A 288,358-nucleotide genomic window follows, 5' to 3' on the forward strand; every position below is an offset into this window, starting at 1 on the left:
TAAGCGTTTTTCGAAGCTACTTTTTGGCTAACTTCTTATAGGAAGGTCTAAGAGCTCTGAAAATGAACGTGCGCGTCTTTCACTCTTCCCGAGGGACTTAGAAGAATTTTGTGATATTTTTTATTAAAATGGTGTATAAGGGTATATATATAAATATATTATATAAATATATTTTATGCACTGTATATGAGCTGGCGATTTCTAAGTCTGTGGTTCCGAGAGGGGGTAACCAGGCTCACTAATAAAGGTCAAGCCACTTGGCTGCCAGAATGCCCTGCTTCAGCACAGACCAGAAAGGCATTGTGATAAGCGTATCCCCGGTATAGTCAGGGATTAATGGGAGTCGTCCCCGTCCCCCCAGTATACGCCCAGAACCATCGATCCGGTACTTGTGGTTCGGACTGTCTCCAACCAGCCATAATGTTGTGAGAGTGAAATTATGTCTAAGTCCAGCTTTGGTACATTAGAAGCAACTCTGAAACTTAACCTAAGCGTTTTTCGAAGCTACTTTTTGGCTAACTTCTTATAGGAAGGTCTAGCAGCTCTGAAAATGAACGTGCGCGTCTTTCAGTCTTCCCGAGGGACTTAGAAGAATTTTGTGATATTTTTTATTAAAATGGTGTATAAGGGTATATATATAAATATATTTTATGCACTGTATATGAGCTGGCGATTTCTAAGTCTGTGGTTCCGAGAGGGGGTAACCAGGCGCACTAATAAAGGTCAAGCCACTTGGCTGCCAGAATGCCCTGCTTCAGCACAGACCAGAAAGGCATTGTGATAAGCGTATCCCCGGTATAGTCAGGGGTTAATGGGAGTCGTCCCCGTCCCCCCAGTATACGCCCAGAACCATGGACCCGGTACTTGTGGTTCGGACTGTCTCCAACCAGCCATAATGTTGTGAGAGTGAAATTATGTCTAAGTCCAGCTTTGGTACATTAGAAGCAACTCTGAAACTTAACCTAAGCGTTTTTCGAAGCTTCTTTTTGGCTAACTTCTTATAGGAAGGTCTAGGAGCTCTGAAAATGAACGTGCGCGTCTTTCACTCTTCCCGAGGGACTTAGAAGAATTTTGTGATATTTTTTATTAAAATGGTGTATAAGGGTATATATATAAATATATTATATAAATATATTTTATGCACTGTATATGAGCTGGCGATTTCTAAGTCTGTGGTTCCGAGAGGGGGTAACCAGGCTCACTAATAAAGGTCAAGCCACTTGGCTGCCAGAATGCCCTGCTTCAGCACAGACCAGAAAGGCATTGTGATAAGCGTATCCCCGGTATAGTCAGGGGTTAATGGGAGTCGTCCCCGTCCCCCCAGTATACGCCCAGAACCATGGACCCGGTACTTGTGGTTCGGACTGTCTCCAACCAGCCATAATGTTGTGAGAGTGAAATTATGTCTAAGTCCAGTTTTGGTACATTAGAAGCAACTCTGAAACTTAACCTAAGCGTTTTTCGAAGCTTCTTTTTGGCTAACTTCTTATAGGAAGGTCTAGGAGCTCTGAAAATGAACGTGCGCGTCTTTCACTCTTCCCGAGGGACTTAGAAGAATTTTGTGATATTTTTTATTAAAATGGTGTATAAGGGTATATATATAAATATATTTTATGCACTGTATATGAGCTGGCGATTTCTAAGTCTGTGGTTCCGAGAGGGGGTAACCAGGCTCACTAATAAAGGTCAAGCCACTTGGCTGCCAGAATGCCCTGCTTCAGCACAGACCAGAAAGGCATTGTGATAAGCGTATCCCCGGTATAGTCAGGGGTTAATGGGAGTCGTCCCCGTCCCCCCCGTATACGCCCAGAACCATGGACCCGGTACTTGTGGTTCGGATTGTCTCCAACCAGCCATAATGTTGTGAGAGTGAAATTATGTCTAAGTCCAGCTTTGGTACATTAGAAGCAACTCTGAAACTTAACCTAAGCGTTTTTCGAAGCTATATTTTGGCTAACTTCTTATAGGAAGGTCTAGGAGCTCTGAAAATGAACGTGCGCGTCTTTCACTCTTTCCGAGGGACTTAGAAGAATTTTGTGATATTTTTTATTAAAATGGTGTATAAGGGTATATATATAAATATATTTTATGCACTGTATATGAGCTGGCGATTTCTAAGTCTGTGGTTCCGAGAGGGGGTAACCAGGCTCACTAATAACGGTCAAGCCACTTGGCTGCCAGAATGCCCTGCTTCAGCACAGACCAGAAAGGCATTGTGATAAGCGTATCCCCAGTATAGTCAGGGGTTAATGGGAGTCGTCCCCGTCCCCCCAGTATACGCCCAGAACCATCGACCCGGTACTTGTGGTTCGGACTGTCTCCAACCAGCCATAATGTTGTGAGAGTGAAATTATGTCTAAGTCCAGCTTTGGTACATTAGAAGCAACTCTGAAACTTAACCTAAGCGTTTTTCGAAGCTACTTTTTGGCTAACTTCTTATAGGAAGGTCTAGGAGTTCTGAAAATGAACGTGCGCGTCTTTCACTCTTCCCGAGGGACTTAGAAGAATTTTGTGATATTTTTTATTAAAATGGTGTATAAGGGTATATATATAAATATATTATATAAATATATTTTATGCACTGTATATGAGCTGGCGATTTCTAAGTCTGTGGTTCCGAGAGGGGGTAACCAGGCTCACTAATAAAGGTCAAGCCACTTGGCTGCCAGAATGCCCTGCTTCAGCACAGACCAGAAAGGCATTGTGATAAGCGTATCCCCGGTATAGTCAGGGGTTAATGGGAGTCGTCCCCGTCCCCCCCAGTATACGCCCAGAACCATGGACCCGGTACTTGTGGTTCGGACTGTCTCCAACCAGCCATAATGTTGTGAGAGTGAAATTATGTCTAAGTCCAGCTTTGGTACATTAGAAGCAACTCTGAAACTTAACCTAAGCGTTTTTCGAAGCTACTTTTTGGCTAACTTCTTATAGGAAGGTCTAGGAGTTCTGAAAATGAACGTGCGCGTCTTTCACTCTTCCCTAGGGAATTAGAAGAATTTTGTGATATTTTTTATTAAAATGGTGTATAAGGGTATATATATAAATATATTATATAAATATATTTTATGCACTGTATATGAGCTGGCGATTTCTAAGTCTGTGGTTCCGAGAGGGGGTAACCAGGCTCACTAATAAAGGTCAAGCCACTTGGCTGCCAGAATGCCCTGCTTCAGCACAGACCAGAAAGGCATTGTGATAAGCGTATCCCCGGTATAGTCAGGGGTTAATGGGAGTCGTCCCCGTCCCCCCCAGTATACGCCCAGAACCATGGACCCGGTACTTGTGGTTCGGACTGTCTCCAACCAGCCATAATGTTGTGAGAGTGAAATTATGTCTAAGTCCAGCTTTGGTACATTAGAAGCAACTCTGAAACTTAACCTAAGCGTTTTTCGAAGCTACTTTTTGGCTAACTTCTTATAGGAAGGTCTAGGAACGCTGAAAATGAACGTGCGCATCTTTCACTCTTCCCGAGGGACTTAGAATAATTTTGTGATATTTTTTATTAAAATGGTGTATAAGGGTATATATATAAATATATTATATAAATATATTTTATGCACTGTATATGAGCTGGCGATTTCTAAGTCTGTGGTTCCGAGAAGGGGTAACCAGGCTCACTAATAAAGGTCAAGCCACTTGGCTGCCAGAATGCCCTGCTTCAGCACAGACCAGAAAGGCATTGTGATAAGCGTATCCCCGGTATAGTCAGGGGTTAATGGGAGTAATCCCCGTCCCCCCAGTATACGCCCAGAACCATGGACCCGGTACTTGTGGTTCGGACTGTCTCCAACCAGCCATAATGTTGTGAGAGTGAAATTATGTCTAAGTCCAGCTTTGGTACATTAGAAGCAACTCTGAAACTTAACCTAAGCGTTTTTCGAAGCTACTTTTTGGCTAACTTCTTATAGGAAGGTCAAGGAGCTCTGAAAATGAACGTGCGCGTCTTTCACTCTTCCCGAGGGACTTAGAAGAATTTTGTGATATTTTTTATTAAAATGGTGTATAAGGGTATATATATAAATATATTTTATGCACTGTATATGAGCTGGCGATTTCTAAGTCTGTGGTTCCGAGAGGGGGTTTCCAGGCTCACTAATAAAGGTCAAGCCACTTGGTTTCCAGAATGCCCTGCTTCAGCACAGACCAGAAAGGCATTGTGATAAGCGTATCCCCGGTATAGTCAGGGGTTAATGGAAGTCGTCCCCGTCCCCCCAGTATACGGCCAGAACCATGGACCCGGTACTTGTGGTTCGGACTGTCTCCAACCAGCCATAATGTTGTGAGAGTGAAATTATGTCTAAGTCCAGCTTTGGTACATTAGAAGCAACTCTGAAACTTAACCTAAGCGTTTTTCGAAGCTACTTTTTGGCTAACTTCTTATAGGAAGGTCTAGGAACGCTGAAAATGAACGTGCGCATCTTTCACTCTTCCCGAGGGACTTAGAAGAATTTTGTGATATTTTTTATTAAAATGGTGTATAAGGGTATATATATAAATATATTTTATGCACTGTATATGAGCTGGCGATTTCTAAGTCTGTGGTTCCGAGAGGGGGTTTCCAGGCTCACTAATAAAGGTCAAGCCACTTGGTTTCCAGAATGCCCTGCTTCAGCACAGACCAGAAAGGCATTGTGATAAGCGTATCCCCGGTATAGTCAGGGGTTAATGGAAGTCGTCCCCGTCCCCCCAGTATACGGCCAGAACCATGGACCCGGTACTTGTGGTTCGGACTGTCTCCAACCAGCCATAATGTTGTGAGAGTGAAATTATGTCTAAGTCCAGCTTTGGTACATTAGAAGCAACTCTGAAACTTAACCTAAGCGTTTTTCGAAGCTACTTTTTGGCTAACTTCTTATAGGAAGGTCTAGGAGCTCTCAAAATGAACGTGCGCGTCTTTCACTCTTCCCGAGGGACTTAGAAGAATTTTGTGATATTTTTTATTAAAATGGTGTATAAGGGTATATATATAAATATATTATATAAATATATTTTATGCACTGTATATGAGCTGGCGATTTCTAAGTCTGTGGTTCCGAGAGGGGGTAACCAGGCTCACTAATAAAGGTCAAGCCACTTGGCTGGCAGAATGCCCTGCTTCAGCACAGACCAGAAAGGCATTGTGATAAGCGTATCCCCGGTATAGTCAGGGGTTAATGGGAGTAATCCCCGTCCCCCCAGTATACGCCCAGAACCATGGACCCGGTACTTGTGGTTCGGACTGTCTCCAACCAGCCATAATGTTGTGAGAGTGAAATTATGTCTAAGTCCAGCTTTGGTACATTAGAAGCAACTCTGAAACTTAACCTAAGCGTTTTTCGAAGCTACTTTTTGGCTAACTTCTTATAGGAAGGTCAAGGAGCTCTGAAAATGAACGTGCGCGTCTTTCACTCTTCCCGAGGGACTTAGAAGAATTTTGTGATATTTTTTATTAAAATGGTGTATAAGGGTATATATATAAATATATTTTATGCACTGTATATGAGCTGGCGATTTCTAAGTCTGTGGTTCCGAGAGGGGGTAACCAGGCTCACTAATAAAGGTCAAGCCACTTGGCTGCCAGAATGCCCTGCTTCAGCACAGACCAGAAAGGCATTGTGATAAGCGTATCCCCGGTAAAGTCAGGGGTTAATGGGAGTAATCCCCGTCCCCCCAGTATACGCCCAGAACCATGGACCCGGTACTTGTGGTTCGGACTGTCTCCAACCAGCCATAATGTTGTGAGAGTGAAATTATGTCTAAGTCCAGCTTTGGTACATTAGAAGCAACTCTGAAACTTAACCTAAGCGTTTTTCGAAGCTACTTTTTGGCTAACTTCTTATAGGAAGGTCAAGAAGCTCTGAAAATGAACGTGCGCGTCTTTCACTCTTCCCGAGGGACTTAGAAGAATTTTGTGATATTTTTTATTAAAATGGTGTATAAGGGTATATATATAAATATATTTTATGCACTGTATATGAGCTGGCGATTTCTAAGTCTGTGGTTCCGAGAGGGGGTAACCAGGCTCACTAATAAAGGTCAAGCCACTTGGCTGCCAGAATGCCCTGCTTCAGCACAGACCAGAAATGCATTGTGATAAGCGTATCCCCGGTATAGTCAGGGGTTAATGGGAGTCGTCCCCTTCCCCCAGTATACGCCCAGAACCATGGACCCGGTACTTGTGGTTCGGACTGTCTCCAACCAGCCATAATGTTGTGAGAGTGAAATTATGTCTAAGTCCAGCTTTGGTACATTAGAAGCAACTCTGAAACTTTACCTAAGCGTTTTTCGAAGCTACTTATTGGCTAACTTCTTATAGGAAGGTCAAGGAGCTCTGAAAATGAACGTGCGCGTCTTTCACTCTTCCCGAGGGACTTAGAAGAATTTTGTGATATTTTTTATTAAAATGGTGTATAAGGGTATATATATAAATATATTATATAAATATATTTTATGCACTGTATATGAGCTTGCGATTTCTAAGTCTGTGGTTCCGAGAGGGGGTAACCAGGCTCACTAATATAGGTCAAGCCACTTGGTTGCCAGAATGCCCTGCTTCAGCACAGACCAGAAAGGCATTGTGATAAGCGTATCCCCGGTATAGTCAGGGGTTAATGGGAGTCGTCCCCGTCCCCCCAATATACGGCCAGAACCATGGACCCGGTACTTGTGGTTCGGACTGTCTCCAACCAGCCATAATGTTGTGAGAGTGAAATTATGTCTAAGTCCAGCTTTGGTACATTAGAAGCAACTCTGAAACTTAACCTAAGCGTTTTTCGAAGCTACTTTTTGGCTAACTTCTTATAGGAAGGTCTAGGAGCTCTGAAAATGAACGTGCGCGTCTTTCACTCTTCCCGAGGGACTTAGAAGAATTTTGTGATATTTTTTATTAAAATGGTGTATAAGGGTATATATATAAATATATTATATAAATATATTTTATGCACTGTATATGAGCTGGCGATTTCTAAGTCTGTGGTTCCGAGAGGGGGTAACCAGGCTCACTAATATAGGTCAAGCCACTTGGTTGCCAGAATGCCCTGCTTCAGCACAGACCAGAAAGGCATTGTGATAAGCGTATCCCCGGTATAGTCAGGGGTTAATGGGAGTCGTCCCCTTCCCCCAGTATACGCCCAGAACCATGGACCAGGTACTTGTGGTTCGGACTGTCTCCAACCAGCCATAATGTTGTGAGAGTGAAATTATGTCTAAGTCCAGCTTTGGTACATTAGAAGCAACTCTGAAACTTAACCTAAGCGTTTTTCGAATCTACTTTTTGGCTAACTTCTTATAGGAAGGTCTAGGAGCTCTGAAAATGAACGTGCGCGTCTTTCACTCTTCCCGAGGGACTTAGAAGAATTTTGTGATATTTTTTTATTAAAATGGTGTAAAAGGGTATATATATAAATATATTATATAAATATATTTTATGCACTGTATATGAGCTGGCGATTTCTAAGTCTGTGGTTCCGAGAGGGGGTAACCAGGCTCACTAATAAAGGTCAAGCCACTTGGCTGCCAGAATGCCCTGCTTCAGCACAGACCAGAAAGGCATTGTGATAAGCGTATCCCCGGTATAGTCAGGGGTTAATGGGAGTAATCCCCGTCCCCCCAGTATACGCCCAGAACCATGGACCCGGTACTTGTGGTTCGGACTGTTTCCAACCAGCCATAATGTTGTGAGAGTGAAATTATGTCTAAGTCCAGCTTTGGTACATTAGAAGCAACTCTGAAACTTAACCTAAGCGTTTTTCGAAGCTACTTTTTGGCTAACTTCTTATAGGAAGGTCTAGGAGCTCTGAAAATGAACGTGCGCGTCTTTCACTCTTCCCGAGGGACTTAGAAGAATTTTGTGATATTTTTTTATTAAAATGGTGTATAAGGGTATATATATAAATATATTATATAAATATATTTTATGCACTGTATATGAGCTGGCGATTTCTAAGTCTGTGGTTCCGAGAGGGGGTAACCAGGCTCACTAATAAAGGTCAAGCCACTTGGCTGGCAGAATGCCCTGCTTCAGCACAGACCAGAAAGGCATTGTGATAAGCGTATCCCCGGTATAGTCAGGGGTTAATGGGAGTCGTCCCCGTCCCCCCAGTATACGGCCAGAACCATCGATCCGGTACTTGTGGTTCGGACTGTCTCCAACCAGCCATAATGTTGTGAGAGTGAAATTATGTCTAAGTCCAGCTTTGGTACATTAGAAGCAACTCTGAAACTTAACCTAAGCGTTTTTCGAAGCTACTTTTTGGCTAACTTCTTATAGGAAGGTCAAGGAGCTCTGAAAATGAACGTGCGCGTCTTTCACTCTTCCCGAGGGACTTAGAAGAATTTTGTGATATTTTTTATTAAAATGGTGTATAAGGGTATATATATAAATATATTTTATGCACTGTATATGAGCTGGCGATTTCTAAGTCTGTGGTTCCGAGAGGGGGTAACCAGGCTCACTAATAAAGGTCAAGCCACTTGGCTGCCAGAATGCCCTGCTTCAGCACAGACCAGAAATGCATTGTGATAAGCGTATCCCCGGTATAGTCAGGGGTTAATGGGAGTAATCCCCGTCCCCCCAGTATACGCCCAGAACCATGGACCCGGTACTTGTGGTTCGGACTGTCTCCAACCAGCCATAATGTTGTGAGAGTGAAATTATGTCTAAGTCCAGCTTTGGTACATTAGAACCAACTCTGAAACTTTACCTAAGCGTTTTTCGAAGCTACTTATTGGCTAACTTCTTATAGGAAGGTCAAGGAGCTCTGAAAATGAACGTGCGCGTCTTTCACTCTTCCCGAGGGACTTAGAAGAATTTTGTGATATTTTCTATTAAAATGGTGTATAAGGGTATATATATAAATATATTATATAAATATATTTTATGCACTGTATATGAGCTGGCGATTTCTATGTCTGTGGTTCCGAGAGGGGGTAACCAGGCTCACTAATATAGGTCAAGCCACTTGGTTGCCAGAATGCCCTGCTTCAGCACAGACCAGAAAGGCATTGTGATAAGCGTATCCCCGGTATAGTCAGGGGTTAATGGGAGTCGTCCCCGTCCCCCCAATATACGGCCAGAACCATGGACCCGGTACTTGTGGTTCGGACTGTCTCCAACCAGCCATGTTGTTGTGAGAGTGAAATTATGTTTAAGTCCAGCTTTGGTACATTAGAAGCAACTCTGAAACTTAACCTAAGCGTTTTTCGAAGCTACTTTTTGGCTAACTTCTTATAGGAAGGTCTAGGAGCTCTGAAAATGAACGTGCGCGTCTTTCACTCTTCCCGAGGGACTTAGAAGAATTTTGTGATATTTTTTATTAAAATGGTGTATAAGGGTATATATATAAATATATTATATAAATATATTTTATGCACTGTATATGAGCTGGCGATTTCTAAGTCTGTGGTTCCGAGAGGGGGTAACCAGGCTCACTAATAAAGGTCAAGCCACTTGGCTGCCAGAATGCCCTGCATCAGCACCGACCAGAAATGCATTGTGATAAGCGTATCCCCGGTATAGTCAGGGGTTAATGGGAGTCGTCCCCTTCCCCCAGTATACGTCCAGAACCATGGACCCGGTACTTGTGGTTCGGACTGTCTCCAACCAGCCATAATGTTGTGAGAGTGAAATTATGTCTAAGTCCAGCTTTGGTACATTAGAAGCAACTCTGAAACTTAACCTAAGCGTTTTTCGAATCTACTTTTTGGCTAACTTCTTATAGGAAGGTCTAGGAGCTCTGAAAATGAACGTGCGCGTCTTTCACTCTTCCCGAGGGACTTAGAAGAATTTTGTGATATTTTTTTATTAAAATGGTGTATAAGGGTATATATATAAATATATTATATAAATATATTTTATGCACTGTATATGAGCTGGCGATTTCTAAGTCTGTGGTTCCGAGAGGGGGTAACCAGGCTCACTAATAAAGGTCAAGCCACTTGGCTGGCAGAATGCCCTGCTTCAGCACAGACCAGAAAGGCATTGTGATAAGCGTATCCCCGGTATAGTCAGGGGTTAATGGGAGTCCCCCCCGTCCCCCCAGTATACGCCCAGAACCATCGATCTTGTACTTGTGGTTCGGACTGTCTCCAACCAGCCATAATGTTGTGAGAGTGAAATTATGTCTAAGTCCAGCTTTGGTACATTAGAAGCAACTCTGAAACTTAACCTAAGCGTTTTTCGAAGCTACTTTTTGGCTAACTTCTTATAGGAAGGTCTAGGAGCGCTGAAAATGAACGTGCGCGTCTTTTACTCTTCCCGAGGGACTTAGAAGAATTTTGTGATATTTTGTATTAAAATGGTGTATAAGGGTATATATATAAATATATTATATAAATATATTTTATGCACTGTATATGAGCTGGCGATTTCTAAGTCTGTGGTTCCGAGAGGGGGTAACCAGGCTCACTAATAAAGGTCAAGCCACTTGGCTGCCAGAATGCCCTGCTTCAGCACAGACCAGAAAGGCATTGTGATAAGCGTATCCCCGGTATAGTCAGGGGTTAATGGGAGTAATCCCCGTCCCCCCAGTATACGCCCAGAACCATGGACCCGGTACTTGTGGTTCGGACTGTCTCCAACCAGCCATAATGTTGTGAGAGTGAAATTATGTCTAAGTCCAGCTTTGGTACATTAGAAGCAACTCTGAAACTTAACCTAAGCGTTTTTCGAAGCTACTTTTTGGCTAACTTCTTATAGGAAGGTCAAGGAGCTCTGAAAATGAACGTGCGCGTCTTTCACTCTTCCCGAGGGACTTAGAAGAATTTTGTGATATTTTTTATTAAAATGGTGTATAAGGGTATATATATAAATATATTTTATGCACTGTATATGAGCTGGCGATTTCTAAGTCTGTGGTTCCGAGAGGGGGTAACCAGGCTCACTAATAAAGGTCAAGCCACTTGGCTGCCAGAATGCCCTGCTTCAGCACAGACCAGAAATGCATTGTGATAAGCGTATCCCCGGTATAGTCAGGGGTTAATGGGAGTCGTCCCCTTCCCCCAGTATACGCCCAGAACCATGGACCCGGTACTTGTGGTTCGGACTGTCTCCAACCAGCCATAATGTTGTGAGAGTGAAATTATGTCTAAGTCCAGCTTTGGTACATTAGAAGCAACTCTGAAACTTTACCTAAGCGTTTTTCGAAGCTACTTATTGGCTAACTTCTTATAGGAAGGTCAAGGAGCTCTGAAAATGAACGTGCGCGTCTTTCACTCTTCCCGAGGGACTTAGAAGAATTTTGTGATATTTTTTTATTAAAATGGTGTATAAGGGTATATATATAAATATATTATATAAATATATTTTATGCACTGTATATGAGCTGGCGATTTCTAAGTCTGTGGTTCCGAGAGGGGGTAACCAGGCTCACTAATAAAGGTCAAGCCACTTGGCTGGCAGAATGCCCTGCTTCAGCACAGACCAGAAAGGCATTGTGATAAGCGTATCCCCGGTATAGTCAGGGGTTAATGGGAGTCCCCCCCGTCCCCCCAGTATACGCCCAGAACCATCGATCTTGTACTTGTGGTTCGGACTGTCTCCAACCAGCCATAATGTTGTGAGAGTGAAATTATGTCTAAGTCCAGCTTTGGTACATTAGAAGCAACTCTGAAACTTAACCTAAGCGTTTTTCGAAGCTACTTTTTGGCTAACTTCTTATAGGAAGGTCTAGGAGCGCTGAAAATGAACGTGCGCGTCTTTTACTCTTCCCGAGGGACTTAGAAGAATTTTGTGATATTTTGTATTAAAATGGTGTATAAGGGTATATATATAAATATATTATATAAATATATTTTATGCACTGTATATGAGCTGGCGATTTCTAAGTCTGTGGTTCCGAGAGGGGGTAACCAGGCTCACTAATAAAGGTCAAGCCACTTGGCTGCCAGAATGCCCTGCTTCAGCACAGACCAGAAAGGCATTGTGATAAGCGTATCCCCGGTATAGTCAGGGGTTAATGGGAGTAATCCCCGTCCCCCCAGTATACGCCCAGAACCATGGACCCGGTACTTGTGGTTCGGACTGTCTCCAACCAGCCATAATGTTGTGAGAGTGAAATTATGTCTAAGTCCAGCTTTGGTACATTAGAAGCAACTCTGAAACTTAACCTAAGCGTTTTTCGAAGCTACTTTTTGGCTAACTTCTTATAGGAAGGTCAAGGAGCTCTGAAAATGAACGTGCGCGTCTTTCACTCTTCCCGAGGGACTTAGAAGAATTTTGTGATATTTTTTATTAAAATGGTGTATAAGGGTATATATATAAATATATTTTATGCACTGTATATGAGCTGGCGATTTCTAAGTCTGTGGTTCCGAGAGGGGGTAACCAGGCTCACTAATAAAGGTCAAGCCACTTGGCTGCCAGAATGCCCTGCTTCAGCACAGACCAGAAATGCATTGTGATAAGCGTATCCCCGGTATAGTCAGGGGTTAATGGGAGTCGTCCCCTTCCCCCAGTATACGCCCAGAACCATGGACCCGGTACTTGTGGTTCGGACTGTCTCCAACCAGCCATAATGTTGTGAGAGTGAAATTATGTCTAAGTCCAGCTTTGGTACATTAGAAGCAACTCTGAAACTTTACCTAAGCGTTTTTCGAAGCTACTTATTGGCTAACTTCTTATAGGAAGGTCAAGGAGCTCTGAAAATGAACGTGCGCGTCTTTCACTCTTCCCGAGGGACTTAGAAGAATTTTGTGATATTTTTTATTAAAATGGTGTATAAGGGTATATATATAAATATATTATATAAATATATTTTATGCACTGTATATGAGCTGGCGATTTCTAAGTCTGTGGTTCCGAGAGGGGGTAACCAGGCTCACTAATATAGGTCAAGCCACTTGGTTGCCAGAATGCCCTGCTTCAGCACAGACCAGAAAGGCATTGTGATAAGCGTATCCCCGGTATAGTCAGGGGTTAATGGGAGTCGTCCCCTTCCCCCAGTATACGCCCAGAACCATGGACCAGGTACTTGTGGTTCGGACTGTCTCCAACCAGCCATAATGTTGTGAGAGTGAAATTATGTCTAAGTCCAGCTTTGGTACATTAGAAGCAACTCTGAAACTTAACCTAAGCGTTTTTCGAATCTACTTTTTGGCTAACTTCTTATAGGAAGGTCTAGGAGCTCTGAAAATGAACGTGCGCGTCTTTCACTCTTCCCGAGGGACTTAGAAGAATTTTGTGATATTTTTTTATTAAAATGGTGTATAAGGGTATATATATAAATATATTATATAAATATATTTTATGCACTGTATATGAGCTGGCGATTTCTAAGTCTGTGGTTCCGAGAGGGGGTAACCAGGCTCACTAATAAAGGTCAAGCCACTTGGCTGCCAGAATGCCCTGCTTCAGCACAGACCAGAAAGGCATTGTGATAAGCGTATCCCCGGTATAGTCAGGGGTTAATGGGAGTAATCCCCGTCCCCCCAGTATACGCCCAGAACCATGGACCCGGTACTTGTGGTTCGGACTGTCTCCAACCAGCCATAATGTTGTGAGAGTGAAATTATGTCTAAGTCCAGCTTTGGTACATTAGAAGCAACTCTGAAACTTAACCTAAGCGTTTTTCGAAGCTACTTTTTGGCTAACTTCTTATAGGAAGGTCTAGGAGCTCTGAAAATGAACGTGCGCGTCTTTCACTCTTCCCGAGGGACTTAGAAGAATTTTGTGATATTTTTTATTAAAATGGTGTATAAGGGTATATATATAAATATATTATATAAATATATTTTATGCACTGTATATGAGCTGGCGATTTCTAAGTCTGTGGTTCCGAGAGGGGGTAACCAGGCTCACTAATAAAGGTCAAGCCACTTGGCTGCCAGAATGCCCTGCTTCAGCACAGACCAGAAATGCATTGTGATAAGCGTATCCCCGGTATAGTCAGGGGTTAATGGGAGTCGTCCCCTTCCCCCAGTATACGCCCAGAACCATGGACCAGGTACTTGTGGTTCGGACTGTCTCCAACCAGCCATAATGTTGTGAGAGTGAAATTATGTCTAAGTCCAGCTTTGGTACATTAGAAGCAACTCTGAAACTTTACCTAAGCGTTTTTCGAAGCTACTTATTGGCTAACTTCTTATAGGAAGGTCAAGGAGCTCTGAAAATGAACGTGCGCGTCTTTCACTCTTCCCGAGGGACTTAGAAGAATTTTGTGATATTTTTTATTAAAATGGTGTATAAGGGTATATATATAAATATATTATATAAATATATTTTATGCACTGTATATGAGCTGGCGATTTCTAAGTCTGTGGTTCCGAGAGGGGGTAACCAGGCTCACTAATATAGGTCAAGCCACTTGGTTGCCAGAATGCCCTGCTTCAGCACAGACCAGAAAGGCATTGTGATAAGCGTATCCCCGGTATAGTCAGGGGTTAATGGGAGTCGTCCCCGTCCCCCCAATATACGGCCAGAACCATGGACCCGGTACTTGTGGTTCGGACTGTCTCCAACCAGCCATAATGTTGTGAGAGTGAAATTATGTCTAAGTCCAGCTTTGGTACATTAGAAGCAACTCTGAAACTTAACCTAAGCGTTTTTCGAAGCTACTTTTTGGCTAACTTCTTATAGGAAGGTCAAGGAGCTCTGAAAATGAACGTGCGCGTCTTTCACTCTTCCCGAGGGACTTAGAAGAATTTTGTGATATTTTTTATTAAAATGGTGTATAAGGGTATATATATAAATATATTTTATGCACTGTATATGAGCTGGCGATTTCTAAGTCTGTGGTTCCGAGAGGGGGTAACCAGGCTCACTAATAAAGGTCAAGCCACTTGGCTGCCAGAATGCCCTGCTTCAGCACAGACCAGAAATGCATTGTGATAAGCGTATCCCCGGTATAGTCAGGGGTTAATGGGAGTCGTCCCCTTCCCCCAGTATACGCCCAGAACCATGGACCCGGTACTTGTGGTTCGGACTGTCTCCAACCAGCCATAATGTTGTGAGAGTGAAATTATGTCTAAGTCCAGCTTTGGTACATTAGAAGCAACTCTGAAACTTTACCTAAGCGTTTTTCGAAGCTACTTATTGGCTAACTTCTTATAGGAAGGTCAAGGAGCTCTGAAAATGAACGTGCGCGTCTTTCACTCTTCCCGAGGGACTTAGAAGAATTTTGTGATATTTTTTATTAAAATGGTGTATAAGGGTATATATATAAATATATTATATAAATATATTTTATGCACTGTATATGAGCTGGCGATTTCTAAGTCTGTGGTTCCGAGAGGGGGTAACCAGGCTCACTAATATAGGTCAAGCCACTTGGTTGCCAGAATGCCCTGCTTCAGCACAGACCAGAAAGGCATTGTGATAAGCGTATCCCCGGTATAGTCAGGGGTTAATGGGAGTCGTCCCCGTCCCCCCAATATACGGCCAGAACCATGGACCCGGTACTTGTGGTTCGGACTGTCTCCAACCAGCCATAATGTTGTGAGAGTGAAATTATGTCTAAGTCCAGCTTTGGTACATTAGAAGCAACTCTGAAACTTAACCTAAGCGTTTTTCGAAGCTACTTTTTGGCTAACTTCTTATAGGAAGGTCTAGGAGCTCTGAAAATGAACGTGCGCGTCTTTCACTCTTCCCGAGGGACTTAGAAGAATTTTGTGATATTTTTTATTAAAATGGTGTATAAGGGTATATATATAAATATATTATATAAATATATTTTATGCACTGTATATGAGCTGGCGATTTCTAAGTCTGTGGTTCCGAGAGGGGGTAACCAGGCTCACTAATAAAGGTCAAGCCACTTGGCTGCCAGAATGCCCTGCTTCAGCACAGACCAGAAATGCATTGTGATAAGCGTATCCCCGGTATAGTCAGGGGTTAATGGGAGTCGTCCCCTTCCCCCAGTATACGCCCAGAACCATGGACCAGGTACTTGTGGTTCGGACTGTCTCCAACCAGCCATAATGTTGTGAGAGTGAAATTATGTCTAAGTCCAGCTTTGGTACATTAGAAGCAACTCTGAAACTTAACCTAAGCGTTTTTCGAATCTACTTTTTGGCTAACTTCTTATAGGAAGGTCTAGGAGCTCTGAAAATGAACGTGCGCGTCTTTCACTCTTCCCGAGGGACTTAGAAGAATTTTGTGATATTTTTTTATTAAAATGGTGTATAAGGGTATATATATAAATATATTATATAAATATATTTTATGCACTGTATATGAGCTGGCGATTTCTAAGTCTGTGGTTCCGAGAGGGGGTAACCAGGCTCACTAATAAAGGTCAAGCCACTTGGCTGCCAGAATGACCTGCTTCAGCACAGACCAGAAAGGCATTGTGATAAGCGTATCCCCGGTATAGTCAGGGGTTAATGGGAGTAATCCCCGTCCCCCCAGTATACGCCCAGAACCATGGACCCGGTACTTGTGGTTCGGACTGTCTCCAACCAGCCATAATGTTGTGAGAGTGAAATTATGTCTAAGTCCAGCTTTGGTACATTAGAAGCAACTCTGAAACTTTACCTAAGCGTTTTTCGAAGCTACTTATTGGCTAACTTCTTATAGGAAGGTCAAGGAGCTCTGAAAATGAACGTGCGCGTCTTTCACTCTTCCCGAGGGACTTAGAAGAATTTTGTGATATTTTTTATTAAAATGGTGTATAAGGGTATATATATAAATATATTATATAAATATATTTTATGCACTGTATATGAGCTGGCGATTTCTAAGTCTGTGGTTCCGAGAGGGGGTAACCAGGCTCACTAATATAGGTCAAGCCACTTGGTTGCCAGAATGCCCTGCTTCAGCACAGACCAGAAAGGCATTGTGATAAGCGTATCCCCGGTATAGTCAGGGGTTAATGGGAGTCGTCCCCGTCCCCCCAATATACGGCCAGAACCATGGACCCGGTACTTGTGGTTCGGACTGTCTCCAACCAGCCATAATGTTGTGAGAGTGAAATTATGTCTAAGTCCAGCTTTGGTACATTAGAAGCAACTCTGAAACTTAACCTAAGCGTTTTTCGAAGCTACTTTTTGGCTAACTTCTTATAGGAAGGTCTAGGAGCTCTGAAAATGAACGTGCGCGTCTTTCACTCTTCCCGAGGGACTTAGAAGAATTTTGTGATATTTTTTATTAAAATGGTGTATAAGGGTATATATATAAATATATTATATAAATATATTTTATGCACTGTATATGAGCTGGCGATTTCTAAGTCTGTGGTTCCGAGAGGGGGTAACCAGGCTCACTAATAAAGGTCAAGCCACTTGGCTGCCAGAATGCCCTGCTTCAGCACAGACCAGAAATGCATTGTGATAAGCGTATCCCCGGTATAGTCAGGGGTTAATGGGAGTCGTCCCCTTCCCCCAGTATACGCCCAGAACCATGGACCAGGTACTTGTGGTTCGGACTGTCTCCAACCAGCCATAATGTTGTGAGAGTGAAATTATGTCTAAGTCCAGCTTTGGTACATTAGAAGCAACTCTGAAACTTAACCTAAGCGTTTTTCGAATCTACTTTTTGGCTAACTTCTTATAGGAAGGTCTAGGAGCTCTGAAAATGAACGTGCGCGTCTTTCACTCTTCCCGAGGGACTTAGAAGAATTTTGTGATATTTTTTTATTAAAATGGTGTATAAGGGTATATATATAAATATATTATATAAATATATTTTATGCACTGTATATGAGCTGGCGATTTCTAAGTCTGTGGTTCCGAGAGGGGGTAACCAGGCTCACTAATAAAGGTCAAGCCACTTGGCTGCCAGAATGACCTGCTTCAGCACAGACCAGAAAGGCATTGTGATAAGCGTATCCCCGGTATAGTCAGGGGTTAATGGGAGTAATCCCCGTCCCCCCAGTATACGCCCAGAACCATGGACCCGGTACTTGTGGTTCGGACTGTCTCCAACCAGCCATAATGTTGTGAGAGTGAAATTATGTCTAAGTCCAGCTTTGGTACATTAGAAGCAACTCTGAAACTTTACCTAAGCGTTTTTCGAAGCTACTTATTGGCTAACTTCTTATAGGAAGGTCAAGGAGCTCTGAAAATGAACGTGCGCGTCTTTCACTCTTCCCGAGGGACTTAGAAGAATTTTGTGATATTTTTTATTAAAATGGTGTATAAGGGTATATATATAAATATATTATATAAATATATTTTATGCACTGTATATGAGCTGCCGATTTCTAAGTCTGTGGTTCCGAGAGGGGGTAACCAGGCTCACTAATATAGGTCAAGCCACTTGGTTGCCAGAATGCCCTGCTTCAGCACAGACCAGAAAGGCATTGTGATAAGCGTATCCCCGGTATAGTCAGGGGTTAATGGGAGTCGTCCCCGTCCCCCCAATATACGGCCAGAACCATGGACCCGGTACTTGTGGTTCGGACTGTCTCCAACCAGCCATAATGTTGTGAGAGTGAAATTATGTCTAAGTCCAGCTTTGGTACATTAGAAGCAACTCTGAAACTTAACCTAAGCGTTTTTCGAAGCTACTTTTTGGCTAACTTCTTATAGGAAGGTCAAGGAGCTCTGAAAATGAACGTGCGCGTCTTTCACTCTTCCCGAGGGACTTAGAAGAATTTTGTGATATTTTTTATTAAAATGGTGTATAAGGGTATATATATAAATATATTTTATGCACTGTATATGAGCTGGCGATTTCTAAGTCTGTGGTTCCGAGAGGGGGTAACCAGGCTCACTAATAAAGGTCAAGCCACTTGGCTGCCAGAATGCCCTGCTTCAGCACAGACCAGAAAGGCATTGTGATAAGCGTATCCCCGGTAAAGTCAGGGGTTAATGGGAGTAATCCCCGTCCCCCCAGTATACGCCCAGAACCATGGACCCGGTACTTGTGGTTCGGACTGTCTCCAACCAGCCATAATGTTGTGAGAGTGAAATTATGTCTAAGTCCAGCTTTGGTACATTAGAAGCAACTCTGAAACTTAACCTAAGCGTTTTTCGAAGCTACTTTTTGGCTAACTTCTTATAGGAAGGTCAAGGAGCTCTGAAAATGAACGTGCGCGTCTTTCACTCTTCCCGAGGGACTTAGAAGAATTTTGTGATATTTTTTATTAAAATGGTGTATAAGGGTATATATATAAATATATTATATAAATATATTTTATGCACTGTATATGAGCTGGCGATTTCTAAGTCTGTGGTTCCGAGAGGGGGTAACCAGGCTCACTAATATAGGTCAAGCCACTTGGTTGCCAGAATGCCCTGCTTCAGCACAGACCAGAAAGGCATTGTGATAAGCGTATCCCCGGTATAGTCAGGGGTTAATGGGAGTCGTCCCCGTCCCCCCAATATACGGCCAGAACCATGGACCCGGTACTTGTGGTTCGGACTGTCTCCAACCAGCCATAATGTTGTGAGAGTAAAATTATGTCTAAGTCCAGCTTTGGTACATTAGAAGCAACTCTGAAACTTAACCTAAGCGTTTTTCGAAGCTACTTTTTGGCTAACTTCTTATAGGAAGGTCTAGGAGCTCTGAAAATGAACGTGCGCGTCTTTCACTCTTCCCGAGGGACTTAGAAGAATTTTGTGATATTTTTTATTAAAATGGTGTATAAGGGTATATATATAAATATATTATATAAATATATTTTATGCACTGTATATGAGCTGGCGATTTCTAAGTCTGTGGTTCCGAGAGGGGGTAACCAGGCTCACTAATAAAGGTCAAGCCACTTGGCTGCCAGAATGCCCTGCTTCAGCACAGACCAGAAATGCATTGTGATAAGCGTATCCCCGGTATAGTCAGGGGTTAATGGGAGTCGTCCCCTTCCCCCAGTATACGCCCAGAACCATGGACCAGGTACTTGTGGTTCGGACTGTCTCCAACCAGCCATAATGTTGTGAGAGTGAAATTATGTCTAAGTCCAGCTTTGGTACATTAGAAGCAACTCTGAAACTTAACCTAAGCGTTTTTCGAATCTACTTTTTGGCTAACTTCTTATAGGAAGGTCTAGGAGCTCTGAAAATGAACGTGCGCGTCTTTCACTCTTCCCGAGGGACTTAGAAGAATTTTGTGATATTTTTTTATTAAAATGGTGTATAAGGGTATATATATAAATATATTATATAAATATATTTTATGCACTGTATATGAGCTGGCGATTTCTAAGTCTGTGGTTCCGAGAGGGGGTAACCAGGCTCACTAATAAAGGTCAAGCCACTTGGTTGCCAGAATGCCCTGCTTCAGCACAGACCAGAAAGGCATTGTGATAAGCGTATCCCCGGTATAGTTAGGGGTTAATGGGAGTCGTCCCCGTCCCCCCAGTATACGGCCAGAACCATGGACCCGGTACTTGTGGTTCGGACTGTCTCCAACCAGCCATAATGTTGTGAGAGTGAAATTATGTCTAAGTCCAGCTTTGGTACAGTACATTAGAAGCAACTCTGAAACTTAACCTAAGCGTTTTTCGAAGCTACTTTTTGGCTAACTTCTTATAGGAAGGTCTAGGAGCTCTGAAAATGAACGTGCGCGTCTTTCACTCTTCCCGAGGGACTTAGAAGAATTTTGTGATATTTTTTATTAAAATGGTGTATAAGGGTATAAATATAAATATATTATATACAGTAAATATATTTTATGCACTGTATATGAGCTGGCGATTTCTAAGTCTGTGGTTCCGAGAGGGGGTAACCAGGCTCACTAATAAAGGTCAAGCCACTTGGCTGGCAGAATGCCCTGCTTCAGCACAGACCAGAAAGGCATTGTGATAAGCGTATCCCCGGTATAGTCAGGGGTTAATGGGAGTCCCCCCCGTCCCCCCAGTATACGCCCAGAACCATCGATCCGGTACTTGTGGTTCGGACTGTCTCCAACCAGCCATAATGTTGTGAAAGTGAAATTATGTCTAAGTCCAGCTTTGGTACATTAGAAGCAACTCTGAAACTTAACCTAAGCGTTTTTCGAAGCTACTTTTTGGCTAACTTCTTATAGGAAGGTCTAGGAGCGCTGAAAATAAACGTGCGCGTCTTTCACTCTTCCCGAGGGACTTAGAAGAATTTTGTGATATTTTTTATTAAAATGGTGTATAAGGGTATATATATAAATATATTTTATGCACTGTATATGAGCTGGCGATTTCTAAGTCTGTGGTTCCGAGAGGGGGTAACCAGGCTCACTAATAAAGGTCAAGCCACTTGGCTACCAGAATGCCCTGCTTCAGCACAGACCAGAAATGCATTGTGATAAGCGTATCCCCGGTATAGTCAGGGGTTAATGGGAGTCGTCCCCTTCCCACAGTATACGCCCAGAACCATGGACCCGGTACTTGTGGTTCGGACTGTCTCCAACCAGCCATAATGTTGTGAGAGTGAAATTATGTCTAAGTCCAGCTTTGGTACATTAGAAGCAACTCTGAAACTTAACCTAAGCGTTTTTCGAAGCTACTTTTTGGCTAACTTCTTATAGGAAGGTCTAGGAGCTCTGAAAATGAACGTGCGCGTCTTTCGTTCTTCCCGAGGGACTTAGAAGAATTTTGTGATATTTTTTATTAAAATGGTGTATAAGGGTATATATATAAATATATTAAATAAATATATTTTATGCACTGTATATGAGCTGGCGATTTCTAAGTCTGTGGTTCCGAGAGGGGGTAACCAGGCTCACTTATAAAGGTCAAGCCACTTGGCTGGCAGAATGCCCTGCTTCAGCACAGACCAGAAAGGCATTGTGATAAGCGTATCCCCGGTATAGTCAGGGGTTAATGGGAGTCCCCCCCGTCCCCCCAGTATACGCCCAGAACCATCGATCCGGTACTTGTGGTTCGGACTGTCTCCAACCAGCCATAATGTTGTGAAAGTGAAATTATGTCTAAGTCCAGCTTTGGTACATTAGAAGCAACTCTGAAACTTAACCTAAGCGTTTTTCGAAGCTACTTTTTGGCTAACTTCTTATAGGAAGGTCTAGGAGCGCTGAAAATAAACGTGCGCGTCTTTCACTCTTCCCGAGGGACTTAGAAGAATTTTGTGATATTTTTTATTAAAATGGTGTATAAGGGTATATATATAAATATATTTTATGCACTGTATATGAGCTGGCGATTTCTAAGTCTGTGGTTCCGAGAGGGGGTAACCAGGCTCACTAATAAAGGTCAAGCCACTTGGCTACCAGAATGCCCTGCTTCAGCACAGACCAGAAATGCATTGTGATAAGCGTATCCCCGGTATAGTCAGGGGTTAATGGGAGTCGTCCCCTTCCCACAGTATACGCCCAGAACCATGGACCCGGTACTTGTGGTTCGGACTGTCTCCAACCAGCCATAATGTTGTGAGAGTGAAATTATGTCTAAGTCCAGCTTTGGTACATTAGAAGCAACTCTGAAACTTAACCTAAGCGTTTTTCGAAGCTACTTTTTGGCTAACTTCTTATAGGAAGGTCTAGGAGCTCTGAAAATGAACGTGCGCGTCTTTCGTTCTTCCCGAGGGACTTAGAAGAATTTTGTGATATTTTTTATTAAAATGGTGTATAAGGGTATATATATAAATATATTAAATAAATATATTTTATGCACTGTATATGAGCTGGCGATTTCTAAGTCTGTGGTTCCGAGAGGGGGTAACCAGGCTCACTAATAAAGGTCAAGCCACTTGGCTGCCAGAATGCCCTGCTTCAGCACAGACCAGAAATGCATTGTGATAAGCGTATCCCCGGTATAGTTAGGGGTTAATGGGAGTCGTCCCCGTCCCCCCAGTATACGGCCAGAACCATGGACCCGGTACTTGTGGTTCGGACTGTCTCCAACCAGCCATAATGTTGTGAGAGTGAAATTATGTCTAAGTCCAGCTTTGGTACAGTACATTAGAAGCAACTCTGAAACTTAACCTAAGCGTTTTTCGAAGCTACTTTTTGGCTAACTTCTTATAGGAAGGTCTAGGAGCTCTGAAAATGAACGTGCGCGTCTTTCACTCTTCCCGAGGGACTTAGAAGAATTTTGTGATATTTTTTATTAAAATGGTGTATAAGGGTATATATATAAATATATTATATACAGTAAATATATTTTATGCACTGTATATGAGCTGGCGATTTCTAAGTCTGTGGTTCCGAGAGGGGGTAACCAGGCTCACTAATAAAGGTCAAGCCACTTGGCTGGCAGAATGCCCTGCTTCAGCACAGACCAGAAAGGCATTGTGATAAGCGTATCCCCGGTATAGTCAGGGGTTAATGGGAGTCCCCCCCGTCCCCCCAGTATACGCCCAGAACCATCGATCCGGTACTTGTGGTTCGGACTGTCTCCAACCAGCCATAATGTTGTGAAAGTGAAATTATGTCTAAGTCCAGCTTTGGTACATTAGAAGCAACTCTGAAACTTAACCTAAGCGTTTTTCGAAGCTACTTTTTGGCTAACTTCTTATAGGAAGGTCTAGGAGCGCTGAAAATAAACGTGCGCGTCTTTCACTCTTCCCGAGGGACTTAGAAGAATTTTGTGATATTTTTTATTAAAATGGTGTATAAGGGTATATATATAAATATATTTTATGCACTGTATATGAGCTGGCGATTTCTAAGTCTGTGGTTCCGAGAGGGGGTAACCAGGCTCACTAATAAAGGTCAAGCCACTTGGCTACCAGAATGCCCTGCTTCAGCACAGACCAGAAATGCATTGTGATAAGCGTATCCCCGGTATAGTCAGGGGTTAATGGGAGTCGTCCCCTTCCCACAGTATACGCCCAGAACCATGGACCCGGTACTTGTGGTTCGGACTGTCTCCAACCAGCCATAATGTTGTGAGAGTGAAATTATGTCTAAGTCCAGCTTTGGTACATTAGAAGCAACTCTGAAACTTAACCTAAGCGTTTTTCGAAGCTACTTTTTGGCTAACTTCTTATAGGAAGGTCTAGGAGCTCTGAAAATGAACGTGCGCGTCTTTCGTTCTTTCCGAGGGACTTAGAAGAATTTTGTGATATTTTTTATTAAAATGGTGTATAAGGGTATATATATAAATATATTAAATAAATATATTTTATGCACTGTATATGAGCTGGCGATTTCTAAGTCTGTGGTTCCGAGAGGGGGTAACCAGGCTCACTAATAAAGGTCAAGCCACTTGGCTGCCAGAATGCCCTGCTTCAGCACAGACCAGAAATGCATTGTGATAAGCGTATCCCCGGTATAGTCAGGGGTTAATGGGAGTCGTCCCCTTCCCCCAGTATACGCCCAGAACCATGGACCCGGTACTTGTGGTTCGGACTGTCTCCAACCAGCCATAATGTTGTGAGAGTGAAATTATGTCTAAGTCCAGCTTTGGTACATTAGAAGCAACTCTGAAACTTAACCTAAGCGTTTTTCGAAGCTACTTTTTGGCTAACTTCTTATACTGTAGGAAGGTCTAGGAGCTCTGAAAATGAACGTGCGCGTCTTTCACTCTTCCCGAGGGACTTAGAAGAATTTTGTGATATTTTTTTATTAAAATGGTGTATAAGGGTATATATATAAATATATTATATAAATATATTTTATGCACTGTATATGAGCTGGCGATTTCTAAGTCTGTGGTTCCGAGAGGGGGTAACCAGGCTCACTAATAAAGGTCAAGCCACTTGGTTGCCAGAATGCCCTGCTTCAGCACAGACCAGAAAGGCATTGTGATAAGCGTATCCCCGGTATAGTTAGGGGTTAATGGGAGTCGTCCCTGTCCCCCCAGTATACGGCCAGAACCATGGACCCGGTACTTGTGGTTCGGACTGTCTCCAACCAGCCATAATGTTGTGAGATTGAAATTATGTCTAAGTCCAGCTTTGGTACATTAGAAGCAACTCTGAAACTTAACCTAAGCGTTTTTCGAAGCTACTTTTTGGCTAACTTCTTATAGGAAGGTCTAGGAGCTCTGAAAATGAACGTGCGCGTCTTTCACTCTTCCCGAGGGACTTAGAAGAATTTTGTGATATTTTTTATTAAAATGGTGTATAAGGGTATATATATAAATATATTATATACAGTAAATATATTTTATGCACTGTATATGAGCTGGCGATTTCTAAGTCTGTGGTTCCGAGAGGGGGTAACCAGGCTCACTAATAAAGGTCAAGCCACTTGGCTGGCAGAATGCCCTGCTTCAGCACAGACCAGAAAGGCATTGTGATAAGCGTATCCCCGGTATAGTCAGGGGTTAATGGGAGTCCCCCCTTCCCCCCAGTATACGCCCAGAACCATCGATCCGGTACTTGTGGTTCGGACTGTCTCCAACCAGCCATAATGTTGTGAGAGTGAAATTATGTCTAAGTCCAGCTTTGGTACATTAGAAGCAACTCTGAAACTTAACCTAAGCGTTTTTCGAAGCTACTTTTTGGCTAACTTCTTATAGGAAGGTCTAGGAGCGCTGAAAATGAACGTGCGCGTCTTTCACTCTTCCCGAGGGACTTAGAAGAATTTTGTGATATTTTGTATTAAAATGGTGTATAAGGGTATATATATATAAATATATTATATAAATATATTTTATGCACTGTATATGAGCTGGCGATTTCTAAGTCTGTGGTTCCGAGAGGGGGTAACCAGGCTCACTAATAAAGGTCAAGCCACTTGGCTGCCAGAATGCCCTGCTTCAGCACAGACCAGAAAGGCATTGTGATAAGCGTATCCCCGGTATAGTCAGGGGTTAATGGGAGTAATCCCCGTCCCCCCAGTATACGCCCAGAACCATGGACCCGGTACTTGTGGTTCGGACTGTCTCCAACCAGCCATAATGTTGTGAGAGTGAAATTATGTCTAAGTCCAGCTTTGGTACATTAGAAGCAACTCTGAAACTTAACCTAAGCGTTTTTCGAAGCTACTTTTTGGCTAACTTCTTATAGGAAGGTCAAGGAGCTCTGAAAATGAACGTGCGCGTCTTTCACTCTTCCCGAGGGACTTAGAAGAATTTTGTGATATTTTTTATTAAAATGGTGTATAAGGGTATATATATAAATATATTATATAAATATATTTTATGCACTGTATATGAGCTGGCGATTTCTAAGTCTGTGGTTCCGAGAGGGGGTAACCAGGCTCACTAATATAGGTCAAGCCACTTGGTTGCCAGAATGCCCTGCTTCAGCACAGACCAGAAAGGCATTGTGATAAGCGTATCCCCGGTATAGTCAGGGGTTAATGGGAGTCGTCCCCGTCCCCCCAATATACGGCCAGAACCATGGACCCGGTACTTGTGGTTCGGACTGTCTCCAACCAGCCATAATGTTGTGAGAGTGAAATTATGTCTAAGTCCAGCTTTGGTACATTAGAAGCAACTCTGAAACTTAACCTAAGCGTTTTTCGAAGCTACTTTTTGGCTAACTTCTTATAGGAAGGTCTAGGAGCTCTGAAAATGAACGTGCGCGTCTTTCACTCTTCCCGAGGGACTTAGAAGAATTTTGTGATATTTTTTATTAAAATGGTGTATAAGGGTATATATATAAATATATTATATACAGTAAATATATTTTATGCACTGTATATGAGCTGGCGATTTCTAAGTCTGTGGTTCCGAGAGGGGGTAACCAGGCTCACTAATAAAGGTCAAGCCACTTGGCTGGCAGAATGCCCTGCTTCAGCACAGACCAGAAAGGCATTGTGATAAGCGTATCCCCGGTATAGTCAGGGGTTAATGGGAGTCCCCCCCGTCCCCCCAGTATACGCCCAGAACCATCGATCCGGTACTTGTGGTTCGGACTGTCTCCAACCAGCCATAATGTTGTGAGAGTGAAATTATGTCTAAGTCCAGCTTTGGTACATTAGAAGCAACTCTGAAACTTAACCTAAGCGTTTTTCGAAGCTACTTTTTGGCTAACTTCTTATAGGAAGGTCTAGGAGCGCTGAAAATGAACGTGCGCGTCTTTCACTCTTCCCGAGGGACTTAGAAGAATTTTGTGATATTTTTTATTAAAATGGTGTATAAGGGTATATATATAAATATATTATATACAGTAAATATATTTTATGCACTGTATATGAGCTGGCGATTTCTAAGTCTGTGGTTCCGAGAGGGGGTAACCAGGCTCACTAATAAAGGTCAAGCCACTTGGCTGCCAGAATGCCCTGCTTCAGCACAGACCAGAAAGGCATTGTGATAAGCGTATCCCCGGTATAGTCAGGGGTTAATGGGAGTAATCCCCGTCCCCCCAGTATACGCCCAGAACCATGGACCCGGTACTTGTGGTTCGGACTGTCTCCAACCAGCCATAATGTTGTGAGAGTGAAATTATGTCTAAGTCCAGCTTTGGTACATTAGAAGCAACTCTGAAACTTAACCTAAGCGTTTTTCGAAGCTACTTTTTGGCTAACTTCTTATAGGAAGGTCAAGGAGCTCTGAAAATGAACGTGCGCGTCTTTCACTCTTCCCGAGGGACTTAGAAGAATTTTGTGATATTTTTTATTAAAATGGTGTATAAGGGTATATATATAAATATATTATATAAATATATTTTATGCACTGTATATGAGCTGGCGATTTCTAAGTCTGTGGTTCCGAGAGGGGGTAACCAGGCTCACTAATATAGGTCAAGCCACTTGGTTGCCAGAATGCCCTGCTTCAGCACAGACCAGAAAGGCATTGTGATAAGCGTATCCCCGGTATAGTCAGGGGTTAATGGGAGTCGTCCCCGTCCCCCCAATATACGGCCAGAACCATGGACCCGGTACTTGTGGTTCGGACTGTCTCCAACCAGCCATAATGTTGTGAGAGTGAAATTATGTCTAAGTCCAGCTTTGGTACATTAGAAGCAACTCTGAAACTTAACCTAAGCGTTTTTCGAAGCTACTTTTTGGCTAACTTCTTATAGGAAGGTCTAGGAGCTCTGAAAATGAACGTGCGCGTCTTTCACTCTTCCCGAGGGACTTAGAAGAATTTTGTGATATTTTTTATTAAAATGGTGTATAAGGGTATATATATAAATATATTATATACAGTAAATATATTTTATGCACTGTATATGAGCTGGCGATTTCTAAGTCTGTGGTTCCGAGAGGGGGTAACCAGGCTCACTAATAAAGGTCAAGCCACTTGGCTGGCAGAATGCCCTGCTTCAGCACAGACCAGAAAGGCATTGTGATAAGCGTATCCCCGGTATAGTCAGGGGTTAATGGGAGTCCCCCCCGTCCCCCCAGTATACGCCCAGAACCATCGATCCGGTACTTGTGGTTCGGACTGTCTCCAACCAGCCATAATGTTGTGAGAGTGAAATTATGTCTAAGTCCAGCTTTGGTACATTAGAAGCAACTCTGAAACTTAACCTAAGCGTTTTTCGAAGCTACTTTTTGGCTAACTTCTTATAGGAAGGTCTAGGAACGCTGAAAATGAACGTGCGCATCTTTCACTCTTCCCGAGGGACTTAGAAGAATTTTGTGATATTTTTTATTAAAATGGTGTATAAGGGTATATATATAAATATATTAAATAAATATATTTTATGCACTGTATATGAGCTGGCGATTTCTAAGTCTGTGGTTCCGAGAGGGGGTAACCAGGCTCACTAATAAAGGTCAAGCCACTTGGCTGCCAGAATGCCCTGCTTCAGCACAGACCAGAAATGCATTGTGATAAGCGTATCCCCGGTATAGTCAGGGGTTAATGGGAGTCGTCCCCTTCCCCCAGTATACGCCCAGAACCATGGACCCGGTACTTGTGGTTCGGACTGTCTCCAACCAGCCATAATGTTGTGAGAGTGAAATTATGTCTAAGTCCAGCTTTGGTACATTAGAAGCAACTCTGAAACTTAACCTAAGCGTTTTTCGAAGCTACTTTTTGGCTAACTTCTTATAGGAAGGTCTAGGAGCTCTGAAAATGAACGTGCGCGTCTTTCACTCTTCCCGAGGGACTTAGAAGAATTTTGTGATATTTTTTTATTAAAATGGTGTATAAGGGTATATATATAAATATATTATATAAATATATTTTATGCACTGTATATGAGCTGGCGATTTCTAAGTCTGTGGTTCCGAGAGGGGGTAACCAGGCTCACTAATAAAGGTCAAGCCACTTGGTTGCCAGAATGCCCTGCTTCAGCACAGACCAGAAAGGCATTGTGATAAGCGTATCCCCGGTATAGTCAGGGGTTAATGGGAGTCCCCCCTTCCCCCCAGTATACGCCCAGAACCATCGATCCGGTACTTGTGGTTCGGACTGTCTCCAACCAGCCATAATGTTGTGAGAGTGAAATTATGTCTAAGTCCAGCTTTGGTACATTAGAAGCAACTCTGAAACTTAACCTAAGCGTTTTTCGAAGCTACTTTTTGGCTAACTTCTTATAGGAAGGTCTAGGAGCGCTGAAAATGAACGTGCGCGTCTTTCACTCTTCCCGAGGGACTTAGAAGAATTTTGTGATATTTTGTATTAAAATGGTGTATAAGGGTATATATATATAAATATATTATATAAATATATTTTATGCACTGTATATGAGCTGGCGATTTCTAAGTCTGTGGTTCCGAGAGGGGGTAACCAGGCTCACTAATAAAGGTCAAGCCACTTGGCTGCCAGAATGCCCTGCTTCAGCACAGACCAGAAAGGCATTGTGATAAGCGTATCCCCGGTATAGTCAGGGGTTAATGGGAGTAATCCCCGTCCCCCCAGTATACGCCCAGAACCATGGACCCGGTACTTGTGGTTCGGACTGTCTCCAACCAGCCATAATGTTGTGAGAGTGAAATTATGTCTAAGTCCAGCTTTGGTACATTAGAAGCAACTCTGAAACTTAACCTAAGCGTTTTTCGAAGCTACTTTTTGGCTAACTTCTTATAGGAAGGTCAAGGAGCTCTGAAAATGAACGTGCGCGTCTTTCACTCTTCCCGAGGGACTTAGAAGAATTTTGTGATATTTTTTTTTAAAATGGTGTATAAGGGTATATATATAAATATATTATATAAATATATTTTATGCACTGTATATGAGCTGGCGATTTCTAAGTCTGTGGTTCCGAGAGGGGGTAACCAGGCTCACTAATATAGGTCAAGCCACTTGGTTGCCAGAATGCCCTGCTTCAGCACAGACCAGAAAGGCATTGTGATAAGCGTATCCCCGGTATAGTCAGGGGTTAATGGGAGTCGTCCCCGTCCCCCCAATATACGGCCAGAACCATGGACCCGGTACTTGTGGTTCGGACTGTCTCCAACCAGCCATAATGTTGTGAGAGTGAAATTATGTCTAAGTCCAGCTTTGGTACATTAGAAGCAACTCTGAAACTTAACCTAAGCGTTTTTCGAAGCTACTTTTTGGCTAACTTCTTATAGGAAGGTCTAGGAGCTCTGAAAATGAACGTGCGCGTCTTTCACTCTTCCCGAGGGACTTAGAAGAATTTTGTGATATTTTTTATTAAAATGGTGTATAAGGGTATATATATAAATATATTATATACAGTAAATATATTTTATGCACTGTATATGAGCTGGCGATTTCTAAGTCTGTGGTTCCGAGAGGGGGTAACCAGGCTCACTAATAAAGGTCAAGCCACTTGGCTGGCAGAATGCCCTGCTTCAGCACAGACCAGAAAGGCATTGTGATAAGCGTATCCCCGGTATAGTCAGGGGTTAATGGGAGTCCCCCCCGTCCCCCCAGTATACGCCCAGAACCATCGATCCGGTACTTGTGGTTCGGACTGTCTCCAACCAGCCATAATGTTGTGAGAGTGAAATTATGTCTAAGTCCAGCTTTGGTACATTAGAAGCAACTCTGAAACTTAACCTAAGCGTTTTTCGAAGCTACTTTTTGGCTAACTTCTTATAGGAAGGTCTAGGAGCGCTGAAAATGAACGTGCGCGTCTTTCACTCTTCCCGAGGGACTTAGAAGAATTTTGTGATATTTTTTATTAAAATGGTGTATAAGGGTATATATATAAATATATTATATACAGTAAATATATTTTATGCACTGTATATGAGCTGGCGATTTCTAAGTCTGTGGTTCCGAGAGGGGGTAACCAGGCTCACTAATAAAGGTCAAGCCACTTGGCTGCCAGAATGCCCTGCTTCAGCACAGACCAGAAAGGCATTGTGATAAGCGTATCCCCGGTATAGTCAGGGGTTAATGGGAGTAATCCCCGTCCCCCCAGTATACGCCCAGAACCATGGACCCGGTACTTGTGGTTCGGACTGTCTCCAACCAGCCATAATGTTGTGAGAGTGAAATTATGTCTAAGTCCAGCTTTGGTACATTAGAAGCAACTCTGAAACTTAACCTAAGCGTTTTTCGAAGCTACTTTTTGGCTAACTTCTTATAGGAAGGTCAAGGAGCTCTGAAAATGAACGTGCGCGTCTTTCACTCTTCCCGAGGGACTTAGAAGAATTTTGTGATATTTTTTATTAAAATGGTGTATAAGGGTATATATATAAATATATTATATAAATATATTTTATGCACTGTATATGAGCTGGCGATTTCTAAGTCTGTGGTTCCGAGAGGGGGTAACCAGGCTCACTAATATAGGTCAAGCCACTTGGTTGCCAGAATGCCCTGCTTCAGCACAGACCAGAAAGGCATTGTGATAAGCGTATCCCCGGTATAGTCAGGGGTTAATGGGAGTCGTCCCCGTCCCCCCAATATACGGCCAGAACCATGGACCCGGTACTTGTGGTTCGGACTGTCTCCAACCAGCCATAATGTTGTGAGAGTGAAATTATGTCTAAGTCCAGCTTTGGTACATTAGAAGCAACTCTGAAACTTAACCTAAGCGTTTTTCGAAGCTACTTTTTGGCTAACTTCTTATAGGAAGGTCTAGGAGCTCTGAAAATGAACGTGCGCGTCTTTCACTCTTCCCGAGGGACTTAGAAGAATTTTGTGATATTTTTTATTAAAATGGTGTATAAGGGTATATATATAAATATATTATATACAGTAAATATATTTTATGCACTGTATATGAGCTGGCGATTTCTAAGTCTGTGGTTCCGAGAGGGGGTAACCAGGCTCACTAATAAAGGTCAAGCCACTTGGCTGGCAGAATGCCCTGCTTCAGCACAGACCAGAAAGGCATTGTGATAAGCGTATCCCCGGTATAGTCAGGGGTTAATGGGAGTCCCCCCCGTCCCCCCAGTATACGCCCAGAACCATCGATCCGGTACTTGTGGTTCAGACTGTCTCCAACCAGCCATAATGTTGTGAGAGTGAAATTATGTCTAAGTCCAGCTTTGGTACATTAGAAGCAACTCTGAAACTTAACCTAAGCGTTTTTCGAAGCTACTTTTTGGCTAACTTCTTATAGGAAGGTCTAGGAGCGCTGAAAATGAACGTGCGCGTCTTTCACTCTTCCCGAGGGACTTAGAAGAATTTTGTGATATTTTGTATTAAAATGGTGTATAAGGGTATATATATATAAATATATTATATAAATATATTTTATGCACTGTATATGAGCTGGCGATTTCTAAGTCTGTGGTTCCGAGAGGGGGTAACCAGGCTCACTAATATAGGTCAAGCCACTTGGTTGCCAGAATGCCCTGCTTCAGCACAGACCAGAAAGGCATTGTGATAAGCGTATCCCCGGTATAGTCAGGGGTTAATGGGAGTCGTCCCCGTCCCCCCAATATACGGCCAGAACCATGGACCCGGTACTTGTGGTTCGGACTGTCTCCAACCAGCCATAATGTTGTGAGAGTGAAATTATGTCTAAGTCCAGCTTTGGTACATTAGAAGCAACTCTGAAACTTAACCTAAGCGTTTTTCGAAGCTACTTTTTGGCTAACTTCTTATAGGAAGGTCTAGGAGCTCTGAAAATGAACGTGCGCGTCTTTCACTCTTCCCGAGGGACTTAGAAGAATTTTGTGTTATTTTTTTATTAAAATGGTGTATAAGGGTATATATATAAATATATTATATAAATATATTTTATGCACTGTATATGAGCTGGCGATTTCTAAGTCTGTGGTTCCGAGAGGGGGTAACCAGGCTCACTAATAAAGGTCAAGCCACTTGGTTGCCAGAATGCCCTGCTTCAGCACAGACCAGAAAGGCATTGTGATAAGCGTATCCCCGGTATAGTTAGGGGTTAATGGGAGTCGTCCCCGTCCCCCCAGTATACGGCCAGAACCATGGACCCGGTACTTGTGGTTCGGACTGTCTCCAACCAGCCATAATGTTGTGAGAGTGAAATTATGTCTAAGTCCAGCTTTGGTACATTAGAAGCAACTCTGAAACTTAACCTAAGCGTTTTTCGAAGCTACTTTTTGGCTAACTTCTTATAGGAAGGTCTAGGAGCTCTGAAAATGAACGTGCGCGTCTTTCACTCTTCCCGAGGGACTTAGAAGAATTTTGTGATATTTTTTATTAAAATGGTGTAAAAGGGTATATATATAAATATATTTTATGCACTGTATATGAGCTGGCGATTTCTAAGTCTGTGGTTCCGAGAGGGGGTAACCAGGCTCACTAATAAAGGTCAAGCCACTTGGCTGCCAGAATGCCCTGCTTCAGCACAGACCAGAAATGCATTGTGATAAGCGTATCCCCGGTATAGTCAGGGGTTAATGGGAGTCGTCCCCTTCCCACAGTATACGCCCAGAACCATGGACCCGGTACTTGTGGTTCGGACTGTCTCCAACCAGCCATAATGTTGTGAGAGTGAAATTATGTCTAAGTCCAGCTTTGGTACATTAGAAGCAACTCTGAAACTTAACCTAAGCGTTTTTCGAAGCTACTTTTTGGCTAACTTCTTATAGGAAGGTCTAGGAGCTCTGAAAATGAACGTGCGCGTCTTTCATTCTTCCCGAGGGACTTAGAAGAATTTTGTGATATTTTTTATTAAAATGGTGTATAAGGGTATATATATAAATATATTAAATAAATATATTTTATGCACTGTATATGAGCTGGCGATTTCTAAGTCTGTGGTTCCGAGAGGGGGTAACCAGGCTCACTAATAAAGGTCAAGCCACTTGGCTGCCAGAATGCCCTGCTTCAGCACAGACCAGAAAGGCATTGTGATAAGCGTATCCCCGGTATAGTCAGGGGTTAATGGGAGTCGTCCCCGTCCCCCCAGTATACGCCCAGAACCATCGATCCGGTACTTGTGGTTCGGACTGTCTCCAACCAGCCATAATGTTGTGATAGTGATATTATGTCTAAGTCCAGCTTTGGTACATTAGAAACAACTCTGAAACTTAACCTAAGCGTTTTTCGAAGCTACTTTTTGGCTAACTACTTATAGGAAGGTATAGGAGCGCTGAAAATGAACGTGCGCGTCTTTCACTCTTCCCGAGGGACTTAGAAGAATTTTGTGATATTTTTTATTAAAATGGTGTATAAGGGTATATATATAAATATATTATATAAATATATTTTATGCACTGTATATGAGCTGGCGATTTCTAAGTCTGTGGTTCCGAGAGGGGGTAACCAGGCTCACTAATAAAGGTCAAGCCACTTGGCTGCCAGAATGCCCTGCTTCAGCACAGAAAAGAAAGGCATTGTGATAAGCGTATCCCCGATATAGTCAGGGGTTAATGGGAGTCGTCCCCGTCCCCCCAGTATACGCCCAGAACCATGGACCCGGTACTTGTGGTTCGGACTGTCTCCAACCAGCCATAATGTTGTGAGAGTGAAATTATGTCTAAGTCCAGCTTTGGTACATTAGAAGCAACTCTGAAACTTAACCTAAGCGTTTTTCGAAGCTACTTTTTGGCTAACTTCTTATAGGAAGGTCTAGGAGCTCTCAAAATGAACGTGCGCGTCTTTCACTTTTCCGAGGGACTTAGAAGAATTTTGTGATATTTTTTATTAAAATGGTGTATAAGGGTATATATATAAATATATTTTATGCACTGTATATGAGCTGGCGATTTCTAAGTCTGTGGTTCCGAGAGGGGGTAACCAGGCTCACTAATAAAGGTCAAGCCACTTGGCTGCCAGAATGCCCTGCTTCAGCACAGACCAGAAAGGCATTGTGATAAGCGTATCCCCGGTATAGTCAGGGGTTAATGGGAGTCGTCCCCGTCCCCCCAGTATACGCCCAGAACCATGGACCCGGTACTTGTGGTTCGGACTGTCTCCAACCAGCCATAATGTTGTGAGAGTGAAATTTTGTCTAAGTCCAGCTTTGGTACATTAGAAGCAACTCTGAAACTTAACCTAAGCGTTTTTCGAAGCTACTTTTTGGCTAACTTCTTATAGGAAGGTCAAGGAGCTCTGAAAATGAACGTGCGCGTCTTTCACTTTTCCCGAGGGACTTAGATGAATTTTGTGATATTTTTTATTAAAATGGTGTATAAGGGTATATATATAAATATATTATATAAATATATTTTATGCACTGTATATGAGCTGGCGATTTCTAAGTCTGTGGTTCCGAGAGGGGGTAACCAGGCTCACTAATAAAGGTCAAGCCACTTGGCTGCCAGAATGCCCTGCTTCAGCACAGACCAGAAAGGCATTGTGATAAGCGTATCCCCGGTATAGTCAGGGGTTAATGGGAGTCGTCCCCGTCCCCCCAGTATACGCCCAGAACCATCGATCCGGTACTTGTGGTTCGGACTGTCTCCAACCAGCCATAATGTTGTGAGAGTGATATTATGTCTAAGTCCAGCTTTGGTACATTAGAAACAACTCTGAAACTTAACCTAAGCGTTTTTCGAAGCTACTTTTTGGCTAACTTCTTATAGGAAGGTATAGGAGCGCTGAAAATGAACGTGCGCGTCTTTCACTCTTCCCGAGGGACTTAGAAGAATTTTGTGATATTTTTTATTAAAATGGTGTATAAGGGTATATATATAAATATATTATATAAATATATTTTATGCACTGTATATGAGCTGGCGATTTCTAAGTCTGTGGTTACGAGAGGGGGTAACCAGGCTCACTAATAAAGGTCAAGCCACTTGGCTGCCAGAATGCCCTGCTTCAGCACAGACCAGAAAGGCATTGTGATAAGCGTATCCCCGGTATAGTCAGGGGTTAATGGGAGTCGTCCCCTTCCCCCAGTATACGCCCAGAACCATGGACCCGGTACTTGTGGTGCGGACTGTCTCCAACCAGCCATAATGTTGTGAGAGTGAAATTATGTCTAAGTCCAGCTTTGGTACATTAGAAGCAACTCTGAAACTTAACCTAAGCGTTTTTCGAAGCTACTTTTTGGCTAACTTCTTATAGGAAGGTCAAGGAGCTCTGAAAATGAACGTGCGCGTCTTTCACTTTTCCCGAGGGACTTAGAAGAATTTTGTGATATTTTTTATTAAAATGGTGTATAAGGGTATATATATAAATATATTATATAAATATATTTTATGCACTGTATATGAGCTGGCGATTTCTAAGTCTGTGGTTCCGAGAGGGGGTAACCAGGCTCACTAATTAAAGTCAAGCCACTTGGCTGCCAGAATGCCCTGCTTCAGCACAGACCAGAAAGGCATTGTGATAAGCGTATCCCCGGTATAGTCAGGGGTTAATGGGAGTCGTCCCCGTCCCCCCAGTATACGCCCAGAACCATCGATCCGGTACTTGTGGTTCGGACTGTCTCCAACCAGCCATAATGTTGTGAGAGTGATATTATGTCTAAGTCCAGCTTTGGTACATTAGAAACAACTCTGAAACTTAACCTAAGCGTTTTTCGAAGCTACTTTTTGGCTAACTTCTTATAGGAAGGTATAGGAGCGCTGAAAATGAACGTGCGCGTCTTTCACTCTTCCCGAGGGACTTAGAAGAATTTTGTGATATTTTTTATTAAAATGGTGTATAAGGGTATATATATAAATATATTATATAAATATATTTTATGCACTGTATATGAGCTGGCGATTTCTAAGTCTGTGGTTCCGAGAGGGGGTAACCAGGCTCACTAATAAAGGTCAAGCCACTTGGCTGCCAGAATGCCCTGCTTCAGCACAGACCAGAAAGGCATTGTGATAAGCGTATCCCCGGTATAGTCAGGGGTTAATGGGAGTCGTCCCCTTCCCCCAGTATACGCCCAGAACCATGGACCCGGTACTTGTGGTGCGGACTGTCTCCAACCAGCCATAATGTTGTGAGAGTGAAATTATGTCTAAGTCCAGCTTTGGTACATTAGAAGCAACTCTGAAACTTAACCTAAGCGTTTTTCGAAGCTACTTTTTGGCTAACTTCTTATAGGAAGGTCTAGGAGCTCTCAAAATGAACGTGCGCGTCTTTCACTCTTCCGAGGGACTTAGAAGAATTTTGTGATATTTTTTATTAAAATGGTGTATAAGGGTATATATATAAATATATTTTATGCACTGTATATGAGCTGGCGATTTCTAAGTCTGTGGTTCCGAGAGGGGGTAACCAGGCGCACTAATAAAGGTCAAGCCACTTGGCTGCCAGAATGCCCTGCTTCAGCACAGACCAGAAAGGCATTGTGATAAGCGTATCCCCGGTATAGTCAGGGGTTAATGGGAGTCGTCCCCGTCCCCCCAGTATACGCCCAGAACCATGGACCCGGTACTTGTGGTTCGGACTGTCTCCAACCAGCCATAATGTTGTGAGAGTGAAATTTTGTCTAAGTCCAGCTTTGGTACATTAGAAGCAACTCTGAAACTTAACCTAAGCGTTTTTCGAAGCTACTTTTTGGCTAACTTCTTATAGGAAGGTCAAGGAGCTCTGAAAATGAACGTGCGCGTCTTTCACTTTTCCCGAGGGACTTAGAAGAATTTTGTGATATTTTTTATTAAAATGGTGTATAAGGGTATATATATAAATATATTATATAAATATATTTTATGCACTGTATATGAGCTGGCGATTTCTAAGTCTGTGGTTCCGAGAGGGGGTAATCAGGCTCACTAATTAAAGTCAAGCCACTTGGCTGCCAGAATGCCCTGCTTCAGCACAGACCAGAAAGGCATTGTGATAAGCGTATCCCCGGTATAGTCAGGGGTTAATGGGAGTCGTCCCCGTCCCCCCAGTATACGCCCAGAACCATCGATCCGGTACTTGTGGTTCGGACTGTCTCCAACCAGCCATAATGTTGTGAGAGTGATATTATGTCTAAGTCCAGCTTTGGTACATTAGAAACAACTCTGAAACTTAACCTAAGCGTTTTTCGAAGCTACTTTTTGGCTAACTTCTTATAGGAAGGTATAGGAGCGCTGAAAATGAACGTGCGCGTCTTTCACTCTTCCCGAGGGACTTAGAAGAATTTTGTGATATTTTTTATTAAAATGGTGTATAAGGGTATATATATAAATATATTATATAAATATATTTTATGCACTGTATATGAGCTGGCGATTTCTAAGTCTGTGGTTCCGAGAGGGGGTAACCAGGCTCACTAATAAAGGTCAAGCCACTTGGCTGCCAGAATGCCCTGCTTCAGCACAGAAAAGAAAGGCATTGTGATAAGCGTATCCCCGATATAGTCAGGGGTTAATGGGAGTCGTCCCCGTCCCCCCAGTATACGCCCAGAACCATGGACCCGGTACTTGTGGTTCGGACTGTCTCCAACCAGCCATAATGTTGTGAGAGTGAAATTATGTCTAAGTCCAGCTTTGGTACATTAGAAGCAACTCTGAAACTTAACCTAAGCGTTTTTCGAAGCTACTTTTTGGCTAACTTCTTATAGGAAGGTATAGGAGCGCTGAAAATGAATGTGCGCGTCTTTCACTCTTCCCGAGGGACTTAGAAGAATTTTGTGATATTTTTTATTAAAATGGTGTATAAGGGTATATATATAAATATATTTTATGCACTGTATATGAGCTGGCGATTTCTAAGTCTGTGGTTCCGAGAGGGGGTAACCAGGCTCACTAATAAAGGTCAAGGCACTTGGCTGCCAGAATGCCCTGCTTCAGCACAGACCAGAAAGGCATTGTGATAAGCGTATCCCCGGTATAGTCAGGGGTTAATGGGAGTCGTCCCCTTCCCCCAGTATACGCCCAGAACCATGGACCCGGTACTTGTGGTGCGGACTGTCTCCAACCAGCCATAATGTTGTGAGAGTGAAATTATGTCTAAGTCCAGCTTTGGTACATTAGAAGCAACTCTGAAACTTAACCTAAGCGTTTTTCGAAGCTACTTTTTGGCTAACTTCTTATAGGAAGGTCTAGGAGCTCTCAAAATGAACGTGCGCGTCTTTCACTCTTCCGAGGGACTTAGAAGAATTTTGTGATATTTTTTATTAAAATGGTGTATAAGGGTATATATATAAATATATTTTATGCACTGTATATGAGCTGGCGATTTCTAAGTCTGTGGTTCCGAGAGGGGGTAACCAGGCGCACTAATAAAGGTCAAGCCACTTGGCTGCCAGAATGCCCTGCTTCAGCACAGACCAGAAAGGCATTGTGATAAGCGTATCCCCGGTATAGTCAGGGGTTAATGGGAGTCGTCCCCGTCCCCCCAGTATACGCCCAGAACCATGGACCCGGTACTTGTGGTTCGGACTGTCTCCAACCAGCCATAATGTTGTGAGAGTGAAATTTTGTCTAAGTCCAGCTTTGGTACATTAGAAGCAACTCTGAAACTTAACCTAAGCGTTTTTCGAAGCTACTTTTTGGCTAACTTCTTATAGGAAGGTCAAGGAGCTCTGAAAATGAACGTGCGCGTCTTTCACTTTTCCCGAGGGACTTAGATGAATTTTGTGATATTTTTTATTAAAATGGTGTATAAGGGTATATATATAAATATATTATATAAATATATTTTATGCACTGTATATGAGCTGGCGATTTCTAAGTCTGTGGTTCCGAGAGGGGGTAACCAGGCTCACTAATAAAGGTCAAGCCACTTGGCTGCCAGAATGCCCTGCTTCAGCACAGAAAAGAAAGGCATTGTGATAAGCGTATCCCCGATATAGTCAGGGGTTAATGGGAGTCGTCCCCGTCCCCCCAGTATACGCCCAGAACCATGGACCCGGTACTTGTGGTTCGGACTGTCTCCAACCAGCCATAATGTTGTGACAGTGAAATTATGTCTAAGTCCAGCTTTGGTACATTAGAAGCAACTCTGAAACTTAACCTAAGCGTTTTTCGAAGCTACTTTTTGGCTAACTTCTTATAGGAAGGTCTAGGAGCTCTCAAAATGAACGTGCGCGTCTTTCACTTTTCCGAGGGACTTAGAAGAATTTTGTGATATTTTTTATTAAAATGGTGTATAAGGGTATATATATAAATATATTTTATGCACTGTATATGAGCTGGCGATTTCTAAGTCTGTGGTTCCGAGAGGGGGTAACCAGGCTCACTAATAAAGGTCAAGCCACTTGGCTGCCAGAATGCCCTGCTTCAGCACAGACCAGAAAGGCATTGTGATAAGCGTATCCCCGGTATAGTCAGGGGTTAATGGGAGTCGTCCCCGTCCCCCCAGTATACGCCCAGAACCATGGACCCGGTACTTGTGGTTCGGACTGTCTCCAACCAGCCATAATGTTGTGAGAGTGAAATTTTGTCTAAGTCCAGCTTTGGTACATTAGAAGCAACTCTGAAACTTAACCTAAGCGTTTTTCGAAGCTACTTTTTGGCTAACTTCTTATAGGAAGGTCTAGGAGCTCTCAAAATGAACGTGCGCGTCTTTCACTCTTCCGAGGGACTTAGAAGAATTTTGTGATATTTTTTATTAAAATGGTGTATAAGGGTATATATATAAATATATTTTATGCACTGTATATGAGCTGGCGATTTCTAAGTCTGTGGTTCCGAGAGGGGGTAACCAGGCGCACTAATAAAGGTCAAGCCACTTGGCTGCCAGAATGCCCTGCTTCAGCACAGACCAGAAAGGCATTGTGATAAGCGTATCCCCGGTATAGTCAGGGGTTAATGGGAGTCGTCCCCGTCCCCCCAGTATACGCCCAGAACCATGGACCCGGTACTTGTGGTTCGGACTGTCTCCAACCAGCCATAATGTTGTGAGAGTGAAATTTTGTCTAAGTCCAGCTTTGGTACATTAGAAGCAACTCTGAAACTTAACCTAAGCGTTTTTCGAAGCTACTTTTTGGCTAACTTCTTATAGGAAGGTCAAGGAGCTCTGAAAATGAACGTGCGCGTCTTTCACTTTTCCCGAGGGACTTAGATGAATTTTGTGATATTTTTTATTAAAATGGTGTATAAGGGTATATATATAAATATATTATATAAATATATTTTATGCACTGTATATGAGCTGGCGATTTCTAAGTCTGTGGTTCCGAGAGGGGGTAACCAGGCTCACTAATAAAGGTCAAGCCACTTGGCTGCCAGAATGCCCTGCTTCAGCACAGAAAAGAAAGGCATTGTGATAAGCGTATCCCCGATATAGTCAGGGGTTAATGGGAGTCGTCCCCGTCCCCCCAGTATACGCCCAGAACCATGGACCCGGTACTTGTGGTTCGGACTGTCTCCAACCAGCCATAATGTTGTGAGAGTGAAATTATGTCTAAGTCCAGCTTTGGTACATTAGAAGCAACTCTGAAACTTAACCTAAGCGTTTTTCGAAGCTACTTTTTGGCTAACTTCTTATAGGAAGGTCTAGGAGCTCTCAAAATGAACGTGCGCGTCTTTCACTTTTCCGAGGGACTTAGAAGAATTTTGTGATATTTTTTATTAAAATGGTGTATAAGGGTATATATATAAATATATTTTATGCACTGTATATGAGCTGGCGATTTCTAAGTCTGTGGTTCCGAGAGGGGGTAACCAGGCTCACTAATAAAGGTCAAGCCACTTGGCTGCCAGAATGCCCTGCTTCAGCACAGACCAGAAAGGCATTGTGATAAGCGTATCCCCGGTATAGTCAGGGGTTAATGGGAGTCGTCCCCGTCCCCCCAGTATACGCCCAGAACCATGGACCCGGTACTTGTGGTTCGGACTGTCTCCAACCAGCCATAATGTTGTGAGAGTGAAATTTTGTCTAAGTCCAGCTTTGGTACATTAGAAGCAACTCTGAAACTTAACCTAAGCGTTTTTCGAAGCTACTTTTTGGCTAACTTCTTATAGGAAGGTCAAGGAGCTCTGAAAATGAACGTGCGCGTCTTTCACTTTTCCCGAGGGACTTAGATGAATTTTGTGATATTTTTTATTAAAATGGTGTATAAGGGTATATATATAAATATATTATATAAATATATTTTATGCACTGTATATGAGCTGGCGATTTCTAAGTCTGTGGTTCCGAGAGGGGGTAACCAGGCTCACTAATAAAGGTCAAGCCACTTGGCTGCCAGAATGCCCTGCTTCAGCACAGACCAGAAAGGCATTGTGATAAGCGTATCCCCGGTATAGTCAGGGGTTAATGGGAGTCGTCCCCGTCCCCCCAGTATACGCCCAGAACCATCGATCCGGTACTTGTGGTTCGGACTATCTCCAACCAGCCATAATGTTGTGAGAGTGATATTATGTCTAAGTCCAGCTTTGGTACATTAGAAACAACTCTGAAACTTAACCTAAGCGTTTTTCGAAGCTACTTTTTGGCTAACTTCTTATAGGAAGGTATAGGAGCGCTGAAAATGAATGTGCGCGTCTTTCACTCTTCCCGAGGGACTTAGAAGAATTTTGTGATATTTTTTATTAAAATGGTGTATAAGGGTATATATATAAATATATTTTATGCACTGTATATGAGCTGGCGATTTCTAAGTCTGTGGTTCCGAGAGGGGGTAACCAGGCTCACTAATAAAGGTCAAGCCACTTGGCTGCCAGAATGCCCTGCTTCAGCACAGACCAGAAAGGCATTGTGATAAGCGTATCCCCGGTATAGTCAGGGGTTAATGGGAGTCGTCCCCTTCCCCCAGTATACGCCCAGAACCATGGACCCGGTACTTGTGGTGCGGACTGTCTCCAACCAGCCATAATGTTGTGAGAGTGAAATTATGTCTAAGTCCAGCTTTGGTACATTAGAAGCAACTCTGAAACTTAACCTAAGCGTTTTTCGAAGCTACTTTTTGGCTAACTTCTTATAGGAAGGTCTAGGAGCTCTCAAAATGAACGTGCGCGTCTTTCACTCTTCCGAGGGACTTAGAAGAATTTTGTGATATTTTTTATTAAAATGGTGTATAAGGGTATATATATAAATATATTTTATGCACTGTATATGAGCTGGCGATTTCTAAGTCTGTGGTTCCGAGAGGGGGTAACCAGGCGCACTAATAAAGGTCAAGCCACTTGGCTGCCAGAATGCCCTGCTTCAGCACAGACCAGAAAGGCATTGTGATAAGCGTATCCCCGGTATAGTCAGGGGTTAATGGGAGTCGTCCCCGTCCCCCCAGTATACGCCCAGAACCATGGACCCGGTACTTGCGGTTCGGACTGTCTCCAACCAGCCATAATGTTGTGAGAGTGAAATTATGTCTAAGTCCAGCTTTGGTACATTAGAAACAACTCTGAAACTTAACCTAAGCGTTTTTCGAAGCTACTTTTTGGCTAACTTCTTATAGGAAGGTATAGGAGCGCTGAAAATGAATGTGCGCGTCTTTCACTCTTCCCGAGGGACTTAGAAGAATTTTGTGATATTTTTTATTAAAATGGTGTATAAGGGTATATATATAAATATATTTTATGCACTGTATATGAGCTGGCGATTTCTAAGTCTGTGGTTCCGAGAGGGGGTAACCAGGCTCACTAATAAAGGTCAAGCCACTTGGCTGCCAGAATGCCCTGCTTCAGCACAGACCAGAAAGGCATTGTGATAAGCGTATCCCCGGTATAGTCAGGGGTTAATGGGAGTCGTCCCCTTCCCCCAGTATACGCCCAGAACCATGGACCCGGTACTTGTGGTGCGGACTGTCTCCAACCAGCCATAATGTTGTGAGAGTGAAATTATGTCTAAGTCCAGCTTTGGTACATTAGAAGCAACTCTGAAACTTAACCTAAGCGTTTTTCGAAGCTACTTTTTGGCTAACTTCTTATAGGAAGGTCTAGGAGCTCTCAAAATGAACGTGCGCGTCTTTCACTCTTCCGAGGGACTTAGAAGAATTTTGTGATATTTTTTATTAAAATGGTGTATAAGGGTATATATATAAATATATTTTATGCACTGTATATGAGCTGGCGATTTCTAAGTCTGTGGTTCCGAGAGGGGGTAACCAGGCGCACTAATAAAGGTCAAGCCACTTGGCTGCCAGAATGCCCTGCTTCAGCACAGACCAGAAAGGCATTGTGATAAGCGTATCCCCGGTATAGTCAGGGGTTAATGGGAGTCGTCCCCGTCCCCCCAGTATACGCCCAGAACCATGGACCCGGTACTTGCGGTTCGGACTGTCTCCAACCAGCCATAATGTTGTGAGAGTGAAATTATGTCTAAGTCCAGCTTTGGTACATTAGAAACAACTCTGAAACTTAACCTAAGCGTTTTTCGAAGCTACTTTTTGGCTAACTTCTTATAGGAAGGTATAGGAGCGCTGAAAATGAATGTGCGCGTCTTTCACTCTTCCCGAGGGACTTAGAAGAATTTTGTGATATTTTTTATTAAAATGGTGTATAAGGGTATATATATAAATATATTTTATGCACTGTATATGAGCTGGCGATTTCTAAGTCTGTGGTTCCGAGAGGGGGTAACCAGGCTCACTAATAAAGGTCAAGCCACTTGGCTGCCAGAATGCCCTGCTTCAGCACAGACCAGAAAGGCATTGTGATAAGCGTATCCCCGGTATAGTCAGGGGTTAATGGGAGTCGTCCCCTTCCCCCAGTATACGCCCAGAACCATGGACCCGGTACTTGTGGTGCGGACTGTCTCCAACCAGCCATAATGTTGTGAGAGTGAAATTATGTCTAAGTCCAGCTTTGGTACATTAGAAGCAACTCTGAAACTTAACCTAAGCGTTTTTCGAAGCTACTTTTTGGCTAACTTCTTATAGGAAGGTCTAGGAGCTCTCAAAATGAACGTGCGCGTCTTTCACTCTTCCGAGGGACTTAGAAGAATTTTGTGATATTTTTTATTAAAATGGTGTATAAGGGTATATATATAAATATATTTTATGCACTGTATATGAGCTGGCGATTTCTAAGTCTGTGGTTCCGAGAGGGGGTAACCAGGCGCACTAATAAAGGTCAAGCCACTTGGCTGCCAGAATGCCCTGCTTCAGCACAGACCAGAAAGGCATTGTGATAAGCGTATCCCCGGTATAGTCAGGGGTTAATGGGAGTCGTCCCCGTCCCCCCAGTATACGCCCAGAACCATGGACCCGGTACTTGTGGTTCGGACTGTCTCCAACCAGCCATAATGTTGTGAGAGTGAAATTATGTCTAAGTCCAGCTTTGGTACATTAGAAGCAACTCTGAAACTTAACCTAAGCGTTTTTCGAAGCTACTTTTTGGCTAACTTCTTATAGGAAGGTCTAGGAGCTCTGAAAATTAACGTGCGCGTCTTTCACTCTTCCCGAGGGACATAGAAGAATTTTGTGATATTTTTTATTAAAATGGTGTATAAGGGTATATATATAAATATATTTTATGCACTGTATATGAGCTGGCGATTTCTAAGTCTGTGGTTCCGAGAGGGGGTAACCAGGCGCACTAATAAAGGTCAAGCCACTTGGCTGCCAGAATGCCCTGCTTCAGCACAGACCAGAAAGGCATTGTGATAAGCGTATCCCTGGTATAGTCAGGGGTTAATGGGAGTCGTCCCCGTCCCCCCAGTATACGCCCAGAACCATGGACCCGGTACTTGCGGTTCGGACTGTCTCCAACCAGCCATAATGTTGTGAGAGTGAAATTATGTCTAAGTCCAGCTTTGGTACATTAGAAGCAACTCTGAAACTTAACCTAAGCGTTTTTCGAAGCTACTTTTTGGCTAACTTCTTATAGGAAGGTCAAGGAGCTCTGAAAATGAACGTGCGCGTCTTTCACTCTTCCCGAGGGACTTAGAAGAATTTTGTGATATTTTTTATTAAAATGGTGTATAAGGGTATATATATAAATATATTATATAAATATATTTTATGCACTGTATATGAGCTGGCGATTTCTAAGTCTGTGGTTCCGAGAGGGGGTAACCAGGCTCACTAATAAAGGTCAAGCCACTTGGCTGCCAGAATGCCCTGCTTCAGCACAGACCAGAAAGGCATTGTGATAAGCGTATCCCCGGTATAGTCAGGGGTTAATGGGAGTCGTCCCCGTCCCCCCAGTATACGGCCAGAACCATGGACCCAGTACTTGTGGTTCGGACTGTCTCCAACCAGCCATAATGTTGTGAGAGTGAAATTATGTCTAAGTCCAGCTTTGGTACATTAGAAGCAACTCTGAAACTTAACCTAAGCGTTTTTCGAAGCTACTTTTTGGCTAACTTCTTATACCAGTAGGAAGGTCTAGGAGCTCTGAAAATGAACGTGCGCGTCTTTCACTCTTCCCGAGGGACTTAGAAGAATTTTGTGATATTTTTTATTAAAAAGGTGTATAAGGGTATATATATAAATATATTATATAAATATATTTTATGCACTGTATATGAGCTGGCGATTTCTAAGTCTGTGGTTCCGAGAGGGGGTAACCAGGCTCACTAATAAAGGTCAAGCCACTTGGCTGCCAGAATGCCCTGCTTCAGCACAGTCCAGAAAGGCATTGTGATAAGCGTATCCCCGGTATAGTCAGGGGTTAATGGGAGTCGTCCCCGTCCCCCCAGTATACGCCCAGAACCATCGATCCGGTACTTGTGGTTCGGACTGTCTCCAACCAGCCATAATGTTGTGAGAGTGAAATTATGTCTAAGTCCAGCTTTGGTACATTAGAAGCAACTCTGAAACTTAACCTAAGCGTTTTTCGAAGCTACTTTTTGGCTAACTTCTTATAGGAAGGTCTAGGAGCTCTGAAAATGAACGTGCGCGTCTTTCACTCTTCCCGAGGGACTTAGAAGAATTTTGTTATATTTTTTATTAAAATGGTGTATAAGGGTATATATATAAATATATTTTATGCACTGTATATGAGCTGGCGATTTCTAAGTCTGTGGTTCCGAGAGGGGGTAACCAGGCTCACTAATAAAGGTCAAGCCACTTGGCTGCCAGAATGCCCTGCTTCAGCACAGACCAGAAAGGCATTGTGATAAGCGTATCCCCGGTATAGTCAGGGGTTAATGGGAGTCGTCCCCTTCCCCCAGTATACGCCCAGAACCATGGACCCGGTACTTGTGGTGCGGACTGTCTCCAACCAGCCATAATGTTGTGAGAGTGAAATTATGTCTAAGTCCAGCTTTGGTACATTAGAAGCAACTCTGAAACTTAACCTAAGCGTTTTTCGAAGCTACTTTTTGGCTAACTTCTTATAGGAAGGTCTAGGAGCTCTGAAAATTAACGTGCGCGTCTTTCACTCTTCCCGAGGGACTTAGAAGAATTTTGTGATATTTTTTATTAAAATGGTGTATAAGGGTATATATATAAATATATTTTATGCACTGTATATGAGCTGGCGATTTCTAAGTCTGTGGTTCCGAGAGGGGGTAACCAGGCGCACTAATAAAGGTCAAGCCACTTGGCTGCCAGAATGCCCTGCTTCAGCACAGACCAGAAAGGCATTGTGATAAGCGTATCCCCGGTATAGTCAGGGGTTAATGGGAGTCGTCCCCGTCCCCCCAGTATACGCCCAGAACCATGGACCCGGTACTTGTGGTTCGGACTGTCTCCAACCAGCCATAATGTTGTGAGAGTGAAATTATGTCTAAGTCCAGCTTTGGTACATTAGAAGCAACTCTGAAACTTAACCTAAGCATTTTTCGAAGCTACTTTTTGGCTAACTTCTTATAGGAAGGTCAAGGAGCTCTGAGAATGAACGTGCGCGTCTTTCACTTTTCCCGAGGGACTTAGAAGAATTTTGTGATATTTTTTATTAAAATGGTGTATAAGGGTATATATATAAATATATTATATAAATATATTTTATGCACTGTATATGAGCTGGCGATTTCTAAGTCTGTGGTTCCGAGAGGGGGTAACCAGGCTCACTAATAAAGGTCAAGCCACTTGGCTGCCAGAATGCCCTGCTTCAGCACAGAAAAGAAAGGCATTGTGATAAGCGTATCCCCGATATAGTCAGGGGTTAATGGGAGTCGTCCCCGTCCCCCCAGTATACGCCCAGAACCATGGACCCGGTACTTGTGGTTCGGACTGTCTCCAACCAGCCATAATGTTGTGAGAGTGAAATTATGTCTAAGTCCAGCTTTGGTACATTAGAAGCAACTCTGAAACTTAACCTAAGCGTTTTTCGAAGCTACTTTTTGGCTAACTTCTTATAGGAAGGTCTAGGAGCTCTCAAAATGAACGTGCGCGTCTTTCACTTTTCCGAGGGACTTAGAAGAATTTTGTGATATTTTTTATTAAAATGGTGTATAAGGGTATATATATAAATATATTTTATGCACTGTATATGAGCTGGCGATTTCTAAGTCTGTGGTTCCGAGAGGGGGTAACCAGGCTCACTAATAAAGGTCAAGCCACTTGGCTGCCAGAATGCCCTGCTTCAGCACAGACCAGAAAGGCATTGTGATAAGCGTATCCCCGGTATAGTCAGGGGTTAATGGGAGTCGTCCCCGTCCCCCCAGTATACGCCCAGAACCATGGACCCGGTACTTGTGGTTCGGACTGTCTCCAACCAGCCATAATGTTGTGAGAGTGAAATTTTGTCTAAGTCCAGCTTTGGTACATTAGAAGCAACTCTGAAACTTAACCTAAGCGTTTTTCGAAGCTACTTTTTGGCTAACTTCTTATAGGAAGGTCAAGGAGCTCTGAAAATGAACGTGCGCGTCTTTCACTTTTCCCGAGGGACTTAGAAGAATTTTGTGATATTTTTTATTAAAATGGTGTATAAGGGTATATATATAAATATATTATATAAATATATTTTATGCACTGTATATGAGCTGGCGATTTCTAAGTCTGTGGTTCCGAGAGGGGGTAACCAGGCTCACTAATAAAGGTCAAGCCACTTGGCTGCCAGAATGCCCTGCTTCAGCACAGACCAGAAAGGCATTGTGATAAGCGTATCCCCGGTATAGTCAGGGGTTAATGGGAGTCGTCCCCGTCCCCCCAGTATACGCCCAGAACCATCGATCCGGTACTTGTGGTTCGGACTGTCTCCAACCAGCCATAATGTTGTGAGAGTGATATTATGTCTAAGTCCAGCTTTGGTACATTAGAAACAACTCTGAAACTTAACCTAAGCGTTTTTCGAAGCTACTTTTTGGCTAACTTCTTATAGGAAGGTATAGGAGCGCTGAAAATGAATGTGCGCGTCTTTTACTCTTCCCGAGGGACTTAGAAGAATTTTGTGATATTTTTTATTAAAATGGTGTATAAGGGTATATATATAAATATATTTTATGCACTGTATATGAGCTGGCGATTTCTAAGTCTGTGGTTCCGAGAGGGGGTAACCAGGCTCACTAATAAAGGTCAAGCCACTTGGCTGCCAGAATGCCCTGCTTCAGCACAGACCAGAAAGGCATTGTGATAAGCGTATCCCCGGTATAGTCAGGGGTTAATGGGAGTCGTCCCCTTCCCCCAGTATACGCCCAGAACCATGGACCCGGTACTTGTGGTGCGGACTGTCTCCAACCAGCCATAATGTTGTGAGAGTGAAATTATGTCTAAGTCCAGCTTTGGTACATTAGAAGCAACTCTGAAACTTAACCTAAGCGTTTTTCGAAGCTACTTTTTGGCTAACTTCTTATAGGAAGGTCTAGGAGCTCTCAAAATGAACGTGCGCGTCTTTCACTCTTCCGAGGGACTTAGAAGAATTTTGTGATATTTTTTATTAAAATGGTGTATAAGGGTATATATATAAATATATTTTATGCACTGTATATGAGCTGGCGATTTCTAAGTCTGTGGTTCCGAGAGGGGGTAACCAGGCGCACTAATAAAGGTCAAGCCACTTGGCTGCCAGAATGCCCTGCTTCAGCACAGACCAGAAAGGCATTGTGATAAGCGTATCCCCGGTATAGTCAGGGGTTAATGGGAGTCGTCCCCGTCCCCCCAGTATACGCCCAGAACCATGGACCCGGTACTTGCGGTTCGGACTGTCTCCAACCAGCCATAATGTTGTGAGAGTGAAATTATGTCTAAGTCCAGCTTTGGTACATTAGAAGCAACTCTGAAACTTAACCTAAGCGTTTTTCGAAGCTACTTTTTGGCTAACTTCTTATAGGAAGGTCTAGGAGCTCTGAAAATGAACGTGCGCGTCTTTCACTCTTCCCGAGGGACTTAGAAGAATTTTGTGATATTTTTTATTAAAATGGTGTATAAGGGTATATATATAAATATATTATATAAATATATTTTATGCACTGTATATGAGCTGGCGATTTCTAAGTCTGTGGTTCCGAGAGGGGGTAACCAGGCTCACTAATATAGGTCAAGCCACTTGGTTGCCAGAATGCCCTGCTTCAGCACAGACCAGAAAGGCATTGTGATAAGCGTATCCCCGGTATAGTCAGGGGTTAATGGGAGTCGTCCCCGTCCCCCCAATATACGGCCAGAACCATGGACCCGGTACTTGTGGTTCGGACTGTCTCCAACCAGCCATAATGTTGTGAGAGTGAAATTATGTCTAAGTCCAGCTTTGGTACATTAGAAGCAACTCTGAAACTTAACCTAAGCGTTTTTCGAAGCTACTTTTTGGCTAACTTCTTATAGGAAGGTCTAGGAGCTCTGAAAATGAAAGTGCGCGTCTTTCACTCTTCCCGAGGGACTTAGAAGAATTTTGTGATATTTTTTATTAAAATGGTGTATAAGGGTATATATATAAATATATTTTATGCACTGTATATGAGCTGGCGATTTCTAAGTCTGTGGTTCCGAGAGGGGGTAACCAGGCGCACTAATAAAGGTCAAGCCACTTGGCTGCCAGAATGCCCTGCTTCAGCACAGACCAGAAAGGCATTGTGATAAGCGTATCCCCGGTATAGTCAGGGGTTAATGGGAGTCGTCCCCGTCCCCCCAGTATACGCCCAGAACCATGGACCCGGTACTTGTGGTTCGGACTGTCTCTAACCAGCCATAATGTTCTGAGAGTGAAATTATGTCTAAGTCCAGCTTTGGTACATTAGAAGCAACTCTGAAACTTAACCTAAGCGTTTTTCGAAGCTACTTTTTGGCTAACTTCTTATAGGAAGGTCAAGGAGCTCTGAAAATGAACGTGCGCGTCTTTCACTCTTCCCGAGGGACTTAGAAGAATTTTGTGATATTTTTTATTAAAATGGTGTATAAGGGTATATATATAAATATATTATATAAATATATTTTATGCACTGTATATGAGCTGGCGATTTCTAAGTCTGTGGTTCCGAGAGGGGGTAACCAGGCTCACTAATAAAGGTCAAGCCACTTGGCTGCCAGAATGCCCTGCTTCAGCACAGACCAGAAAGGCATTGTGATAAGCGTATCCCCGGTATAGTCAGGGGTTAATGGGAGTCGTCCCCGTCCCCCCAGTATACGGCCAGAACCATGGACCCGGTACTTGTGGTTCGGACTGTCTCCAACCAGCCATAATGTTGTGAGAGTGAAATTATGTCTAAGTCCAGCTTTGGTACATTAGAAGCAACTCTGAAACTTAACCTAAGCGTTTTTCGAAGCTACTTTTTGGCTAACTTCTTATACCAGTAGGAAGGTCTAGGAGCTCTGAAAATGAACGTGCGCGTCTTTCACTCTTCCCGAGGGACTTAGAAGAATTTTGTGATATTTTTTATTAAAAAGGTGTATAAGGGTATATATATAAATATATTATATAAATATATTTTATGCACTGTATATGAGCTGGCGATTTCTAAGTCTGTGGTTCCGAGAGGGGGTAACCAGGCTCACTAATAAAGGTCAAGCCACTTGGCTGCCAGAATGCCCTGCTTCAGCACAGTCCAGAAAGGCATTGTGATAAGCGTATCCCCGGTATAGTCAGGGGTTAATGGGAGTCGTCCCCGTCCCCCCAGTATACGCCCAGAACCATCGATCCGGTACTTGTGGTTCGGACTGTCTCCAACCAGCCATAATGTTGTGAAAGTGAAATTATGTCTAAGTCCAGCTTTGGTACATTAGAAGCAACTCTGAAACTTAACCTAAGCGTTTTTCGATGCTACTTTTTGGCTAACTTCTTATAGAAAGGTCTAGGAGCTCTGAAAATGAACGTGCGCGTCTTTCACTCTTCCGGAGGGACTTAGAAGAATTTTGTTATATTTTTTATTAAAATGGTGTATAAGGGTATATATATAAATAAATTTTATGCACTGTATATGAGCTGGCGATTTCTAAGTCTGTGGTTCCGAGAGGGGGTAACCAGGCTCACTAATAAAGGTCAAGCCACTTGGCTGCCAGAATGCCCTGCTTCAGCACAGACCAGAAAGGCATTGTGATAAGCGTATCCCCGGTATAGTCAGGGGTTAATGGGAGTCGTCCCCTTCCCCCAGTATACGCCCAGAACCATGGACCCGGTACTTGTGGTGCGGACTGTCTCCAACCAGCCATAATGTTGTGAGAGTGAAATTATGTCTAAGTCCAGCTTTGGTACATTAGAAGCAACTCTGAAACTTAACCTAAGCGTTTTTCGAAGCCACTTTTTGGCTAACTTCTTATAGGAAGGTCTAGGAGCTCTCAAAATGAACGTGCGCGTCTTTCACTCTTCCGAGGGACTTAGAAGAATTTTGTGATATTTTTTATTAAAATGGTGTATAAGGGTATATATATAAATATATTTTATGCACTGTATATGAGCTGGCGATTTCTAAGTCTGTGGTTCCGAGAGGGGGTAACCAGGCGCACTAATAAAGGTCAAGCCACTTGGCTGCCAGAATGCCCTGCTTCAGCACAGACCAGAAAGGCATTGTGATAAGCGTATCCCCGGTATAGTCAGGGGTTAATGGGAGTCGTCCCCGTCCCCCCAGTATACGCCCAGAACCATGGACCCGGTACTTGTGGTTCGGACTGTCTCCAACCAGCCATAATGTTGTGAGAGTGAAATTATGTCTAAGTCCAGCTTTGGTACATTAGAAGCAACTCTGAAACTTAACCTAAGCGTTTTTCGAAGCTACTTTTTGGCTAACTTCTTATAGGAAGGTCTAGGAGCTCTGAAAATTAACGTGCGCGTCTTTCACTCTTCCGAGGGACTTAGAAGAATTTTGTGATATTTTTTATTAAAATGGTGTATAAGGGTATATATATAAATATATTTTATGCACTGTATATGAGCTGGCGATTTCTAAGTCTGTGGTTCCGAGAGGGGGTAACCAGGCGCACTAATAAAGGTCAAGCCACTTGGCTGCCAGAATGCCCTGCTTCAGCACAGACCAGAAAGGCATTGTGATAAGCGTATCCCCGGTATAGTCAGGGGTTAATGGGAGTCGTCCCCGTCCCCCCAGTATACGCCCAGAACCATGGACCCGGTACTTGTGGTTCGGACTGTCTCCAACCAGCCATAATGTTGTGAGAGTGAAATTATGTCTAAGTCCAGCTTTGGTACATTAGAAGCAACTCTGAAACTTAACCTAAGCGTTTTTCGAAGCTACTTTTTGGCTAACTTCTTATAGGAAGGTCTAGGAGCTCTGAAAATGAAAGTGCGCGTCTTTCACTCTTCCCGAGGGACTTAGAAGAATTTTGTGATATTTTTTATTAAAATGGTGTATAAGGGTATATATATAAATATATTTTATGCACTGTATATGAGCTGGCGATTTCTAAGTCTGTGGTTCCGAGAGGGGGTAACCAGGCGCACTAATAAAGGTCAAGCCATTTGGCTGCCAGAATGCCCTGCTTCAGCACAGACCAGAAATGCATTGTGATAAGCGTATCCCCGGTATAGTCAGGGGTTAATGGGAGTCGTCCCCGTCCCCCCAGTATACGGCCAGAACCATGGACCCGGTACTTGTGGTTCGGACTTTCTCCAACCAGCCATAATGTTGTGAGAGTGAAATTATGTCTAAGTCCAGCTTTGGTACATTAGAAGCAACTCTGAAACTTAACCTAAGCGTTTTTCGAAGCTACTTTTTGGCTAACTTCTTATAGGAAGGTCAAGGAGCTCTGAAAATGAACGTGCGCGTCTTTCACTCTTCCCGAGGGACTTAGAAGAATTTTGTGATATTTTTTATTAAAATGGTGTATAAGGGTATATATATAAATATATTATATAAATATATTTTATGCACTGTATATGAGCTGGCGATTTCTAAGTCTGTGGTTCCGAGAGGGGTTAACCAGGCTCACTAATAAAGGTCAAGCCACTTGGCTGCCAGAATGCCCTGCTTCAGCACAGACCAGAAAGGCATTGTGATAAGCGTATCCCCGGTATAGTCAGGGGTTAATGGGAGTCGTCCCCGTCCCCCCAGTATACGCCCAGAACCATGGACCCGGTACTTGCGGTTCGGACTGTCTCCAACCAGCCATAATGTTGTGAGAGTGAAATTATGTCTAAGTCCAGCTTTGGTACATTAGAAGCAACTCTGAAACTTAACCTAAGCGTTTTTCGAAGCTACTTTTTGGCTAACTTCTTATAGGAAGGTCTAGGAGCTCTGAAAATGAACGTGCGCGTCTTTCACTCTTCCCGAGGGACTTAGAAGAATTTTGTGATATTTTTTATTAAAATGGTGTATAAGGGTATATATATAAATATATTATATAAATATATTTTATGCACTGTATATGAGCTGGCGATTTCTAAGTCTGTGGTTCCGAGAGGGGGTAACCAGGCTCACTAATATAGGTCAAGCCACTTGGTTGCCAGAATGCCCTGCTTCAGCACAGACCAGAAAGGCATTGTGATAAGCGTATCCCCGGTATAGTCAGGGGTTAATGGGAGTCGTCCCCGTCCCCCCAATATACGGCCAGAACCATGGACCCGGTACTTGTGGTTCGGACTGTCTCCAACCAGCCATAATGTTGTGAGAGTGAAATTATGTCTAAGTCCAGCTTTGGTACATTAGAAGCAACTCTGAAACTTAACCTAAGCGTTTTTCGAAGCTACTTTTTGGCTAACTTCTTATAGGAAGGTCTAGGAGCTCTGAAAATGAAAGTGCGCGTCTTTCACTCTTCCCGAGGGACTTAGAAGAATTTTGTGATATTTTTTATTAAAATGGTGTATAAGGGTATATATATAAATATATTTTATGCACTGTATATGAGCTGGCGATTTCTAAGTCTGTGGTTCCGAGAGGGGGTAACCAGGCGCACTAATAAAGGTCAAGCCACTTGGCTGCCAGAATGCCCTGCTTCAGCACAGACCAGAAAGGCATTGTGATAAGCGTATCCCCGGTATAGTCAGGGGTTAATGGGAGTCGTCCCCGTCCCCCCAGTATACGCCCAGAACCATGGACCCGGTACTTGTGGTTCGGACTGTCTCTAACCAGCCATAATGTTCTGAGAGTGAAATTATGTCTAAGTCCAGCTTTGGTACATTAGAAGCAACTCTGAAACTTAACCTAAGCGTTTTTCGAAGCTACTTTTTGGCTAACTTCTTATAGGAAGGTCAAGGAGCTCTGAAAATGAACGTGCGCGTCTTTCACTCTTCCCGAGGGACTTAGAAGAATTTTGTGATATTTTTTATTAAAATGGTGTATAAGGGTATATATATAAATATATTATATAAATATATTTTATGCACTGTATATGAGCTGGCGATTTCTAAGTCTGTGGTTCCGAGAGGGGGTAACCAGGCTCACTAATAAAGGTCAAGCCACTTGGCTGCCAGAATGCCCTGCTTCAGCACAGACCAGAAAGGCATTGTGATAAGCGTATCCCCGGTATAGTCAGGGGTTAATGGGAGTCGTCCCCGTCCCCCCAGTATACGGCCAGAACCATGGACCCGGTACTTGTGGTTCGGACTGTCTCCAACCAGCCATAATGTTGTGAGAGTGAAATTATGTCTAAGTCCAGCTTTGGTACATTAGAAGCAACTCTGAAACTTAACCTAAGCGTTTTTCGAAGCTACTTTTTGGCTAACTTCTTATACCAGTAGGAAGGTCTAGGAGCTCTGAAAATGAACGTGCGCGTCTTTCACTCTTCCCGAGGGACTTAGAAGAATTTTGTGATATTTTTTATTAAAAAGGTGTATAAGGGTATATATATAAATATATTATATAAATATATTTTATGCACTGTATATGAGCTGGCGATTTCTAAGTCTGTGGTTCCGAGAGGGGGTAACCAGGCTCACTAATAAAGGTCAAGCCACTTGGCTGCCAGAATGCCCTGCTTCAGCACAGTCCAGAAAGGCATTGTGATAAGCGTATCCCCGGTATAGTCAGGGGTTAATGGGAGTCGTCCCCGTCCCCCCAGTATACGCCCAGAACCATCGATCCGGTACTTGTGGTTCGGACTGTCTCCAACCAGCCATAATGTTGTGAAAGTGAAATTATGTCTAAGTCCAGCTTTGGTACATTAGAAGCAACTCTGAAACTTAACCTAAGCGTTTTTCGATGCTACTTTTTGGCTAACTTCTTATAGAAAGGTCTAGGAGCTCTGAAAATGAACGTGCGCGTCTTTCACTCTTCCGGAGGGACTTAGAAGAATTTTGTTATATTTTTTATTAAAATGGTGTATAAGGGTATATATATAAATAAATTTTATGCACTGTATATGAGCTGGCGATTTCTAAGTCTGTGGTTCCGAGAGGGGGTAACCAGGCTCACTAATAAAGGTCAAGCCACTTGGCTGCCAGAATGCCCTGCTTCAGCACAGACCAGAAAGGCATTGTGATAAGCGTATCCCCGGTATAGTCAGGGGTTAATGGGAGTCGTCCCCTTCCCCCAGTATACGCCCAGAACCATGGACCCGGTACTTGTGGTGCGGACTGTCTCCAACCAGCCATAATGTTGTGAGAGTGAAATTATGTCTAAGTCCAGCTTTGGTACATTAGAAGCAACTCTGAAACTTAACCTAAGCGTTTTTCGAAGCCACTTTTTGGCTAACTTCTTATAGGAAGGTCTAGGAGCTCTCAAAATGAACGTGCGCGTCTTTCACTCTTCCGAGGGACTTAGAAGAATTTTGTGATATTTTTTATTAAAATGGTGTATAAGGGTATATATATAAATATATTTTATGCACTGTATATGAGCTGGCGATTTCTAAGTCTGTGGTTCCGAGAGGGGGTAACCAGGCGCACTAATAAAGGTCAAGCCACTTGGCTGCCAGAATGCCCTGCTTCAGCACAGACCAGAAAGGCATTGTGATAAGCGTATCCCCGGTATAGTCAGGGGTTAATGGGAGTCGTCCCCGTCCCCCCAGTATACGCCCAGAACCATGGACCCGGTACTTGTGGTTCGGACTGTCTCCAACCAGCCATAATGTTGTGAGAGTGAAATTATGTCTAAGTCCAGCTTTGGTACATTAGAAGCAACTCTGAAACTTAACCTAAGCGTTTTTCGAAGCTACTTTTTGGCTAACTTCTTATAGGAAGGTCTAGGAGCTCTGAAAATTAACGTGCGCGTCTTTCACTCTTCCGAGGGACTTAGAAGAATTTTGTGATATTTTTTATTAAAATGGTGTATAAGGGTATATATATAAATATATTTTATGCACTGTATATGAGCTGGCGATTTCTAAGTCTGTGGTTCCGAGAGGGGGTAACCAGGCGCACTAATAAAGGTCAAGCCACTTGGCTGCCAGAATGCCCTGCTTCAGCACAGACCAGAAAGGCATTGTGATAAGCGTATCCCCGGTATAGTCAGGGGTTAATGGGAGTCGTCCCCGTCCCCCCAGTATACGCCCAGAACCATGGACCCGGTACTTGTGGTTCGGACTGTCTCCAACCAGCCATAATGTTGTGAGAGTGAAATTATGTCTAAGTCCAGCTTTGGTACATTAGAAGCAACTCTGAAACTTAACCTAAGCGTTTTTCGAAGCTACTTTTTGGCTAACTTCTTATAGGAAGGTCTAGGAGCTCTGAAAATGAAAGTGCGCGTCTTTCACTCTTCCCGAGGGACTTAGAAGAATTTTGTGATATTTTTTATTAAAATGGTGTATAAGGGTATATATATAAATATATTTTATGCACTGTATATGAGCTGGCGATTTCTAAGTCTGTGGTTCCGAGAGGGGGTAACCAGGCGCACTAATAAAGGTCAAGCCATTTGGCTGCCAGAATGCCCTGCTTCAGCACAGACCAGAAATGCATTGTGATAAGCGTATCCCCGGTATAGTCAGGGGTTAATGGGAGTCGTCCCCGTCCCCCCAGTATACGGCCAGAACCATGGACCCGGTACTTGTGGTTCGGACTTTCTCCAACCAGCCATAATGTTGTGAGAGTGAAATTATGTCTAAGTCCAGCTTTGGTACATTAGAAGCAACTCTGAAACTTAACCTAAGCGTTTTTCGAAGCTACTTTTTGGCTAACTTCTTATAGGAAGGTCAAGGAGCTCTGAAAATGAACGTGCGCGTCTTTCACTCTTCCCGAGGGACTTAGAAGAATTTTGTGATATTTTTTATTAAAATGGTGTATAAGGGTATATATATAAATATATTATATAAATATATTTTATGCACTGTATATGAGCTGGCGATTTCTAAGTCTGTGGTTCCGAGAGGGGTTAACCAGGCTCACTAATAAAGGTCAAGCCACTTGGCTGCCAGAATGCCCTGCTTCAGCACAGACCAGAAATGCATTGTGATAAGCGTATCCCCGGTATAGTCAGGGGTTAATGGGAGTCGTCCCCGTCCCCCCAGTATACGGCCAGAACCATGGACCCGGTACTTGTGGTTCGGACTTTCTCCAACCAGCCATAATGTTGTGAGAGTGAAATTATGTCTAAGTCCAGCTTTGGTACATTAGAAGCAACTCTGAAACTTAACCTAAGCGTTTTTCGAAGCTACTTTTTGGCTAACTTCTTATACCAGTAGGAAGGTCTAGGAGCTCTGAAAATGAACGTGCGCGTCTTTCACTCTTCCCGAGGGACTTAGAAGAATTTTGTGATATTTTTTATTAAAAAGGTGTATAAGGGTATATATATAAATATATTATATAAATATATTTTATGCACTGTATATGAGCTTGCGATTTCTAAGTCTTTGGTTCCGAGAGGGGGTAACCAGGCTAACTAATAAAGGTCAAGCCACTTGGCTGCCAGAATGCCCTGCTTCAGCACAGTCCAGAAAGGCATTGTGATAAGCGTATCCCCGGTATAGTCAGGGGTTAATGGGAGTCGTCCCCGTCCCCCCAGTATACGCCCAGAACCATCGATCCGGTACTTGTGGTTCGGACTGTCTCCAACCAGCCATAATGTTGTGAGAGTTAAATTATGTCTAAGTCCAGCTTTGGTACATTAGAAGCAACTCTGAAACTTAACCTAAGCGTTTTTCGAAGCTACTTTTTGGCTAACTTCTTATAGGAAGGTCTAGGAGCTCTGAAAATGAACGTGCGCGTCTTTCACTCTTCCCGAGGGACTTAGAAGAATTTTGTTATATTTTTTATTAAAATGGTGTATAAGGGTATATATATAAATATATTTTATGCACTGTATATGAGCTGGCGATTTCTAAGTCTGTGGTTTCGAGAGGGGGTAACCAGGCGCACTAATAAAGGTCAAGCCACTTGGCTGCCAGAATGCCCTGCTTCAGCACAGACCAGAAAGGCATTGTGATAAGCGTATCCCCGGTATAGTCAGGGGTTAATGGGAGTCGTCCCCGTCCCCCCAGTATACGCCCAGAACCATGGACCCGGTACTTGTGGTTCGGACTGTCTCCAACCAGCCATAATGTTGTGAGAGTGAAATTATGTCTAAGTCCAGCTTTGGTACATTAGAAGCAACTCTGAAACTTAACCTAAGCGTTTTTCGAAGCTACTTTTTGGCTAACTTCTTATAGGAAGGTCTAGGAGCTCTGAAAATGAACGTGCGCGTCTTTCACTCTTCCCGAGGGACTTAGAAGAATTTTGTGATATTTTTTATTAAAATGGTGTATAAGGGTATATATATAAATATATTTTATGCACTGTATATGAGCTGGCGATTTCTAAGTCTGTGGTTCCGAGAGGGGGTAACCAGGCTCACTAATAAAGGTCAAGCCATTTGGCTGCCAGAATGCCCTGCTTCAGCACAGACCAGAAAAGCATTGTGATAAGCGTATCCCCAGTAAAGTCAGGGGTTAATGGGAGTCGTCCCCGTCCCCCCAGTATAAGCCCAGAACCATCGACCCGGTACTTGTGGTTCGGACTGTCTCCAACCAGCCATAATGTTGTGAGAGTGAACTTATGTCTAAGTCCAGCTTTGGTACATTAGAAGCAACTCTGAAACTTTACCTAAGCGTTTTTCGAAGCTACTTTTTGGCTAACTTCTTATAGGAAGGTCTAGGAGCTCTGAAAATGAACGTGCGCGTCTTTCACTCTTCCCGAGGGACTTAGAAGAATTTTGTGATATTTTTTATTAAAATGGTGTATAAGGGTATATATATATAAATATATTTTATGCACTGTATATGAGCTGGCGATTTCTAAGTCTGTGGTTCCGAGAGGGGGTAACCAGGCTCACTAATAAAGGTCATGCCACTTGGCTGCCAGAATGCCCTGCTTCAGCACAGACCAGAAAGGCATTGTGATAAGCGTATCCCCGGTATAGTCAGGGGTTAATGGGAGTCGTCCCCGTCCCCCCAGTATACGCCCAGAACCATGGACCCGGTACTTGTGGTTCGGACTGTCTCCAACCAGCCATAATGTTGTGAGAGTGAAATTATGTCTAAGTCCAGCTTTGGTACATTAGAAGCAACTCTGAACCTTTACCTAAGCGTTTTTCGAAGCTACTTTTTGGCTAACTTCTTATAGGAAGGTCTAGGAGCTCTGAAAATGAACGTGCGCGTCTTTCACTCTTCCCGAGGGACTTAGAAGAATTTTGTGATATTTTTTATTAAAATGGTGTATAAGGGTATATATATATAAATATATTTTATGCACTGTATATGAGCTGGCGATTTCTAAGTCTGTGGTTCCGAGAGGGGGTAACCAGGCTCACTAATAAAGGTCAAGCCACTTGGCTGCCAGAATGCCCTGCTTCAGCACAGACCAGAAAGGCATTGTGATAAGCGTATCCCCGGTATAGTCAGGGGTTAATGGGAGTCGTCCCCGTCCCCCCAGTATAAGCCCAGAACCATCGACCCGGTACTTGTGGTTCGGACTGTCTCCAACCAGCCATAATGTTGTGAGAGTGAACTTATGTCTAAGTCCAGCTTTGGTACATTAGAAGCAACTCTGAAACTTTACCTAAGCGTTTTTCGAAGCTACTTTTTGGCTAACTTCTTATAGGAAGGTCTAGGAGCTCTGAAAATGAACGTGCGCGTCTTTCACTCTTCCCGAGGGACTTAGAAGAATTTTGTGATATTTTTTATTAAAATGGTGTATAAGGGTATATATATATAAATATATTTTATGCACTGTATATGAGCTGGCGATTTCTAAGTCTGTGGTTCCGAGAGGGGGTAACCAGGCTCACTAATAAAGGTCAAGCCACTTGGCTGCCAGAATGCCCTGCTTCAGCACAGACCAGAAAGGCATTGTGATAAGCGTATCCCCGGTATAGTCAGGGGTTAATGGGAGTCGTCCCCGTCCCCCCAGTATACGCCCAGAACCATGGACCCGGTACTTGTGAATCGGACTGTCTCCAACCAGCCATAATGTTGTGAGAGTGAAATTATGTCTAAGTCCAGCTTTGGTACATTAGAAGCAACTCTGAAACTTAACCTAAGCGTTTTTCGAAGCTACTTTTTGGCTAACTTCTTATAGGAAGGTCTAGGAGCTCTGAAAATGAACGTGCGCGTCTTTCACTCTTCCCGAGGGACTTAGAAGAATTTTGTGATATGTTTTATTAAAATGGTGTATAAGGGTATATATATAAATATATTTTATGCACTGTATATGAGCTGGCGATTTCTAAGTCTGTGGTTCCGAGAGGGGGTAACCAGGCTCACTAATAAAGGTCAAGCCACTTGGCTGCCAGAATGCCCTGCTTCAGCACAGACCAGAAAGGCATTGTGATAAGCGTATCCCCAGTATAGTCAGGGGTTAATGGGAGTCGTCCCCGTCCCCCCAGTATACGCCCAGAACCATCGACCCGGTACTTGTGGTTCGGACTGTCTCCAACCAGCCATAATGTTGTGAGAGTGAAATTATGTCTAAGTCCAGCTTTGGTACATTAGAAGCAATTCTGAAACTTAACCTAAGCGTTTTTCGAAGCTACTTTTTGGCTAACTTCTTATAGGAAGGTCTAGGAGCTCTAAAAATGAACGTGCGCGTCTTTCACTCTTCCCGAGGGACTTAGAAGAATTTTGTGATATTTTTTATTAAAATGGTGTATAAGGGTATATATATATAAATATATTTTATGCACTGTATATGAGCTGGCGATTTCTAAGTCTGTGGTTCCGAGAGGGGGTAACCAGGCTCACTAATAAAGGTCAAGCCACTTGGCTGCCAGAATGCCCTGCTTCAGCACAGACCAGAAAGGCATTGTGATAAGCGTATCCCCGGTATAGTCAGGGGTTAATGGGAGTCGTCCCCGTCCCCCCAGTATACGCCCAGAACCATGGACCCGGTACTTGTGGTTCGGACTGTCTCCAACCAGCCATAATGTTGTGAGAGTGAAATTATGTCTAAGTCCAGCTTTGGTACATTAGAAGAAACTCTGAAACTTAACCTAAGCGTTTTTCGAAGCTACTTTTTGGCTAACTTCTTATAGGAAGGTCTAGGAGCTCTGAAAATGAACGTGCGCGTCTTTCACTCTTCCCGAGGGACTTAGAAGAATTTTGTGATATGTTTTATTAAAATGGTGTATAAGGGTATATATATAAATATATTTTATGCACTGTATATGAGCTGGCGATTTCTAAGTCTGTGGTTCCGAGAGGGGGTAACCAGGCTCACTAATAAAGGTCAAGCCACTTGGCTGCCAGAATGCCCTGCTTCAGCACAGACCAGAAAGGCATTGTGATAAGCGTATCCCCAGTATAGTCAGGGGTTAATGGGAGTCGTCCCCGTCCCCCCAGTATACGCCCAGAACCATCGACCCGGTACTTGTGGTTCGGACTGTCTCCAACCAGCCATAATGTTGTGAGAGTGAAATTATGTCTAAGTCCAGCTTTGGTACATTAGAAGAAACTCTGAAACTTAACCTAAGCGTTTTTCGAAGCTACTTTTTGGCTAACTTCTTATAGGAAGGTCTAGGAGCTCTAAAAATGAACGTGCGCGTCTTTCACTCTTCCCGAGGGACTTAGAAGAATTTTGTGATATTTTTTATTAAAATGGTGTATAAGGGTATATATATAAATATATTTTATGCACTGTATATGAGCTGGCGATTTCTAAGTCTGTGGTTCCGAGAGGGGGTAACCAGGCTCACTAATAAAGGTCAAGCCACTTGGCTGCCAGAATGCCCTGCTTCAGCACAGACCAGAAAGGCATTGTGATAAGCGTATCCCCAGTATAGTCAGGGGTTAATGGGAGTCGTCCCCGTCCCCCCAGTATACGCCCAGAACCATCGACCCGGTACTTGTGGTTCGGACTGTCTCCAACCAGCCATAATGTTGTGAGAGTGAAATTATGTCTAAGTCCAGCTTTGGTACATTAGAAGCAATTCTGAAACTTAACCTAAGCGTTTTTCGAAGCTACTTTTTGGCTAACTTCTTATAGGAAGGTCTAGGAGCTCTAAAAATGAACGTGCGCGTCTTTCACTCTTCCCGAGGGACTTAGAAGAATTTTGTGATATTTTTTATTAAAATGGTGTATAAGGGTATATATATATAAATATATTTTATGCACTGTATATGAGCTGGCGATTTCTAAGTCTGTGGTTCCGAGAGGGGGTAACCAGGCTCACTAATAAAGGTCAAGCCACTTGGCTGCCAGAATGCCCTGCTTCAGCACAGACCAGAAAGGCATTGTGATAAGCGTATCCCCGGTATAGTCAGGGGTTAATGGGAGTCGTCCCCGTCCCCCCAGTATACGCCCAGAACCATCGATCCGGTACTTGTGGTTCGGACTGTCTCCAACCAGCCATAATGTATTGAGAGTGAAATTATGTCTAAGTCCAGCTTTGGTACATTAGAAGCAACTCTGAAACTTAACCTAAGCGTTTTTCGAAGCTACTTTTTGGCTAACTTCTTATAGGAAGGTCTAGGAGCTCTAAAAATGAACGTGCGCGTCTTTCACTCTTCCCGAGGGACTTAGAAGAATTTTGTGATATTTTTTATTAAAATGGTGTATAAGGGTATATATATATAAATATATTTTATGCACTGTATATGAGCTGGCGATTTCTAAGTCTGTGGTTCCGAGAGGGGGTAACCAGGCTCACTAATAAAGGTCAAGCCACTTGGCTGCCAGAATGCCCTGCTTCAGCACAGACCAGAAAGGCATTGTGATAAGCGTATCCCCGGTATAGTCAGGGGTTAATGGGAGTCGTCCCCGTCCCCCCAGTATACGCCCAGAACCATCGATCCGGTACTTGTGGTTCGGACTGTCTCCAACCAGCCATAATGTTGTGAGAGTGAAATTATGTCTAAGTCCAGCTTTGGTACATTAGAAGCAACTCTGAAACTTAACCTAAGCGTTTTTCGAAGCTACTTTTTGGCTAACTTCTTATAGGAAGGTCTAGGAGCTCTGAAAATGAACGTGCGCGTCTATCACTCTTCCCGAGGGACTTAGAAGAATTTTGTGATATTTTTTATTAAAATGGTGTATAAGGGTATATATATAAATATATTTTATGCACTGTATATGAGCTGGCGATTTCTAAGTCTGTGGTTCCGAGAGGGGGTAACCAGGCTCACTAATAAAGGTCAAGCCACTTGGCTGCCAGAATGCCCTGCTTCAGCACAGACCAGAAAGGCATTGTGATAAGCGTATCCCCAGTATAGTCAGGGGTTAATGGGAGTCGTCCCCGTCCCCCCAGTATACTCCCAGAACCATCGACCCGGTACTTGTGGTTCGGACTGTCTCCAACCAGCCATAATGTTGTGAGAGTGAAATTATGTCTAAGTCCAGCTTTGGTACATTAGAAGCAATTCTGAAACTTAACCTAAGCGTTTTTCGAAGCTACTTTTTGGCTAACTTCTTATAGGAAGGTCTAGGAGCTCTAAAAATGAACGTGCGCGTCTTTCACTCTTCCCGAGGGACTTAGAAGAATTTTGTGATATTTTTTATTAAAATGGTGTATAAGGGTATATATATAAATATATTTTATGCACTGTATATGAGCTGGCGATTTCTAAGTCTGTGGTTCCGAGAGGGGGTAACCAGGCTCACTAATAAAGGTCAAGCCACTTGGCTGCCAGAATGCCCTGCTTCAGCACAGACCAGAAAGGCATTGTGATAAGCGTATCCCCGGTATAGTCAGGGGTTAATGGGAGTCGTCCCCGTCCCCCCAGTATACGCCCAGAACCATGGACCCGGTACTTGTGGTTCGGACTGTCTCCAACCAGCCATAATGTTGTGAGTGAAATTATGTCTAAGTCCAGCTTTGGTACATTAGAAGCAACTCTGAAACTTTACCTAAGCGTTTTTCGAAGCTACTTTTTGGCTAACTTCTTATAGGAAGGTCTAGGAGCTCTGAAAATGAACGTGCGCGTCTTTCTCTCTTCCCGAGGGACTTAGAAGAATTTTGTGATATTTTTTATTAAAATGGTGTATAAGGGTATATATATATAAATATATTTTATGCACTGTATATGAGCTGGCGATTTCTAAGTCTGTGGTTCCGAGAGGGGGTAACCAGGCTCACTAATAAAGGTCAAGCCACTTGGCTGCCAGAATGCCCTGCTTCAGCACAGACCAGAAAGGCATTGTGATAAGCGTATCCCCGGTATAGTCAGGGGTTAATGGGAGTCGTCCCCGTCCCCCCAGTATACGCCCAGAACCATCGATCCGGTACTTGTGGTTCGGACTGTCTCCAACCAGCCATAATGTATTGAGAGTGAAATTATGTCTAAGTCCAGCTTTGGTACATTAGAAGCAACTCTGAAACTTAACCTAAGCGTTTTTCGAAGCTACTTTTTGGCTAACTTCTTATAGGAAGGTCTAGGAGCTCTAAAAATGAACGTGCGCGTCTTTCACTCTTCCCGAGGGACTTAGAAGAATTTTGTGATATTTTTTATTAAAATGGTGTATAAGGGTATATATATATAAATATATTTTATGCACTGTATATGAGCTGGCGATTTCTAAGTCTGTGGTTCCGAGAGGGGGTAACCAGGCTCACTAATAAAGGTCAAGCCACTTGGCTGCCAGAATGCCCTGCTTCAGCACAGACCAGAAAGGCATTGTGATAAGCGTATCCCCGGTATAGTCAGGGGTTAATGGGAGTCGTCCCCGTCCCCCCAGTATACGCCCAGAACCATCGATCCGGTACTTGTGGTTCGGACTGTCTCCAACCAGCCATAATGTTGTGAGAGTGAAATTATGTCTAAGTCCAGCTTTGGTACATTAGAAGCAACTCTGAAACTTAACCTAAGCGTTTTTCGAAGCTACTTTTTGGCTAACTTCTTATAGGAAGGTCTAGGAGCTCTGAAAATGAACGTGCGCGTCTATCACTCTTCCCGAGGGACTTAGAAGAATTTTGTGATATTTTTTATTAAAATGGTGTATAAGGGTATATATATAAATATATTTTATGCACTGTATATGAGCTGGCGATTTCTAAGTCTGTGGTTCCGAGAGGGGGTAACCAGGCTCACTAATAAAGGTCAAGCCACTTGGCTGCCAGAATGCCCTGCTTCAGCACAGACCAGAAAGGCATTGTGATAAGCGTATCCCCAGTATAGTCAGGGGTTAATGGGAGTCGTCCCCGTCCCCCCAGTATACGCCCAGAACCATCGACCCGGTACTTGTGGTTCGGACTGTCTCCAACCAGCCATAATGTTGTGAGAGTGAAATTATGTCTAAGTCCAGCTTTGGTACATTAGAAGCAACTCTGAAACTTAACCTAAGCGTTTTTCGAAGCTACTTTTTGGCTAACTTCTTATAGGAAGGTCTAGGAGCTCTGAAAATGAACGTGCGCGTCTTTCACTTTTCCCGAGGGACTTAGAAGAATTTTGTGATATTTTTTATTAAAATGGTGTATAAGGGTATATATATATAAATATATTTTATGCACTGTATATGAGCTGGCGATTTCTAAGTCTGTGGTTCCGAGAGGGGGTAACCAGGCTCACTAATAAAGGTCAAGCCACTTGGCTGCCAGAATGCCCTGCTTCAGCACAGACCAGAAAGGCATTGTGATAAGCGTATCCCCGGTATAGTCAGGGGTTAATGGGAGTCGTCCCCGTCCCCCCAGTATACGCCCAGAACCATGGACCCGGTACTTGTTGTTCGGACTGTCTCCAACCAGCCATAATGTTGTGAGAGTGAAATTATGTCAAAGTCCAGCTTTGGTACATTAGAAGCAACTCTGAAACTTAACCTAAGCGTTTTTCGAAGCTACTTTTTGGCTAACTTCTTATAGGAAGGTCTAGGAGCTCTGAAAATGAACGTGCGCGTCTTTCACTCTTCCCTAGGGACTTAGAAGAATTTTGTGATATTTTTTATTAAAATGGTGTATAAGGGTACATATATAAATATATTATATAAATATATTTTATGCACTGTATATGAGCTGGCGATTTCTAAGTCTGTGGTTCCGAGAGGGGGTAACCAGGCTCACTAATAAAGGTCAAGCCACTTGGCTGCCAGAATGCCCTGCTTCAGCACAGACCAGAAAGGCATTGTGATAAGCGTATCCCCGGTATAGTCAGGGGTTAATGGGAGTCGTCCCCGTCCCCCCCAGTATACGCCCAGAACCATGGACCCGGTACTTGTGGTTCGGACTGTCTCCAACCAGCCATAATGTTGTGAGTGTGAAATTATGTCTAAGTCCAGCTTTGGTACATTAGAAGCAACTCTGAAACTTAACCTAAGCGTTTTTCGAAGCTACTTTTTGGCTAACTTCTTATAGGAAGGTCTAGGAGCTCTGAAAATGAACGTGCGCGTCTTTCACTCTTCCCGAGGGACTTAGAAGAATTTTGTGATATTTTTTATTAAAATGGTGTATAAGGGTATATATATAAATATATTTTATGCACTGTATATGAGCTGGCGATTTCTAAGTCTGTGGTTCCGAGAGTGGGTAACCAGGCTCACTAATAAAGGTCAAGCCACTTGGCTGCCAGAATGCCCTGCTTCAGCACAGACCAGAAAGGCATTGTGATAAGCGTATCCCCAGTATAGTCAGGGGTTAATGGGAGTCGTCCCCGTCCCCCCAGTATACGCCCAGAACCATGGACCCGGTACTTGTGGTTCGGACTGTCTCCAACCAGCCATAATGTTGTGAGAGTGAAATTATGTCAAAGTCCAGCTTTGGTACATTAGAAGCAACTCTGAAACTTAACCTAAGCGTTTTTCGAAGCTACTTTTTGGCTAACTTCTTATAGGAAGGTCTAGGAGCTCTGAAAATGAACGTGCGCGTCTTTCACTCTTCCCGAGGGACTTAGAAGAATTTTGTGATATTTTTTATTAAAATGGTGTATAAGGGTATATATATAAATATATTTTATGCACTGTATATGAGCTGGCGATTTCTAAGTCTGTGGTTCCGAGAGGGGGTAACCAGGCTCACTAATAAAGGCCAAGCCACTTGGCTGCCAGAATGCCCTGCTTCAGCACAGACCAGAAAGGCATTGTGATAAGCGTATCCCCGGTATAGTCAGGGGTTAATGGTAGTCGTCCCCGTCCCCCCAGTATACGCCCAGAACCATGGACCCGGTACTTGTGGTTCGGACTGTCTCCAACCAGCCATAATGTTGTGAGAGTGAAATTATGTCTAAGTCCAGCTTTGGTACATTAGAAGCAACTCTGAAACTTAACCTAAGCGTTTTTCGAAGCTACTTTTTGGCTAACTTCTTATAGGAAGGTCTAGGAGCTCTGAAAATGAACGTGCGCGTCTTTCACTCTTCCCGAGGGACTTAGAAGAATTTTGTGATATTTTTTATTAAAATGGTGTATAAGGGTACATATATAAATATATTATATAAATATATTTTATGCACTGTATATGAGCTGGCGATTTCTAAGTCTGTGGTTCCGAGAGGGGGTAACCAGGCTCACTAATAAAGGTCAAGCCACTTGGCTGCCAGAATGCCCTGCTTCAGCACAGACCAGAAAGGCATTGTGATAAGCGTATCCCCGGTATAGTCAGGGGTTAATGGGAGTCGTCCCCGTCCCCCCCAGTATACGCCCAGAACCATGGACCCGGTACTTGTGGTTCAGACTGTCTCCAACCAGCCATAATGTTGTGAGAGTGAAATTATGTCTAAGTCCAGCTTTGGTACATTAGAAGCAACTCTGAAACTTTACCTAAGCGTTTTTCGAAGCTACTTTTTGGCTAACTTCTTATAGGAAGGTCTAGGAGCTCTGAAAATGAACGTGCGCGTCTTTCACTCTTCCCGAGGGACTTAGAAGAATTTTGTGATATTTTTTATTAAAATGGTGTATAAGGGTATATATATATAAATATATTTTATGCACTGTATATGAGCTGGCGATTTCTAAGTCTGTGGTTCCGAGAGGGGGTAACCAGGCTCACTAATAAAGGTCAAGCCACTTGGCTGCCAGAATGCCCTGCTTCAGCACAGACCAGAAAGGCATTGTGATAAGCGTATCCCCAGTATAGTCAGGGGTTAATGGGAGTCGTCCCCGTCCCCCCAGTATACGCCCAGAACCATCGATCCGGTACTTGTGGTTCGGACTGTCTCCAACCAGCCATAATGTATTGAGAGTGAAATTATGTCTAAGTCCAGCTTTGGTACATTAGAAGCAACTCTGAAACTTAACCTAAGCGTTTTTCGAAGCTACTTTTTGTCTAACTTCTTATAGGAAGGTCTAGGAGCTCTGAAAATGAACGTGCGCGTCTTTCACTCTTCCCGAGGGACTTAGAAGAATTTTGTGATATTTTTTATTAAAATGGTGTATAAGTGTATATATATATAAATATATTTTATGCACTGTATATGAGCTGGCGATTTCTAAGTCTGTGGTTCCGAGAGTGGGTAACCAGGCTCACTAATAAAGGTCAAGCCACTTGGCTGCCAGAATGCCCTGCTTCAGCACAGACCAGAAAGGCATTGTGATAAGCGTATCCCCAGTATAGTCAGGGGTTAATGGGAGTCGTCCCCGTCCCCCCAGTATACGCCCAGAACCATCGACCCGGTACTTGTGGTTCGGACTGTCTCCAACCAGCCATAATGTTGTGAGAGTGAAATTATGTCTAAGTCCAGCTTTGGTACATTAGAAGCAACTCTGAAACTTAACCTAAGCGTTTTTCGAAGCTACTTTTTGGCTAACTTCTTATAGGAAGGTCTAGGAGCTCTGAAAATGAACGTGCGCGTCTTTCACTCTTCCCGAGGGACTTAGAAGAATTTTGTGATATTTTTTATTAAAATGGTGTATAAGGGTATATATATAAATATATTATATAAATATATTTTATGCACTGTATATGAGCTGGCGATTTCTAAGTCTGTGGTTCCGAGAGGGGGTAACCAGGCTCACTAATATAGGTCAAGCCACTTGGTTGCCAGAATGCCCTGCTTCAGCACAGACCAGAAAGGCATTGTGATAAGCGTATCCCCGGTATAGTCAGGGGTTAATGGGAGTCGTCCCCGTCCCCCCAATATACGGCCAGAACCATGGACCCGGTACTTGTGGTTCGGACTGTCTCCAACCAGCCATGTTGTTGTGAGAGTGAAATTATGTCTAAGTCCAGCTTTGGTACATTAGAAGCAACTCTGAAACTTAACCTAAGCGTTTTTCGAAGCTACTTTTTGGCTAACTTCTTATAGGAAGGTCTAGGAGCTCTGAAAATGAACGTGCGCGTCTTTTACTCTTCCCGAGGGACTTAGAAGAATTTTGTGATATTTTTTATTAAAATGGTGTATAAGGGTATATATCTAAATATATTATATAAATATATTTTATGCACTGTATATGAGCTGGCGATTTCTAAGTCTGTGGTTCCGAGAGGGGGTAACCAGGCTCACTAATAAAGGTCAAGCCACTTGGCTGCCAGAATGCCCTGCTTCAGCACCGACCAGAAATGCATTGTGATAAGCGTATCCCCGGTATAGTCAGGGGTTAATGGGAGTCGTCCCCTTCCCCCAGTATACGCCCAGAACCATGGACCCGGTACTTGTGGTTCGGACTGTCTCCAACCAGCCATAATGTTGTGAGAGTGAAATTATGTCTAAGTCCAGCTTTGGTACATTAGAAGCAACTCTGAAACTTAACCTAAGCGTTTTTCGAAGCTACTTTTTGGCTAACTTCTTATAGGAAGGTCTAGGAGCTCTGAAAATGAACGTGCGCGTCTTTCACTCTTCCCGAGGGACTTAGAAGAATTTTGTGATATTTTTTTATTAAAATGGTGTATAAGGGTATATATATAAATATATTATATAAATATATTTTATGCACTGTATATGAGCTGGCGATTTCTAAGTCTGTGGTTCCGAGAGGGGGTAACCAGGCTCACTAATAAAGGTCAAGCCACTTGGCTGGCAGAATGCCCTGCTTCAGCACAGACCAGAAAGGCATTGTGAAAAGCGTATCCCCGGTATAGTCAGGGGTTAATGGGAGTCCCCCCCGTCCCCCCAGTATACGCCCAGAACCATCGATCCGGTACTTGTGGTTCGGACTGTCTCCAACCAGCCATAATGTTGTGAGAGTGAAATTATGTCTAAGTCCAGCTTTGGTACATTAGAAGCAACTCTGAAACTTAACCTACGCGTTTTTCGAAGCTACTTTTTGGCTAACTTCTTATAGGAAGGTCAAGGAGCTCTGAAAATGAACGTGCGCGTCTTTCACTCTTCCCGAGGGACTTAGAAGAATTTTGTGATATTTTTTATTAAAATGGTGTATAAGGGTATATATATAAATATATTTTATGCACTGTATATGAGCTGGCGATTTCTAAGTCTGTGGTTCCGAGAGGGGGTAACCAGGCTCACTAATAAAGGTCAAGCCACTTGGCTGCCAGAATGCCCTGCTTCAGCACAGACCAGAAATGCATTGTGATAAGCGTATCCCCGGTATAGTCAGGGGTTAATGGGAGTCGTCCCCTTCCCCCAGTATACGCCCAGAACCATGGACCCGGTACTTGTGGTTCGGACTGTCTCCAACCAGCCATAATGTTGTGAGAGTGAAATTATGTCTAAGTCCAGCTTTGGTACATTAGAAGCAACTCTGAAACTTTACCTAAGCGTTTTTCGAAGCTACTTATTGGCTAACTTCTTATAGGAAGGTCAAGGAGCTCTGAAAATGAACGTGCGCGTCTTTCACTCTTCCCGAGGGACTTAGAAGAATTTTGTGATATTTTTTATTAAAATGGTGTATAAGGGTATATATATAAATATATTATATAAATATATTTTATGCACTGTATATGAGCTGGCGATTTCTAAGTCTGTGGTTCCGAGAGGGGGTAACCAGGCTCACTAATATAGGTCAAGCCACTTGGTTGCCAGAATGCCCTGCTTCAGCACAGACCAGAAAGGCATTGTGATAAGCGTATCCCCGGTATAGTCAGGGGTTAATGGGAGTCGTCCCCGTCCCCCCAATATACGGCCAGAACCATGGACCCGGTACTTGTGGTTCGGACTGTCTCCAACCAGCCATAATGTTGTGAGAGTGAAATTATGTCTAAGTCCAGCTTTGGTACATTAGAAGCAACTCTGAAACTTAACCTAAGCGTTTTTCGAAGCTACTTTTTGGCTAACTTCTTATAGGAAGGTCTAGGAGCTCTGAAAATGAACGTGCGCGTCTTTCACTCTTCCCGAGGGACTTAGAAGAATTTTGTGATATTTTTTATTAAAATGGTGTATAAGGGTATATATATAAATATATTATATAAATATATTTTATGCACTGTATATGAGCTGGCGATTTCTAAGTCTGTGGTTCCGAGAGGGGGTAACCAGGCTCACTAATAAAGGTCAAGCCACTTGGCTGCCAGAATGCCCTGCTTCAGCACAGACCAGAAATGCATTGTGATAAGCGTATCCCCGGTATAGTCAGGGGTTAATGGGAGTCGTCCCCTTCCCCCAGTATACGCCCAGAACCATGGACCAGGTACTTGTGGTTCGGACTGTCTCCAACCAGCCATAATGTTGTGAGAGTGAAATTATGTCTAAGTCCAGCTTTGGTACATTAGAAGCAACTCTGAAACTTAACCTAAGCGTTTTTCGAAGCTACTTTTTGGCTAACTTCTTATAGGAAGGTCAAGGAGCTCTGAAAATGAACGTGCGCGTCTTTCACTCTTCCCGAGGGACTTAGAAGAATTTTGTGATATTTTTTATTAAAATGGTGTATAAGGGTATATATATAAATATATTTTATGCACTGTATATGAGCTGGCGATTTCTAAGTCTGTGGTTCCGAGAGGGGGTAACCAGGCTCACTAATAAAGGTCAAGCCACTTGGCTGCCAGAATGCCCTGCTTCAGCACAGACCAGAAAGGCATTGTGATAAGCGTATCCCCGGTAAAGTCAGGGGTTAATGGGAGTAATCCCCGTCCCCCCAGTATACGCCCAGAACCATGGACCCGGTACTTGTGGTTCGGACTGTCTCCAACCAGCCATAATGTTGTGAGAGTGAAATTATGTCTAAGTCCAGCTTTGGTACATTAGAAGCAACTCTGAAACTTAACCTAAGCGTTTTTCGAAGCTACTTTTTGGCTAACTTCTTTTAGGAAGGTCAAGGAGCTCTGAAAATGAACGTGCGCGTCTTTCACTCTTCCCGAGGGACTTAGAAGAATTTTGTGATATTTTTTATTAAAATGGTGTATAAGGGTATATATATAAATATATTTTATGCACTGTATATGAGCTGGCGATTTCTAAGTCTGTGGTTCCGAGAGGGGGTAACCAGGCTCACTAATAAAGGTCAAGCCACTTGGCTGCCAGAATGCCCTGCTTCAGCACAGACCAGAAATGCATTGTGATAAGCGTATCCCCGGTATAGTCAGGGGTTAATGGGAGTCGTCCCCTTCCCCCAGTATACGCCCAGAACCATGGACCCGGTACTTGTGGTTCGGACTGTCTCCAACCAGCCATAATGTTGTGAGAGTGAAATTATGTCTAAGTCCAGCTTTGGTACATTAGAAGCAACTCTGAAACTTTACCTAAGCGTTTTTCGAAGCTACTTATTGGCTAACTTCTTATAGGAAGGTCAAGGAGCTCTGAAAATGAACGTGCGCGTCTTTCACTCTTCCCGAGGGACTTAGAAGAATTTTGTGATATTTTTTATTAAAATGGTGTATAAGGGTATATATATAAATATATTATATAAATATATTTTATGCACTGTATATGAGCTGGCGATTTCTAAGTCTGTGGTTCCGAGAGGGGGTAACCAGGCTCACTAATATAGGTCAAGCCACTTGGTTGCCAGAATGCCCTGCTTCAGCACAGACCAGAAAGGCATTGTGATAAGCGTATCCCCGGTATAGTCAGGGGTTAATGGGAGTCGTCCCCGTCCCCCCAATATACGGCCAGAACCATGGACCCGGTACTTGTGGTTCGGACTGTCTCCAACCAGCCATGTTGTTGTGAGAGTGAAATTATGTCTAAGTCCAGCTTTGGTACATTAGAAGCAACTCTGAAACTTAACCTAAGCGTTTTTCGAAGCTACTTTTTGGCTAACTTCTTATAGGAAGGTCTAGGAGCTCTGAAAATGAACGTGCGCGTCTTTCACTCTTCCCGAGGGACTTAGAAGAATTTTGTGATATTTTTTATTAAAATGGTGTATAAGGGTATATATATAAATATATTATATAAATATATTTTATGCACTGTATATGAGCTGGCGATTTCTAAGTCTGTGGTTCCGAGAGGGGGTAACCAGGCTCACTAATAAAGGTCAAGCCACTTGGCTGCCAGAATGCCCTGCTTCAGCACAGACCAGAAATGCATTGTGATAAGCGTATCCCCGGTATAGTCAGGGGTTAATGGGAGTCGTCCCCTTCCCCCAGTATACGCCCAGAACCATGGACCAGGTACTTGTGGTTCGGACTGTCTCCAACCAGCCATAATGTTGTGAGAGTGAAATTATGTCTAAGTCCAGCTTTGGTACATTAGAAGCAACTCTGAAACTTAACCTAAGCGTTTTTCGAATCTACTTTTTGGCTAACTTCTTATAGGAAGGTCTAGGAGCTCTGAAAATGAACGTGCGCGTCTTTCACTCTTCCCGAGGGACTTAGAAGAATTTTGTGATATTTTTTTATTAAAATGGTGTATAAGGGTATATATATAAATATATTATATAAATATATTTTATGCACTGTATATGGGCTGGCGATTTCTAAGTCTGTGGTTCCGAGAGGGGGTAACCAGGCTCACTAATAAAGGTCAAGCCACTTGGCTGCCAGAATGCCCTGCTTCAGCACAGACCAGAAAGGCATTGTGATAAGCGTATCCCCGGTATAGTCCTGGGTTAATGGGAGTAATCCCCGTCCCCCCAGTATACGCCCAGAACCATGGACCCGGTACTTGTGGTTCGGACTGTCTCCAACCAGCCATAATGTTGTGAGAGTGAAATTATGTCTAAGTCCAGCTTTGGTACATTAGAAGCAACTCTGAAACTTAACCTAAGCGTTTTTCGAAGCTACTTTTTGGCTAACTTCTTATAGGAAGGTCAAGGAGCTCTGAAAATGAACGTGCGCGTCTTTCACTCTTCCCGAGGGACTTAGAAGAATTTTGTGATATTTTTTATTAAAATGGTGTATAAGGGTATATATATAAATATATTTTATGCACTGTATATGAGCTGGCGATTTCTAAGTCTGTGGTTCCGAGAGGGGGTAACCAGGCTCACTAATAAAGGTCAAGCCACTTGGCTGCCAGAATGCCCTGCTTCAGCACAGACCAGAAAGGCATTGTGATAAGCGTATCCCCGGTAAAGTCAGGGGTTAATGGGAGTAATCCCCGTCCCCCCAGTATACGCCCAGAACCATGGACCCGGTACTTGTGGTTCGGACTGTCTCCAACCAGCCATAATGTTGTGAGAGTGAAATTATGTCTAAGTCCAGCTTTGGTACATTAGAAGCAACTCTGAAACTTAACCTAAGCGTTTTTCGAAGCTACTTTTTGGCTAACTTCTTATAGGAAGGTCAAGGAGCTCTGAAAATGAACGTGCGCGTCTTTCACTCTTCCCGAGGGACTTAGAAGAATTTTGTGATATTTTTTATTAAAATGGTGTATAAGGGTATATATATAAATATATTTTATGCACTGTATATGAGCTGGCGATTTCTAAGTCTGTGGTTCCGAGAGGGGGTAACCAGGCTCACTAATAAAGGTCAAGCCACTTGGCTGGCAGAATGCCCTGCTTCAGCACAGACCAGAAATGCATTGTGATAAGCGTATCCCCGGTATAGTCAGGGGTTAATGGGAGTCGTCCCCTTCCCCCAGTATACGCCCAGAACCATGGACCCGGTACTTGTGGTTCGGACTGTCTCCAACCAGCCATAATGTTGTGAGAGTGAAATTATGTCTAAGTCCAGCTTTGGTACATTAGAAGCAACTCTGAAACTTTACCTAAGCGTTTTTCGAAGCTACTTATTGGCTAACTTCTTATAGGAAGGTCAAGGAGCTCTGAAAATGAACGTGCGCGTCTTTCACTCTTCCCGAGGGACTTAGAAGAATTTTGTGATATTTTTTATTAAAATGGTGTATAAGGGTATATATATAAATATATTATATAAATATATTTTATGCACTGTATATGAGCTGGCGATTTCTAAGTCTGTGGTTCCGAGAGGGGGTAACCAGGCTCACTAATATAGGTCAAGCCACTTGGTTGCCAGAATGCCCTGCTTCAGCACAGACCAGAAAGGCATTGTGATAAGCGTATCCCCGGTATAGTCAGGGGTTAATGGGAGTCGTCCCCTTCCCCCAGTATACGCCCAGAACCATGGACCAGGTACTTGTGGTTCGGACTGTCTCCAACCAGCCATAATGTTGTGAGAGTGAAATTATGTCTAAGTCCAGCTTTGGTACAGTACATTAGAAGCAACTCTGAAACTTAACCTAAGCGTTTTTCGAAGCTACTTTTTGGCTAACTTCTTATAGGAAGGTCTAGGAGCTCTGAAAATGAACGTGCGCGTCTTTCACTCTTCCCGAGGGACTTAGAAGAATTTTGTGATATTTTTTATTAAAATGGTGTATAAGGGTATATATATAAATATATTTTATGCACTGTATATGAGCTGGCGATTTCTAAGTCTGTGGTTCCGAGAGGGGGTAACCAGGCTCACTAATAAAGGTCAAGCCACTTGGCTGCCAGAATGCCCTGCTTCAGCACAGACCAGAAAGGCATTGTGATAAGCGTATCCCCGGTAAAGTCAGGGGTTAATGGGAGTAATCCCCGTCCCCCCAGTATACGCCCAGAACCATGGACCCGGTACTTGTGGTTCGGACTGTCTCCAACCAGCCATAATGTTGTGAGAGTGAAATTATGTCTAAGTCCAGCTTTGGTACATTAGAAGCAACTCTGAAACTTAACCTAAGCGTTTTTCGAAGCTACTTTTTGGCTAACTTCTTATAGGAAGGTCAAGGAGCTCTGAAAATGAACGTGCGCGTCTTTCACTCTTCCCGAGGGACTTAGAAGAATTTTGTGATATTTTTTATTAAAATGGTGTATAAGGGTATATATATAAATATATTTTATGCACTGTATATGAGCTGGCGATTTCTAAGTCTGTGGTTCCGAGAGGGGGTAACCAGGCTCACTAATAAAGGTCAAGCCACTTGGCTGCCAGAATGCCCTGCTTCAGCACAGACCAGAAATGCATTGTGATAAGCGTATCCCCGGTATAGTCAGGGGTTAATGGGAGTCGTCCCCTTCCCCCAGTATACGCCCAGAACCATGGACCCGGTACTTGTGGTTCGGACTGTCTCCAACCAGCCATAATGTTGTGAGAGTGAAATTATGTCTAAGTCCAGCTTTGGTACATTAGAAGCAACTCTGAAACTTTACCTAAGCGTTTTTCGAAGCTACTTATTGGCTAACTTCTTATAGGAAGGTCAAGGAGCTCTGAAAATGAACGTGCGCGTCTTTCACTCTTCCCGAGGGACTTAGAAGAATTTTGTGATATTTTTTATTAAAATGGTGTATAAGGGTATATATATAAATATATTATATAAATATATTTTATGCACTGTATATGAGCTGGCGATTTCTAAGTCTGTGGTTCCGAGAGGGGGTAACCAGGCTCACTAATATAGGTCAAGCCACTTGGTTGCCAGAATGCCCTGCTTCAGCACAGACCAGAAAGGCATTGTGATAAGCGTATCCCCGGTATAGTCAGGGGTTAATGGGAGTCGTCCCCTTCCCCCAGTATACGCCCAGAACCATGGACCAGGTACTTGTGGTTCGGACTGTCTCCAACCAGCCATAATGTTGTGAGAGTGAAATTATGTCTAAGTCCAGCTTTGGTACAGTACATTAGAAGCAACTCTGAAACTTAACCTAAGCGTTTTTCGAAGCTACTTTTTGGCTAACTTCTTATAGGAAGGTCTAGGAGCTCTGAAAATGAACGTGCGCGTCTTTCACTCTTCCCGAGGGACTTAGAAGAATTTTGTGATATTTTTTATTAAAATGGTGTATAAGGGTATATATATAAATATATTATATACAGTAAATATATTTTATGCACTGTATATGAGCTGGCGATTTCTAAGTCTGTGGTTCCGAGAGGGGGTAACCAGGCTCACTAATAAAGGTCAAGCCACTTGGCTGGCAGAATGCCCTGCTTCAGCACAGACCAGAAAGGCATTGTGATAAGCGTATCCCCGGTATAGTCAGGGGTTAATGGGAGTCCCCCCCGTCCCCCCAGTATACGCCCAGAACCATCGATCCGGTACTTGTGGTTCGGACTGTCTCCAACCAGCCATAATGTTGTGAAAGTGAAATTATGTCTAAGTCCAGCTTTGGTACATTAGAAGCAACTCTGAAACTTAACCTAAGCGTTTTTCGAAGCTACTTTTTGGCTAACTTCTTATAGGAAGGTCTAGGAGCGCTGAAAATAAACGTGCGCGTCTTTCACTCTTTCCGAGGGACTTAGAAGAATTTTGTGATATTTTTTATTAAAATGGTGTATAAGGGTATATATATAAATATATTTTATGCACTGTATATGAGCTGGCGATTTCTAAGTCTGTGGTTCCGAGAGGGGGTAACCAGGCTCACTAATAAAGGTCAAGCCACTTGGCTGCCAGAATGCCCTGCTTCAGCACAGACCAGAAATGCATTGTGATAAGCGTATCCCCGGTATAGTCAGGGGTTAATGGGAGTCGTCCCCTTCCCCCAGTATACGCCCAGAACCATGGACCCGGTACTTGTGGTTCGGACTGTCTCCAACCAGCCATAATGTTGTGAGAGTGAAATTATGTCTAAGTCCAGCTTTGGTACATTAGAAGCAACTCTGAAACTTTACCTAAGCGTTTTTCGAAGCTACTTATTGGCTAACTTCTTATAGGAAGGTCAAGGAGCTCTGAAAATGAACGTGCGCGTCTTTCACTCTTCCCGAGGGACTTAGAAGAATTTTGTGATATTTTTTATTAAAATGGTGTATAAGGGTATATATATAAATATATTATATAAATATATTTTATGCACTGTATATGAGCTGGCGATTTCTAAGTCTGTGGTTCCGAGAGGGGGTAACCAGGCTCACTAATATAGGTCAAGCCACTTGGTTGCCAGAATGCCCTGCTTCAGCACAGACCAGAAAGGCATTGTGATAAGCGTATCCCCGGTATAGTCAGGGGTTAATGGGAGTCGTCCCCTTCCCCCAGTATACGCCCAGAACCATGGACCAGGTACTTGTGGTTCGGACTGTCTCCAACCAGCCATAATGTTGTGAGAGTGAAATTATGTCTAAGTCCAGCTTTGGTACAGTACATTAGAAGCAACTCTGAAACTTAACCTAAGCGTTTTTCGAAGCTACTTTTTGGCTAACTTCTTATAGGAAGGTCTAGGAGCTCTGAAAATGAACGTGCGCGTCTTTCACTCTTCCCGAGGGACTTAGAAGAATTTTGTGATATTTTTTATTAAAATGGTGTATAAGGGTATATATATAAATATATTATATACAGTAAATATATTTTATGCACTGTATATGAGCTGGCGATTTCTAAGTCTGTGGTTCCGAGAGGGGGTAACCAGGCTCACTAATAAAGGTCAAGCCACTTGGCTGGCAGAATGCCCTGCTTCAGCACAGACCAGAAAGGCATTGTGATAAGCGTATCCCCGGTATAGTCAGGGGTTAATGGGAGTCCCCCCCGTCCCCCCAGTATACGCCCAGAACCATCGATCCGGTACTTGTGGTTCGGACTGTCTCCAACCAGCCATAATGTTGTGAAAGTGAAATTATGTCTAAGTCCAGCTTTGGTACATTAGAAGCAACTCTGAAACTTAACCTAAGCGTTTTTCGAAGCTACTTTTTGGCTAACTTCTTATAGGAAGGTCTAGGAGCGCTGAAAATAAACGTGCGCGTCTTTCACTCTTCCCGAGGGACTTAGAAGAATTTTGTGATATTTTTTATTAAAATGGTGTATAAGGGTATATATATAAATATATTTTATGCACTGTATATGAGCTGGCGATTTCTAAGTCTGTGGTTCCGAGAGGGGGTAACCAGGCTCACTAATAAAGGTCAAGCCACTTGGCTACCAGAATGCCCTGCTTCAGCACAGACCAGAAATGCATTGTGATAAGCGTATCCCCGGTATAGTCAGGGGTTAATGGGAGTCGTCCCCTTCCCACAGTATACGCCCAGAACCATGGACCCGGTACTTGTGGTTCGGACTGTCTCCAACCAGCCATAATGTTGTGAGAGTGAAATTATGTCTAAGTCCAGCTTTGGTACATTAGAAGCAACTCTGAAACTTAACCTAAGCGTTTTTCGAAGCTACTTTTTGGCTAACTTCTTATAGGAAGGTCTAGGAGCTCTGAAAATGAACGTGCGCGTCTTTCGTTCTTCCCGAGGGACTTAGAAGAATTTTGTGATATTTTTTATTAAAATGGTGTATAAGGGTATATATATAAATATATTAAATAAATATATTTTATGCACTGTATATGAGCTGGCGATTTCTAAGTCTGTGGTTCCGAGAGGGGGTAACCAGGCTCACTAATAAAGGTCAAGCCACTTGGCTGCCAGAATGCCCTGCTTCAGCACAGACCAGAAATGCATTGTGATAAGCGTATCCCCGGTATAGTCAGGGGTTAATGGGAGTCGTCCCCTTCCCCCAGTATACGCCCAGAACCATGGACCCGGTACTTGTGGTTCGGACTGTCTCCAACCAGCCATAATGTTGTGAGAGTGAAATTATGTCTAAGTCCAGCTTTGGTACATTAGAAGCAACTCTGAAACTTAACCTAAGCGTTTTTCGAAGCTACTTTTTGGCTAACTTCTTATAGGAAGGTCTAGGAGCTCTGAAAATGAACGTGCGCGTCTTTCACTCTTCCCGAGGGACTTAGAAGAATTTTGTGATATTTTTTTATTAAAATGGTGTATAAGGGTATATATATAAATATATTATATAAATATATTTTATGCACTGTATATGAGCTGGCGATTTCTAAGTCTGTGGTTCCGAGAGGGGGTAACCAGGCTCACTAATAAAGGTCAAGCCACTTGGTTGCCAGAATGCCCTGCTTCAGCACAGACCAGAAAGGCATTGTGATAAGCGTATCCCCGGTATAGTTAGGGGTTAATGGGAGTCGTCCCTGTCCCCCCAGTATACGGCCAGAACCATGGACCCGGTACTTGTGGTTCGGACTGTCTCCAACCAGCCATAATGTTGTGAGAGTGAAATTATGTCTAAGTCCAGCTTTGGTACATTAGAAGCAACTCTGAAACTTAACCTAAGCGTTTTTCGAAGCTACTTTTTGGCTAACTTCTTATAGGAAGGTCTAGGAGCTCTGAAAATGAACGTGCGCGTCTTTCACTCTTCCCGAGGGACTTAGAAGAATTTTGTGATATTTTTTATTAAAATGGTGTATAAGGGTATATATATAAATATATTATATACAGTAAATATATTTTATGCACTGTATATGAGCTGGCGATTTCTAAGTCTGTGGTTCCGAGAGGGGGTAACCAGGCTCACTAATAAAGGTCAAGCCACTTGGCTGGCAGAATGCCCTGCTTCAGCACAGACCAGAAAGGCATTGTGATAAGCGTATCCCCGGTATAGTCAGGGGTTAATGGGAGTCCCCCCCGTCCCCCCAGTATACGCCCAGAACCATCGATCCGGTACTTGTGGTTCGGACTGTCTCCAACCAGCCATAATGTTGTGAGAGTGAAATTATGTCTAAGTCCAGCTTTGGTACATTAGAAGCAACTCTGAAACTTAACCTAAGCGTTTTTCGAAGCTACTTTTTGGCTAACTTCTTATAGGAAGGTCTAGGAGCGCTAAAAATGAACGTGCGCGTCTTTCACTCTTCCCGAGGGACTTAGAAGAATTTTGTGATATTTTGTATTAAAATGGTTTATAAGGGTATATATATATAAATATATTATATAAATATATTTTATGCACTGTATATGAGCTGGCGATTTCTAAGTCTGTGGTTCCGAGAGGGGGTAACCAGGCTCACTAATAAAGGTCAAGCCACTTGGCTGCCAGAATGCCCTGCTTCAGCACAGACCAGAAAGGCATTGTGATAAGCGTATCCCCGGTATAGTCAGGGGTTAATGAGAGTAATCCCCGTCCCCCCAGTATACGCCCAGAACCATGGACCCGGTACTTGTGGTTCGGACTGTCTCCAACCAGCCATAATGTTGTGAGAGTGAAATTATGTCTAAGTCCAGCTTTGGTACATTAGAAGCAACTCTGAAACTTAACCTAAGCGTTTTTCGAAGCTACTTTTTGGCTAACTTCTTATAGGAAGGTCAAGGAGCTCTGAAAATGAACGTGCGCGTCTTTCACTCTTCCCGAGGGACTTAGAAGAATTTTGTGATATTTTTTATTAAAATGGTGTATAAGGGTATATATATAAATATATTATATAAATATATTTTATGCACTGTATATGAGCTGGCGATTTCTAAGTCTGTGGTTCCGAGAGGGGGTAACCAGGCTCACTAATATAGGTCAAGCCACTTGGTTGCCAGAATGCCCTGCTTCAGCACAGACCAGAAAGGCATTGTGATAAGCGTATCCCCGGTATAGTCAGGGGTTAATGGGAGTCGTCCCCGTCCCCCCAATATACGGCCAGAACCATGGACCCGGTACTTGTGGTTCGGACTGTCTCCAACCAGCCATAATGTTGTGAGAGTGAAATTATGTCTAAGTCCAGCTTTGGTACATTAGAAGCAACTCTGAAACTTAACCTAAGCGTTTTTCGAAGCTACTTTTTGGCTAACTTCTTATACAGTAGGAAGGTCTAGGAGCTCTGAAAATGAACGTGCGCGTCTTTCACTCTTCCCGAGGGACTTAGAAGAATTTTGTGATATTTTTTATTAAAATGGTGTATAAGGGTATATATATAAATATATTATATAAATATATTTTATGCACTGTATATGAGCTGGCGATTTCTAAGTCTGTGGTTCCGAGAGGGGGTAACCAGGCTCACTAATGAAGGTCAAGCCACTTGGCTGCCAGAATGCCCTGCTTCAGCACAGACCAGAAATGCATTGTGATAAGCGTATCCCCGGTATAGTCAGGGGTTAATGGGAGTCGTCCCCTTCCCCCAGTATACGCCCAGAACCATGGACCCGGTACTTGTGGTTCGGACTGTCTCCAACCAGCCATAATGTTGTGAGAGTGAAATTATGTCTAAGTCCAGCTTTGGTACATTAGAAGCAACTCTGAAACTTAACCTAAGCGTTTTTCGAAGCTACTTTTTGGCTAACTTCTTATAGGAAGGTCTAGGAGCTCTGAAAATGAACGTGCGCGTCTTTCACTCTTCCCGAGGGACTTAGAAGAATTTTGTGTTATTTTTTTATTAAAATGGTGTATAAGGGTATAAATATAAATATATTATATAAATATATTTTATGCACTGTATATGAGCTGGCGATTTCTAAGTCTGTGGTTCCGAGAGGGGGTAACCAGGCTCACTAATAAAGGTCAAGCCACTTGGTTGCCAGAATGCCCTGCTTCAGCACAGACCAGAAAGGCATTGTGATAAGCGTATCCCCGGTATAGTTAGGGGTTAATGGGAGTCGTCCCCGTCCCCCCAGTATACGGCCAGAACCATGGACCCGGTACTTGTGGTTCGGACTGTCTCCAACCAGCCATAATGTTGTGAGAGTGAAATTATGTCTAAGTCCAGCTTTGGTACATTAGAAGCAACTCTGAAACTTAACCTAAGCGTTTTTCGAAGCTACTTTTTGGCTAACTTCTTATAGGAAGGTCTAGGAGCTCTGAAAATGAACGTGCGCGTCTTTCACTCTTCCCGAGGGACTTAGAAGAATTTTGTGATATTTTTTATTAAAATGGTGTATAAGGGTATATATATAAATATATTTTATGCACTGTATATGAGCTGGCGATTTCTAAGTCTGTGGTTCCGAGAGGGGGTAACCAGGCTCACTAATAAAGGTCAAGACACTTGGCTGCCAGAATGCCCTGCTTCAGCACAGACCAGAAATGCATTGTGATAAGCGTATCCCCGGTATAGTCAGGGGTTAATGGGAGTCGTCCCCTTCCCACAGTATACGCCCAGAACCATGGACCCGGTACTTGTGGTTCGGACTGTCTCCAACCAGCCATAATGTTGTGAGAGTGAAATTATGTCTAAGTCCAGCTTTGGTACATTAGAAGCAACTCTGAAACTTAACCTAAGCGTTTTTCGAAGCTACTTTTTGGCTAACTTCTTATAGGAAGGTCTAGGAGCTCTGAAAATGAACGTGCGCGTCTTTCATTCTTCCCGAGGGACTTAGAAGAATTTTGTGATATTTTTTATTAAAATGGTGTATAAGGGTATATATATAAATATATTAAATAAATATATTTTATGCACTGTATATGAGCAGGCGATTTCTAAGTCTGTGGTTCCGAGAGGGGGTAACCAGGCTCACTAATAAAGGTCAAGCCACTTGGCAGCCAGAATGCCCTGCTTCAGCACAGACCAGAAAGGCATTGTGATAAGCGTATCCCCGGTATAGTCAGGGGTTAATGAGAGTCGTCCCCTTCCCCCAGTATACGCCCAGAACCATGGACCCGGTACTTGTGGTTCGGACTGTCTCCAACCAGCCATAATGTTGTGAGAGTGAAATTATGTCTAAGTCCAGCTTTGGTACATTAGAAGCAACTCTGAAACTTAACCTAAGCGTTTTTCGAAGCTACTTTTTGGCTAACTTCTTATAGGAAGGTCTAGGAGCTCTCAAAATGAACGTGCGCGTCTTTCACTCTTCCGAGGGACTTAGAAGAATTTTGTGATATTTTTTATTAAAATGGTGTATAAGGGTATATATATAAATATATTTTATGCACTGTATATGAGCTGGCGATTTCTAAGTCTGTGGTTCCGAGAGGGGGTAACCAGGCTCACTAATAAAGGTCAAGCCACTTGGCTGCCAGAATGCCCTGCTTCAGCACAGACCAGAAAGGCATTGTGATAAGCGTATCCCCGGTATAGTCAGGGGTTAATGGGAGTCGTCCCCGTCCCCCCAGTATACGCCCAGAACCATGGACCCTGTACTTGTGGTTCGGACTGTCTCCAACCAGCCATAATGTTGTGAGAGTGAAATTTTGTCTAAGTCCAGCTTTGGTACATTAGAAGCAACTCTGAAACTTAACCTAAGCGTTTTTCGAAGCTACTTTTTGGCTAACTTCTTATAGGAAGGTCAAGGAGCTCTGAAAATGAACGTGCGCGTCTTTCACTTTTCCCGAGGGACTTAGAAGAATTTTGTGATATTTTTTATTAAAATGGTGTATAAGGGTATATATATAAATATATTATATAAATATATTTTATGCACTGTATATGAGCTGGCGATTTCTAAGTCTGTGGTTCCGAGAGGGGGTAACCAGGCTCACTAATAAAGGTCAAGCCACTTGGCTGCCAGAATGCCCTGCTTCAGCACAGACCAGAAAGGCATTGTGATAAGCGTATCCCCGGTATAGTCAGGGTTTAATGGGAGTCGTCCCCGTCCCCCCAGTATACGCCCAGAACCATCGATCCGGTACTTGTGGTTCGGACTGTCTCCAACCAGCCATAATGTTGTGAGAGTGATATTATGTCTAAGTCCAGCTTTGGTACATTAGAAACAACTCTGAAACTTAACCTAAGCGTTTTTCGAAGCTACTTTTTGGCTAACTACTTATAGGAAGGTACTGCACCGACACACTTTATTCGAGCAAATACCCGGTATGTACCTGGCAGATACCTGGAATGCACCACTCCTCACCTCTGACAAGCCCCGTTGCATTTGCTTTCCCAGCCTGGGTTCATGACTGGCTGATGGGCGGCTGATCTGTTAAATGATAATGATTAGGATTTAATAGGCTGCAATGCTTCGCGTGTCTACCAGATGGCATAAATTCATGAATTGTAATGCAGTATATATATATATACTGTGCATTATTGCAGCCAGCGGGAATAAAATGCTTCAATCCCTGCTTGGAAAATACCTCAATGCACTCGGGCAGAAAACAGTCACAAACCTCAATACACCCGGGTATACCCGAATTCGTGGGACTAGCCAAGCTCGAATAAAGTGTGTCGCCAGTGTATAGGAGCGCTGAAAATGAACGTGCGCGTCTTTCACTCTTCCCGAGGGACTTAGAAGAATTTTGTGATATTTTTTATTAAAATGGTGTATAAGGGTATATATATAAATATATTATATAAATATATTTTATGCACTGTATATGAGCTGGCGATTTCTAAGTCTGTGGTTCCGAGAGGGGGTAACCAGGCTCACTAATAAAGGTCAAGCCACTTGGCTGCCAGAATGCCCTGCTTCAGCACAGAAAAGAAAGGCATTGTGATAAGCGTATCCCCGATATAGTCAGGGGTTAATGGGAGTCGTCCCCGTCCCCCCAGTATACGCCCAGAACCATGGACCCGGTACTTGTGGTTCGGACTGTCTCCAACCAGCCATAATGTTGTGAGAGTGAAATTATGTCTAAGTCCAGCTTTGGTACATTAGAAGCAACTCTGAAACTTAACCTAAGCGTTTTTCGAAGCTACTTTTTGGCTAACTTCTTATAGGAAGGTCTAGGAGCTCTCAAAATGAACGTGCGCGTCTTTCACTTTTCCGAGGGACTTAGAAGAATTTTGTGATATTTTTTATTAAAATGGTGTATAAGGGTATATATATAAATATATTTTATGCACTGTATATGAGCTGGCGATTTCTAAGTCTGTGGTTCCGAGAGGGGGTAACCAGGCTCACTAATAAAGGTCAAGCCACTTGGCTGCCAGAATGCCCTGCTTCAGCACAGACCAGAAAGGCATTGTGATAAGCGTATCCCCGGTATAGTCAGGGGTTAATGGGAGTCGTCCCCGTCCCCCCAGTATACGCCCAGAACCATGGACCCGGTACTTGTGGTTCGGACTGTCTCCAACCAGCCATAATGTTGTGAGAGTGAAATTTTGTCTAAGTCCAGCTTTGGTACATTAGAAGCAACTCTGAAACTTAACCTAAGCGTTTTTCGAAGCTACTTTTTGGCTAACTTCTTATAGGAAGGTCAAGGAGCTCTGAAAATGAACGTGCGCGTCTTTCACTTTTCCCGAGGGACTTAGATGAATTTTGTGATATTTTTTATTAAAATGGTGTATAAGGGTATATATATAAATATATTATATAAATATATTTTATGCACTGTATATGAGCTGGCGATTTCTAAGTCTGTGGTTCCGAGAGGGGGTAACCAGGCTCACTAATAAAGGTCAAGCCACTTGGCTGCCAGAATGCCCTGCTTCAGCACAGACCAGAAAGGCATTGTGATAAGCGTATCCCCGGTATAGTCAGGGGTTAATGGGAGTCGTCCCCGTCCCCCCAGTATACGCCCAGAACCATCGATCCGGTACTTGTGGTTCGGACTGTCTCCAACCAGCCATAATGTTGTGAGAGTGATATTATGTCTAAGTCCAGCTTTGGTACATTAGAAACAACTCTGAAACTTAACCTAAGCGTTTTTCGAAGCTACTTTTTGGCTAACTTCTTATAGGAAGGTATAGGAGCGCTGAAAATGAACGTGCGCGTCTTTCACTCTTCCCGAGGGACTTAGAAGAATTTTGTGATATTTTTTATTAAAATGGTGTATAAGGGTATATATATAAATATATTTTATGCACTGTATATGAGCTGGCGATTTCTAAGTCTGTGGTTCCGAGAGGGGGTAACCAGGCTCACTAATAAAGGTCAAGCCACTTGGCTGCCAGAATGCCCTGCTTCAGCACAGACCAGAAAGGCATTGTGATAAGCGTATCCCCGGTATAGTCAGGGGTTAATGGGAGTCGTCCCCTTGCCCCAGTATACGCCCAGAACCATGGACCCGGTACTTGTGGTGCGGACTGTCTCCAACCAGCCATAATGTTGTGAGAGTGAAATTATGTCTAAGTCCAGCTTTGGTACATTAGAAGCAACTCTGAAACTTAACCTAAGCGTTTTTCGAAGCTACTTTTTGGCTAACTTCTTATAGGAAGGTCAAGGAGCTCTGAAAATGAACGTGCGCGTCTTTCACTTTTCCCGAGGGACTTAGAAGAATTTTGTGATATTTTTTATTAAAATGGTGTATAAGGGTATATATATAAATATATTATATAAATATATTTTATGCACTGTATATGAGCTGGCGATTTCTAAGTCTGTGGTTCCGAGAGTTGGTAACCAGGCTCACTAATAAAGGTCAAGCCACTTGGCTGCCAGAATGCCCTGCTTCAGCACAGACAAGAAAGGCATTGTGATAAGCGTATCCCCGGTATAGTCAGGGGTTAATGGGAGTCGTCCCCGTCCCCCCAGTATACGCCCAGAACCATCGATCCGGTACTTGTGGTTCGGACTGTCTCCAACCAGCCATAATGTTGTGAGAGTGATATTATGTCTAAGTCCAGCTTTGGTACATTAGAAACAACTCTGAAACTTAACCTAAGCGTTTTTCGAAGCTACTTTTTGGCTAACTTCTTATAGGAAGGTCAAGGAGCTCTGAAAATGAACGTGCGCGTCTTTCACTTTTCCCGAGGGACTTAGATGAATTTTGTGATATTTTTTATTAAAATGGTGTATAAGGGTATATATATAAATATATTATATAAATATATTTTATGCACTGTATATGAGCTGGCGATTTCTAAGTCTGTGGTTCCGAGAGGGGGTAACCAGGCTCACTAATAAAGGTCAAGCCACTTGGCTGCCAGAATGCCCTGCTTCAGCACAGACCAGAAAGGCATTGTGATAAGCGTATCCCCGGTATAGTCAGGGGTTAATGGGAGTCGTCCCCGTCCCCCCAGTATACGCCCAGAACCATCGATCCGGTACTTGTGGTTCGGACTGTCTCCAACCAGCCATAATGTTGTGAGAGTGATATTATGTCTAAGTCCAGCTTTGGTACATTAGAAACAACTCTGAAACTTAACCTAAGCGTTTTTCGAAGCTACTTTTTGGCTAACTTCTTATAGGAAGGTATAGGAGCGCTGAAAATGAACGTGCGCGTCTTTCACTCTTCCCGAGGGACTTAGAAGAATTTTGTGATATTTTTTATTAAAATGGTGTATAAGGGTATATATATAAATATATTTTATGCACTGTATATGAGCTGGCGATTTCTAAGTCTGTGGTTCCGAGAGGGGGTAACCAGGCTCACTAATAAAGGTCAAGCCACTTGGCTGCCAGAATGCCCTGCTTCAGCACAGACCAGAAAGGCATTGTGATAAGCGTATCCCCGGTATAGTCAGGGGTTAATGGGAGTCGTCCCCTTGCCCCAGTATACGCCCAGAACCATGGACCCGGTACTTGTGGTGCGGACTGTCTCCAACCAGCCATAATGTTGTGAGAGTGAAATTATGTCTAAGTCCAGCTTTGGTACATTAGAAGCAACTCTGAAACTTAACCTAAGCGTTTTTCGAAGCTACTTTTTGGCTAACTTCTTATAGGAAGGTCAAGGAGCTCTGAAAATGAACGTGCGCGTCTTTCACTTTTCCCGAGGGACTTAGAAGAATTTTGTGATATTTTTTATTAAAATGGTGTATAAGGGTATATATATAAATATATTATATAAATATATTTTATGCACTGTATATGAGCTGGCGATTTCTAAGTCTGTGGTTCCGAGAGTTGGTAACCAGGCTCACTAATAAAGGTCAAGCCACTTGGCTGCCAGAATGCCCTGCTTCAGCACAGACAAGAAAGGCATTGTGATAAGCGTATCCCCGGTATAGTCAGGGGTTAATGGGAGTCGTCCCCGTCCCCCCAGTATACGCCCAGAACCATCGATCCGGTACTTGTGGTTCGGACTGTCTCCAACCAGCCATAATGTTGTGAGAGTGATATTATGTCTAAGTCCAGCTTTGGTACATTAGAAACAACTCTGAAACTTAACCTAAGCGTTTTTCGAAGCTACTTTTTGGCTAACTTCTTATAGGAAGGTATAGGAGCGCTGAAAATGAACGTGCGCGTCTTTCACTCTTCCCGAGGGACTTAGAAGAATTTTGTGATATTTTTTATTAAAATGGTGTATAAGGGTATATATATAAATATATTATATAAATATATTTTATGCACTGTATATGAGCTGGCGATTTCTAAGTCTGTGGTTCCGAGAGGGGGTAACCAGGCTCACTAATAAAGGTCAAGCCACTTGGCTGCCAGAATGCCCTGCTTCAGCACAGAAAAGAAAGGCATTGTGATAAGCGTATCCCCGATATAGTCAGGGGTTAATGGGAGTCGTCCCCGTCCCCCCAGTATACGCCCAGAACCATGGACCCGGTACTTGTGGTTCGGACTGTCTCCAACCAGCCATAATGTTGTGAGAGTGAAATTATGTCTAAGTCCAGCTTTGGTACATTAGAAGCAACTCTGAAACTTAACCTAAGCGTTTTTCGAAGCTACTTTTTGGCTAACTTCTTATAGGAAGGTCTAGGAGCTCTCAAAATGAACGTGCGCGTCTTTCACTTTTCCGATGGACTTAGAAGAATTTTGTGATATTTTTTATTAAAATGGTGTATAAGGGTATATATATAAATATATTTTATGCACTGTATATGAGCTGGCGATTTCTAAGTCTGTGGTTCCGAGAGGGGGTAACCAGGCTCACTAATAAAGGTCAAGCCACTTGGCTGCCAGAATGCCCTGCTTCAGCACAGACCAGAAAGGCATTGTGATAAGCGTATCCCCGGTATAGTCAGGGGTTAATGGGAGTCGTCCCCGTCCCCCCAGTATACGCCCAGAACCATGGACCCGGTACTTGTGGTTCGGACTGTCTCCAACCAGCCATAATGTTGTGAGAGTGAAATTTTGTCTAAGTCCAGCTTTGGTACATTAGAAGCAACTCTGAAACTTAACCTAAGCGTTTTTCGAAGCTACTTTTTGGCTAACTTCTTATAGGAAGGTCAAGGAGCTCTGAAAATGAACGTGCGCGTCTTTCACTTTTCCCGAGGGACTTAGATGAATTTTGTGATATTTTTTATTAAAATGGTGTATAAGGGTATATATATAAATATATTATATAAATATATTTTATGCACTGTATATGAGCTGGCGATTTCTAAGTCTGTGGTTCCGAGAGGGGGTAACCAGGCTCACTAATAAAGGTCAAGCCACTTGGCTGCCAGAATGCCCTGCTTCAGCACAGACCAGAAAGGCATTGTGATAAGCGTATCCCCGGTATAGTCAGGGGTTAATGGGAGTCGTCCCCGTCCCCCCAGTATACGCCCAGAACCATCGATCCGGTACTTGTGGTTCGGACTGTCTCCAACCAGCCATAATGTTGTGAGAGTGATATTATGTCTAAGTCCAGCTTTGGTACATTAGAAACAACTCTGAAACTTAACCTAAGCGTTTTTCGAAGCTACTTTTTGGCTAACTTCTTATAGGAAGGTATAGGAGCGCTGAAAATGAATGTGCGCGTCTTTCACTCTTCCCGAGGGACTTAGAAGAATTTTGTGATATTTTTTATTAAAATGGTGTATAAGGGTATATATATAAATATATTTTATGCACTGTATATGAGCTGGCGATTTCTAAGTCTGTGGTTCCGAGAGGGGGTAACCAGGCTCACTAATAAAGGTCAAGCCACTTGGCTGCCAGAATGCCCTGCTTCAGCACAGACCAGAAAGGCATTGTGATAAGCGTATCCCCGGTATAGTCAGGGGTTAATGGGAGTCGTCCCCTTCCCCCAGTATACGCCCAGAACCATGGACCCGGTACTTGTGGTGCGGACTGTCTCCAACCAGCCATAATGTTGTGAGAGTGAAATTATGTCTAAGTCCAGCTTTGGTACATTAGAAGCAACTCTGAAACTTAACCTAAGCGTTTTTCGAAGCTACTTTTTGGCTAACTTCTTATAGGAAGGTCTAGGAGCTCTCAAAATGAACGTGCGCGTCTTTCACTCTTCCGAGGGACTTAGAAGAATTTTGTGATATTTTTTATTAAAATGGTGTATAAGGGTATATATATAAATATATTTTATGCACTGTATATGAGCTGGCGATTTCTAAGTCTGTGGTTCCGAGAGGGGGTAACCAGGCGCACTAATAAAGGTCAAGCCACTTGGCTGCCAGAATGCCCTGCTTCAGCACAGACCAGAAAGGCATTGTGATAAGCGTATCCCCGGTATAGTCAGGGGTTAATGGGAGTCGTCCCCGTCCCCCCAGTATACGCCCAGAACCATGGACCCGGTACTTGTGGTTCGGACTGTCTCCAACCAGCCATAATGTTGTGAGAGTGAAATTATGTCTAAGTCCAGCTTTGGTACATTAGAAGCAACTCTGAAACTTAACCTAAGCGTTTTTCGAAGCTACTTTTTGGCTAACTTCTTATAGGAAGGTCTAGGAGCTCTGAAAATTAACGTGCGCGTCTTTTACTCTTCCCGAGGGACATAGAAGAATTTTGTGATATTTTTTATTAAAATGGTGTATAAGGGTATATATATAAATATATTTTATGCACTGTATATGAGCTGGCGATTTCTAAGTCTGTGGTTCCGAGAGGGGGTAACCAGGCGCACTAATAAAGGTCAAGCCACTTGGCTGCCAGAATGCCCTGCTTCAGCACAGACCAGAAAGGCATTGTGATAAGCGTATCCCCGGTATAGTCAGGGGTTAATGGGAGTCGTCCCCGTCCCCCCAGTATACGCCCAGAACCATGGACCCGGCACTTGCGGTTCGGACTGTCTCCAACCAGCCATAATGTTGTGAGAGTGAAATTATGTCTAAGTCCAGCTTTGGTACATTAGAAGCAACTCTGAAACTTAACCTAAGCGTTTTTCGAAGCTACTTTTTGGCTAACTTCTTATAGGAAGGTCAAGGAGCTCTGAAAATAAACGTGCGCGTCTTTCACTCTTCCCGAGGGACTTAGAAGAATTTTGTGATATTTTTTATTAAAATGGTGTATAAGGGTATATATATAAATATATTATATAAATATATTTTATGCACTGTATACAGTATGAGCTGGCGATTTCTAAGTCTGTGGTTCCGAGAGGGGGTAACCAGGCTCACTAATAAAGGTCAAGCCACTTGGCTGCCAGAATGCCCTGCTTCAGCACAGACCAGAAAGGCATTGTGATAAGCGTATCCCCGGTATAGTCAGGGGTTAATGGGAGTCGTCCCCGTCCCCCCAGTATACGCCCAGAACCATCGATCCGGTACTTGTGGTTCGGACTGTCTCCAACCAGCCATAATGTTGTGAGAGTGATATTATGTCTATGTCCAGCTTTGGTACATTAGAAACAACTCTGAAACTTAACCTAAGCGTTTTTCGAAGCTACTTTTTGGCTAACTTCTTATAGGAAGGTATAGGAGCGCTGAAAATGAACGTGCGCGTCTTTCACTCTTCCCGAGGGACTTAGAAGAATTTTGTGATATTTTTTATTAAAATGGTGTATAAGGGTATATATATAAATATATTTTATGCACTGTATATGAGCTGGCGATTTCTAAGTCTGTGGTTCCGAGAGGGGGTAACCAGGCTCACTAATAAAGGTCAAGCCACTTGGCTGCCAGAATGCCCTGCTTCAGCACAGACCAGAAAGGCATTGTGATAAGCGTATCCCCGGTATAGTCAGGGGTTAATGGGAGTCGTCCCCTTCCCCCAGTATACGCCCAGAACCATGGACCCGGTACTTGTGGTGCGGACTGTCTCCAACCAGCCATAATGTTGTGAGAGTGAAATTATGTCTAAGTCCAGCTTTGGTACATTAGAAGCAACTCTGAAACTTAACCTAAGCGTTTTTCGAAGCTACTTTTTGGCTAACTTCTTATAGGAAGGTATAGGAGCGCTGAAAATGAACGTGCGCGTCTTTCACTCTTCCCGGGGGACTTAGAAGAATTTTGTGATATTTTTTATTAAAATGGTGTATAAGGGTATATATATAAATATATTTTATGCACTGTATATGAGCTGGCGATTTCTAAGTCTGTGGTTCCGAGAGGGGGTAACCAGGCTCACTAATAAAGGTCAAGCCACTTGGCTGCCAGAATGCCCTGCTTCAGCACAGACCAGAAAGGCATTGTGATAAGCGTATCCCCGGTATAGTCAGGGGTTAATGGGAGTCGTCCCCTTCCCCCAGTATACGCCCAGAACCATGGACCCGGTACTTGTGGTGCGGACTGTCTCCAACCAGCCATAATGTTGTGAGAGTGAAATTATGTCTAAGTCCAGCTTTGGTACATTAGAAGCAACTCTGAAACTTAACCTAAGCGTTTTTCGAAGCTACTTTTTGGCTAACTTCTTATAGGAAGGTCAAGGAGCTCTGAAAATGAACGTGCGCGTCTTTCACTTTTCCCGAGGGACTTAGAAGAATTTTGTGATATTTTTTATTAAAATGGTGTATAAGGGTATATATATAAATATATTATATAAATATATTTTATGCACTGTATATGAGCTGGCGATTTCTAAGTCTGTGGTTCCGAGAGGGGGTAACCAGGCTCACTAATAAAGGTCAAGCCACTTGGCTGCCAGAATGCCCTGCTTCAGCACAGACCAGAAAGGCATTGTGATAAGCGTATCCCCGGTATAGTCAGGGGTTAATGGGAGTCGTCCCCGTCCCCCCAGTATACGCCCAGAACCATCGATCCGGTACTTGTGGTTCGGACTGTCTCCAACCAGCCATAATGTTGTGAGAGTGATATTATGTCTATGTCCAGCTTTGGTACATTAGAAACAACTCTGAAACTTAACCTAAGCGTTTTTCGAAGCTACTTTTTGGCTAACTTCTTATAGGAAGGTATAGGAGCGCTGAAAATGAACGTGCGCGTCTTTCACTCTTCCCGAGGGACTTAGAAGAATTTTGTGATATTTTTTATTAAAATGGTGTATAAGGGTATATATATAAATATATTTTATGCACTGTATATGAGCTGGCGATTTCTAAGTCTGTGGTTCCGAGAGGGGGTAACCAGGCTCACTAATAAAGGTCAAGCCACTTGGCTGCCAGAATGCCCTGCTTCAGCACAGACCAGAAAGGCATTGTGATAAGCGTATCCCCGGTATAGTCAGGGGTTAATGGGAGTCGTCCCCTTCCCCCAGTATACGCCCAGAACCATGGACCCGGTACTTGTGGTGCGGACTGTCTCCAACCAGCCATAATGTTGTGAGAGTGAAATTATGTCTAAGTCCAGCTTTGGTACATTAGAAGCAACTCTGAAACTTAACCTAAGCGTTTTTCGAAGCTACTTTTTGGCTAACTTCTTATAGGAAGGTATAGGAGCGCTGAAAATGAACGTGCGCGTCTTTCACTCTTCCCGAGGGACTTAGAAGAATTTTGTGATATTTTTTATTAAAATGGTGTATAAGGGTATATATATAAATATATTTTATGCACTGTATATGAGCTGGCGATTTCTAAGTCTGTGGTTCCGAGAGGGGGTAACCAGGCTCACTAATAAAGGTCAAGCCACTTGGCTGCCAGAATGCCCTGCTTCAGCACAGACCAGAAAGGCATTGTGATAAGCGTATCCCCGGTATAGTCAGGGGTTAATGGGAGTCGTCCCCTTCCCCCAGTATACGCCCAGAACCATGGACCCGGTACTTGTGGTGCGGACTGTCTCCAACCAGCCATAATGTTGTGAGAGTGAAATTATGTCTAAGTCCAGCTTTGGTACATTAGAAGCAACTCTGAAACTTAACCTAAGCGTTTTTCGAAGCTACTTTTTGGCTAACTTCTTATAGGAAGGTCAAGGAGCTCTGAAAATGAACGTGCGCGTCTTTCACTTTTCCCGAGGGACTTAGAAGAATTTTGTGATATTTTTTATTAAAATGGTGTATAAGGGTATATATATAAATATATTATATAAATATATTTTATGCACTGTATATGAGCTGGCGATTTCTAAGTCTGTGGTTCCGAGAGGGGGTAACCAGGCTCACTAATAAAGGTCAAGCCACTTGGCTGCCAGAATGCCCTGCTTCAGCACAGACCAGAAAGGCATTGTGATAAGCGTATCCCCGGTATAGTCAGGGGTTAATGGGAGTCGTCCCCGTCCCCCCAGTATACGCCCAGAACCATGGACCCGGTACTTGTGGTTCGGACTGTCTCCAACCAGCCATAATGTTGTGAGAGTGAAATTATGTCTAAGTCCAGCTTTGGTACATTAGAAGCAACTCTGAAACTTAACCTAAGCGTTTTTCGAAGCTACTTTTTGGCTAACTTCTTATAGGAAGGTCTAGGAGCTCTCAAAATGAACGTGCGCGTCTTTCACTTTTCCGAGGGACTTAGAAGAATTTTGTGATATTTTTTATTAAAATGGTGTATAAGGGTATATATATAAATATATTTTATGCACTGTATATGAGCTGGCGATTTCTAAGTCTGTGGTTCCGAGAGGGGGTAACCAGGCTCACTAATAAAGGTCAAGCCACTTGGCTGCCAGAATGCCCTGCTTCAGCACAGACCAGAAAGGCATTGTGATAAGCGTATCCCCGGTATAGTCAGGGGTTAATGGGAGTCGTCCCCGTCCCCCCAGTATACGCCCAGAACCATGGACCCGGTACTTGTGGTTCGGACTGTCTCCAACCAGCCATAATGTTGTGAGAGTGAAATTTTGTCTAAGTCCAGCTTTGGTACATTAGAAGCAACTCTGAAACTTAACCTAAGCGTTTTTCGAAGCTACTTTTTGGCTAACTTCTTATAGGAAGGTCAAGGAGCTCTGAAAATGAACGTGCGCGTCTTTCACTTTTCCCGAGGGACTTAGATGAATTTTGTGATATTTTTTATTAAAATGGTGTATAAGGGTATATATATAAATATATTATATAAATATATTTTATGCACTGTATATGAGCTGGCGATTTCTAAGTCTGTGGTTCCGAGAGGGGGTAACCAGGCTCACTAATAAAGGTCAAGCCACTTGGCTGCCAGAATGCCCTGCTTCAGCACAGACCAGAAAGGCATTGTGATAAGCGTATCCCCGGTATAGTCAGGGGTTAATGGGAGTCGTCCCCGTCCCCCCAGTATACGCCCAGAACCATCGATCCGGTACTTGTGGTTCGGACTGTCTCCAACCAGCCATAATGTTGTGAGAGTGATATTATGTCTAAGTCCAGCTTTGGTACATTAGAAACAACTCTGAAACTTAACCTAAGCGTTTTTCGAAGCTACTTTTTGGCTAACTTCTTATAGGAAGGTATAGGAGCGCTGAAAATGAATGTGCGCGTCTTTCACTCTTCCCGAGGGACTTAGAAGAATTTTGTGATATTTTTTATTAAAATGGTGTATAAGGGTATATATATAAATATATTTTATGCACTGTATATGAGCTGGCGATTTCTAAGTCTGTGGTTCCGAGAGGGGGTAACCAGGCTCACTAATAAAGGTCAAGCCACTTGGCTGCCAGAATGCCCTGCTTCAGCACAGACCAGAAAGGCATTGTGATAAGCGTATCCCCGGTATAGTCAGGGGTTAATGGGAGTCGTCCCCTTCCCCCAGTATACGCCCAGAACCATGGACCCGGTACTTGTGGTGCGGACTGTCTCCAACCAGCCATAATGTTGTGAGAGTGAAATTATGTCTAAGTCCAGCTTTGGTACATTAGAAGCAACTCTGAAACTTAACCTAAGCGTTTTTCGAAGCTACTTTTTGGCTAACTTCTTATAGGAAGGTCTAGGAGCTCTCAAAATGAACGTGCGCGTCTTTCACTCTTCCGAGGGACTTAGAAGAATTTTGTGATATTTTTTATTAAAATGGTGTATAAGGGTATATATATAAATATATTTTATGCACTGTATATGAGCTGGCGATTTCTAAGTCTGTGGTTCCGAGAGGGGGTAACCAGGCGCACTAATAAAGGTCAAGCCACTTGGCTGCCAGAATGCCCTGCTTCAGCACAGACCAGAAAGGCATTGTGATAAGCGTATCCCCGGTATAGTCAGGGGTTAATGGGAGTCGTCCCCGTCCCCCCAGTATACGCCCAGAACCATGGACCCGGTACTTGTGGTTCGGACTGTCTCCAACCAGCCATAATGTTGTGAGAGTGAAATTATGTCTAAGTCCAGCTTTGGTACATTAGAAGCAACTCTGAAACTTAACCTAAGCGTTTTTCGAAGCTACTTTTTGGCTAACTTCTTATAGGAAGGTCTAGGAGCTCTGAAAATTAACGTGCGCGTCTTTCACTCTTCCCGAGGGACATAGAAGAATTTTGTGATATTTTTTATTAAAATGGTGTATAAGGGTATATATATAAATATATTTTATGCACTGTATATGAGCTGGCGATTTCTAAGTCTGTGGTTCCGAGAGGGGGTAACCAGGCGCACTAATAAAGGTCAAGCCACTTGGCTGCCAGAATGCCCTGCTTCAGCACAGACCAGAAAGGCATTGTGATAAGCGTATCCCCGGTATAGTCAGGGGTTAATGGGAGTCGTCCCCGTCCCCCCAGTATACGCCCAGAACCATGGACCCGGTACTTGCGGTTCGGACTGTCTCCAACCAGCCATAATGTTGTGAGAGTGAAATTATGTCTAAGTCCAGCTTTGGTACATTAGAAGCAACTCTGAAACTTAACCTAAGCGTTTTTCGAAGCTACTTTTTGGCTAACTTCTTATAGGAAGGTCAAGGAGCTCTGAAAATGAACGTGCGCGTCTTTCACTCTTCCCGAGGGACTTAGAAGAATTTTGTGATATTTTTTATTAAAATGGTGTATAAGGGTATATATATAAATATATTATATAAATATATTTTATGCACTGTATATGAGCTGGCGATTTCTAAGTCTGTGGTTCCGAGAGGGGGTAACCAGGCTCACTAATAAAGGTCAAGCCACTTGGCTGCCAGAATGCCCTGCTTCCACACAGACCAGAAAGGCATTGTGATAAGCGTATCCCCGGTATAGTCAGGGGTTAATGGGAGTCGTCCCCGTCCCCCCAGTATACGGCCAGAACCATGGACCCGGTACTTGTGGTTCGGACTGTCTCCAACCAGCCATAATGTTGTGAGAGTGAAATTATGTCTAAGTCCAGCTTTGGTACATTAGAAGCAACTCTGAAACTTAACCTAAGCGTTTTTCGAAGCTACTTTTTGGCTAACTTCTTATACCAGTAGGAAGGTCTAGGAGCTCTGAAAATGAACGTGCGCGTATTTCACTCTTCCCGAGGGACTTAGAAGAATTTTGTGATATTTTTTATTAAAAAGGTGTATAAGGGTATATATGTAAATATATTATATAAATATATTTTATGCACTGTATATGAGCTGGCGATTTCTAAGTCTGTGGTTCCGAGAGGGGGTAACCAGGCTCACTAATAAAGGTCAAGCCACTTGGCTGCCAGAATGCCCTGCTTCAGCACAGTCCAGAAAGGCATTGTGATAAGCGTATCCCCGGTATAGTCAGGGGTTAATGGGAGTCGTCCCCGTCCCCCCAGTATACGCCCAGAACCATCGATCCGGTACTTGTGGTTCGGACTGTCTCCAACCAGCCATAATGTTGTGAGAGTGAAATTATGTCTAAGTCCAGCTTTGGTACATTAGAAGCAACTCTGAAACTTAACCTAAGCGTTTTTCGAAGCTACTTTTTGGCTAACTTCTTATAGGAAGGTCTAGGAGCTCTGAAAATGAACGTGCGCGTCTTTCACTCTTCCCGAGGGACTTAGAAGAATTTTGTTATATTTTTTATTAAAATGGTGTATAAGGGTATATATATAAATATATTTTATGCACTGTATATGAGCTGGCGATTTCTAAGTCTGTGGTTCCGAGAGGGGGTAACCAGGCTCACTAATAAAGGTCAAGCCACTTGGCTGCCAGAATGCCCTGCTTCAGCACAGACCAGAAAGGCATTGTGATAAGCGTATCCCCGGTATAGTCAGGGGTTAATGGGAGTCGTCCCCTTCCCCCAGTATACGCCCAGAACCATGGACCCGGTACTTGTGGTGCGGACTGTCTCCAACCAGCCATAATGTTGTGAGAGTGAAATTATGTCTAAGTCCAGCTTTGGTACATTAGAAGCAACTCTGAAACTTAACCTAAGCGTTTTTCGAAGCTACTTTTTGGCTAACTTCTTATAGGAAGGTCTAGGAGCTCTGAAAATTAACGTGCGCGTCTTTCACTCTTCCCGAGGGACTTAGAAGAATTTTGTGATATTTTTTATTAAAATGGTGTATAAGGGTATATATATAAATATATTTTATGCACTGTATATGAGCTGGCGATTTCTAAGTCTGTGGTTCCGAGAGGGGGTAACCAGGCGCACTAATAAAGGTCAAGCCACTTGGCTGCCAGAATGCCCTGCTTCAGCACAGACCAGAAAGGCATTGTGATAAGCGTATCCCCGGTATAGTCAGGGGTTAATGGGAGTCGTCCCCGTCCCCCCAGTATACGCCCAGAACCATGGACCCGGTACTTGTGGTTCGGACTGTCTCCAACCAGCCATAATGTTGTGAGAGTGAAATTATGTCTAAGTCCAGCTTTGGTACATTAGAAGCAACTCTGAAACTTAACCTAAGCATTTTTCGAAGCTACTTTTTGGCTAACTTCTTATAGGAAGGTCAAGGAGCTCTGAAAATGAACGTGCGCGTCTTTCACTTTTCCCGAGGGACTTAGAAGAACTTTGTGATATTTTTTATTAAAATGGTGTATAAGGGTATATATATAAATATATTATATAAATATATTTTATGCACTGTATATGAGCTGGCGATTTCTAAGTCTGTGGTTCCGAGAGGGGGTAACCAGGCTCACTAATAAAGGTAAAGCCACTTGGCTGCCAGAATGCCCTGCTTCAGCACAGAAAAGAAAGGCATTGTGATAAGCGTATCCCCGATATAGTCAGGGGTTAATGGGAGTCGTCCCCGTCCCCCCAGTATACGCCCAGAACCATGGACCCGGTACTTGTGGTTCGGACTGTCTCCAACCAGCCATAATGTTGTGAGAGTGAAATTATGTCTAAGTCCAGCTTTGGTACATTAGAAGCAACTCTGAAACTTAACCTAAGCGTTTTTCGAAGCTACTTTTTGGCTAACTTCTTATAGGAAGGTCTAGGAGCTCTCAAAATGAACGTGCGCGTCTTTCACTTTTCCGAGGGACTTAGAAGAATTTTGTGATATTTTTTATTAAAATGGTGTATAAGGGTATATATATAAATATATTTTATGCACTGTATATGAGCTGGCGATTTCTAAGTCTGTGGTTCCGAGAGGGGGTAACCAGGCTCACTAATAAAGGTCAAGCCACTTGGCTGCCAGAATGCCCTGCTTCAGCACAGACCAGAAAGGCATTGTGATAAGCGTATCCCCGGTATAGTCAGGGGTTAATGGGAGTCGTCCCCTTCCCCCAGTATACGCCCAGAACCATGGACCCGGTACTTGTGGTGCGGACTGTCTCCAACCAGCCATAATGTTGTGAGAGTGAAATTATGTCTAAGTCCAGCTTTGGTACATTAGAAGCAACTCTGAAACTTAACCTAAGCGTTTTTCGAAGCTACTTTTTGGCTAACTTCTTATAGGAAGGTCTAGGAGCTCTCAAAATGAACGTGCGCGTCTTTCACTCTTCCGAGGGACTTAGAAGAATTTTGTGATATTTTTTATTAAAATGGTGTATAAGGGTATATATATAAATATATTTTATGCACTGTATATGAGCTGGCGATTTCTAAGTCTGTGGTTCCGAGAGGGGGTAACCAGGCGCACTAATAAAGGTCAAGCCACTTGGCTGCCAGAATGCCCTGCTTCAGCACAGACCAGAAAGGCATTGTGATAAGCGTATCCCCGGTATAGTCAGGGGTTAATGGGAGTCGTCCCCGTCCCCCCAGTATACGCCCAGAACCATGGACCCGGTACTTGTGGTTCGGACTGTCTCCAACCAGCCATAATGTTGTGAGAGTGAAATTATGTCTAAGTCCAGCTTTGGTACATTAGAAGCAACTCTGAAACTTAACCTAAGCGTTTTTCGAAGCTACTTTTTGGCTAACTTCTTATAGGAAGGTCTAGGAGCTCTGAAAATGAACGTGCGCGTCTTTCACTCTTCCCGAGGGACTTAGAAGAATTTTGTGATATTTTTTATTAAAATGGTGTATAAGGGTATATATATAAATATATTATATAAATATATTTTATGCACTGTATATGAGCTGGCGATTTCTAAGTCTGTGGTTCCGAGAGGGGGTAACCAGGCTCACTAATATAGGTCAAGCCACTTGGTTGCCAGAATGCCCTGCTTCAGCACAGACCAGAAAGGCATTGTGATAAGCGTATCCCCGGTATAGTCAGGGGTTAATGGGAGTCGTCCCCGTCCCCCCAATATACGGCCAGAACCATGGACCCGGTACTTGTGGTTCGGACTGTCTCCAACCAGCCATAATGTTGTGAGAGTGAAATTATGTCTAAGTCCAGCTTTGGTACATTAGAAGCAACTCTGAAACTTAACCTAAGCGTTTTTCGAAGCTACTTTTTGGCTAACTTCTTATAGGAAGGTCTAGGAGCTCTGAAAATGAAAGTGCGCGTCTTTCACTCTTCCCGAGGGACTTAGAAGAATTTTGTGATATTTTTTATTAAAATGGTGTATAAGGGTATATATATAAATATATTTTATGCACTGTATATGAGCTGGCGATTTCTAAGTCTGTGGTTCCGAGAGGGGGTAACCAGGCGCACTAATAAAGGTCAAGCCACTTGGCTGCCAGAATGCCCTGCTTCAGCACAGACCAGAAAGGCATTGTGATAAGCGTATCCCCGGTATAGTCAGGGGTTAATGGGAGTCGTCCCCGTCCCCCCAGTATACGCCCAGAACCATGGACCCGGTACTTGTGGTTCGGACTGTCTCTAACCAGCCATAATGTTGTGAGAGTGAAATTATGTCTAAGTCCAGCTTTAGTACATTAGAAGCAACTCTGAAACTTAACCTAAGCGTTTTTCGAAGCTACTTTTTGGCTAACTTCTTATAGGAAGGTCAAGGAGCTCTGAAAATGAACGTGCGCGTCTTTCACTCTTCCCGAGGGACTTAGAAGAATTTTGTGATATTTTTTATTAAAATGGTGTATAAGGGTATATATATAAATATATTATATAAATATATTTTATGCACTGTATATGAGCTGGCGATTTCTAAGTCTGTGGTTCCGAGAGGGGGTAACCAGGCTCACTAATAAAGGTCAAGCCACTTGGCTGCCAGAATGCCCTGCTTCAGCACAGACCAGAAAGGCATTGTGATAAGCGTATCCCCGGTATAGTCAGGGGTTAATGGGAGTCGTCCCCGTCCCCCCAGTATACGGCCAGAACCATGGACCCGGTACTTGTGGTTCGGACTGTCTCCAACCAGCCATAATGTTGTGAGAGTGAAATTATGTCTAAGTCCAGCTTTGGTACATTAGAAGCAACTCTGAAACTTAACCTAAGCGTTTTTCGAAGCTACTTTTTGGCTAACTTCTTATACCAGTAGGAAGGTCTAGGAGCTCTGAAAATGAACGTGCGCGTCTTTCACTCTTCCCGAGGGACTTAGAAGAATTTTGTTATATTTTTTATTAAAAAGGTGTATAAGGGTATATATATAAATATATTATATAAATATATTTTATGCACTGTATATGAGCTGGCGATTTCTAAGTCTGTGGTTCCGAGAGGGGGTAACCAGGCTCACTAATAACGGTCAAGCCACTTGGCTACCAGAATGCCCTGCTTCAGCACAGACCAGAAAGGCATTGTGATAAGCGTATCCCCAGTATAGTCAGGGGTTAATGGGAGTCGTCCCCGTCCCCCCAGTATACGCCCAGAACCATGGACCCGGTACTTGTGGTTCGGACTGTCTCTAACCAGCCATAATGTTGTGAGAGTGAAATTATGTCTAAGTCCAGCTTTAGTACATTAGAAGCAACTCTGAAACTTAACCTAAGCGTTTTTCGAAGCTACTTTTTGGCTAACTTCTTATAGGAAGGTCAAGGAGCTCTGAAAATGAACGTGCGCGTCTTTCACTCTTCCCGAGGGACTTAGAAGAATTTTGTGATATTTTTTATTAAAATGGTGTATAAGGGTATATATATAAATATATTATATAAATATATTTTATGCACTGTATATGAGCTGGCGATTTCTAAGTCTGTGGTTCCGAGAGGGGGTAACCAGGCTCACTAATATAGGTCAAGCCACTTGGTTGCCAGAATGCCCTGCTTCAGCACAGACCAGAAAGGCATTGTGATAAGCGTATCCCCGGTATAGTCAGGGGTTAATGGGAGTCGTCCCCGTCCCCCCAATATACGGCCAGAACCATGGACCCGGTACTTGTGGTTCGGACTGTCTCCAACCAGCCATAATGTTGTGAGAGTGAAATTATGTCTAAGTCCAGCTTTGGTACATTAGAAGCAACTCTGAAACTTAACCTAAGCGTTTTTCGAAGCTACTTTTTGGCTAACTTCTTATAGGAAGGTCTAGGAGCTCTGAAAATGAAAGTGCGCGTCTTTCACTCTTCCCGAGGGACTTAGAAGAATTTTGTGATATTTTTTATTAAAATGGTGTATAAGGGTATATATATAAATATATTTTATGCACTGTATATGAGCTGGCGATTTCTAAGTCTGTGGTTCCGAGAGGGGGTAACCAGGCGCACTAATAAAGGTCAAGCCACTTGGCTGCCAGAATGCCCTGCTTCAGCACAGACCAGAAAGGCATTGTGATAAGCGTATCCCCGGTATAGTCAGGGGTTAATGGGAGTCGTCCCCGTCCCCCCAGTATACGCCCAGAACCATGGACCCGGTACTTGTGGTTCGGACTGTCTCTAACCAGCCATAATGTTGTGAGAGTGAAATTATGTCTAAGTCCAGCTTTAGTACATTAGAAGCAACTCTGAAACTTAACCTAAGCGTTTTTCGAAGCTACTTTTTGGCTAACTTCTTATAGGAAGGTCAAGGAGCTCTGAAAATGAACGTGCGCGTCTTTCACTCTTCCCGAGGGACTTAGAAGAATTTTGTGATATTTTTTATTAAAATGGTGTATAAGGGTATATATATAAATATATTATATAAATATATTTTATGCACTGTATATGAGCTGGCGATTTCTAAGTCTGTGGTTCCGAGAGGGGGTAACCAGGCTCACTAATAAAGGTCAAGCCACTTGGCTGCCAGAATGCCCTGCTTCAGCACAGACCAGAAAGGCATTGTGATAAGCGTATCCCCGGTATAGTCAGGGGTTAATGGGAGTCGTCCCCGTCCCCCCAGTATACGGCCAGAACCATGGACCCGGTACTTGTGGTTCGGACTGTCTCCAACCAGCCATAATGTTGTGAGAGTGAAATTATGTCTAAGTCCAGCTTTGGTACATTAGAAGCAACTCTGAAACTTAACCTAAGCGTTTTTCGAAGCTACTTTTTGGCTAACTTCTTATACCAGTAGGAAGGTCTAGGAGCTCTGAAAATGAACGTGCGCGTCTTTCACTCTTCCCGAGGGACTTAGAAGAATTTTGTGATATTTTTTATTAAAAAGGTGTATAAGGGTATATATATAAATATATTATATAAATATATTTTATGCACTGTATATGAGCTGGCGATTTCTAAGTCTGTGGTTCCGAGAGGGGGTAACCAGGCTCACTAATAACGGTCAAGCCACTTGGCTACCAGAATGCCCTGCTTCAGCACAGACCAGAAAGGCATTGTGATAAGCGTATCCCCAGTATAGTCAGGGGTTAATGGGAGTCGTCCCCGTCCCCCCAGTATACGCCCAGAACCATCGATCCGGTACTTGTGGTTCGGACTGTCTCCAACCAGCCATAATGTTGTGAGAGTGAAATTATGTCTAAGTCCAGCTTTGGTACATTAGAAGCAACTCTGAAACTTAACCTAAGCGTTTTTCGAAGCTACTTTTTGGCTAACTTCTTATAGGAAGGTCTAGGAGCTCTGAAAATGAACGTGCGCGTCTTTCACTCTTCCCGAGGGACTTAGAAGAATTTTGTTATATTTTTTATTAAAATGGTGTATAAGGGTATATATATAAATATATTTTATGCACTGTATATGAGCTGGCGATTTCTAAGTCTGTGGTTCCGAGAGGGGGTAACCAGGCTCACTAATAAAGGTCAAGCCACTTGGCTGCCAGAATGCCCTGCTTCAGCACAGACCAGAAAGGCATTGTGATAAGCGTATCCCCGGTATAGTCAGGGGTTAATGGGAGTCGTCCCCTTCCCCCAGTATACGCCCAGAACCATGGACCCGGTACTTGTGGTGCGGACTGTCTCCAACCAGCCATAATGTTGTGAGAGTGAAATTATGTCTAAGTCCAGCTTTGGTACATTAGAAGCAACTCTGAAACTTAACCTAAGCGTTTTTCGAAGCCACTTTTTGGCTAACTTCTTATAGGAAGGTCTAGGAGCTCTCAAAATGAACGTGCGCGTCTTTCACTCTTCCGAGGGACTTAGAAGAATTTTGTGATATTTTTTATTAAAATGGTGTATAAGGGTATATATATAAATATATTTTATGCACTGTATATGAGCTGGCGATTTCTAAGTCTGTGGTTCCGAGAGGGGGTAACCAGGCTCACTAATAAAGGTCAAGCCACTTGGCTGCCAGAATGCCCTGCTTCAGCACAGACCAGAAAGGCATTGTGATAAGCGTATCCCCGGTATAGTCAGGGGTTAATGGGAGTCGTCCCCGTCCCCCCCAGTATACGCCCAGAACCATGGACCCGGTACTTGTGGTTCGGACTGTCTCCAACCAGCCATAATGTTGTGAGAGTGAAATTATGTCTAAGTCCAGCTTTGGTACATTAGAAGCAACTCTGAAACTTAACCTAAGCGTTTTTCGAAGCTACTTTTAGGCTAACTTCTTATAGGAAGGTCTAGGAGCTCTGAAAATGAACGTGCGCGTCTTTCACTCTTCCCGAGGGACTTAGAAGAATTTTGTGATATTTTTTATTAAAATGGTGTATAAGGGTATATATATAAATATATTTTATGCACTGTATATGAGCTGGCGATTTCTAAGTCTGTGGTTCCGAGAGGGGGTAACCAGGCTCACTAATAAAGGTCAAGCCACTTGGCTGCCAGAATGCCCTGCTTCAGCACAGACCAGAAAGGCATTGTGATAAGCGTATCCCCGGTATAGTCAGGGATTAATGGGAGTCGTCCCCGTCCCCCCAGTATACGCCCAGAACCATCGATCCGGTACTTGTGGTTCGGACTGTCTCCAACCAGCCATAATGTTGTGAGAGTGAAATTATGTCTAAGTCCAGCTTTGGTACATTAGAAGCAACTCTGAAACTTAACCTAAGCGTTTTTCGAAGCTACTTTTTGGCTAACTTCTTATAGGAAGGTCTAGGAGCTCTGAAAATGAACGTGCGCGTCTTTCACTCTTCCCGAGGGACTTAGAAGAATTTTGTGATATTTTTTATTAAAATGGTGTATAAGGGTATATATATAAATATATTTTATGCACTGTATATGAGCTGGCGATTTCTAAGTCTGTGGTTCCGAGAGGGGGTAACCAGGCTCACTAATAAAGGTCAAGCCACTTGGCTGCCAGAATGCCCTGCTTCAGCACAGACCAGAAAGGCATTGTGATAAGCGTATCCCCGGTATAGTCAGGGGTTAATGGGAGTCGTCCCCGTCCCCCCAGTATACGCCCAGAACCATGGACCCGGTACTTGTGGTTCGGATTGTCTCCAACCAGCCATAATGTTGTGAGAGTGAAATTATGTCTAAGTCCAGCTTTGGTACATTAGAAGCAACTCTGAAACTTAACCTAAGCGTTTTTCGAAGCTACTTTTTGGCTAACTTCTTATAGGAAGGTCTAGGAGCTCTGAAAATGAACGTGCGCGTCTTTCACTCTTCCCGAGGGACTTAGAAGAATTTTGTGATATTTTTTATTAAAATGGTGTATAAGGGTATATATATAAATATATTATATAAATATATTTTATGCACTGTATATGAGCTGGCGATTTCTAAGTCTGTGGTTCCGAGAGGGGGTAACCAGGCTCACTAATAAAGGTCAAGCCACCTGGCTGCCAGAATGCCCTGCTTCAGCACAGACCAGAAAGGCATTGTGATAAGCGTATCCACGGTATAGTCAGGGGTTAATGGGAGTCGTCCCCGTCCCCCCCAGTATACGCCCAGAACCATGGACCCGGTACTTGTGGTTCGGACTGTCTCCAACCAGCCATAATGTTGTGAGAGTGAAATTATGTCTAAGTCCAGCTTTGGTACATTAGAAGCAACTCTGAAACTTAACCTAAGCGTTTTTCGAAGCTACTTTTTATTAACTTCTTATAGGAAGGTCTAGGAGCTCTGAAAATGAACGTGCGCGTCTTTCACTCTTCCCGAGGGACTTAGAAGAATTTTGTGATATTTTTTATTAAAATGGTGTATAAGGGTATATATATAAATATATTTTATGCACTGTACTGTATATGAGCTGGCGATTTGTAAGTCTGTGGTTCCGAGAGGGGGTAACCAGGCTCACTAATAAAGGTCAAGCCACTTGGCTGCCAGAATGCCCTGCTTCAGCACAGACCAGAAAGGCATTGTGATAAGCGTATCCCGGTATAGTCAGGGGTTAATGGGAGTCGTCCCCGTCCCCCCAGTATACGCCCAGAACCATCGACCCGGTACTTGTGGTTCGGACTGTCTCCAACCAGCCATAATGTTGTGAGAGTGAAATTATGTCTAAGTCCAGCTTTGGTACATTAGAAGCAACTCTGAAACTTAACCTAAGCGTTTTTCGAAGCTACTTTTTGGCTAACTTCTTATAGGAAGGTCTAGGAGCTCTGAAAATGAATGTGCGCGTCTTTCACTCTTCCCGAGGGACTTAGAAGAATTTTGTGATATTTTTTATTAAAATGGTGTATAAGGGTATATATATAAATATATTTTATGCACTGTATATGAGCTGGCGATTTCTAAGTCTGTGGTTCCGAGAGGGGGTAACCAGGCTCACTAATAAAGGTCAAGCCACTTGGCTGCCAGAATGCCCTGCTTCAGCACAGACCAGAAAGGCATTGTGATAAGCGTATCCCCGGTATAGTCAGGGATTAATGGGAGTCGTCCCCGTCCCCCCAGTATACGCCCAGAACCATCGATCCGGTACTTGTGGTTCGGACTGTCTCCAACCAGCCATAATGTTGTGAGAGTGAAATTATGTCTAAGTCCAGCTTTGGTACATTAGAAGCAACTCTGAAACTTAACCTAAGCGTTTTTCGAAGCTACTTTTTGGCTTACTTCTTATAGGAAGGTCTAGGAGCTCTGAAAATGAACGTGCGCGTCTTTCACTCTTCCCGAGGGACTTAGAAGAATTTTGTGATATTTTTTATTAAAATGGTGTATAAGGGTATATATATAAATATATTTTATGCACTGTATATGAGCTGGCGATTTCTAAGTCTGTGGTTCCGAGAGGGGGTAACCAGGCTCACTAATAAAGGTCAAGCCACTTGGCTGCCAGAATGCCCTGCTTCAGCACAGACCAGAAAGGCATTGTGATAAGCGTATCCCCGGTATAGTCAGGGGTTAATGGGAGTCGTCCCCGTCCCCCCAGTATACGCCCAGAACCATGGGCCCGGTACTTGTGGTTCGGATTGTCTCCAACCAGCCATAATGTTGTGAGAGTGAAATTATGTCTAAGTCCAGCTTTGGTACATTAGAAGCAACTCTGAAACTTAACCTAAGCGTTTTTCGAAGCTACTTTTTGGCTAACTTCTTATAGGAAGGTCTAGGAGCTCTGAAAATGAACGTGCGCGTCTTTCACTCTTCCCGAGGGACTTAGAAGAATTTTGTGATATTTTTTATTAAAATGGTGTATAAGGGTATATATATAAATATATTATATAAATATATTTTATGCACTGTATATGAGCTGGCGATTTCTAAGTCTGTGGTTCCGAGAGGGGGTAACCAGGCTCACTAATAAAGGTCAAGCCACTTGGCTGCCAGAATGCCCTGCTTCAGCACAGACCAGAAAGGCATTGTGATAAGCGTATCCCCGGTATAGTCAGGGGTTAATGGGAGTCGTCCCCGTCCCCCCAGTATACGCCCAGAACCATCGACCCGGTACTTGTGGTTCGGACTGTCTCCAACCAGCCATAATGTTGTGAGAGTGAAATTATGTCTAAGTCCAGCTTTGGTACATTAGAAGCAACTCTGAAACTTAACCTAAGCGTTTTTCGAAGCTACTTTTTGGCTAACTTCTTATAGGAAGGTCTAGGAGCTCTGAAAATGAACGTGCGCGTCTTTCACTCTTCCCGAGGGACTTAGAAGAATTTTGTGATATTTTTTATTAAAATGGTGTATAAGGGTATATATATAAATATATTTTATGCACTGTACTGTATATGAGCTGGCGATTTGTAAGTCTGTGGTTCCGAGAGGGGGTAACCAGGCTCACTAATAAAGGTCAAGCCACTTGGCTGCCAGAATGCCCTGCTTCAGCACAGACCAGAAAGGCATTGTGATAAGCGTATCCCGGTATAGTCAGGGGTTAATGGGAGTCGTCCCCGTCCCCCCAGTATACGCCCAGAACCATCGACCCGGTACTTGTGGTTCGGACTGTCTCCAACCAGCCATAATGTTGTGAGAGTGAAATTATGTCTAAGTCCAGCTTTGGTACATTAGAAGCAACTCTGAAACTTAACCTAAGCGTTTTTCGAAGCTACTTTTTGGCTAACTTCTTATAGGAAGGTCTAGGAGCTCTGAAAATGAATGTGCGCGTCTTTCACTCTTCCCGAGGGACTTAGAAGAATTTTGTGATATTTTTTATTAAAATGGTGTATAAGGGTATATATATAAATATATTTTATGCACTGTATATGAGCTGGCGATTTCTAAGTCTGTGGTTCCGAGAGGGGGTAACCAGGCTCACTAATAAAGGTCAAGCCACTTGGCTGCCAGAATGCCCTGCTTCAGCACAGACCAGAAAGGCATTGTGATAAGCGTATCCCCGGTATAGTCAGGGATTAATGGGAGTCGCCCCCGTCCCCCCAGTATACGCCCAGAACCATCGATCCGGTACTTGTGGTTCGGACTGTCTCCAACCAGCCATAATGTTGTGAGAGTGAAATTATGTCTAAGTCCAGCTTTGGTACATTAGAAGCAACTCTGAAACTTAACCTAAGCGTTTTTCGAAGCAACTTTTTGGCTTACTTCTTATAGGAAGGTCTAGGAGCTCTGAAAATGAACGTGCGCGTCTTTCACTCTTCCCGAGGGACTTAGAAGAATTTTGTGATATTTTTTATTAAAATGGTGTATAAGGGTATATATATAAATATATTTTATGCACTGTATATGAGCTGGCGATTTCTAAGTCTGTGGTTCCGAGAGGGGGTAACCAGGCTCACTAATAAAGGTCAAGCCACTTGGCTGCCAGAATGCCCTGCTTCAGCACAGACCAGAAAGGCATTGTGATAAGCGTATCCCCGGTATAGTCAGGGGTTAATGGGAGTCGTCCCCGTCCCCCCAGTATACGCCCAGAACCATGGACCCGGTACTTGTGGTTCGGATTGTCTCCAACCAGCCATAATGTTGTGAGAGTGAAATTATGTCTAAGTCCAGCTTTGGTACATTAGAAGCAACTCTGAAACTTAACCTAAGCGTTTTTCGAAGCTACTTTTTGGCTAACTTCTTATAGGAAGGTCTAGGAGCTCTGAAAATGAACGTGCGCGTCTTTCACTCTTCCCGAGGGACTTAGAAGAATTTTGTGATATTTTTTATTAAAATGGTGTATAAGGGTATATATATAAATATATTTTATGCACTGTATATGAGCTGGCGATTTCTAAGTCTGTGGTTCCGAGAGGGGGTAACCAGGCTCACTAATAAAGGTCAAGCCACTTGGCTGCCAGAATGCCCTGCTTCAGCACAGACCAGAAAGGCATTGTGATAAGCGTATCCCCGGTATAGTCAGGGGTTAATGGGAGTCGTCCCCGTCCCCCCAGTATACGCCCAGAACCATGGACCCGGTACTTGTGGTTCGGACTGTCTCCAACCAGCCATAATGTTGTGAGAGTGAAATTATGTGTAAGTCCAGCTTTGGTACATTAGAAGCAACTCTGAAACTTAACCTAAGCGTTTTTCGAAGCTACTTTTTGGCTAACTTCTTATAGGAAGGTCTAGGAGCTCTGAAAATGAACGTGCGCGTCTTTCACTCTTCCCGAGGGACTTAGAAGAATTTTGTGATATTTTTTATTAAAATGGTGTATAAGGGTATATATATAAATATATATATTTAAATATATTTTATGCACTGTATATGAGCTGGCGATTTCTAAGTCTGTGTTTCCGAGAGGGGGTAACCAGGCTCACTAATAAAGGTCAAGCCACTTGGCTGCCAGAATGCCCTGCTTCAGCACAGACCAGAAAGGCATTGTGATAAGCGTATCCCCGGTATAGTCAGGGGTTAATGGGAGTCGTCCCCGTCCCCCCCAGTATACGCCCAGAACCATGGACCCGGTACTTGTGGTTCGGACTGTCTCCAACCAGCCATAATGTTGTGAGAGTGAAATTATGTCTAAGTCCAGCTTTGGTACATTAGAAGCAACTCTGAAACTTAACCTAAGCGTTTTTCGAAGCTACTTTTTGGCTAACTTCTTATAGGAAGGTCTAGGAGCTCTGAAAATGAACGTGCGCGTCTTTCACTCTTCCCGAGGGACTTAGAAGAATTTTGTGATATTTTTTATTAAAATGGTGTATAAGGGTATATATATAAATATATTTTATGCACTGTATATGAGCTGGCGATTTCTAAGTCTGTGGTTCCGAGAGGGGGTAACCAGGCTCACTAATAAAGGTCAAGCCACTTGGCTGCCAGAATGCCCTGCTTCAGCACAGACCAGAAATGCATTGTGATAAGCGTATCCCCGGTATAGTCAGGGGTTAATGGGAGTCGTCCCCGTCCCCCCAGTATACGCCCAGAACCATGGACCCGGTACTTGTGGTTCGGACTGTCTCCAACCAGCCATAATGTTGTGAGAGTGAAATTATGTCTAAGTCCAGCTTTGGTACATTAGAAGCAACTCTGAAACTTAACCTAAGCGTTTTTCGAAGCTACTTTTTGGCTAACTTCTTATAGGAAGGTCTAGGAGCTCTGAAAATGAACGTGCGCGTCTTTCACTCTTCCCGAGGGACTTAGAAGAATTTTGTGATATTTTTTATTAAAATGGTGTATAAGGGTAAATATATAAATATATTTTATGCACTGTACTGTATATGAGCTGGCGATTTCTAAGTCTGTGGTTCCGAGAGGGGGTAACCAGGCTCACTAATAAAGGTCAAGCCACTTGGCTGCCAGAATGCCCTGCTTCAGCACAGACCAGAAAGACATTGTGATAAGCGTATCCCCGGTATAGTCAGGGGTTAATGGGAGTCGTCCCCGTCCCCCCAGTATACGCCCAGAACCATGGACCCGGTACTTGTGGTTCGGACTGTCTCCAACCAGCCATAATGTTGTGAGAGTGAAATTATGTCTAAGTCCAGCTTTGGTACATTAGAAGCAACTCTGAAACTTAACCTAAGCGTTTTTCGAAGCTACTTTTTGGCTAACTTCTTATAGGAAGGTCTAGGAGCTCTGAAAATGAACGTGCGCGTCTTTCACTCTTCCCGAGGGACTTAGAAGAATTTTGTGATATTTTTTATTAAAATGGTGTATAAGGGTAAATATATAAATATATTTTATGCACTGTACTGTATATGAGCTGGCGATTTCTAAGTCTGTGGTTCCGAGAGGGGGTAACCAGGCTCACTAATAAAGGTCAAGCCACTTGGCTGCCAGAATGCCCTGCTTCAGCACAGACCAGAAAGGCATTGTGATAAGCGTATCCACGGTATAGTCAGGGGTTAATGGGAGTTGTCCCCGCCCCCCCCAGTATACGCCCAGAACCATGGACCCGGTACTTGTGGTCCGGACTGTCTCCAACCAGCCATAATGTTGTGAGAGTGAAATTATGTCTAAGTCCAGCTTTGGTACATTAGAAGCAACTCTGAAACTTAACCTAAGCGTTTTTCGAAGCTACTTTTTGGCTAACTTCTTATAGGAAGGTCTAGGAGCTCTGAAAATGAACGTGCGCGTCTTTCACTCTTCCCGAGGGACTTAGAAGAATTGTGTGATATTTTTTATTAAAATGGTGTATAAGGGTATATATATAAATATATTTTATGCACTGTATATGAGCTGGCGATTTCTAAGTCTGTGGTTCCGAGAGGGGGTAACCAGGCTCACTAATAAAGGTCAAGCCACTTGGCTGCCAGAATGCCCTGCTTCAGCACAGACCAGAAAGGCATTGTGATAAGCGTATCCCCGGTATAGTCAGGGATTAATGGGAGTCGTCCCCGTCCCCCCAGTATACGCCCAGAACCATCGATCCGGTACTTGTGGTTCGGACTGTCTCCAACCAGCCATAATGTTGTGAGAGTGAAATTATGTCTAAGTCCAGCTTTGGTACATTAGAAGCAACTCTGAAACTTAACCTAAGCGTTTTTCGAAGCTACTTTTTGGCTAACTTCTTATAGGAAGGTCTAGGAGCTCTGAAAATGAACGTGCGCGTCTTTCACTCTTCCCGAGGGACTTAGAAGAATTTTGTGATATTTTTTATTAAAATGGTGTATAAGGGTATATATATAAATATATTTTATGCACTGTATATGAGCTGGCGATTTCTAAGTCTGTGGTTCCGAGAGGGGGTAACCAGGCTCACTAATAAAGGTCAAGCCACTTGGCTGCCAGAATGCCCTGCTTCAGCACAGACCAGAAATGCATTGTGATAAGCGTATCCCCGGTATAGTCAGGGGTTAATGGGAGTCGTCCCCGTCCCCCCAGTATACGCCCAGAACCATGGACCCGGTACTTGTGGTTCGGACTGTCTCCAACCAGCCATAATGTTGTGAGAGTGAAATTATGTCTAAGTCCAGCTTTGGTACATTAGAAGCAACTCTGAAACTTAACCTAAGCGTTTTTCGAAGCTACTTTTTGGCTAACTTCTTATAGGAAGGTCTAGGAGCTCTGAAAATGAACGTGCGCGTCTTTCACTCTTCCCGAGGGACTTAGAAGAATTTTGTGATATTTTTTATTAAAATGGTGTATAAGGGTAAATATATAAATATATTTTATGCACTGTACTGTATATGAGCTGGCGATTTCTAAGTCTGTGGTTCCGAGAGGGGGTAACCAGGCTCACTAATAAAGGTCAAGCCACTTGGCTGCCAGAATGCCCTGCTTCAGCACAGACCAGAAAGGCATTGTGATAAGCGTATCCACGGTATAGTCAGGGGTTAATGGGAGTTGTCCCCGCCCCCCCCAGTATACGCCCAGAACCATGGACCCGGTACTTGTGGTCCGGACTGTCTCCAACCAGCCATAATGTTGTGAGAGTGAAATTATGTCTAAGTCCAGCTTTGGTACATTAGAAGCAACTCTGAAACTTAACCTAAGCGTTTTTCGAAGCTACTTTTTGGCTAACTTCTTATAGGAAGGTCTAGGAGCTCTGAAAATGAACGTGCGCGTCTTTCACTCTTCCCGAGGGACTTAGAAGAATTGTGTGATATTTTTTATTAAAATGGTGTATAAGGGTATATATATAAATATATTTTATGCACTGTATATGAGCTGGCGATTTCTAAGTCTGTGGTTCCGAGAGGGGGTAACCAGGCTCACTAATAAAGGTCAAGCCACTTGGCTGCCAGAATGCCCTGCTTCAGCACAGACCAGAAAGGCATTGTGATAAGCGTATCCCCGGTATAGTCAGGGATTAATGGGAGTCGTCCCCGTCCCCCCAGTATACGCCCAGAACCATCGATCCGGTACTTGTGGTTCGGACTGTCTCCAACCAGCCATAATGTTGTGAGAGTGAAATTATGTCTAAGTCCAGCTTTGGTACATTAGAAGCAACTCTGAAACTTAACCTAAGCGTTTTTCGAAGCTACTTTTTGGCTAACTTCTTATAGGAAGGTCTAGGAGCTCTGAAAATGAACGTGCGCGTCTTTCACTCTTCCCGAGGGACTTAGAAGAATTTTGTGATATTTTTTATTAAAATGGTGTATAAGGGTATATATATAAATATATTTTATGCACTGTATATGAGCTGGCGATTTCTAAGTCTGTGGTTCCGAGAGGGGGTAACCAGGCTCACTAATAAAGGTCAAGCCACTTGGCTGCCAGAATGCCCTGCTTCAGCACAGACCAGAAAGGCATTGTGATAAGCGTATCCCCGGTATAGTCAGGGGTTAATGGGAGTCGTCCCCGTCCCCCCAGTATACGCCCAGAACCATGGACCCGGTACTTGTGGTTCGGATTGTCTCCAACCAGCCATAATGTTGTGAGAGTGAAATTATGTCTAAGTCCAGCTTTGGTACATTAGAAGCAACTCTGAAACTTAACCTAAGCGTTTTTCGAAGCTACTTTTTGGCTAACTTCTTATAGGAAGGTCTAGGAGCTCTGAAAATGAACGTGCGCGTCTTTCACTCTTCCCGAGGGACTTAGAAGAATTTTGTGATATTTTTTATTAAAATGGTGTATAAGGGTATATATATAAATATATTATATAAATATATTTTATGCACTGTATATGAGCATGCGATTTCTAAGTCTGTGGTTCCGAGAGGGGGTAACCAGGCTCACTAATAAAGGTCAAGCCACCTGGCTGCCAGAATGCCCTGCTTCAGCACAGACCAGAAAGGCATTGTGATAAGCGTATCCACGGTATAGTCAGGGGTTAATGGGAGTCGTCCCCGTCCCCCCCAGTATACGCCCAGAACCATGGACCCGGTACTTGTGGTTCGGACTGTCTCCAACCAGCCATAATGTTGTGAGAGTGAAATTATGTCTAAGTCCAGCTTTGGTACATTAGAAGCAACTCTGAAACTTAACCTAAGCGTTTTTCGAAGCTACTTTTTGGCTAACTTCTTATAGGAAGGTCTAGGAGCTCTGAAAATGAACGTGCGCGTCTTTCACTCTTCCCGAGGGACTTAGAAGAATTTTGTGATATTTTTTATTAAAATGGTGTATAAGGGTATATATATAAATATATTTTATGCACTGTATATGAGCTGGCGATTTCTAAGTCTGTGGTTCCGAGAGGGGGTAACCAGGCTCACTAATAAAGGTCAAGCCACTTGGCTGCCAGAATGCCCTGCTTCAGCACAGACCAGAAAGGCATTGTGATAAGCGTATCCCCGGTATAGTCAGGGATTAATGGGAGTCGTCCCCGTCCCCCCAGTATACGCCCAGAACCATCGATCCGGTACTTGTGGTTCGGACTGTCTCCAACCAGCCATAATGTTGTGAGAGTGAAATTATGTCTAAGTCCAGCTTTGGTACATTAGAAGCAACTCTGAAACTTAACCTAAGCGTTTTTCGAAGCTACTTTTTGGCTAACTTCTTATAGGAAGGTCTAGGAGCTCTGAAAATGAACGTGCGCGTCTTTCACTCTTCCCGAGGGACTTAGAAGAATTTTGTGATATTTTTTATTAAAATGGTGTATAAGGGTATATATATAAATATATTTTATGCACTGTATATGAGCTGGCGATTTCTAAGTCTGTGGTTCCGAGAGGGGGTAACCAGGCTCACTAATAAAGGTCAAGCCACTTGGCTGCCAGAATGCCCTGCTTCAGCACAGACCAGAAAGGCATTGTGATAAGCGTATCCCCGGTATAGTCAGGGGTTAATGGGAGTCGTCCCCGTCCCCCCAGTATACGCCCAGAACCATGGACCCGGTACTTGTGGTTCGGATTGTCTCCAACCAGCCATAATGTTGTGAGAGTGAAATTATGTCTAAATCCAGCTTTGGTACATTAGAAGCAACTCTGAAACTTAACCTAAGCGTTTTTCGAAGCTACTTTTTGGCTAACTTCTTATAGGAAGGTCTAGGAGCTCTGAAAATGAACGTGCGCGTCTTTCACTCTTCCCGAGGGACTTAGAAGAATTTTGTGATATTTTTTATTAAAATGGTGTATAAGGGTATATATATAAATATATTATATAAATATATTTTATGCACTGTATATGAGCTGGCGATTTCTAAGTCTGTGGTTCCGAGAGGGGGTAACCAGGCTCACTAATAAAGGTCAAGCCACCTGGCTGCCAGAATGCCCTGCTTCAGCACAGACCAGAAAGGCATTGTGATAAGCGTATCCACGGTATAGTCAGGGGTTAATGGGAGTCGTCCCCGTCCCCCCCAGTATACGCCCAGAACCATGGACCCGGTACTTGTGGTTCGGACTGTCTCCAACCAGCCATAATGTTGTGAGAGTGAAATTATGTCTAAGTCCAGCTTTGGTACATTAGAAGCAACTCTGAAACTTAACCTAAGCGTTTTTCGAAGCTACTTTTTGGCTAACTTCTTATAGGAAGGTGTAGGAGCTCTGAAAATGAACGTGCGCGTCTTTCACTCTTCCCGAGGGACTTAGAAGAATTTTGTGATATTTTTTATTAAAATGGTGTATAAGGGTATATATATAAATATATTTTATGCACTGTATATGAGCTGGCGATTTCTAAGTCTGTGGTTCCGAGAGGGGGTAACCAGGCTCACTAATAAAGGTCAAGCCACTTGGCTGCCAGAATGCCCTGCTTCAGCACAGACCAGAAAGGCATTGTGATAAGCGTATCCCCGGTATAGTCAGGGATTAATGGGAGTCGTCCCCGTCCCCCCAGTATACGCCCAGAACCATCGATCCGGTACTTGTGGTTCGGACTGTCTCCAACCAGCCATAATGTTGTGAGAGTGAAATTATGTCTAAGTCCAGCTTTGGTACATTAGAAGCAACTCTGAAACTTAACCTAAGCGTTTTTCGAAGCTACTTTTTGGCTAACTTCTTATAGGAAGGTCTAGGAGCTCTGAAAATGAACGTGCGCGTCTTTCACTCTTCCCGAGGGACTTAGAAGAATTTTGTGATATTTTTTATTAAAATGGTGTATAAGGGTATATATATAAATATATTTTATGCACTGTATATGAGCTGGCGATTTCTAAGTCTGTGGTTCCGAGAGGGGGTAACCAGGCTCACTAATAAAGGTCAAGCCACTTGGCTGCCAGAATGCCCTGCTTCAGCACAGACCAGAAAGGCATTGTGATAAGCGTATCCCCGGTATAGTCAGGGGTTAATGGGAGTCGTCCCCGTCCCCCCAGTATACGCCCAGAACCATGGACCCGGTACTTGTGGTTCGGATTGTCTCCAACCAGCCATAATGTTGTGAGAGTGAAATTATGTCTAAGTCCAGCTTTGGTACATTAGAAGCAACTCTGAAACTTAACCTAAGCGTTTTTCGAAGCTACTTTTTGGCTAACTTCTTATAGGAAGGTCTAGGAGCTCTGAAAATGAACGTGCGCGTCTTTCACTCTTCCCGAGGGACTTAGAAGAATTTTGTGATATTTTTTATTAAAATGGTGTATAAGGGTATATATATAAATATATTATATAAATATATTTTATGCACTGTATATGAGCTGGCGATTTCTAAGTCTGTGGTTCCGAGAGGGGGTAACCAGGCTCACTAATAAAGGTCAAGCCACCTGGCTGCCAGAATGCCCTGCTTCAGCACAGACCAGAAAGGCATTGTGATAAGCGTATCCACGGTATAGTCAGGGGTTAATGGGAGTCGTCCCCGTCCCCCCCAGTATACGCCCAGAACCATGGACCCGGTACTTGTGGTTCGGACTGTCTCCAACCAGCCATAATGTTGTGAGAGTGAAATTATGTCTAAGTCCAGCTTTGGTACATTAGAAGCAACTCTGAAACTTAACCTAAGCGTTTTTCGAAGCTACTTTTTGGCTAACTTCTTATAGGAAGGTCTAGGAGCTCTGAAAATGAACGTGCGCGTCTTTCACTCTTCCCGAGGGACTTAGAAGAATTTTGTGATATTTTTTATTAAAATGGTGTATAAGGGTATATATATAAATATATTTTATGCACTGTATATGAGCTGGCGATTTCTAAGTCTGTGGTTCCGAGAGGGGGTAACCAGGCTCACTAATAAAGGTCAAGCCACTTGGCTGCCAGAATGCCCTGCTTCAGCACAGACCAGAAAGGCATTGTGATAAGCGTATCCCCGGTATAGTCAGGGATTAATGGGAGTCGTCCCCGTCCCCCCAGTATACGCCCAGAACCATCGATCCGGTACTTGTGGTTCGGACTGTCTCCAACCAGCCATAATGTTGTGAGAGTGAAATTATGTCTAAGTCCAGCTTTGGTACATTAGAAGCAACTCTGAAACTTAACCTAAGCGTTTTTCGAAGCTACTTTTTGGCTAACTTCTTATAGGAAGGTCTAGGAGCTCTGAAAATGAACGTGCGCGTCTTTCACTCTTCCCGAGGGACTTAGAAGAATTTTGTGATATTTTTTATTAAAATAGTGTATAAGGGTATATATATAAATATATTTTATGCACTGTATATGAGCTGGCGATTTCTAAGTCTGTGGTTCCGAGAGGGGGTAACCAGGCTCACTAATAAAGGTCAAGCCACTTGGCTGCCAGAATGCCCTGCTTCAGCACAGACCAGAAAGGCATTGTGATAAGCGTATCCCCGGTATAGTCAGGGGTTAATGGGAGTCGTCCCCGTCCCCCCAGTATACGCCCAGAACCATGGACCCGGTACTTGTGGTTCGGATTGTCTCCAACCAGCCATAATGTTGTGAGAGTGAAATTATGTCTAAGTCCAGCTTTGGTACATTAGAAGCAACTCTGAAACTTAACCTAAGCGTTTTTCGAAGCTACTTTTTGGCTAACTTCTTATAGGAAGGTCTAGGAGCTCTGAAAATGAACGTGCGCGTCTTTCACTCTTCCCGAGGGACTTAGAAGAATTTTGTGATATTTTTTATTAAAATGGTGTATAAGGGTATATATATAAATATATTTTATGCACTGTATATGAGCTGGCGATTTCTAAGTCTGTGGTTCCGAGAGGGGGTAACCAGGCTCACTAATAAAGGTCAAGCCACTTGGCTGCCAGAATGCCCTGCTTCAGCACAGACCAGAAAGGCATTGTGATAAGCGTATCCCCGGTATAGTCAGGGGTTAATGGGAGTCGTCCCCGTCCCCCCAGTATACGCCCAGAACCATGGACCCGGTACTTGTGGTTCGGACTGTCTCCAACCAGCCATAATGTTGTGAGAGTGAAATTATGTGTAAGTCCAGCTTTGGTACATTAGAAGCAACTCTGAAACTTAACCTAAGCGTTTTTCGAAGCTACTTTTTGGCTAACTTCTTATAGGAAGGTCTAGGAGCTCTGAAAATGAACGTGCGCGTCTTTCACTCTTCCCGAGGGACTTAGAAGAATTTTGTGATATTTTTTATTAAAATGGTGTATAAGGGTATATATATAAATATATTTTATGCACTGTATATGAGCTGGCGATTTCTAAGTCTGTGGTTCCGAGAGGGGGTAACCAGGCTCACTAATAAAGGTCAAGCCACTTGGCTGCCAGAATGCCCTGCTTCAGCACAGACCAGAAAGGCATTGTGATAAGCGTATACCCAGTATAGTCAGGGGTTAATGGGAGTCGTCCCCGTCCCCCCAGTATACGCCCAGAACCATCGACCCGGTACTTGTGGTTCGGACTGTCTCCAACCAGCCATAATGTTGTGAGAGTGAAATTATGTCTAAGTCCAGCTTTGGTACATTAGAAGCAACTCTGAAACTTAACCTAAGCGTTTTTCGAAGCAACTTTTTGGCTAACTTCTTATAGGAAGGTCTAGGAGCTCTGAAAATGAACGTGCGCGTCTTTCACTTTTCCCGAGGGACTTAGAAGAATTTTGTGATATTTTTTATTAAAATGGTGTATAAGGGTATATATATAAATATATTATATAAATATATTTTATGCACTGTATATGAGCTGGCGATTTCTAAGTCTGTGGTTCCGAGAGGGGGTAACCAGGCTCACTAATAAAGGTCAAGCCACTTGGCTGCCAGAATGCCCTGCTTCAGCACAGACCAGAAAGGCATTGTGATAAGCGTATCCCCGGTATAGTCAGGGGTTAATGGGAGTCGTCCCCGTCCCCCCCAGTATACGCCCAGAACCATGGACCCGGTACTTGTGGTTCGGACTGTCTCCAACCAGCCATAATGTTGTGAGAGTGAAATTATGTCTAAGTCCAGCTTTGGTACATTAGAAGCAACTCTGAAACTTAACCTAAGCGTTTTTCGAAGCTACTTTTTGGCTAACTTCTTATAGGAAGGTCTAGGAGCTCTGAAAATGAACGTGCGCGTCTCTCACTCTTCCCGAGGGACTTAGAAGAATTTTGTGATATTTTTTATTAAAATGGTGTATAAGGGTATATATATAAATATATTTTATGCACTGTATATGAGCTGGCGATTTCTAAGTCTGTGGTTCCGAGAGGGGGTAACCAGGCGCACTAATAAAGGTCAAGCCACTTGGCTGCCAGAATGCCCTGCTTCAGCACAGACCAGAAAGGCATTGTGATAAGCGTATCCCCGGTATAGTCAGGGGTTAATGGGAGTCGTCCCCGTCCCCCCAGTATACGCCCAGAACCATGGACCCGGTACTTGTGGTTCGGACTGTCTCCAACCAGCCATAATGTTGTGAAAGTGAAATTATGTCTAAGTCCTGCTTTGGTACATTAGAAGCAACTCTGAAACTTAACCTAAGCGTTTTTCGAAGCTACTTTTTGGCTAACTTCTTATAGGAAGGTCTAGGAGCTCTGAAAATGAACGTGCGCGTCTTTCACTCTTCCAGAGGGACTTAGAAGAATTTTGTGATATTTTTTATTAAAATGGTGTATAAGGGTATATATATAAATATATTATATAAATATATTTTATGCACTGTATATGAGCTGGCGATTTCTAAGTCTGTGGTTCCGAGAGGGGGTAACCAGGCTCACTAATAAAGGTCAAGCCACTTGGCTGCCAGAATGCCCTGCTTCAGCACAGACCAGAAAGGCATTGTGATAAGCGTATCCACGGTATAGTCAGGGGTTAATGGGAGTCGTCCCCGTCCCCCCCAGTATACGCCCAGAACCATGGACCCGGTACTTGTGGTTCGGACTGTCTCCAACCAGCCATAATGTTGTGAGAGTGAAATTATGTCTAAGTCCAGCTTTGGTACATTAGAAGCTACTCTGAAACTTAACCTAAGCGTTTTTCGAAGCTACTTTTTGGCTAACTTCTTATAGGAAGGTCTAGGAGCTCTGAAAATGACCGTGCGCGTCTTTCACTCTTCCCGAGGGACTTAGAAGAATTTTGTGATATTTTTTATTAAAATGGTGTATAAGGGTATATATATAAATATATTTTATGCACTGTATATGAGCTGGCGATTTCTAAGTCTGTGGTTCCGAGAGGGGGTAACCAGGCTCACTAATAAAGGTCAAGCCACTTGGCTGCCAGAATGCCCTGCTTCAGCATAGACCAGAAAGGCATTGTGATAAGCGTATCCCCAGTATAGTCAGGGGTTAATGGGAGTCGTCCCCGTCCCCCCAGTATACGCCCAGAACCATCGACCCGGTACTTGTGGTTCGGACTGTCTCCAACCAGCCATAATGTTGTGAGAGTGAAATTATGTCTAAGTCCAGCTTTGGTACATTAGAAGCAACTCTGAAACTTAACCTAAGCGTTTTTCGAAGCTACTTTTTGGCTAACTTCTTATAGGAAGGTCTAGGAGCTCTAAAAATGAACGTGCGCGTCTTTCACTTTTCCCGAGGGACTTAGAAGAATTTTGTGATATTTTTTATTAAAATGGTGTATAAGGGTATATATATAAATATATTATATAAATATATTTTATGCACTGTATATGAGCTGGCGATTTCTAAGTCTGTGGTTCTGAGAGGGGGTAACCAGGCTCACTAATAAAGGTCAAGCCACTTGGCTGCCAGAATGCCCTGCTTCAGCACAGACCAGAAAGGCATTGTGATAAGCGTATCCCCGGTATAGTCAGGGGTTAATGGGAGTCGTCCCCGTCCCCCCCAGTATACGCCCAGAATCATGGACCCGGTACTTGTGGTTCGGACTGTCTCCAACCAGCCATAATGTTGTGAGAGTGAAATTATGTCTAAGTCCAGCTTTGGTACATTAGAAGCAACTCTGAAACTTAACCTAAGCGTTTTTCGAAGCTACTTTTTGGCTAACTTCTTATAGGAAGGTCTAGGAGCTCTGAAAATGAACGTGCGCGTCTTTCACTCTTCCCGAGGGACTTAGAAGAATTTTGTGATATTTTTTATTAAAATGGTGTATAAGGGTATATATATAAATATATTATATAAATATATTTTATGCACTGTATATGAGCTGGCGATTTCTAAGTCTGTGGTTCCGAGAGGGGGTAACCAGGCTCACTAATAAAGGTCAAGCCACTTGGCTGCCAGAATGCCCTGCTTCAGCACAGACCAGAAAGGCATTGTGATAAGCGTATCCCCGGTATAGTCAGGGGTTAATGGGAGTCGTCCCCGTCCCCCCCAGTATACGCCCAGAACCATGGACCCGGTACTTGTGGTTCGGACTGTCTCCAACCAGCCATAATGTTGTGAGAGTGAAATTATGTCTAAGTCCAGCTTTGGTACATTAGAAGCAACTCTGAAACTTAACCTAAGCGTTTTTCGAAGCTACTTTTTGGCTAACTTCTTATAGGAAGGTCTAGAAGCTCTGAAAATGAACGTGCGCGTCTTTCACTCTTCCCGAGGGACTTAGAAGAATTTTGTGATATTTTTTATTAAAATGGTGTATAAGGGTATATATATAAATATATTTTATGCACTGTATATGAGCTGGCGATTTCTAAGTCTGTGGTTCCGAGAGGGGGTAACCAGGCGCACTAATAAAGGTCAAGCCACTTGGCTGCCAGAATGCCCTGCTTCAGCACAGACCAGAAAGGCATTGTGATAAGCGTATCCCCGGTATAGTCAGGGGTTAATGGGAGTCGTCCCCGTCCCCCCAGTATACGCCCAGAACCATGGACCCGGTACTTGTGGTTCGGAGTGTCTCCAACCAGCCATAATGTTGTGAGAGTGAAATTATGTCTAAGTCCAGCTTTGGTACATTAGAAGCAACTCTGAAACTTAACCTAAGCGTTTTTCGAAGCTACTTTTTGGCTAACTTCTTATAGGAAGGTCTAGGAGCTCTAAAAATGAACGTGCGCGTCTTTCACTCTTCCCGAGGGACTTAGAAGAATTTTGTGATATTTTTTATTAAAATGGTGTATAAGGGTATATATATAAATATATTATATAAATATATTTTATGCACTGTATATGAGCTGGCGATTTCTAAGTCTGTGGTTCCGAGAGGGGGTAACCAGGCTCACTAATAAAGGTCAAGCCACTTGGCTGCCAGAATGCCCTGCTTCAGCACAGACCAGAAAGGCATTGTGATAAGCGTATCCCCGGTATAGTCAGGGGTTAATGGGAGTCGTCCCCGTCCCCCCCAGTATACGCCCAGAACCATGGACCCGGTACTTGTGGTTCGGACTGTCTCCAACCAGCCATAATGTTGTGAGAGTGAAATTATGTCTAAGTCCAGCTTTGGTACATTAGAAGCAACTCTGAAACTTAACCTAAGCGTTTTTCGAAGCTACTTTTTGGCTAACTTCTTATAGGAAGGTCTAGGAGCTCTGAAAATGAACGTGCGCGTCTTTCACTCTTCCCGAGGGACTTAGAAGAATTTTGTGATATTTTTTATTAAAATGGTGTATAAGGGTATATATATAAATATATTTTATGCACTGTATATGAGCTGGCGATTTCTAAGTCTGTGGTTCCGAGAGGGGGTAACCAGGCGCACTAATAAAGGTCAAGCCACTTGGCTGCCAGAATGCCCTGCTTCAGCACAGACCAGAAAGGCATTGTGATAAGCGTATCCCCGGTATAGTCAGGGGTTAATGGGAGTCGTCCCCGTCCCCCCAGTATACGCCCAGAACCATGGACCCGGTACTTGTGGTTCGGACTGTCTCCAACCAGCCATAATGTTGTGAGAGTGAAATTATGTCTAAGTCCAGCTTTGGTACATTAGAAGCAACTCTGAAACTTAACCTAAGCGTTTTTCGAAGCTACTTTTTGGCTAACTTCTTATAGGAAGGTCTAGGAGCTCTGAAAATGAACGTGCGCGTCTTTCACTCTTCCCGAGGGACTTAGAAGAATTTTGTGATATTTTTTATTAAAATGGTGTATAAGGGTATATATATAAATATATTATATAAATATATTTTATGCACTGTATATGAGCTGGCGATTTCTAAGTCTGTGGTTCCGAGAGGGGGTAACCAGGCTCACTAATAAAGGTCAAGCCACTTGGCTGCCAGAATGCCCTGCTTCAGCACAGACCAGAAAGGCATTGTGATAAGCGTATCCACGGTATAGTCAGGGGTTAATGGGAGTCGTCCCCGTCCCCCCCAGTATACGCCCAGAACCATGGACCCGGTACTTGTGGTTCGGACTGTCTCCAACCAGCCATAATGTTGTGAGAGTGAAATTATGTCTAAGTCCAGCTTTGGTACATTAGAAGCTACTCTGAAACTTAACCTAAGCGTTTTTCGAAGCTACTTTTTGGCTAACTTCTTATAGGAAGGTCTAGGAGCTCTGAAAATGAACGTGCGCGTCTTTCACTCTTCCCGAGGGACTTAGAAGAATTTTGTGATATTTTTTATTAAAATGGTGTATAAGGGTATATATATAAATATATTTTATGCACTGTATATGAGCTGGCGATTTCTAAGTCTGTGGTTCCGAGAGGGGGTAACCAGGCTCACTAATAAAGGTCAAGCCACTTGGCTGCCAGAATGCCCTGCTTCAGCACAGACCAGAAAGGCATTGTGATAAGCGTATCCCCAGTATAGTCAGGGGTTAATGGGAGTCGTCCCCGTCCCCCCAGTATACGCCCAGAACCATCGACCCGGTACTTGTGGTTCGGACTGTCTCCAACCAGCCATAATGTTGTGAGAGTGAAATTATGTCTAAGTCCAGCTTTGGTACATTAGAAGCAACTCTGAAACTTAACCTAAGCGTTTTTCGAAGCTACTTTTTGGCTAACTTCTTATAGGAAGGTCTAGGAGCTCTGAAAATGAACGTGCGCGTCTTTCACTCTTCCCGAGGGACTTAGAAGAATTTTGTGATATTTTTTATTAAAATGGTGTATAAGGGTATATATATAAATATATTATATAAATATATTTTATGCACTGTATATGAGCTGGCGATTTCTAAGTCTGTGGTTCCGAGAGGGGGTAACCAGGCTCACTAATAAAGGTCAAGCCACTTGGCTGCCAGAATGCCCTGCTTCAGCACAGACCAGAAAGGCATTGTGATAAGCGTATCCCCAGTATAGTCAGGGGTTAATGGGAGTCGTCCCCGTCCCCCCAGTATACGCCCAGAACCATCGACCCGGTACTTGTGGTTCGGACTGTCTCCAACCAGCCATAATGTTGTGAGAGTGAAATTATGTCTAAGTCCAGCTTTGGTACATTAGAAGCAACTCTGAAACTTAACCTAAGCGTTTTTCGAAGCTACTTTTTGGCTAACTTCTTATAGGAAGGTCTAGGAGCTCTGAAAATGAACGTGCGCGTCTTTCACTCTTCCCGAGGGACTTAGAAGAATTTTGTGATATTTTTTATTAAAATGGTGTATAAGGGTATATATATAAATATATTATATAAATATATTTTATGCACTGTATATGAGCTGGCGATTTCTAAGTCTGTGGTTCCGAGAGGGGGTAACCAGGCTCACTAATAAAGGTCAAGCCACTTGGCTGCCAGAATGCCCTGCTTCAGCACAGACCAGAAAGGCATTGTGATAAGCGTATCCCCGGTATAGTCAGGGGTTAATGGGAGTCGTCCCCGTCCCCCCAGTATACGCCCAGAACCATGGACCCGGTACTTGTGGTTCGGACTGTCTCCAACCAGCCATAATGTTGTGAGAGTGAAATTATGTGTAAGTCCAGCTTTGGTACATTAGAAGCAACTCTGAAACTTAACCTAAGCGTTTTTCGAAGCTACTTTTTGGCTAACTTCTTATAGGAAGGTCTAGGAGCTCTGAAAATGAACGTGCGCGTCTTTCACTCTTCCCGAGGGACTTAGAAGAATTTTGTGATATTTTTTATTAAAATGGTGTATAAGGGTATATATATAAATATATTTTATGCACTGTATATGAGCTGGCGATTTCTAAGTCTGTGGTTCCGAGAGGGGGTAACCAGGCTCACTAATAAAGGTCAAGCCACTTGGCTGCCAGAATGCCCTGCTTCAGCACAGACCAGAAAGGCATTGTGATAAGCGTATACCCAGTATAGTCAGGGGTTAATGGGAGTCGTCCCCGTCCCCCCAGTATACGCCCAGAACCATCGACCCGGTACTTGTGGTTCGGACTGTCTCCAACCAGCCATAATGTTGTGAGAGTGAAATTATGTCTAAGTCCAGCTTTGGTACATTAGAAGCAACTCTGAAACTTAACCTAAGCGTTTTTCGAAGCTACTTTTTGGCTAACTTCTTATAGGAAGGTCTAGGAGCTCTGAAAATGAACGTGCGCGTCTTTCACTTTTCCCGAGGGACTTAGAAGAATTTTGTGATATTTTTTATTAAAATGGTGTATAAGGGTATATATATAAATATATTATATAAATATATTTTATGCACTGTATATGAGCTGGCGATTTCTAAGTCTGTGGTTCTGAGAGGGGGTAACCAGGCTCACTAATAAAGGTCAAGCCACTTGGCTGCCAGAATGCCCTGCTTCAGCACAGACCAGAAAGGCATTGTGATAAGCGTATCCCCGGTATAGTCAGGGGTTAATGGGAGTCGTCCCCGTCCCCCCCAGTATACGCCCAGAATCATGGACCCGGTACTTGTGGTTCGGACTGTCTCCAACCAGCCATAAAGTTGTGAGAGTGAAATTATGTCTAAGTCCAGCTTTGGTACATTAGAAGCAACTCTGAAACTTAACCTAAGCGTTTTTCGAAGCTACTTTTTGGCTAACTTCTTATAGGAAGGTCTAGGAGCTCTGAAAATGAACGTGCGCGTCTTTCACTCTTTCCGAGGGACTTAGAAGAATTTTGTGATATTTTTTATTAAAATGGTGTATAAGGGTATATATATAAATATATTATATAAATATATTTTATGCACTGTATATGAGCTGGCGATTTCTAAGTCTGTGGTTCCGAGAGGGGGTAACCAGGCTCACTAATAAAGGTCAAGCCACTTGGCTGCCAGAATGCCCTGCTTCAGCACAGACCAGAAAGGCATTGTGATAAGCGTATCCCCGGTATAGTCAGGGGTTAATGGGAGTCGTCCCCGTCCCCCCCAGTATACGCCCAGAACCATGGACCCGGTACTTGTGGTTCGGACTGTCTCCAACCAGCCATAATGTTGTGAGAGTGAAATTATGTCTAAGTCCAGCTTTGGTACATTAGAAGCAACTCTGAAACTTAACCTAAGCTTTTTTCGAAGCTACTTTTTGGCTAACTTCTTATAGGAAGGTCTAGGAGCTCTGAAAATGAACGTGCGCGTCTCTCACTCTTCCCGAGGGACTTAGAAGAATTTTGTGATATTTTTTATTAAAATGGTGTATAAGGGTATATATATAAATATATTTTATGCACTGTATATGAGCTGGCGATTTCTAAGTCTGTGGTTCCGAGAGGGGGTAACCAGGCGCACTAATAAAGGTCAAGCCACTTGGCTGCCAGAATGCCCTGCTTCAGCACAGACCAGAAAGGCATTGTGATAAGCGTATCCCCGGTATAGTCAGGGGTTAATGGGAGTCGTCCCCGTCCCCCCAGTATACGCCCAGAACCATGGACCCGGTACTTGTGGTTCGGACTGTCTCCAACCAGCCATAATGTTGTGAAAGTGAAATTATGTCTAAGTCCTGCTTTGGTACATTAGAAGCAACTCTGAAACTTAACCTAAGCGTTTTTCGAAGCTACTTTTTGGCTAACTTCTTATAGGAAGGTCTAGGAGCTCTGAAAATGAACGTGCGCGTCTTTCACTCTTCCAGAGGGACTTAGAAGAATTTTGTGATATTTTTTATTAAAATGGTGTATAAGGGTATATATATAAATATATTATATAAATATATTTTATGCACTGTATATGAGCTGGCGATTTCTAAGTCTGTGGTTCCGAGAGGGGGTAACCAGGCTCACTAATAAAGGTCAAGCCACTTGGCTGCCAGAATGCCCTGCTTCAGCACAGACCAGAAAGGCATTGTGATAAGCGTATCCACGGTATAGTCAGGGGTTAATGGGAGTCGTCCCCGTCCCCCCCAGTATACGCCCAGAACCATGGACCCGGTACTTGTGGTTCGGACTGTCTCCAACCAGCCATAATGTTGTGAGAGTGAAATTATGTCTAAGTCCAGCTTTGGTACATTAGAAGCTACTCTGAAACTTAACCTAAGCGTTTTTCGAAGCTACTTTTTGGCTAACTTCTTATAGGAAGGTCTAGGAGCTCTGAAAATGACCGTGCGCGTCTTTCACTCTTCCCGAGGGACTTAGAAGAATTTTGTGATATTTTTTATTAAAATGGTGTATAAGGGTATATATATAAATATATTTTATGCACTGTATATGAGCTGGCGATTTCTAAGTCTGTGGTTCCGAGAGGGGGTAACCAGGCTCACTAATAAAGGTCAAGCCACTTGGCTGCCAGAATGCCCTGCTTCAGCATAGACCAGAAAGGCATTGTGATAAGCGTATCCCCAGTATAGTCAGGGGTTAATGGGAGTCGTCCCCGTCCCCCCAGTATACGCCCAGAACCATCGACCCGGTACTTGTGGTTCGGACTGTCTCCAACCAGCCATAATGTTGTGAGAGTGAAATTATGTCTAAGTCCAGCTTTGGTACATTAGAAGCAACTCTGAAACTTAACCTAAGCGTTTTTCGAAGCTACTTTTTGGCTAACTTCTTATAGGAAGGTCTAGGAGCTCTGAAAATGAACGTGCGCGTCTTTCACTTTTCCCGAGGGACTTAGAAGAATTTTGTGATATTTTTTATTAAAATGGTGTATAAGGGTATATATATAAATATATTATATAAATATATTTTATGCACTGTATATGAGCTGGCGATTTCTAAGTCTGTGGTTCTGAGAGGGGGTAACCAGGCTCACTAATAAAGGTCAAGCCACTTGGCTGCCAGAATGCCCTGCTTCAGCACAGACCAGAAAGGCATTGTGATAAGCGTATCCCCGGTATAGTCAGGGGTTAATGGGAGTCGTCCCCGTCCCCCCCAGTATACGCCCAGAATCATGGACCCGGTACTTGTGGTTCGGACTGTCTCCAACCAGCCATAATGTTGTGAGAGTGAAATTATGTCTAAGTCCAGCTTTGGTACATTAGAAGCAACTCTGAAACTTAACCTAAGCGTTTTTCGAAGCTACTTTTTGGCTAACTTCTTATAGGAAGGTCTAGGAGCTCTGAAAATGAACGTGCGCGTCTTTCACTCTTCCCGAGGGACTTAGAAGAATTTTGTGATATTTTTTATTAAAATGGTGTATAAGGGTATATATATAAATATATTATATAAATATATTTTATGCACTGTATATGAGCTGGCGATTTCTAAGTCTGTGGTTCCGAGAGGGGGTAACCAGGCTCACTAATAAAGGTCAAGCCACTTGGCTGCCAGAATGCCCTGCTTCAGCACAGACCAGAAAGGCATTGTGATAAGCGTATCCCCGGTATAGTCAGGGGTTAATGGGAGTCGTCCCCGTCCCCCCCAGTATACGCCCAGAACCATGGACCCGGTACTTGTGGTTCGGACTGTCTCCAACCAGCCATAATGTTGTGAGAGTGAAATTATGTCTAAGTCCAGCTTTGGTACATTAGAAGCAACTCTGAAACTTAACCTAAGCGTTTTTCGAAGCTACTTTTTGGCTAACTTCTTATAGGAAGGTCTAGGAGCTCTGAAAATGAACGTGCGCGTCTTTCACTCTTCCCGAGGGACTTAGAAGAATTTTGTGATATTTTTTATTAAAATGGTGTATAAGGGTATATATATAAATATATTTTATGCACTGTATATGAGCTGGCGATTTCTAAGTCTGTGGTTCCGAGAGGGGGTAACCAGGCGCACTAATAAAGGTCAAGCCACTTGGCTGCCAGAATGCCCTGCTTCAGCACAGACCAGAAAGGCATTGTGATAAGCGTATCCCCGGTATAGTCAGGGGTTAATGGGAGTCGTCCCCGTCCCCCCAGTATACGCCCAGAACCATGGACCCGGTACTTGTGGTTCGGAGTGTCTCCAACCAGCCATAATGTTGTGAGAGTGAAATTATGTCTAAGTCCAGCTTTGGTACATTAGAAGCAACTCTGAAACTTAACCTAAGCGTTTTTCGAAGCTACTTTTTGGCTAACTTCTTATAGGAAGGTCTAGGAGCTCTAAAAATGAACGTGCGCGTCTTTCACTCTTCCCGAGGGACTTAGAAGAATTTTGTGATATTTTTTATTAAAATGGTGTATAAGGGTATATATATAAATATATTATATAAATATATTTTATGCACTGTATATGAGCTGGCGATTTCTAAGTCTGTGGTTCCGAGAGGGGGTAACCAGGCTCACTAATAAAGGTCAAGCCACTTGGCTGCCAGAATGCCCTGCTTCAGCACAGACCAGAAAGGCATTGTGATAAGCGTATCCCCGGTATAGTCAGGGGTTAATGGGAGTCGTCCCCGTCCCCCCCAGTATACGCCCAGAACCATGGACCCGGTACTTGTGGTTCGGACTGTCTCCAACCAGCCATAATGTTGTGAGAGTGAAATTATGTCTAAGTCCAGCTTTGGTACATTAGAAGCAACTCTGAAACTTAACCTAAGCGTTTTTCGAAGCTACTTTTTGGCTAACTTCTTATAGGAAGGTCTAGGAGCTCTGAAAATGAACGTGCGCGTCTTTCACTCTTCCCGAGGGACTTAGAAGAATTTTGTGATATTTTTTATTAAAATGGTGTATAAGGGTATATATATATAAATATATTTTATGCACTGTATATGAGCTGGCGATTTCTAAGTCTGTGGTTCCGAGAGGGGGTAACCAGGCTCACTAATAAAGGTCAAGCCACTTGGCTGCCAGAATGCCCTGCTTCAGCACAGACCAGAAAGGCATTGTGATAAGCGTATCCCCGGTATAGTCAGGGGTTAATGGGAGTCGTCCCCTTCCCCCAGTATACGCCCAGAACCATGGACCCGGTACTTGTGGTTCGGAGTGTCTCCAACCAGCCATAATGTTGTGAGAGTGAAATTATGTCTAAGTCCAGCTTTGGTACATTAGAAGCAACTCTGAAACTTAACCTAAGCGTTTTTCGAAGCTACTTTTTGGCTAACTTCTTATAGGAAGGTCTAGGAGCTCTAAAAATGAACGTGCGCGTCTTTCACTCTTCCCGAGGGACTTAGAAGAATTTTGTGATATTTTTTATTAAAATGGTGTATAAGGGTATATATATAAATATATTATATAAATATATTTTATGCACTGTATATGAGCTGGCGATTTCTAAGTCTGTGGTTCCGAGAGGGGGTAACCAGGCTCACTAATAAAGGTCAAGCCACTTGGCTGCCAGAATGCCCTGCTTCAGCACAGACCAGAAAGGCATTGTGATAAGCGTATCCCCGGTATAGTCAGGGGTTAATGGGAGTCGTCCCCGTCCCCCCCAGTATACGCCCAGAACCATGGACCCGGTACTTGTGGTTCGGACTGTCTCCAACCAGCCATAATGTTGTGAGAGTGAAATTATGTCTAAGTCCAGCTTTGGTACATTAGAAGCAACTCTGAAACTTAACCTAAGCGTTTTTCGAAGCTACTTTTTGGCTAACTTCTTATAGGAAGGTCTAGGAGCTCTGAAAATGAACGTGCGCGTCTTTCACTCTTCCCGAGGGACTTAGAAGAATTTTGTGATATTTTTTATTAAAATGGTGTATAAGGGTATATATATAAATATATTTTATGCACTGTATATGAGCTGGCGATTTCTAAGTCTGTGGTTCCGAGAGGGGGTAACCAGGCGCACTAATAAAGGTCAAGCCACTTGGCTGCCAGAATGCCCTGCTTCAGCACAGACCAGAAAGGCATTGTGATAAGCGTATCCCCGGTATAGTCAGGGGTTAATGGGAGTCGTCCCCGTCCCCCCAGTATACGCCCAGAACCATGGACCCGGTACTTGTGGTTCGGACTGTCTCCAACCAGCCATAATGTTGTGAGAGTGAAATTATGTCTAAGTCCAGCTTTGGTACATTAGAAGCAACTCTGAAACTTAACCTAAGCGTTTTTCGAAGCTACTTTTTGGCTAACTTCTTATAGGAAGGTCTAGGAGCTCTGAAAATGAACGTGCGCGTCTTTCACTCTTCCCGAGGGACTTAGAAGAATTTTGTGATATTTTTTATTAAAATGGTGTATAAGGGTATATATATAAATATATTATATAAATATATTTTATGCACTGTATATGAGCTGGCGATTTCTAAGTCTGTGGTTCCGAGAGGGGGTAACCAGGCTCACTAATAAAGGTCAAGCCACTTGGCTGCCAGAATGCCCTGCTTCAGCACAGACCAGAAAGGCATTGTGATAAGCGTATCCACGGTATAGTCAGGGGTTAATGGGAGTCGTCCCCGTCCCCCCCAGTATACGCCCAGAACCATGGACCCGGTACTTGTGGTTCGGACTGTCTCCAACCAGCCATAATGTTGTGAGAGTGAAATTATGTCTAAGTCCAGCTTTGGTACATTAGAAGCTACTCTGAAACTTAACCTAAGCGTTTTTCGAAGCTACTTTTTGGCTAACTTCTTATAGGAAGGTCTAGGAGCTCTGAAAATGAACGTGCGCGTCTTTCACTCTTCCCGAGGGACTTAGAAGAATTTTGTGATATTTTTTATTAAAATGGTGTATAAGGGTATATATATAAATATATTTTATGCACTGTATATGAGCTGGCGATTTCTAAGTCTGTGGTTCCGAGAGGGGGTAACCAGGCTCACTAATAAAGGTCAAGCCACTTGGCTGCCAGAATGCCCTGCTTCAGCACAGACCAGAAAGGCATTGTGATAAGCGTATCCCCAGTATAGTCAGGGGTTAATGGGAGTCGTCCCCGTCCCCCCAGTATACGCCCAGAACCATCGACCCGGTACTTGTGGTTCGGACTGTCTCCAACCAGCCATAATGTTGTGAGAGTGAAATTATGTCTAAGTCCAGCTTTGGTACATTAGAAGCAACTCTGAAACTTAACCTAAGCGTTTTTCGAAGCTACTTTTTGGCTAACTTCTTATAGGAAGGTCTAGGAGCTCTGAAAATGAACGTGCGCGTCTTTCACTCTTCCCGAGGGACTTAGAAGAATTTTGTGATATTTTTTATTAAAATGGTGTATAAGGGTATATATATAAATATATTATATAAATATATTTTATGCACTGTATATGAGCTGGCGATTTCTAAGTCTGTGGTTCCGAGAGGGGGTAACCAGGCTCACTAATAAAGGTCAAGCCACTTGGCTGCCAGAATGCCCTGCTTCAGCACAGACCAGAAAGGCATTGTGATAAGCGTATCCCCAGTATAGTCAGGGGTTAATGGGAGTCGTCCCCGTCCCCCCAGTATACGCCCAGAACCATCGACCCGGTACTTGTGGTTCGGACTGTCTCCAACCAGCCATAATGTTGTGAGAGTGAAATTATGTCTAAGTCCAGCTTTGGTACATTAGAAGCAACTCTGAAACTTAACCTAAGCGTTTTTCGAAGCTACTTTTTGGCTAACTTCTTATAGGAAGGTCTAGGAGCTCTGAAAATGAACGTGCGCGTCTTTCACTCTTCCCGAGGGACTTAGAAGAATTTTGTGATATTTTTTATTAAAATGGTGTATAAGGGTATATATATAAATATATTATATAAATATATTTTATGCACTGTATATGAGCTGGCGATTTCTAAGTCTGTGGTTCCGAGAGGGGGTAACCAGGCTCACTAATAAAGGTCAAGCCACTTGGCTGCCAGAATGCCCTGCTTCAGCACAGACCAGAAAGGCATTGTGATAAGCGTATCCCCGGTATAGTCAGGGGTTAATGGGAGTCGTCCCCGTACCCCCCAGTATACGCCCAGAACCATGGACCCGGTACTTGTGGTTCGGACTGTCTCCAACCAGCCATAATGTTGTGAGAGTGAAATTATGTCTAAGTCCAGCTTTGGTACATTAGAAGCAACTCTGAAACTTAACCTAAGCGTTTTTCGAAGCTACTTTTTGGCTAACTTCTTATAGGAAGGTCTAGGAGCTCTGAAAATGAACGTGCGCGTCTTTCACTCTTCCCGAGGGACTTAGAAGAATTTTATGATATTTTTTATTAAAATGGTGTATAAGGGTAAATATATAAATATATTTTATGCACTGTACTGTATATGAGCTGGCGATTTCTAAGTCTGTGGTTCCGAGAGGGGGTAACCAGGCTCACTAATAAAGGTCAAGCCACTTGGCTGCCAGAATGCCCTGCTTCAGCACAGACCAGAAAGGCATTGTGATAAGCGTATCCCCGGTATAGTCAGGGGTTAATGGGAGTCGTCCCCGTCCCCCCAGTATACGCCCAGAACCATCGATCCGGTACTTGTGGTTCGGACTGTCTCCAACCAGCCATAATGTTGTGAGAGTGAAATTATGTCTAAGTCCAGCTTTGGTACATTAGAAGCAACTCTGAAACTTAACCTAAGCGTTTTTCGAAGCTACTTTTTGGCTAACTTCTTATAGGAAGGTCTAGGAGCTCTGAAAATGAACGTGCGCGTCGTTCACTCTTCCCGAGGGACTTAGAAGAATTTTGTGATATTTTTTATTAAAATGGTGTATAAGGGTATATATATATAAATATATTATATAAATATATTTTATGCACTGTATATGAGCTGGCGATTTGTAAGTCTGTGGTTCCGAGAGGGGGTAACCAGGCTCACTAATAAAGGTCAAGCCACTTGGCTGCCAGAATGCCCTGCTTCAGCACAGACCAGAAAGGCATTGTGATAAGCGTATCCCCGGTATAGTCAGGGGTTAATGGGAGTCGTCCCCGTCCCCCCCAGTATACGCCCAGAACCATGGACCCGGTACTTGTGGTTCGGACTGTCTCCAACCAGCCATAATGTTGTGAGAGTGAAATTATGTCTAAGTCCAGCTTTGGTACATTAGAAGCAATTCTGAAACTTAACCTAAGCGTTTTTCGAAGCTACTTTTTGGCTAACTTCTTATAGGAAGGTCTAGGAGCTCTGAAAATGAACGTGCGCGTCTTTCACTCTTCCCGAGGGACTTAGAAGAATTTTGTGATATTTTTTATTAAAATGGTGTATAAGGGTATATATATAAATATATTTTATGCACTGTATATGAGCTGGCGATTTCTAAGTCTGTGGTTCCGAGAGGGGGTAACCAGGCGCACTAATAAAGGTCAAGCCACTTGGCTGCCAGAATGCCCTGCTTCAGCACAGACCAGAAAGGCATTGTGATAAGTGTATCCCCGGTATAGTCAGGGGTTAATGGGAGTCGTCCCCGTCCCCCCCAGTATACGCCCAGAACCATGGACCCGGTACTTGTGGTTCGGACTGTCTCCAACCAGCCATAATGTTGTGAGAGTGAAATTATGTCTAAGTCCAGCTTTGGTACATTAGAAGCAACTCTGAAACTTAACCTAAGCGTTTTTCGAAGCTACTTTTTGGCTAACTTCTTATAGGAAGGTCTAGGAGCTCTGAAAATGAACGTGCGCGTCTTTCACTCTTCCCGAGGGACTTAGAAGAATTTTGTGATATTTTTTATTAAAATGGTGTATAAGGGTATATATATAAATATATTTTATGCACTGTATATGAGCTGGCGATTTCTAAGTCTGTGGTTCCGAGAGGGGGTAACCAGGCGCACTAATAAAGGTCAAGCCACTTGGCTGCCAGAATGCCCTGCTTCAGCACAGACCAGAAAGGCATTGTGATAAGCGTATCCCCGGTATAGTCAGGGGTTAATGGGAGTCGTCCCCGTCCCCCCAGTATACGCCCAGAACCATGGACCCGGTACTTGTGGTTCGGACTGTCTCCAACCAGCCATAATGTTGTGAGAGTGAAATTATGTCTAAGTCCAGCTTTGGTACATTAGAAGCAACTCTGAAACTTAACCTAAGCGTTTTTCGAAGCTACTTTTTGGCTAACTTCTTATAGGAAGGTCTAGGAGCTCTGAAAATGAACGTGCGCGTCTTTCACTCTTCCCGAGGGACTTAGAAGAATTTTGTGATATTTTTTATTAAAATGGTGTATAAGGGTATATATATAAATATATTATATAAATATATTTTATGCACTGTATATGAGCTGGCGATTTCTAAGTCTGTGGTTCCGAGAGGGGGTAACCAGGCTCACTAATAAAGGTCAAGCCACTTGGCTGCCAGAATGCCCTGCTTCAGCACAGACCAGAAAGGCATTGTGATAAGCGTATCCACGGTATAGTCAGGGGTTAATGGGAGTCGTCCCCGTCCCCCCCAGTATACGCCCAGAACCATGGACCCGGTACTTGTGGTTCGGACTGTCTCCAACCAGCCATAATGTTGTGAGAGTGAAATTATGTCTAAGTCCAGCTTTGGTACATTAGAAGCTACTCTGAAACTTAACCTAAGCGTTTTTCGAAGCTACTTTTTGGCTAACTTCTTATAGGAAGGTCTAGGAGCTCTGAAAATGAACGTGCGCGTCTTTCACTCTTCCCGAGGGACTTAGAAGAATTTTGTGATATTTTTTATTAAAATGGTGTATAAGGGTATATATATAAATATATTTTATGCACTGTATATGAGCTGGCGATTTCTAAGTCTGTGGTTCCGAGAGGGGGTAACCAGGCTCACTAATAAAGGTCAAGCCACTTGGCTGCCAGAATGCCCTGCTTCAGCACAGACCAGAAAGGCATTGTGATAAGCGTATCCCCAGTATAGTCAGGGGTTAATGGGAGTCGTCCCCGTCCCCCCAGTATACGCCCAGAACCATCGACCCGGTACTTGTGGTTCGGACTGTCTCCAACCAGCCATAATGTTGTGAGAGTGAAATTATGTCTAAGTCCAGCTTTGGTACATTAGAAGCAACTCTGAAACTTAACCTAAGCGTTTTTCGAAGCTACTTTTTGGCTAACTTCTTATAGGAAGGTCTAGGAGCTCTGAAAATGAACGTGCGCGTCTTTCACTCTTCCCGAGGGACTTAGAAGAATTTTGTGATATTTTTTATTAAAATGGTGTATAAGGGTATATATATAAATATATTATATAAATATATTTTATGCACTGTATATGAGCTGGCGATTTCTAAGTCTGTGGTTCCGAGAGGGGGTAACCAGGCTCACTAATAAAGGTCAAGCCACTTGGCTGCCAGAATGCCCTGCTTCAGCACAGACCAGAAAGGCATTGTGATAAGCGTATCCCCAGTATAGTCAGGGGTTAATGGGAGTCGTCCCCGTCCCCCCAGTATACGCCCAGAACCATCGACCCGGTACTTGTGGTTCGGACTGTCTCCAACCAGCCATAATGTTGTGAGAGTGAAATTATGTCTAAGTCCAGCTTTGGTACATTAGAAGCAACTCTGAAACTTAACCTAAGCGTTTTTCGAAGCTACTTTTTGGCTAACTTCTTATAGGAAGGTCTAGGAGCTCTGAAAATGAACGTGCGCGTCTTTCACTCTTCCCGAGGGACTTAGAAGAATTTTGTGATATTTTTTATTAAAATGGTGTATAAGGGTATATATATAAATATATTATATAAATATATTTTATGCACTGTATATGAGCTGGCGATTTCTAAGTCTGTGGTTCCGAGAGGGGGTAACCAGGCTCACTAATAAAGGTCAAGCCACTTGGCTGCCAGAATGCCCTGCTTCAGCACAGACCAGAAAGGCATTGTGATAAGCGTATCCCCGGTATAGTCAGGGGTTAATGGGAGTCGTCCCCGTACCCCCCAGTATACGCCCAGAACCATGGACCCGGTACTTGTGGTTCGGACTGTCTCCAACCAGCCATAATGTTGTGAGAGTGAAATTATGTCTAAGTCCAGCTTTGGTACATTAGAAGCAACTCTGAAACTTAACCTAAGCGTTTTTCGAAGCTACTTTTTGGCTAACTTCTTATAGGAAGGTCTAGGAGCTCTGAAAATGAACGTGCGCGTCTTTCACTCTTCCCGAGGGACTTAGAAGAATTTTATGATATTTTTTATTAAAATGGTGTATAAGGGTAAATATATAAATATATTTTATGCACTGTACTGTATATGAGCTGGCGATTTCTAAGTCTGTGGTTCCGAGAGGGGGTAACCAGGCTCACTAATAAAGGTCAAGCCACTTGGCTGCCAGAATGCCCTGCTTCAGCACAGACCAGAAAGGCATTGTGATAAGCGTATCCCCGGTATAGTCAGGGGTTAATGGGAGTCGTCCCCGTCCCCCCAGTATACGCCCAGAACCATCGATCCGGTACTTGTGGTTCGGACTGTCTCCAACCAGCCATAATGTTGTGAGAGTGAAATTATGTCTAAGTCCAGCTTTGGTACATTAGAAGCAACTCTGAAACTTAACCTAAGCGTTTTTCGAAGCTACTTTTTGGCTAACTTCTTATAGGAAGGTCTAGGAGCTCTGAAAATGAACGTGCGCGTCTTTCACTCTTCCCGAGGGACTTAGAAGAATTTTGTGATATTTTTTATTAAAATGGTGTATAAGGGTATATATATAAATATATTTTATGCACTGTATATGAGCTGGCGATTTCTAAGTCTGTGGTTCCGAGAGGGGGTAACCAGGCTCACTAATAAAGGTCAAGCCACTTGGCTGCCAGAATGCCCTGCTTCAGCACAGACCAGAAAGGCATTGTGATAAGCGTATCCCCGGTATAGTCAGGGGTTAATGGGAGTCGTCCCCGTCCCCCCAGTATACGCCCAGAACCATCGATCCGGTACTTGTGGTTCGGACTGTCTCCAACCAGCCATAATGTTGTGAGAGTGAAATTATGTCTAAGTCCAGCTTTGGTACATTAGAAGCAACTCTGAAACTTAACCTAAGCGTTTTTCGAAGCTACTTTTTGGCTAACTTCTTATAGGAAGGTCTAGGAGCTCTGAAAATGAACGTGCGCGTCGTTCACTCTTCCCGAGGGACTTAGAAGAATTTTGTGATATTTTTTATTAAAATGGTGTATAAGGGTATATATATATAAATATATTATATAAATATATTTTATGCACTGTATATGAGCTGGCGATTTGTAAGTCTGTGGTTCCGAGAGGGGGTAACCAGGCTCACTAATAAAGGTCAAGCCACTTGGCTGCCAGAATGCCCTGCTTCAGCACAGACCAGAAAGGCATTGTGATAAGCGTATCCCCGGTATAGTCAGGGGTTAATGGGAGTCGTCCCCGTCCCCCCCAGTATACGCCCAGAACCATGGACCCGGTACTTGTGGTTCGGACTGTCTCCAACCAGCCATAATGTTGTGAGAGTGAAATTATGTCTAAGTCCAGCTTTGGTACATTAGAAGCAATTCTGAAACTTAACCTAAGCGTTTTTCGAAGCTACTTTTTGGCTAACTTCTTATAGGAAGGTCTAGGAGCTCTGAAAATGAACGTGCGCGTCTTTCACTCTTCCCGAGGGACTTAGAAGAATTTTGTGATATTTTTTATTAAAATGGTGTATAAGGGTATATATATAAATATATTTTATGCACTGTATATGAGCTGGCGATTTCTAAGTCTGTGGTTCCGAGAGGGGGTAACCAGGCGCACTAATAAAGGTCAAGCCACTTGGCTGCCAGAATGCCCTGCTTCAGCACAGACCAGAAAGGCATTGTGATAAGCGTATCCCCGGTATAGTCAGGGGTTAATGGGAGTCGTCCCCGTCCCCCCAGTATACGCCCAGAACCATGGACCCGGTACTTGTGGTTCGGACTGTCTCCAACCAGCCATAATGTTGTGAGAGTGAAATTATGTCTAAGTCCAGCTTTGGTACATTAGAAGCAACTCTGAAACTTAACCTAAGCGTTTTTCGAAGCTACTTTTTGGCTAACTTCTTATAGGAAGGTCTAGGAGCTCTGAAAATGAACGTGCGCGTCTTTCACTCTTCCCGAGGGACTTAGAAGAATTTTGTGATATTTTTTATTAAAATGGTGTATAAGGGTATATATATAAATATATTATATAAATATATTTTATGCACTGTATATGAGCTGGCGATTTCTAAGTCTGTGGTTCCGAGAGGGGGTAACCAGGCTCACTAATAAAGGTCAAGCCACTTGGCTGCCAGAATGCCCTGCTTCAGCACAGACCAGAAAGGCATTGTGATAAGCGTATCCACGGTATAGTCAGGGGTTAATGGGAGTCGTCCCCGTCCCCCCCAGTATACGCCCAGAACCATGGACCCGGTACTTGTGGTTCGGACTGTCTCCAACCAGCCATAATGTTGTGAGAGTGAAATTATGTCTAAGTCCAGCTTTGGTACATTAGAAGCTACTCTGAAACTTAACCTAAGCGTTTTTCGAAGCTACTTTTTGGCTAACTTCTTATAGGAAGGTCTAGGAGCTCTGAAAATGAACGTGCGCGTCTTTCACTCTTCCCGAGGGACTTAGAAGAATTTTGTGATATTTTTTATTAAAATGGTGTATAAGGGTATATATATAAATATATTTTATGCACTGTATATGAGCTGGCGATTTCTAAGTCTGTGGTTCCGAGAGGGGGTAACCAGGCTCACTAATAAAGGTCAAGCCACTTGGCTGCCAGAATGCCCTGCTTCAGCACAGACCAGAAAGGCATTGTGATAAGCGTATCCCCAGTATAGTCAGGGGTTAATGGGAGTCGTCCCCGTCCCCCCAGTATACGCCCAGAACCATCGACCCGGTACTTGTGGTTCGGACTGTCTCCAACCAGCCATAATGTTGTGAGAGTGAAATTATGTCTAAGTCCAGCTTTGGTACATTAGAAGCAACTCTGAAACTTAACCTAAGCGTTTTTCGAAGCTACTTTTTGGCTAACTTCTTATAGGAAGGTCTAGGAGCTCTGAAAATGAACGTGCGCGTCTTTCACTCTTCCCGAGGGACTTAGAAGAATTTTGTGATATTTTTTATTAAAATGGTGTATAAGGGTATATATATAAATATATTATATAAATATATTTTATGCACTGTATATGAGCTGGCGATTTCTAAGTCTGTGGTTCCGAGAGGGGGTAACCAGGCTCACTAATAAAGGTCAAGCCACTTGGCTGCCAGAATGCCCTGCTTCAGCACAGACCAGAAAGGCATTGTGATAAGCGTATCCCCGGTATAGTCAGGGGTTAATGGGAGTCGTCCGCGTACCCCCCAGTATACGCCCAGAACCATCGACCCGGTACTTGTGGTTCGGACTGTCTCCAACCAGCCATAATGTTGTGAGAGTGAAATTATGTCTAAGTCCAGCTTTGGTACATTAGAAGCAACTCTGAAACTTAACCTAAGCGTTTTTCGAAGCTACTTTTTGGCTAACTTCTTATAGGAAGGTCTAGGAGCTCTGAAAATGAACGTGCGCGTCTTTCACTCTTCCCGAGGGACTTAGAAGAATTTTATGATATTTTTTATTAAAATGGTGTATAAGGGTAAATATATAAATATATTTTATGCACTGTACTGTATATGAGCTGGCGATTTCTAAGTCTGTGGTTCCGAGAGGGGGTAACCAGGCTCACTAATAAAGGTCAAGCCACTTGGCTGCCAGAATGCCCTGCTTCAGCACAGACCAGAAAGGCATTGTGATAAGCGTATCCCCGGTATAGTCAGGGGTTAATGGGAGTCGTCCCCGTCCCCCCAGTATACGCCCAGAACCATCGATCCGGTACTTGTGGTTCGGACTGTCTCCAACCAGCCATAATGTTGTGAGAGTGAAATTATGTCTAAGTCCAGCTTTGGTACATTAGAAGCAACTCTGAAACTTAACCTAAGCGTTTTTCGAAGCTACTTTTTGGCTAACTTCTTATAGGAAGGTCTAGGAGCTCTGAAAATGAACGTGCGCGTCGTTCACTCTTCCCGAGGGACTTAGAAGAATTTTGTGATATTTTTTATTAAAATGGTGTATAAGGGTATATATATATAAATATATTATATAAATATATTTTATGCACTGTATATGAGCTGGCGATTTGTAAGTCTGTGGTTCCGAGAGGGGGTAACCAGGCTCACTAATAAAGGTCAAGCCACTTGGCTGCCAGAATGCCCTGCTTCAGCACAGACCAGAAAGGCATTGTGATAAGCGTATCCCCGGTATAGTCAGGGGTTAATGGGAGTCGTCCCCGTCCCCCCCAGTATACGCCCAGAACCATGGACCCGGTACTTGTGGTTCGGACTGTCTCCAACCAGCCATAATGTTGTGAGAGTGAAATTATGTCTAAGTCCAGCTTTGGTACATTAGAAGCAATTCTGAAACTTAACCTAAGCGTTTTTCGAAGCTACTTTTTGGCTAACTTCTTATAGGAAGGTCTAGGAGCTCTGAAAATGAACGTGCGCGTCTTTCACTCTTCCCGAGGGACTTAGAAGAATTTTGTGATATTTTTTATTAAAATGGTGTATAAGGGTATATATATAAATATATTTTATGCACTGTATATGAGCTGGCGATTTCTAAGTCTGTGGTTCCGAGAGGGGGTAACCAGGCGCACTAATAAAGGTCAAGCCACTTGGCTGCCAGAATGCCCTGCTTCAGCACAGACCAGAAAGGCATTGTGATAAGTGTATCCCCGGTATAGTCAGGGGTTAATGGGAGTCGTCCCCGTCCCCCTAATATACGCCCAGAACCATGGACCCGGTACTTGTGGTTCGGACTGTCTCCAACCAGCCATAATGTTGTGAGAGTGAAATTATGTCTAAGTCCAGCTTTGGTACATTAGAAGCAACTCTGAAACTTAACCTAAGCGTTTTTCGAAGCTACTTTTTGGCTAACTTCTTATAGGAAGGTCTAGGAGCTCTGAAAATGAACGTGCGCGTCTTTCACTCTTCCCGAGGGACTTAGAAGAATTTTGTGATATTTTTTATTAAAATGGTGTATAAGGGTATATATATAAATATATTATATAAATATATTTTATGCACTGTATATGAGCTGGCGATTTCTAAGTCTGTGGTTCCGAGAGGGGGTAACCAGGCTCACTAATAAAGGTCAAGCCACTTGGCTGCCAGAATGCCCTGCTTCAGCACAGACCAGAAAGGCATTGTGATAAGCGTATCCCCGGTATAGTCAGGGGTTAATGGGAGTCGTCCCCGTCCCCCCCAGTATACGCCCAGAATCATGGACCCGGTACTTGTGGTTCGGACTGTCTCCAACCAGCCATAATGTTGTGAGAGTGAAATGATGTCTAAGTCCAGCTTTGGTACATTAGAAGCAACTCTGAAAATTAACCTAAGCGTTTTTCGAAGCTACTTTTTGGCTAACTTCTTATAGGAAGGTCTAGGAGCTCTGAAAATGAACGTGCGCGTCTTTCACTCTTCCCGAGGGACTTAGAAGAATTTTGTGATATTTTTTATTAAAATGGTGTATAAGGGTATATATATAAATATATTATATAAATATATTTTATGCACTGTATATGAGCTGGCGATTTCTAAGTCTGTGGTTCCGAGAGGGGGTAACCAGGCTCACTAATAAAGGTCAAGCCACTTGGCTGCCAGAATGCCCTGCTTCAGCACAGACCAGAAAGGCATTGTGATAAGCGTATCCCCGGTATAGTCAGGGGTTAATGGGAGTCGTCCCCGTCCCCCCAGTATACGCCCAGAACCATGGACCCGGTACTTGTGGTTCGGACTGTCTCCAACCAGCCATAATGTTGTGAGAGTGAAATTATGTCTAAGTCCAGCTTTGGTACATTAGAAGCAACTCTGAAACTTAACCTAAGCGTTTTTCGAAGCTACTTTTTGGCAAACTTCTTATAGGAAGGTCTAGGAGCTCTGAAAATGAACGTGCGCGTCTTTCACTCTTCCCGAGGGACTTAGAAGAATTTTGTGATATTTTTTATTAAAATGGTGTATAAGGGTATATATATATAAATATATTATATAAATATATTTTATGCACTGTATATGAGCTGGCGATTTCTAAGTCTGTGGTTCCGAGAGGGGGTAACCAGGCTCACTAATAAAGGTCAAGCCACTTGGCTGCCAGAATGCCCTGCTTCAGCACAGACCAGAAAGGCATTGTGATAAGCGTATCCACGGTATAGTCAGGGGTTAATGGGAGTCGTCCCCGTCCCCCCCAGTATACGCCCAGAACCATGGACCCGGTACTTGTGGTTCGGACTGTCTCCAACCAGCCATAATGTTGTGAGAGTGAAATTATGTCTAAGTCCAGCTTTGGTACATTAGAAGCTACTCTGAAACTTAACCTAAGCGTTTTTCGAAGCTACTTTTTGGCTAACTTCTTATAGGAAGGTCTAGGAGCTCTGAAAATGAACGTGCGCGTCTTTCACTCTTCCCGAGGGACTTAGAAGAATTTTGTGATATTTTTTATTAAAATGGTGTATAAGGGTATATATATAAATATATTTTATGCACTGTATATGAGCTGGCGATTTCTAAGTCTGTGGTTCCGAGAGGGGGTAACCAGGCTCACTAATAAAGGTCAAGCCACTTGGCTGCCAGAATGCCCTGCTTCAGCACAGACCAGAAAGGCATTGTGATAAGCGTATCCCCGGTATAGTCAGGGGTTAATGGGAGTCGTCCCCGTCCCCCCAGTATACGCCCAGAACCATCGACCCGGTACTTGTGGTTCGGACTGTCTCCAACCAGCCATAATGTTGTGAGAGTGAAATTATGTCTAAGTCCAGCTTTGGTACATTAGAAGCAACTCTGAAACTTAACCTAAGCGTTTTTCGAAGCTACTTTATGGCTAACTTCTTATAGGAAGGTCTAGGAGCTCTGAAAATGAACGTGCGCGTCTTTCACTCTTCCCGAGGGACTTAGAAGAATTTTGTGATATTTTTTATTAAAATGGTGTATAAGGGTATATATATAAATATATTTTATGCACTGTATATGAGCTGGCGATTTCTAAGTCTGTGGTTCCGAGAGGGGGTAACCAGGCGCACTAATAAAGGTCAAGCCACTTGGCTGCCAGAATGCCCTGCTTCAGCACAGACCAGAAAGGCATTGTGATAAGCGTATCCCCGGTATAGTCAGGGGTTAATGGGAGTCGTCCCCGTCCCCCCAGTATACGCCCAGAACCATGGACCCGGTACTTGTGGTTCGGACTGTCTCCAACCAGCCATAATGTTGTGAGAGTGAAATTATGTCTAAGTCCAGCTTTGGTACATTAGAAGCAACTCTGAAACTTAACCTAAGCGTTTTTCGAAGCTACTTTTTGGCTAACTTCTTATAGGAAGGTCTAGGAGCTCTGAAAATGAACGTGCGCGTCTTTCACTCTTCCCGAGGGACTTAGAAGAATTTTGTGATATTTTTTATTAAAATGGTGTATAAGGGTATATATATAAATATATTATATAAATATATTTTATGCACTGTATATGAGCTGGCGATTTCTAAGTCTGTGGTTCCGAGAGGGGGTAACCAGGCTCACTAATAAAGGTCAAGCCACTTGGCTGCCAGAATGCCCTGCTTCAGCACAGACCAGAAAGGCATTGTGATAAGCGTATCCACGGTATAGTCAGGGGTTAATGGGAGTCGTCCCCGTCCCCCCCAGTATACGCCCAGAACCATGGACCCGGTACTTGTGGTTCGGACTGTCTCCAACCAGCCATAATGTTGTGAGAGTGAAATTATGTCTAAGTCCAGCTTTGGTACATTAGAAGCTACTCTGAAACTTAACCTAAGCGTTTTTCGAAGCTACTTTTTGGCTAACTTCTTATAGGAAGGTCTAGGAGCTCTGAAAATGAACGTGCGCGTCTTTCACTCTTCCCGAGGGACTTAGAAGAATTTTGTGATATTTTTTATTAAAATGGTGTATAAGGGTATATATATAAATATATTTTATGCACTGTATATGAGCTGGCGATTTCTAAGTCTGTGGTTCCGAGAGGGGGTAACCAGGCTCACTAATAAAGGTCAAGCCACTTGGCTGCCAGAATGCCCTGCTTCAGCACAGACCAGAAAGGCATTGTGATAAGCGTATCCCCAGTATAGTCAGGGGTTAATGGGAGTCGTCCCCGTCCCCCCAGTATACGCCCAGAACCATCGACCCGGTACTTGTGGTTCGGACTGTCTCCAACCAGCCATAATGTTGTGAGAGTGAAATTATGTCTAAGTCCAGCTTTGGTACATTAGAAGCAACTCTGAAACTTAACCTAAGCGTTTTTCGAAGCTACTTTTTGGCTAACTTCTTATAGGAAGGTCTAGGAGCTCTGAAAATGAACGTGCGCGTCTTTCACTCTTCCCGAGGGACTTAGAAGAATTTTGTGATATTTTTTATTAAAATGGTGTATAAGGGTATATATATAAATATATTATATAAATATATTTTATGCACTGTATATGAGCTGGCGATTTCTAAGTCTGTGGTTCCGAGAGGGGGTAACCAGGCTCACTAATAAAGGTCAAGCCACTTGGCTGCCAGAATGCCCTGCTTCAGCACAGACCAGAAAGGCATTGTGATAAGCGTATCCCCGGTATAGTCAGGGGTTAATGGGAGTCGTCCCCGTACCCCCCAGTATACGCCCAGAACCATGGACCCGGTACTTGTGGTTCGGACTGTCTCCAACCAGCCATAATGTTGTGAGAGTGAAATTATGTCTAAGTCCAGCTTTGGTACATTAGAAGCAACTCTGAAACTTAACCTAAGCGTTTTTCGAAGCTACTTTTTGGCTAACTTCTTATAGGAAGGTCTAGGAGCTCTGAAAATGAACGTGCGCGTCTTTCACTCTTCCCGAGGGACTTAGAAGAATTTTATGATATTTTTTATTAAAATGGTGTATAAGGGTAAATATATAAATATATTTTATGCACTGTACTGTATATGAGCTGGCGATTTCTAAGTCTGTGGTTCCGAGAGGGGGTAACCAGGCTCACTAATAAAGGTCAAGCCACTTGGCTGCCAGAATGCCCTGCTTCAGCACAGACCAGAAAGGCATTGTGATAAGCGTATCCCCGGTATAGTCAGGGGTTAATGGGAGTCGTCCCCGTCCCCCCAGTATACGCCCAGAACCATCGATCCGGTACTTGTGGTTCGGACTGTCTCCAACCAGCCATAATGTTGTGAGAGTGAAATTATGTCTAAGTCCAGCTTTGGTACATTAGAAGCAACTCTGAAACTTAACCTAAGCGTTTTTCGAAGCTACTTTTTGGCTAACTTCTTATAGGAAGGTCTAGGAGCTCTGAAAATGAACGTGCGCGTCTTTCACTCTTCCCGAGGGACTTAGAAGAATTTTGTGATATTTTTTATTAAAATGGTGTATAAGGGTATATATATAAATATATTTTATGCACTGTATATGAGCTGGCGATTTCTAAGTCTGTGGTTCCGAGAGGGGGTAACCAGGCGCACTAATAAAGGTCAAGCCACTTGGCTGCCAGAATGCCCTGCTTCAGCACAGACCAGAAAGGCATTGTGATAAGCGTATCCCCGGTATAGTCAGGGGTTAATGGGAGTCGTCCCCGTCCCCCCAGTATACGCCCAGAACCATGGACCCGGTACTTGTGGTTCGGACTGTCTCCAACCAGCCATAATGTTGTGAGAGTGAAATTATGTCTAAGTCCAGCTTTGGTACATTAGAAGCAACTCTGAAACTTAACCTAAGCGTTTTTCGAAGCTACTTTTTGGCTAACTTCTTATAGGAAGGTCAAGGAGCTCTGAAAATGAACGTGCGCGTCTTTCACTCTTCCCGAGGGACTTAGAATAATTTTGTGATATTTTTTATTAAAATGGTGTATAAGGGTATATATATAAATATATTATATAAATATATTTTATGCACTGTATATGAGCTGGCGATTTCAAAGTCTGTGGTTCCGAGAGGGGGTAACCAGGCTCACTAATAAAGGAGCTCTGAAAATAAACGTGCGCGTCTTTCACTCTTCCCGAGGGACTTAGAAGAATTTTGTGATATTTTTTATTAAAATGGTGTATAAGGGTATATATATAAATATATTATATAAATATATTTTATGCACTGTATATGAGCTGGCGATTTCTAAGTCTGTGGTTCCGAGAGGGGGTAACCAGGCTCACTAATAAAGGTCAAGCCACTTGGCTGCCAGAATGCCCTGCTTCAGCACAGACCAGAAAGGCATTGTGATAAGCGTATCCCCGGTATAGTCAGGGGTTAATGGGAGTCGTCCCCGTCCCCCCCAGTATACGCCCAGAATCATGGACCCGGTACTTGTGGTTCGGACTGTCTCCAACCAGCCATAATGTTGTGAGAGTGAAATGATGTCTAAGTCCAGCTTTGGTACATTAGAAGCAACTCTGAAAATTAACCTAAGCGTTTTTCGAAGCTACTTTTTGGCTAACTTCTTATAGGAAGGTCTAGGAGCTCTGAAAATGAACGTGCGCGTCTTTCACTCTTCCCGAGGGACTTAGAAGAATTTTGTGATATTTTTTATTAAAATGGTGTATAAGGGTATATATATAAATATATTATATAAATATATTTTATGCACTGTATATGAGCTGGCGATTTCTAAGTCTGTGGTTCCGAGAGGGGGTAACCAGGCTCACTAATAAAGGTCAAGCCACTTGGCTGCCAGAATGCCCTGCTTCAGCACAGACCAGAAAGGCATTGTGATAAGCGTATCCCCGGTATAGTCAGGGGTTAATGGGAGTCGTCCCCGTCCCCCCCAGTATACGCCCAGAACCATGGACCCGGTACTTGTGGTTCGGACTGTCTCCAACCAGCCATAATGTTGTGAGAGTGAAATTATGTCTAAGTCCAGCTTTGGTACATTAGAAGCAACTCTGAAACTTAACCTAAGCGTTTTTCGAAGCTACTTTTTGGCTAACTTCTTATAGGAAGGTCTAGGAGTTCTGAAAATGAACGTGCGCGTCTTTCACTCTTCCCGAGGGACTTAGAAGAATTTTGTTATATTTTTTATTAAAATGGTGTATAAGGGTATATATATAAATATATTTTATGCACTGTATATGAGCTGGCGATTTCTAAGTCTGTGGTTCCGAGAGGGGGTAACCAGGCGCACTAATAAAGGTCAAGCCACTTGGCTGCCAGAATGCCCTGCTTCAGCACAGACCAGAAAGGCATTGTGATAAGCGTATCCCCGGTATAGTCAGGGGTTAATGGGAGTCGTCCCCGTCCCCCCAGTATACGCCCAGAACCATGGACCCGGTACTTGTGGTTCGGACTGTCTCCAACCAGCCATAATGTTGTGAGAGTGAAATTATGTCTAAGTCCAGCTTTGGTACATTAGAAGCAACTCTGAAACTTAACCTAAGCGTTTTTCGAAGCTACTTTTTGGCTAACTTCTTATAGGAAGGTCTAGGAGCTCTGAAAATGAACGTGCGCGTCTTTCACTCTTCCCGAGGGACTTAGAAGAATTTTGTGATATTTTTTATTAAAATGGTGTATAAGGGTATATATATATAAATATATTTTATGCACTGTACTGTATATGAGCTGGCGATTTCTAAGTCTGTGGTTCCGAGAGGGGGTAACCAGGCTCACTAATAAAGGTCAAGCCACTTGGCTGCCAGAATGCCCTGCTTCAGCACAGACCAGAAAGGCATTGTGATAAGCGTATCCCCGGTATAGTCAGGGGTTAATGGGAGTCGTCCCCGTCCCCCCAGTATACGCCCAGAACCATCGATCCGGTACTTGTGGTTCGGACTGTCTCCAACCAGCCATAATGTTGTGAGAGTGAAATTATGTCTAAGTCCAGCTTTGGTACATTAGAAGCAACTCTGAAACTTAACCTAAGCGTTTTTCGAAGCTACTTTTTGGCTAACTTCTTATAGGAAGGTCTAGGAGCTCTGAAAATGAACGTGCGCGTCTTTCACTCTTCCCGAGGGACTTAGAAGAATTTTGTGATATTTTTTATTAAAATGGTGTATAAGGGTATATATATATAAATATATTATATAAATATATTTTATGCACTGTATATGAGCTGGCGATTTCTAAGTCTGTGGTTCCGAGAGGGGGTAACCAGGCTCACTAATAAAGGTCAAGCCACTTGGCTGCCAGAATGCCCTGCTTCAGCACAGACCAGAAAGGCATTGTGATAAGCGTATCCCCGGTATAGTCAGGGGTTAATGGGAGTCGTCCCCGTCCCCCCCAGTATACGCCCAGAACCATGGACCCGGTACTTGTGGTTCGGACTGTCTCCAACCAGCCATAATGTTGTGAGAGTGAAATTATGTCTAAGTCCAGCTTTGGTACATTAGAAGAACTCTGAAACTTAACCTAAGCGTTTTTCGAAGCTACTTTTTGGCTAACTTCTTATAGGAAGGTCTAGGAGCTCTGAAAATGAACGTGCGCGTCTTTCATTCTTCCCGAGGGACTTAGAAGAATTTTGTGATATTTTTTATTAAAATGGTGTATAAGGGTATATATATAAATATATTTTATGCACTGTATATGAGCTGGCGATTTCTAAGTCTGTGGTTCCGAGAGGGGGTAACCAGGCGCACTAATAAAGGTCAAGCCACTTGGCTGCCAGAATGCCCTGCTTCAGCACAGACCAGAAAGGCATTGTGATAAGCGTATCCCCGGTATAGTCAGGGGTTAATGGGAGTCGTCCCCGTCCCCCCAGTATACGCCCAGAACCATGGACCCGGTACTTGTGGTTCGGACTGTCTCCAACCAGCCATAATGTTGTGAGAGTGAAATTATGTCTAAGTCCAGCTTTGGTACATTAGAAGCAACTCTGAAACTTAACCTAAGCGTTTTTCGAAGCTACTTTTTGGCTAACTTCTTATAGGAAGGTCTAGGAGCTCTGAAAATGAACGTGCGCGTCTTTCACTCTTCCCGAGGGACTTAGAAGAATTTTGTGATATTTTTTATTAAAATGGTGTATAAGGGTATATATATAAATATATTATATAAATATATTTTATGCACTGTATATGAGCTGGCGATTTCTAAGTCTGTGGTTCCGAGAGGGGGTAACCAGGCTCACTAATAAAGGTCAAGCCACTTGGCTGCCAGAATGCCCTGCTTCAGCACAGACCAGAAAGGCATTGTGATAAGCGTATCCCCGGTATAGTCAGGGGTTAATGGGAGTCGTCCCCGTCCCCCCCAGTATACGCCCAGAATCATGGACCCGGTACTTGTGGTTCGGACTGTCTCCAACCAGCCATAATGTTGTGAGAGTGAAATGATGTCTAAGTCCAGCTTTGGTACATTAGAAGCAACTCTGAAAATTAACCTAAGCGTTTTTCGAAGCTACTTTTTGGCTAACTTCTTATAGGAAGGTCTAGGAGCTCTGAAAATGAACGTGCGCGTCTTTCACTCTTCCCGAGGGACTTAGAAGAATTTTGTGATATTTTTTATTAAAATGGTGTATAAGGGTATATATATAAATATATTATATAAATATATTTTATGCACTGTATATGAGCTGGCGATTTCTAAGTCTGTGGTTCCGAGAGGGGGTAACCAGGCTCACTAATAAAGGTCAAGCCACTTGGCTGCCAGAATGCCCTGCTTCAGCACAGACCAGAAAGGCATTGTGATAAGCGTATCCCCGGTATAGTCAGGGGTTAATGGGAGTCGTCCCCGTCCCCCCCAGTATACGCCCAGAACCATGGACCCGGTACTTGTGGTTCGGACTGTCTCCAACCAGCCATAATGTTGTGAGAGTGAAATTATGTCTAAGTCCAGCTTTGGTACATTAGAAGCAACTCTGAAACTTAACCTAAGCGTTTTTCGAAGCTACTTTTTGGCTAACTTCTTATAGGAAGGTCTAGGAGTTCTGAAAATGAACGTGCGCGTCTTTCACTCTTCCCGAGGGACTTAGAAGAATTTTGTGATATTTTTTATTAAAATGGTGTATAAGGGTATATATATAAATATATTATATAAATATATTTTATGCACTGTATATGAGCTGGCGATTTCTAAGTCTGTGGTTCCGAGAGGGGGTAACCAGGCTCACTAATAAAGGTCAAGCCACTTGGCTGCCAGAATGCCCTGCTTCAGCACAGACCAGAAAGGCATTGTGATAAGCGTATCCACGGTATAGTCAGGGGTTAATGGGAGTCGTCCCCGTCCCCCCCAGTATACGCCCAGAACCATGGACCCGGTACTTGTGGTTCGGACTGTCTCCAACCAGCCATAATGTTGTGAGAGTGAAATTATGTCTAAGTCCAGCTTTGGTACATTAGAAGCTACTCTGAAACTTAACCTAAGCGTTTTTCGAAGCTACTTTTTGGCTAACTTCTTATAGGAAGGTCTAGGAGCTCTGAAAATGAACGTGCGCGTCTTTCACTCTTCCCGAGGGACTTAGAAGAATTTTGTGATATTTTTTATTAAAATGGTGTATAAGGGTATATATATAAATATATTTTATGCACTGTATATGAGCTGGCGATTTCTAAGTCTGTGGTTCCGAGAGGGGGTAACCAGGCTCACTAATAAAGGTCAAGCCACTTGGCTGCCAGAATGCCCTGCTTCAGCACAGACCAGAAAGGCATTGTGATAAGCGTATCCCCAGTATAGTCAGGGGTTAATGGGAGTCGTCCCCGTCCCCCCAGTATACGCCCAGAACCATCGACCCGGTACTTGTGGTTCGGACTGTCTCCAACCAGCCATAATGTTGTGAGAGTGAAATTATGTCTAAGTCCAGCTTTGGTACATTAGAAGCAACTCTGAAACTTAACCTAAGCGTTTTTCGAAGCTACTTTATGGCTAACTTCTTATAGGAAGGTCTAGGAGCTCTGAAAATGAACGTGCGCGTCTTTCACTCTTCCCGAGGGACTTAGAAGAATTTTGTGATATTTTTTATTAAAATGGTGTATAAGGGTATATATATAAATATATTATATAAATATATTTTATGCACTGTATATGAGCTGGCGATTTCTAAGTCTGTGGTTCCGAGAGGGGGTAACCAGGCTCACTAATAAAGGTCAAGCCACTTGGCTGCCAGAATGCCCTGCTTCAGCACAGACCAGAAAGGCATTGTGATAAGCGTATCCACGGTATAGTCAGGGGTTAATGGGAGTCGTCCCCGTCCCCCCCAGTATACGCCCAGAACCATGGACCCGGTACTTGTGGTTCGGACTGTCTCCAACCAGCCATAATGTTGTGAGAGTGAAATTATGTCTAAGTCCAGCTTTGGTACATTAGAAGCTACTCTGAAACTTAACCTAAGCGTTTTTCGAAGCTACTTTTTGGCTAACTTCTTATAGGAAGGTCTAGGAGCTCTGAAAATGAACGTGCGCGTCTTTCACTCTTCCCGAGGGACTTAGAAGAATTTTGTGATATTTTTTATTAAAATGGTGTATAAGGGTATATATATAAATATATTTTATGCACTGTATATGAGCTGGCGATTTCTAAGTCTGTGGTTCCGAGAGGGGGTAACCAGGCTCACTAATAAAGGTCAAGCCACTTGGCTGCCAGAATGCCCTGCTTCAGCACAGACCAGAAAGGCATTGTGATAAGCGTATCCCCAGTATAGTCAGGGGTTAATGGGAGTCGTCCCCGTCCCCCCAGTATACGCCCAGAACCATCGACCCGGTACTTGTGGTTCGGACTGTCTCCAACCAGCCATAATGTTGTGAGAGTGAAATTATGTCTAAGTCCAGCTTTGGTACATTAGAAGCAACTCTGAAACTTAACCTAAGCGTTTTTCGAAGCTACTTTTTGGCTAACTTCTTATAGGAAGGTCTAGGAGCTCTGAAAATGAACGTGCGCGTCTTTCACTCTTCCGGAGGGACTTAGAAGAATTTTGTGATATTTTTTATTAAAATGGTGTATAAGGGTATATATATAAATATATTATATAAATATATTTTATGCACTGTATATGAGCTGGCGATTTCTAAGTCTGTGGTTCCGAGAGGGGGTAACCAGGCTCACTAATAAAGGTCAAGCCACTTGGCTGCCAGAATGCCCTGCTTCAGCACAGACCAGAAAGGCATTGTGATAAGCGTATCCCCGGTATAGTCAGGGGTTAATGGGAGTCGTCCCCGTACCCCCCAGTATACGCCCAGAACCATGGACCCGGTACTTGTGGTTCGGACTGTCTCCAACCAGCCATAATGTTGTGAGAGTGAAATTATGTCTAAGTCCAGCTTTGGTACATTAGAAGCAACTCTGAAACTTAACCTAAGCGTTTTTCGAAGCTACTTTTTGGCTAACTTCTTATAGGAAGGTCTAGGAGCTCTGAAAATGAACGTGCGCGTCTTTCACTCTTCCCGAGGGACTTAGAAGAATTTTATGATATTTTTTATTAAAATGGTGTATAAGGGTAAATATATAAATATATTTTATGCACTGTACTGTATATGAGCTGGCGATTTCTAAGTCTGTGGTTCCGAGAGGGGGTAACCAGGCTCACTAATAAAGGTCAAGCCACTTGGCTGCCAGAATGCCCTGCTTCAGCACAGACCAGAAAGGCATTGTGATAAGCATATCCCCGGTATAGTCAGGGGTTAATGGGAGTCGTCCCCGTCCCCCCAGTATACGCCCAGAACCATCGATCCGGTACTTGTGGTTCGGACTGTCTCCAACCAGCCATAATGTTGTGAGAGTGAAATTATGTCTAAGTCCAGCTTTGGTACATTAGAAGCAACTCTGAAACTTAACCTAAGCGTTTTTCGAAGCTACTTTTTGGCTAACTTCTTATAGGAAGGTCTAGGAGCTCTGAAAATGAACGTGCGCGTCTTTCATTCTTCCCGAGGGACTTAGAAGAATTTTGTGATATTTTTTATTAAAATGGTGTATAAGGGTATATATATATAAATATATTATATAAATATATTTTATGCACTGTATATGAGCTGGCGATTTCTAAGTCTGTGGTTCCGAGAGGGGGTAACCAGGCTCACTAATAAAGGTCAAGCCACTTGGCTGCCAGAATGCCCTGCTTCAGCACAGACCAGAAAGGCATTGTGATAAGCGTATCCCCGGTATAGTCAGGGGTTAATGGGAGTCGTCCCCGTCCCCCCCAGTATACGCCCAGAACCATGGACCCGGTACTTGTGGTTCGGACTGTCTCCAACCAGCCATAATGTTGTGAGAGTGAAATTATGTCTAAGTCCAGCTTTGGTACATTAGAAGAACTCTGAAACTTAACCTAAGCGTTTTTCGAAGCTACTTTTTGGCTAACTTCTTATAGGAAGGTCTAGGAGCTCTGAAAATGAACGTGCGCGTCTTTCACTCTTCCCGAGGGACTTCGAAGAATTTTGTGATATTTTTTATTAAAATGGTGTATAAGGGTATATATATAAATATATTTTATAAATATATTTTATGCACTGTATATGAGCTGGCGATTTCTAAGTCTGTGGTTCCGAGAGGGGGTAACCAGGCTCACTAATAAAGGTCAAGCCACTTGGCTGCCAGAATGCCCTGCTTCAGCACAGACCAGAAAGGCATTGTGATAAGCGTATCCCCGGTATAGTCAGGGGTTAATGGGAGTCGTCCCCGTCCCCCCCAGTATACGCCCAGAATCATGGACCCGGTACTTGTGGTTCGGACTGTCTCCAACCAGCCATAATGTTGTGAGAGTGAAATGATGTCTAAGTCCAGCTTTGGTACATTAGAAGCAACTCTGAAAATTAACCTAAGCGTTTTTCGAAGCTACTTTTTGGCTAACTTCTTATAGGAAGGTCTAGGAGCTCTGAAAATGAACGTGCGCGTCTTTCACTCTTCCCGAGGGACTTAGAAGAATTTTGTGATATTTTTTATTAAAATGGTGTATAAGGGTATATATATAAATACTGCACCGACACACTTTATTCGAGCAAATACCCAGTATGTACCTGGCAGATACCTGGAATGCACCGCTCCTCACCTCTGACAAGCCCCGTTGCGTTTGCCTTCCCAGCCTGGGTTCATGCCTGGCTGACGGGCGGCTGATCTGTTAAATGATAATGATTAGGATTTAATAGGCTGCAATGCTTCGCGTGTCTACCAGATGGCATAAATTCATGAATTGTAATGCAGTATATATATATATACTGTGCAGTATTGCAGCCAGCGGGAATAAAATGCTTCAATCCCTGCTTGGAAAATACCTCAATGCACTCGGGCAGAAAACAGTCACAAACCTCAATACACCCGGGTATACCCGAATTCGTGGGACTAGCCGAACTCGAATAAAGTGTGTCGCCAGTGTATATTATATAAATATATTTTATGCACTGTATATGAGCTGGCGATTTCTAAGTCTGTGGTTCCGAGAGGGGGTAACCAGGCTCACTAATAAAGGTCAAGCCACTTGGCTGCCAGAATGCCCTGCTTCAGCACAGACCAGAAAGGCATTGTGATAAGCGTATCCCCGGTATAGTCAGGGGTTAATGGGAGTCGTCCCCGTCCCCCCCAGTATACGCCCAGAACCATGGACCCGGTACTTGTGGTTCGGACTGTCTCCAACCAGCCATAATGTTGTGAGAGTGAAATTATGTCTAAGTCCAGCTTTGGTACATTAGAAGCAACTCTGAAACTTAACCTAAGCGTTTTTCGAAGCTACTTTTTGGCTAACTTCTTATAGGAAGGTCTAGGAGTTCTGAAAATGAACGTGCGCGTCTTTCACTCTTCCCGAGGGACTTAGAAGAATTTTGTTATATTTTTTATTAAAATGGTGTATAAGGGTATATATATAAATATATTTTATGCACTGTATATGAGCTGGCGATTTCTAAGTCTGTGGTTCCGAGAGGGGGTAACCAGGCGCACTAATAAAGGTCAAGCCACTTGGCTGCCAGAATGCCCTGCTTCAGCACAGACCAGAAAGGCATTGTGATAAGCGTATCCCCGGTATAGTCAGGGGTTAATGGGAGTCGTCCCCGTCCCCCCAGTATACGCCCAGAACCATGGACCCGGTACTTGTGGTTCGGACTGTCTCCAACCAGCCATAATGTTGTGAGAGTGAAATTATGTCTAAGTCCAGCTTTGGTACATTAGAAGCAACTCTGAAACTTAACCTAAGCGTTTTTCGATGCTACTTTTTGGCTAACTTCTTATAGGAAGGTCTAGGAGCTCTGAAAATGAACGTGCACGTCTTTCACTCTTCCCGAGGGACTTAGAAGAATTTTGTGATATTTTTTATTAAAATGGTGTATAAGGGTATATATATAAATATATTATATAAATATATTTTATGCACTGTATATGAGCTGGCGATTTCTAAGTCTGTGGTTCCGAGAGGGGGTAACCAGGCTCACTAATAAAGGTCAAGCCACTTGGCTGCCAGAATGCCCTGCTTCAGCACAGACCAGAAAGGCATTGTGATAAGCGTATCCACGGTATAGTCAGGGGTTAATGGGAGTCGTCCCCGTCCCCCCCAGTATACGCCCAGAACCATGGACCCGGTACTTGTGGTTCGGACTGTCTCCAACCAGCCATAATGTTGTGAGAGTGAAATTATGTCTAAGTCCAGCTTTGGTACATTAGAAGCTACTCTGAAACTTAACCTAAGCGTTTTTCGAAGCTACTTTTTGGCTAACTTCTTATAGGAAGGTCTAGGAGCTCTGAAAATGAACGTGCGCGTCTTTCACTCTTCCCGAGGGACTTAGAAGAATTTTGTGATATTTTTTATTAAAATGGTGTATAAGGGTATATATATAAATATATTTTATGCACTGTATATGAGCTGGCGATTTCTAAGTCTGTGGTTCCGAGAGGGGGTAACCAGGCTCACTAATAAAGGTCAAGCCACTTGGCTGCCAGAATGCCCTGCTTCAGCACAGACCAGAAAGGCATTGTGATAAGCGTATCCCCGGTATAGTCAGGGGTTAATGGGAGTCGTCCCCGTCCCCCCCAGTATACGCCCAGAACCATGGACCCGGTACTTGTGGTTCGGACTGTCTCCAACCAGCCATAATGTTGTGAGAGTGAAATTATGTCTAAGTCCAGCTTTGGTACATTAGAAGCAACTCTGAAACTTAACCTAAGCGTTTTTCGAAGCTACTTTTTGGCTAACTTCTTATAGGAAGGTCTAGGAGCTCTGAAAATGAACGTGCGCGTCTTTCACTCTTCCCGAGGGACTTAGAAGAATTTTGTGATATTTTTTATTAAAATGGTGTATAAGGGTATATATATAAATATATTATATAAATATATTTTATGCACTGTATATGAGCTGGCGATTTCTAAGTCTGTGGTTCCGAGAGGGGGTAACCAGGCTCACTAATAAAGGTCAAGCCACTTGGCTGCCAGAATGCCCTGCTTCAGCACAGACCAGAAAGGCATAGTGATAAGCGTATCCCCGGTATAGTCAGGGGTTAATGGGAGTCGTCCCCGTCCCCCCCAGTATACGCCCAGAACCATGGACCCGGTACTTGTGGTTCGGACTGTCTCCAACCAGCCATAATGTTGTGAGAGTGAAATTATGTCTAAGTCCAGCTTTGGTACATTAGAAGCAACTCTGAAACTTAACCTAAGCGTTTTTCGAAGCTACTTTTTGGCTAACTTCTTATAGGAAGGTCTAGGAGCTCTGAAAATGAACGTGCGCGTCTTTCACTCTTCCCGAGGGACTTAGAAGAATTTTATGATATTTTTTATTAAAATGGTGTATAAGGGTAAATATATAAATATATTTTATGCACTGTACTGTATATGAGCTGGCGATTTCTAAGTCTGTGGTTCCGAGAGGGGGTAACCAGGCTCACTAATAAAGGTCAAGCCACTTGGCTGCCAGAATGCCCTGCTTCAGCACAGACCAGAAAGGCATTGTGATAAGCGTATCCCCGGTATAGTCAGGGGTTAATGGGAGTCGTCCCCGTCCCCCCAGTATACGCCCAGAACCATCGATCCGGTACTTGTGGTTCGGAATGTCTCCAACCAGCCATAATGTTGTGAGAGTGAAATTATGTCTAAGTCCAGCTTTGGTACATTAGAAGCAACTCTGAAACTTAACCTAAGCGTTTTTCGAAGCTACTTTTTGGCTAACTTCTTATAGGAAGGTCTAGGAGCTCTGAAAATGAACGTGCGCGTCTTTCACTCTTCCCGAGGGACTTAGAAGAATTTTGTGATATTTTTTATTAAAATGGTGTATAAGGGTATATATATAAATATATTTTATGCACTGTATATGAGCTGGCGATTTCTAAGTCTGTGGTTCCGAGAGGGGGTAACCAGGCTCACTAATAAAGGTCAAGCCACTTGGCTGCCAGAATGCCCTGCTTCAGCACAGACCAGAAAGGCATTGTGATAAGCGTATCCACGGTATAGTCAGGGGTTAATGGGAGTCGTCCCCGTCCCCCCCAGTATACGCCCAGAACCATGGACCCGGTACTTGTGGTTCGGATTGTCTCCAACCAGCCATAATGTTGTGAGAGTGAAATTATGTCTAAGTCCAGCTTTGGTACATTAGAAGCTACTCTGAAACTTAACCTACAGTAAGCGTTTTTCGAAGCTACTTTTTGGCTAACTTCTTATAGGAAGGTCTAGGAGCTCTGAAAATGAACGTGCGCGTCTTTCACTCTTCCCGAGGGACTTAGAAGAATTTTGTGATATTTTTTATTAAAATGGTGTATAAGGGTATATATATAAATATATTTTATGCACTGTATATGAGCTGGCGATTTCTAAGTCTGTGGTTCCGAGAGGGGGTAACCAGGCTCACTAATAAAGGTCAAGCCACTTGGCTGCCAGAATGCCCTGCTTCAGCACAGACCAGAAAGGCATTGTGATAAGCGTATCCCCGGTATAGTCAGGGGTTAATGGGAGTCGTCCCCGTCCCCCCAGTATACGCCCAGAACCATGGACCCGGTACTTGTGGTTCGGACTGTCTCCAACCAGCCATAATGTTGTGAGAGTGAAATTATGTCTAAGTCCAGCTTTGGTACATTAGAAGCAACTCTGAAACTTAACCTAAGCGTTTTTCGAAGCTACTTTTTGCTAACTTCTTATAGGAAGGTCTAGGAGCTCTGAAAATGAACGTGCGCGTCTTTCACTCTTCCCGAGGGACTTAGAAGAATTTTGTGATATTTTTTATTAAAATGGTGTATAAGGGTATATATATAAATATATTATATAAATATATTTTATGCACTGTATATGAGCTGGCGATTTCTAAGTCTTTGGTTCCGAGAGGGGGTAACCAGGCTCACTAATAATGGTCAAGCCACTTGGCTGCCAGAATGCCCTGCTTCAGCACAGACCAGAAAGGCATTGTAATAAGCGTATCCCCGGTATAGTCAGGGATTAATGGGAGTCGTCCCCGTCCCCCCAGTATACGCCCAGAACCATGGACCCGGTACTTGTGGTTCGGACTGTCTCCAACCAGCCATAATGTTGTGAGAGTGAAATTATGTCTAAGTCCAGCTTTGGTACATTAGAAGCAACTCTGAAACTTAACCTAAGCGTTTTTCGAAGCTACTTTTTGGCTAACTTCTTATAGGAAGGTCTAGGAGCTCTGAAAATGAACGTGCGCGTCTTTCACTCTTCCCGAGGGACTTAGAAGAATTTTGTGATATTTTTTATTAAAATGGTGTATAAGGGTATATATATAAATATTTTATATATAAATATATTTTATGCACTGTATATGAGCTTGCGATTTCTAAGTCTGTGGTTCCGAGAGGGGGTAACCAGGCTCACTAATAATGGTCAAGCCACTTGGCTGCCAGAATGCCCTGCTTCAGCACAGACCAGAAAGGCATTGTGATAAGCGTATCCCCACTATAGTCAGGGATTAATGGGAGTCGTCCCCGTCCCCCCAGTATACGCCCAGAACCATCGATCCGGTACTTGTGGTTCGGACTGTCTCCAACCAGCCATAATGTTGTGAGAGTGAAATTATGTCTAAGTCCAGCTTTGGTACATTAGAAGCAACTCTGAAACTTAACCTAAGCGTTTTTCGAAGCTACTTTTTGGCTAACTTCTTATAGGAAGGTCTAGGAGCTCTGAAAATGAACGTGCGCGTCTTTCACTCTTCCCGAGGGACTTAGAAGAATTTTGTGATATTTTTTATTAAAATGGTGTATAAGGGTATATATATAAATATATTATATAAATATATTTTATGCACTGTATATGAGCTGGCGATTTCTAAGTCTGTGGTTCCGAGAGGGGGTAACCAGGCTCACTAATAAAGGTCAAGCCACTTGGCTGCCAGAATGCCCTGCTTCAGCACAGACCAGAAAGGCATAGTGATAAGCGTATCCCCGGTATAGTCAGGGGTTAATGGGAGTCGTCCCCGTCCCCCCCAGTATACGCCCAGAACCATGGACCCGGTACTTGTGGTTCGGACTGTCTCCAACCAGCCATAATGTTGTGAGAGTGAAATTATGTCTAAGTCCAGCTTTGGTACATTAGAAGCAACTCTGAAACTTAACCTAAGCGTTTTTCGAAGCTACTTTTTGGCTAACTTCTTATAGGAAGGTCTAGGAGCTCTGAAAATGAACGTGCGCGTCTTTCACTCTTCCCGAGGGACTTAGAAGAATTTTATGATATTTTTTATTAAAATGGTGTATAAGGGTAAATATATAAATATATTTTATGCACTGTACTGTATATGAGCTGGCGATTTCTAAGTCTGTGGTTCCGAGAGGGGGTAACCAGGCTCACTAATAAAGGTCAAGCCACTTGGCTGCCAGAATGCCCTGCTTCAGCACAGACCAGAAAGGCATTGTGATAAGCGTATCCCCGGTATAGTCAGGGGTTAATGGGAGTCGTCCCCGTCCCCCCAGTATACGCCCAGAACCATCGATCCGGTACTTGTGGTTCGGACTGTCTCCAACCAGCCATAATGTTGTGAGAGTGAAATTATGTCTAAGTCCAGCTTTGGTACATTAGAAGCAACTCTGAAACTTAACCTAAGCGTTTTTCGAAGCTACTTTTTGGCTAACTTCTTATAGGAAGGTCTAGGAGCTCTGAAAATGAACGTGCGCGTCTTTCACTCTTCCCGAGGGACTTAGAAGAATTTTGTGATATTTTTTATTAAAATGGTGTATAAGGGTATATATATAAATATATTTTATGCACTGTATATGAGCTGGCGATTTCTAAGTCTGTGGTTCCGAGAGGGGGTAACCAGGCGCACTAATAAAGGTCAAGCCACTTGGCTGCCAGAATGCCCTGCTTCAGCACAGACCAGAAAGGCATTGTGATAAGCGTATCCCCGGTATAGTCAGGGGTTAATGGGAGTCGTCCCCGTCCCCCCAGTATACGCCCAGAACCATGGACCCGGTACTTGTGGTTCGGACTGTCTCCAACCAGCCATAATGTTGTGAGAGTGAAATTATGTCTAAGTCCAGCTTTGGTACATTAGAAGCAACTTTGAAACTTAACCTAAGCGTTTTTCGAAGCTACTTTTTGGCTAACTTCTTATAGGAAGGTCTAGGAGCTCTGAAAATGAACGTGCGCGTCTTTCACTCTTCCCGAGGGACTTAGAAGAATTTTGTGATATTTTTTATTAAAATGGTGTATAAGGGTATATATATATAAATATATTATATAAATATATTTTATGCACTGTATATGAGCTGGCGATTTCTAAGTCTGTGGTTCCGAGAGGGGGTAACCAGGCTCACTAATAAAGGTCAAGCCACTTGGCTGCCAGAATGCCCTGCTTCAGCACAGACCAGAAAGGCATTGTGATAAGCGTATCCCCGGTATAGTCAGGGGTTAATGGGAGTCGTCCCCGTCCCCCCCAGTATACGCCCAGAACCATGGACCCGGTACTTTTGGTTCGGACTGTCTCCAACCAGCCATAATGTTGTGAGAGTGAAATTATGTCTAAGTCCAGCTTTGGTACATTAGAAGCAACTCTGAAACTTAACCTAAGCGTTTTTCGAAGCTACTTTTTGGCTAACTTCTTATAGGAAGGTCTAGGAGCTCTGAAAATGAACGTGCGCGTCTTTCACTCTTCCCGAGGGACTTAGAAGAATTTTATGATATTTTTTATTAAAATGGTGTATAAGGGTAAATATATAAATATATTTTATGCACTGTACTGTATATGAGCTGGCGATTTCTAAGTCTGTGGTTCCGAGAGGGGGTAACCAGGCTCACTAATAAAGGTCAAGCCACTTGGCTGCCAGAATGCCCTGCTTCAGCACAGACCAGAAAGGCATTGTGATAAGCGTATCCCCGGTATAGTCAGGGGTTAATGGGAGTCGTCCCCGTCCCCCCAGTATACGCCCAGAACCATCGATCCGGTACTTGTGGTTCGGACTGTCTCCAACCAGCCATAATGTTGTGAGTGAAATTATGTCTAAGTCCAGCTTTGGTACATTAGAAGCAACTCTGAAACTTAACCTAAGCGTTTTTCGAAGCTACTTTTTGGCTAACTTCTTATAGGAAGGTCTAGGAGCTCTGAAAATGAACGTGCGCGTCTTTCACTCTTCCCGAGGGACTTAGAAGAATTTTGTGATATTTTTTATTAAAATGGTGTATAAGGGTATATATATAAATATATTATATAAATATATTTTATGCACTGTATATGAGCTGGCGATTTCTAAGTCTGTGGTTCCGAGAGGGGGTAACCAGGCTCACTAATAAAGGTCAAGCCACTTGGCTGCCAGAATGCCCTGCTTCAGCACAGACCAGAAAGGCATAGTGATAAGCGTATCCCCGGTATAGTCAGGGGTTAATGGGAGTCGTCCCCGTCCCCCCCAGTATACGCCCAGAACCATGGACCCGGTACTTGTGGTTCGGACTGTCTCCAACCAACCATAATGTTGTGAGAGTGAAATTATGTCTAAGTCCAGCTTTGGTACATTAGAAGCAACTCTGAAACTTAACCTAAGCGTTTTTCGAAGCTACTTTTTGGCTAACTTCTTATAGGAAGGTCTAGGAGCTCTGAAAATGAACGTGCGCGTCTTTCATTCTTCCCGAGGGACTTAGAAGAATTTTATGATATTTTTTATTAAAATGGTGTATAAGGGTAAATATATAAATATATTTTATGCACTGTACTGTATATGAGCTGGCGATTTCTAAGTCTGTGGTTCCGAGAGGGGGTAACCAGGCTCACTAATAAAGGTCAAGCCACTTGGCTGCCAGAATGCCCTGCTTCAGCACAGACCAGAAAGGCATTGTGATAAGCGTATCCCCGGTATAGTCAGGGGTTAATGGGAGTCGTCCCCGTCCCCCCAGTATACGCCCAGAACCATCGATCCGGTACTTGTGGTTCGGACTGTCTCCAACCAGCCATAATGTTGTGAGAGTGAAATTATGTCTAAGTCCAGCTTTGGTACATTAGAAGCAACTCTGAAACTTAACCTAAGCGTTTTTCGAAGCTACTTTTTGGCTAACTTCTTATAAGAAGGTCTAGGAGCTCTGAAAATGAACGTGCGCGTCTTTCACTCTTCCCGAGGGACTTAGAAGAATTTTGTGATATTTTTTATTAAAATGGTGTATAAGGGTATATATATAAATATATTTTATGCACTGTATATGAGCTGGCGATTTCTAAGTCTGTGGTTCCGAGAGGGGGTAACCAGGCGCACTAATAAAGGTCAAGCCACTTGGCTGCCAGAATGCCCTGCTTCAGCACAGACCAGAAAGGCTTTGTGATAAGCGTATCCCCGGTATAGTCAGGGGTTAATGGGAGTCGTCCCCGTCCCCCCAGTATACGCCCAGAACCATGGACCCGGTACTTGTGGTTCGGACTGTCTCCAACCAGCCATAATGTTGTGAGAGTGAAATTATGTCTAAGTCCAGCTTTGGTACATTAGAAGCAACTCTGAAACTTAACCTAAGCGTTTTTCGAAGCTACTTTTTGGCTAACTTCTTATAGGAAGGTCTAGGAGCTCTGAAAATGAACGTGCGCGTCTTTCACTCTTCCCGAGGGACTTAGAAGAATTTTGTGATATTTTTTATTAAAATGGTGTATAAGGGTATATATATAAATATATTATATAAATATATTTTATGCACTGTATATGAGCTGGCGATTTCTAAGTCTGTGGTTCCGAGAGGGGGTAACCAGGCTCACTAATAATGGTCAAGCCACTTGGCTGCCAGAATGCCCTGCTTCAGCACAGACCAGAAAGGCATTGTGATAAGCGTATCCCCGGTATAGTCAGGGATTAATGGGAGTCGTCCCCGTCCCCCTAGTATACGCCCAGAACCATCGATCCGGTACTTGTGGTTCGGACTGTCTCCAACCAGCCATAATGTTGTGAGAGTGAAATTATGTCTAAGTCCAGCTTTGGTACATTAGAAGCAACTCTGAAACTTAACCTAAGCGTTTTTCGAAGCTACTTTTTGGCTAACTTCTTATAGGAAGGTCTAGGAGCTCTGAAAATGAACGTGCGCGTCTTTCACTCTTCCCGAGGGACTTAGAAGAATTTTGTGATATTTTTTATTAAAATGGTGTATAAGGGTATATATATAAATATATTATATAAATATATTTTATGCACTGTATATGAGCTGGCGATTTCTAAGTCTGTGGTTCCGAGAGGGGGTAACCAGGCTCACTAATAATGGTCAAGCCACTTGGCTGCCAGAATGCCCTGCTTCAGCACAGACCAGAAAGGCATTGTGATAAGCGTATCCCCGGTATAGTCAGGGATTAATGGGAGTCGTCCCCGTCCCCCTAGTATACGCCCAGAACCATCGATCCGGTACTTGTGGTTCGGACTGTCTCCAACCAGCCATAATGTTGTGAGAGTGAAATTATGTCTAAGTCCAGCTTTGGTACATTAGAAGCAACTCTGAAACTTAACCTAAGCGTTTTTCGAAGCTACTTTTTGGCTAACTTCTTATAGGAAGGTCTAGGAGCTCTGAAAATGAACGTGCGCGTCTTTCACTCTTCCCGAGGGACTTAGAAGAATTTTGTGATATTTTTTATTAAAATGGTGTATAAGGGTATATATATAAATATATTTTATGCACTGTATATGAGCTGGCGATTTCTAAGTCTGTGGTTCCGAGAGGGGGTAACCAGGCTCACTAATAATGGTCAAGCCACTTGGCTGCCAGAATGCCCTGCTTCAGCACAGACCAGAAAGGCATTGTGATAAGCGTATCCCCGGTATAGTCAGGGGTTAATGGGAGTCGTCCCCGTCCCCCCAGTATACGCCCAGAACCATGGACCCGGTACTTGTGGTTCGGACTGTCTCCAACCAGCCATAATGTTGTGAGAGTGAAATTATGTCTAAGTCCAGCTTTGGTACATTAGAAGCAACTCTGAAACTTAACCTAAGCGTTTTTCGAAGCTACTTTTTGGCTAACTTCTTATAGGAAGGTCTAGGAGCTCTGAAAATGAACGTGCGCGTCTTTCACTCTTCCCGAGGGACTTAGAAGAATTTTGTGATATTTTTTATTAAAATGGTGTATAAGGGTATATATATAAATATTATTATATAAATATATTTTATGCACTGTATATGAGCTTGCGATTTCTAAGTCTGTGGTTCCGAGAGGGGGTAACCAGGCTCACTAATAATGGTCAAGCCACTTGGCTGCCAGAATGCCCTGCTTCAGCACAGACCAGAAAGGCATTGTGATAAGCGTATCCCCACTATAGTCAGGGATTAATGGGAGTCGTCCCCGTCCCCCCAGTATACGCCCAGAACCATCGATCCGGTACTTGTGGTTCGGACTGTCTCCAACCAGCCATAATGTTGTGAGAGTGAAATTATGTCTAAATCCAGCTTTGGTACATTAGAAGCAACTCTGAAACTTAACCTAAGCGTTTTTCGAAGCTACTTTTTGGCTAACTTCTTATAGGAAGGTCTAGGAGCTCTGAAAATGAACGTGCGCGTCTTTCACTCTTCCCGAGGGACTTAGAAGAATTTTCTGATATTTTTTATTAAAATGGTGTATAAGGGTATATATATAAATATATTTTATGCACTGTATATGAGCTGGCGATTTCTAAGTCTGTGGTTCCGAGAGGGGGTAACCAGGCTCACAAATAAAGGTCAAGCCACTTGGCTGCCAGAATGCCCTGCTTCAGCACAGACCAGAAAGGCATTGTGATAAGCGTATCCCCGGTATAGTCAGGGGTTAATGGGAGTCGTCCCCGTCCCCCCAGTATATGCCCAGAACCATGGACCCGGTACTTGTGGTTCGGACTGTCTCCAACCAGCCATAATGTTGTGAGAGTGAAATTATGTGTAAGTCCAGCTTTGGTACATTAGAAGCAACTCTGAAACTTAACCTAAGCGTTTTTCCAAGCTACTTTTTGGCTAACTTCTTATAGGAAGGTCTAGGAGCTCTGAAAATGAACGTGCGCGTCTTTCACTCTTCCCGAGGGACTTAGAAGAATTTTGTGATATTTTTTATTAAAATGGTGTATAAGGGTATATATATAAATATATTATATAAATATATTTTATGCACTGTATATGAGCTGGCGATTTCTAAGTCTGTGGTTCCGAGAGGGGGTAACCAGGCTCACTAATAAAGGTCAAGCCACTTGGCTGCCAGAATGCCCTGCTTCAGCACAGACCAGAAAGGCATAGTGATAAGCGTATCCCCGGTATAGTCAGGGGTTAATGGGAGTCGTCCCCGTCCCCCCCAGTATACGCCCAGAACCATGGACCCGGTACTTGTGGTTCGGACTGTCTCCAACCAGCCATAATGTTGTGAGAGTGAAATTATGTCTAAGTCCAGCTTTGGTACATTAGAAGCAACTCTGAAACTTAACCTAAGCGTTTTTCGAAGCTACTTTTTGGCTAACTTCTTATAGGAAGGTCTAGGAGCTCTGAAAATGAACGTGCGCGTCTTTCACTCTTCCCGAGGGACTTAGAAGAATTTTATGATATTTTTTATTAAAATGGTGTATAAGGGTAAATATATAAATATATTTTATGCACTGTACTGTATATGAGCTGGCGATTTCTAAGTCTGTGGTTCCGAGAGGGGGTAACCAGGCTCACTAATAAAGGTCAAGCCACTTGGCTGCCAGAATGCCCTGCTTCAGCACAGACCAGAAAGGCATTGTGATAAGCGTATCCCCGGTATAGTCAGGGGTTAATGGGAGTCGTCCCCGTCCCCCCAGTATACGCCCAGAACCATCGATCCGGTACTTGTGGTTCGGACTGTCTCCAACCAGCCATAATGTTGTGAGAGTGAAATTATGTCTAAGTCCAGCTTTGGTACATTAGAAGCAACTCTGAAACTTAACCTAAGCGTTTTTCGAAGCTACTTTTTGGCTAACTTCTTATAGGAAGGTCTAGGAGCTCTGAAAATGAACGTGCGCGTCTTTCACTCTTCCCGAGGGACTTAGAAGAATTTTGTGATATTTTTTATTAAAATGGTGTATAAGGGTATATATATAAATATATTTTATGCACTGTATATGAGCTGGCGATTTCTAAGTCTGTGGTTCCGAGAGGGGGTAACCAGGCGCACTAATAAAGGTCAAGCCACTTGGCTGCCAGAATGCCCTGCTTCAGCACAGACCAGAAAGGCATTGTGATAAGCGTATCCCCGGTATAGTCAGGGGTTAATGGGAGTCGTCCCCGTCCCCCCAGTATACGCCCAGAACCATGGACCCGGTACTTGTGGTTCGGACTGTCTCCAACCAGCCATAATGTTGTGAGAGTGAAATTATGTCTAAGTCCAGCTTTGGTACATTAGAAGCTACTCTGAAACTTAACCTACAGTAAGCGTTTTTCGAAGCTACTTTTTGGCTAACTTCTTATAGGAAGGTCTAGGAGCTCTGAAAATGAACGTGCGCGTCTTTCACTCTTCCCGAGGGACTTAGAAGAATTTTGTGATATTTTTTATTAAAATGGTGTATAAGGGTATATATATAAATATATTTTATGCACTGTATATGAGCTGGCGATTTCTAAGTCTGTGGTTACGAGAGGGGGTAACCAGGCTCACTAATAAAGGTCAAGCCACTTGGCTGCCAGAATGCCCTGCTTCAGCACAGACCAGAAAGGCATTGTGATAAGCGTATCCCCGGTATAGTCAGGGGTTAATGGGAGTCGTCCCCGTCCCCCCAGTATACGCCCAGAACCATGGACCCGGTACTTGTGGTTCGGACTGTCTCCAACCAGCCATAATGTTGTGAGAGTGAAATTATGTCTAAGTCCAGCTTTGGTACATTAGAAGCAACTCTGAAACTTAACCTAAGCGTTTTTCGAAGCTACTTTTTGCTAACTTCTTATAGGAAGGTCTAGGAGCTCTGAAAATGAACGTGCGCGTCTTTCACTCTTCCCGAGGGACTTAGAAGAATTTTGTGATATTTTTTATTAAAATGGTGTATAAGGGTAAATATATAAATATATTATATAAATATATTTTATGCACTGTATATGAGCTGGCGATTTCTAAGTCTGTGGTTCCGAGAGGGGGTAACCAGGCTCACTAATAATGGTCAAGCCACTTGGCTGCCAGAATGCCCTGCTTCAGCACAGACCAGAAAGGCATTGTGATAAGCGTATCCCCGGTATAGTCAGGGATTAATGGGAGTCGTCCCCGTCCCCCCAGTATACGCCCAGAACCATCGATCCGGTACTTGTGGTTCGGACTGTCTCCAACCAGCCATAATGTTGTGAGAGTGAAATTATGTCTAAGTCCAGCTTTGGTACATTAGAAGCTACTCTGAAACTTAACCTAAGCGTTTTTCGAAGCTACTTTTTGGCTAACTTCTTATAGGAAGGTCTAGGAGCTCTGAAAATGAACGTGCGCGTCTTTCACTCTTCCCGAGGGACTTAGAAGAATTTTCTGATATTTTTTATTAAAATGGTGTATAAGGGTATATATATAAATATATTTTATGCACTGTATATGAGCTGGCGATTTCTAAGTCTGTGGTTCCGAGAGGGGGTAACCAGGCTCACAAATAAAGGTCAAGCCACTTGGCTGCCAGAATGCCCTGCTTCAGCACAGACCAGAAAGGCATTGTGATAAGCGTATCCCCGGTATAGTCAGGGGTTAATGGGAGTCGTCCCCGTCCCCCCAGTATACGCCCAGAACCATGGACCCGGTACTTGTGGTTCGGACTGTCTCCAACCAGCCATAATGTTGTGAGAGTGAAATTATGTCTAAGTCCAGCTTTGGTACATTAGAAGCAACTCTGAAACTTAACCTAAGCGTTTTTCGAAGCTACTTTTTGGCTAACTTCTAATAGGAAGGTCTAGGAGCTCTGAAAATGAACGTGCGCGTCTTTCACTCTTCCCGAGGGACTTAGAAGAATTTTGTGATATTTTTTATTAAAATGGTGTATAAGGGTATATATATAAATATATTATATAAATATATTTTATGCACTGTATATGAGCTGGCGATTTCTAAGTCTGTGGTTCCGAGAGGGGGTAACCAGGCTCACTAATAAAGGTCAAGCCACTTGGCTGCCAGAATGCCCTGCTTCAGCACAGACCAGAAAGGCATTGTGATAAGCGTATCCACGGTATAGTCAGGGGTTAATGGGAGTCGTCCCCGTCCCCCCCAGTATACGCCCAGAACCATGGACCCGGTACTTGTGGTTCGGACTGTCTCCAACCAGCCATAATGTTGTGAGAGTGAAATTATGTCTAAGTCCAGCTTTGGTACATTAGAAGCTACTCTGAAACTTAACCTACAGTAAGCGTTTTTCGAAGCTACTTTTTGGCTAACTTCTTATAGGAAGGTCTAGGAGCTCTGAAAATGAACGTGCGCGTCTTTCACTCTTCCCGAGGGACTTAGAAGAATTTTGTGATATTTTTTATTAAAATGGTGTATAAGGGTATATATATAAATATATTTTATGCACTGTATATGAGCTGGCGATTTCTAAGTCTGTGGTTACGAGAGGGGGTAACCAGGCTCACTAATAAAGGTCAAGCCACTTGGCTGCCAGAATGCCCTGCTTCAGCACAGACCAGAAAGGCATTGTGATAAGCGTATCCCCGGTATAGTCAGGGGTTAATGGGAGTCGTCCCCGTCCCCCCAGTATACGCCCAGAACCATGGACCCGGTACTTGTGGTTCGGACTGTCTCCAACCAGCCATAATGTTGTGAGAGTGAAATTATGTCTAAGTCCAGCTTTGGTACATTAGAAGCAACTCTGAAACTTAACCTAAGCGTTTTTCGAAGCTACTTTTTGCTAACTTCTTATAGGAAGGTCTAGGAGCTCTGAAAATGAACGTGCGCGTCTTTCACTCTTCCCGAGGGACTTAGAAGAATTTTGTGATATTTTTTATTAAAATGGTGTATAAGGGTAAATATATAAATATATTATATAAATATATTTTATGCACTGTATATGAGCTGGCGATTTCTAAGTCTGTGGTTCCGAGAGGGGGTAACCAGGCTCACTAATAATGGTCAAGCCACTTGGCTGCCAGAATGCCCTGCTTCAGCACAGACCAGAAAGGCATTGTGATAAGCGTATCCCCGGTATAGTCAGGGATTAATGGGAGTCGTCCCCGTCCCCCCAGTATACGCCCAGAACCATCGATCCGGTACTTGTGGTTCGGACTGTCTCCAACCAGCCATAATGTTGTGAGAGTGAAATTATGTCTAAGTCCAGCTTTGGTACATTAGAAGCTACTCTGAAACTTAACCTAAGCGTTTTTCGAAGCTACTTTTTGGCTAACTTCTTATAGGAAGGTCTAGGAGCTCTGAAAATGAACGTGCGCGTCTTTCACTCTTCCCGAGGGACTTAGAAGAATTTTCTGATATTTTTTATTAAAATGGTGTATAAGGGTATATATATAAATATATTTTATGCACTGTATATGAGCTGGCGATTTCTAAGTCTGTGGTTCCGAGAGGGGGTAACCAGGCTCACAAATAAAGGTCAAGCCACTTGGCTGCCAGAATGCCCTGCTTCAGCACAGACCAGAAAGGCATTGTGATAAGCGTATCCCCGGTATAGTCAGGGGTTAATGGGAGTCGTCCCCGTCCCCCCAGTATACGCCCAGAACCATGGACCCGGTACTTGTGGTTCGGATTGTCTCCAACCAGCCATAATGTTGTGAGAGTGAAATAATGTCTAAGTCCAGCTTTGGTACATTAGAAGCAACTCTGAAACTTAACCTAAGCGTTTTTCGAAGCTACTTTTTGGCTAACTTCTTATAGGAAGGTCTAGGAGCTCTGAAAATGAACGTGCGCGTCTTTCACTCTTCCCGAGGGACTTAGAAGAATTTTGTGATATTTTTTATTAAAATGGTGTATAAGGGTATATATATAAATATATTATATAAATATATTTTATGCACTGTATATGAGCTGGCGATTTCTAAGTCTGTGGTTCCGAGAGGGGGTAACCAGGCTCACTAATAAAGGTCAAGCCACTTGGCTGCCAGAATGCCCTGCTTCAGCACAGACCAGAAAGGCATTGTGATAAGCGTATCCCCGGTATAGTCAGGGGTTAATGGGAGTCGTCCCCGTCCCCCCAGTATACGCCCAGAACCATCGATCCGGTACTTGTGGTTCGGACTGTCTCCAACCAGCCATAATGTTGTGAGAGTGAAATTATGTCTAAGTCCAGCTTTGGTACATTAGAAGCAACTCTGAAACTTAACCTAAGCGTTTTTCGAAGCTACTTTTTGGCTAACTTCTTATAGGAAGGTCTAGGAGCTCTGAAAATGAACGTGCGCGTCTTTCACTCTTCCCGAGGGACTTAGAAGAATTTTCTGATATTTTTTATTAAAATGGTGTATAAGGGTATATATATAAATATATTTTATGCACTGTATATGAGCTGGCGATTTCTAAGTCTGTGGTTCCGAGAGGGGGTAACCAGGCTCACAAATAAAGGTCAAGCCACTTGGCTGCCAGAATGCCCTGCTTCAGCACAGACCAGAAAGGCATTGTGATAAGCGTATCCCCGGTATAGTCAGGGGTTAATGGGAGTCGTCCCCGTCCCCCCAGTATACGCCCAGAACCATGGACCCGGTACTTGTGGTTCGGATTGTCTCCAACCAGCCATAATGTTGTGAGAGTGAAATTATGTCTAAGTCCAGCTTTGGTACATTAGAAGCAACTCTGAAACTTAACCTAAGCGTTTTTCGAAGCTACTTTTTGGCTAACTTCTTATAGGAAGGTCTAGGAGCTCTGAAAATGAACGTGCGCGTCTTTTACTCTTCCCGAGGGACTTAGAAGAATTTTGTGATATTTTTTATTAAAATGGTGTATAAGGGTATATATATAAATATATTTTATGCACTGTATATGAGCTGGCGATTTCTAAGTCTGTGGTTCCGAGAGGGGGTAACCAGGCTCACTAATAAAGGTCAAGCCACTTGGCTGCCAGAATGCCCTGCTTCAGCACAGACCAGAAAGGCATTGTGATAAGCGTATCCACGGTATAGTCAGGGGTTAATGGGAGTCGTCCCCGTCCCCCCCAGTATACGCCCAGAACCATGGACCCGGTACTTGTGGTTCGGACTGTCTCCAACCAGCCATAATGTTGTGAGAGTGAAATTATGTCTAAGTCCAGCTTTGGTACATTAGAAGCTACTCTGAAACTTAACCTAAGCGTTTTTCGAAGCTACTTTTTGGCTAACTTCTTATAGGAAGGTCTAGGAGCTCTGAAAATGAACGTGCGCGTCTTTCACTCTTCCCGAGGGACTTAGAAGAATTTTGTGATATTTTTTATTAAAATGGTGTATAAGGGTATATATATAAATATATTTTATGCACTGTATATGAGCTGGCGATTTCTAAGTCTGTGGTTCCGAGAGGGGGTAACCAGGCTCACTAATAAAGGTCAAGCCACTTGGCTGCCAGAATGCCCTGCTTCAGCACAGACCAGAAAGGCATTGTGATAAGCGTATCCCCGGTATAGTCAGGGGTTAATGGGAGTCGTCCCCGTCCCCCCAGTATACGCCCAGAACCATGGACCCGGTACTTGTGGTTCGGACTGTCTCCAACCAGCCATAATGTTGTGAGAGTGAAATTATGTCTAAGTCCAGCTTTGGTACATTAGAAGCAACTCTGAAACTTAACCTAAGCGTTTTTCGAAGCTACTTTTTGCTAACTTCTTATAGGAAGGTCTAGGAGCTCTGAAAATGAACGTGCGCGTCTTTCACTCTTCCCGAGGGACTTAGAAGAATTTTGTGATATTTTTTATTAAAATGGTGTATAAGGGTATATATATAAATATATTATATAAATATATTTTATGCACTGTATATGAGCTGGCGATTTCTAAGTCTGTGGTTCCGAGAGGGGGTAACCAGGCTCACTAATAATGGTCAAGCCACTTGGCTGCCAGAATGCCCTGCTTCAGCACAGACCAGAAAGGCATTGTGATAAGCGTATCCCCGGTATAGTCAGGGATTAATGGGAGTCGTCCCCGTCCCCCTAGTATACGCCCAGAATCATCGATCCGGTACTTGTGGTTCGGACTGTCTCCAACCAGCCATAATGTTGTGAGAGTGAAATTATGTCTAAGTCCAGCTTTGGTACATTAGAAGCAACTCTGAAACTTAACCTAAGCGTTTTTCGAAGCTACTTTTTGGCTAACTTCTTATAGGAAGGTCTAGGAGCTCTGAAAATGAACGTGCGCGTCTTTCACTCTTCCCGAGGGACTTAGAAGAATTTTGTGATATTTTTTATTAAAATGGTGTATAAGGGTATATATATAAATATATTATATAAAGATATTTTATGCACTGTATATGAGCTGGCGATTTCTAAGTCTGTGGTTCCGAGAGGGGGTAACCAGGCTCACTAATAATGGTCAAGCCACTTGGCTGCCAGAATGCCCTGCTTCAGCACAGACCAGAAAGGCATTGTGATAAGCGTATCCCCACTATAGTCAGGGATTAATGGGAGTCGTCCCCGTCCCCCCAGTATACGCCCAAAACCATCGATCCGGTACTTGTGGTTCGGACTGTCTCCAACCAGCCATAATGTTGTGAGAGTGAAATTATGTCTAAGTCCAGCTTTGGTACATTAGAAGCAACTCTGAAACTTAACCTAAGCGTTTTTCGAAGCTACTTTTTGGCTAACTTCTTATAGGAAGGTCTAGGAGCTCTGAAAATGAACGTGCGCGTCTTTCACTCTTCCCGAGGGACTTAGAAGAATTTTATGATATTTTTTATTAAAATGGTGTATAAGGGTAAATATATAAATATATTTTATGCACTGTACTGTATATGAGCTGGCGATTTCTAAGTCTGTGGTTCCGAGAGGGGGTAACCAGGCTCACTAATAAAGGTCAAGCCACTTGGCTGCCAGAATGCCCTGCTTCAGCACAGACCAGAAAGGCATTGTGATAAGCGTATCCACGGTATAGTCAGGGGTTAATGGGAGTCGTCCCCGTCCCCCCCAGTATACGCCCAGAACCATGGACCCGGTACTTGTGGTTCGGACTGTCTCCAACCAGCCATAATGTTGTGAGAGTGAAATTATGTCTAAGTCCAGCTTTGGTACATTAGAAGCTACTCTGAAACTTAACCTAAGCGTTTTTCGAAGCTACTTTTTGGCTAACTTCTTATAGGAAGGTCTAGGAGCTCTGAAAATGAACGTGCGCGTCTTTCACTCTTCCCGAGGGACTTACTGTAGAAGAATTTTGTGATATTTTTTATTAAAATGGTGTATAAGGGTATATATATAAATATATTTTATGCACTGTATATGAGCTGGCGATTTCTAAGTCTGTGGTTCCGAGAGGGGGTAACCAGGCTCACTAATAAAGGTCAAGCCACTTGGCTGCCAGAATGCCCTGCTTCAGCACAGACCAGAAAGGCATTGTGATAAGCGTATCCCCGGTATAGTCAGGGGTTAATGGGAGTCGTCCCCGTCCCCCCAGTATACGCCCAGAACCATGGACCCGGTACTTGTGGTTCGGACTGTCTCCAACCAGCCATAATGTTGTGAGAGTGAAATTATGTCTAAGTCCAGCTTTGGTACATTAGAAGCAACTCTGAAACTTAACCTAAGCGTTTTTCGAAGCTACTTTTTGCTAACTTATTATAGGAAGGTCTAGGAGCTCTGAAAATGAACGTGCGCGTCTTTCACTCTTCCCGAGGGACTTAGAAGAATTTTGTGATATTTTTTATTAAAATGGTGTATAAGGGTATATATATAAATATATTATATAAATATATTTTATGCACTGTATATGAGCTGGCGATTTCTAAGTCTGTGGTTCCGAGAGGGGGTAACCAGGCTCACTAATAATGGTCAAGCCACTTGGCTGCCAGAATGCCCTGCTTCAGCACAGACCAGAAAGGCATTGTGATAAGCGTATCCCCGGTATAGTCAGGGATTAATGGGAGTCGTCCCCGTCCCCCTAGTATACGCCCAGAACCATCGATCCGGTACTTGTGGTTCGGACTGTCTCCAACCAGCCATAATGTTGTGAGAGTGAAATTATGTCTAAGTCCAGCTTTGGTACATTAGAAGCAACTCTGAAACTTAACCTAAGCGTTTTTCGAAGCTACTTTTTGGCTAACTTCTTATAGGAAGGTCTAGGAGCTCTGAAAATGAACGTGCGCGTCTTTCACTCTTCCCGAGGGACTTAGAAGAATTTTGTGATATTTTTTATTAAAATGGTGTATAAGGGTATATATATAAATATATTATATAAAGATATTTTATGCACTGTATATGAGCTGGCGATTTCTAAGTCTGTGGTTCCGAGAGGGGGTAACCAGGCTCACTAATAATGGTCAAGCCACTTGGCTGCCAGAATGCCCTGCTTCAGCACAGACCAGAAAGGCATTGTGATAAGCGTATCCCCACTATAGTCAGGGATTAATGGGAGTCGTCCCCGTCCCCCCAGTATACGCCCAAATCCATCGATCCGGTACTTGTGGTTCGGACTGTCTCCAACCAGCCATAATGTTGTGAGAGTGAAATTATGTCTAAGTCCAGCTTTGGTACATTAGAAGCAACTCTGAAACTTAACCTAAGCGTTTTTCGAAGCTACTTTTTGGCTAACTTCTTATAGGAAGGTCTAGGAGCTCTGAAAATGAACGTGCGCGTCTTTCACTCTTCCCGAGGGACTTAGAAGAATTTTGTGATATTTTTTATTAAAATGGTGTATAAGGGTATATATATAAATATATTATATAAAGATATTTTATGCACTGTATATGAGCTGGCGATTTCTAAGTCTGTGGTTCCGAGAGGGGGTAACCAGGCTCACTAATAATGGTCAAGCCACTTGGCTGCCAGAATGCCCTGCTTCAGCACAGACCAGAAAGGCATTGTGATAAGCGTATCCCCACTATAGTCAGGGATTAATGGGAGTCGTCCCCGTCCCCCCAGTATACGCCCAAATCCATCGATCCGGTACTTGTGGTTCGGACTGTCTCCAACCAGCCATAATGTTGTGAGAGTGAAATTATGTCTAAGTCCAGCTTTGGTACATTAGAAGCAACTCTGAAACTTAACCTAAGCGTTTTTCGAAGCTACTTTTTGGCTAACTTCTTATAGGAAGGTCTAGGAGCTCTGAAAATGAACGTGCGCGTCTTTCACTCTTCCCGAGGGACTTAGAAGAATTTTGTGATATTTTTTATTAAAATGGTGTATAAGGGTATATATATAAATATTATTATATAAATATATTTTATGCACTGTATATGAGCTTGCGATTTCTAAGTCTGTGGTTCCGAGAGGGGGTAACCAGGCTCACTAATAATGGTCAAGCCACTTGGCTGCCAGAATGCCCTGCTTCAGCACAGACCAGAAAGGCATTGTGATAAGCGTATCCCCACTATAGTCAGGGATTAATGGGAGTCGTCCCCGTCCCCCCAGTATACGCCCAGAACCATCGATCCGGTACTTGTGGTTCGGACTGTCTCCAACCAGCCATAATGTTGTGAGAGTGAAATTATGTCTAAGTCCAGCTTTGGTACATTAGAAGCTACTCTGAAACTTAACCTAAGCGTTTTTCGAAGCTACTTTTTGGCTAACTTCTTATAGGAAGGTCTAGGAGCTCTGAAAATGAACGTGCGCGTCTTTCACTCTTCCCGAGGGACTTAGAAGAATTTTCTGATATTTTTTATTAAAATGGTGTATAAGGGTATATATATAAATATATTTTATGCACTGTATATGAGCTGGCGATTTCTAAGTCTGTGGTTCCGAGAGGGGGTAACCAGGCTCACAAATAAAGGTCAAGCCACTTGGCTGCCAGAATGCCCTGCTTCAGCACAGACCAGAAAGGCATTGTGATAAGCGTATCCCCGGTATAGTCAGGGGTTAATGGGAGTCGTCCCCGTCCCCCCAGTATACGCCCAGAACCATGGACCCGGTACTTGTGGTTCGGATTGTCTCCAACCAGCCATAATGTTGTGAGAGTGAAATTATGTCTAAGTCCAGCTTTGGTACATTAGAAGCAACTCTGAAACTTAACCTAAGCGTTTTTCGAAGCTACTTTTTGGCTAACTTCTTATAGGAAGGTCTAGGAGCTCTGAAAATGAACGTGCGCGTCTTTCACTCTTCCCGAGGGACTTAGAAGAATTTTGTGATATTTTTTATTAAAATGGTGTATAAGGGTATATATATAAATATATTATATAAATATATTTTATGCACTGTATATGAGCTGGCGATTTCTAAGTCTGTGGTTCCGAGAGGGGGTAACCAGGCTCACTAATAAAGGTCAAGCCACTTGGCTGCCAGAATGCCCTGCTTCAGCACAGACCAGAAAGGCATTGTGATAAGCGTATCCCCGGTATAGTCAGGGGTTAATGGGAGTCGTCCCCGTCCCCCCAGTATACGCCCAGAACCATCGATCCGGTACTTGTGGTTCGGACTGTCTCCAACCAGCCATAATGTTGTGAGAGTGAAATTATGTCTAAGTCCAGCTTTGGTACATTAGAAGCAACTCTGAAACTTAACCTAAGCGTTTTTCGAAGATACTTTTTGGCTAACTTCTTATAGGAAGGTCTAGGAGCTCTGAAAATGAACGTGCGCGTCTTTCACTCTTCCCGAGGGACTTAGAAGAATTTTCTGATATTTTTTATTAAAATGGTGTATAAGGGTATATATATAAATATATTTTATGCACTGTATATGAGCTGGCGATTTCTAAGTCTGTGGTTCCGAGAGGGGGTAACCAGGCTCACTAATAAAGGTCAAGCCACTTGGCTGCCAGAATGCCCTGCTTCAGCACAGACCAGAAAGGCATTGTGATAAGCGTATCCACGGTATAGTCAGGGGTTAATGGGAGTCGTCCCCGTCCCCCCCAGTATACGCCCAGAACCATGGACCCGGTACTTGTGGTTCGGACTGTCTCCAACCAGCCATAATGTTGTGAGAGTGAAATTATGTCTAAGTCCAGCTTTGGTACATTAGAAGCTACTCTGAAACTTAACCTAAGCGTTTTTCGAAGCTACTTTTTGGCTAACTTCTTATAGGAAGGTCTAGGAGCTCTGAAAATGAACGTGCGCGTCTTTCACTCTTCCCGAGGGACTTAGAAGAATTTTCTGATATTTTTTATTAAAATGGTGTATAAGGGTATATATATATAAATATATTTTATGCACTGTATATGAGCTGGCGATTTCTAAGTCTGTGGTTCCGAGAGGGGGTAACCAGGCTCACTAATAAAGGTCAAGCCACTTGGCTGCCAGAATGCCCTGCTTCAGCACAGACCAGAAAGGCATTGTGATAAGCGTATCCACGGTATAGTCAGGGGTTAATGGGAGTCGTCCCCGTCCCCCCCAGTATACGCCCAGAACCATGGACCCGGTACTTGTGGTTCGGACTGTCTCCAACCAGCCATAATGTTGTGAGAGTGAAATTATGTCTAAGTCCAGCTTTGGTACATTAGAAGCTACTCTGAAACTTAACCTAAGCGTTTTTCGAAGCTACTTTTTGGCTAACTTCTTATAGGAAGGTCTAGGAGCTCTGAAAATGAACGTGCGCGTCTTTCACTCTTCCCGAGGGACTTAGAAGAATTTTGTGATATTTTTTATTAAAATGGTGTATAAGGGTATATATATAAATATATTTTATGCACTGTATATGAGCTGGCGATTTCTAAGTCTGTGGTTCCGAGAGGGGGTAACCAGGCTCACTAATAAAGGTCAAGCCACTTGCCTGCCAGAATGCCCTGCTTCAGCACAGACCAGAAAGGCATTGTGATAAGCGTATCCCCGGTATAGTCAGGGGTTAATGGGAGTCGTCCCCGTCCCCCCAGTATACGCCCAGAACCATGGACCCGGTACTTGTGGTTCGGACTGTCTCCAACCAGCCATAATGTTGTGAGAGTGAAATTATGTCTAAGTCCAGCTTTGGTACATTAGAAGCAACTCTGAAACTTAACCTAAGCGTTTTTCGAAGCTACTTTTTGCTAACTTCTTATAGGAAGGTCTAGGAGCTCTGAAAATGAACGTGCGCGTCTTTCACTCTTCCCGAGGGACTTAGAAGAATTTTGTGATATTTTTTATTAAAATGGTGTATAAGGGTATATATATAAATATATTATATAAATATATTTTATGCACTGTATATGAGCTGGCGATTTCTAAGTCTGTGGTTCCGAGAGGGGGTAACCAGGCTCACTAATAATGGTCAAGCCACTTGGCTGCCAGAATGCCCTGCTTCAGCACAGACCAGAAAGGCATTGTGATAAGCGTATCCCCGGTATAGTCAGGGATTAATGGGAGTCGTCCCCGTCCCCCTAGTATACGCCCAGAACCATCGATCCGGTACTTGTGGTTCGGACTGTCTCCAACCAGCCATAATGTTGTGAGAGTGAAATTATGTCTAAGTCCAGCTTTGGTACATTAGAAGCAACTCTGAAACTTAACCTAAGCGTTTTTCGAAGCTACTTTTTGGCTAACTTCTTATAGGAAGGTCTAGGAGCTCTGAAAATGAACGTGCGCGTCTTTCACTCTTCCCGAGAGACTTAGAAGAATTTTGTGATATTTTTTATTAAAATGGTGTATAAGGGTATATATATAAATATATTATATAAAGATATTTTATGCACTGTATATGAGCTGGCGATTTCTAAGTCTGTGGTTCCGAGAGGGGGTAACCAGGCTCACTAATAATGGTCAAGCCACTTGGCTGCCAGAATGCCCTGCTTCAGCACAGACCAGAAAGGCATTGTGATAAGCGTATCCCCACTATAGTCAGGGATTAATGGGAGTCGTCCCCGTCCCCCCAGTATACGCCCAAAACCATCGATCCGGTACTTGTGGTTCGGACTGTCTCCAACCAGCCATAATGTTGTGAGAGTGAAATTATGTCTAAGTCCAGCTTTGGTACATTAGAAGCAACTCTGAAACTTAACCTAAGCGTTTTTCGAAGCTACTTTTTGGCTAACTTCTTATAGGAAGGTCTAGGAGCTCTGAAAATGAACGTGCGCGTCTTTCACTCTTCCCGAGGGACTTAGAAGAATTTTATGATATTTTTTATTAAAATGGTGTATAAGGGTAAATATATAAATATATTTTATGCACTGTACTGTATATGAGCTGGCGATTTCTAAGTCTGTGGTTCCGAGAGGGGGTAACCAGGCTCACTAATAAAGGTCAAGCCACTTGGCTGCCAGAATGCCCTGCTTCAGCACAGACCAGAAAGGCATTGTGATAAGCGTATCCCCGGTATAGTCAGGGGTTAATGGGAGTCATCCCCGTCCCCCCAGTATACGCCCAGAACCATCGATCCGGTACTTGTGGTTCGGACTGTCTCCAACCAGCCATAATGTTGTGAGAGTGAAATTATGTCTAAGTCCAGCTTTGGTACATTAGAAGCAACTCTGAAACTTAACCTAAGCGTTTTTCGAAGCTACTTTTTGGCTAACTTCTTATAGGAAGGTCTAGGAGCTCTGAAAATGAACGTGCGCGTCTTTCACTCTTCCCGAGGGACTTAGAAGAATTTTGTGATATTTTTTATTAAAATGGTGTATAAGGGTATATATATAAATATATTTTATGCACTGTATATGAGCTGGCGATTTCTAAGTCTGTGGTTCCGAGAGGGGGTAACCAGGCTCACTAATAAAGGTCAAGCCACTTGGCTGCCAGAATGCCCTGCTTCAGCACAGACCAGAAAGGCATTGTGATAAGCGTATCCACGGTATAGTCAGGGGTTAATGGGAGTCGTCCCCGTCCCCCCCAGTATACGCCCAGAACCATGGACCCGGTACTTGTGGTTCGGACTGTCTCCAACCAGCCATAATGTTGTGAGAGTGAAATTATGTCTAAGTCCAGCTTTGGTACATTAGAAGCTACTCTGAAACTTAACCTAAGCGTTTTTCGAAGCTACTTTTTGGCTAACTTCTTATAGGAAGGTCTAGGAGCTCTGAAAATGAACGTGCGCGTCTTTCACTCTTCCCGAGGGACTTAGAAGAATTTTGTGATATTTTTTATTAAAATGGTGTATAAGGGTATATATATAAATATATTTTATGCACTGTATATGAGCTGGCGATTTCTAAGTCTGTGGTTCCGAGAGGGGGTAACCAGGCTCACTAATAAAGGTCAAGCCACTTGGCTGCCAGAATGCCCTGCTTCAGCACAGACCAGAAAGGCATTGTGATAAGCGTATCCCCGGTATAGTCAGGGGTTAATGGGAGTCGTCCCCGTCCCCCCAGTATACGCCCAGAACCATGGACCCGGTACTTGTGGTTCGGACTGTCTCCAACCAGCCATAATGTTGTGAGAGTGAAATTATGTCTAAGTCCAGCTTTGGTACATTAGAAGCAACTCTGAAACTTAACCTAAGCGTTTTTCGAAGCTACTTTTTGCTAACTTCTTATAGGAAGGTCTAGGAGCTCTGAAAATGAACGTGCGCGTCTTTCACTCTTCCCGAGGGACTTAGAAGAATTTTGTGATATTTTTTATTAAAATGGTGTATAAGGGTATATATATAAATATATTATATAAATATATTTTATGCACTGTATATGAGCTGGCGATTTCTAAGTCTGTGGTTCCGAGAGGGGGTAACCAGGCTCACTAATAATGGTCAAGCCACTTGGCTGCCAGAATGCCCTGCTTCAGCACAGACCAGAAAGGCATTGTGATAAGCGTATCCCCACTATAGTCAGGGATTAATGGGAGTCGTCCCCGTCCCCCCAGTATACGCCCAAAACCATCGATCCGGTACTTGTGGTTCGGACTGTCTCCAACCAGCCATAATGTTGTGAGAGTGAAATTATGTCTAAGTCCAGCTTTGGTACATTAGAAGCAACTCTGAAACTTAACCTAAGCGTTTTTCGAAGCTACTTTTTGGCTAACTTCTTATAGGAAGGTCTAGGAGCTCTGAAAATGAACGTGCGCGTCTTTCACTCTTCCCGAGGGACTTAGAAGAATTTTATGATATTTTTTATTAAAATGGTGTATAAGGGTAAATATATAAATATATTTTATGCACTGTACTGTATATGAGCTGGCGATTTCTAAGTCTGTGGTTCCGAGAGGGGGTAACCAGGCTCACTAATAAAGGTCAAGCCACTTGGCTGCCAGAATGCCCTGCTTCAGCACAGACCAGAAAGGCATTGTGATAAGCGTATCCCCGGTATAGTCAGGGGTTAATGGGAGTCATCCCCGTCCCCCCAGTATACGCCCAGAACCATCGATCCGGTACTTGTGGTTCGGACTGTCTCCAACCAGCCATAATGTTGTGAGAGTGAAATTATGTCTAAGTCCAGCTTTGGTACATTAGAAGCAACTCTGAAACTTAACCTAAGCGTTTTTCGAAGCTACTTTTTGGCTAACTTCTTATAGGAAGGTCTAGGAGCTCTGAAAATGAACGTGCGCGTCTTTCACTCTTCCCGAGGGACTTAGAAGAATTTTGTGATATTTTTTATTAAAATGGTGTATAAGGGTATATATATAAATATATTTTATGCACTGTATATGAGCTGGCGATTTCTAAGTCTGTGGTTCCGAGAGGGGGTAACCAGGCTCACTAATAAAGGTCAAGCCACTTGGCTGCCAGAATGCCCTGCTTCAGCACAGACCAGAAAGGCATTGTGATAAGCGTATCCCCGGTATAGTCAGGGGTTAATGGGAGTCGTCCCCGTCCCCCCCAGTATACGCCCAGAACCATGGACCCGGTACTTTTGGTTCGGACTGTCTCCAACCAGCCATAATGTTGTGAGAGTGAAATTATGTCTAAGTCCAGCTTTGGTACATTAGAAGCAACTCTGAAACTTAACCTAAGCGTTTTTCGAAGCTACTTTTTGGCTAACTTCTTATAGGAAGGTCTAGGAGCTCTGAAAATGAACGTGCGCGTCTTTCACTCTTCCCGAGGGACTTAGAAGAATTTTATGATATTTTTTATTAAAATGGTGTATAAGGGTAAATATATAAATATATTTTATGCACTGTACTGTATATGAGCTGGCGATTTCTAAGTCTGTGGTTCCGAGAGGGGGTAACCAGGCTCACTAATAAAGGTCAAGCCACTTGGCTGCCAGAATGCCCTGCTTCAGCACAGACCAGAAAGGCATTGTGATAAGCGTATCCCCGGTATAGTCAGGGGTTAATGGGAGTCGTCCCCGTCCCCCCAGTATACGCCCAGAACCATCGATCCGGTACTTGTGGTTCGGACTGTCTCCAACCAGCCATAATGTTGTGAGTGAAATTATGTCTAAGTCCAGCTTTGGTACATTAGAAGCAACTCTGAAACTTAACCTAAGCGTTTTTCGAAGCTACTTTTTGGCTAACTTCTTATAGGAAGGTCTAGGAGCTCTGAAAATGAACGTGCGCGTCTTTCACTCTTCCCGAGGGACTTAGAAGAATTTTGTGATATTTTTTATTAAAATGGTGTATAAGGGTATATATATAAATATATTATATAAATATATTTTATGCACTGTATATGAGCTGGCGATTTCTAAGTCTGTGGTTCCGAGAGGGGGTAACCAGGCTCACTAATAAAGGTCAAGCCACTTGGCTGCCAGAATGCCCTGCTTCAGCACAGACCAGAAAGGCATAGTGATAAGCGTATCCCCGGTATAGTCAGGGGTTAATGGGAGTCGTCCCCGTCCCCCCCAGTATACGCCCAGAACCATGGACCCGGTACTTGTGGTTCGGACTGTCTCCAACCAACCATAATGTTGTGAGAGTGAAATTATGTCTAAGTCCAGCTTTGGTACATTAGAAGCAACTCTGAAACTTAACCTAAGCGTTTTTCGAAGCTACTTTTTGGCTAACTTCTTATAGGAAGGTCTAGGAGCTCTGAAAATGAACGTGCGCGTCTTTCATTCTTCCCGAGGGACTTAGAAGAATTTTATGATATTTTTTATTAAAATGGTGTATAAGGGTAAATATATAAATATATTTTATGCACTGTACTGTATATGAGCTGGCGATTTCTAAGTCTGTGGTTCCGAGAGGGGGTAACCAGGCTCACTAATAAAGGTCAAGCCACTTGGCTGCCAGAATGCCCTGCTTCAGCACAGACCAGAAAGGCATTGTGATAAGCGTATCCCCGGTATAGTCAGGGGTTAATGGGAGTCGTCCCCGTCCCCCCAGTATACGCCCAGAACCATCGATCCGGTACTTGTGGTTCGGACTGTCTCCAACCAGCCATAATGTTGTGAGAGTGAAATTATGTCTAAGTCCAGCTTTGGTACATTAGAAGCAACTCTGAAACTTAACCTAAGCGTTTTTCGAAGCTACTTTTTGGCTAACTTCTTATAAGAAGGTCTAGGAGCTCTGAAAATGAACGTGCGCGTCTTTCACTCTTCCCGAGGGACTTAGAAGAATTTTGTGATATTTTTTATTAAAATGGTGTATAAGGGTATATATATAAATATATTTTATGCACTGTATATGAGCTGGCGATTTCTAAGTCTGTGGTTCCGAGAGGGGGTAACCAGGCGCACTAATAAAGGTCAAGCCACTTGGCTGCCAGAATGCCCTGCTTCAGCACAGACCAGAAAGGCTTTGTGATAAGCGTATCCCCGGTATAGTCAGGGGTTAATGGGAGTCGTCCCCGTCCCCCCAGTATACGCCCAGAACCATGGACCCGGTACTTGTGGTTCGGACTGTCTCCAACCAGCCATAATGTTGTGAGAGTGAAATTATGTCTAAGTCCAGCTTTGGTACATTAGAAGCAACTCTGAAACTTAACCTAAGCGTTTTTCGAAGCTACTTTTTGGCTAACTTCTTATAGGAAGGTCTAGGAGCTCTGAAAATGAACGTGCGCGTCTTTCACTCTTCCCGAGGGACTTAGAAGAATTTTGTGATATTTTTTATTAAAATGGTGTATAAGGGTATATATATAAATATATTATATAAATATATTTTATGCACTGTATATGAGCTGGCGATTTCTAAGTCTGTGGTTCCGAGAGGGGGTAACCAGGCTCACTAATAATGGTCAAGCCACTTGGCTGCCAGAATGCCCTGCTTCAGCACAGACCAGAAAGGCATTGTGATAAGCGTATCCCCGGTATAGTCAGGGATTAATGGGAGTCGTCCCCGTCCCCCTAGTATACGCCCAGAACCATCGATCCGGTACTTGTGGTTCGGACTGTCTCCAACCAGCCATAATGTTGTGAGAGTGAAATTATGTCTAAGTCCAGCTTTGGTACATTAGAAGCAACTCTGAAACTTAACCTAAGCGTTTTTCGAAGCTACTTTTTGGCTAACTTCTTATAGGAAGGTCTAGGAGCTCTGAAAATGAACGTGCGCGTCTTTCACTCTTCCCGAGGGACTTAGAAGAATTTTGTGATATTTTTTATTAAAATGGTGTATAAGGGTATATATATAAATATATTATATAAATATATTTTATGCACTGTATATGAGCTGGCGATTTCTAAGTCTGTGGTTCCGAGAGGGGGTAACCAGGCTCACTAATAATGGTCAAGCCACTTGGCTGCCAGAATGCCCTGCTTCAGCACAGACCAGAAAGGCATTGTGATAAGCGTATCCCCGGTATAGTCAGGGATTAATGGGAGTCGTCCCCGTCCCCCTAGTATACGCCCAGAACCATCGATCCGGTACTTGTGGTTCGGACTGTCTCCAACCAGCCATAATGTTGTGAGAGTGAAATTATGTCTAAGTCCAGCTTTGGTACATTAGAAGCAACTCTGAAACTTAACCTAAGCGTTTTTCGAAGCTACTTTTTGGCTAACTTCTTATAGGAAGGTCTAGGAGCTCTGAAAATGAACGTGCGCGTCTTTCACTCTTCCCGAGGGACTTAGAAGAATTTTGTGATATTTTTTATTAAAATGGTGTATAAGGGTATATATATAAATATATTTTATGCACTGTATATGAGCTGGCGATTTCTAAGTCTGTGGTTCCGAGAGGGGGTAACCAGGCTCACTAATAATGGTCAAGCCACTTGGCTGCCAGAATGCCCTGCTTCAGCACAGACCAGAAAGGCATTGTGATAAGCGTATCCCCGGTATAGTCAGGGGTTAATGGGAGTCGTCCCCGTCCCCCCAGTATACGCCCAGAACCATGGACCCGGTACTTGTGGTTCGGACTGTCTCCAACCAGCCATAATGTTGTGAGAGTGAAATTATGTCTAAGTCCAGCTTTGGTACATTAGAAGCAACTCTGAAACTTAACCTAAGCGTTTTTCGAAGCTACTTTTTGGCTAACTTCTTATAGGAAGGTCTAGGAGCTCTGAAAATGAACGTGCGCGTCTTTCACTCTTCCCGAGGGACTTAGAAGAATTTTGTGATATTTTTTATTAAAATGGTGTATAAGGGTATATATATAAATATTATTATATAAATATATTTTATGCACTGTATATGAGCTTGCGATTTCTAAGTCTGTGGTTCCGAGAGGGGGTAACCAGGCTCACTAATAATGGTCAAGCCACTTGGCTGCCAGAATGCCCTGCTTCAGCACAGACCAGAAAGGCATTGTGATAAGCGTATCCCCACTATAGTCAGGGATTAATGGGAGTCGTCCCCGTCCCCCCAGTATACGCCCAGAACCATCGATCCGGTACTTGTGGTTCGGACTGTCTCCAACCAGCCATAATGTTGTGAGAGTGAAATTATGTCTAAATCCAGCTTTGGTACATTAGAAGCAACTCTGAAACTTAACCTAAGCGTTTTTCGAAGCTACTTTTTGGCTAACTTCTTATAGGAAGGTCTAGGAGCTCTGAAAATGAACGTGCGCGTCTTTCACTCTTCCCGAGGGACTTAGAAGAATTTTCTGATATTTTTTATTAAAATGGTGTATAAGGGTATATATATAAATATATTTTATGCACTGTATATGAGCTGGCGATTTCTAAGTCTGTGGTTCCGAGAGGGGGTAACCAGGCTCACAAATAAAGGTCAAGCCACTTGGCTGCCAGAATGCCCTGCTTCAGCACAGACCAGAAAGGCATTGTGATAAGCGTATCCCCGGTATAGTCAGGGGTTAATGGGAGTCGTCCCCGTCCCCCCAGTATATGCCCAGAACCATGGACCCGGTACTTGTGGTTCGGACTGTCTCCAACCAGCCATAATGTTGTGAGAGTGAAATTATGTGTAAGTCCAGCTTTGGTACATTAGAAGCAACTCTGAAACTTAACCTAAGCGTTTTTCCAAGCTACTTTTTGGCTAACTTCTTATAGGAAGGTCTAGGAGCTCTGAAAATGAACGTGCGCGTCTTTCACTCTTCCCGAGGGACTTAGAAGAATTTTGTGATATTTTTTATTAAAATGGTGTATAAGGGTATATATATAAATATATTATATAAATATATTTTATGCACTGTATATGAGCTGGCGATTTCTAAGTCTGTGGTTCCGAGAGGGGGTAACCAGGCTCACTAATAAAGGTCAAGCCACTTGGCTGCCAGAATGCCCTGCTTCAGCACAGACCAGAAAGGCATTGTGATAAGCGTATCCCCGGTATAGTCAGGGGTTAATGGGAGTCGTCCCCGTCCCCCCCAGTATACGCCCAGAACCATGGACCCGGTACTTGTGGTTCGGACTGTCTCCAACCAGCCATAATGTTGTGAGAGTGAAATTATGTCTAAGTCCAGCTTTGGTACATTAGAAGCAACTCTGAAACTTAACCTAAGCGTTTTTCGAAGCTACTTTTTGGCTAACTTCTTATAGGAAGGTCTAGGAGCTCTGAAAATGAACGTGCGCGTCTTTCACTCTTCCCGAGGGACTTAGAAGAATTTTATGATATTTTTTATTAAAATGGTGTATAAGGGTAAATATATAAATATATTTTATGCACTGTACTGTATATGAGCTGGCGATTTCTAAGTCTGTGGTTCCGAGAGGGGGTAACCAGGCTCACTAATAAAGGTCAAGCCACTTGGCTGCCAGAATGCCCTGCTTCAGCACAGACCAGAAAGGCATTGTGATAAGCGTATCCCCGGTATAGTCAGGGGTTAATGGGAGTCGTCCCCGTCCCCCCAGTATACGCCTAGAACCATCGATCCGGTACTTGTGGTTCGGACTGTCTCCAACCAGCCATAATGTTGTGAGTGAAATTATGTCTAAGTCCAGCTTTGGTACATTAGAAGCAACTCTGAAACTTAACCTAAGCGTTTTTTGAAGCTACTTTTTGGCTAACTTCTTATAGGAAGGTCTAGGAGCTCTGAAAATGAACGTGCGCGTCTTTCACTCTTCCCGAGGGACTTAGAAGAATTTTGTGATATTTTTTATTAAAATGGTGTATAAGGGTATATATATAAATATATTATATAAATATATTTTATGCACTGTATATGAGCTGGCGATTTCTAAGTCTGTGGTTCCGAGAGGGGGTAACCAGGCTCACTAATAAAGGTCAAGCCACTTGGCTGCCAGAATGCCCTGCTTCAGCACAGACCAGAAAGGCATAGTGATAAGCGTATCCCCGGTATAGTCAGGGGTTAATGGGAGTCGTCCCCGTCCCCCCCAGTATACGCCCAGAACCATGGACCCGGTACTTGTGGTTCGGACTGTCTCCAACCAGCCATAATGTTGTGAAAGTGAAATTATGTCTAAGTCCAGCTTTGGTACATTAGAAGCAACTCTGAAACTTAACCTAAGCGTTTTTCGAAGCTACTTTTTGGCTAACTTCTTATAGGAAGGTCTAGGAGCTCTGAAAATGAACGTGCGCGTCTTTCACTCTTCCCGAGGGACTTAGAAGAATTTTATGATATTTTTTATTAAAATGGTGTATAAGGGTAAATATATAAATATATTTTATGCACTGTACTGTATATGAGCTGGCGATTTCTAAGTCTGTGGTTCCGAGAGGGGGTAACCAGGCTCACTAATAAAGGTCAAGCCACTTGGCTGCCAGAATGCCCTGCTTCAGCACAGACCAGAAAGGCATTGTGATAAGCGTATCCCCGGTATAGTCAGGGGTTAATGGGAGTCGTCCCCGTCCCCCCAGTATACGCCCAGAACCATCGATCCGGTACTTGTGGTTCAGACTGTCTCCAACCAGCCATAATGTTGTGAGAGTGAAATTATGTCTAAGTCCAGCTTTGGTACATTAGAAGCAACTCTGAAACTTAACCTAAGCGTTTTTCGAAGCTACTTTTTGGCTAACTTCTTATAGGAAGGTCTAGGAGCTCTGAAAATGAACGTGCGCGTCTTTCACTCTTCCCGAGGGACTTAGAAGAATTTTGTGATATTTTTTATTAAAATGGTGTATAAGGGTATATATATAAATATATTTTATGCACTGTATATGAGCTGGCGATTTCTAAGTCTGTGGTTCCGAGAGGGGGTAACCAGGCGCACTAATAAAGGTCAAGCCACTTGGCTGCCAGAATGCCCTGCTTCAGCACAGACCAGAAAGGCATTGTGATAAGCGTATCCCCGGTATAGTCAGGGGTTAATGGGAGTCGTCCCCGTCCCCCCAGTATACGCCCAGAACCATGGACCCGGTACTTGTGGTTCGGACTGTCTCCAACCAGCCATAATGTTGTGAGAGTGAAATTATGTCTAAGTCCAGCTTTGGTACATTAGAAGCAACTCTGAAACTTAACCTAAGCGTTTTTCGAAGCTACTTTTTGGCTAACTTCTAATAGGAAGGTCTAGGAGCTCTGAAAATGAACGTGCGCGTCTTTCACTCTTCCCGAGGGACTTAGAAGAATTTTGTGATATTTTTTATTAAAATGGTGTATAAGGGTATATATATAAATATATTATATAAATATATTTTATGCACTGTATATGAGCTGGCGATTTCTAAGTCTGTGGTTCCGAGAGGGGGTAACCAGGCTCACTAATAAAGGTCAAGCCACTTGGCTGCCAGAATGCCCTGCTTCAGCACAGACCAGAAAGGCATTGTGATAAGCGTATCCACGGTATAGTCAGGGGTTAATGGGAGTCGTCCCCGTCCCCCCCAGTATACGCCCAGAACCATGGACCCGGTACTTGTGGTTCGGACTGTCTCCAACCAGCCATAATGTTGTGAGAGTGAAATTATGTCTAAGTCCAGCTTTGGTACATTAGAAGCTACTCTGAAACTTAACCTAAGCGTTTTTCGAAGCTACTTTTTGGCTAACTTCTTATAGGAAGGTCTAGGAGCTCTGAAAATGAACGTGCGCGTCTTTCACTCTTCCCGAGGGACTTAGAAGAATTTTGTGATATTTTTTATTAAAATGGTGTATAAGGGTATATATATAAATATATTTTATGCACTGTATATGAGCTGGCGATTTCTAAGTCTGTGGTTCCGAGAGGGGGTAACCAGGCTCACTAATAAAGGTCAAGCCACTTGGCTGCCAGAATGCCCTGCTTCAGCACAGACCAGAAAGGCATTGTGATAAGCGTATCCCCGGTATAGTCAGGGGTTAATGGGAGTCGTCCCCGTCCCCCCAGTATACGCCCAGAACCATGGACCCGGTACTTGTGGTTCGGACTGTCTCCAACCAGCCATAATGTTGTGAGAGTGAAATTATGTCTAAGTCCAGCTTTGGTACATTAGAAGCAACTCTGAAACTTAACCTAAGCGTTTTTCGAAGCTACTTTTTGCTAACTTCTTATAGGAAGGTCTAGGAGCTCTGAAAATGAACGTGCGCGTCTTTCACTCTTCCCGAGGGACTTAGAAGAATTTTGTGATATTTTTTATTAAAATGGTGTATAAGGGTATATATATAAATATATTATATAAATATATTTTATGCACTGTATATGAGCTGGCGATTTCTAAGTCTGTGGTTCCGAGAGGGGGTAACCAGGCTCACTAATAATGGTCAAGCCACTTGGCTGCCAGAATGCCCTGCTTCAGCACAGACCAGAAAGGCATTGTGATAAGCGTATCCCCGGTATAGTCAGGGATTAATGGGAGTCGTCCCCGTCCCCCTAGTATACGCCCAGAACCATCGATCCGGTACTTGTGGTTCGGACTGTCTCCAACCAGCCATAATGTTGTGAGAGTGAAATTATGTCTAAGTCCAGCTTTGGTACATTAGAAGCAACTCTGAAACTTAACCTAAGCGTTTTTCGAAGCTACTTTTTGGCTAACTTCTTATAGGAAGGTCTAGGAGCTCTGAAAATGAACGTGCGCGTCTTTCACTCTTCCCGAGAGACTTAGAAGAATTTTGTGATATTTTTTATTAAAATGGTGTATAAGGGTATATATATAAATATATTATATAAAGATATTTTATGCACTGTATATGAGCTGGCGATTTCTAAGTCTGTGGTTCCGAGAGGGGGTAACCAGGCTCACTAATAATGGTCAAGCCACTTGGCTGCCAGAATGCCCTGCTTCAGCACAGACCAGAAAGGCATTGTGATAAGCGTATCCCCACTATAGTCAGGGATTAATGGGAGTCGTCCCCGTCCCCCCAGTATACGCCCAAAACCATCGATCCGGTACTTGTGGTTCGGACTGTCTCCAACCAGCCATAATGTTGTGAGAGTGAAATTATGTCTAAGTCCAGCTTTGGTACATTAGAAGCAACTCTGAAACTTAACCTAAGCGTTTTTCGAAGCTACTTTTTGGCTAACTTCTTATAGGAAGGTCTAGGAGCTCTGAAAATGAACGTGCGCGTCTTTCACTCTTCCCGAGGGACTTAGAAGAATTTTATGATATTTTTTATTAAAATGGTGTATAAGGGTAAATATATAAATATATTTTATGCACTGTACTGTATATGAGCTGGCGATTTCTAAGTCTGTGGTTCCGAGAGGGGGTAACCAGGCTCACTAATAAAGGTCAAGCCACTTGGCTGCCAGAATGCCCTGCTTCAGCACAGACCAGAAAGGCATTGTGATAAGCGTATCCCCGGTATAGTCAGGGGTTAATGGGAGTCATCCCCGTCCCCCCAGTATACGCCCAGAACCATCGATCCGGTACTTGTGGTTCGGACTGTCTCCAACCAGCCATAATGTTGTGAGAGTGAAATTATGTCTAAGTCCAGCTTTGGTACATTAGAAGCAACTCTGAAACTTAACCTAAGCGTTTTTCGAAGCTACTTTTTGGCTAACTTCTTATAGGAAGGTCTAGGAGCTCTGAAAATGAACGTGCGCGTCTTTCACTCTTCCCGAGGGACTTAGAAGAATTTTGTGATATTTTTTATTAAAATGGTGTATAAGGGTATATATATAAATATATTTTATGCACTGTATATGAGCTGGCGATTTCTAAGTCTGTGGTTCCGAGAGGGGGTAACCAGGCTCACTAATAAAGGTCAAGCCACTTGGCTGCCAGAATGCCCTGCTTCAGCACAGACCAGAAAGGCATTGTGATAAGCGTATCCACGGTATAGTCAGGGGTTAATGGGAGTCGTCCCCGTCCCCCCCAGTATACGCCCAGAACCATGGACCCGGTACTTGTGGTTCGGACTGTCTCCAACCAGCCATAATGTTGTGAGAGTGAAATTATGTCTAAGTCCAGCTTTGGTACATTAGAAGCTACTCTGAAACTTAACCTAAGCGTTTTTCGAAGCTACTTTTTGGCTAACTTCTTATAGGAAGGTCTAGGAGCTCTGAAAATGAACGTGCGCGTCTTTCACTCTTCCCGAGGGACTTAGAAGAATTTTGTGATATTTTTTATTAAAATGGTGTATAAGGGTATATATATAAATATATTTTATGCACTGTATATGAGCTGGCGATTTCTAAGTCTGTGGTTCCGAGAGGGGGTAACCAGGCTCACTAATAAAGGTCAAGCCACTTGGCTGCCAGAATGCCCTGCTTCAGCACAGACCAGAAAGGCATTGTGATAAGCGTATCCCCGGTATAGTCAGGGGTTAATGGGAGTCGTCCCCGTCCCCCCAGTATACGCCCAGAACCATGGACCCGGTACTTGTGGTTCGGACTGTCTCCAACCAGCCATAATGTTGTGAGAGTGAAATTATGTCTAAGTCCAGCTTTGGTACATTAGAAGCAACTCTGAAACTTAACCTAAGCGTTTTTCGAAGCTACTTTTTGCTAACTTCTTATAGGAAGGTCTAGGAGCTCTGAAAATGAACGTGCGCGTCTTTCACTCTTCCCGAGGGACTTAGAAGAATTTTGTGATATTTTTTATTAAAATGGTGTATAAGGGTATATATATAAATATATTATATAAATATATTTTATGCACTGTATATGAGCTGGCGATTTCTAAGTCTGTGGTTCCGAGAGGGGGTAACCAGGCTCACTAATAATGGTCAAGCCACTTGGCTGCCAGAATGCCCTGCTTCAGCACAGACCAGAAAGGCATTGTGATAAGCGTATCCCCACTATAGTCAGGGATTAATGGGAGTCGTCCCCGTCCCCCCAGTATACGCCCAAAACCATCGATCCGGTACTTGTGGTTCGGACTGTCTCCAACCAGCCATAATGTTGTGAGAGTGAAATTATGTCTAAGTCCAGCTTTGGTACATTAGAAGCAACTCTGAAACTTAACCTAAGCGTTTTTCGAAGCTACTTTTTGGCTAACTTCTTATAGGAAGGTCTAGGAGCTCTGAAAATGAACGTGCGCGTCTTTCACTCTTCCCGAGGGACTTAGAAGAATTTTATGATATTTTTTATTAAAATGGTGTATAAGGGTAAATATATAAATATATTTTATGCACTGTACTGTATATGAGCTGGCGATTTCTAAGTCTGTGGTTCCGAGAGGGGGTAACCAGGCTCACTAATAAAGGTCAAGCCACTTGGCTGCCAGAATGCCCTGCTTCAGCACAGACCAGAAAGGCATTGTGATAAGCGTATCCCCGGTATAGTCAGGGGTTAATGGGAGTCATCCCCGTCCCCCCAGTATACGCCCAGAACCATCGATCCGGTACTTGTGGTTCGGACTGTCTCCAACCAGCCATAATGTTGTGAGAGTGAAATTATGTCTAAGTCCAGCTTTGGTACATTAGAAGCAACTCTGAAACTTAACCTAAGCGTTTTTCGAAGCTACTTTTTGGCTAACTTCTTATAGGAAGGTCTAGGAGCTCTGAAAATGAACGTGCGCGTCTTTCACTCTTCCCGAGGGACTTAGAAGAATTTTGTGATATTTTTTATTAAAATGGTGTATAAGGGTATATATATAAATATATTTTATGCACTGTATATGAGCTGGCGATTTCTAAGTCTGTGGTTCCGAGAGGGGGTAACCAGGCTCACTAATAAAGGTCAAGCCACTTGGCTGCCAGAATGCCCTGCTTCAGCACAGACCAGAAAGGCATTGTGATAAGCGTATCCACGGTATAGTCAGGGGTTAATGGGAGTCGTCCCCGTCCCCCCCAGTATACGCCCAGAACCATGGACCCGGTACTTGTGGTTCGGACTGTCTCCAACCAGCCATAATGTTGTGAGAGTGAAATTATGTCTAAGTCCAGCTTTGGTACATTAGAAGCTACTCTGAAACTTAACCTAAGCGTTTTTCGAAGCTACTTTTTGGCTAACTTCTTATAGGAAGGTCTAGGAGCTCTGAAAATGAACGTGCGCGTCTTTCACTCTTCCCGAGGGACTTAGAAGAATTTTGTGATATTTTTTATTAAAATGGTGTATAAGGGTATATATATAAATATATTTTATGCACTGTATATGAGCTGGCGATTTCTAAGTCTGTGGTTCCGAGAGGGGGTAACCAGGCTCACTAATAAAGGTCAAGCCACTTGGCTTCCAGAATGCCCTGCTTCAGCACAGACCAGAAAGGCATTGTGATAAGCGTATCCCCGGTATAGTCAGGGGTTAATGGGAGTCGTCCCCGTCCCCCCAGTATACGCCCAGAACCATGGACCCGGTACTTGTGGTTCGGACTGTCTCCAACCAGCCATAATGTTGTGAGAGTGAAATTATGTCTAAGTCCAGCTTTGGTACATTAGAAGCAACTCTGAAACTTAACCTAAGCGTTTTTCGAAGCTACTTTTTGGCTAACTTCTTATAGGAAGGTCTAGGAGCTCTGAAAATGAACGTGCGCGTCTTTCACTCTTCCCGAGAGACTTAGAAGAATTTTGTGATATTTTTTATTAAAATGGTGTATAAGGGTATATATATAAATATATTATATAAAGATATTTTATGCACTGTATATGAGCTGGCGATTTCTAAGTCTGTGGTTCCGAGAGGGGGTAACCAGGCTCACTAATAATGGTCAAGCCACTTGGCTGCCAGAATGCCCTGCTTCAGCACAGACCAGAAAGGCATTGTGATAAGCGTATCCACGGTATAGTCAGGGGTTAATGGGAGTCGTCCCCGTCCCCCCCAGTATACGCCCAGAACCATGGACCCGGTACTTGTGGTTCGGACTGTCTCCAACCAGCCATAATGTTGTGAGAGTGAAATTATGTCTAAGTCCAGCTTTGGTACATTAGAAGCTACTCTGAAACTTAACCTAAGCGTTTTTCGAAGCTACTTTTTGGCTAACTTCTTATAGGAAGGTCTAGGAGCTCTGAAAATGAACGTGCGCGTCTTTCACTCTTCCCGAGGGACTTAGAAGAATTTTGTGATATTTTTTATTAAAATGGTGTATAAGGGTATATATATAAATATATTTTATGCACTGTATATGAGCTGGCGATTTCTAAGTCTGTGGTTCCGAGAGGGGGTAACCAGGCTCACTAATAAAGGTCAAGCCACTTGGCTGCCAGAATGCCCTGCTTCAGCACAGACCAGAAAGGCATTGTGATAAGCGTATCCCCGGTATAGTCAGGGGTTAATGGGAGTCGTCCCCTTCCCCCAGTATACGCCCAGAACCATGGACCCGGTACTTGTGGTTCGGACTGTCTCCAACCAGCCATAATGTTGTGAGAGTGAAATTATGTCTAAGTCCAGCTTTGGTACATTAGAAGCAACTCTGAAACTTAACCTAAGCGTTTTTCGAAGCTACTTTTTGGCTAACTTCTTATAGGAAGGTCTAGGAGCTCTGAAAATGAACGTGCGCGTCTTTCACTCTTCCCGAGGGACTTAGAAGAATTTTGTGATATTTTTTATTAAAATGGTGTATAAGGGTATATATATAAATATATTTTATGCACTGTATATGAGCTGGCGATTTCTAAGTCTGTGGTTCCGAGAGGGGGTAACCAGGCTCACTAATAAAGGTCAAGCCACTTGGCTGCCAGAATGCCCTGCTTCAGCACAGACCAGAAAGGCATTGTGATAAGCGTATCCACGGTATAGTCAGGGGTTAATGGGAGTCGTCCCCGTCCCCCCCAGTATACGCCCAGAACCATGGACCCGGTACTTGTGGTTCGGACTGTCTCCAACCAGCCATAATGTTGTGAGAGTGAAATTATGTCTAAGTCCAGCTTTGGTACATTAGAAGCTACTCTGAAACTTAACCTAAGCGTTTTTCGAAGCTACTTTTTGGCTAACTTCTTATAGGAAGGTCTAGGAGCTCTGAAAATGAACGTGCGCGTCTTTCACTCTTCCCGAGGGACTTAGAAGAATTTTGTGATATTTTTTATTAAAATGGTGTATAAGGGTATATATATAAATATATTTTATGCACTGTATATGAGCTGGCGATTTCTAAGTCTGTGGTTCCGAGAGGGGGTAACCAGGCTCACTAATAAAGGTCAAGCCACTTGGCTGCCAGAATGCCCTGCTTCAGCACAGACCAGAAAGGCATTGTGATAAGCGTATCCCCGGTATAGTCAGGGGTTAATGGGAGTCGTCCCCGTCCCCCCAGTATACGCCCAGAACCATGGACCCGGTACTTGTGGTTCGGACTGTCTCCAACCAGCCATAATGTTGTGAGAGTGAAATTATGTCTAAGTCCAGCTTTGGTACATTAGAAGCAACTCTGAAACTTAACCTAAGCGTTTTTCGAAGCTACTTTTTGCTAACTTCTTATAGGAAGGTCTAGGAGCTCTGAAAATGAACGTGCGCGTCTTTCACTCTTCCCGAGGGACTTAGAAGAATTTTGTGATATTTTTTATTAAAATGGTGTATAAGGGTATATATATAAATATATTATATAAATATATTTTATGCACTGTATATGAGCTGGCGATTTCTAAGTCTGTGGTTCCGAGAGGGGGTAACCAGGCTCACTAATAATGGTCAAGCCACTTGGCTGCCAGAATGCCCTGCTTCAGCACAGACCAGAAAGGCATTGTGATAAGCGTATCCCCGGTATAGTCAGGGATTAATGGGAGTCGTCCCCGTCCCCCTAGTATACGCCCAGAACCATCGATCCGGTACTTGTGGTTCGGACTGTCTCCAACCAGCCATAATGTTGTGAGAGTGAAATTATGTCTAAGTCCAGCTTTGGTACATTAGAAGCAACTCTGAAACTTAACCTAAGCGTTTTTCGAAGCTACTTTTTGGCTAACTTCTTATAGGAAGGTCTAGGAGCTCTGAAAATGAACGTGCGCGTCTTTCACTCTTCCCGAGGGACTTAGAAGAATTTTGTGATATTTTTTATTAAAATGGTGTATAAGGGTATATATATAAATATATTATATAAAGATATTTTATGCACTGTATATGAGCTGGCGATTTCTAAGTCTGTGGTTCCGAGAGGGGGTAACCAGGCTCACTAATAATGGTCAAGCCACTTGGCTGCCAGAATGCCCTGCTTCAGCACAGACCAGAAAGGCATTGTGATAAGCGTATCCCCACTATAGTCAGGGATTAATGGGAGTCGTCCCCGTCCCCCCAGTATACGCCCAAAACCATCGATCCGGTACTTGTGGTTCGGACTGTCTCCAACCAGCCATAATGTTGTGAGAGTGAAATTATGTCTAAGTCCAGCTTTGGTACATTAGAAGCAACTCTGAAACTTAACCTAAGCGTTTTTCGAAGCTACTTTTTGGCTAACTTCTTATAGGAAGGTCTAGGAGCTCTGAAAATGAACGTGCGCGTCTTTCACTCTTCCCGAGGGACTTAGAAGAATTTTGTGATATTTTTTATTAAAATGGTGTATAAGGGTATATATATAAATATTATTATATAAATATATTTTATGCACTGTATATGAGCTTGCGATTTCTAAGTCTGTGGTTCCGAGAGGGGGTAACCAGGCTCACTAATAATGGTCAAGCCACTTGGCTGCCAGAATGCCCTGCTTCAGCACAGACCAGAAAGGCATTGTGATAAGCGTATCCCCACTATAGTCAGGGATTAATGGGAGTCGTCCCCGTCCCCCCAGTATACGCCCAGAACCATCGATCCGGTACTTGTGGTTCGGACTGTCTCCAACCAGCCATAATGTTGTGAGAGTGAAATTATGTCTAAGTCCAGCTTTGGTACATTAGAAGCAACTCTGAAACTTAACCTAAGCGTTTTTCGAAGCTACTTTTTGGCTAACTTCTTATAGGAAGGTCTAGGAGCTCTGAAAATGAACGTGCGCGTCTTTCACTCTTCCCGAGGGACTTAGAAGAATTTTCTGATATTTTTTATTAAAATGGTGTATAAGGGTATATATATAAATATATTTTATGCACTGTATATGAGCTGGCGATTTCTAAGTCTGTGGTTCCGAGAGGGGGTAACCAGGCTCACTAATAAAGGTCAAGCCACTTGGCTGCCAGAATGCCCTGCTTCAGCACAGACCAGAAAGGCATTGTGATAAGCGTATCCACGGTATAGTCAGGGGTTAATGGGAGTCGTCCCCGTCCCCCCCAGTATACGCCCAGAACCATGGACCCGGTACTTGTGGTTCGGACTGTCTCCAACCAGCCATAATGTTGTGAGAGTGAAATTATGTCTAAGTCCAGCTTTGGTACATTAGAAGCTACTCTGAAACTTAACCTAAGCGTTTTTCGAAGCTACTTTTTGGCTAACTTCTTATAGGAAGGTCTAGGAGCTCTGAAAATGAACGTGCGCGTCTTTCACTCTTCCCGAGGGACTTAGAAGAATTTTCTGATATTTTTTATTAAAATGGTGTATAAGGGTATATATATATAAATATATTTTATGCACTGTATATGAGCTGGCGATTTCTAAGTCTGTGGTTCCGAGAGGGGGTAACCAGGCTCACTAATAAAGGTCAAGCCACTTGGCTGCCAGAATGCCCTGCTTCAGCACAGACCAGAAAGGCATTGTGATAAGCGTATCCACGGTATAGTCAGGGGTTAATGGGAGTCGTCCCCGTCCCCCCCAGTATACGCCCAGAACCATGGACCCGGTACTTGTGGTTCGGACTGTCTCCAACCAGCCATAATGTTGTGAGAGTGAAATTATGTCTAAGTCCAGCTTTGGTACATTAGAAGCTACTCTGAAACTTAACCTAAGCGTTTTTCGAAGCTACTTTTTGGCTAACTTCTTATAGGAAGGTCTAGGAGCTCTGAAAATGAACGTGCGCGTCTTTCACTCTTCCCGAGGGACTTAGAAGAATTTTCTGATATTTTTTATTAAATGGTGTATAAGGGTATATATATATAAATATATTTTATGCACTGTATATGAGCTGGCGATTTCTAAGTCTGTGGTTCCGAGAGGGGGTAACCAGGCTCACTAATAAAGGTCAAGCCACTTGGCTGCCAGAATGCCCTGCTTCAGCACAGACCAGAAAGGCATTGTGATAAGCGTATCCACGGTATAGTCAGGGGTTAATGGGAGTCGTCCCCGTCCCCCCCAGTATACGCCCAGAACCATGGACCCGGTACTTGTGGTTCGGACTGTCTCCAACCAGCCATAATGTTGTGAGAGTGAAATTATGTCTAAGTCCAGCTTTGGTACATTAGAAGCTACTCTGAAACTTAACCTAAGCGTTTTTCGAAGCTACTTTTTGGCTAACTTCTTATAGGAAGGTCTAGGAGCTCTGAAAATGAACGTGCGCGTCTTTCACTCTTCCCGAGGGACTTAGAAGAATTTTCTGATATTTTTTATTAAAATGGTGTATAAGGGTATATATATAAATATATTTTATGCACTGTATATGAGCTGGCGATTTCTAAGTCTGTGGTTCCGAGAGGGGGTAACCAGGCTCACAAATAAAGGTCAAGCCACTTGGCTGCCAGAATGCCCTGCTTCAGCACAGACCAGAAAGGCATTGTGATAAGCGTATCCCCGGTATAGTCAGGGGTTAATGGGAGTCGTCCCCGTCCCCCCAGTATATGCCCAGAACCATGGACCCGGTACTTGTGGTTCGGACTGTCTCCAACCAGCCATAATGTTGTGAGAGTGAAATTATGTGTAAGTCCAGCTTTGGTACATTAGAAGCAACTCTGAAACTTAACCTAAGCGTTTTTCCAAGCTACTTTTTGGCTAACTTCTTATAGGAAGGTCTAGGAGCTCTGAAAATGAACGTGCGCGTCTTTCACTCTTCCCGAGGGACTTAGAAGAATTTTGTGATATTTTTTATTAAAATGGTGTATAAGGGTATATATATAAATATATTATATAAATATATTTTATGCACTGTATATGAGCTGGCGATTTCTAAGTCTGTGGTTCCGAGAGGGGGTAACCAGGCTCACTAATAAAGGTCAAGCCACTTGGCTGCCAGAATGCCCTGCTTCAGCACAGACCAGAAAGGCATTGTGATAAGCGTATCCCCGGTATAGTCAGGGGTTAATGGGAGTCGTCCCCGTCCCCCCCAGTATACGCCCAGAACCATGGACCCGGTACTTGTGGTTCGGACTGTCTCCAACCAGCCATAATGTTGTGAGAGTGAAATTATGTCTAAGTCCAGCTTTGGTACATTAGAAGCAACTCTGAAACTTAACCTAAGCGTTTTTCGAAGCTACTTTTTGGCTAACTTCTTATAGGAAGGTCTAGGAGCTCTGAAAATGAACGTGCGCGTCTTTCACTCTTCCCGAGGGACTTAGAAGAATTTTATGATATTTTTTATTAAAATGGTGTATAAGGGTAAATATATAAATATATTTTATGCACTGTACTGTATATGAGCTGGCGATTTCTAAGTCTGTGGTTCCGAGAGGGGGTAACCAGGCTCACTAATAAAGGTCAAGCCACTTGGCTGCCAGAATGCCCTGCTTCAGCACAGACCAGAAAGGCATTGTGATAAGCGTATCCCCGGTATAGTCAGGGGTTAATGGGAGTCGTCCCCGTCCCCCCAGTATACGCCTAGAACCATCGATCCGGTACTTGTGGTTCGGACTGTCTCCAACCAGCCATAATGTTGTGAGTGAAATTATGTCTAAGTCCAGCTTTGGTACATTAGAAGCAACTCTGAAACTTAACCTAAGCGTTTTTTGAAGCTACTTTTTGGCTAACTTCTTATAGGAAGGTCTAGGAGCTCTGAAAATGAACGTGCGCGTCTTTCACTCTTCCCGAGGGACTTAGAAGAATTTTGTGATATTTTTTATTAAAATGGTGTATAAGGGTATATATATAAATATATTATATAAATATATTTTATGCACTGTATATGAGCTGGCGATTTCTAAGTCTGTGGTTCCGAGAGGGGGTAACCAGGCTCACTAATAAAGGTCAAGCCACTTGGCTGCCAGAATGCCCTGCTTCAGCACAGACCAGAAAGGCATAGTGATAAGCGTATCCCCGGTATAGTCAGGGGTTAATGGGAGTCGTCCCCGTCCCCCCCAGTATACGCCCAGAACCATGGACCCGGTACTTGTGGTTCGGACTGTCTCCAACCAGCCATAATGTTGTGAAAGTGAAATTATGTCTAAGTCCAGCTTTGGTACATTAGAAGCAACTCTGAAACTTAACCTAAGCGTTTTTCGAAGCTACTTTTTGGCTAACTTCTTATAGGAAGGTCTAGGAGCTCTGAAAATGAACGTGCGCGTCTTTCACTCTTCCCGAGGGACTTAGAAGAATTTTATGATATTTTTTATTAAAATGGTGTATAAGGGTAAATATATAAATATATTTTATGCACTGTACTGTATATGAGCTGGCGATTTCTAAGTCTGTGGTTCCGAGAGGGGGTAACCAGGCTCACTAATAAAGGTCAAGCCACTTGGCTGCCAGAATGCCCTGCTTCAGCACAGACCAGAAAGGCATTGTGATAAGCGTATCCCCGGTATAGTCAGGGGTTAATGGGAGTCGTCCCCGTCCCCCCAGTATACGCCCAGAACCATCGATCCGGTACTTGTGGTTCAGACTGTCTCCAACCAGCCATAATGTTGTGAGAGTGAAATTATGTCTAAGTCCAGCTTTGGTACATTAGAAGCAACTCTGAAACTTAACCTAAGCGTTTTTCGAAGCTACTTTTTGGCTAACTTCTTATAGGAAGGTCTAGGAGCTCTGAAAATGAACGTGCGCGTCTTTCACTCTTCCCGAGGGACTTAGAAGAATTTTGTGATATTTTTTATTAAAATGGTGTATAAGGGTATATATATAAATATATTTTATGCACTGTATATGAGCTGGCGATTTCTAAGTCTGTGGTTCCGAGAGGGGGTAACCAGGCGCACTAATAAAGGTCAAGCCACTTGGCTGCCAGAATGCCCTGCTTCAGCACAGACCAGAAAGGCATTGTGATAAGCGTATCCCCGGTATAGTCAGGGGTTAATGGGAGTCGTCCCCGTCCCCCCAGTATACGCCCAGAACCATGGACCCGGTACTTGTGGTTCGGACTGTCTCCAACCAGCCATAATGTTGTGAGAGTGAAATTATGTCTAAGTCCAGCTTTGGTACATTAGAAGCAACTCTGAAACTTAACCTAAGCGTTTTTCGAAGCTACTTTTTGGCTAACTTCTAATAGGAAGGTCTAGGAGCTCTGAAAATGAACGTGCGCGTCTTTCACTCTTCCCGAGGGACTTAGAAGAATTTTGTGATATTTTTTATTAAAATGGTGTATAAGGGTATATATATAAATATATTATATAAATATATTTTATGCACTGTATATGAGCTGGCGATTTCTAAGTCTGTGGTTCCGAGAGGGGGTAACCAGGCTCACTAATAAAGGTCAAGCCACTTGGCTGCCAGAATGCCCTGCTTCAGCACAGACCAGAAAGGCATTGTGATAAGCGTATCCACGGTATAGTCAGGGGTTAATGGGAGTCGTCCCCGTCCCCCCCAGTATACGCCCAGAACCATGGACCCGGTACTTGTGGTTCGGACTGTCTCCAACCAGCCATAATGTTGTGAGAGTGAAATTATGTCTAAGTCCAGCTTTGGTACATTAGAAGCTACTCTGAAACTTAACCTACAGTAAGCGTTTTTCGAAGCTACTTTTTGGCTAACTTCTTATAGGAAGGTCTAGGAGCTCTGAAAATGAACGTGCGCGTCTTTCACTCTTCCCGAGGGACTTAGAAGAATTTTGTGATATTTTTTATTAAAATGGTGTATAAGGGTATATATATAAATATATTTTATGCACTGTATATGAGCTGGCGATTTCTAAGTCTGTGGTTCCGAGAGGGGGTAACCAGGCTCACTAATAAAGGTCAAGCCACTTGGCTGCCAGAATGCCCTGCTTCAGCACAGACCAGAAAGGCATTGTGATAAGCGTATCCCCGGTATAGTCAGGGGTTAATGGGAGTCGTCCCCGTCCCCCCAGTATACGCCCAGAACCATGGACCCGGTACTTGTGGTTCGGACTGTCTCCAACCAGCCATAATGTTGTGAGAGTGAAATTATGTCTAAGTCCAGCTTTGGTACATTAGAAGCAACTCTGAAACTTAACCTAAGCGTTTTTCGAAGCTACTTTTTGCTAACTTCTTATAGGAAGGTCTAGGAGCTCTGAAAATGAACGTGCGCGTCTTTCACTCTTCCCGAGGGACTTAGAAGAATTTTGTGATATTTTTTATTAAAATGGTGTATAAGGGTAAATATATAAATATATTATATAAATATATTTTATGCACTGTATATGAGCTGGCGATTTCTAAGTCTGTGGTTCCGAGAGGGGGTAACCAGGCTCACTAATAATGGTCAAGCCACTTGGCTGCCAGAATGCCCTGCTTCAGCACAGACCAGAAAGGCATTGTGATAAGCGTATCCCCGGTATAGTCAGGGATTAATGGGAGTCGTCCCCGTCCCCCCAGTATACGCCCAGAACCATCGATCCGGTACTTGTGGTTCGGACTGTCTCCAACCAGCCATAATGTTGTGAGAGTGAAATTATGTCTAAGTCCAGCTTTGGTACATTAGAAGCTACTCTGAAACTTAACCTAAGCGTTTTTCGAAGCTACTTTTTGGCTAACTTCTTATAGGAAGGTCTAGGAGCTCTGAAAATGAACGTGCGCGTCTTTCACTCTTCCCGAGGGACTTAGAAGAATTTTCTGATATTTTTTATTAAAATGGTGTATAAGGGTATATATATAAATATATTTTATGCACTGTATATGAGCTGGCGATTTCTAAGTCTGTGGTTCCGAGAGGGGGTAACCAGGCTCACAAATAAAGGTCAAGCCACTTGGCTGCCAGAATGCCCTGCTTCAGCACAGACCAGAAAGGCATTGTGATAAGCGTATCCCCGGTATAGTCAGGGGTTAATGGGAGTCGTCCCCGTCCCCCCAGTATACGCCCAGAACCATGGACCCGGTACTTGTGGTTCGGATTGTCTCCAACCAGCCATAATGTTGTGAGAGTGAAATTATGTCTAAGTCCAGCTTTGGTACATTAGAAGCAACTCTGAAACTTAACCTAAGCGTTTTTCGAAGCTACTTTTTGGCTAACTTCTTATAGGAAGGTCTAGGAGCTCTGAAAATGAACGTGCGCGTCTTTCACTCTTCCCGAGGGACTTAGAAGAATTTTGTGATATTTTTTATTAAAATGGTGTATAAGGGTATATATATAAATATATTATATAAATATATTTTATGCACTGTATATGAGCTGGCGATTTCTAAGTCTGTGGTTCCGAGAGGGGGTAACCAGGCTCACTAATAAAGGTCAAGCCACTTGGCTGCCAGAATGCCCTGCTTCAGCACAGACCAGAAAGGCATTGTGATAAGCGTATCCCCGGTATAGTCAGGGGTTAATGGGAGTCGTCCCCGTCCCCCCAGTATACGCCCAGAACCATCGATCCGGTACTTGTGGTTCGGACTGTCTCCAACCAGCCATAATGTTGTGAGAGTGAAATTATGTCTAAGTCCAGCTTTGGTACATTAGAAGCAACTCTGAAACTTAACCTAAGCGTTTTTCGAAGCTACTTTTTGGCTAACTTCTTATAGGAAGGTCTAGGAGCTCTGAAAATGAACGTGCGCGTCTTTCACTCTTCCCGAGGGACTTAGAAGAATTTTCTGATATTTTTTATTAAAATGGTGTATAAGGGTATATATATAAATATATTTTATGCACTGTATATGAGCTGGCGATTTCTAAGTCTGTGGTTCCGAGAGGGGGTAACCAGGCTCACAAATAAAGGTCAAGCCACTTGGCTGCCAGAATGCCCTGCTTCAGCACAGACCAGAAAGGCATTGTGATAAGCGTATCCCCGGTATAGTCAGGGGTTAATGGGAGTCGTCCCCGTCCCCCCAGTATACGCCCAGAACCATGGACCCGGTACTTGTGGTTCGGATTGTCTCCAACCAGCCATAATGTTGTGAGAGTGAAATTATGTCTAAGTCCAGCTTTGGTACATTAGAAGCAACTCTGAAACTTAACCTAAGCGTTTTTCGAAGCTACTTTTTGGCTAACTTCTTATAGGAAGGTCTAGGAGCTCTGAAAATGAACGTGCGCGTCTTTTACTCTTCCCGAGGGACTTAGAAGAATTTTGTGATATTTTTTATTAAAATGGTGTATAAGGGTATATATATAAATATATTTTATGCACTGTATATGAGCTGGCGATTTCTAAGTCTGTGGTTCCGAGAGGGGGTAACCAGGCTCACTAATAAAGGTCAAGCCACTTGGCTGCCAGAATGCCCTGCTTCAGCACAGACCAGAAAGGCATTGTGATAAGCGTATCCACGGTATAGTCAGGGGTTAATGGGAGTCGTCCCCGTCCCCCCCAGTATACGCCCAGAACCATGGACCCGGTACTTGTGGTTCGGACTGTCTCCAACCAGCCATAATGTTGTGAGAGTGAAATTATGTCTAAGTCCAGCTTTGGTACATTAGAAGCTACTCTGAAACTTAACCTAAGCGTTTTTCGAAGCTACTTTTTGGCTAACTTCTTATAGGAAGGTCTAGGAGCTCTGAAAATGAACGTGCGCGTCTTTCACTCTTCCCGAGGGACTTAGAAGAATTTTGTGATATTTTTTATTAAAATGGTGTATAAGGGTATATATATAAATATATTTTATGCACTGTATATGAGCTGGCGATTTCTAAGTCTGTGGTTCCGAGAGGGGGTAACCAGGCTCACTAATAAAGGTCAAGCCACTTGGCTGCCAGAATGCCCTGCTTCAGCACAGACCAGAAAGGCATTGTGATAAGCGTATCCCCGGTATAGTCAGGGGTTAATGGGAGTCGTCCCCGTCCCCCCAGTATACGCCCAGAACCATGGACCCGGTACTTGTGGTTCGGACTGTCTCCAACCAGCCATAATGTTGTGAGAGTGAAATTATGTCTAAGTCCAGCTTTGGTACATTAGAAGCAACTCTGAAACTTAACCTAAGCGTTTTTCGAAGCTACTTTTTGCTAACTTCTTATAGGAAGGTCTAGGAGCTCTGAAAATGAACGTGCGCGTCTTTCACTCTTCCCGAGGGACTTAGAAGAATTTTGTGATATTTTTTATTAAAATGGTGTATAAGGGTATATATATAAATATATTATATAAATATATTTTATGCACTGTATATGAGCTGGCGATTTCTAAGTCTGTGGTTCCGAGAGGGGGTAACCAGGCTCACTAATAATGGTCAAGCCACTTGGCTGCCAGAATGCCCTGCTTCAGCACAGACCAGAAAGGCATTGTGATAAGCGTATCCCCGGTATAGTCAGGGATTAATGGGAGTCGTCCCCGTCCCCCTAGTATACGCCCAGAATCATCGATCCGGTACTTGTGGTTCGGACTGTCTCCAACCAGCCATAATGTTGTGAGAGTGAAATTATGTCTAAGTCCAGCTTTGGTACATTAGAAGCAACTCTGAAACTTAACCTAAGCGTTTTTCGAAGCTACTTTTTGGCTAACTTCTTATAGGAAGGTCTAGGAGCTCTGAAAATGAACGTGCGCGTCTTTCACTCTTCCCGAGGGACTTAGAAGAATTTTGTGATATTTTTTATTAAAATGGTGTATAAGGGTATATATATAAATATATTATATAAAGATATTTTATGCACTGTATATGAGCTGGCGATTTCTAAGTCTGTGGTTCCGAGAGGGGGTAACCAGGCTCACTAATAATGGTCAAGCCACTTGGCTGCCAGAATGCCCTGCTTCAGCACAGACCAGAAAGGCATTGTGATAAGCGTATCCCCACTATAGTCAGGGATTAATGGGAGTCGTCCCCGTCCCCCCAGTATACGCCCAAAACCATCGATCCGGTACTTGTGGTTCGGACTGTCTCCAACCAGCCATAATGTTGTGAGAGTGAAATTATGTCTAAGTCCAGCTTTGGTACATTAGAAGCAACTCTGAAACTTAACCTAAGCGTTTTTCGAAGCTACTTTTTGGCTAACTTCTTATAGGAAGGTCTAGGAGCTCTGAAAATGAACGTGCGCGTCTTTCACTCTTCCCGAGGGACTTAGAAGAATTTTATGATATTTTTTATTAAAATGGTGTATAAGGGTAAATATATAAATATATTTTATGCACTGTACTGTATATGAGCTGGCGATTTCTAAGTCTGTGGTTCCGAGAGGGGGTAACCAGGCTCACTAATAAAGGTCAAGCCACTTGGCTGCCAGAATGCCCTGCTTCAGCACAGACCAGAAAGGCATTGTGATAAGCGTATCCACGGTATAGTCAGGGGTTAATGGGAGTCGTCCCCGTCCCCCCCAGTATACGCCCAGAACCATGGACCCGGTACTTGTGGTTCGGACTGTCTCCAACCAGCCATAATGTTGTGAGAGTGAAATTATGTCTAAGTCCAGCTTTGGTACATTAGAAGCTACTCTGAAACTTAACCTAAGCGTTTTTCGAAGCTACTTTTTGGCTAACTTCTTATAGGAAGGTCTAGGAGCTCTGAAAATGAACGTGCGCGTCTTTCACTCTTCCCGAGGGACTTACTGTAGAAGAATTTTGTGATATTTTTTATTAAAATGGTGTATAAGGGTATATATATAAATATATTTTATGCACTGTATATGAGCTGGCGATTTCTAAGTCTGTGGTTCCGAGAGGGGGTAACCAGGCTCACTAATAAAGGTCAAGCCACTTGGCTGCCAGAATGCCCTGCTTCAGCACAGACCAGAAAGGCATTGTGATAAGCGTATCCCCGGTATAGTCAGGGGTTAATGGGAGTCGTCCCCGTCCCCCCAGTATACGCCCAGAACCATGGACCCGGTACTTGTGGTTCGGACTGTCTCCAACCAGCCATAATGTTGTGAGAGTGAAATTATGTCTAAGTCCAGCTTTGGTACATTAGAAGCAACTCTGAAACTTAACCTAAGCGTTTTTCGAAGCTACTTTTTGCTAACTTATTATAGGAAGGTCTAGGAGCTCTGAAAATGAACGTGCGCGTCTTTCACTCTTCCCGAGGGACTTAGAAGAATTTTGTGATATTTTTTATTAAAATGGTGTATAAGGGTATATATATAAATATATTATATAAATATATTTTATGCACTGTATATGAGCTGGCGATTTCTAAGTCTGTGGTTCCGAGAGGGGGTAACCAGGCTCACTAATAATGGTCAAGCCACTTGGCTGCCAGAATGCCCTGCTTCAGCACAGACCAGAAAGGCATTGTGATAAGCGTATCCCCGGTATAGTCAGGGATTAATGGGAGTCGTCCCCGTCCCCCTAGTATACGCCCAGAACCATCGATCCGGTACTTGTGGTTCGGACTGTCTCCAACCAGCCATAATGTTGTGAGAGTGAAATTATGTCTAAGTCCAGCTTTGGTACATTAGAAGCAACTCTGAAACTTAACCTAAGCGTTTTTCGAAGCTACTTTTTGGCTAACTTCTTATAGGAAGGTCTAGGAGCTCTGAAAATGAACGTGCGCGTCTTTCACTCTTCCCGAGGGACTTAGAAGAATTTTGTGATATTTTTTATTAAAATGGTGTATAAGGGTATATATATAAATATATTATATAAAGATATTTTATGCACTGTATATGAGCTGGCGATTTCTAAGTCTGTGGTTCCGAGAGGGGGTAACCAGGCTCACTAATAATGGTCAAGCCACTTGGCTGCCAGAATGCCCTGCTTCAGCACAGACCAGAAAGGCATTGTGATAAGCGTATCCCCACTATAGTCAGGGATTAATGGGAGTCGTCCCCGTCCCCCCAGTATACGCCCAAAACCATCGATCCGGTACTTGTGGTTCGGACTGTCTCCAACCAGCCATAATGTTGTGAGAGTGAAATTATGTCTAAGTCCAGCTTTGGTACATTAGAAGCAACTCTGAAACTTAACCTAAGCGTTTTTCGAAGCTACTTTTTGGCTAACTTCTTATAGGAAGGTCTAGGAGCTCTGAAAATGAACGTGCGCGTCTTTCACTCTTCCCGAGGGACTTAGAAGAATTTTGTGATATTTTTTATTAAAATGGTGTATAAGGGTATATATATAAATATTATTATATAAATATATTTTATGCACTGTATATGAGCTTGCGATTTCTAAGTCTGTGGTTCCGAGAGGGGGTAACCAGGCTCACTAATAATGGTCAAGCCACTTGGCTGCCAGAATGCCCTGCTTCAGCACAGACCAGAAAGGCATTGTGATAAGCGTATCCCCACTATAGTCAGGGATTAATGGGAGTCGTCCCCGTCCCCCCAGTATACGCCCAGAACCATCGATCCGGTACTTGTGGTTCGGACTGTCTCCAACCAGCCATAATGTTGTGAGAGTGAAATTATGTCTAAGTCCAGCTTTGGTACATTAGAAGCAACTCTGAAACTTAACCTAAGCGTTTTTCGAAGCTACTTTTTGGCTAACTTCTTATAGGAAGGTCTAGGAGCTCTGAAAATGAACGTGCGCGTCTTTCACTCTTCCCGAGGGACTTAGAAGAATTTTCTGATATTTTTTATTAAAATGGTGTATAAGGGTATATATATAAATATATTTTATGCACTGTATATGAGCTGGCGATTTCTAAGTCTGTGGTTCCGAGAGGGGGTAACCAGGCTCACTAATAAAGGTCAAGCCACTTGGCTGCCAGAATGCCCTGCTTCAGCACAGACCAGAAAGGCATTGTGATAAGCGTATCCACGGTATAGTCAGGGGTTAATGGGAGTCGTCCCCGTCCCCCCCAGTATACGCCCAGAACCATGGACCCGGTACTTGTGGTTCGGACTGTCTCCAACCAGCCATAATGTTGTGAGAGTGAAATTATGTCTAAGTCCAGCTTTGGTACATTAGAAGCTACTCTGAAACTTAACCTAAGCGTTTTTCGAAGCTACTTTTTGGCTAACTTCTTATAGGAAGGTCTAGGAGCTCTGAAAATGAACGTGCGCGTCTTTCACTCTTCCCGAGGGACTTAGAAGAATTTTCTGATATTTTTTATTAAAATGGTGTATAAGGGTATATATATATAAATATATTTTATGCACTGTATATGAGCTGGCGATTTCTAAGTCTGTGGTTCCGAGAGGGGGTAACCAGGCTCACTAATAAAGGTCAAGCCACTTGGCTGCCAGAATGCCCTGCTTCAGCACAGACCAGAAAGGCATTGTGATAAGCGTATCCACGGTATAGTCAGGGGTTAATGGGAGTCGTCCCCGTCCCCCCCAGTATACGCCCAGAACCATGGACCCGGTACTTGTGGTTCGGACTGTCTCCAACCAGCCATAATGTTGTGAGAGTGAAATTATGTCTAAGTCCAGCTTTGGTACATTAGAAGCTACTCTGAAACTTAACCTAAGCGTTTTTCGAAGCTACTTTTTGGCTAACTTCTTATAGGAAGGTCTAGGAGCTCTGAAAATGAACGTGCGCGTCTTTCACTCTTCCCGAGGGACTTAGAAGAATTTTGTGATATTTTTTATTAAAATGGTGTATAAGGGTATATATATAAATATATTTTATGCACTGTATATGAGCTGGCGATTTCTAAGTCTGTGGTTCCGAGAGGGGGTAACCAGGCTCACTAATAAAGGTCAAGCCACTTGGCTGCCAGAATGCCCTGCTTCAGCACAGACCAGAAAGGCATTGTGATAAGCGTATCCCCGGTATAGTCAGGGGTTAATGGGAGTCGTCCCCGTCCCCCCAGTATACGCCCAGAACCATGGACCCGGTACTTGTGGTTCGGACTGTCTCCAACCAGCCATAATGTTGTGAGAGTGAAATTATGTCTAAGTCCAGCTTTGGTACATTAGAAGCAACTCTGAAACTTAACCTAAGCGTTTTTCGAAGCTACTTTTTGCTAACTTCTTATAGGAAGGTCTAGGAGCTCTGAAAATGAACGTGCGCGTCTTTCACTCTTCCCGAGGGACTTAGAAGAATTTTGTGATATTTTTTATTAAAATGGTGTATAAGGGTATATATATAAATATATTATATAAATATATTTTATGCACTGTATATGAGCTGGCGATTTCTAAGTCTGTGGTTCCGAGAGGGGGTAACCAGGCTCACTAATAATGGTCAAGCCACTTGGCTGCCAGAATGCCCTGCTTCAGCACAGACCAGAAAGGCATTGTGATAAGCGTATCCCCGGTATAGTCAGGGATTAATGGGAGTCGTCCCCGTCCCCCTAGTATACGCCCAGAACCATCGATCCGGTACTTGTGGTTCGGACTGTCTCCAACCAGCCATAATGTTGTGAGAGTGAAATTATGTCTAAGTCCAGCTTTGGTACATTAGAAGCAACTCTGAAACTTAACCTAAGCGTTTTTCGAAGCTACTTTTTGGCTAACTTCTTATAGGAAGGTCTAGGAGCTCTGAAAATGAACGTGCGCGTCTTTCACTCTTCCCGAGAGACTTAGAAGAATTTTGTGATATTTTTTATTAAAATGGTGTATAAGGGTATATATATAAATATATTATATAAAGATATTTTATGCACTGTATATGAGCTGGCGATTTCTAAGTCTGTGGTTCCGAGAGGGGGTAACCAGGCTCACTAATAATGGTCAAGCCACTTGGCTGCCAGAATGCCCTGCTTCAGCACAGACCAGAAAGGCATTGTGATAAGCGTATCCCCACTATAGTCAGGGATTAATGGGAGTCGTCCCCGTCCCCCCAGTATACGCCCAAAACCATCGATCCGGTACTTGTGGTTCGGACTGTCTCCAACCAGCCATAATGTTGTGAGAGTGAAATTATGTCTAAGTCCAGCTTTGGTACATTAGAAGCAACTCTGAAACTTAACCTAAGCGTTTTTCGAAGCTACTTTTTGGCTAACTTCTTATAGGAAGGTCTAGGAGCTCTGAAAATGAACGTGCGCGTCTTTCACTCTTCCCGAGGGACTTAGAAGAATTTTATGATATTTTTTATTAAAATGGTGTATAAGGGTAAATATATAAATATATTTTATGCACTGTACTGTATATGAGCTGGCGATTTCTAAGTCTGTGGTTCCGAGAGGGGGTAACCAGGCTCACTAATAAAGGTCAAGCCACTTGGCTGCCAGAATGCCCTGCTTCAGCACAGACCAGAAAGGCATTGTGATAAGCGTATCCCCGGTATAGTCAGGGGTTAATGGGAGTCATCCCCGTCCCCCCAGTATACGCCCAGAACCATCGATCCGGTACTTGTGGTTCGGACTGTCTCCAACCAGCCATAATGTTGTGAGAGTGAAATTATGTCTAAGTCCAGCTTTGGTACATTAGAAGCAACTCTGAAACTTAACCTAAGCGTTTTTCGAAGCTACTTTTTGGCTAACTTCTTATAGGAAGGTCTAGGAGCTCTGAAAATGAACGTGCGCGTCTTTCACTCTTCCCGAGGGACTTAGAAGAATTTTGTGATATTTTTTATTAAAATGGTGTATAAGGGTATATATATAAATATATTTTATGCACTGTATATGAGCTGGCGATTTCTAAGTCTGTGGTTCCGAGAGGGGGTAACCAGGCTCACTAATAAAGGTCAAGCCACTTGGCTGCCAGAATGCCCTGCTTCAGCACAGACCAGAAAGGCATTGTGATAAGCGTATCCACGGTATAGTCAGGGGTTAATGGGAGTCGTCCCCGTCCCCCCCAGTATACGCCCAGAACCATGGACCCGGTACTTGTGGTTCGGACTGTCTCCAACCAGCCATAATGTTGTGAGAGTGAAATTATGTCTAAGTCCAGCTTTGGTACATTAGAAGCTACTCTGAAACTTAACCTAAGCGTTTTTCGAAGCTACTTTTTGGCTAACTTCTTATAGGAAGGTCTAGGAGCTCTGAAAATGAACGTGCGCGTCTTTCACTCTTCCCGAGGGACTTAGAAGAATTTTGTGATATTTTTTATTAAAATGGTGTATAAGGGTATATATATAAATATATTTTATGCACTGTATATGAGCTGGCGATTTCTAAGTCTGTGGTTCCGAGAGGGGGTAACCAGGCTCACTAATAAAGGTCAAGCCACTTGGCTGCCAGAATGCCCTGCTTCAGCACAGACCAGAAAGGCATTGTGATAAGCGTATCCCCGGTATAGTCAGGGGTTAATGGGAGTCGTCCCCGTCCCCCCAGTATACGCCCAGAACCATGGACCCGGTACTTGTGGTTCGGACTGTCTCCAACCAGCCATAATGTTGTGAGAGTGAAATTATGTCTAAGTCCAGCTTTGGTACATTAGAAGCAACTCTGAAACTTAACCTAAGCGTTTTTCGAAGCTACTTTTTGCTAACTTCTTATAGGAAGGTCTAGGAGCTCTGAAAATGAACGTGCGCGTCTTTCACTCTTCCCGAGGGACTTAGAAGAATTTTGTGATATTTTTTATTAAAATGGTGTATAAGGGTATATATATAAATATATTATATAAATATATTTTATGCACTGTATATGAGCTGGCGATTTCTAAGTCTGTGGTTCCGAGAGGGGGTAACCAGGCTCACTAATAATGGTCAAGCCACTTGGCTGCCAGAATGCCCTGCTTCAGCACAGACCAGAAAGGCATTGTGATAAGCGTATCCCCACTATAGTCAGGGATTAATGGGAGTCGTCCCCGTCCCCCCAGTATACGCCCAAAACCATCGATCCGGTACTTGTGGTTCGGACTGTCTCCAACCAGCCATAATGTTGTGAGAGTGAAATTATGTCTAAGTCCAGCTTTGGTACATTAGAAGCAACTCTGAAACTTAACCTAAGCGTTTTTCGAAGCTACTTTTTGGCTAACTTCTTATAGGAAGGTCTAGGAGCTCTGAAAATGAACGTGCGCGTCTTTCACTCTTCCCGAGGGACTTAGAAGAATTTTATGATATTTTTTATTAAAATGGTGTATAAGGGTAAATATATAAATATATTTTATGCACTGTACTGTATATGAGCTGGCGATTTCTAAGTCTGTGGTTCCGAGAGGGGGTAACCAGGCTCACTAATAAAGGTCAAGCCACTTGGCTGCCAGAATGCCCTGCTTCAGCACAGACCAGAAAGGCATTGTGATAAGCGTATCCCCGGTATAGTCAGGGGTTAATGGGAGTCATCCCCGTCCCCCCAGTATACGCCCAGAACCATCGATCCGGTACTTGTGGTTCGGACTGTCTCCAACCAGCCATAATGTTGTGAGAGTGAAATTATGTCTAAGTCCAGCTTTGGTACATTAGAAGCAACTCTGAAACTTAACCTAAGCGTTTTTCGAAGCTACTTTTTGGCTAACTTCTTATAGGAAGGTCTAGGAGCTCTGAAAATGAACGTGCGCGTCTTTCACTCTTCCCGAGGGACTTAGAAGAATTTTGTGATATTTTTTATTAAAATGGTGTATAAGGGTATATATATAAATATATTTTATGCACTGTATATGAGCTGGCGATTTCTAAGTCTGTGGTTCCGAGAGGGGGTAACCAGGCTCACTAATAAAGGTCAAGCCACTTGGCTGCCAGAATGCCCTGCTTCAGCACAGACCAGAAAGGCATTGTGATAAGCGTATCCACGGTATAGTCAGGGGTTAATGGGAGTCGTCCCCGTCCCCCCCAGTATACGCCCAGAACCATGGACCCGGTACTTGTGGTTCGGACTGTCTCCAACCAGCCATAATGTTGTGAGAGTGAAATTATGTCTAAGTCCAGCTTTGGTACATTAGAAGCTACTCTGAAACTTAACCTAAGCGTTTTTCGAAGCTACTTTTTGGCTAACTTCTTATAGGAAGGTCTAGGAGCTCTGAAAATGAACGTGCGCGTCTTTCACTCTTCCCGAGGGACTTAGAAGAATTTTGTGATATTTTTTATTAAAATGGTGTATAAGGGTATATATATAAATATATTTTATGCACTGTATATGAGCTGGCGATTTCTAAGTCTGTGGTTCCGAGAGGGGGTAACCAGGCTCACTAATAAAGGTCAAGCCACTTGGCTTCCAGAATGCCCTGCTTCAGCACAGACCAGAAAGGCATTGTGATAAGCGTATCCCCGGTATAGTCAGGGGTTAATGGGAGTCGTCCCCGTCCCCCCAGTATACGCCCAGAACCATGGACCCGGTACTTGTGGTTCGGACTGTCTCCAACCAGCCATAATGTTGTGAGAGTGAAATTATGTCTAAGTCCAGCTTTGGTACATTAGAAGCAACTCTGAAACTTAACCTAAGCGTTTTTCGAAGCTACTTTTTGGCTAACTTCTTATAGGAAGGTCTAGGAGCTCTGAAAATGAACGTGCGCGTCTTTCACTCTTCCCGAGAGACTTAGAAGAATTTTGTGATATTTTTTATTAAAATGGTGTATAAGGGTATATATATAAATATATTATATAAAGATATTTTATGCACTGTATATGAGCTGGCGATTTCTAAGTCTGTGGTTCCGAGAGGGGGTAACCAGGCTCACTAATAATGGTCAAGCCACTTGGCTGCCAGAATGCCCTGCTTCAGCACAGACCAGAAAGGCATTGTGATAAGCGTATCCACGGTATAGTCAGGGGTTAATGGGAGTCGTCCCCGTCCCCCCCAGTATACGCCCAGAACCATGGACCCGGTACTTGTGGTTCGGACTGTCTCCAACCAGCCATAATGTTGTGAGAGTGAAATTATGTCTAAGTCCAGCTTTGGTACATTAGAAGCTACTCTGAAACTTAACCTAAGCGTTTTTCGAAGCTACTTTTTGGCTAACTTCTTATAGGAAGGTCTAGGAGCTCTGAAAATGAACGTGCGCGTCTTTCACTCTTCCCGAGGGACTTAGAAGAATTTTGTGATATTTTTTATTAAAATGGTGTATAAGGGTATATATATAAATATATTTTATGCACTGTATATGAGCTGGCGATTTCTAAGTCTGTGGTTCCGAGAGGGGGTAACCAGGCTCACTAATAAAGGTCAAGCCACTTGGCTGCCAGAATGCCCTGCTTCAGCACAGACCAGAAAGGCATTGTGATAAGCGTATCCCCGGTATAGTCAGGGGTTAATGGGAGTCGTCCCCTTCCCCCAGTATACGCCCAGAACCATGGACCCGGTACTTGTGGTTCGGACTGTCTCCAACCAGCCATAATGTTGTGAGAGTGAAATTATGTCTAAGTCCAGCTTTGGTACATTAGAAGCAACTCTGAAACTTAACCTAAGCGTTTTTCGAAGCTACTTTTTGGCTAACTTCTTATAGGAAGGTCTAGGAGCTCTGAAAATGAACGTGCGCGTCTTTCACTCTTCCCGAGGGACTTAGAAGAATTTTGTGATATTTTTTATTAAAATGGTGTATAAGGGTATATATATAAATATATTTTATGCACTGTATATGAGCTGGCGATTTCTAAGTCTGTGGTTCCGAGAGGGGGTAACCAGGCTCACTAATAAAGGTCAAGCCACTTGGCTGCCAGAATGCCCTGCTTCAGCACAGACCAGAAAGGCATTGTGATAAGCGTATCCACGGTATAGTCAGGGGTTAATGGGAGTCGTCCCCGTCCCCCCCAGTATACGCCCAGAACCATGGACCCGGTACTTGTGGTTCGGACTGTCTCCAACCAGCCATAATGTTGTGAGAGTGAAATTATGTCTAAGTCCAGCTTTGGTACATTAGAAGCTACTCTGAAACTTAACCTAAGCGTTTTTCGAAGCTACTTTTTGGCTAACTTCTTATAGGAAGGTCTAGGAGCTCTGAAAATGAACGTGCGCGTCTTTCACTCTTCCCGAGGGACTTAGAAGAATTTTGTGATATTTTTTATTAAAATGGTGTATAAGGGTATATATATAAATATATTTTATGCACTGTATATGAGCTGGCGATTTCTAAGTCTGTGGTTCCGAGAGGGGGTAACCAGGCTCACTAATAAAGGTCAAGCCACTTGGCTGCCAGAATGCCCTGCTTCAGCACAGACCAGAAAGGCATTGTGATAAGCGTATCCCCGGTATAGTCAGGGGTTAATGGGAGTCGTCCCCGTCCCCCCAGTATACGCCCAGAACCATGGACCCGGTACTTGTGGTTCGGACTGTCTCCAACCAGCCATAATGTTGTGAGAGTGAAATTATGTCTAAGTCCAGCTTTGGTACATTAGAAGCAACTCTGAAACTTAACCTAAGCGTTTTTCGAAGCTACTTTTTGCTAACTTCTTATAGGAAGGTCTAGGAGCTCTGAAAATGAACGTGCGCGTCTTTCACTCTTCCCGAGGGACTTAGAAGAATTTTGTGATATTTTTTATTAAAATGGTGTATAAGGGTATATATATAAATATATTATATAAATATATTTTATGCACTGTATATGAGCTGGCGATTTCTAAGTCTGTGGTTCCGAGAGGGGGTAACCAGGCTCACTAATAATGGTCAAGCCACTTGGCTGCCAGAATGCCCTGCTTCAGCACAGACCAGAAAGGCATTGTGATAAGCGTATCCCCGGTATAGTCAGGGATTAATGGGAGTCGTCCCCGTCCCCCTAGTATACGCCCAGAACCATCGATCCGGTACTTGTGGTTCGGACTGTCTCCAACCAGCCATAATGTTGTGAGAGTGAAATTATGTCTAAGTCCAGCTTTGGTACATTAGAAGCAACTCTGAAACTTAACCTAAGCGTTTTTCGAAGCTACTTTTTGGCTAACTTCTTATAGGAAGGTCTAGGAGCTCTGAAAATGAACGTGCGCGTCTTTCACTCTTCCCGAGGGACTTAGAAGAATTTTGTGATATTTTTTATTAAAATGGTGTATAAGGGTATATATATAAATATATTATATAAAGATATTTTATGCACTGTATATGAGCTGGCGATTTCTAAGTCTGTGGTTCCGAGAGGGGGTAACCAGGCTCACTAATAATGGTCAAGCCACTTGGCTGCCAGAATGCCCTGCTTCAGCACAGACCAGAAAGGCATTGTGATAAGCGTATCCCCACTATAGTCAGGGATTAATGGGAGTCGTCCCCGTCCCCCCAGTATACGCCCAAAACCATCGATCCGGTACTTGTGGTTCGGACTGTCTCCAACCAGCCATAATGTTGTGAGAGTGAAATTATGTCTAAGTCCAGCTTTGGTACATTAGAAGCAACTCTGAAACTTAACCTAAGCGTTTTTCGAAGCTACTTTTTGGCTAACTTCTTATAGGAAGGTCTAGGAGCTCTTAAAATGAACGTGCGCGTCTTTCACTCTTCTCGAGGGACTTAGAAGAATTTTCTGATATTTTTTATTAAAATGGTGTATAAGGGTATATATATAAATATATTTTATGCACTGTATATGAGCTGGCGATTTCTAAGTCTGTGGTTCCGAGAGGGGGTAACCAGGCTCACAAATAAAGGTCAAGCCACTTGGCTGCCAGAATGCCCTGCTTCAGCACAGACCAGAAAGGCATTGTGATAAGCGTATCCCCGGTATAGTCAGGGGTTAATGGGAGTCGTCCCCGTCCCCCCAGTATACGCCCAGAACCATGGACCCGGTACTTGTGGTTCGGATTGTCTCCAACCAGCCATAATGTTGTGAGAGTGAAATTATGTCTAAGTCCAGCTTTGGTACATTAGAAGCAACTCTGAAACTTAACCTAAGCGTTTTTCGAAGCTACTTTTTGGCTAACTTCTTATAGGAAGGTCTAGGAGCTCTGAAAATGAACGTGCGCGTCTTTCACTCTTCCCGAGGGACTTAGAAGAATTTTGTGATATTTTTTATTAAAATGGTGTATAAGGGTATATATATAAATATATTATATAAATATATTTTATGCACTGTATATGAGCTGGCGATTTCTAAGTCTGTGGTTCCGAGAGGGGGTAACCAGGCTCACTAATAAAGGTCAAGCCACTTGGCTGCCAGAATGCCCTGCTTCAGCACAGACCAGAAAGGCATTGTGATAAGCATATCCCCGGTATAGTCAGGGGTTAATGGGAGTCGTCCCCGTCCCCCCAGTATACGCCCAGAACCATGGACCCGGTACTTGTGGTTCGGACTGTCTCCAACCAGCCATAATGTTGTGAGAGTGAAATTATGTCTAAGTCCAGCTTTGGTACATTAGAAGCAACTCTGAAACTTAACCTAAGCGTTTTTCGAAGCTACTTTTTGGCTAACTTCTTATAGGAAGGTCTAGGAGCTCTGAAAATGAACGTGCGCGTCTTTCACTCTTCCCGAGGGACTTAGAAGAATTTTGTGATATTTTTTATTAAAATGGTGTATAAGGGTATATATATAAATATATTATATAAATATATTTTATGCACTGTATATGAGCTGGCGATTTCTAAGTCTGTGGTTCCGAGAGGGGGTAACCAGGCTCACAAATAAAGGTCAAGCCACTTGGCTGCCAGAATGCCCTGCTTCAGCACAGACCAGAAAGGCATTGTGATAAGCGTATCCCCGGTATAGTCAGGGGTTAATGGGAGTCATCCCCGTCCCCCCAGTATACGCCCAGAACCATCGATCCGGTACTTGTGGTTCGGACTGTCTCCAACCAGCCATAATGTTGTGAGAGTGAAATTATGTCTAAGTCCAGCTTTGGTACATTAGAAGCAACTCTGAAACTTAACCTAAGCGTTTTTCGAAGCTACTTTTTGGCTAACTTCTTATAGGAAGGTCTAGGAGCTCTGAAAATGAACGTGCGCGTCTTTCACTCTTCCCGAGGGACTTAGAAGAATTTTGTGATATTTTTTATTAAAATGGTGTATAAGGGTATATATATAAATATATTTTATGCACTGTATATGAGCTGGCGATTTCTAAGTCTGTGGTTCCGAGAGGGGGTAACCAGGCTCACTAATAAAGGTCAAGCCACTTGGCTGCCAGAATGCCCTGCTTCAGCACAGACCAGAAAGGCATTGTGATAAGCGTATCCACGGTATAGTCAGGGGTTAATGGGAGTCGTCCCCGTCCCCCCCAGTATACGCCCAGAACCATGGACCCGGTACTTGTGGTTCGGACTGTCTCCAACCAGCCATAATGTTGTGAGAGTGAAATTATGTCTAAGTCCAGCTTTGGTACATTAGAAGCTACTCTGAAACTTAACCTAAGCGTTTTTCGAAGCTACTTTTTGGCTAACTTCTTATAGGAAGGTCTAGGAGCTCTGAAAATGAACGTGCGCGTCTTTCACTCTTCCCGAGGGACTTAGAAGAATTTTGTGATATTTTTTATTAAAATGGTGTATAAGGGTATATATATAAATATATTTTATGCACTGTATATGAGCTGGCGATTTCTAAGTCTGTGGTTCCGAGAGGGGGTAACCAGGCTCACTAATAAAGGTCAAGCCACTTGGCTTCCAGAATGCCCTGCTTCAGCACAGACCAGAAAGGCATTGTGATAAGCGTATCCCCGGTATAGTCAGGGGTTAATGGGAGTCGTCCCCGTCCCCCCAGTATACGCCCAGAACCATGGACCCGGTACTTGTGGTTCGGACTGTCTCCAACCAGCCATAATGTTGTGAGAGTGAAATTATGTCTAAGTCCAGCTTTGGTACATTAGAAGCAACTCTGAAACTTAACCTAAGCGTTTTTCGAAGCTACTTTTTGGCTAACTTCTTATAGGAAGGTCTAGGAGCTCTGAAAATGAACGTGCGCGTCTTTCACTCTTCCCGAGAGACTTAGAAGAATTTTGTGATATTTTTTATTAAAATGGTGTATAAGGGTATATATATAAATATATTATATAAAGATATTTTATGCACTGTATATGAGCTGGCGATTTCTAAGTCTGTGGTTCCGAGAGGGGGTAACCAGGCTCACTAATAATGGTCAAGCCACTTGGCTGCCAGAATGCCCTGCTTCAGCACAGACCAGAAAGGCATTGTGATAAGCGTATCCACGGTATAGTCAGGGGTTAATGGGAGTCGTCCCCGTCCCCCCCAGTATACGCCCAGAACCATGGACCCGGTACTTGTGGTTCGGACTGTCTCCAACCAGCCATAATGTTGTGAGAGTGAAATTATGTCTAAGTCCAGCTTTGGTACATTAGAAGCTACTCTGAAACTTAACCTAAGCGTTTTTCGAAGCTACTTTTTGGCTAACTTCTTATAGGAAGGTCTAGGAGCTCTGAAAATGAACGTGCGCGTCTTTCACTCTTCCCGAGGGACTTAGAAGAATTTTGTGATATTTTTTATTAAAATGGTGTATAAGGGTATATATATAAATATATTTTATGCACTGTATATGAGCTGGCGATTTCTAAGTCTGTGGTTCCGAGAGGGGGTAACCAGGCTCACTAATAAAGGTCAAGCCACTTGGCTGCCAGAATGCCCTGCTTCAGCACAGACCAGAAAGGCATTGTGATAAGCGTATCCCCGGTATAGTCAGGGGTTAATGGGAGTCGTCCCCTTCCCCCAGTATACGCCCAGAACCATGGACCCGGTACTTGTGGTTCGGACTGTCTCCAACCAGCCATAATGTTGTGAGAGTGAAATTATGTCTAAGTCCAGCTTTGGTACATTAGAAGCAACTCTGAAACTTAACCTAAGCGTTTTTCGAAGCTACTTTTTGGCTAACTTCTTATAGGAAGGTCTAGGAGCTCTGAAAATGAACGTGCGCGTCTTTCACTCTTCCCGAGGGACTTAGAAGAATTTTGTGATATTTTTTATTAAAATGGTGTATAAGGGTATATATATAAATATATTTTATGCACTGTATATGAGCTGGCGATTTCTAAGTCTGTGGTTCCGAGAGGGGGTAACCAGGCTCACTAATAAAGGTCAAGCCACTTGGCTGCCAGAATGCCCTGCTTCAGCACAGACCAGAAAGGCATTGTGATAAGCGTATCCACGGTATAGTCAGGGGTTAATGGGAGTCGTCCCCGTCCCCCCCAGTATACGCCCAGAACCATGGACCCGGTACTTGTGGTTCGGACTGTCTCCAACCAGCCATAATGTTGTGAGAGTGAAATTATGTCTAAGTCCAGCTTTGGTACATTAGAAGCTACTCTGAAACTTAACCTAAGCGTTTTTCGAAGCTACTTTTTGGCTAACTTCTTATAGGAAGGTCTAGGAGCTCTGAAAATGAACGTGCGCGTCTTTCACTCTTCCCGAGGGACTTAGAAGAATTTTGTGATATTTTTTATTAAAATGGTGTATAAGGGTATATATATAAATATATTTTATGCACTGTATATGAGCTGGCGATTTCTAAGTCTGTGGTTCCGAGAGGGGGTAACCAGGCTCACTAATAAAGGTCAAGCCACTTGGCTGCCAGAATGCCCTGCTTCAGCACAGACCAGAAAGGCATTGTGATAAGCGTATCCCCGGTATAGTCAGGGGTTAATGGGAGTCGTCCCCGTCCCCCCAGTATACGCCCAGAACCATGGACCCGGTACTTGTGGTTCGGACTGTCTCCAACCAGCCATAATGTTGTGAGAGTGAAATTATGTCTAAGTCCAGCTTTGGTACATTAGAAGCAACTCTGAAACTTAACCTAAGCGTTTTTCGAAGCTACTTTTTGCTAACTTCTTATAGGAAGGTCTAGGAGCTCTGAAAATGAACGTGCGCGTCTTTCACTCTTCCCGAGGGACTTAGAAGAATTTTGTGATATTTTTTATTAAAATGGTGTATAAGGGTATATATATAAATATATTATATAAATATATTTTATGCACTGTATATGAGCTGGCGATTTCTAAGTCTGTGGTTCCGAGAGGGGGTAACCAGGCTCACTAATAATGGTCAAGCCACTTGGCTGCCAGAATGCCCTGCTTCAGCACAGACCAGAAAGGCATTGTGATAAGCGTATCCCCGGTATAGTCAGGGATTAATGGGAGTCGTCCCCGTCCCCCTAGTATACGCCCAGAACCATCGATCCGGTACTTGTGGTTCGGACTGTCTCCAACCAGCCATAATGTTGTGAGAGTGAAATTATGTCTAAGTCCAGCTTTGGTACATTAGAAGCAACTCTGAAACTTAACCTAAGCGTTTTTCGAAGCTACTTTTTGGCTAACTTCTTATAGGAAGGTCTAGGAGCTCTGAAAATGAACGTGCGCGTCTTTCACTCTTCCCGAGGGACTTAGAAGAATTTTGTGATATTTTTTATTAAAATGGTGTATAAGGGTATATATATAAATATATTATATAAAGATATTTTATGCACTGTATATGAGCTGGCGATTTCTAAGTCTGTGGTTCCGAGAGGGGGTAACCAGGCTCACTAATAATGGTCAAGCCACTTGGCTGCCAGAATGCCCTGCTTCAGCACAGACCAGAAAGGCATTGTGATAAGCGTATCCCCACTATAGTCAGGGATTAATGGGAGTCGTCCCCGTCCCCCCAGTATACGCCCAAAACCATCGATCCGGTACTTGTGGTTCGGACTGTCTCCAACCAGCCATAATGTTGTGAGAGTGAAATTATGTCTAAGTCCAGCTTTGGTACATTAGAAGCAACTCTGAAACTTAACCTAAGCGTTTTTCGAAGCTACTTTTTGGCTAACTTCTTATAGGAAGGTCTAGGAGCTCTTAAAATGAACGTGCGCGTCTTTCACTCTTCTCGAGGGACTTAGAAGAATTTTCTGATATTTTTTATTAAAATGGTGTATAAGGGTATATATATAAATATATTTTATGCACTGTATATGAGCTGGCGATTTCTAAGTCTGTGGTTCCGAGAGGGGGTAACCAGGCTCACAAATAAAGGTCAAGCCACTTGGCTGCCAGAATGCCCTGCTTCAGCACAGACCAGAAAGGCATTGTGATAAGCGTATCCCCGGTATAGTCAGGGGTTAATGGGAGTCGTCCCCGTCCCCCCAGTATACGCCCAGAACCATGGACCCGGTACTTGTGGTTCGGATTGTCTCCAACCAGCCATAATGTTGTGAGAGTGAAATTATGTCTAAGTCCAGCTTTGGTACATTAGAAGCAACTCTGAAACTTAACCTAAGCGTTTTTCGAAGCTACTTTTTGGCTAACTTCTTATAGGAAGGTCTAGGAGCTCTGAAAATGAACGTGCGCGTCTTTCACTCTTCCCGAGGGACTTAGAAGAATTTTGTGATATTTTTTATTAAAATGGTGTATAAGGGTATATATATAAATATATTATATAAATATATTTTATGCACTGTATATGAGCTGGCGATTTCTAAGTCTGTGGTTCCGAGAGGGGGTAACCAGGCTCACTAATAAAGGTCAAGCCACTTGGCTGCCAGAATGCCCTGCTTCAGCACAGACCAGAAAGGCATTGTGATAAGCATATCCCCGGTATAGTCAGGGGTTAATGGGAGTCGTCCCCGTCCCCCCAGTATACGCCCAGAACCATGGACCCGGTACTTGTGGTTCGGACTGTCTCCAACCAGCCATAATGTTGTGAGAGTGAAATTATGTCTAAGTCCAGCTTTGGTACATTAGAAGCAACTCTGAAACTTAACCTAAGCGTTTTTCGAAGCTACTTTTTGGCTAACTTCTTATAGGAAGGTCTAGGAGCTCTGAAAATGAACGTGCGCGTCTTTCACTCTTCCCGAGGGACTTAGAAGAATTTTGTGATATTTTTTATTAAAATGGTGTATAAGGGTATATATATAAATATATTATATAAATATATTTTATGCACTGTATATGAGCTGGCGATTTCTAAGTCTGTGGTTCCGAGAGGGGGTAACCAGGCTCACTAATAATGGTCAAGCCACTTGGCTGCCAGAATGCCCTGCTTCAGCACAGACCAGAAAGGCATTGTGATAAGCGTATCCCCGGTATAGTCAGGGATTAATGGGAGTCGTCCCCGTCCCCCCAGTATACGCCCAGAACCATCGATCCGGTACTTGTGGTTCGGACTGTCTCCAACCAGCCAAATGTTGTGAGAGTGAAATTATGTCTAAGTCCAGCTTTGGTACATTAGAAGCAACTCTGAAACTTAACCTAAGCGTTTTTCGAAGCTACTTTTTGGCTAACTTCTTATAGGAAGGTCTAGGAGCTCTGAAAATGAACGTGCGCGTCTTTCACTCTTCCCGAGGGACTTAGAAGAATTTTGTGATATTTTTTATTAAAATGGTGTATAAGGGTATATATATAAATATATTTTATGCACTGTATATGAGCTGGCGATTTCTAAGTCTGTGGTTCCGAGAGGGGGTAACCAGGCTCACTAATAAAGGTCAAGCCACTTGGCTGCCAGAATGCCCTGCTTCAGCACAGACCAGAAAGGCATTGTGATAAGCGTATCCCCGGTATAGTCAGGGGTTAATGGGAGTCGTCCCCGTCCCCCCAGTATACGCCCAGAACCATGGACCCGGTACTTGTTGTTCGGACTGTCTCCAACCAGCCATAATGTTGTGAGAGTCAAATTATGTCTAAGTCCAGCTTTGGTACATTAGAAGCAACTCTGAAACTTAACCTAAGCGTTTTTCGAAGCTACTTTTTGGCTAACTTCTTATAGGAAGGTCTAGGAGCTCTGAAAATGAACGTGCGCGTCTTTCACTCTTCCCGAGGGACTTAGAAGAATTTTCTGATATTTTTTATTAAAATGGTGTATAAGGGTATATATATAAATATATTTTATGCACTGTATATGAGCTGGCGATTTCTAAGTCTGTGGTTCCGAGAGGGGGTAACCAGGCTCACTAATAAAGGTCAAGCCACTTGGCTGCCAGAATGCCCTGCTTCAGCACAGACCAGAAAGGCATTGTGATAAGCGTATCCACGGTATAGTCAGGGGTTAATGGGAGTCGTCCCCGTCCCCCCCAGTATACGCCCAGAACCATGGACCCGGTACTTGTGGTTCGGACTGTCTCCAACCAGCCATAATGTTGTGAGAGTGAAATTATGTCTAAGTCCAGCTTTGGTACATTAGAAGCTACTCTGAAACTTAACCTAAGCGTTTTTCGAAGCTACTTTTTGGCTAACTTCTTATAGGAAGGTCTAGGAGCTCTGAAAATGAACGTGCGCGTCTTTCACTCTTCCCGAGGGACTTAGAAGAATTTTCTGATATTTTTTATTAAAATGGTGTATAAGGGTATATATATATAAATATATTTTATGCACTGTATATGAGCTGGCGATTTCTAAGTCTGTGGTTCCGAGAGGGGGTAACCAGGCTCACTAATAAAGGTCAAGCCACTTGGCTGCCAGAATGCCCTGCTTCAGCACAGACCAGAAAGGCATTGTGATAAGCGTATCCACGGTATAGTCAGGGGTTAATGGGAGTCGTCCCCGTCCCCCCCAGTATACGCCCAGAACCATGGACCCGGTACTTGTGGTTCGGACTGTCTCCAACCAGCCATAATGTTGTGAGAGTGAAATTATGTCTAAGTCCAGCTTTGGTACATTAGAAGCTACTCTGAAACTTAACCTAAGCGTTTTTCGAAGCTACTTTTTGGCTAACTTCTTATAGGAAGGTCTAGGAGCTCTGAAAATGAACGTGCGCGTCTTTCACTCTTCCCGAGGGACTTAGAAGAATTTTGTGATATTTTTTATTAAAATGGTGTATAAGGGTATATATATAAATATATTTTATGCACTGTATATGAGCTGGCGATTTCTAAGTCTGTGGTTCCGAGAGGGGGTAACCAGGCTCACTAATAAAGGTCAAGCCACTTGGCTGCCAGAATGCCCTGCTTCAGCACAGACCAGAAAGGCATTGTGATAAGCGTATCCCCGGTATAGTCAGGGGTTAATGGGAGTCGTCCCCGTCCCCCCAGTATACGCCCAGAACCATGGACCCGGTACTTGTGGTTCGGACTGTCTCCAACCAGCCATAATGTTGTGAGAGTGAAATTATGTCTAAGTCCAGCTTTGGTACATTAGAAGCAACTCTGAAACTTAACCTAAGCGTTTTTCGAAGCTACTTTTTGCTAACTTCTTATAGGAAGGTCTAGGAGCTCTGAAAATGAACGTGCGCGTCTTTCACTCTTCCCGAGGGACTTAGAAGAATTTTGTGATATTTTTTATTAAAATGGTGTATAAGGGTATATATATATAAATATATTATATAAATATATTTTATGCACTGTATATGAGCTGGCGATTTCTAAGTCTGTGGTTCCGAGAGGGGGTAACCAGGCTCACTAATAATGGTCAAGCCACTTGGCTGCCAGAATGCCCTGCTTCAGCACAGACCAGAAAGGCATTGTGATAAGCGTATCCCCGGTATAGTCAGGGATTAATGGGAGTCGTCCCCGTCCCCCTAGTATACGCCCAGAACCATCGATCCGGTACTTGTGGTTCGGACTGTCTCCAACCAGCCATAATGTTGTGAGAGTGAAATTATGTCTAAGTCCAGCTTTGGTACATTAGAAGCAACTCTGAAACTTAACCTAAGCGTTTTTCGAAGCTACTTTTTGGCTAACTTCTTATAGGAAGGTCTAGGAGCTCTGAAAATGAACGTGCGCGTCTTTCACTCTTCCCGAGAGACTTAGAAGAATTTTGTGATATTTTTTATTAAAATGGTGTATAAGGGTATATATATAAATATATTATATAAAGATATTTTATGCACTGTATATGAGCTGGCGATTTCTAAGTCTGTGGTTCCGAGAGGGGGTAACCAGGCTCACTAATAATGGTCAAGCCACTTGGCTGCCAGAATGCCCTGCTTCAGCACAGACCAGAAAGGCATTGTGATAAGCGTATCCCCACTATAGTCAGGGATTAATGGGAGTCGTCCCCGTCCCCCCAGTATACGCCCAAAACCATCGATCCGGTACTTGTGGTTCGGACTGTCTCCAACCAGCCATAATGTTGTGAGAGTGAAATTATGTCTAAGTCCAGCTTTGGTACATTAGAAGCAACTCTGAAACTTAACCTAAGCGTTTTTCGAAGCTACTTTTTGGCTAACTTCTTATAGGAAGGTCTAGGAGCTCTGAAAATGAACGTGCGCGTCTTTCACTCTTCCCGAGGGACTTAGAAGAATTTTATGATATTTTTTATTAAAATGGTGTATAAGGGTAAATATATAAATATATTTTATGCACTGTACTGTATATGAGCTGGCGATTTCTAAGTCTGTGGTTCCGAGAGGGGGTAACCAGGCTCACTAATAAAGGTCAAGCCACTTGGCTGCCAGAATGCCCTGCTTCAGCACAGACCAGAAAGGCATTGTGATAAGCGTATCCCCGGTATAGTCAGGGGTTAATGGGAGTCATCCCCGTCCCCCCAGTATACGCCCAGAACCATCGATCCGGTACTTGTGGTTCGGACTGTCTCCAACCAGCCATAATGTTGTGAGAGTGAAATTATGTCTAAGTCCAGCTTTGGTACATTAGAAGCAACTCTGAAACTTAACCTAAGCGTTTTTCGAAGCTACTTTTTGGCTAACTTCTTATAGGAAGGTCTAGGAGCTCTGAAAATGAACGTGCGCGTCTTTCACTCTTCCCGAGGGACTTAGAAGAATTTTGTGATATTTTTTATTAAAATGGTGTATAAGGGTATATATATAAATATATTTTATGCACTGTATATGAGCTGGCGATTTCTAAGTCTGTGGTTCCGAGAGGGGGTAACCAGGCTCACTAATAAAGGTCAAGCCACTTGGCTGCCAGAATGCCCTGCTTCAGCACAGACCAGAAAGGCATTGTGATAAGCGTATCCACGGTATAGTCAGGGGTTAATGGGAGTCGTCCCCGTCCCCCCCAGTATACGCCCAGAACCATGGACCCGGTACTTGTGGTTCGGACTGTCTCCAACCAGCCATAATGTTGTGAGAGTGAAATTATGTCTAAGTCCAGCTTTGGTACATTAGAAGCTACTCTGAAACTTAACCTAAGCGTTTTTCGAAGCTACTTTTTGGCTAACTTCTTATAGGAAGGTCTAGGAGCTCTGAAAATGAACGTGCGCGTCTTTCACTCTTCCCGAGGGACTTAGAAGAATTTTGTGATATTTTTTATTAAAATGGTGTATAAGGGTATATATATAAATATATTTTATGCACTGTATATGAGCTGGCGATTTCTAAGTCTGTGGTTCCGAGAGGGGGTAACCAGGCTCACTAATAAAGGTCAAGCCACTTGGCTGCCAGAATGCCCTGCTTCAGCACAGACCAGAAAGGCATTGTGATAAGCGTATCCCCGGTATAGTCAGGGGTTAATGGGAGTCGTCCCCGTCCCCCCAGTATACGCCCAGAACCATGGACCCGGTACTTGTGGTTCGGACTGTCTCCAACCAGCCATAATGTTGTGAGAGTGAAATTATGTCTAAGTCCAGCTTTGGTACATTAGAAGCAACTCTGAAACTTAACCTAAGCGTTTTTCGAAGCTACTTTTTGCTAACTTCTTATAGGAAGGTCTAGGAGCTCTGAAAATGAACGTGCGCGTCTTTCACTCTTCCCGAGGGACTTAGAAGAATTTTGTGATATTTTTTATTAAAATGGTGTATAAGGGTATATATATAAATATATTATATAAATATATTTTATGCACTGTATATGAGCTGGCGATTTCTAAGTCTGTGGTTCCGAGAGGGGGTAACCAGGCTCACTAATAATGGTCAAGCCACTTGGCTGCCAGAATGCCCTGCTTCAGCACAGACCAGAAAGGCATTGTGATAAGCGTATCCCCACTATAGTCAGGGATTAATGGGAGTCGTCCCCGTCCCCCCAGTATACGCCCAAAACCATCGATCCGGTACTTGTGGTTCGGACTGTCTCCAACCAGCCATAATGTTGTGAGAGTGAAATTATGTCTAAGTCCAGCTTTGGTACATTAGAAGCAACTCTGAAACTTAACCTAAGCGTTTTTCGAAGCTACTTTTTGGCTAACTTCTTATAGGAAGGTCTAGGAGCTCTGAAAATGAACGTGCGCGTCTTTCACTCTTCCCGAGGGACTTAGAAGAATTTTATGATATTTTTTATTAAAATGGTGTATAAGGGTAAATATATAAATATATTTTATGCACTGTACTGTATATGAGCTGGCGATTTCTAAGTCTGTGGTTCCGAGAGGGGGTAACCAGGCTCACTAATAAAGGTCAAGCCACTTGGCTGCCAGAATGCCCTGCTTCAGCACAGACCAGAAAGGCATTGTGATAAGCGTATCCCCGGTATAGTCAGGGGTTAATGGGAGTCATCCCCGTCCCCCCAGTATACGCCCAGAACCATCGATCCGGTACTTGTGGTTCGGACTGTCTCCAACCAGCCATAATGTTGTGAGAGTGAAATTATGTCTAAGTCCAGCTTTGGTACATTAGAAGCAACTCTGAAACTTAACCTAAGCGTTTTTCGAAGCTACTTTTTGGCTAACTTCTTATAGGAAGGTCTAGGAGCTCTGAAAATGAACGTGCGCGTCTTTCACTCTTCCCGAGGGACTTAGAAGAATTTTGTGATATTTTTTATTAAAATGGTGTATAAGGGTATATATATAAATATATTTTATGCACTGTATATGAGCTGGCGATTTCTAAGTCTGTGGTTCCGAGAGGGGGTAACCAGGCTCACTAATAAAGGTCAAGCCACTTGGCTGCCAGAATGCCCTGCTTCAGCACAGACCAGAAAGGCATTGTGATAAGCGTATCCACGGTATAGTCAGGGGTTAATGGGAGTCGTCCCCGTCCCCCCCAGTATACGCCCAGAACCATGGACCCGGTACTTGTGGTTCGGACTGTCTCCAACCAGCCATAATGTTGTGAGAGTGAAATTATGTCTAAGTCCAGCTTTGGTACATTAGAAGCTACTCTGAAACTTAACCTAAGCGTTTTTCGAAGCTACTTTTTGGCTAACTTCTTATAGGAAGGTCTAGGAGCTCTGAAAATGAACGTGCGCGTCTTTCACTCTTCCCGAGGGACTTAGAAGAATTTTGTGATATTTTTTATTAAAATGGTGTATAAGGGTATATATATAAATATATTTTATGCACTGTATATGAGCTGGCGATTTCTAAGTCTGTGGTTCCGAGAGGGGGTAACCAGGCTCACTAATAAAGGTCAAGCCACTTGGCTTCCAGAATGCCCTGCTTCAGCACAGACCAGAAAGGCATTGTGATAAGCGTATCCCCGGTATAGTCAGGGGTTAATGGGAGTCGTCCCCGTCCCCCCAGTATACGCCCAGAACCATGGACCCGGTACTTGTGGTTCGGACTGTCTCCAACCAGCCATAATGTTGTGAGAGTGAAATTATGTCTAAGTCCAGCTTTGGTACATTAGAAGCAACTCTGAAACTTAACCTAAGCGTTTTTCGAAGCTACTTTTTGGCTAACTTCTTATAGGAAGGTCTAGGAGCTCTGAAAATGAACGTGCGCGTCTTTCACTCTTCCCGAGAGACTTAGAAGAATTTTGTGATATTTTTTATTAAAATGGTGTATAAGGGTATACACTGGCGACACACTTTATTCGAGCACGGCTAGTCCCGCGAATTCGGGTATACTCGGGTGTATTCAGGTTTCTGATATTTTTCAGCCAGAGTGCATTGCGTTATTTTCCGGCAGGAATTTAAGCTTTTTATTCCGGCTGGTTACAATACTGCAATGCCGTCAAAATACACATGGTGGCGCTTGCGAGCTATTCTCTGTGAAGCCGTCCCCTATAATGAATTGTAATGCAGTATATATATATATATATATATATATATATATATATATATATATATATATACTGTATAACAACAACCCCTGTAAGCCCTAACATACAGTACTGTACTGTACTGTATATGCACATACATAAATGATACTACAGTACTGTATGGGCGGCGGGGGCGAGATGTGTTTGCAGCAGAGAGAGATCCGCTGCTCTCTCTCTGCGCAAACATCCACACATTAAAAATTATTTGAAATACATTTTTATTGATAGTGTAGATGTGCAGGGGGTCTCCGGAGCTGAACCGCGGTGGTTTTAGGTCTGGGGACCCCGTGCCCCCCGAGATACAGGCCCCTTTAGGGGGTGCCGGTATCCAGCTCTGCGTTAAAAGCCCCGATCACGTGACCGCGGCCTGTAAACCAAGCAGAGCAGAGGGATACCGGCACCCCCTAAAGGGGCCTGTATCTCGGGGGGCACGGGGTCCCCAGACCTGAAACCTGTGCGCTTCTGCTCTGGAGACCCCCTGCACATGTACACTATCAATAAAACACATACAATATACAGTATAAATAAACACTCGTTCTTTACCTTAGCGTCTATGCGCTATGGTAAAGAAGCATCATTTCTGTATTTTAATAATATTGTACAGTGAGCAGGGGGTTCCCTGAGCCAGAAATTAATGCTCAGGGAACCCCCCTGCTCCTGATCAATATTATTAAAAATACGGAAAATGCTGCGTCATTACCATAGCGGATAGCCGCTAAGGCAATGAAGGGGTTAACCCACCGTGCCCGCTTTATTGTGTGTAGTGGGGATGGGTGAGGGGGGTATTTGGCCCTTGGTGTGAGTTTAGGACTTGCGGGAGGGGGGGGGGGGTTGCGGGTGCACTTAACCCCTTCACGATCGTAGCAGTTAATACCGCTACGGTCATGAAGGGGTTAAGCCCTCCCGCTACCCCACCCCCCCCCCCCCCCCCCGCAAGCCCTCCCCAACCATCGTTGGGGCGAATACCCCATTCACCCACCCTCCCGCTACCCACAATAAAAAAATACACACACACAGCAGCCGCCAAAAAATAAATAAATAAATGACAATAAATACATTGGAAATACATTTTTATTGATAGTGTAGATGTGCAGGGGGTCTCCGGAGCTGAACCGCGGTGGTTTTAGGTCTGGGGACCCCGTGCCCCCCGAGATACAGGCCCCTTTAGGGGGTGCCGGTAGCCCTCTGCTTGGTTTAAAGGTCCCGATCACGTGATCGCGGCCTGTAAACCAAGCAGAGCAGAGGGATACCGGCACCCCCTAAAGGGGCCTGTATCTCGGGGGGCACGGGGTCCCCAGACCTAAAACCTGTGCGCTTCAGCTCCGGAGACCCCCTGCACATGTACACTATCAATAAAAATGTATTTCAAATGTATTTATTGTCATTTATTTATTTATTTATTTATATTTATTTATTAATTGTGCTGCTGCTGCTGCAAGTCGTAAACTCACACCAAGGGCCAAACACCCCCCTCACCCCCAATAAAAAAAATTCACGCACAGCAGCCCCACAATTAATAAATAAATCTAAATAAATAAATAAATAAAATCTATGTAAAACCCCCTCCCCCTATTCTCGCTTTTAAAACGCCCTGCCTTCTCTCTAATCTATGTAAAAAAAACCTCCCCCTATCCCCCTATCCCCCTATTGTGTGTGTGCGTTAAGCTTCCCTGCAAGCTATGTAAAAAAAACCTCCCCCTATTGTGTGTGTGTTTCAATCTGGCTGGCCTGTGTTTCTGAGTGCTGAGTGCTCTGCGTTTAACCAAGCAGAGCAGAGGGATACCGGCACCCCCTAAAGGGGCCTGTATCTCGGGGGGCACGGGGTCCCCAGACCTAAAACCTGTGCGCTTCAGCTCCGGAGACCCCCTGCACATGTACACTATCAATAAAAATGTATTTCAAATGTATTTATTGTCATTTATTTATTTATTTATTTATATTTATTTATTAATTGTGCTGCTGCTGCTGCAAGTCGTAAACTCACACCAAGGGCCAAACACCCCCCTCAACCCCAATAAAAAAAAATCACGCACAGCAGCCCCACAATTAATAAATAAATCTAAATAAATAAATAAATAAATAAAGACATGAAGAGAAATAAATACTGTATATACTGTACAGTATATACACTGTATACATATATATATATATATATATATATATATATACAGTATACATATATACACTGTGTATATATACTGTATATATATATATATATATATATATATATATATATATATATATATATATATATATATATATATATATACATACTGTATGTGAGTGAAAAGAGAAAAAAGTAACCCGTATGGGAGCACTCAGGTATGCAATTGATATATTTGTTTATTTATTTGACACAGTGCAAAAAGGGATGAATAAACAGTACATGATTTAAAAACACTTAAAAAAGAGGCATGGACCCTTAAACACTAATGAACAGCACTAGGGAACGACACACACTGTCAACCCTAAACATGAAAAGGATAGTGACTCAAAAAACACTAGGGAGAATCAAAGTGAATCACAATACAGTAGGTTACTGGGTTTAAAGGCACCTACAGTATACAACGCTAAGGATAATGCACACTACAATACCAAAAAGTATTTTAACCAAGCAAGTAAACCAAAATCAATATATACTGTAAGTAACAACCAGAAAAGACAATTTAAAACCAAACTAACCCTTACAATACCAAGGATTACATCTATCTAATTGTAAAAAACCTTATACAGTACATTATACACAGCATTGTTTAAAAACCCCTTCCCCCCTAATGTTTGTGTTAAGCAGATTACACTGAAGGGAGAGAGATATAAAGGCCTAAAGCCCCTTCCCCCCCTAATGTTTCTGTTAAGTAGATTACACTGAAGGGAGAGAGATATAAAGGCCTAAAGCCTTACCTGCATTGGTAAACCCTCCCTGCATTGGTAAACCCTCCCTGCATTGATGTCGTGTAGTGTACAGTACAGTATGTAAATGTGGGGAGGAGGGGGGCCCAATGTGCATAATGTACTGTGAGGTCTAACCACCCTCACCCCCTACCCACATACTGTACCGTTACCCCCCCCCCCCCCCCCATCCTGGCCATGGCCCCTCACGCACAGCAGCTCCACAATTAATAAATAAATCTAAATAAATACAGTACATGAAGAGAAATAAATATATACTTTATATATAAATGTGAGTTTATAACTAAAATAAAGAATATTATTTCTAGGGGCCCTAGAACAGAAGTTCCCACGCCAATTTCGCGCTCATTGCTCTTTTTTTTGCTCTTTTTTTACAATGTTGCTGGTCTTGCGGCTTTGCAGTATGCAAGCAAAAAGCGCAGTGTACTGTATGAAGTCTGGGTGAGCGCTTTCCACATTTGATGCCTACGGCACCTTCCCATTTCTACACACTTCAATACCTGCACAGTTGGTAGCGCTTTCCATCCCAGCTACCATTCTGGATTTTCACCTCTCACAGGCCATTCTTGCCCGAGTCTGTCCTATCAGACAGGGGCATTAACCTGTATCCACACCACCTGGACAATTTCTCTCTGTCAGAGACTTGTGCTATTTATTTTATATATTTTTGTGTAATTATTCATGCAAATTTATGCTCATTTCATATGTGGTTTTCAACATAAAGTGGCTGCTGGGCCTGATCCTAACTCATACAGTATACAGTAGCGCTTCCCTGTTTGTTTGTTTATTGCAAGCAAAAAGCAGTTTGTAGTACTGAGTGTGAGATAAATTACTGTACTGTATTTATCAGTGTTGATCAAAGAGAGTTGATCAGAAGGATTCCCCTTATATACAGTACGTAGAATTAATAAAATTGTATTATTTTCCGATATCCGCAGTGATTCTGGTCAACCTGACAGATTTTTAGTAATACAGTATACTGCAAGACCATGTGTTGTCTACCCTTTACTACAGTATACTGTACTGTATGAATGACAATAGAGTGCTGTATACTTTATAAGGGGAATCCTTCTGATCAACTCTCTTTGATCAATACTGATAAATACAGTATCATATTTACTGTATACCCCTTTAGCACCTGTCGTTCCATCCTATGCACCCATTTACTGTACAATGGTGATTGCGGTCGTATTCACGTACTTTATGTGAGATAAATTAACCAGTTCTTTTATTGCTGAAGTCGCCACAAAATACTTTTATTTACAAATACAGTACAATACAATGGTGAAACTTTTCAAGTTAACAGCAATTCAAAACATCAACACACAATAATACATACTTTACAGTACTGTACAGTATACTGTACTAGTATATTTGGGCCTTGTCTTTGGGGGTTTATTCATGCAATTATTAGGGTGACCTGGCGTTGGAAATACTGACACAGTACAATCCTACAGCTACACCACCCACCCCCTCCCTTAGAGATTTTAATCCCTCCCTGGCCAAGCATCAATCGTCTGGCTAATCCAATCCAAGCCATTGTTTTGTTAATCTGGCCCTGGGCTGTTCAGAACAGCCACTGCTTCTAAATTACTGAAAATATACAGGATAAATATACAGTGATGTGAAATAATCCTTTCTGTGGGTCTGAGAGGGTTGAAAGTCACCAGGTCCTCATACAGTAGAGTACATTCTCGAATACCTTTAGAATAAAAATACAGTATATATAAATATACAGTATAAATATTGCACAGTATACTGTAATGTTAAATAACCCATCCTGTTCTTTTTCCCTTCATACTGTAACAGTATCCTCATTGTGTCTGCGGTACAGTAGTTCATTGAGAGAGGAGAGGTTTTGTGTACATCATTACTGCTGTTTATATACTGTACATTTGACTGCACAAGCAGATTTGACGAACACAAGGCCCCCCCTCCACCCTGGTGCACCCTTTTTCCTGGAACGACAAGAAAACAAAAACTTTGTTTAGTTACTGTACTGTACTGTATGTGCGTACTGTATTATGGTAGACCTACTGTACAGTAGGTGGCTGGTGCAGCTTTCTCTGGAAAGAAAAAATGGAGCAGTTAGTAGGCAGTTACTGTAGTATGTCAAACTAGTCTACTGTACTGTATACTGGAACTACTGTAAACTCTGACTATTGGGAAAGCTAAAATCTGTGCCATACTTACCTGTATCATAGTGTACCTACTGTACAATACTACAGCACTGTACTACTTTCCTGATGCTTGTCCATTGCGCGCGATGACAATGGGCAACACAGTGGCAATATGGTCTATATATTTATTGCATCGTTCCTCGGTGAGTACATCGTTCCAAAAACTCATTATGGCTGTATACAACTCGTCCTTCTTGGAGGGTTTCGCCACTTTACGGATGTGGTCCTTCAGCTGATGCCAGACCATTTCGATCGGATTGAAGTCTGGCGATCTGTGATTGGAAAGAAAGGACAATTAGTTTAAGAGATACAGTACACAGTAAAAACAGTGGGGAATATAAATGGGACACGGTCTACTACACTTACTCCGCTGGCGTCTTCACCCAGTTGATGCCGCGCTCAAGGATATGCGCCGTCGACGCGGTGTGCTTGGGATCATTGTCCTGGTAAAAGCGATGACCATTGGGAAAGTCTTGTGTGATGTATCGCACTATCACGGGCACAATGTTGTCTTGGAAGAAATCTTTATTCATGATTCCTATAGCAAGAAAAGAAAAGTGCTCAATAGTACAGTACAGTGCATACGGTAAGGCAACACTAGTCAAGTACAGTGCATTAGGCGGCATTATATTTGAGAAATTGTACCTTCAAAGACGACAATGCATCCCGGTCCACGCCTAGAGATGGCACCCCACACATGCAGCTTCACAGGGTGTTTTGGCCGTGGCTTCAAAGTTATGCGGCCTTTTTTGTGGAACGCAAATCTTGCAAATCTCTCCAGCGACACAGTAGACTCATCAGTGAAGATGCAATCCTGGAAAGTCTCACCGCTGTCGATCCATGCCTGGGCCTGGAGCACTCTTTTGATTTTGTTTGCGTCCCGTATCATGGGGTACGCTCTGTAATGACAATGAATAAAAAATGTTAGCGTCACAGCGCAGTACAGTTTGCAAAACAACATTTTTACTTTACAGTACAGTACCTCCTGTACTGTCCACTACTAACCTCACACGTCCATATTTCCATCCAATTCTGCGTCTCATCTTCTTTATGCTGCTCTCGGATACAGTCAGATTGTGGTTTTCCTGAAGAGTGTTTTTAACCCTTAATGCGCTCCTCTCATCATTCTCCTCACTTATTCTGTCCACCAGAAGAGTAGTCTCCCTACAATGCAAAGAAATTATATTGTGTTATTAATATGCAGCAATATAAAATGTATACTGTATACTGTACATGTAATGTTGTAATATACAGTAAATATAAATATACAAAAAATGTATACTGCTGTACTATAAATATAAATAGACAAAATATACAGTATACAGTACTGTTGTAATATAAATATACTATATAAATATTCCGTTGTCAGATGAATTGCAATATACCAAAAGTGTATACTGCTGCACAAAAAATATAAATTGACCACACATACAGTACACTACAGTATATACTGTTGTAATATAATAAATATACTATATAAATACGGTATACTGTTGTTATATCATAATAAATACACATCATATACTGTATATTCCGTTGTCAGATGAATTGCAATATACCAAAAGTGTATACTGCTGCACAAAAAATATAAATTGACCACACATACAGTACACTACAGTATATACTGTTGTAATATAATAAATATACTATATAAATACGGTATACTGTTGTTATATCATAATAAATACACATCATATACTGTATATTCCGTTGTCAGATGAATTGCAATATACCAAAAGTGTATACTGCTGCACAAAAAATATAAATTGACCACACATACAGTACACTACAGTATATACTGTTGTAATATAATAAATATACTATATAAATACGGTATACTGTAGATGTACACTACAGTTTTCTATATTTTTTTTGGTTAAGTTTTATAAATACAGTATACTTACGCATTTGTTACCCTTGGTGCCTTTTTGCGGTCTCTGTTTTTTCCTTGTGCATGATAGCACACAGTGCTTGATGGCACAACGAGGCCAGAAGCAGTTAACCAGCGCTGGATATCTGCAATTCGTTGTCCGCTCGTGTACATCTCCTTCATTCTCATGCTGAGATCCTTTGAAATCTTCTTAACAGGCATTGCTGCGAGTACTGTAGAAAGAAATACAAACACAAGAATGTGTATTCGATGTTTAGTCGATGTGTATTCAATGTGCAGTGAATCCACAAAATGGATGGTGTATTTATATGTTAATGACTCACATAACAGACCACCCACTTTCAACACCTGTACCTGGCCACCATGCATAAAAGGTTGTACACGTTGCATAGCCCACCACTTGCTGATCTTTATCTGAGGCATTGTCCAGATACTGCATTGTGCCTCCCGCTTACATGGAGCAGCCCCGGTTCTATGGAAGAAAGAATCATCTCACCTCTGCTGTGCCTGCCACACTGAAAAAAAGAAAGGCAGTTACCGTTCCCAAGCCAAAGGCAAAGCGACAGGCTAAGGCCAACAAAGAAAACCTTCTGCTGACCCCAAAGGCTAAGGCTTTTAAAACACGTCAGCCTTATTATGTGAAGAAGAAATACGGTACTGTGCTCGGTTCGCAAGACGCATGGCAGCCAACTCACCGAATCCGCAGACCACTTGCTCCCATATGCTTCGACGACTCTGCTGTAGCTGTCCCGGAAATCTTCAGCCCGGCTTCTCCACCCCCATCTTCTCCGGTTCCATCTGAAGATGCTGCTGCCTCTGAAATCAACGGGTCACTGTCTCCTTTGCTCTTGGACGACTCTGCTTCTCTCCCGGAAATCCAGCGGTCACCTTCTCCATCCCTCTTCCACCACGCTGCAGCTTCTCCTGTACCGGGCATCCCCAGGTCACCTCTTCCACTCTCCATCGATGCCGCTTCTCTCCAGGGAACCCCCATCTCATCCTCCGTTGCACCCATCCCCCCAGATCTCCAGATGCCATGCACAAGCAGCTCGTTGGACCGGATCCTGAATGGGCTAAGTGTGGATCTCCCCGGGAATTCTAGTGTGCTGGCAAAGCTAGATCTGCTTCTGGAGTCGGTGCTACATATGGAGCAACGGCTGGATCAACGGATGCTACATATGGAGCAACGGATGGATCAACGGATGGACAAGATAGAGGCAGACATAGCGGGCATACATTATTTGCTCGGTGTTAATGCCCCTGTTTCCCCGATGCTGGAGCAGGGGGGTGACATGGATGTGATGCATGGTACCTTCGACCCCCTTCCATCACCAAGCACACACCCTCCACCAGAAGATACAGTGTACTATGCTATTGAGGAGGACATGACAACCCCATCTAGACCACGCCAGGAGACAACCCGGCGACCACTACCGGAGGAAAGCTTCCTCCCAGACACCCTACCATTGCCCATCGCCTCAAGTACACCCGCTCCCAAAAGACTTCCTACACCCGCTCGCATACAAACAGTGCCCGACATCTCCCTGTGCGATCTGACACCGGCGCTGAGGGAGAAGTATAGGGTGAGGAGTGCTGGTATACCACACAAGTATGCCTTGATCATATTTAAACACCATGTTCCCTACACATTGTACTGCGAGTGGGTGTTCAAAGTGAACTATGATGGGAATCGCCAAAAAAATGCCCTTCCTGCCAATTTAAGGAAAAAGATTGTGGAAGAAATGCAGCGCTATTACCCTGTTACAGATCCTGTAATGAGAGGCGTTAGAGACTGCATTAATGGCGTTTTGCGCCATGCAAGGCATCGGCCATGGCTGGAAAATGGGGAGGACTTTCAGTGAGACCATACTGTAATGTTGTGCTGTACTGTACAGTACATGTTTTACCCTATAGTACCTGCTGTACTTAAACAAAGGATACTGAATGTTGTTGTGTGTTGCACGGTTTTTGTACTGTATTTGTAAATAAAAGTTTTTAGTGGCGACTTCAGCAATAAAAGAACTGGTTACTTTATCTCACACACAGTACTACAGTACAAACTGCTTTTTGCTGCCAGACTGCAAACCCGCAAGACCAGCAACATTGTAACAAAAGAGCAATGAGCGCGCAATTGGCGTGGGAACTTCTGTTCTAAGGCCCCTATAAATAATATTCTTTATTTTATTTATAAACTCACATTTATAAACCCCGTCACCCACCCCCGCTAAACACAATAAAAAATAATCACACACAGCAGCCGCCAAAAAATAAATAAATAAATGACAATAAATACATTGGAAATACATTTTTATTGATAGTGTAGATGTGCAGGGGGTCTCTGGAGCTGAACCGCACAGGTTTTAGGTCTGGGGACCCCGTGCCCCCCGAGATACAGGCCCCTTTAGGGGGTGCCGGTAGCCCTCTGCTTGGTTTAAAGGTCCGATCACGTGACCGCGGCCTGTAAACCAAGCAGAGCAGAGGGATACCGGCACCCCCTAAAGGGGCCTGTATCTCGGGGGGCACGGGGTCCCCAGACCTGAAACCTGTGCGCTTCAGCTCCGGAGAACATCTACACTGTGAATAAAACACACACATCATTAAAGAATCATTCTTTAGCTTAGCGGCTATGCGCTATGGTAAAGAAGCAGCATTTCTGTCTTTTTAATAATATTGTAGAGTGAGCAGGGGGTTCCCTGAGACAGAAATCTAATCTCAGGGGACCCCCTGCTCCTGCACAATATTATTAAAAGTTCAGAAACGAGGCTTCATTAGCATAGCGTATAGCCGCTAAGGTAATGAAGGGGTTAACGCATAATAACCAATAAATACATTCAATACACTACCCACTACCCATGGCAACCTCCGCTGCTGTACAGTAAAACAGAGAAAAAAAATAACACTTTCAAAGTAATGTCCCCTAACCCCTTAATCACCATAGCGGTTATTAACCGCTACAGTCATGAAGGGGTTAACCCACCCTCACCCACCCACCACTCGGGATGCCTACATACCCTCCCACACTAACCCCCCCCCCACCCGTGAGGCCTAACCACCCAATCAGTTCCCACAAGGGAGGCCTACCCACATACCGTTGGGGAAACACCCCACCCCCACCCCAGTACCCACAATAAAAACAGTACAATCACCCACAATAAACAGCATTCTATTTATTAAATACATTACCCACCCCCTGTGCCCCCCCCCCCCCCATAAATACAAGATTTATTCTTTTACATTCAGGGTCCATAACGCAGCCCCACGCTAGTCCCCGGTGGGCTGGCAGGGCACCTGGACAGACCTACAGTTTACCAGCAGCATTCCACAGGTTCTGGAGGCCTGCTGGTGGATCCTGCCAGCACCATGGCGCCCAGGTGGTCTCCTTGGGTCACCGTGAGCCTCAATTGGGTCCACACGGTAGGCCCAAGGATGTCTGGGAGCCCCGGGTCAAACCCACAGGTGTCTGCGGGGCCTCGGGTGGTTCCCATGGGGGTCTGGGGAACTCACGGGTGCTCACTACGGGTCCGCGGTGCCCCCACAGAAGTGGGACCACACATCATCATCCCCGCACCTACGGCTCGGAGGTGCCCCCACAGAAGTGGGACCACACATCGTCATGCCCGCAGACTACGGGTCCGCGGTGCCCCCACAGAAGTGGGACCACACATCATCATCCCCGCATGTGTCACCCGTGGAACCACCAGCCTGCTACCCTTTAGGATACCCGAGGATTCCCCGCGGGTGGTCTCCAGAGGTCCCACGCAAAACCACGGAAGTAACCCTGAATGTAAAAAAAATAAACCTGGCCAATACATTCAATACATACACCCTCCCCCCCAACACCTACAGTACAATAATGTGCAAAATAACTATTATCCAGATATGGATAATAGATTAATTGCCCATTATTAAAAACATTAACTAGCATACTGTATACAAATAAATAAAGTACTACTGACCTCATCAATACGAAGTGTCCGATGCCAGCGCCTTCCTTCTCTTGCCCACACAAAACATAGCCAAAACCAAGCCAATACATTGCAATTACATTCAGATATCAATTAACCCCTTAAACACCTTATCGGATAATAACCGCAAAGGTAATTAAGGGGTTAAGCCACACAGGCACGATACCCACCCTTCACCCATGAATTTGTACTGTGGCTTCATCATGCAACTATATATATATATACTGTATATATATACATACAGAGAGACAGAGAGAAAGAGAGAGAGAGAGATATATACAGTATATATATATACACACGTTATATACACACCCATGATAAACCAAATATACAGTACAAATAAATGTAGAAGGGTTATCAAAACCATACTGTTCTACAACCAAACACTTCTCCATACAGATACTACATTAAAATCAATTTCCTTTAAAAATCCTAACTGATCTCACAATCTACTGTACTGTATATGATCACAAACCAATGAAAAAAAAGTCACATTCCAAAATGCATAAAATCTATGCACCATACTGTATACATTCTGCAAATTAATCAAACGTAAACAAAAATCAGTTAGCAATCATTATTTACACCCCTAAACATTTCACACTCAATCAAGAACAATGAGACCATTAACAGATTCACGCCTAGAGCAGAACAATTAAGCCTTTGAAAAAATATAAGTACCGACAAAAATACAACCTTTACAGTACAGTACAACCAAGGCTATCTATCCCTGACCTTCCTCAAACACACAATACAATACCAAGGAATAATACATCTATCTAATTTTAAAATACTTTAAACTCACAAAATAATTAAAAACACATCTAATCCAGCTTTTAAAACATCATCATTTCTTACCCTGAATGTATACTGTACAGTATATCTCTCTAGACATATATATTGTACATACATACATACAGTGGCAAGAAATGATATACCACAAGCAAAAAAAAAATACACAGGTTAAAAAACCTTTTGAAATAATGAACAAGTTAAATAAAATACATTTCTTTACTGTAGTTCACTTACCATTACTTGCCCCCACCGACTCCCGTTGCCCAGCTTACTCACGAACCAATCCACGATCAGGAACCCATAAAATAATAAACCATTGAAAATAATAAACATTAAACTAAAAATCCAAACCAATCCACGGGTCTTCTACTTGTAATACACCTTCATCTGTATTCTTCTTTCTTCTATCTCCTTCCGGGCGGGGCAGGGCGTGGTCTTCTTTCCATCATCGGCCACGCCCTTGTCTTTTTCCTTCTCCGGAGGTCCTTCCTCCGCGGCGTCTGGCTGCAAAATGAGACGACATAGGCTTTTAAAGGCCTATGACGTCACATTTTGCGTCATGGTTCCCACGGTCCTGATTGGACCGTGAAAACCATGTGTGTTGGCCGATAATAAAAAAATGATGACGTCACTTAAAGGGAATGAAAGCACAGCCAATCAGAATGGCTTTGCTTCAATTGCCTTTAAGATGACGTCATGAAAAGGCACATGGTCGTGCACACATGGTACTAGAGCCAATCAGAGCGTGGGAACTTTATGCCTACTCTGATTGGCTCTGGTATACCATGTGTCAGGGGCTTGGGGGAGAAAGGATGTGACGTCAATGAAAACCTGTCACGTGGTACGGTAGCCAATCAGAGCGTGGGAACTTTATCCTTATTGACGTCACATCCTTTCTCCCCCAAGCCCCTGACACATGGTATACCAGAGCCAATCAGAGTAGGGATAAAGTTCCCACGCTCTGATTGGCTCTGGTATACCATGTGTCAGGGGCTTGGGGGAGAAAGGATGTGACGTCAATAAGGATAAAGTTCCCACGCTCTGATTGGCTACCGTACCACGTGACAGGTTTTCATTGACGTCACATCCTTTCTCCCCCAAGCCCCTGACACATGGTATACCAGAGCCAATCAGAGTAGGCATAAAGTTCCCACGCTCTGATTGGCTCTAGTACCATGTGTGCACGACCATGTGCCTTTTCATGACGTCATCTTAAAGGCAATTGAAGCAAAGCCATTCTGATTGGCTGTGCTTTCATTCCCTTTAAGTGACGTCATCATTTTTTTATTATCGGCCAACACACATGGTTTTCACGGTCCAATCAGGACCGTGGGAACCATGACGCAAAATGTGACGTCATAGGCCTTTAAAAGCCTATGTCGTCTCATTTTGCAGCCAGACGCCGCGGAGGAAGGACCTCCGGAGAAGGAAAAAGACAAGGGCGTGGCCGATGATGGAAAGAAGACCACGCCCTGCCCCGCCCGGAAGGAGATAGAAGAAAGAAGAATACAGATGAAGGTGTATTACAAGTAGAAGACCCGTGGATTGGTTTGGATTTTTAGTTTAATGTTTATTATTTTCAATGGTTTATTATTTTATGGGTTCCTGATCGTGGATTGGTTCGTGAGTAAGCTGGGCAACGGGAGTCGGTGGGGGCAAGTAATGGTAAGTGAACTACAGTAAAGAAATGTATTTTATTTAACTTGTTCATTATTTCAAAAGGTTTTTTAACCTGTGTATTTTTTTTTTGCTTGTGGTATATCATTTCTTGCCACTGTATGTATGTATGTACAATATATATGTCTAGAGAGATATACTGTACAGTATACATTCAGGGTAAGAAATGATGATGTTTTAAAAGCTGGATTAGATGTGTTTTTAATTATTTTGTGAGTTTAAAGTATTTTAAAATTAGATAGATGTATTATTCCTTGGTATTGTATTGTGTGTTTGAGGAAGGTCAGGGATAGATAGCCTTGGTTGTACTGTACTGTAAAGGTTGTATTTTTGTCGGTACTTATATTTTTTCAAAGGCTTAATTGTTCTGCTCTAGGCGTGAATCTGTTAATGGTCTCATTGTTCTTGATTGAGTGTGAAATGTTTAGGGGTGTAAATAATGATTGCTAACTGATTTTTGTTTACGTTTGATTAATTTGCAGAATGTATACAGTATGGTGCATAGATTTTATGCATTTTGGAATGTGACTTTTTTTTCATTGGTTTGTGATCATATACAGTACAGTAGATTGTGAGATCAGTTAGGATTTTTAAAGGAAATTGATTTTAATGTAGTATCTGTATGGAGAAGTGTTTGGTTGTAGAACAGTATGGTTTTGATAACCCTTCTACATTTATTTGTACTGTATATTTGGTTTATCATGGGTGTGTATATAACGTGTGTATATATATATACTGTATATATCTCTCTCTCTCTCTTTCTCTCTGTCTCTCTGTATGTATATATATACAGTATATATATATATAGTTGCATGATGAAGCCACAGTACAAATTCATGGGTGAAGGGTGGGTATCGTGCCTGTGTGGCTTAACCCCTTAATTACCTTTGCGGTTATTATCCGATAAGGTGTTTAAGGGGTTAATTGATATCTGAATGTAATTGCAATGTATTGGCTTGGTTTTGGCTATGTTTTGTGTGGGCAAGAGAAGGAAGGCGCTGGCATCGGACACTTCGTATTGATGAGGTCAGTAGTACTTTATTTATTTGTATACAGTATGCTAGTTAATGTTTTTAATAATGGGCAATTAATCTATTATCCATATCTGGATAATAGTTATTTTGCACATTATTGTACTGTAGGTGTTGGGGGGGAGGGTGTATGTATTGAATGTATTGGCCAGGTTTATTTTTTTTACATTCAGGGTTACTTCCGTGGTTTTGCGTGGGACCTCTGGAGACCACCCGCGGGGAATCCTCGGGTATCCTAAAGGGTAGCAGGCTGGTGGTTCCACGGGTGACACATGCGGGGATGATGATGTGTGGTCCCACTTCTGTGGGGGCACCGCGGACCCGTAGTCTGCGGGCATGACGATGTGTGGTCCCACTTCTGTGGGGGCACCTCCGAGCCGTAGGTGCGGGGATGATGATGTGTGGTCCCACTTCTGTGGGGGCACCGCGGACCCGTAGTGAGCACCCGTGAGTTCCCCAGACCCCCATGGGAACCACCCGAGGCCCCGCAGACACCTGTGGGTTTGACCCGGGGCTCCCAGACATCCTTGGGCCTACCGTGTGGACCCAATTGAGGCTCACGGTGACCCAAGGAGACCACCTGGGCGCCATGGTGCTGGCAGGATCCACCAGCAGGCCTCCAGAACCTGTGGAATGCTGCTGGTAAACTGTAGGTCTGTCCAGGTGCCCTGCCAGCCCACCGGGGACTAGCGTGGGGCTGCGTTATGGACCCTGAATGTAAAAGAATAAATCTTGTATTTATGGGGGGGGGGGGGGCACAGGGGGTGGGTAATGTATTTAATAAATAGAATGCTGTTTATTGTGGGTGATTGTACTGTTTTTATTGTGGGTACTGGGGTGGGGGTGGGGTGTTTCCCCAACGGTATGTGGGTAGGCCTCCCTTGTGGGAACTGATTGGGTGGTTAGGCCTCACGGGTGGGGGGGGGGTTAGTGTGGGAGGGTATGTAGGCATCCCGAGTGGTGGGTGGGTGAGGGTGGGTTAACCCCTTCATGACTGTAGCGGTTAATAACCGCTATGGTGATTAAGGGGTTAGGGGACATTACTTTGTATGTTTTAATTTTTGTGTCTGTTTTGCAGAAGCGGAGGGGCCATGGCCAGGATGGGGGGGGGGGTTAACGGTATGTGGGTAGGGGGTGAGGGTGGTTAGCAATGCAGGGAGGGAGATTTACTGGTAACAGAAACATCTCTCTCCCTTCAATGTACTGTAATCTGTTTAAAGCCCCCTCCCCCCTAATGTGTGTTTCTGTAAAATCTCTCTCCCTTCAATGTACTGTAATCTGTTTAACAGAAACATTAGGGGGGAAGGGGCTTTAGGCCTTTATATCTCTCTCCCTTCAGTGTAATCTACTTAACAGAAACATTAGGGGGGGAAGGGGTTTTTAAACAATGCTGTGTATAATGTACTGTATAAGGTTTTTTACAATTAGATAGATGTAATCCTTGGTATTGTAAGGGTTAGTTTGGTTTTAAATTGTCTTTTCTGGTTGTTACTTACAGTATATATTGATTTTGGTTTACTTGCTTGGTTAAAATACTTTTTGGTATTGTAGTGTGCATTATCCTTAGCGTTGTATACTGTAGGTGCCTTTAAACCCAGTAACCTACTGTATTGTGATTCACTTTGATTCTCCCTAGTGTTTTTTGAGTCACTATCCTTTTCATGTTTAGGGTTGACAGTGTGTGTCGTTCCCTAGTGCTGTTCATTAGTGTTTAAGGGTCCATGCCTCTTTTTTAAGTGTTTTTAAATCATGTACTGTTTATTCATCCCTTTTTGCACTGTGTCAAATAAATAAACAAATATATCAATTGCATACCTGAGTGCTCCCATACGGGTTACTTTTTTCTCTTTTCACTCACATACAGTATGTATATATATATATATATATATATATATATATATATATATATATATATATATATATATATATATATATATATACAGTATATATACACAGTGTATATATGTATACTGTATATATATATATATATATGTATACAGTGTATATACTGTACAGTATATACAGTATTTATTTCTCTTCATGTCTTTATTTATTTATTTATTTATTTAGATTTATTTATTAATTGTGGGGCTGCTGTGCGTGATTTTTTTTTATTGGGGTTGAGGGGGGTGTTTGGCCCTTGGTGTGAGTTTACGACTTGCAGCAGCAGCAGCACAATTAATAAATAAATATAAATAAATAAATAAATAAATGACAATAAATACATTTGAAATACATTTTTATTGATAGTGTACATGTGCAGGGGGTCTCCGGAGCTGAAGCGCACAGGTTTTAGGTCTGGGGACCCCGTGCCCCCCGAGATACAGGCCCCTTTAGGGGGTGCCGGTATCCCTCTGCTCTGCTTGGTTAAACGCAGAGCACTCAGCACTCAGAAACACAGGCCAGCCAGATTGAAACACACACACAATAGGGGGAGGTTTTTTTTACATAGCTTGCAGGGAAGCTTAACGCACACACACAATAGGGGGATAGGGGGATAGGGGGAGGTTTTTTTTACATAGATTAGAGAGAAGGCAGGGCGTTTTAAAAGCGAGAATAGGGGGAGGGGGTTTTACATAGATTTTATTTATTTATTTATTTAGATTTATTTATTAATTGTGGGGCTGCTGTGCGTGAATTTTTTTTATTGGGGGTGAGGGGGGTGTTTGGCCCTTGGTGTGAGTTTACGACTTGCAGCAGCAGCAGCACAATTAATAAATAAATATAAATAAATAAATAAATAAATGACAATAAATACATTTGAAATACATTTTTATTGATAGTGTACATGTGCAGGGGGTCTCCGGAGCTGAACCGCGGTGGTTTTAGGTCTGGGGACCCCGTGCCCCCCGAGATACAGGCCCCTTTAGGGGGTGCCGGTATCCCTCTGCTCTGCTTGGTTAAACGCAGAGCACTCAGCACTCAGAAACACAGGCCAGCCAGATTGAAACACACACACAATAGGGGGAGGTTTTTTTTACATAGCTTGCAGGGAAGCTTAACGCACACACACAATAGGGGGATAGGGGGATAGGGGGAGGTTTTTTTTACATAGATTAGAGAGAAGGCAGGGCGTTTTAAAAGCGAGAATAGGGGGAGGGGGTTTTACATAGATTTTATTTATTTATTTATTTAGATTTATTTATTAATTGTGGGGCTGCTGTGCGTGAATTTTTTTTATTGGGGGTGAGGGGGGTGTTTGGCCCTTGGTGTGAGTTTACGACTTGCAGCAGCAGCAGCACAATTAATAAATAAATATAAATAAATAAATAAATAAATGACAATAAATACATTTGAAATACATTTTTATTGATAGTGTACATGTGCAGGGGGTCTCCGGAGCTGAAGCGCACAGGTTTTAGGTCTGGGGACCCCGTGCCCCCCGAGATACAGGCCCCTTTAGGGGGTGCCGGTATCCCTCTGCTCTGCTTGGTTAAACGCAGAGCACTCAGCACTCAGAAACACAGGCCAGCCAGATTGAAACACACACACAATAGGGGGAGGTTTTTTTTACATAGCTTGCAGGGAAGCTTAACGCACACACACAATAGGGGGATAGGGGGATAGGGGGAGGTTTTTTTTACATAGATTAGAGAGAAGGCAGGGCGTTTTAAAAGCGAGAATAGGGGGAGGGGGTTTTACATAGATTTTATTTATTTATTTATTTAGATTTATTTATTAATTGTGGGGCTGCTGTGCGTGAATTTTTTTTATTGGGGGTGAGGGGGGTGTTTGGCCCTTGGTGTGAGTTTACGACTTGCAGCAGCAGCAGCACAATTAATAAATAAATATAAATAAATAAATAAATAAATGACAATAAATACATTTGAAATACATTTTTATTGATAGTGTACATGTGCAGGGGGTCTCCGGAGCTGAAGCGCACAGGTTTTAGGTCTGGGGACCCCGTGCCCCCCGAGATACAGGCCCCTTTAGGGGGTGCCGGTATCCCTCTGCTCTGCTTGGTTTACAGGCCGCGATCACGTGATCGGGACCTTTAAACCAAGCAGAGGGCTACCGGCACCCCCTAAAGGGGCCTGTATCTCGGGGGGCACGGGGTCCCCAGACCTAAAACCACCGCGGTTCAGCTCCGGAGACCCCCTGCACATCTACACTATCAATAAAAATGTATTTCCAATGTATTTATTGTCATTTATTTATTTATTTTTTGGCGGCTGCTGTGTGTGTGTATTTTTTTATTGTGGGTAGCGGGAGGGTGGGTGAATGGGGTATTCGCCCCAACGATGGTTGGGGAGGGCTTGCGGGGGGGGGGGGGGGGGGTGGGGTAGCGGGAGGGCTTAACCCCTTCATGACCGTAGCGGTATTAACTGCTACGATCGTGAAGGGGTTAAGTGCACCCGCAACCCCCCCCCCCTCCCGCAAGTCCTAAACTCACACCAAGGGCCAAATACCCCCCTCACCCATCCCCACTACACACAATAAAGCGGGCACGGTGGGTTAACCCCTTCATTGCCTTAGCGGCTATCCGCTATGGTAATGACGCAGCATTTTCCGTATTTTTAATAATATTGATCAGGAGCAGGGGGGTTCCCTGAGCATTAATTTCTGGCTCAGGGAACCCCCTGCTCACTGTACAATATTATTAAAATACAGAAATGATGCTTCTTTACCATAGCGCATAGACGCTAAGGTAAAGAACGAGTGTTTATTTATACTGTATATTGTATGTGTTTTATTGATAGTGTACATGTGCAGGGGGTCTCCAGAGCAGAAGCGCACAGGTTTCAGGTCTGGGGACCCCGTGCCCCCCGAGATACAGGCCCCTTTAGGGGGTGCCGGTATCCCTCTGCTCTGCTTGGTTTACAGGCCGCGGTCACGTGATCGGGGCTTTTAACGCAGAGCTGGATACCGGCACCCCCTAAAGGGGCCTGTATCTCGGGGGGCACGGGGTCCCCAGACCTAAAACCACCGCGGTTCAGCTCCGGAGACCCCCTGCACATCTACACTATCAATAAAAATGTATTTCCAATGTATTTATTGTCATTTATTTATTTATTTTTTGGCGGCTGCTGTGTGTGTGTATTTTTTTATTGTGGGTAGCGGGAGGGTGGGTGAATGGGGTATTCGCCCCAACGATGGTTGGGGAGGGCTTGCGGGGGGGGGGGGGGGTGGGGTAGCGGGAGGGCTTAACCCCTTCATGACCGTAGCGGTATTAACTGCTACGATCGTGAAGGGGTTAAGTGCACCCGCAACCCCCCCCCCCTCCCGCAAGTCCTAAACTCACACCAAGGGCCAAATACCCCCCTCACCCATCCCCACTACACACAATAAAGCGGGCACGGTGGGTTAACCCCTTCATTGCCTTAGCGGCTATCCGCTATGGTAATGACGCAGCATTTTCCGTATTTTTAATAATATTGATCAGGAGCAGGGGGGTTCCCTGAGCATTAATTTCTGGCTCAGGGAACCCCCTGCTCACTGTACAATATTATTAAATCTCTCTCTGCTGCAAACACATCTCGCCCCCAGTATGTGCAGTAATTTACTGAACATGTACTGTAGAATAAATGCATACAGTAGTTTTATTTATTCGGGTTTATTACACAGTATACTGTATGGCCGGAAAACATCAGCATACAGTACAATATAATCCATCGAAATCCCCCCATTAGCCGTTTTCTTTTCTGAGGAAAAACAAAATGAAAAGTTTTAATGTACAGTAATGGTCAGCCCCCTAAAGAAGTTCCCAGCCAGCCCCACCAAAATAATACGGCAAAAATACAGTACTCACCATACTGTACAGTACAGTATTACTAAATTTCCCATTCAGCTTGCGCTGGCGCCGGCCCACTTCCAGTCCAGCTTTCATCATTTTGCAGAGGGACTAGCCCACCTGTAGTCAGCGGGAAATCGCTTAGGTACATGCAAGCTTCATCAAAACTGGCTGCGAAATCCATCTCAGATTTGTCACCGACGGCAGGACCATGATGATAAGCTGGTGCTGCTGCTGGTTCTGGTTCTGGTTCTGGCGCATTGCTTGGCAGGGACTGTCGCTTCTTATTTCGTTTTAACACGACCCTTCGCCTTTTGCCGCCTCCATTATCATAGATACGGGAAAAACCCTGTGACACACACCAATACCCTCCAACAAATTGGGGCTCAATACGGTGAAAACAGGGGTCACTACATAACCTTTTCCTTATTGCATGCTTCACAAATGAGGAGTTGGCGAAAATCTGTAAAAGTCATAATTTTCGATAAAATACTGATAAATTTGAACAACTGTTGCCATCTTATCCTCTGTTGCATTTATAGCGGCCCATATCAAATAAGCATAACTTCTGTCAGGTTTTTGGAACACGGGCTCCACTTGTTCACTCATGTCTCTGTAGAATAGTGTAAGTGAAAATGATCTTTGTCTTTATTTAATACATTACTGTATGTAAAGCCTAAATTGATACATTTTTTGCAACTATTCCTTCAGTCTCAAGGACAAGTTACACAATAGCATACTGTACTGGGATAAAGTAACTTTTTTTGGAAACGAAACAACTTGCAAAGGCCACACATTACTTAAGTCATGAGTTTATGCCATCTGGTGGACAATCGAAACATCGCAGCCTAGTAAATCATTCTCATTATCATTTAACAAGATCAGGCCCCCGTCAGCCAGGCATGAACCGTGGCTGGGAAGGCAAGCGCAACGAAGCATGCAAGAGGTGAGCAGTGGCGGATTCCAGGTTTCTGCCAGGTACAAACCAGGCATTTGCTCGAATAAAGTGTGTCGGTGCAGTATATATAAATATATTATATAAAGATATTTTATGCACTGTATATGAGCTGGCGATTTCTAAGTCTGTGGTTCCGAGAGGGGGTAACCAGGCTCACTAATAATGGTCAAGCCACTTGGCTGCCAGAATGCCCTGCTTCAGCACAGACCAGAAAGGCATTGTGATAAGCGTATCCACGGTATAGTCAGGGGTTAATGGGAGTCGTCCCCGTCCCCCCCAGTATACGCCCAGAACCATGGACCCGGTACTTGTGGTTCGGACTGTCTCCAACCAGCCATAATGTTGTGAGAGTGAAATTATGTCTAAGTCCAGCTTTGGTACATTAGAAGCTACTCTGAAACTTAACCTAAGCGTTTTTCGAAGCTACTTTTTGGCTAACTTCTTATAGGAAGGTCTAGGAGCTCTGAAAATGAACGTGCGCGTCTTTCACTCTTCCCGAGGGACTTAGAAGAATTTTGTGATATTTTTTATTAAAATGGTGTATAAGGGTATATATATAAATATATTTTATGCACTGTATATGAGCTGGCGATTTCTAAGTCTGTGGTTCCGAGAGGGGGTAACCAGGCTCACTAATAAAGGTCAAGCCACTTGGCTGCCAGAATGCCCTGCTTCAGCACAGACCAGAAAGGCATTGTGATAAGCGTATCCCCGGTATAGTCAGGGGTTAATGGGAGTCGTCCCCTTCCCCCAGTATACGCCCAGAACCATGGACCCGGTACTTGTGGTTCGGACTGTCTCCAACCAGCCATAATGTTGTGAGAGTGAAATTATGTCTAAGTCCAGCTTTGGTACATTAGAAGCAACTCTGAAACTTAACCTAAGCGTTTTTCGAAGCTACTTTTTGGCTAACTTCTTATAGGAAGGTCTAGGAGCTCTGAAAATGAACGTGCGCGTCTTTCACTCTTCCCGAGGGACTTAGAAGAATTTTGTGATATTTTTTATTAAAATGGTGTATAAGGGTATATATATAAATATATTTTATGCACTGTATATGAGCTGGCGATTTCTAAGTCTGTGGTTCCGAGAGGGGGTAACCAGGCTCACTAATAAAGGTCAAGCCACTTGGCTGCCAGAATGCCCTGCTTCAGCACAGACCAGAAAGGCATTGTGATAAGCGTTTTCACGGTATAGTCAGGGGTTAATGGGAGTCGTCCCCGTCCCCCCCAGTATACGCCCAGAACCATGGACCCGGTACTTGTGGTTCGGACTGTCTCCAACCAGCCATAATGTTGTGAGAGTGAAATTATGTCTAAGTCCAGCTTTGGTACATTAGAAGCTACTCTGAAACTTAACCTAAGCGTTTTTCGAAGCTACTTTTTGGCTAACTTCTTATAGGAAGGTCTAGGAGCTCTGAAAATGAACGTGCGCGTCTTTCACTCTTCCCGAGGGACTTAGAAGAATTTTGTGATATTTTTTATTAAAATGGTGTATAAGGGTATATATATAAATATATTTTATGCACTGTATATGAGCTGGCGATTTCTAAGTCTGTGGTTCCGAGAGGGGGTAACCAGGCTCACTAATAAAGGTCAAGCCACTTGGCTGCCAGAATGCCCTGCTTCAGCACAGACCAGAAAGGCATTGTGATAAGCGTATCCCCGGTATAGTCAGGGGTTAATGGGAGTCGTCCCCGTCCCCCCAGTATACGCCCAGAACCATGGACCCGGTACTTGTGGTTCGGACTGTCTCCAACCAGCCATAATGTTGTGAGAGTGAAATTATGTCTAAGTCCAGCTTTGGTACATTAGAAGCAACTCTGAAACTTAACCTAAGCGTTTTTCGAAGCTACTTTTTGCTAACTTCTTATAGGAAGGTCTAGGAGCTCTGAAAATGAACGTGCGCGTCTTTCACTCTTCCCGAGGGACTTAGAAGAATTTTGTGATATTTTTTATTAAAATGGTGTATAAGGGTATATATATAAATATATTATATAAATATATTTTATGCACTGTATATGAGCTGGCGATTTCTAAGTCTGTGGTTCCGAGAGGGGGTAACCAGGCTCACTAATAATGGTCAAGCCACTTGGCTGCCAGAATGCCCTGCTTCAGCACAGACCAGAAAGGCATTGTGATAAGCGTATCCCCGGTATAGTCAGGGATTAATGGGAGTCGTCCCCGTCCCCCTAGTATACGCCCAGAACCATCGATCCGGTACTTGTGGTTCGGACTGTCTCCAACCAGCCATAATGTTGTGAGAGTGAAATTATGTCTAAGTCCAGCTTTGGTACATTAGAAGCAACTCTGAAACTTAACCTAAGCGTTTTTCGAAGCTACTTTTTGGCTAACTTCTTATAGGAAGGTCTAGGAGCTCTGAAAATGAACGTGCGCGTCTTTCACTCTTCCCGAGGGACTTAGAAGAATTTTGTGATATTTTTTATTAAAATGGTGTATAAGGGTATATATATAAATATATTATATAAAGATATTTTATGCACTGTATATGAGCTGGCGATTTCTAAGTCTGTGGTTCCGAGAGGGGGTAACCAGGCTCACTAATAATGGTCAAGCCACTTGGCTGCCAGAATGCCCTGCTTCAGCACAGACCAGAAAGGCATTGTGATAAGCGTATCCCCACTATAGTCAGGGATTAATGGGAGTCGTCCCCGTCCCCCCAGTATACGCCCAAAACCATCGATCCGGTACTTGTGGTTCGGACTGTCTCCAACCAGCCATAATGTTGTGAGAGTGAAATTATGTCTAAGTCCAGCTTTGGTACATTAGAAGCAACTCTGAAACTTAACCTAAGCGTTTTTCGAAGCTACTTTTTGGCTAACTTCTTATAGGAAGGTCTAGGAGCTCTTAAAATGAACGTGCGCGTCTTTCACTCTTCTCGAGGGACTTAGAAGAATTTTCTGATATTTTTTATTAAAATGGTGTATAAGGGTATATATATAAATATATTTTATGCACTGTATATGAGCTGGCGATTTCTAAGTCTGTGGTTCCGAGAGGGGGTAACCAGGCTCACAAATAAAGGTCAAGCCACTTGGCTGCCAGAATGCCCTGCTTCAGCACAGACCAGAAAGGCATTGTGATAAGCGTATCCCCGGTATAGTCAGGGGTTAATGGGAGTCGTCCCCGTCCCCCCAGTATACGCCCAGAACCATGGACCCGGTACTTGTGGTTCGGATTGTCTCCAACCAGCCATAATGTTGTGAGAGTGAAATTATGTCTAAGTCCAGCTTTGGTACATTAGAAGCAACTCTGAAACTTAACCTAAGCGTTTTTCGAAGCTACTTTTTGGCTAACTTCTTATAGGAAGGTCTAGGAGCTCTGAAAATGAACGTGCGCGTCTTTCACTCTTCCCGAGGGACTTAGAAGAATTTTGTGATATTTTTTATTAAAATGGTGTATAAGGGTATATATATAAATATATTATATAAATATATTTTATGCACTGTATATGAGCTGGCGATTTCTAAGTCTGTGGTTCCGAGAGGGGGTAACCAGGCTCACTAATAAAGGTCAAGCCACTTGGCTGCCAGAATGCCCTGCTTCAGCACAGACCAGAAAGGCATTGTGATAAGCATATCCCCGGTATAGTCAGGGGTTAATGGGAGTCGTCCCCGTCCCCCCAGTATACGCCCAGAACCATGGACCCGGTACTTGTGGTTCGGACTGTCTCCAACCAGCCATAATGTTGTGAGAGTGAAATTATGTCTAAGTCCAGCTTTGGTACATTAGAAGCAACTCTGAAACTTAACCTAAGCGTTTTTCGAAGCTACTTTTTGGCTAACTTCTTATAGGAAGGTCTAGGAGCTCTGAAAATGAACGTGCGCGTCTTTCACTCTTCCCGAGGGACTTAGAAGAATTTTGTGATATTTTTTATTAAAATGGTGTATAAGGGTATATATATAAATATATTATATAAATATATTTTATGCACTGTATATGAGCTGGCGATTTCTAAGTCTGTGGTTCCGAGAGGGGGTAACCAGGCTCACTAATAATGGTCAAGCCACTTGGCTGCCAGAATGCCCTGCTTCAGCACAGACCAGAAAGGCATTGTGATAAGCGTATCCCCGGTATAGTCAGGGATTAATGGGAGTCGTCCCCGTCCCCCCAGTATACGCCCAGAACCATCGATCCGGTACTTGTGGTTCGGACTGTCTCCAACCAGCCAAATGTTGTGAGAGTGAAATTATGTCTAAGTCCAGCTTTGGTACATTAGAAGCAACTCTGAAACTTAACCTAAGCGTTTTTCGAAGCTACTTTTTGGCTAACTTCTTATAGGAAGGTCTAGGAGCTCTGAAAATGAACGTGCGCGTCTTTCACTCTTCCCGAGGGACTTAGAAGAATTTTGTGATATTTTTTATTAAAATGGTGTATAAGGGTATATATATAAATATATTTTATGCACTGTATATGAGCTGGCGATTTCTAAGTCTGTGGTTCCGAGAGGGGGTAACCAGGCTCACTAATAAAGGTCAAGCCACTTGGCTGCCAGAATGCCCTGCTTCAGCACAGACCAGAAAGGCATTGTGATAAGCGTATCCCCGGTATAGTCAGGGGTTAATGGGAGTCGTCCCCGTCCCCCCAGTATACGCCCAGAACCATGGACCCGGTACTTGTTGTTCGGACTGTCTCCAACCAGCCATAATGTTGTGAGAGTCAAATTATGTCTAAGTCCAGCTTTGGTACATTAGAAGCAACTCTGAAACTTAACCTAAGCGTTTTTCGAAGCTACTTTTTGGCTAACTTCTTATAGGAAGGTCTAGGAGCTCTGAAAATGAACGTGCGCGTCTTTCACTCTTCCCGAGGGACTTAGAAGAATTTTGTGATATTTTTTATTAAAATGGTGTATAAGGGTATATATATAAATATATTTTATGCACTGTATATGAGCTGGCGATTTCTAAGTCTGTGGTTCCGAGAGGGGGTTTCCAGGCTCACTAATAAAGGTCAAGCCACTTGGTTGCCAGAATGCCCTGCTTCAGCACAGACCAGAAAGGCATTGTGATAAGCGTATCCCCGGTATAGTCAGGGGTTAATGGAAGTCGTCCCCGTCCCCCCAGTATACGGCCAGAACCATGGACCCGGTACTTGTGGTTCGGACTGTCTCCAACCAGCCATAATGTTGTGAGAGTGAAATTATGTCTAAGTCCAGCTTTGGTACATTAGAAGCAACTCTGAAACTTAACCTAAGCGTTTTTCGAAGCTACTTTTTGGATAACTTCTTATAGGAAGGTCTAGGAGCTCTGAAAATGAACGTGCGCGTCTTTCACTCTTCCCGAGGGACTTAGAAGAATTTTGTGATATTTTTTATTAAAATGGTGTATAAGGGTATATATATAAATATATTATATAAATATATTTTATGCACTGTATATGAGCTGGCGATTTCTAAGTCTGTGGTTCCGAGAGGGGGTAACCAGGCTCACTAATAAAGGTCAAGCCACTTGGCTGCCAGAATGCCCTGCTTCAGCACAGACCAGAAATGCATTGTGATAAGCGTATCCCCGGTATAGTCAGGTGTTAATGGGAGTCGTCCCCTTCCCCCAGTATACGCCCAGAACCATGGACCCGGTACTTGTGGTTCGGACTGTCTCCAACCAGCTATAATGTTGTGAGAGTGAAATTATGTCTAAGTCCAGCTTTGGTACATTAGAAGCAACTCTGAAACTTAACCTAAGCGTTTTTCGAAGCTTCTTTTTGGCTAACTTCTTATAGGAAGGTCTAGGAGCGCTGAAAATGAACGTGCGCGTCTTTCACTCTTCCCGAGGGACTTAGAAGAATTTTGTGATATTTTTTATTAAAATGGTGTATAAGGGTATATATATAAATATATTTTATGCACTGTATATGAGCTGGCGATTTCTAAGTCTGTGGTTCCGAGAGGGGGTAACCAGGCTCACTAATAAAGGTCAAGCCACTTGGTTGCCAGAATGCCCTGCTTCAGCACAGACCAGAAAGGCATTGTGATAAGCGTATCCCCGGTATAGTCAGGGGTTAATGGGAGTCGTCCCCGTCCCCCCAGTATACGGCCAGAACCATGGACCCGGTACTTGTGGTTCGGACTGTCTCCAACCAGCCATAATGTTGTGAGAGTGAAATTATGTCTAAGTCCAGCTTTGGTACATTAGAAGCAACTCTGAAACTTAACCTAAGCGTTTTTCGAAGCTACTTTTTGGCTAACTTCTTATAGGAAGGTCAAGGAGCTCTGAAAATGAACGTGCGCGTCTTTCACTCTTCCCGAGGGACTTAGAAGAATTTTGTGATATTTTTTATTAAAATGGTGTATAAGGGTATATATATATAAATATATTATATAAATATATTTTATGCACTGTATATGAGCTGGCGATTTCTAAGTCTGTGGTTCCGAGAGGGGGTAACCAGGCTCACTAATAAAGGTCAAGCCACTTGGCTGCCAGAATGCCCTGCTTCAGCACAGACCAGAAAATCATTGTGATAAGCGTATCCCCGGTATAGTCAGGGGTTAATGGGAGTCGTCCCCTTCCCCCAGTATACGCCCAGAACCATGGACCCGGTACTTGTGGTTCGGACTGTCTCCAACCAGCCATAATGTTGTGAGAGTGAAATTATGTCTAAGTCCAGCTTTGGTACATTAGAAGCAACTCTGAAACTTAACCTAAGCGTTTTTCGAAGCTACTTTTTGCCTAACTTCTTATAGGAAGGTCTAGGAGCTCTGAAAATGAACGTGCGCGTCTTTCACTCTTCCCGAGGGACTTAGAAGAATTTTGTGATATTTTTTATTAAAATGGTGTATAAGGGTATATATATAAATATATTATATAAATATATTTTATGCACTGTATATGAGCTGGCGATTTCTAAGTCTGTGGTTCCGAGAGGGGGTAACCAGGCTCACTAATAAAGGTCAAGCCACTTGGTTGCCAGAATGCCCTGCTTCAGCACAGACCAGAAAGGCATTGTGATAAGCGTATCCCCGGTATAGTCAGGGGTTAATGGGAGTCGTCCCCGTCCCCCCAGTATACGGCCAGAACCATGGACCCGGTACTTGTGGTTCGGACTGTCTCCAACCAGCCATAATGTTGTGAGAGTGAAATTATGTCTAAGTCCAGCTTTGGTACATTAGAAGCAACTCTGAAACTTAACCTAAGCGTTTTTCGAAGCTACTTTTTGGCTAACTTCTTATAGGAAGGTCAAGGAGCTCTGAAAATGAACGTGCGCGTCTTTCACTCTTCCCGAGGGACTTAGAAGAATTTTGTGATATTTTTTATTAAAATGGTGTATAAGGGTATATATATATAAATATATTATATAAATATATTTTATGCACTGTATATGAGCTGGCGATTTCTAAGTCTGTGGTTCCGAGAGGGGGTAACCAGGCTCACTAATAAAGGTCAAGCCACTTGGCTGCCAGAATGCCCTGCTTCAGCACAGACCAGAAAATCATTGTGATAAGCGTATCCCCGGTATAGTCAGGGGTTAATGGGAGTCGTCCCCTTCCCCCAGTATACGCCCAGAACCATGGACCCGGTACTTGTGGTTCGGACTGTCTCCAACCAGCCATAATGTTGTGAGAGTGAAATTATGTCTAAGTCCAGCTTTGGTACATTAGAAGCAACTCTGAAACTTAACCTAAGCGTTTTTCCAAGCTACTTTTTGGCTAACTTCTTATAGGAAGGTCTAGGAGCTCTGAAAATGAACGTGCGCGTCTTTCACTCTTTTTGAGGGACTTAGAAGAATTTTGTGATATTTTTTATTAAAATGGTGTATAAGGGTATATATATAAATATATTATATAAATATATTTTATGCTCTGTATATGAGCTGGCGATTTCTAAGTCTGTGGTTCCGAGAGGGGGTAACCTGGCTCACTAATAATTGTCAAGCCACTTGGCTGCCAGAATGCCCTGCTTCAGCACAGACCAGAAAGGCATTGTGATAAGCGTATCCCCGGTATAGTCAGGGGTTAATTGGAGTCGTCCCCGTCCCCCCAGTATACGCCCAGAACCATGGACCCGGTACTTGTGGTTCGGACTGTCTCCAACCAGCCATAATGTTGTGAGAGTGAAATTATGTCTAAGTCCAGCTTTGGTACATTAGAAGCAACTCTGAAACTTAACCTAAGCGTTTTTCGAAGCTACTTTTTGGCTAACTTCTTATAGGAAGGTCTAGGAGCTCTGAAAATGAACGTGCGCGTCTTTCACTCTTCCCGAGGGACTTAGAAGAATTTTGTGATATTTTTTATTAAAATGGTGTATAAGGGTATATATATAAATATATTATATAAATATATTTTATGCACTGTATATGAGCTGGCGATTTCTAAGTCTGTGGTTCCGAGAGGGGGTAACCAGGCTCACTAATAAAGGTCAAGCCACTTGGCTGTCAGAATGCCCTGCTTCAGCACAGACCAGAAAGGCATTGTGATAAGCGTATCCCCGATATAGTCAGGGGTTAATGGGAGTCGTCCCCGTCCCCCAGTATACGCCCAGAACCATCGACCCGGTACTTGTGGTTCGGACTGTCTCAAACCAGCCATAATGTTGTGAGAGTGAAATTATGTCTAAGTCCAGCTTTGGTACATTAGAAGCAACTCTGAAACTTAACCTAAGCGTTTTTCGAAGCTACTTTTTTGCTAACTTCTTATAGGAAGGTCTAGGAACGCTGAAAATGAACGTGCGCATCTTTCACTCTTCCCGAGGGACTTAGAATAATTTTGTGATATTTTTTATTAAAATGGTGTATAAGGGTATATATATAAATATATTATATAAATATATTTTATGCACTGTATATGAGCTGGCGATTTCTAAGTCTGTGGTTCCGAGAGGGGGTAACCAGGCTCACTAATAAAGGTCAAGCCACTTGGTTGCCAGAATGCCCTGCTTCAGCACAGACCAGAAAGGCATTGTGATAAGCGTATCCCCGGTATAGTCAGGGGTTAATGGGAGTCGTCCCCGTCCCCCCAGTATACGGCCAGAACCATGGACCCGGTACTTGTGGTTCGGACTGTCTCCAACCAGCCATAATGTTGTGAGAGTGAAATTATGTCTAAGTCCAGCTTTGGTACATTAGAAGCAACTCTGAAACTTAACCTAAGCGTTTTTCGAAGCTACTTTTTGCCTAACTTCTTATAGGAAGGTCTAGGAGCTCTGAAAATGAACGTGCGCGTTTTTCACTCTTCCCGAGGGACTTAGAAGAATTTTGTGATATTTTTTATTAAAATGGTGTATAAGGGTATATATATAAATATATTATATAAATATATTTTATGCACTGTATATGAGCTGGCGATTTCTAAGTCTGTGGTTCCGAGAGGGGGTAACCAGGCTCACTAATAAAGGTCAAGCCACTTGGTTGCCAGAATGCCCTGCTTCAGCACAGACCAGAAAGGCATTGTAATAAGCGTATCCCCGGTATAGTCAGGGGTTAATGGGAGTCGTCCCCGTCCCCCCAGTATACGGCCAGAACCATTGACCCGGTACTTGTGGTTCGGACTGTCTCCAACCAGCCATAATGTTGTGAGAGTGAAATTATGTCTAAGTCCAGCTTTGGTACATTAGAAGCAACTCTGAAACTTAACCTAAGCGTTTTTCGAAGCTACTTTTTGGCTAACTTCTTATAGGAAGGTCTAGGAGCTCTGAAAATGAACGTGCGCGTCTTTCACTCTTCCCGAGGGACTTAGAAGAATTTTGTGATATTTTTTATTAAAATGGTGTATAAGGGTATATATATAAATATATTATATAAATATATTTTATGCACTGTATATGAGCTGGCGATTTCTAAGTCTGTGGTTCCGAGAGGGGGTAACCAGGCTCACTAATAAAGGTCAAGCCACTTGGCTGCCAGAATGCCCTGCTTCAGCACAGACCAGAAAGGCATTGTGATAAGCGTATCCCCGATATAGTCAGGGGTTAATGGGAGTCGTCCCCGTCCCCCAGTATACGCCCAGAACCATCGACCCGGTACTTGTGGTTCGGACTGTCTCAAACCAGCCATAATGTTGTGAGAGTGAAATTATGTCTAAGTCCAGCTTTGGTACATTAGAAGCAACTCTGAAACTTAACCTAAGCGTTTTTCGAAGCTACTTTTTGGCTAACTTCTTATAGGAAGGTCTAGGAGCTCTGAAAATGAACGTGCGCGTCTTTCACTCTTCCCGAGGGACTTAGAATAATTTTGTGATATTTTTTATTAAAATGGTGTATAAGGGTATATATATAAATATATTATATAAATATATTTTATGCACTGTATATGAGCTGGCGATTTCTAAGTCTGTGGTTCCGAGAGGGGGTAACCAGGCTCACTAATAAAGGTCAAGCCACTTGGTTGCCAGAATGCCCTGCTTCAGCACAGACCAGAAAGGCATTGTGATAAGCGTATCCCCGGTATAGTCAGGGGTTAATGGGAGTCGTCCCCGTCCCCCCAGTATACGGCCAGAACCATGGACCCGGTACTTGTGGTTCGGACTGTCTCCAACCAGCCATAATGTTGTGAGAGTGAAATTATGTCTAAGTCCAGCTTTGGTACATTAGAAGCAACTCTGAAACTTAACCTAAGCGTTTTTCGAAGCTACTTTTTGGCTAACTTCTTATAGGAAGGTCTAGGAGCTCTGAAAATGAACGTGCGCGTTTTTCACTCTTCCCGAGGGACTTAGAAGAATTTTGTGATATTTTTTATTAAAATGGTGTATAAGGGTATATATATAAATATATTATATAAATATATTTTATGCACTGTATATGAGCTGGCGATTTCTAAGTCTGTGGTTCCGAGAGGGGGTAACCAGGCTCACTAATAAAGGTCAAGCCACTTGGTTGCCAGAATGCCCTGCTTCAGCACAGACCAGAAAGGCATTGTAATAAGCGTATCCCCGGTATAGTCAGGGGTTAATGGGAGTCGTCCCCGTCCCCCCAGTATACGGCCAGAACCATTGACCCGGTACTTGTGGTTCGGACTGTCTCCAACCAGCCATAATGTTGTGAGAGTGAAATTATGTCTAAGTCCAGCTTTGGTACATTAGAAGCAACTCTGAAACTTAACCTAAGCGTTTTTCGAAGCTACTTTTTGGCTAACTTCTTATAGGAAGGTCTAGGAGCTCTGAAAATGAACGTGCGCGTCTTTCACTCTTCCCGAGGGACTTAGAAGAATTTTGTGATATTTTTTATTAAAATGGTGTATAAGGGTATATATATAAATATATTATATAAATATATTTTATGCACTGTATATGAGCTGGCGATTTCTAAGTCTGTGGTTCCGAGAGGGGGTAACCAGGCTCACTAATAAAGGTCAAGCCACTTGGCTGCCAGAATGCCCTGCTTCAGCACAGACCAGAAAGGCATTGTGATAAGCGTATCCCCGATATAGTCAGGGGTTAATGGGAGTCGTCCCCGTCCCCCAGTATACGCCCAGAACCATCGACCCGGTACTTGTGGTTCGGACTGTCTCAAACCAGCCATAATGTTGTGAGAGTGAAATTATGTCTAAGTCCAGCTTTGGTACATTAGAAGCAACTCTGAAACTTAACCTAAGCGTTTTTCGAAGCTACTTTTTGGCTAACTTCTTATAGGAAGGTCTAGGAGCTCTGAAAATGAACGTGCGCGTCTTTCACTCTTCCCGAGGGACTTAGAATAATTTTGTGATATTTTTTATTAAAATGGTGTATAAGGGTATATATATAAATATATTTTATGCACTGTATATGAGCTGGCGATTTCTAAGTCTGTGGTTCCGAGAGGGGGTTTCCAGGCTCACTAATAAAGGTCAAGCCACTTGGTTGCCAGAATGCCCTGCTTCAGCACAGACCAGAAAGGCATTGTGATAAGCGAATCCCCGGTATAGTCAGGGGTTAATGGAAGTCGTCCCCGTCCCCCCAGTATACGGCCAGAACCATGGACCCGGTACTTGTGGTTCGGACTGTCTCCAACCAGCCATAATGTTGTGAGAGTGAAATTATGTCTAAGTCCAGCTTTGGTACATTAGAAGCAACTCTGAAACTTAACCTAAGCGTTTTTCGAAGCTACTTTTTGGCTAACTTCTTATAGAAAGGTCTAGGAGCTCTGAAAATGAACGTGCGCGTCTTTCACTCTTCCCGAGGGACTTAGAAGAATTTTGTGATATTTTTTATTAAAATGGTGTATAAGGGTATATATATAAATATATTATATAAATATATTTTATGCACTGTATATGAGCTGGCGATTTCTAAGTCTGTGGTTCCGAGAGGGGGTAACCAGGCTCACTAATAAAGGTCAAGCCACTTGGCTGCCAGAATGCCCTGCTTCAGCACAGACCAGAAAGGCATTGTGATAAGCGTATCCCCGGTATAGTCAGGGGTTAATGGGAGTCGTCCCCTTCCCCCAGTATACGCCCAGAACCATGGACCCGGTACTTGTGGTTCGGACTGTCTCCAACCAGCCATAATGTTGTGAGAGTGAAATTATGTCTAAGTCCAGCTTTGGTACATTAGAAGCAACTCTGAAACTTAACCTAAGCGTTTTTCCAAGCTACTTTTTGGCTAACTTCTTATAGGAAGGTCTAGGAGCTCTGAAAATGAACGTGCGCGTCTTTCACTCTTCCCGAGGGACTTAGAAGAATTTTGTGATATTTTTTATTAAAATGGTGTATAAGGGTATATATATAAATATATTATATAAATATATTTTATGCACTGTATATGAGCTGGCGATTTCTAAGTCTGTGGTTCCGAGAGGGGGTAACCTGGCTCACTAATAATTGTCAAGCCACTTGGCTGCCAGAATGCCCTGCTTCAGCACAGACCAGAAAGGCATTGTGATAAGCGTATCCCCAGTATAGTCAGGGGTTAATTGGAGTCGTCCCCGTCCCCCCAGTATACGCCCAGAACCATGGACCCGGTACTTGTGGTTCAGACTGTCTCCAACCAGCCATAATGTTGTGAGAGTGAAATTATGTCTAAGTCCAGCTTTGGTACATTAGAAGCAACTCTGAAACTTAACCTAAGCGTTTTTCCAAGCTACTTTTTGGCTAACTTCTTATAGGAAGGTCTAGGAGCTCTGAAAATGAACGTGCGCGTCTTTCACTCTTCCCGAGGGACTTAGAAGAATTTTGTGATATTTTTTATTAAAATGGTGTATAAGGGTATATATATAAATATATTATATAAATATATTTTATGCACTGTATATGAGCTGGCGATTTCTAAGTCTGTGGTTCCGAGAGGGGGTAACCAGGCTCACTAATAAAGGTCAAGCCACTTGGTTGCCAGAATGCCCTGCTTCAGCACAGACCAGAAAGGCATTGTGATAAGCGTATCCCCGGTATAGTCAGGGGTTAATGGGAATCGTCCCCGTCCCCCCAGTATACGGCCAGAACCATGGACCCGGTACTTGTGGTTCGGACTGTCTCCAACCAGCCATAATGTTGTGAGAGTGAAATTATGTCTAAGTCCAGCTTTGGTACATTAGAAGCAACTCTGAAACTTAACCTAAGCGTTTTTCGAAGCTACTTTTTGGCTAACTTCTTATAGGAAGGTCTAGGAGCTCTGAAAATGAACGTGCGCGTCTTTCACTCTTCCCGAGGGACTTAGAAGAATTTTGTGATATTTTTTATTAAAATGGTGTATAAGGGTATATATATAAATATATTATATAAAGATATTTTATGCACTGTATATGAGCTGGCGATTTCTAAGTCTGTGGTTCCGAGAGGGGGTAACCAGGCTCACTAATAATGGTCAAGCCACTTGGCTGCCAGAATGCCCTGCTTCAGCACAGACCAGAAAGGCATTGTGATAAGCGTATCCACGGTATAGTCAGGGGTTAATGGGAGTCGTCCCCGTCCCCCCCAGTATACGCCCAGAACCATCGACCCGGTACTTGTGGTTCGGACTGTCTCAAACCAGCCATAATGTTGTGAGAGTGAAATTATGTCTAAGTCCAGCTTTGGTACATTAGAAGCAACTCTGAAACTTAACCTAAGCGTTTTTCGAAGCTACTTTTTTGCTAACTTCTTATAGGAAGGTCTAGGAACGCTGAAAATGAACGTGCGCATCTTTCACTCTTCCCGAGGGACTTAGAATAATTTTGTGATATTTTTTATTAAAATGGTGTATAAGGGTATATATATAAATATATTTTATGCACTGTATATGAGCTGGCGATTTCTAAGTCTGTGGTTCCGAGAGGGGGTTTCCAGGCTCACTAATAAAGGTCAAGCCACTTGGTTGCCAGAATGCCCTGCTTCAGCACAGACCAGAAAGGCATTGTGATAAGCGTATCCCCGGTATAGTCAGGGGTTAATGGAAGTCGTCCCCGTCCCCCCAGTATACGGCCAGAACCATGGACCCGGTACTTGTGGTTCGGACTGTCTCCAACCAGCCATAATGTTGTGAGAGTGAAATTATGTCTAAGTCCAGCTTTGGTACATTAGAAGCAACTCTGAAACTTAACCTAAGCGTTTTTCGAAGCTACTTTTTGGCTAACTTCTTATAGGAAGGTCTAGGAGCTCTGAAAATGAACGTGCGCGTCTTTCACTCTTCCCGAGGGACTTACTGTAGAAGAATTTTGTGATATTTTTTATTAAAATGGTGTATAAGGGTATATATATAAATATATTATATAAATATATTTTATGCACTGTATATGAGCTGGCGATTTCTAAGTCTGTGGTTCCGAGAGGGGGTAACCAGGCTCACTAATAAAGGTCAAGCCACTTGGCTGCCAGAATGCCCTGCTTCAGCACAGACCAGAAAGGCATTGTGATAAGCGTATCCCCGGTATAGTCAGGGGTTAATGGGAGTAATCCCCGTCCCCCCAGTATACGCCCAGAACCATGGACCCGGTACTTGTGGTTCGGACTGTCTCCAACCAGCCATAATGTTGTGAGAGTGAAATTATGTCTAAGTCCAGCTTTGGTACATTAGAAGCAACTCTGAAACTTAACCTAAGCGTTTTTCGAAGCTACTTTTTGGCTAACTTCTTATAGGAAGGTCAAGGAGCTCTGAAAATGAACGTGCGCGTCTTTCACTCTTCCCAAGGGACTTAGAAGAATTTTGTGATATTTTTTATTAAAATGGTGTATAAGGGTATATATATAAATATATTTTATGCACTGTATATGAGCTGGCGATTTCTAAGTCTGTGGTTCCGAGAGGGGGTAACCAGGCTCACTAATAAAGGTCAAGCCACTTGGCTGCCAGAATGCCCTGCTTCAGCACAGACCAGAAAGGCATTGTGATAAGCGTATCCCCGATATAGTCAGGGGTTAATGGGAGTCGTCCCCGTCCCCCAGTATACGCCCAGAACCATCGACCCGGTACTTGTGGTTCGGACTGTCTCCAACCAGCCATAATGTTGTGAGAGTGAAATTATGTCTAAGTCCAGCTTTGGTACATTAGAAGCAACTCTGAAACTTAACCTAAGCGTTTTTCGAAGCTACTTTTTGGCTAACTTCTTATAGGAAGGTCTAGGAACGCTGAACATGAACGTGCGCATCTTTCACTCTTCCCGAGGGACTTAGAATAATTTTGTGATATTTTTTATTAAAATGGTGTATAAGGGTATATATATAAATATATTTTATGCACTGTATATGAGCTGGCGATTTCTAAGTCTGTGGTTCCGAGAGGGGGTAACCAGGCTCACTAATAAAGGTCAAGCCACTTGGCTGCCAGAATGCCCTGCTTCAGCACAGACCAGAAAGGCATTGTGATAAGCGTATCCCCGGTATAGTCAGGGGTTAATGGGAGTCGTCCCCGTCCCCCCAGTATACGGCCAGAACCATGGACCCGGTACTTGTGGTTCGGACTGTCTCCAACCAGCCATAATGTTGTGAGAGTGAAATTATGTCTAAGTCCAGCTTTGGTACATTAGAAGCAACTCTGAAACTTAACCTAAGCGTTTTTCGAAGCTACTTTTTGGCTAACTTCTTATAGGAAGGTCTAGGAGCTCTGAAAATGAACGTGCGCGTCTTTCACTCTTCCCGAGGGACTTAGAAGAATTTTGTGATATTTTTTATTAAAATGGTGTATAAGGGTATATATATAAATATATTTTATGCACTGTATATGAGCTGGCGATTTCTAAGTCTGTGGTTCCGAGAGGGGGTTTCCAGGCTCACTAATAAAGGTCAAGCCACTTGGTTTCCAGAATGCATTGCTTCAGCACAGACCAGAAAGGCATTGTGATAAGCGTATCCCCGGTATAGTCAGGGGTTAATGGAAGTCGTCCCCGTCCCCCCAGTATACGGCCAGAACCATGGACCCGGTACTTGTAGTTCGGACTGTCTCCAACCAGCCATAATGTTGTGAGAGTGAAATTATGTCTAAGTCCAGCTTTGGTACATTAGAAGCAACTCTGAAACTTAACCTAAGCGTTTTTCGAAGCTACTTTTTGGCTAACTTCTTATAGGAAGGTCTAGGAGCTCTGAAAATGAACGTGCGCGTCTTTCACTCTTCCCGAGGGACTTAGAAGAATTTTGTGATATTTTTTATTAAAATGGTGTATAAGGGTATATATATAAATATATTATATAAATATATTTTATGCACTGTATATGAGCTGGCGATTTCTAAGTCTGTGGTTCCGAGAGGGGGTAACCAGGCTCACTAATAAAGGTCAAGCCACTTGGCTGCCAGAATGCCCTGCTTCAGCACAGACGAGAAAGGCATTGTGATAAGCGTATCCCCGGTATAGTCAGGGGTTAATGGGAGTAATCCCCGTCCCCCCAGTATACGCCCAGAACCATGGACCCGGTACTTGTGGTTCGGACTGTCTCCAACCAGCCATAATGTTGTGAGAGTGAAATTATGTCTAAGTCCAGCTTTGGTACATTAGAAGCAACTCTGAAACTTAACCTAAGCGTTTTTCGAAGCTACTTTTTGGCTAACTTCTTATAGGAAGGTCAAGGAGCTCTGAAAATGAACGTGCGCGTCTTTCACTCTTCCCGAGGGACTTAGAAGAATTTTGTGATATTTTTTATTAAAATGGTGTATAAGGGTATATATATAAATATATTTTATGCACTGTATATGAGCTGGCGATTTCTAAGTCTGTGGTTCCGAGAGGGGGTTTCCAGGCTCACTAATAAAGGTCAAGCCACTTGGTTTCCAGAATGCCCTGCTTCAGCACAGACCAGAAAGGCATTGTGATAAGCGTATCCCCGGTATAGTCAGGGGTTAATGGAAGTCGTCCCCGTCCCCCCAGTATACGGCCAGAACCATGGACCCGGTACTTGTGGTTCGGACTGTCTCCAACCAGCCATAATGTTGTGAGAGTGAAATTATGTCTAAGTCCAGCTTTGGTACATTAGAAGCAACTCTGAAACTTAACCTAAGCGTTTTTCGAAGCTACTTTTTGGCTAACTTCTTATAGGAAGGTCTAGGAACGCTGAAAATGAACGTGCGCATCTTTCACTCTTCCCGAGGGACTTAGAAGAATTTTGTGATATTTTTTATTAAAATGGTGTATAAGGGTATATATATAAATATATTTTATGCACTGTATATGAGCTGGCGATTTCTAAGTCTGTGGTTCCGAGAGGGGGTAACCAGGCTCACTAATAAAGGTCAAGCCACTTGGCTGCCAGAATGCCCTGCTTCAGCACAGACCAGAAAGGCATTGTGATAAGCGTATCCCCGATATAGTCAGGGGTTAATGGGAGTCGTCCCCGTCCCCCAGTATACGCCCAGAACCATCGACCCGGTACTTGTGGTTCGGACTGTCTCCAACCAGCCATAATGTTGTGAGAGTGAAATTATGTCTAAGTCCAGCTTTGGTACATTAGAAGCAACTCTGAAACTTAACCTAAGCGTTTTTCGAAGCTACTTTTTGGCTAACTTCTTATAGGAAGGTCTAGGAACGCTGAAAATGAACGTGCGCATCTTTCACTCTTCCCGAGGGACTTAGAATAATTTTGTGATATTTTTTATTAAAATGGTGTATAAGGGTATATATATAAATATATTTTATGCACTGTATATGAGCTGGCGATTTCTAAGTCTGTGGTTCCGAGAGGGGGTTTCCAGGCTCACTAATAAAGGTCAAGCCACTTGGTTGCCAGAATGCCCTGCTTCAGCACAGACCAGAAAGGCATTGTGATAAGCGTATCCCCGGTATAGTCAGGGGTTAATGGGAGTCGTCCCCGTCCCCCCAGTATACGCCCAGAACCATGGACCCGGTACTTGTGGTTCGGACTGTCTCCAACCAGCCATAATGTTGTGAGAGTGAAATTATGTCTAAGTCCAGCTTTGGTACATTAGAAGCAACTCTGAAACTTAACCTAAGCGTTTTTCGAAGCTACTTTTTGGCTAACTTCTTATAGGAAGGTCAAGGAGCTCTGAAAATGAACGTGCGCGTCTTTCACTCTTCCCGAGGGACTTAGAAGAATTTTGTGATATTTTTTATTAAAATGGTGTATAAGGGTATATATATAAATATATTATATAAATATATTTTATGCACTGTATATGAGCTGGCGATTTCTAAGTCTGTGGTTCCGAGAGGGGGTAACCAGGCTCACTAATAAGCGTCAAGCCACTTGGCTGCCAGAATGCCCTGCTTCAGCACAGACCAGAAAGGCATTGTGATAAGCGTATCCCCGGTATAGTCAGGGGTTAATGGGAGTAATCCCCGTCCCCCCAGTATACGCCCAGAACCATGGACCCGGTACTTGTGGTTCGGACTGTCTCCAACCAGCCATAATGTTGTGAGAGTGAAATTATGTCTAAGTCCAGCTTTGGTACATTAGAAGCAACTCTGAAACTTAACCTAAGCGTTTCTCGAAGCTACTTTTTGGCTAACTTCTTATAGGAAGGTCAAGGAGCTCTGAAAATGAACGTGCGCGTCTTTCACTCTTCCCGAGGGACTTAGAAGAATTTTGTGATATTTTTTATTAAAATGGTGTATAAGGGTATATATATAAATATATTTTATGCACTGTATATGAGCTGGCGATTTCTAAGTCTGTGGTTCCGAGAGGGGGTAACCAGGCTCACTAATAAAGGTCAAGCCACTTGGCTGCCAGAATGCCCTGCTTCAGCACAGACCAGAAAGGCATTGTGATAAGCGTATCCCCGATATAGTCAGGGGTTAATGGGAGTCGTCCCCGTCCCCCAGTATACGCCCAGAAAAATCGACCCGGTACTTGTGGTTCGGACTGTCTCCAACCAGCCATAATGTTGTGAGAGTGAAATTATGTCTAAGTCCAGCTTTGGTACATTAGAAGCAACTCTGAAACTTAACCTAAGCGTTTTTCGAAGCTACTTTTTGGCTAACTTCTTATAGGAAGGTCTAGGAACGCTGAACATGAACGTGCGCATCTTTCACTCTTCCCGAGGGACTTAGAATAATTTTGTGATATTTTTTATTAAAATGGTGTATAAGGGTATATATATAAATATATTTTATGCACTGTATATGAGCTGGCGATTTCTAAGTCTGTGGTTCCGAGAGGGGGTTTCCAGGCTCACTAATAAAGGTCAAGCCACTTGGTTGCCAGAATGCCCTGCTTCAGCACAGACCAGAAAGGCATTGTGATAAGCGTATCCCCGGTATAGTCAGGGGTTAATGGAAGTCGTCCCCGTCCCCCCAGTATACGGCCAGAACCATGGACCCGGTACTTGTGGTTCGGACTGTCTCCAACCAGCCATAATGTTGTGAGAGTGAAATTATGTCTAAGTCCAGCTTTGGTACATTAGAAGCAACTCTGAAACTTAACCTAAGCGTTTTTCGAAGCTACTTTTTGGCTAACTTCTTATAGGAAGGTCTAGGAGCTCTGAAAATGAACGTGCGCGTCTTTCACTCTTCCCGAGGGACTTAGAAGAATTTTGTGATATTTTTTATTAAAATGGTGTATAAGGGTATATATATAAATATATTATATAAATATATTTTATGCACTGTATATGAGCTGGCGATTTCTAAGTCTGTGGTTCCGAGAGGGGGTAACCAGGCTCACTAATAAAGGTCAAGCCACTTGGCTGCCAGAATGCCCTGCTTCAGCACAGACCAGAAAGGCATTGTGATAAGCGTATCCCCGGTATAGTCAGGGGTTAATGGGAGTAATCCCCGTCCCCCCAGTATACGCCCAGAACCATGGACCCGGTACTTGTGGTTCGGACTGTCTCCAACCAGCCATAATGTTGTGAGAGTGAAATTATGTCTAAGTCCAGCTTTGGTACATTAGAAGCAACTCTGAAACTTAACCTAAGCGTTTTTCGAAGCTACTTTTTGGCTAACTTCTTATAGGAAGGTCAAGGAGCTCTGAAAATGAACGTGCGCGTCTTTCACTCTTACCGAGGGACTTAGAAGAATTTTGTGATATTTTTTATTAAAATGGTGTATAAGGGTATATATATAAATATATTTTATGCACTGTATATGAGCTGGCGATTTCTAAGTCTGTGGTTCCGAGAGGGGGTAACCAGGCTCACTAATAAAGGTCAAGCCACTTGGCTGCCAGAATGCCCTGCTTCAGCACAGACCAGAAAGGCATTGTGATAAGCGTATCCCCGGTATAGTCAGGGGTTAATGGGAGTCGTCCCCGTCCCCCCAGTATACGGCCAGAACCATGGACCCGGTACTTGTGGTTCGGACTGTCTCCAACCAGCCATAATGTTGTGAGAGTGAAATTATGTCTAAGTCCAGCTTTGGTACATTAGAAGCAACTCTGAAACTTAACCTAAGCGTTTTTCGAAGCTACTTTTTGGCTAACTTCTTATAGGAAGGTCTAGGAGCTCTGAAAATGAACGTGCGCGTCTTTCACTCTTCCCGAGGGACTTAGAAGAATTTTGTGATATTTTTTATTAAAATGGTGTATAAGGGTATATATATAAATATATTTTATGCACTGTATATGAGCTGGCGATTTCTAAGTCTGTGGTTCCGAGAGGGGGTTTCCAGGCTCACTAATAAAGGTCAAGCCACTTGGTTTCCAGAATGCATTGCTTCAGCACAGACCAGAAAGGCATTGTGATAAGCGTATCCCCGGTATAGTCAGGGGTTAATGGAAGTCGTCCCCGTCCCCCCAGTATACGGCCAGAACCATGGACCCGGTACTTGTAGTTCGGACTGTCTCCAACCAGCCATAATGTTGTGAGAGTGAAATTATGTCTAAGTCCAGCTTTGGTACATTAGAAGCAACTCTGAAACTTAACCTAAGCGTTTTTCGAAGCTACTTTTTGGCTAACTTCTTATAGGAAGGTCTAGGAGCTCTGAAAATGAACGTGCGCGTCTTTCACTCTTCCCGAGGGACTTAGAAGAATTTTGTGATATTTTTTATTAAAATGGTGTATAAGGGTATATATATAAATATATTATATAAATATATTTTATGCACTGTATATGAGCTGGCGATTTCTAAGTCTGTGGTTCCGAGAGGGGGTAACCAGGCTCACTAATAAAGGTCAAGCCACTTGGCTGCCAGAATGCCCTGCTTCAGCACAGACGAGAAAGGCATTGTGATAAGCGTATCCCCGGTATAGTCAGGGGTTAATGGGAGTAATCCCCGTCCCCCCAGTATACGCCCAGAACCATGGACCCGGTACTTGTGGTTCGGACTGTCTCCAACCAGCCATAATGTTGTGAGAGTGAAATTATGTCTAAGTCCAGCTTTGGTACATTAGAAGCAACTCTGAAACTTAACCTAAGCGTTTTTCGAAGCTACTTTTTGGCTAACTTCTTATAGGAAGGTCAAGGAGCTCTGAAAATGAACGTGCGCGTCTTTCACTCTTCCCGAGGGACTTAGAAGAATTTTGTGATATTTTTTATTAAAATGGTGTATAAGGGTATATATATAAATATATTTTATGCACTGTATATGAGCTGGCGATTTCTAAGTCTGTGGTTCCGAGAGGGGGTTTCCAGGCTCACTAATAAAGGTCAAGCCACTTGGTTTCCAGAATGCCCTGCTTCAGCACAGACCAGAAAGGCATTGTGATAAGCGTATCCCCGGTATAGTCAGGGGTTAATGGAAGTCGTCCCCGTCCCCCCAGTATACGGCCAGAACCATGGACCCGGTACTTGTGGTTCGGACTGTCTCCAACCAGCCATAATGTTGTGAGAGTGAAATTATGTCTAAGTCCAGCTTTGGTACATTAGAAGCAACTCTGAAACTTAACCTAAGCGTTTTTCGAAGCTACTTTTTGGCTAACTTCTTATAGGAAGGTCTAGGAACGCTGAAAATGAACGTGCGCATCTTTCACTCTTCCCGAGGGACTTAGAAGAATTTTGTGATATTTTTTATTAAAATGGTGTATAAGGGTATATATATAAATATATTTTATGCACTGTATATGAGCTGGCGATTTCTAAGTCTGTGGTTCCGAGAGGGGGTAACCAGGCTCACTAATAAAGGTCAAGCCATTTGGCTGCCAGAATGCCCTGCTTCAGCACAGACCAGAAAGGCATTGTGATAAGCGTATCCCCGGTATAGTCAGGGGTTAATGGGAGTAATCCCCGTCCCCCCAGTATACGCCCAGAACCATGGACCCGGTACTTGTGGTTCGGACTGTCTCCAACCAGCCATAATGTTGTGAGAGTGAAATTATGTCTAAGTCCAGCTTTGGTACATTAGAAGCAACTCTGAAACTTAACCTAAGCGTTTTTCGAAGCTACTTTTTGGCTAACTTCTTATAGGAAGGTCAAGGAGCTCTGAAAATGAACGTGCGCGTCTTTCACTCTTCCCGAGGGACTTAGAAGAATTTTGTGATATTCTTTATTAAAATGGTGTATAAGGGTATATATATAAATATATTATATAAATATATTTTATGCACTGTATATGAGCTGGCGATTTCTAAGTCTGTGGTTCCGAGAGGGGGTAACCAGGCTCACTAATAAAGGTCAAGCCACTTGGCTGCCAGAATGCCCTGCTTCAGCACAGACCAGAAAGGCATTGTGATAAGCGTATCCCCGATATAGTCAGGGGTTAATGGGAGTCGTCCCCGTCCCCCAGTATACGCCCAGAACCATCGACCCGGTACTTGTGGTTCGGACTGTCTCCAACCAGCCATAATGTTGTGAGAGTGAAATTATGTCTAAGTCCAGCTTTGGTACATTAGAAGCAACTCTGAAACTTAACCTAAGCGTTTTTCGAAGCTACTTTTTGGCTAACTTCTTATAGGAAGGTCTAGGAACGCTGAAAATGAACGTGCGCATCTTTCACTCTTCCCGAGGGACTTAGAATAATTTTGTGATATTTTTTATTAAAATGGTGTATAAGGGTATATATATAAATATATTTTATGCACTGTATATGAGCTGGCGATTTCTAAGTCTGTGGTTCCGAGAGGGGGTAACCAGGCTCACTAATAAAGGTCAAGCCACTTGGCTGCCAGAATGCCCTGCTTCAGCACAGACCAGAAAGGCATTGTGATAAGCGTATCCCCGGTATAGTCAGGGGTTAATGGGAGTCGTCCCCGTCCCCCCAGTATACGGCCAGAACCATGGACCCGGTACTTGTGGTTCGGACTGTCTCCAACCAGCCATAATGTTGTGAGAGTGAAATTATGTCTAAGTCCAGCTTTGGTACATTAGAAGCAACTCTGAAACTTAACCTAAGCGTTTTTCGAAGCTACTTTTTGGCTAACTTCTTATAGGAAGGTCTAGGAGCTCTGAAAATGAACGTGCGCGTCTTTCACTCTTCCCGAGGGACTTAGAAGAATTTTGTGATATTTTTTATTAAAATGGTGTATAAGGGTATATATATAAATATATTTTATGCACTGTATATGAGCTGGCGATTTCTAAGTCTGTGGTTCCGAGAGGGGGTTTCCAGGCTCACTAATAAAGGTCAAGCCACTTGGTTTCCAGAATGCATTGCTTCAGCACAGACCAGAAAGGCATTGTGATAAGCGTATCCCCGGTATAGTCAGGGGTTAATGGAAGTCGTCCCCGTCCCCCCAGTATACGGCCAGAACCATGGACCCGGTACTTGTAGTTCGGACTGTCTCCAACCAGCCATAATGTTGTGAGAGTGAAATTATGTCTAAGTCCAGCTTTGGTACATTAGAAGCAACTCTGAAACTTAACCTAAGCGTTTTTCGAAGCTACTTTTTGGCTAACTTCTTATAGGAAGGTCTAGGAGCTCTGAAAATGAACGTGCGCGTCTTTCACTCTTCCCGAGGGACTTAGAAGAATTTTGTGATATTTTTTATTAAAATGGTGTATAAGGGTATATATATAAATATATTATATAAATATATTTTATGCACTGTATATGAGCTGGCGATTTCTAAGTCTGTGGTTCCGAGAGGGGGTAACCAGGCTCACTAATAAAGGTCAAGCCACTTGGCTGCCAGAATGCCCTGCTTCAGCACAGACGAGAAAGGCATTGTGATAAGCGTATCCCCGGTATAGTCAGGGGTTAATGGGAGTAATCCCCGTCCCCCCAGTATACGCCCAGAACCATGGACCCGGTACTTGTGGTTCGGACTGTCTCCAACCAGCCATAATGTTGTGAGAGTGAAATTATGTCTAAGTCCAGCTTTGGTACATTAGAAGCAACTCTGAAACTTAACCTAAGCGTTTTTCGAAGCTACTTTTTGGCTAACTTCTTATAGGAAGGTCAAGGAGCTCTGAAAATGAACGTGCGCGTCTTTCACTCTTCCCGAGGGACTTAGAAGAATTTTGTGATATTTTTTATTAAAATGGTGTATAAGGGTATATATATAAATATATTTTATGCACTGTATATGAGCTGGCGATTTCTAAGTCTGTGGTTCCGAGAGGGGGTTTCCAGGCTCACTAATAAAGGTCAAGCCACTTGGTTTCCAGAATGCCCTGCTTCAGCACAGACCAGAAAGGCATTGTGATAAGCGTATCCCCGGTATAGTCAGGGGTTAATGGAAGTCGTCCCCGTCCCCCCAGTATACGGCCAGAACCATGGACCCGGTACTTGTGGTTCGGACTGTCTCCAACCAGCCATAATGTTGTGAGAGTGAAATTATGTCTAAGTCCAGCTTTGGTACATTAGAAGCAACTCTGAAACTTAACCTAAGCGTTTTTCGAAGCTACTTTTTGGCTAACTTCTTATAGGAAGGTCTAGGAACGCTGAAAATGAACGTGCGCATCTTTCACTCTTCCCGAGGGACTTAGAAGAATTTTGTGATATTTTTTATTAAAATGGTGTATAAGGGTATATATATAAATATATTTTATGCACTGTATATGAGCTGGCGATTTCTAAGTCTGTGGTTCCGAGAGGGGGTAACCAGGCTCACTAATAAAGGTCAAGCCATTTGGCTGCCAGAATGCCCTGCTTCAGCACAGACCAGAAAGGCATTGTGATAAGCGTATCCCCGGTATAGTCAGGGGTTAATGGGAGTAATCCCCGTCCCCCCAGTATACGCCCAGAACCATGGACCCGGTACTTGTGGTTCGGACTGTCTCCAACCAGCCATAATGTTGTGAGAGTGAAATTATGTCTAAGTCCAGCTTTGGTACATTAGAAGCAACTCTGAAACTTAACCTAAGCGTTTTTCGAAGCTACTTTTTGGCTAACTTCTTATAGGAAGGTCTAGGAACGCTGAAAATGAACGTGCGCATCTTTCACTCTTCCCGAGGGACTTAGAATAATTTTGTGATATTTTTTATTAAAATGGTGTATAAGGGTATATATATAAATATATTTTATGCACTGTATATGAGCTGGCGATTTCTAAGTCTGTGGTTCCGAGAGGGGGTAACCAGGCTCACTAATAAAGGTCAAGCCACTTGGCTGCCAGAATGCCCTGCTTCAGCACAGACCAGAAAGGCATTGTGATAAGCGTATCCCCGGTATAGTCAGGGGTTAATGGGAGTCGTCCCCGTCCCCCCAGTATACGGCCAGAACCATGGACCCGGTACTTGTGGTTCGGACTGTCTCCAACCAGCCATAATGTTGTGAGAGTGAAATTATGTCTAAGTCCAGCTTTGGTACATTAGAAGCAACTCTGAAACTTAACCTAAGCGTTTTTCGAAGCTACTTTTTGGCTAACTTCTTATAGGAAGGTCTAGGAGCTCTGAAAATGAACGTGCGCGTCTTTCACTCTTCCCGAGGGACTTAGAAGAATTTTGTGATATTTTTTATTAAAATGGTGTATAAGGGTATATATATAAATATATTTTATGCACTGTATATGAGCTGGCGATTTCTAAGTCTGTGGTTCCGAGAGGGGGTTTCCAGGCTCACTAATAAAGGTCAAGCCACTTGGTTTCCAGAATGCATTGCTTCAGCACAGACCAGAAAGGCATTGTGATAAGCGTATCCCCGGTATAGTCAGGGGTTAATGGAAGTCGTCCCCGTCCCCCCAGTATACGGCCAGAACCATGGACCCGGTACTTGTAGTTCGGACTGTCTCCAACCAGCCATAATGTTGTGAGAGTGAAATTATGTCTAAGTCCAGCTTTGGTACATTAGAAGCAACTCTGAAACTTAACCTAAGCGTTTTTCGAAGCTACTTTTTGGCTAACTTCTTATAGGAAGGTCTAGGAGCTCTGAAAATGAACGTGCGCGTCTTTCACTCTTCCCGAGGGACTTAGAAGAATTTTGTGATATTTTTTATTAAAATGGTGTATAAGGGTATATATATAAATATATTATATAAATATATTTTATGCACTGTATATGAGCTGGCGATTTCTAAGTCTGTGGTTCCGAGAGGGGGTAACCAGGCTCACTAATAAAGGTCAAGCCACTTGGCTGCCAGAATGCCCTGCTTCAGCACAGACGAGAAAGGCATTGTGATAAGCGTATCCCCGGTATAGTCAGGGGTTAATGGGAGTAATCCCCGTCCCCCCAGTATACGCCCAGAACCATGGACCCGGTACTTGTGGTTCGGACTGTCTCCAACCAGCCATAATGTTGTGAGAGTGAAATTATGTCTAAGTCCAGCTTTGGTACATTAGAAGCAACTCTGAAACTTAACCTAAGCGTTTTTCGAAGCTACTTTTTGGCTAACTTCTTATAGGAAGGTCAAGGAGCTCTGAAAATGAACGTGCGCGTCTTTCACTCTTCCCGAGGGACTTAGAAGAATTTTGTGATATTTTTTATTAAAATGGTGTATAAGGGTATATATATAAATATATTTTATGCACTGTATATGAGCTGGCGATTTCTAAGTCTGTGGTTCCGAGAGGGGGTTTCCAGGCTCACTAATAAAGGTCAAGCCACTTGGTTTCCAGAATGCCCTGCTTCAGCACAGACCAGAAAGGCATTGTGATAAGCGTATCCCCGGTATAGTCAGGGGTTAATGGAAGTCGTCCCCGTCCCCCCAGTATACGGCCAGAACCATGGACCCGGTACTTGTGGTTCGGACTGTCTCCAACCAGCCATAATGTTGTGAGAGTGAAATTATGTCTAAGTCCAGCTTTGGTACATTAGAAGCAACTCTGAAACTTAACCTAAGCGTTTTTCGAAGCTACTTTTTGGCTAACTTCTTATAGGAAGGTCTAGGAACGCTGAAAATGAACGTGCGCATCTTTCACTCTTCCCGAGGGACTTAGAAGAATTTTGTGATATTTTTTATTAAAATGGTGTATAAGGGTATATATATAAATATATTTTATGCACTGTATATGAGCTGGCGATTTCTAAGTCTGTGGTTCCGAGAGGGGGTAACCAGGCTCACTAATAAAGGTCAAGCCATTTGGCTGCCAGAATGCCCTGCTTCAGCACAGACCAGAAAGGCATTGTGATAAGCGTATCCCCGGTATAGTCAGGGGTTAATGGGAGTAATCCCCGTCCCCCCAGTATACGCCCAGAACCATGGACCCGGTACTTGTGGTTCGGACTGTCTCCAACCAGCCATAATGTTGTGAGAGTGAAATTATGTCTAAGTCCAGCTTTGGTACATTAGAAGCAACTCTGAAACTTAACCTAAGCGTTTTTCGAAGCTACTTTTTGGCTAACTTCTTATAGGAAGGTCTAGGAACGCTGAAAATGAACGTGCGCATCTTTCACTCTTCCCGAGGGACTTAGAATAATTTTGTGATATTTTTTATTAAAATGGTGTATAAGGGTATATATATAAATATATTTTATGCACTGTATATGAGCTGGCGATTTCTAAGTCTGTGGTTCCGAGAGGGGGTAACCAGGCTCACTAATAAAGGTCAAGCCACTTGGCTGCCAGAATGCCCTGCTTCAGCACAGACCAGAAAGGCATTGTGATAAGCGTATCCCCGGTATAGTCAGGGGTTAATGGGAGTCGTCCCCGTCCCCCCAGTATACGGCCAGAACCATGGACCCGGTACTTGTGGTTCGGACTGTCTCCAACCAGCCATAATGTTGTGAGAGTGAAATTATGTCTAAGTCCAGCTTTGGTACATTAGAAGCAACTCTGAAACTTAACCTAAGCGTTTTTCGAAGCTACTTTTTGGCTAACTTCTTATAGGAAGGTCTAGGAGCTCTGAAAATGAACGTGCGCGTCTTTCACTCTTCCCGAGGGACTTAGAAGAATTTTGTGATATTTTTTATTAAAATGGTGTATAAGGGTATATATATAAATATATTTTATGCACTGTATATGAGCTGGCGATTTCTAAGTCTGTGGTTCCGAGAGGGGGTTTCCAGGCTCACTAATAAAGGTCAAGCCACTTGGTTTCCAGAATGCATTGCTTCAGCACAGACCAGAAAGGCATTGTGATAAGCGTATCCCCGGTATAGTCAGGGGTTAATGGAAGTCGTCCCCGTCCCCCCAGTATACGGCCAGAACCATGGACCCGGTACTTGTAGTTCGGACTGTCTCCAACCAGCCATAATGTTGTGAGAGTGAAATTATGTCTAAGTCCAGCTTTGGTACATTAGAAGCAACTCTGAAACTTAACCTAAGCGTTTTTCGAAGCTACTTTTTGGCTAACTTCTTATAGGAAGGTCAAGGAGCTCTGAAAATGAACGTGCGCGTCTTTCACTCTTCCCGAGGGACTTAGAAGAATTTTGTGATATTTTTTATTAAAATGGTGTATAAGGGTATATATATAAATATATTATATAAATATATTTTATGCACTGTATATGAGCTGGCGATTTCTAAGTCTGTGGTTCCGAGAGGGGGTAACCAGGCTCACTAATAAAGGTCAAGCCACTTGGCTGCCAGAATGCCCTGCTTCAGCACAGACGAGAAAGGCATTGTGATAAGCGTATCCCCGGTATAGTCAGGGGTTAATGGGAGTAATCCCCGTCCCCCCAGTATACGCCCAGAACCATGGACCCGGTACTTGTGGTTCGGACTGTCTCCAACCAGCCATAATGTTGTGAGAGTGAAATTATGTCTAAGTCCAGCTTTGGTACATTAGAAGCAACTCTGAAACTTAACCTAAGCGTTTTTCGAAGCTACTTTTTGGCTAACTTCTTATAGGAAGGTCAAGGAGCTCTGAAAATGAACGTGCGCGTCTTTCACTCTTCCCGAGGGACTTAGAAGAATTTTGTGATATTTTTTATTAAAATGGTGTATAAGGGTATATATATAAATATATTTTATGCACTGTATATGAGCTGGCGATTTCTAAGTCTGTGGTTCCGAGAGGGGGTTTCCAGGCTCACTAATAAAGGTCAAGCCACTTGGTTTCCAGAATGCCCTGCTTCAGCACAGACCAGAAAGGCATTGTGATAAGCGTATCCCCGGTATAGTCAGGTGTTAATGGAAGTCGTCCCCGTCCCCCCAGTATACGGCCAGAACCATGGACCCGGTACTTGTGGTTCGGACTGTCTCCAACCAGCCATAATGTTGTGAGAGTGAAATTATGTCTAAGTCCAGCTTTGGTACATTAGAAGCAACTCTGAAACTTAACCTAAGCGTTTTTCGAAGCTACTTTTTGGCTAACTTCTTATAGGAAGGTCTAGGAACGCTGAAAATGAACGTGCGCATCTTTCACTCTTCCCGAGGGACTTAGAAGAATTTTGTGATATTTTTTATTAAAATGGTGTATAAGGGTATATATATAAATATATTTTATGCACTGTATATGAGCTGGCGATTTCTAAGTCTGTGGTTCCGAGAGGGGGTAACCAGGCTCACTAATAAAGGTCAAGCCATTTGGCTGCCAGAATGCCCTGCTTCAGCACAGACCAGAAAGGCATTGTGATAAGCGTATCCCCGGTATAGTCAGGGGTTAATGGGAGTAATCCCCGTCCCCCCAGTATACGCCCAGAACCATGGACCCGGTACTTGTGGTTCGGACTGTCTCCAACCAGCCATAATGTTGTGAGAGTGAAATTATGTCTAAGTCCAGCTTTGGTACATTAGAAGCAACTCTGAAACTTAACCTAAGCGTTTTTCGAAGCTACTTTTTGGCTAACTTCTTATAGGAAGGTCTAGGAACGCTGAAAATGAACGTGCGCATCTTTCACTCTTCCCGAGGGACTTAGAATAATTTTGTGATATTTTTTATTAAAATGGTGTATAAGGGTATATATATAAATATATTTTATGCACTGTATATGAGCTGGCGATTTCTAAGTCTGTGGTTCCGAGAGGGGGTAACCAGGCTCACTAATAAAGGTCAAGCCACTTGGCTGCCAGAATGCCCTGCTTCAGCACAGACCAGAAAGGCATTGTGATAAGCGTATCCCCGGTATAGTCAGGGGTTAATGGGAGTCGTCCCCGTCCCCCCAGTATACGGCCAGAACCATGGACCCGGTACTTGTGGTTCGGACTGTCTCCAACCAGCCATAATGTTGTGAGAGTGAAATTATGTCTAAGTCCAGCTTTGGTACATTAGAAGCAACTCTGAAACTTAACCTAAGCGTTTTTCGAAGCTACTTTTTGGCTAACTTCTTATAGGAAGGTCTAGGAGCTCTGAAAATGAACGTGCGCGTCTTTCACTCTTCCCGAGGGACTTAGAAGAATTTTGTGATATTTTTTATTAAAATGGTGTATAAGGGTATATATATAAATATATTTTATGCACTGTATATGAGCTGGCGATTTCTAAGTCTGTGGTTCCGAGAGGGGGTTTCCAGGCTCACTAATAAAGGTCAAGCCACTTGGTTTCCAGAATGCATTGCTTCAGCACAGACCAGAAAGGCATTGTGATAAGCGTATCCCCGGTATAGTCAGGGGTTAATGGAAGTCGTCCCCGTCCCCCCAGTATACGGCCAGAACCATGGACCCGGTACTTGTAGTTCGGACTGTCTCCAACCAGCCATAATGTTGTGAGAGTGAAATTATGTCTAAGTCCAGCTTTGGTACATTAGAAGCAACTCTGAAACTTAACCTAAGCGTTTTTCGAAGCTACTTTTTGGCTAACTTCTTATAGGAAGGTCAAGGAGCTCTGAAAATGAACGTGCGCGTCTTTCACTCTTCCCGAGGGACTTAGAAGAATTTTGTGATATTTTTTATTAAAATGGTGTATAAGGGTATATATATAAATATATTATATAAATATATTTTATGCACTGTATATGAGCTGGCGATTTCTAAGTCTGTGGTTCCGAGAGGGGGTAACCAGGCTCACTAATAAAGGTCAAGCCACTTGGCTGCCAGAATGCCCTGCTTCAGCACAGACGAGAAAGGCATTGTGATAAGCGTATCCCCGGTATAGTCAGGGGTTAATGGGAGTAATCCCCGTCCCCCCAGTATACGCCCAGAACCATGGACCCGGTACTTGTGGTTCGGACTGTCTCCAACCAGCCATAATGTTGTGAGAGTGAAATTATGTCTAAGTCCAGCTTTGGTACATTAGAAGCAACTCTGAAACTTAACCTAAGCGTTTTTCGAAGCTACTTTTTGGCTAACTTCTTATAGGAAGGTCAAGGAGCTCTGAAAATGAACGTGCGCGTCTTTCACTCTTCCCGAGGGACTTAGAAGAATTTTGTGATATTTTTTATTAAAATGGTGTATAAGGGTATATATATAAATATATTTTATGCACTGTATATGAGCTGGCGATTTCTAAGTCTGTGGTTCCGAGAGGGGGTTTCCAGGCTCACTAATAAAGGTCAAGCCACTTGGTTTCCAGAATGCCCTGCTTCAGCACAGACCAGAAAGGCATTGTGATAAGCGTATCCCCGGTATAGTCAGGTGTTAATGGAAGTCGTCCCCGTCCCCCCAGTATACGG

The sequence above is a fragment of the Ascaphus truei genome, chromosome 1 (genome assembly GCF_040206685.1).
Source record: "Ascaphus truei isolate aAscTru1 chromosome 1, aAscTru1.hap1, whole genome shotgun sequence".
In the NCBI taxonomy this organism is placed as follows: domain Eukaryota; kingdom Metazoa; phylum Chordata; class Amphibia; order Anura; family Ascaphidae; genus Ascaphus; species Ascaphus truei.